This window comes from Mesoplodon densirostris, chromosome 9, assembly GCF_025265405.1.
Source record: "Mesoplodon densirostris isolate mMesDen1 chromosome 9, mMesDen1 primary haplotype, whole genome shotgun sequence".
In the NCBI taxonomy this organism is placed as follows: domain Eukaryota; kingdom Metazoa; phylum Chordata; class Mammalia; order Artiodactyla; family Ziphiidae; genus Mesoplodon; species Mesoplodon densirostris.
Genome location: NC_082669.1, coordinates 80,729,080 through 80,959,795, shown reverse-complemented (window position 1 = coordinate 80,959,795; position 230,716 = coordinate 80,729,080). Strand labels below are relative to the sequence as shown.

Genomic DNA, 230,716 nt, shown 5'->3' with positions numbered 1-230,716 from the left:
TAATGAGGTGGATGGACCTAGAGTCTGTCATACAGAGTGAAGTAAGTCAGAAAGAGAAAGACAAATACTGTATGCTGACACATATATATGGAATTTAAGAAAAAAAATGTCATGAAGAACATAGGGGTAAGACAGGAATACAGACACAGACCTACTAGAGAATGGACTTGAGGATATGGGGAGGGGGAAGGGTAAGCTGTGACAAAGTGAAAGAGGGGCATGGACATATATACACTACCAAACGTAAGGTAGATAGCTAGTGGGAAGCAGCCGCATAGCACAGGGAGATCAGCTCAGTGCTTTGTGACCACCTGGAGGGGTGGGATAGGGAGGGTGGGAGGGAGACGCAAAAGGGAGGGGATATGGGAACATATGTATATGTATAACTGATTAAATTTGTTATAAAGCAAAAAAAAAAAAAAATTCCTTGCGGGGGGAGAGACTGTTTATTTGTAAATCCCCATTACCTAGTACAATGCCTGATGTATGTAGATGCTCACTACGTATTAGTGGAATTAAATTAAATACTAATTAATTTCTTTTACATAATGTTAACTTGTTTCCTGAACTAAAATAGGTAAATTAACAATGCAAGACGTCAGCAATTAAACATTTAATGTGCTTGTACAGGTTTTGTATCCCTTCACCATATTTCTTTAAGGATGCAATCTCCTGTGTAGGTCAGAGAGAGCAAAAATATAATTGATGCCTACACCGTGGAGTGAAAAATCCTGTGGTAATTAAAAATACAGAGCATCAAGCAAAACTTTGCAAAGGGATATCTTTTTATCCCTCTCTCCCTAGAAAGATTCCCTTCCACCCCCCATGTCAGTGATTCACCCTGGGAGCTACCTAGGTAACTCTGTATCTGTGGTGGCTTAAAGTGATTGACTGAAGACAAGAAAATCCTGTTTCAGTAGAGCATTGTTTGACGACATGCTAAAAAAGTGACAGACACTTGGGATATAAAGATGACAAGGTCTTGTCCTTCTGGGCATGGGGTCTGATTGAACTTCCTATGGAAATGCATCTCTTGGAGGGGAGGGAGTTTGACTGGGTACAGGCATTAAATTCTCTTTCACTAAAGAATCAGCCCCCACTATACTTTGTAGGCACTAGTTTAAACTTGGACCTTTTTTAAAAAAAAAAAAAATCAGACAGCCCCAAAGCTTAGATGACTGAAATTTCACCTTTGAATCCCTTTACCATTACAAGAATATTCATGGATATAACCTGAAGGTAGTTGCTCTAGTCCCTGGGGGCACCTGAAGAGTGGGAACCTGTGTAGATGAAAAAAGTAGTTTTAAGGGGGTAAGAAGGTCTCTCTCCTCCAACACCCAACTAGGTATCTCTGTGCCAACTGTGGGGTTGCAGCTCCATTGTCATGTCTTCTGGTCCAAGGATGCCCCTTGCTGGAGAAGAGGATCAAGCTGAAGTAGGGGCCAGGTGCTCTAGCAGTTGAAAGGTTGTCAGGGAAATGTTAGGTAATTCAGCAGCCCAGGGGAAACCACGCTTAGAGAGACAGACTTCCTGAGATTCAAGGATGCAAATTATTTTAGATGTCTATGCATTAACTTGACTAACACTCTCATAAATGGATGAGTTGGTATAGTCAGGTGAAATCAATCTTAGGCTTCCTTTGTCATTATGTAAATGGGTAGGTAATCAGGCATGACTAGCAAAAACCAATCATCAGTATACAAGATGATACATCACTTTAATTGTACGATTTATCAGAACAACAACTATTAACATACAAAGTACCATTCAGCTCAACTGCAGGTATAGGCAGTGACAAGTATCTAATTCTTTGAAGAATCACTTAACTCCCACAATCTGTCCAGACACATTAACCTAAGGACACGTTTATAAATAGCAAACATGATTTTCACATTGTAGCTTTCTCAAGCATATATACAGGTGTGCAGTCTTGTTGACGGGTTGATTACATAAGCGCTATTCCCGATGTATTCATTCTCTTGACATCGGTGGAGACCGTTATTTCTTTCTGCAGAGTGGATTTTTTCTTCCTCATCCATCATTTACAATATTCTGTGAATCAGTTATTACTTTTTACACTTCTGAAATAGTAATATTTGAATTGGAGTATCTCTGCAGTACAACTCCTTGTGTCTTCTGGTAAGTTCCACCATTGTCAAAGAGCTTTTGGTTGTAATCACTCTCTCTCTCGCAACAAGAGGCCAACTCTACTATTGGGTTTTAGCATAACACACCCTTTATAGCTTGCTGTGTTAACCCTTGGCTTCAAGTCCTGATGATGTAATGAGGGTGGGGTGTACTGGCAGTCAGTACATTTCCTTATCACTATTTACAGCCATTTAAAACCATGCTGTTATTAATCCAAGTCCGACATACCTTTTCTGAAATGTTCACAGTGCAGTATTTTTGTGGCCTAACAAAAGTTTTTTTACATCATTAAAAATAAACCTTTTTATAAAAATATAATACTTTAAATGTTTACATCAACAAAACCAGTTAGAGTATACTGTGCCACATGCATTATACAGTAGTAAGCACAAAATCCCACAGAACAAAACATCACAAAAGTCCTGACCAGAGTAACTGTTCATCCAGGTGAAATGGCCAGAACTTTCAATTGCCTTTTTTTCTTTCCCCTAAAATGTGTTTTGCTTAACACAAAACATGTCCTAATGCAAAACTGGACTCCTCCTGATTTTATTGTCTCCAATTGTTTGTGGGGTGGAAGGCTGCCACCTGAGAAAGAGGCTAATATTTCCAGTCCATCGATTCTTTCTCGGCTCTACTTATGAGCCATGATTGGAACCAATAAAGTTTTAGTCAGATGTATTTTGCTTTAAAAACATGCTGAGTTACCTTTAAAAACATTTATTATCACAAATTACTTGTTTCATTTTCAGAGACATCATTAAAAAAAAAAAAAAAACAGACAAAACTCTTCTAAATGTCCACATCCAGATCAGAAAGGTATCATTCTCAAACAGTTGATTTTTAAATGACAAATATTTCACTGTGACTAAGCTATTTTATGAAAACCTTAACGTTGTCTATGTACATATGTAAATATTCCTACTAATTTATAAACACATTTCATGTCCTGTTGTTTTGAAATGTTGACCGTGTTGTCTATGGATAGTTCTCCAATAAAAGGAATGTGTAGACAAAAATTTAAAAGGGAATGTTTACCTAATGGGTAAATGACAACACCAGTAATAAAAAAAGGTGTTGTTCATACAACACATAAAAGTTATTTGAAACACTTTAATTCTAAATGAGTGGCCTGGCCCCAGGGCTGCTATGTCTGTCCTGGACATTACCACTTCTTTTGAATTTTCTGTGATCAAGAAGCCCTCAAAATGCATTGCTTCAGTTCCCCATATGAAATCAGGTGGGATCCTGATTTTTAAAAATTTCAACCCAGCATTCAGGTTTTGGCCTGAATGTGACAGGAGCGTCATCACAGTTGCAGGACTGCTGTTGGTCACTGGCCTGTGGGACCAAGCTTCTGGCTCCAATGATTTGTCAGATGAGAAAGTCTGTAGAATCCAGTCATTTTAAATAACAATATAAGGTCCTATAATAGTGCAATTTTGGCAAAAGCAAATAATACCTGGTGGCCTTTCAGTGGCCAGGCAGTGAAAAAAATATTGGACAAAGTGTGGACTGTTGTTTGGACAGTTCAGTAATGCTTCTCAGAAGGGGGCTGGTGGTACAGGTGCCTCCATCCATCATGTATCCCCCTCGCCATCAACATTATCTTGTGATGACAACAGAGAAGGATATGGAGCGACACATTTGACATTCACGTATGTAGCGTTCACATGGACATAGTGCTCCCCAATGAAAGTAGAGAATATCGCTGATATCCTGGAGACCAGTTCAGAAAAGGATGGGCGCAGTTCGGCTTTAGGGTGCCAGCATTTCAGCATCACTTCATACCTGTTTCAGAAAGGAAACAATGCTGTGAGGACTCTGAAGGCAAGTATTTCTGTAAAAGTAAAGAACATAAGAGCTACAGAAGATCCTGTTGGAATTCTTACTTACAAGGGATCTGGGCAGTATTCAGGTTGTAGGAGCCTTCTGCCTTGCAACAAATATACTGTTATATCAAAGGTGTTGACATCAGGATAAGGTGGTGCTCCTCTTGTCATCAGTTCCCAGAGGAGCACGCCAAAGGACCACTGGTCAAACAAGGGAAGGGAGAATCCAGGTGAGGGAAGGGTGACCACACAAATATGAAAGGTGATCAGCAGGTCTTCATAACTAAACTTGGTTTAGTGTATTCAATACTATTGCTGTTTTGGGCAAAATCTTCCTTAAAGGCAATCAGTAAGCTACATAATTATGACTCGTTTAAACCAGAATTGGATAAAGTTTAGATTACAAGTAAATGTAAAGTTTTCAAAGTCCACATGATGATTAACATTTCATCAGTAGTTTGTAGAGTGCATTTTCCAAGTTCTCTCTTACAGGGTCAAAGCATTAAAACGTTTCTATCCTTCTTTTTTACAATAGCTTCACTACAATTTTAGATTCTTAGTAAAAAAGAAAAGACAAGGCTTCCAAAATTTAAATGTGTGGGATTTCCAAGTGAATGTAAATACTCCTTAAGAAATGTAACGATATCTAAAAGTTAATGCTAAAAGAGAAGGTCTAAGTCAGTAAAAGTAAAAATCCATATTAAAAATCAGAAGTAATAAAACTGCTAGGCATCAAGGCTCTCAACTGAAAATGAATTTCAATAAAATATATTTTGAAAATGTTAAAGGAGGAAATTAACATAAAACAGCTGTAACAGTACTTTACAGGATGATCACAAGGCCACAGAGAGGTTGACTGATTTGCTAAAAATTCCCCAATAAATCTGAATTCACACAGGGATAAACATTTAAGAGTTCTTGACTCTTGGGTCTTGCTTTGTCTACTAAACTTCACTAAGTATGCAATTTCTTGATTTAGAGCACTCTCCTTGGAATAGATCAGGTCATACATATTATCTCCCCCTGGACATGTGCCAAGGTGAGAATGACACAATGAGAGTAAGTCAGCATGTGTGGGTCACCGAGGACCAAGGAAATCAGTTCTCCCCTAGCAACACTTCCAGGACACTCACAGACCAAGAAGCACATGGGGGCAGGAATGAGGCACTGAGAAAAAAGAAGCTAGGAGGGCAAAGAGAATACAGATCAGACATGCAGAGCCGGAAAACATAACATTGAGAAGCAAGTGTAGCTCGTAATACTCAGCAAGAAGGAGAATGAAGCTTGTGTTTCTGAAAGAAAGAAACCAGGTAGACACTGTGGTTGCCGATACAAATCTCCATTATGACTTTTTCCCTTTGTCCGAGTGCGAGAACCCTTTAAGGTCACTGACTTCCTTGATCCAAATAGAGAAAACAAACTCCTTCCCAGGTGGGCACTAGATAACTTTGCCCTTCAAAGTCAAAGTTTTCAATGCCTAAAAATCTTATGAGTCACTTCTGACAACTTCACTGTGTTAAACTTCAAGTTCCAGAATTTGCATTAGAATTTAAATCAATTTAACAAGTATCTACTGACCCTTGATGATGCACAAGTAGGTCACTGTTCAAGTTACTGGATAGGCCCCAAGGCTGATTTAACAGGGTTAAGAGTATTATGCAATTAACTGTCACATAGAACAATAAGATCTAATAACTGTGATACACAGCAATTAAAGAAAAGAGGTACAAATGTTGTGAAAAGGCAAAGGGATAATAGTGGGGTACTGAGAAAGGCTTTAGGAAGAAAGTGACAGTATAGCGGGTCTTGAGGAGCAGGGAGAATATGTTAAATAGATACGTGTATTGTAAGGGCAGAGTGTTCTGGATGGAGGGACTGGGCCCAGGGGTAAGAGTACTCATGTGTTTTTTTGAACCATAAGGACAACAGGTCACTCTGCTTGATGTGTGGAGTAGATGAAGGGACGACGGATAGATAAGGTTGAAAGGGGACCATGTTTTTGAATGTTGAACCTGGGTTAAACTGAAATCGATGGGATGTGACTGGGGTCGAGCTCCAGGAGATTGCATCTGTAAACACTCTGCTTTAGACAAATAGGGGAAGCCCATCCACAACATGGAGACCAGTTAGGAGGTTTCTGAACAGGAGTAGGTGAGGGCTGCTACTGTTTACTGGCAACACAGAACCTTATGAGACTGAACTCCTGAATTAGAGTGGTGGGAAAGAGTACGTGTCATCGAATGAGGCTGGCATGGGTGGGTGTCATGCCCTTTAAAAAAAAAGACTGCCTTATTTAATCTTTATAACAACCCTGTAATGCAATCAGTTCTGTAGATGTTTTAAGGATGAAGAAACCAAAGTTCTGAGAGGCTGATAACTTGTGTGTGATCAGGTTTCCCTAGCCAACAGCCTAAGCTATAGGATGCCTGGAGGCAAATTTGCAAAAAAGGGGAAAGAGTTGGATCAGTTTATAAGGAATGATAGGGCTTGAACAATAACTGGGTATCAGAGGAGTGTTGCAGGAATCATGGGACAGAAGAGGTGAGAGGGAGGCAGTTTCCATGAACAGTCCGCATTCCAAACTCCCCATAACAGCTTGGACCACCAGGCTGGTGTTGGGGAGGGGCAGTGAAGGAGGAGAATGATGCTGACCAAGAAGAGAGAGGCTGATGGGGGCCGGGAGAGGGAGGGGGAGAGAGAGACAAAGGGAGGGGGTGGTGTACAATACCTGTGCGTTGAGAAAGAAGGACACAACACTGTAAAGCGACTATACTCCAATAAAAATTAATCAAAAAAGAGGAAAAAAAAAGAATGATGGAAACAAGTCAGTTTAAGCTTCAAGACAGGAGAACGCTGACATTCTTGCTTATTGTGTGAATGGTCAAGTCTTTCTGAATATCTGAGCACCAGCAGTGAGCTCACCTGAAGAATCTCTGCCTCACTTTATCAAAGGTGATGCTCAAAGCAGTTATTAGAGGTGAGAGATTGTTATAAGCTATAAAAAGTGATAGAAAGGCACACTGCCGAGGCAATCAAGGAATAGACACAGCCAAATTTGAGCATTCGAGAGTAGGTAAATTGAGATACAACACAATTTATAAAAAAGCATAATTGATTTAAAAAAATGGATAAATTGATAAAATTTAACAACTGGTAAATTGATAACATTTTCAATAAAATTTAAAACTTCTGCTCTTTGAAAGATACCATTAAAAAAATGAAAAGGCAAGCCAAAGACTAGAAAAATATATTGGTAAAAACACATATCTGATAACATGTACCTGTATCCAGAATATATAAAGAACTCTCAACTCAACAGTAAAATAACAAACAACCCAATTTAAAAAACACCAGAAAATAAATTCTGAAGCTTAAAAAATGGGTAAAGACTTGAGTAGACGTCTCACAAAAGGTAGAATAAGGATGGCAAATAAGCACATGAAGAGATGTTTAACATCATTAGTTATTTGGGAAATACAGATTAAAAAGAAAATTAGACACTACTACAATCTATTAGAATGGCTAAAATCCCACAAACTGAAAATGGCAAATGCTGGTGAGGATGCCAAACAACTAGAACTCTTATATATTATTGTTAGGGGTATAAAATGATACTGGCACTGTGGAACAGTTGGCAGCTTCTCATAAAGTTAAACATACACTTAACTTACAACCCAGTAATCTTACTTCTAGATATCTACTCAAAAGAAATAAAAATTATGTTCACATGAAAACCTTTAAGTAAATGTTACAGCAGTTATAATTACGTATAAGCAATTGCCTAAAACAGGAAAGAACTCAAATGTCCTTCAAGCAGTGAATGGATAAACACAATGTGGGACATCTGCACAATGGAATACTACTTAGGAATAAAAAGGAGTGAATTATTCTGCTATGGAAAAGAGTATTCAAAAAATTAAAAATAAAATTACCATATGATCCAGCAAGCCTACTTCTGGGTATATATATTCAGAGGAAATTAAATCAGTATCTAGAAAAGATAACTGCACACCCATGTTCATAGCAACATTATTCATAGTAGCCAAGAGATAGAAGCAATCCAAATGTCCATTGACAGATAAATGGATGAAGAAAATGTGGTATATACATACAATGGAGTATTATTTAGTCTTAAAAAAGGAAATCCTGTCATATGCTACAACATGGATGAAGCTTGAGGACGTTATACTAAGTGAAATAAACCAGTTACAAAAATACAAATACTATATGATTTCACTTATAATGAGGTATCTAAAGTAGTCAAACTGTTAGAAACAGAAAGTAGAATGGTGGTTGCCAGAGAGTCTGGGGGGAGGGGGAAATGGGGAGTTGTTCAGTGGATACAGAGTTTCAGTTTTGCAAGATGAAGTTCTAGAGATCAGTTGCACAGCAATATGCATATAGTTAACACTACTGTACTGTACCTTAAAAATGGTTAAGATGGTCAATTTTATGTTTTTGCCACAATAAAAAAAGGAATAACTACTGATGCATTGATACTACTGATACCTCTCAAATGCATTATGCTACGTGAAGGAGACAGACTCATATTTACTGTATGATTCCATTTATATGACATTCTAGAAGAGGTAAAACTATAGAGACAGAAAATAGACCGGTGGTTTCCAGGTCTTAGCATTAGGGCAGGGGTTGAATATACAAAGAAGCACAGGAAATTTTCTGGGATGATGAAACTGTTTCATATCCTGGTTGTGGTGGTGGTGAATATACAACTGTATGCAATCTTTAAAACTTAAAGAACTGCACAATAAAAAGGGTGAAGAATTGGTATATTGCACAATGGTGATACCATTAATAGAAATAAAGAAGTGAGGCATTGACAGTTGGCAGGAAAGAATTTGACTTTGAACATGGTAAATTTGTGTTGCTAATGAAAATATCTAGGAAGAGAGATTCAAAGGGGACCCTTGATGGGAATGGTTGAAATCGGTGAAACAGGCTGACACCTGGGGACCAAAATCCTGGGGGAGAGTTGTGTGTAAGTTTGTGAGAGAAGAAAGAGAAGCTGTCAAGGTAAAGAAAACACAGCCTAAAAGCAGGAGGAAAACAAGATGGTACAGTGTACCCCGAAACCAAAGAAGGAGGAAATTTCAAGAAGGGAGGAGTAGTTGACGATATTAAATACTGCAGAATGGTGAAGCAGGATGAAAAAGCCAGTTGGTTGAACAACTGAGAAGTCAGTATTGACTTTAATGGAAGCATTTGTACTAAGTGTGAGACACTGTGTAATACTGGGTATGAGTAACTGCACATATAGAGACACTCCAATTTTGTCGGAAAGGGCTTCAAGAGTATCCAGACTTTAGCTGAACTCCATCTGGGCAACTGCAAGACAGTAGACCTTTCTACAAACAGGCAAGTTTTTGCTTGTAGGTCTCAACATACATATGGTTTATTACATGTTTTGGAAATGTTCCATGTCAACATTCAAAAGATTGTGCTGTCCTGGAAATGAAACTTTAAGCAAATTTATCCATGCAGTCAATAACCATTTTCCAAAGCAGCACTGTATGGATTACTCAGGTTCACCCTTTATGTAGTACAGTATAGTGTCTTTCAATAAGGGGGAGAAAGACAAAGCACTTCGTATCTATAGAAGCCTGTGTAAATTTCTAGTCAAGTATCTGAGTGACAGTTGTTTTATAAGAAGTGCTAACCTCCCTGCAGTGTGCGTGTATTTTTGTAGAGAGAGTAGTGTGTGTACAGGGTTGTCAAAAAGCTCAGAATCCCAACTCTTGCCTTGAGCACCCAAAAGTTCATCAGGCTTCTTTTGTTTTAATAACTTTGCTGAGGTATGGTTTATATATCATAAAATTTGCCAATTGTACAGTCAAGGATGTTTAGTAAATTTATATAGTTGTGCAGCTATCATCACAATTCAGTCTTAGATCAATTCCAACACCCCAGAAACTTCCCTCGTGCCTGCTGGTAGTCAATCTTCGCTCCCACCCTCAGCCCCAGGCAACCGCTGATCTGTTTTCTGTCTCAATCTTTGGCCTCTTTCTAGAAATTTCACATAAATGGAATCATTCAACGTGTAATATTTTGGGTCTGCCTTCTTTAACTTGATACAATGTTTCTGAGGTTTATCCATGTTGTAGCATGCATCAGTGGTTCCTCTATGTTACTGAATAGTATTATTCTGTTGTATAGATATACCATGTTTTATATACCCATTCGCCAGTTGATGGACATTAAAATTGCTCCTGGTTTTTGGCTATTATGAATAACACTACTGTGAGCATTCATGTGCAAGTCTTTGTGTGGGCATATGTTTTCATGTGCTTATTAGCTAGCTCTTCATACATCTCCATGGTAAAATCTATGCAAATCTTTTGCCTATTTTTAAAAAATGGGTTATTCTGTCTTCTTATTGAGTTGTAAGAGCTAGTTCTGGTTCTTACCAGTAGTCAAGTCTGGATGAAATGTATGTTCTTTGAGGATGAGTTAATTCTCTCTACCTTATGCCTTCACTTGCCACCATCATTAATGTGTCCTCCAGCCTACCTCTCTAGCACCTGCTTTTTTCATCTTTTTTCAGAGCCTTTAGGATCAGAATTCCAGGCATTAAGCTCTAGCATGGGCTATCACATCCTCTTACCAATCTTATCCACCCTGAAGTCCCATTCCTCCACCTTGTCCTGTGATACACCTGTTCATTGAAAACGGACTCCCAGTCACCCTCAACTTATTCTCTAATGACTCCCCCACTTCCTCAGGAACTGAAACTCTGTTTTCACTTAAAGACCACAACGTCTTTGAAACTCTTACCAATAGAGGCCACACCTCTCTCTTTTTTTTTTTTTTGCTGTATGCGGGCCTCTCATTGCTGTGGCCTCTCCCGTTGCGAAGCACAGGCTCCGGACGCGCAGGCTCAGCAGCCATGGCTCACGGGCCCAGCCGCTCCGCGGCATGTGGGATCTTCCCAGACCGGGGCACGAACCCGTGTCCCCTGCATTGGCAGGCAGACTCTCAACCACTGCGCCACCAGGGAAGCCCCACACCTCTATTTCTTGCTGACTCACAGGGAGGAGGCAGATGACGTCTCGCCTCCTAACGCTGCACTCAGATCCCGGTCCCCTGTTACATCTTAAGAGCTGCCAACCCTTTCTCTTTTGCAATATATATGTCCTCCATTAACGTTATTTTCTCCCTACCTGGTTTGCTGATGTCACCAGTTAACACTTTTCCTGTTTTCAGTTGTTACCCTCAAGGACTGAGACATTAACATTTTTCTAACTCCACATATCATAGTCCTCTTGACTTATTAAAGGCAAATAGAATATTCCATCCACCACCCAGGCCCCTCAGCACACTCTAGACCAAATCACTTAGGTCATTCAGCTTCCAAGACCCTTCTTGTGCACTGAGTAGCAGTGGACCCTGCTGACCATATCCCATTACTTCTTGAAACTTTCTCTTCCTCTGGGTCTCCCACCTCTCTGCTTTTCTCCCTTACTTCATGTATGTAGGTTCCTCTGAATAATTGTATTTGGACTTTCAAAAGCCTATTTCCAGCCTTGTCCTCTGCTATGGACTGAACTGTGACCCCCTTTCCAAATTCATATGTTAAAACTCTAACTCCCATTGTGATGGTATTTGGAGGTGGAGCCTTTGGGAGATACTTAGGTTTAGAGGAGGTCATGAGGATGGGGTGAGTGCCCTTACAAGAACAGACACCAGAGAGCTGACTCTTGCTCTCTCCCTAGCATGAGGCACAGTGAAAAGGTGGCCATGTGTTTTCCTCACCGGAAGCTGACCACCCTGGCACCCTGATTTCCCACTTTTACCCTGTGGAACTGAGAAAAATAAATGTCCATTGTTTAAGCCACCCAGTCTATAATATTTTGTTATGGCAGCCCTAGTTGACTAAAACAACTAAAGAGTTTGTACAAGCTGCAGATCCACATTTCCAACTGCCTGACAGACCCTTCTGCCCGTATGTCTTACTCCCAAGTCAAACTCTGTATGTTCAAGGCTCAATTGGTACTTTTCCTCCTAAACCGGCTTCTGCTCCTCTGTTTCACCTATTTGTAGTTGCACCACTTTGCTCAGCTTTGACTTTCATCAATTTCTTGCTAAATAGTGTTGATTCTACCTCTGAGATGCCTTTCCTTCCAACTCTTTTCTGTTCTTACAATTTCTATATTATTTCAAATTCTACCTCTCACTTTGTCTTCCTGCACCTACTCCTCTCAAAACATCTTACAGAATGAAGAAAGGCTGTAGTGTAATCTGATTCACTTTAATGTTTCCACTTGGCCAGAGAATAAATTCCAGACTCCCTAGTTTGCTTTCCAAGGATCTCTATGACCTACTATGAAAATATTTTTCTCAATTTATTCTCATAAGTTCCCTTTGCGCCTTCTATTTTTGCTGAATCACGGCTGCTTACTGTTTCCTTAGAACTTTACAGATTTGTATACTTTCCTGCCCCTTTGCCTCACCTGGATTGGCATTTTTTATTTCATTGTCCATTCCATCCTCCTTTAAGGCCCATTTCAAGCACCACCTCCTCCACCAGGTGAAAGGGCAGTGTGGTAGATTTGGCTGCCCAGGTGAGTCTGCCCACGGTCTTGCCTACCCTCATAGCTAAGGTGCACGCCTTTAGAAGCTTGTTCTGTGACAGGAGGATGACCATTACAGATAAAGGAGGGCACTTTTCTAGCTAGGCCCACGCTGCTAGACGAGCCTCAGTTACAGCTTCTTCTGCCCTTGAGGTATGAGTGGCTGGACTAATCCCAGTCTACTTTGTGTGAGTTAGTGACGGACATGCCTTCCCATTCCTGCTGAGCAAAAGCTCCTGGAGGACAGGGTTCACACCTGGTTCAGCTCTGGGCTTCCCAAGGACTTAACATGCTATTCTTCTGGACAATGTTTCCGAATAAATGAATGAATTTATGAAAACATACTATGGGTACCTGTTAGATAGTCAAGCCCGTTTTTACTTCTGAAGAAAACTGAAATTAGTGGTGCTGAAGGAATCTTTTTTTTTTTTTTTAATTAACTTTCTGGGACTTCCCTGGTGGCACGGTGGTTAAGAATCCCCCTGCCAATGCAGGGGATACATGTTCGAGCCCTGGCCCGGGAAGATCCCACATGCCACGGAGCAACTAAGCCCGTGCGCCACAACTACTGAGACCACATGCCACAACTACTGAAGTCCACGTGCCTAGAGCCCATGCTTTGCAACAAGAGAAGCCAACGCAATGAGAGGCCCATGCACCGCACCAAAGAGCGACCTCTGCTCACCGCAACTAGAGAAAGCCCGCGTGCAACAACAAAGACCAAACGCGGCCAAAAATAGAAATAAATAAATTAATTAATAAAAAATTAAGTTCCCATAAAACTACTAAAAAAGTTAGGTATGAAAGTAAAAGAGGAGGCTGGGGTGATCAATACGTTACCACATCTGACTTGGTGGTAAATTTCTGAGTTTGCAGGCTCTCTAAAGCCATCCACTTCACCGGCAGTTTTGCACCTGTTTTGTTGTGTACGCTATAGTATTCCTTATCATACACGTCTCTGGCAAGGCCAAAATCAGCAACTTTGACAGTGAATTTTTCATCCAGCCTACAGAAAGAACAAAAATTATTACTGGTGGCTGAAATAAAATAATTTACAGTGATGCTGAATCTCTAAAGATTAGAATAAGGGACTTCAGTATTTGAAATCCATAACTTCTGAAGGGAGGGCTTCATCTGGCCTGTATTGACTAACACTAAATTACAATGGAATTCTTGAATAAAAATGCTTGACATTTACATTTTAAATTCAACAGACCAAGGAAAGAGATTATAAATGATGTGACATAAGAAAATCTTTTTTGCTTTCATGTAGCTCTGGAGAAGTAGGAAAATTGGCCACCCTCCCAGCTTTCCTTGGTTGCTAAATCGAGTATGCCAACTGACTACCCAAAGAACTCACTAATTTTCACTTGCCAGCTTATTAGCAAGACTTAGTTTTATGGGGGAGATATGAGAGGGGACTGTTATTTTACTTTTTCATTCTCAGTGGGCTAGGCTAGTATGTACAACTCTTAGGTCTCGCCAGTGAGGTAATAGAGGAAAACGATACATAGTAAAGCATCTAGGAAAACAGCAAGGTTCAACAAAAATCAATTTCTTATATCTGAGGCTATGTACCTTTTGTTTAAGCTGGTTTTTATGTTGTTACATTGACCAAAACCAAGGTAGGAAATTAATAGCACAGTTCTTTCATTCATACATACCATGAGCCGTGAATCAGTGCCATGTAAGGGAAAGCACAAATCAACTACAAACTGTTGACTGTTGTATTATACAGCCCAGGCAGCCAGACACAAATAAAGTTCTTTGTATATTCATTCCCAAATACCATTTTTGGTAGGGTTTCTGCAGGCTGACTTCAAATCCACTCTTGGGAAGTTACAATATGTTGGTATTTGTGTTACCAGCCCTCTCCTTTTCACTGTAAAATGCTGAAGATCAAATTCTCTCTCCCAAACACTAATGCAGTGTGAAACCACAACACTGGGGGCTATGGGTGGGAAGGAAAAAGAAAAGCAAGAGCACACAACAGCTGTTTAAGACCCCCTCTGGAGAATTCCTTTTAAATTCTGTTTGATGAAGCCTGAAAGTCCCGCCTACATCCCCAGTGCTTACATATCGATTTAAAACTGTAACGGAAATAAAGGACTTTTGCATGAGAAGAGAAAACATCCTCTCTAGCCTTGAACAGTGGAAAACAGATTCCTCCTTGTCACTTAATTTGGACTGCAGGCACACAGATTCTTATACTTACATACAGTTTCTTGCAGCCAAGTCTCTGTGGACAAACTTTTTGCTTGCAAGATATTTCATGCCTTTGGCTACTTGAAGACCAAAGCCAATAAGATCTTTTACAGTGGGGTTCTGTAATCAAAGAGAATTGGAAACGCATAAACTAAGCATTTACTGTTCTAGCTATGATCTCAGAATTATGAAATGTTTATAAGAATGACCTTGTTTCAAATAATAACTTGTGCCCTGTTGATAACAGCAATAATTTATTAAGTATCTGTTATTTGCAAAGTACCATGCTAGATGTTTTTATAAACTTTGGCTAATCCTTATACACTTATGTCTGTGATATGGGCTCCATTTTCCAGATGGGGAACTGGAGGTGTTTTAAAATGTACGTTTTATTATTATTTAGGTATGGTAAGGCCAGCAGATGGGAACAATTGCCATCGAAAAGGCTGTTACTCACAACTCCCAAGAGGAAGAGGCATGCCATGTCATACAAGGCCACTCAGGGAAGCACCAGGGTTGGTTAAGGAGGCAGAGGGAGCAAGGGGAAAACATAAGAAGAGTCTGTATTGTGGTTTCTGTGGGAAGGAATGGGTGAAGCAGAGGAAGCAGGCTTAGAATTGGCTGGTTTGAATAATTTCAGTTCCGGGGTATAGGGACTGTCCCTAGTAGTCTGGTACCTGGTCTTGAAGTGATAAGGGCAGGTGGACAATGTCCCAGAGTGTGAGAGCACTTTAAAGGAGGTGGCTGGGGTATGGGCTCTGGAGTGGTTGGTTTGGTGATGAAGGGCATGCTCTCTGAAGGTGAGTTGTTTAATATCTCTGGGAATTTGCTAGTCCTGGGAGGGGCAGTCTCTCCAGGGTCAGCATGTCCCCACAAGTCAGAGCATCAGAAATACACGGTTAATACAGGAAGTTCCCAGAAAAATAAATCACTCCAAACCACTCAGATGCTAAGTTGTGGAGTTAGGGTTTTAACCTAAATCTGTTAGACTCGAAAGCCCACACTGTAGTGAAATCAGTCACATCAGAAGCCTTCCTACTGGTACTGAAGCACCAGTGGCCTGGACCCACACAAACAACAGGAAATCTCATTCTCCATAAGCTCAACACACAAAATTGGATGGACAGAGTAATGCCTTTAGTACCTATGAGAACTGCATCTGAAATCACATAGATGTCACTGTGGCTGGTAGCCCTACTGGTGCCTGGCCATCAGGAACAGGATATCTCTTCTTCAGCAGCCACTGTGGAGTTTGTGAACTTAAGAGGCAGACAGTGGGGACTCTGAAAGGAGGGCTACAGCCCTCCTTAATGCATACAGCATGTGGAGAGGCCATTTCCTGTGTTTTAGGCTTCTCTAAGACATATCTGTTAGTGGTTGTAATAAGTATAGACTCCTTGGACTATAAAAGGCCATGGTACTGTATAATAGGAAATCTCTATCATGCTTTAACCCTGGGGGAATAATACCTAGAGAAGGTGGCATATCCAACCAGATGAACTCATCAGGGTAATGGCAAGAGTTAGAGTGGAAAAGTGGGTACGGTAAGGCCAAAGCTTTGTGCTTTGTAAGGTAAATTCATCTTACTTGCAAAAATTCACTGCCAGGGAATATTTTATTCTTTTGACTGAATGCAAAATATTTCTTTAGTATCCTAGAGCTTATTTCCTCCGAGAACCTGACCCCATGTTTATGAAGCTGTTGATCAAGAGTAAAGCTACTCCATAACTCCCAAAGAGGCCTGATCACAGGAGCCAAGAAGCAGCCAGGGGCCATCTGTGACTTCAGTTCTGGAGACTCCTTCTTCCCTCCCTGGTCCTGGTCTGCCCATTGCTTGATCAGCCTTTAGGAACTAGCATAACTGTCACTTAGAAAACCCTCATTTGCAAGCATCTAAGAACCTCTTTTGTAACCCTGAGCTCATTCATTCAACAAATATCTCCTGAGAGTCTATGTGCCAAACACTATTTTAGGTGTTACTGCTACAGCAGTGAACAAAATACACAAAATTAGCTACCCTCATGTGCTTGAATTCTAATGGGATGTGTGTGTGTGTGTGTGTGTGTGTGTATACATATATTATTTATTTATTGCCTAGTAGAGCACTGTTCAATAGAAATATAACACAAGCCACATATGTAATTAAAATTTTTCTAATAGTCACATTAAAAAATTAAAAAGAAACAAGCAAAATTAATTTTCACAATGTTTTTCAACCCAGCACATCCAAAATATCATTTCAACATGTAATCAGTATACACAATTATTGATGAGATATTTTACTTTCTTTTTTTATACTAAATATTCAAAATCTGGGATGTATTCTATACTTACAGCACATCTCAGTTTGGACTAGCCACAATCACGTGTGGCTTGTGGCCACAGTATTGGATAACTCAGGCCTAGTGTATGATATGAGGGTAAGTGTGATGAAGAAAAACAAAGCAGGGGAGAGGAGCAAGAAAGAAGGCATGAGGGTGTGGTGGTCATCTGCAACTTCAGACAGGTCAGGGAAGCTTCATTTTGAAGATGACATTACGACAAAAAGCTGAAGTTGATGAGTGAGATATGTGGATATTTTGGGGAAGAGTAGTCCAGGCAGAGAGAATAGCAAGTGCAAAGGTCCTGAGGTAGAAGAGTGGAAGAGACCCATTTATAGAAGAGACCCATTTATAATTAATTTTCAATGTATTTCTTCCTTCTAAGGTTAAAACTCCTTGAAAGCTGAGGCTCATTCTGGCTCTACGTCTCCTGTGTGGTGCTTTTTCTGGCATATAGTAGGTACTCAAAGATGAGTACCTATCCAGCAGATGGTACAGCAAGGATGTTGCAGTGCAGGTAAGAATCACTGCCTCCAGAAGACCCTTCTAAGTATCACTATCTTCCTACTAGGATAGAGGATTTTGAGGAACCAGCGAACTGAATTGGCCTCTGTCCATTTGAATGGTGCGAACATTTCATATGTGCTTCTTTGGCTAAAAGCTTTTAAAAAGGTTCAAAACAGGCACATTTGGAAGGCTCGCTGGCTTACAACTAGTTCATGAGTTAGTAAGTTTGGTAATATACTTACGTGAGTCTCATTTCTAATGAAATTTCGAAGATCCCCATGTTTCATGTATGGTAGGACCACCAGTGGAGACCCCTCACTTCGAAGGCAGATTCCCAAGAGTGAGAGAACATTGGGATGACTAAAATCTTTCATGATGATTCCCTCGGTCAGAAATTGGGAAACTTCTCCTATGTCAGTGATTCCTGAGAAAGCCAGCAGTGGAGACATTAACTTCATTACAGGGACAACGATTACTTTGTCAAGTTCAGAGAGGGAGAGCAATTGAATGTAAAACCATTGGGCTACATCTTGCCCTGATGCCTTATCATCAGAGTGTTTCTTTACAATACTTCTGAGTGAATGATGTCACCTGTGCTACACTTTTTTTTTTTAAATTTTATCTTTGGCTGTGTTGGGTTGGGTCTTCATTGATGCGCGCGGGCTTACTCTAGTTTTGGCGAGGAGGGGCTGCTCTTCATTGCGGTGTGCAGCCTTCTCATTGCGATGACTTCACTTGTTGCGGAGCATGGGCTCTAGGTGTGCGGGCTTCAGTAGTTGTGGCATGTGGGCTCAGTAGTTGTGGCACACGGGCTTAGTTGCTCCACGGCATGTGGGATCTTCCCGGACCAGGGCTTGAACCTGTGTCCCCTGCGTTGGCAGGTGGATTCTTAACCACTGCACCACCAGGGAAGTCCCTGTGCTACACCTTTAAGTCACCACCTGCACCCGTTTTTGTAAGAGTCTAGCAATCTGTTTGTCTCATGCAGAACCATCGTTTGTCTCTTACAGAAAAAGGTGAGGGAAGCAGGCCAGTCCATTTCTGTAGTGATTGTCTAGGGCAGGGGTTGGCAAATTTTTCTGTAAAGGGCCAGATAGTAAATATTTTTGGCTTTGTAAGCCTTATGGTCTCTGTTGCAAATACTCAACTCTTGCCACTGCAGCGCAAAAGCAGCCACAGACAATAGTGGCTGAGTCTCAATAAACTTTATTTATGAAAACAGGCGGCAGGCCATAGTTTTCTAATCCCTGGAGTAGGAGGATTTGAAGACCAAACGTTGTCTATGGTATCTAAGTAGACTATTTTGTTATAATAGTTTCTAATCATTTCCAGATAGAGATCCCAAGGGCCTGACAACAGTCAGCACTAATAAAGAGTTAACAACCTTTAATTTATTAATCTGATTAGTATCAGTGTCAGTGATGATATTCTTCTACAAATGCAATGCATTCCAAGACCTGGAAGTCCATCTGGACCAAACAGAGATCAGCACACACCAGGGACAGAGAAAGATTTGTTGGCATTAGGACTGTTCTGAGTACAACTGGCAGGGGTACTCTTTAGTGAGGCAAACTTATTGACAATTATACTTAATCCATCACAGCTTGTAGTTAGATTTCATATAAACTGTCCCTTTAATCACCTTGTGGTTAGACTTTCAAAAAAATGAACCATACAGAACACTGCTCAGTGTGGAGATTTATGTTTAAAAAAGCTGAAATATTTCTGGCAATAATGTATCTTGTAAGAAAACCTTTCACGTGTGCATTGAAAGCTTATTAATTCCAATATAAATCTGTAATATATCTTGTTAACATTTTTTTCAGGCTGCCTCAAACTATGAGCAGAAATTTAGAAATGGGGGTAGAAAAGGCAAGCACACTGACTTGACATGTGAGACCTGTCAGCAAAGGTGGAGCCAGGAAAGCTCTAGTATGAGGAGTACAATGGGTTGTACAAGATAGTAATTTATGCCATAATTATGGCTCTGGGTCATTAATAAAGTCTTAGTTTATGTTTGGAAGCATTCCGTGTTTCTTTTCTCTTTTTTTAAAGCAAAGTTTAATAACATGCATACACAGGAGAGACCCAGGAAAACTGAGTAACTCCAGCATTCCCTGCTTCTTAAAAAGAGTATGCATTCCATTTTAAAAAGATTTTCTCAATAGCAGATAATATTAAAAAATATATGTCTAGCACTAAAAGAGGGTAAGTATCACTTGTTAAGGAAGTTCATTTATGTGGAATACCTCATTCACCAAAAATGTGGATAAACGAGATATTACCACATTTATAATTTTTCAATTTTCTGCTGGCATATCTTTTTCCTGTTTTCTTATTTCATTTTTTATCTTTTTTATGGAAGTCATGGTTAAAAAATAATTATAGTAATGTCTCTGGGTAAAATGAGTCATTATTACTGTATGTGCCAACATGCTTCCCATAGTTTCCATAAATATCACTTGCAAAACAAATATTATAAGCCAAACATATTTAAATGATACTTAGGCTCATCCAAGAACCTCATTTCTCCTTCATTCTTACTTATGAGGGCTCTGAGGGATAATTTCTGAGGAAATATTTCAATAAGAATTTTAAAAAATAAATTTATTTATATATATATATATATTTTAAAATTTTTGGCTGCGTTGGGTCTTCGTTGCTGCGTGCGGGCTTTCTCTAGTTGTGGCCAGTGGGGACTGCTCTTCATTGTGGTGCGCGGTGGCTTCTCTTGTTGCGGAGCACGGGCTCGAGGTGCGTGGCCTTCAGTAGTTGTGGCTGCAGGCTCTAGAGCGCAGTCTCAGTAGTTGTGGCACACGGGCTTAGTTGCTCTGTGGCATGTGGGATCTTCCCGGACCAGGGCTTGAACCCGTGTCCCCTGCATTGGCAGGCAGATTCTTAACTACTGCGCCACCAGGGAAGTCCCATCAATAAGAATTTAGATCAAACGAATTTTCAGGATTAGATCCATAATTCCAGCAGTTGCTGATTTTTCCACAAGGGAAAGTGTAAATCAACATTTTATTATGAATGATTTATTAGTTTGCAAACCACAAAAGTGTACTCCACTGTTAAATAAAATATAACTTACTATTCAAGGATTTCACAGCACAGTGAATTTTCTTATCATCGGTGTCCAACAAAGTCCCATGATATACACACCCGAAATGTCCTACATGAAAGAGGGAACTTGGTTAGTGCCACATTACTTTTAATTGTGCAATATTATTTATTAAGCTCTTCATGATCTTCATTTCTTTTTTTTTTCTTACATGGAAAAAAGTGCATTGTTTCTTATGCTTTTGATTAACAATACCACTAGTTTTGTGTGTTTGTGAAATATGTATATGTAATATATTTCGCCCAAAGATAGAAGCAATATGATTATTTAATACATGGTAAATATTTAGGTGATGTAACTGTTATTAAAGGTTAACATAATAAAATATTCAACCACAGTGGAACCACTGAAAACAGGAGTAACATCTGCCTCGTAAAAGAAACATTATTTTTAAGGATCAAATAACATCTTTTAAATATGAAAATGAAGTTTTACCCACATAAAGAAATACAATAAAATAAGCTCCCTATATTCCAATAAACTGAAATGAAATAAAAATGTCACCATTAGAAATAAGATTAGTATTATAGAATAAGGATTTCCCCCTTTAGTCACCGGTTTGTATGTAATCCAGGTTGGCAGAAACTGAAAGGCAATCGCCCAAATGAAGCAAATTCACTCTGAGTCATTTCATCTAGTTTTCTGGTTTCAGCCACATCACTTTCCCAATGGTAGCCTTTCATCCAGTGGCAGTAATTTTCCCCAGAGGTGCCAAATGTCTGATAGCTGTGTAAGTCATTAATTAAGTTGTCCAGCTGGCCAAGACCCCCTGAGTGCCTAGCATGTGAGTGTTGGGCATTAGTCTACTCTCTTGTAATGCAAAGATGACTAAATAAATGCTCTTGAGGGCTCAGTTCTACTGGGGAAAGCATATAAATAAATAATAGTTAATATTTATAGAATCATTCATGATTATTACTCTATAAGAGAGATAATTGCCATTTTTAGCACCTTTCATAAAATACTAATTTTACAATATGTAGAATTAGAACATAATAAGTGAAGCCACACACTCTAAAACTGGTACAATTACTAGGATTTATAGGCTGGTAGAAGAACTATATATTACTCTGATGTGAAACACGTTTGTTAACAGTGAAGCTGCTGTTTGGGAAGGGGAGCATGCTAAGGATTAAAATCTGGAGTATGTGATAGAGGAATGTGTTGATGTTTTCACAGGAAAATGGGAAGGCCTCGTGAACACAAAAGGCAAATTGTCCCATCAGTTTCTTCTGCATCATGCTGGCTGATGTCTCTGCTACCTCTTGCAGCGCATAGTGAATAAAGAGGGATCAGAGGCCATTCAGTATTAAAGGTAAAAGCTTTTTAGAAAACAAGGGAAGAGTGGAGTTCATTTCCTGGCTTCCAGTTGGTTTCTTTTCCTGTTCAATATTTCCTCAAATACTGTATACGCTAGCTGTTATTGCTGCTCTGGCTGGCTTATTACAAATATTCATTCCTCTTTGTATAAAGAAATTGGAGTGCATTGTAGAGATGATGTATGTTGCTTCAGATCAAGGGAAGGCTATAAATTCCCTGTCTTCTGATGCTGTCCAGCAGTATACAAACTGCTATAAACCAGGACTTCATAGAGTTAGTCACTATTCTCAGGGTAGAGAAAGACTGGAAGGAGATAGGAGTAAAAATATTGGAACTTAACAGAATGATTTTTAGAAGGAAGTAAAAGGCACGTTTCAAGAAATTATAGTTGTCATTATGAAAAAGGTGAGGAAGGAATGTGATTTATTTCTAATACATTTGGGAGATTATCAAGTTGTCTCCATGCACAGGGGCAAATCCCCATGGATGTGATTTGCAGGGCTGTATGTCTGCAGAACAGAAATCAAGTGCACTTGTTATCACTGCTCTGTCAGTTGCTTTCACCATTGTCTAATTCCTAATCTGCAAAGGCAGAAGATAAAATGCTTACTGGAAAATCGTGTTTAACAAAAAGCTGAGTGGAAATACTTACCTCTTCCTATGACTTCATTGAAATGCACAATCAGGCTGCTTGGCCCAATCACTACGTGCTGAACTGCCTGGACCAGCTCTGGATTTAGAGCACTGAGGTCAATGTGGACAGTATTTTGCAGTAATGGACTGGATATATCAGAGTCCCCACTAGTTAGGATGGGGGATAGGTCTGTCAGAGGATACTGCACTTGTCTGCATGACCCATTCTGAGATGAGTTAGGAAACTGGTCTGCAAGATAAAGCAAAATTATTAGAAACAATAGTGAAACCTCACTTAGTGGGGACTGCAACAGGGGCAGCAAATTGAATTAATAACAAAACCAAAATTTAAATTTAAAGAAATGACGGTTGTATCATTGAACGAGGCTAGGAAAAACCCTTACAAAGGAATTGGTTTAATAAAATGATAAATTGGGAAAAGATACAGGTATGCGTGTGTGTGTTTAAAAAAATTTATTGATTCTCTTGTAAGAATATTAAGCAGTAACTTTGAAAGCTTGTTTTCCCTCTTCATTTCCTTAGACATTTCTCTTTTTATGTATAGCAAAAAGCCAAGCTTGAGATTTGTTTTTTAATATACTATATTCTTAAGAATGCAAAGCAGCAAAAATAGTCAAGCAACTGCCTGGCTCCCACAAAAATCCAACTCATCTATAAGAAAATGAAAAAAGATGCCTTTTGAGAGACTAGTGTTTATTAATGGAATGAATTAGTATTGCTCAAAACCTATGTGGATTCCTGGTCAATGAAAAATATGTAAAGTGAAATATTATATATCTATATCTCTCTATATAAATATACACACATACACACAAATGACTAGAAATATGCAATGGCTAAAATTTCAGAACTGAAAGTTTTTCACATTCGTGGTAAGTTCTCCATACTGTGGTGATGGCAGCAGATCTAGTGTTATCACTCTTTAGAGAGAGCAGATTAGAATTGGGTTAGTGTGCCATTCTCATTGCTTAGTTGAGGACACTTGGAAAGGGATCAGATCAGCATTCCTTGTAAGTTGATCTTTATAACCAAAACAGTAAGAGCCTCAAGCAAAGTTCCCTTCTTCTAGGTGAAACTTTTCCATTTCAGGGGTAGGGAATTATGGGGCTGAGAATACATTTCTTAATGCCAGATAAGGCAAAAAAGCCACCAGTTGCTTCGCCCTTTCCAACGGGAATGCATACATGTCAAGGAGAGGGCATTATACTGGCAGCAACTGACTTGAAGACAAACTAGGCTGGGTACTGAAATGTATTAGTATATAACACAGGGAGAGGGGAGGGGCTTATGAGGGGGTCCCCATTAGTACCAAAAGAAAATATTGTTTGTTTGCAAAGGAGCAGGAAAATCAGAACTTAAGAGAGGGTCATTAAAAAGAAAGTTGATGGTACCCTAACTATTCCTAAGCCCACTTAAACATGTTTAGTATCTGCCACATTGGAAGTTTGGTTAATACATCAATTTGGCCAGAGCAGTAAATTTCAACAGTGGTTCCAGAAAAGCTTTGGGACCACCTGTAGTTATAGTAATCACTAGCTGGAAATGAGACAGATGCAACCTTAAAAGAAGGATGCAGAACATCAGGGGAGTGCTTGAGATGTTGGATGGGTGAGGGAAGGAAGGAGCCTAGCTGGGTGTCTGTTCCTTTAATTCCAGAGTCAGGGTTTCCAAACCTTTCCTAGGGGATGGAAATGCGGATGAACCTCTCTAAACTCAGGTCCTTTGCCTTCACTTCTCAAACCTTTGCACCTAGAGATCAGGGTTCTAAATTTTCAGAGGTGCAGAGATTAAGGGAAATCCTTGATGAGGCACAGGAAAAAATCCTCTGGCATAGAAATTGTACTGACCTTTGGGCTAAGTTCAAACATGCACACAAACCAATTTAAACCATCAGTGTCTGATTCTGGTCTGGCACACAGAGAATTCTAGGTCTGCATGAAAGACTGATAAGGATGCTGTCCCCACCACACACAGAGAGAAGCTCTGTAGGTGCCTCTTTATTAGGTGCTGGCTGTGCATTTCCTCATTCTTCTCTCTGGATAACTTTCTTTTGCCTATTTTATTTTTCCATGTCTCCAAGGAGTAGGTTCAATGTAGGAAAGAGGATGAAACTCAAGTTTCTTAGCAATGATGATAGAGTCTGGTGAGTGATGAGGCTGGAGGAAGATTAAATATGCTTCTTTAAAAAAATTACTTGTGAATTTTAAAGATCTCAAATTAGAGCCATTAAATATGAATATAAAATAATAAACAGATCTAAATTTCAAAACTATAAACTGGATTTCATTTGTCCATGTTGTTAAGGGCTTGGATTCTTAAAGGTAAAGGGAGTCATGTGGGAAAAGACAAGGTCTATAACAGTGTCTGTAACAGTTTCTATAGAACATCTCTATAGAACTAACATAAACTTGAAAAAGTAAGAGGCAGTAAGTGTTGAAAAAGTTAAAATGTTAAGTGCCTCATTGCTCTTGTACTTGTTTTGATGAGCAACTTCTAAGTTTTGCAGTATCCTCAACTGTCTGTGACTCATTTTATTTATCCACTGGTAAATATTCAACCAGGGAAATGCTTGTACTTGACTCACGTCCTGTAACTTCTAAAGATAATGGAGCAGATACAATACAGACATTTTGCTTTCACCAGGAGATTTTAAATAAAACAATGTGAAATGCTCTGGCTAATCTGACAATTATTAGGTCTAATGTTCTGCAAAACAGATGATGTTAACCCTCCCTTTTAAATAGCATAACTGAAGGTTTTTATTGGATAAGACTAAAAATATATTCAAGTCCTGGGATGCTGTGGGTAAAAGGCTGAGTACTAACAGTTCATTGAGAATCCTTCAAAGGAGGGCTAAAAGTATAATTTAAATGTTTGAGGATCAACAGGTAAAAAAATGTAGCTGTACCAACTTCTATTTCAATAAATATGTTTCCTATCTTAACTCTTCCTGGGTTGTTAAAGAGAGCTTCACAATTTCTTAGCATTGCACTCAGATGATAAACACCTTATCTTTGCTCAAATGATTTTAAAATGAACCTTTTTGTGAGAACAGAGCTTAAAGACTCTAAAAATCTCATATAATATGTAAATGAGTTCATTTTAAAATAAGAGACATGTAACTCTGTGTCAAATTAAATACTTCTTTGGCCAAAGAAGAGGTGAATACTTCTTTTATATTTTTATAAAAATATAAAGGCAAAACCATAAATAAACAACAATGCCACAACCCACTGAGGTATATGTATAGGTATTTCTCAGAACAATAAACTAAAGTATACCTTCTGGAAAAGTAGCTCGGTAGTCTACAGATTCATTTGAAACCATTTCTGTAGTTGGGCTTACACTTCGGGCACTTACAAGCCTATCCAAATGAGGAGTGTGTACTCTTGCATCATAGCGAACTAATTCACTGCCCAGATCTTAAAACAGAAAGAGAGAAAGAGCTTGTTAAAGACTTGGCTATCATGGGCCCCAGTAGACTTTGACCCAGTGACCAGAACTCATGAGTTTTACAGATTGCATAAGACCGCACACATGAATCTATGACAATTTTAAACTGTAATGACTGTATTCTTAAGGCAACTCCTTTAAAACAAACAATAACCAAAAAATGCACCTTTAATTTGCTTTCTCTTTTTCAGCCACAGGAAAAGCCCAAGTAATAATAAGATTATTATTGATATTGAGACAACACCAACAATCAGTCCTGTGAAATTCTGATCTGGTTGAACTATCACTTTTCCAAGGACGGTTGAAGAAATTGCTTGCTTCCACTAAAAATGACAAATAAAAGTCAGAATTTAGCCATGATAGATACAAAATACACTACACAGTTGAATCACAGTCTCCCTGGGCTCAAAATACTACCTGGTTATTACTGTTCTAGAAGTAGCATAATTGCCTTCAGAGTATTAAGACATTCCTCAATTCTGGTTCAGTGTTCAAATAATTAGGGGCTACTAATCACTTAAGTACTTACATTATGCATAGCTGTTTGTACTTATAACTAGGTATTAGGGGGTAAAAAGATAAAAATCAGCCCCTGACCTTGAGGAACTGAAGTATGAAAGGGAGACAAACACAAAAATAAATGATTATAGTACACTATGATATGTACTGTAGAAGTATGAACATATAGTAAGAAAAAGAGACAACAGGACATTAATTCTGTCCTGGAGGGTAGGGTAGAGGGCACAGGAGACGCCCCATAAGTAGTAATCATATTATTATTATGATGGGATAATAAAGTCTCAGAATATTTTTTTTTTTTTTTTTTTTTTTTTGCGGTATGCGGGCCTCTCACTGTTGTGGCCTCCCCCGTTGCGGAGCACAGGCTCCGGACGCGCAGGCTCAGCGGCCATGGCTCACGGGCCCAGCCGCTCCGCGGCATATGGGATCCTCCCAGACCGGGGCACGAACCCGTATCCCCTGCATCGGCAGGCGGACTCTCAACCACTTGCGCCACCAGGGAGGCCCTCAGAATATTTTTATTTCAGTTTTGATACATAGAAGAAGTCTTTGACGTTCCTACCAGCCCTAACGTGGTATGATTTTTAGGATTTCTGGTCCTTTTAATTCCAAACTCTGATCTCATGATTCAGCCTTCTTTTTTTTTTTTTTTTTTAATTAATTAATTAATTAATTTTAGTTTTTTTGGGCTGTGTTGGGTCTTCGTTTCTGTACGAGGGCTTTCTCTAGTTGCGGTGAGCGGGGGCCACTCTTCATCGCAGTGCGCGGGCCTCTCACTGTTGCGGCCTCTCTTGTTGTGGAGCACAGGCTCCAGACGTGCTGGCTCAGTAGTTGTGGCTCACAGGCCCAGTTGCTCCGCGGCATGTGGGATCTTCCCAGACCAGGGCTTGAACCCGTGTCCCCTGCATTGGCAGGCAGATTCTCAACCACTGTGCCACCAGGGAAGCCCCAGCCTTCTTCGATTTAAAAATTTTTTCATACATTCCCATTTCATAACTTTTTGGAAAACTTCAGGAACCCTTTAAAAATCACACATTCTTGGATAAACAAAATGTGGTATATCTATACAGTGGAATATTATTCAGCCTTATGTGGTGTATCTATACAGTGGAATATTATTCAGCCTTAAAAAGGAATGAAGTTCTGACACGTGCTACAACATGGATCAACCTTGAAAACTTGCTAAGTAGAATAAGCCAGACACAAAAGGACAAATATTATATGATTTCACTTATACGAAATGTCTAGAGTAGGCAAATTCATAAAGACAGAAAGTAGATTAGAGGTTACCAGGGGCTGGGGAAGAGGAGGGATTGTGACAGTACTGCTGAATGGTTCCAGAGATTCTGTTTAGGGTGATGAAAAAGTTTTGGAATTCGATAGTGGTGACGGTTGCACAACACTGTGAATGTAATTAATGCCACTGAATTGTACACTAAAAAATGATTAAAATGGCAAATTTTATATGTATTTTACCATAATTAAAAAAATTAATAATGTAATATACCTAAAACCATTGAACTGTATACTTTAAATGTATAAACTGTATGGTATGTGAATTAATCTCAATAAAGCTGTTAAAAAAAAAGAATGAAAAAAAATCACTCACTTTGGTTTCCAGCTATCTGATTTAGCTGTTTACATGAAAGAAGTTACTGTAAAATAGTTTAATTCTTATTTTACTTCATCCAGTGCATACATATTCTTTTACTTATGGGTCTCTGCATTTGAGATCACTGTAGCAGGCAGTAGTTTGTTGGCTCTGGCTACTTGGAGTGGTGAGAGGTGGGGAAAGGGCCCTATTGAATGTGTCCTTATCTCTCCTGAGAATTACAGAAAATTTCGGCAAGAACGTGGCATGATGGAGAGGAGCGTGGCCAGCAAGGACTTTTGAGATCTACCCTTTGAAGCTTGGGAAGGAGACAGTGCAATAAAAACCTCACTATTTCTAAAATAACAACTAAGAAGCAAGGCTGAGCTGATGAGCTAAAGCCAACAGACAAATGAGCTTTAATGATTTATTTCAAGCCTGCAAGTGACATAATTACGCTGGCATCTTTATTTACACCATGAGAGGAAAGCAGGAATCCCACCTCTATATTTAGTTCGCTGTTCAATTTCAGCAGGTCATTGGGGACCGTACATAAAACGGCTTCAGAATGTGACTGTATATTCTCACAGCTCTTATTTCCAACTTTTAACACTTCACCTTTAACTGCTTCAGGGTCAATATCGTTTCCCTGGAAGAGAAAAAGAAAAAGGAGCTTGTTAACACTTCAGTTTTGCAGGAATGCAAACAATTGTGAAGGAGTATAAATATACTGCAAACACAGGCCATATTGTTTACCAAAGTACATGATTTTCTGACACTCTTTTTTTTTTTTTTTTTTTTTTTTTGCGGTATGCGGGCCTCTCACTGTTGGGGCCTCTCCCGTTGTGGAGCACAGGCTCCGGATGCGCAGGCTCAGCGGCTGTGGCCCACGGGCCTAGCCGCTCCGCGGCATGTGGGATCTTCCCGGACTGGGGCATGAACCCGCGTCCCCTGCATCGGCAGGCGGACTCTCAACCACTGCGCCACCAGGGAAGCCCATGATTACATTATTTTGAACAATTACATAGTTACATGAGGGCTTTAAAAACATTGTTCAATTTGACGTATTTAGTTAATTGAAGTCACCATTAGGTATTTAAAATATCACTGGTTTGTTGGAAGAAACCAATAATTAGCCTTAGTAAAGAAGTGGTACAATTTCTCATATGAAGACTTAATGAGTATGGCTATTTATTTATTACTTTAAAATTTTATTTATTTTTATTATTTATTATTTGGCGTTGGGTCTTCGTTGCTGCACGTGGGCTTTCTCTAGTTGCAGCGAGTGGGGCTACTCTTTGTTGCGGTGGGCGGGCTTCTCACTGCGGTGGCTTCTCTTGTTGCAGAGCATGGGCTCTAGGCGAACGGTCGTCAGTAGTTGTGGCTCACGGGTTCTAGAGCGCATGCTCCGTACTTGTGGCGCACGGGCTTAGTTGCTCCATGGCATGTGGGATCTTCCTGGACCAGGGCTTGAACCTGCGTCCCCTGCATTGGCAGGCGGATTCTTAGCCACTGCACCACCAGGGAAGTCCGAGTATGGTTATTTATTAAAAAGTCATTATTTTGAGGAGAGATATCAAAACACTAGCATTTTTCTTAGGGACAAAGAGCAGCCAGTAACAACTACAGTACTGCTATTTTGTTTCCCACTTTGTTTTACATGACCTTTAATACTTGGCAAATTAGTTTTACATACATTGTCTCCTATGGATCTCGACAGATTGCTAGGTCAAATACTATTCTCGGAAAACAAGCTGGAAGAAAATATTTCTTTCTAACATGAATTTGGAGTTAAAAAAATGGATATAGACAAACTCTATCCTTACGATATTTCTAGAGGCAGTATGTGTACTCCATTGAACCAGGTCAGCCCCACAGGGCAAGTCAATGTAGAAGCACATAAATCTAATAAGTCACCTTGGGGCTTCAAATGACAACTTGTTGGTTAGGACTGAGGAGGGCTAAGGCATTGGCTCACATACTGGAGGAAATTCAGGGAATGACAAAGGAAAGAGATTAAAGAGCTGGAGGGCTTGATTTATGAGGGAATGACTAAAATGTGTCTTGCTTGCTTAGATAATGATGAAGGCTGGGGGAAGGGATGAACATACTGCATTTACATTTCCAATACTCCTTCTTTTAGGCTCAGGGCTGCCTAGGATGTTGCCTAAAAGCTTCTCTAAAACAAAAACAGGTCACAAAGCTGAACAACGAGACCACTTTTCATTTGTGCCTACTAAGAAACGCATAATAATTAGTGACTTACATAAGAAATTAATATCAGCTTTATATGTATAGTGATTGGAATTTAAGAAAAAAAATGTCATGAAGAACATAGGGGTAAGACAGGAATAAAGACACAGACCTACTAGAGCATGGACTTGAGGATATGGGGAGGGGGAAGGGTAAGCTGTGACAAAGTGAAAGAGCGGCATGGACATATATACACTACCAAACGTAAGGTAGATAGCTAGTGGGAAGCAGCCGCATAGCACAGGGAGATCAGCTCGGTTCTTTGTGACCGCCTGGAGGGGTGGGATAGGGAGGGTGGGAGGGAGACGCAAAAGGGAGGGGATATGGGAACATATGTATATGTATAACTGATTAAATTTGTAAAATAAAAAAAAATTTTTTATTTATTTATTTATTTTTGGCTGCGTCGGGTCTTCGTTGCTGCGCGAGGGCTTTCTCTAGTTGCAGCGAGCGGGGGCTACTCTTAGTTGCGGTGCGCGTGCTTCTCATTGCGGTGGCTCCTTTTGTTGTGGAGCACGGGCTCTAGGCATGCGGGCTTCGGTAGTTGTGGCGCACGGGCTTTGTTGCTCCGTGGCATGTGGGATCTTCCCGGTCCAGGGCTTGAACCCGTGTCCCCTGACTTGGCAGGCGGATTCTTAACCACTGTGCCACCAGGGAAGCCCTGTATAGTGATTATTTAAAAAATTTACAATCCAAGATATCAAAAAACTGATACTGGAAGCCCACTACTATATAACAGAGGGGACCGAATCAGGAAAAAAAAAAAAAAGGTATAGGCTGGTTTTTGTCATTTAAAATAAACATAGCTTTATTGAGCTGTGGAAAAAAATGTTTATGTTTAGAAATTTTATTATTTACTTTTTACTATTTAATATTAGCTATTATTAAATAGTAGAACATATTTACAAAATTGGATTAGTTCTTCAGTCATTAAAACAGTAATACATAGGTTTTTAAATAAAGCAAAATAAAAGGAGCTTTCTGGTCTTTAATCCCCTACACCCATAGAGCAATTTAGAGTTATAATTATCTCATTTTATCCTGCAAAGACACTTCCCTGAGGTAGGTATTATGGTCATTCCTGCTTTACACATTGAGAACTAAGGTTCAAGGGACTTGGTCATGAAGCAAATCAATTCCATTTAATACAAATCTACTTACCATCTACTACTGTGTGTTAGACAAAACCCTGGAATATAAAGATGAGTAAGAGTTTCTTCCTCTCACTGTAATGTTTAAATGAATATATTTCTAAAGTGAAAAACTGTTACTCCTCTGTCATATCAGGATGTCCCTTGTCCGTTTCCTCTGAACTCTGGCCAGGTATGACATATTTCTCTCTAGGACTCAGGCCTGGGAACCCATGTCTGAGCTGGTTACAGAGCAGAGCAGATAGGAGTGGAAGTGGGTAGGATTTGAAAAATAGCATTATAACAGGCAGGGTCTTGCAAGTTTTCATGCCTCCAGGGGGCCACAATGTTGAGTCTGGGAAAGTCAGTTAAGGCCATGGAGGGAATGGTAGCAGGACTCAGCCAGGCCACGGTCCAGGGAGGCTGGCAATAGAAAGTCAGTGAGGTGGGGTGGTGGTGGAGGGACATTTACACTTTATCCAGAGGATATAAGCCCCCTCAGTTTGGGAACTAGGCCAAAGAACCAACACAGAAAGCTTCAAAACTAAGTCCACAGGACATTAACAGGCATTTGGGGAAAAAAGTTCCCAGGTCTTTTGAGAAAAGCTGGATGAACCAAAATTAAACTGGTTTCTTCATTAGCTACTTGGGGTACTGGGATACCACAGGTGCTGTCTATGTGCCCTGGAATATGGGGTTTTTCCCCCACAGAATGCATATTAAAGTGTGTAGCACAGGGAAATATAGTTGACCCCTGAATAACGTGGGGGGTTAGGGGCACTGACCCCCGTGTAGTTGAAAATCCACGTATAACTTCACAGTCAGCCCTCTGTATCTGAGATTCTGTAACCACAGATTCAACCAACCATGGATCATGTAGGACTGTAGTATGTATTTACTGAAAAAAATCCACATATAGTGGACCTGCGCAGTTCAAACCTGTGTTGTTCAAGGGTCAACTGTACTAGTTTATGAGCACCATCAATAAGAATAGGTCTTGACACTGGACCAAATGACCTCTAAGAAAAGAGCCCTTCATTTCTACCCTGTCTGGAGACAGAACTGGCCTCACGGTGGTTGTGAATGGGTTTGGGCCTACAATTGCAGGTATCTTAGTCAGAAGTGGGAGGAAGACAAAACTCTAGCTGGCTCTGGGCAGCAGGTAGACAGAGTTAGCTCAGAACTACTCTCCCTTCTAGATCCTTCTGATGCCCAGACACTGACACAGGCCTCTAACTGAGCTCTCAGTCTTTGATCTTATGCTCCTAGTATCGTAGCCTGAGTCCCTGTTCCCTGACTTAGATGATCTTCCTGCTGCTTTTCCTGTTTTAGCCAGCTTCTCCAAACTGGACTTCTGAAGCATCTCTATTACCATGTATATCTATATGCTCCAGAATAAGATGAAGCCCCAGGGCAGTGTCAGGCAGTCCTAGTTCCAGCATTAAATACTGTGCTTCTCTAGCTTCCATAAAATATGATCATGAACAAAAAGTCATATAAGATAATTAGGAAAAAATTCAGGGTTTCTTTCAACAGAATTGACTTTTAGATATTTTTAAAGAGTTTAGAGCTATTTCACTTAAAGGATTGTATAGCTATCCATGTACCGTATGATTGAAAATTTCTCTATTATGAAAGGTATTTTGGTATACATGAAATGAAAGTTAATATGAAAGCCTTTGTAATGTAGTGGAAAGAAGACCAAATTTGGAATCAAGAAATTTGAGTGTGAGCCCTAGTTATGCTGTTTGCTCCCTACATGACCCAAAACAAATTACCTAATCTTTCTAAACCTCTGTTTACTTATCTATAAATGGGGATGATTATCACTGACCTCCCAACCTCACAAGTCCACATGAGTCTCAAATGAAACAACATATGTCAAAGTATTGTTTAACTAAAATTCCACACAAATGTGAGCTGTTGTTGACATGAACACCATACCTTAATGTGCACTCCTAAAGAGATGTCTACTTCTTTTTTTTCCCATAAATTTGTTTGTTTATTTTTTATTTTTGGTGGCATTGGGTCTTCGTTGCTGTGCACAGGCTTTTCTCTAGTTGCGGTGAGAGGGGGCTACTCTTCGTTGTGATGCATGGGCTTCTCATTGCGGTGGCTTCTCTTGTTGTGGAGCATGGGCTCTAGGTGCAGGGGCTTCAGTAGTTGTGGCTCGTGGGCTCTAGAGCGCAGCCTCAGTAGTTGTGGTGCACAGGCTTAATCGCTCCGTGGAATGTGGGATCTTCCCAGACCAGGGCTCGAACCCGTGTCCTCTGCATTGGCAGGCAGATTCTTAACCACTGTGCCACCAGGGAAGTCCCTAGATGTCTACTTCTGATGACCACTGTCCACAGCTGGTGCCTAAGCCTCAGATAGAAACTACCTCCCACATTAATGGGGTTTCTGATTAGTCCTGAGGAATGACTGATCCCTGATCTCTATTATGTTCTCTTGATCCAAACTTGGCTGACCCTCTTGGCCATGGTGTAATCATTACACCAACTATTGACTAAGCCAATTCTCACAACTAGGGCTGGAAACTATCACAGTCTCTTTTTAGCCAAGGAATTCTTGTATGCATGGCTGCTTGAGGAGCACGAACTCTTTCTGGCAACAAGAAGCAAATCTCACTCTAAACACAATTCTCTCCATAGTGCTTTCACTGATGGAACACAAACATACTTCACATTCATGTTTTGAATGGTAACTGAACAAGCACAACATGAAATAAAATGACACCCTTTCTTTTGATAAAAAACAGTTCACTGCTTGTCCAGAAGAGGCTTTTTCTTTTCTTTTCTTTTCTCTTGCTTTATGTTTCTTTGTTTCTGCCCTCAGAGAGGCAGAGGTTTTAATGTGATCAACTTTAGAAATTGATAAAGGGTTAAACTGCTGTCACACAAAGATTCTCTTATACTAGATTTCCTCTTACACATACGTAAAATGGAATATGGGAGAAGACTGAATCATGACATCAAAATAGTCCCCCAAAACTGTTCCTTTTTTCCCCAGATTGCCACTCTGTGACATGACAGGTGCTAGACCCTTGTTAGAGAAAAGAGTCAATCTGTATATAGGCAAGAAAAGAAAGTCTCTTGTGTCTGTTTCCGGAGGCCTCTTGGGCCAGGTTGGGAACAGCACTGAAAGGCTGAGAATGATGTCAAATCATACTTTTCTTGGTCCAACAATTTTGTAGGACATTGAATAATGGGTATGTAATTTACAGAAAAAGGAGTTTTCTCCTCTATATAAGGCTGCTTGAAAGGGTAGATAAAGAACCATTCTTCTCTAATCCTTCCATCATAGATACAGGAACAGAAAAATAGAGTTTATCTGGGTGTAAAAATATTTGCAAATAAACCTTTGTTTTCATCAAGAAAAATCCAATGGAATCTTTCAAATGGCAAACACAGTAATTGTTGAAAGCAAAAGGTCACACTAGATTAATTTTATTGAAAAAAAAAGAAGTGATAAAAGCTCTTTCTCCCTTTCTAAAACTAATTAAAGAAGCAGATGAAAGAACTCTGCTATGGTAAACATGCTGTTCGTTGAAGCAGGCTTCCATTCAATTTCACGCTGGGCTTGCTTAATTATTGTACAAAACACAATTGCGAGGTTAGTAAACTTGTATGAGTACCAACGTGTGCATGGGTTTGGCTGTAGATAAAATCTTGTTGAAAAAGCAGGAAAATTTTAGTAGAAACATATTCTTACTTAGATGGAGATGGTCTTTGGGAATTTATATTACATCTAAACAAGGACTATTGTATTACTTTGTTTGTTCATATTTGCATTCAGGTTATCTTTCGGGGGGAGAATTCTGCATGCCTAAAACATCATGTTGAAGCATAAATATTTTGTTGTTTCTAGAGACTGGGGCTACAGATAACTAAAGTTTTGATCATTTTGCCTCTTTTATTACTATTTGAAGTAAAAGTGACTGAAGCAACATAAAAGAGTTGTATTCTAGTCTTTGTTCTGCCACGATCTGATCACTTGTCAAACCACTTAACCTCTCTGGGTTTTAGTACTCTTTGTTTACAACAGGCTGGGTTAGAAAAGATGATCTGTTCCTGTCCAATCAAATTATATTTAGAGGCTAATATATTTCTGAGGTAGAGGAAATCCAGCTCCATTTATAAATCAGCTTAGAGATAACCACACCCAGATACAAAATTCCAAATTAGAAGGAAGTACAGAACTACAATTGATGCGTTTACTTTCATGACTCTTACCTTTTATCTTATAATGAGCACATTTAGGTGTCCAGGCAAATATATAACGTTGGCAGAATAATACGTCATAGGCAACTTTAATGGATTTGTGTCTCACATTTACTATTTTTTAATATATACACAAGAAAGAGTTTTTAAATGCTTCATTAAAAAGCAGTTCATGATTATACATACCTTTTAGTCTTATGTCAAAAAGATTTGTTTCTCAGAGCTTAGATATTTGCCGATGTAGTAGAAGATAATGACCAAGTACAACAATTTTATTCACATAGCTATGAAGTCAATTAGGTGCAAGTTGATGATTTAAGAGATGATTTTAAGCATTTCTTACCTTAATTTTCAGTACATTTTCATTGCCTATTGAGATCATCACTGGCTTTTCAAAAGGCTTAAACACAGGATTATGTACATAAATGAGATCAAAGTATTTGGAATGGATCCCATCTAACATAAAAAAGGCTTTGGTTTTCAGGGGGAGTTGTAGATTCAGCTGTTGTAGTGAAGGAGTTGTACAGCAGATTATCTCCGAATTAGAGCGATGCTGACATGCCTATAGTAAAACACAATTATCCACTGTAAACAGAACATAGCTTGACAACATCAATAGCAACTTTCACATTTCACTGTTTCAGACAATCAATTGAAAATGTACAATTTTGAAAAAAACCTCCATTTAACTTCCTAATGTTGAAGAACACATTTCTGGAAACATGACAGATGTGATTCTCTAAACAACACGGTCTTTTTTTTTTTTTTTAACATCTTTATTGGACTATAATTGCTCTACAATGGTGAGTTAGTTTCTGCTTTATAACGAAGTGACTCAGCTATATGTATACATATATCTCCATATCCCCTCCCTTTTGAGCCTCCCTCCCACCCTCCCTATCCCACCCCTCTAGGTGATCACAAAGCATCGAGCTGATCTCTCTGTGCTATGCAGCAGCTTCCCACGAGCTATCTATTTTACATTTGGTAGTGTATACAGGTCATCTTATTAGTGTGTTTTAAGCTAGCAATTACTGAGTGCCAAGTCCTGTGCAAAACACTTTAGTACAAGGTTGGTCTCATTTAATTCTCACAATAATCCTATGAGGTAGGTGCTACGATTACACACATAATTACAGATGAAGAAACTGAGCTTTTCGAGCTGATGTCATCAGACCAGGTCACACAGCTCTGAGTGGCAAAGCAGGGAACATAAATCCTAGGCCACTGACCCTGAAATTCACATAACTCCCACACTGGATGGCTTCTTGCTCACTTTGTATTCTCTACTGATAAATCTTTTCCTATGCTATTTTACAAAGGCTCTGTTATTATTATTTCATGCCCTTTCATCTCTTATTTCAAATCTTCCCCTTTGTAATTCTGATTTATAGAAGTTTGGAAAATGTGGTTTCCTCTTGATTGTGCTTAGACTAAACCACCAACACAAAGTGGCACGTTTAAGGTTAAATGGTTGCAATTTTCCCCCAAGGAAAAGACAAACAAGCAACAACATCCCTCATATTTCCTTTTCTTTGACAAGTAGAGTTGGAGATAAAACAATTACTTATGCCCACAATAGAAAAAGGACTCAGGATATACATAAAAAGCACAAACAAAATTGGATATTTGATATTTTCTTTTAAAAATAATTTTAAAAATTATCCTACATTAAAAATATGTGCTATAAGCAGATAAAGAAAACTGATACATAGATATAATATGAATAAAATATTACTTAGTTTTGTATCAAATCCATACTATAATGCTAAAAGCTATTTATTCTATCATCTTGAAAAAAAGGAAATGAACAATTTTACTGCTATTACGGTAATTCTCTACGTAACAAGAAATCTGAAAACTATACAATAAACTGCTGGCTTCTGGGACATAATGCATATTAACAAATTAATATGCATTTTGTTAAGAAGGTGATTAATATTTTTATTTTAAAATATTTGAGTTTGTTAGGCTTAAAAATTATTGTGGCTGGATTGGTATATCTAAGTCAAACCTGACCAAGAGTTTTTCTCTGTTAAATAATGAATGGGTTCAATTCATCATGGTCAGCTTCAAATTCTATAAGAAGCAGGGAACATGGAAGGAACACACGTCTCTTTAAGAGGTTTTTTACAAACAATAGTCAAATAGACCCACTGAATTTTTCATTCCTGTCCAATTTGAATACATTGTTCTATTGTACTAATATGTTTGTGGCTAAAATAAGAGAAGTTTACATTTCCAGATATGTAAACAGATAAGATTTAAATCTTCTACCATTGTTTGAATCTTCCTTGGCACATCTAGGAGGTTTTAATAACTACTTGATTACAAATGAATGAATGATGCCACATGTCATCATAATGCTGGTGAGGGAGAAGGAAGAAAACTTAGCCATTATTTCAATAATGCAGGCTCGGTGTGAATTAGATAAACTAATAATTTCTCAGATTTCTACTTTAAAAAGTCACATGCCAACACCAAAGAGGGTTACTGCTATTTTTATAGGTTAATGAAAAATTGCTATGCCTGGCTGTGGAGAACCGATGTCCTTTAAATTAATAGTGGCGGTATTCTAACTTTGTTTGTGGCCATGTGCGGGGATTGGTTTCAAAGCTCTCTACTTCATACGGTGACTCCCTGGAGTACAATCTCTCAGGAATATTATAAAAATCTAATAATACTCTTTAGAGGTGATGCAATGTGGCTGATTGAGAAGGTCAAGAAAAATCTCATTTGAGATGACCTTATTGTTTGGTGATTTGGCTTGACATTTTTAGCCCCAAATTGGTTTTTGTAATTAAAGCACACTGTGGTCTTAGCCTTCACAAAATATTGGATGGGAATCTAAAAGGAAGTGCTGTAATTCAATCTATTGCCTCCCCAGTCAAGCCCCTGTTTGAGAGGGGGCACTTAGAACTTTCATTCTAAGTTGCTTGTACAAGTCCAACTAGATTATGGATATTTTATGTCAAAGAAAGACAACAAAAATATGAAATCTTTGTAAATAACTCCAAACTTCCTAAGGTCTGAAGTAAAACTACCATTTTAATGTGATGTCCCAAAATTGTTAGAGCACAAAATAGGTCAATCACTTTTAAGGAGGAATTCAGTTAAATTCTGATTGACCTTGCAAATAAAAGAAAAAAGGTGGAGAAATACCAAACAACATACACAATCTAGGACATAAATATTCTAATGCTCTTTCTCATTATTTGATAACATGCTAACCAAGGCACAAGAGGAATGGTAAGAAGCAGGGATGTGTAAGAAAACACTGTACCACTTAGGAAGACAAGGATGCTGTGGCAAGATTAGAGGCTTTACCCAAGGGTTTTATTAAAGCAAAAGGTTTGATGTTCTATGGGATATTAAAAAGGGGGGGATAGGGAAATGCAATGGCCTGAATGATTGCATCCTTCCCAAATTCATATGTTGGAAGCCTAATCCCCAGTGTGATGGTATTTGGAGACGTGGCCTTTGGGAGGTAAGTAGGTCATGAGAGTGAAGTTCTCATGATGGAGTTAGTGCCCTCATAAGAAGAGACACAAGAGATCTTGCTGCCTCTTTCTTTCACCTCCATGTGGGGATACAATGAGAAGATAATCATCTGCAAACCATGAGGCAGGCCCTCCCCAGACAGCCAGATCTGCTGGCACCCTGGTCTTGGACTTACCAGCCTTCAGAACTGTGAGAAATAAATGTTTGTTGTGTAAGCCACCCAGTCTATGGTATTTTTGTTATAGCAGCCTGAACTAAGACAGGGAATGATGTGGTTTGCCCTTGTACTGACTGTCTTTAAAAAACACTGCCTCAAGTTGATAATCATTATTTGTGTCTAAATATTGTGTGTGTGTGTGTTTTATAATGTTAGCCTGAGACTAGATAATTTTAGCTGTTGAATAGAAAATACTATTTGACCTATGCTGCAAGGAAGATAACTAGCAAACATTAAAGGCAAAACTGAAATGTCTCTGCTACCCTGAAAGCTGGTGGTAGAAGCAGAGATGCTGAGCTCTAAGCACAACTATCACTCAGAGGACTTACCACTGTAAAGTTCCTTCCTGCTTCGTGCACATTTATAACCATCCTCAGGATACTAACTGAATTCAGGTTTTTTCCAACACCTGTTATTGTGCTCCCACCACTGGCAAAATAAAGTAGAAAAATAGCAATATTGAGAGGTTCTTTCTCTATCAAGTATTTTAAGAGAGAAGTTAAATTAGATCACATGTAGTGACTGCAAGTTATAGCCACAGCCAAAGTCAAATGAAAGTTCAGTGGTAGTTTTTCTTTGGCAATAACTTATTTAACTTGAAAGTGTTTTAAAAATTCATATTTCACAAGCTGAAGAAATGCATTTGTCTTTTTATTCAGAAAATATGCAAAAGAAATATTTTTTCCTGTCTGAAAAAAATACAAAGGAAAAATGAACTTAACTGTTGTTGCTAGACTGATAGAATTAACAGAAACAAGGCAGACTGAATTGGGTCCAATGAGATATTGTTTCAGAGGGAGTCTGGTAGAGGGAAAAGCTGTGTGTAAAGTAGGCAGGGCAAAAATACACTGAAGAATGAAGAGAAAAAGGTGATTCCACTTTTACGCACTAAGGTTAGTATAGAATTAAAATGTACATAATATAAGTGCATAAATATCAAAACTATGATGTCCAGTTAAACTGTTTTAATGAAATCTATTTAGAATAGGATAAAATGGCATGAACTAGCACTGATAAGGTCAAATTGTACTCAGAGCCTGAATGTAGTTTTCACTCCCGAATTGGAAAGGTAGCGTTCAAAAAAAATGCAACAGTATCAAATCCAGAGATAAAACTGTCTTCCTTTTGACTATTCAACAGCCAGTCATCCTCATGTTCATTATTTTCTTATACCCATCAGAAGCTTTTACTTACCTAACAAAAGATTTGGTGGGATGTATTTCATAGACAATGGGGTCTTCCCGGTAAATGAAGCTGTTCATCTCTCGGTTGGCTAAGTCAATTTTCAATTTAATAGGAAACTCAGTTGGAGTGCTTTGGGCTGGGGTATAACATTCGAGAATACTATCTGAAACACTGAACAAAAAAATTAAGAAAATGGACCTTTGCTATTAGAGACACACATGTATTAGAATTATATACATAAATCAAAAGGGTAACAGTCAGTGGCTCCTAAATGGGAATTTCCTGATGTGGTCTAGAAAAAAACTCTTTCTAATCTAGAAATTGTAGTCAATTTACAATTGAGTGGATCCCAAACTTAGGCCATCCTTGACTTAGAAATATTTGGGATTTTAAGCAATTTTAAAGTATCCTTTTGGTACTTGATTAAACTGAGCTCTCCCAAATCTAAGAAGCAGAAACATAACTTCCTAACCCAATCTCCCTCATGCTTCTCACCTCTCCAAAGTGATTTGATCTAATTGTAAATCTTGATGGAAATGTTTATCTTAATTTATTGTCAATTACCAGAATCTCACAGCTTATAGCATAGGTGGGATACTAAGCATAACAATAAAGAAGGTGGATGGGAAGACAAAATTTAAAAGTGGAATTAGTAAACCATAAGGGAAGGGTAGAAAAACCAGCAAAAAGGAGTAGATGGATTTGGGAAGGAGAAAGTTTTGTAAGATGGAGAGTAAATAATAAACATCTTGATTTTTCGCCACGAAAGAAGAACAATCTTTTCTTGATTTGTTAGGTATACATATTAATCCGTCTTGACTGATGCAACAAAAAATAAACTACAACACCTTTTTAAAGTACATGTTTTTCCACCAATTGAAATGTGTCTAGAATTTCCACTGTTTAGGTGCTTTCCAGTTAATGTAAGTAAAGTGCCACCAGTTTTAGGACCATAACTTGGAGAAATACTTTTTATTATAGGATCCTGAATGAGAGATAGAAACAAAACAAAATAATTTGTTAATTTTATAACTCTAAGTAGATTAAGTAATAATTAAATATCCTAGTTCATGAGAAAATTAATGCCTAGACTTACCACATAGGAAAATGTACTATAATGTACGGTCCCTCGACTGTTTGAAATAACTATGGACATATTGAAATGTTCATTCATTGCAGGACCAACTGTGCATTTCAACCTGAAAAAACAAAGTTTTATATGTTATAAATCCAAAGGCATTTTCTGGGTTGGCTGTTTTATATTATGGGCCATTATCTCTAAACAGTGAGCTGACTACTCTAAATAGCAAGAAGAGTTTACAGGTAAGCATTAGAATTGAAAATTGTATAATTCTGTTTCTGTACTATTATGCTACACTTTATATTGACTGTCTTGTATTATTCATACAGACAAAACAGGATATGTTAAACCTCATCAATGCAGACCTCACCAATTGAAAAGTTCATAATAATCTAATAATATACAATTATAGGCATAATGTTTGGCATACTTAAGGTGGAGAAATGGTGTTTCAGCATATGAAACAATGGGCTGATTACAACTAAGCAGAATCTCTTTAAATTATGTTAAAAGATACATTTCTGTGGTTATACGTGTTTATTTAAGTTACTTAAAAATGATGAAATTGTGATAGGCTTTCCACAGAATTATTTTTGAATTAATAATCTTATTATAATCCTAAAAAGTATAAATATAATTTGTTTTATTAAATAACTTTTTTTTGAATTTTATTTTATTTATTTTTTTATATAGCAGATTCTTATTAGTTATCCATTTTATACATATTAGTGTATACATGTCAAACCCAATCTCCCAATTCATCCCACCACCACCACCTCCCCTGCCACTTTCCCCCCCTTGGTGTCCATACATTTGTTCTCTACATCTGTGTCTCTATTTCTGCCCTGCAAACAAAAGAGGATGAATTATGTTTCACTTTTACAGGCTCTAATTTACAATGCAATGAGCAAGAACTTACAAGGGGGATTTCTAGAATGAATTTGTTTTGCCATTAAGCTAAACAAGTGTGACATTAATTGATGTTTTGGCCTCTGTAAAATGAGTAGATTTAGATCTTCGTATAACCCTGAAAGGAATTCTACTAGGTATAAAATAACCACTTGAAAGAATAGGTTCAACTATAAAACTTTAAATGTTTGGTTGTTGTTACTACATAACTAAAAATTTCTGGGTTCTCTGTTCATTATGGGATTCAGATCTTATAGAAGTTACATGTAGAATACAGTAGAACAGGAACAGGTCTTACCCTCTGGATTACCTCTGCTAATCTACACTCCACCTTTCTGAACTTCCGTTACCATCTTTGTAAAATAGGGATAACATTGCTATTTCCCAAGATTTGGGAATGGTTATATGAGATACACTCCCTCCATTACAGTGCCAATAAATATCAGGTAAATATAAATTTAAACTCATCATAAACAACAAGTCTCAAAAGTGTGATTCAGCTGCTTCATTACATTTCTGAGGTTTAGAAAGTGAATTTAGAAGAGAGGGTCCATATTGAGCTGTTTTCTGATTTTTATAGAAAAAGCTGTTTGAAACTCTCTTTATTTGAAGACTTTAAAGATGGAACGACCCCAAACAGTGCTATTCTTTCAAATCTACTCAATTTCTCAAGAGTTGTTACAAAAATGCTTGAAAAACTCCCAGATGCTAGATTCTTCTTTTCTTCACCTGAGTAATGTCACCTTTCTTCTTCCGTAATCCTGGTGAGTAAACAGTTCTAAAAACAAAACAAATCCGCAAGAGGAGTGATGGGCCAAGACCCTTTTTAACTCAAGAGATAGACATTTGGGGTGAGTTTTACAAGATTCATTCAAAGACAAAACCCGTTTTCCAAGCACACCCTGGCCAAGCGATTTCATGTCCTTACATGTTTATCGTGCTCTCACTTAAGGTCAAGGTGCAGCTCTCATTTCCAAGGAGAACTTTGGTTTTCTTCAAGTCAAATTTATTATTCCTCTTGAATCCAAAGTCCCAGCCACATATGGTCAGCGTTGTCCCTCCTTCAAGGGGGGCACTAGTTGGGAAAACCTATGAGGACAATATAGAACTTTAAAAAACCCAGTATATTATTATCTTTCATAGGTGTGGAAAACAAACAAACAAACAAAATATGTATACTCAAAGAGTCTGAAATCCTTCCCTTCTCCCATTATCTGAAAAAAATGAATTTTCACTATAGGAAAAAGGGTCACAAATTTCAGAGAATCTGGAACAAACATTAAAACTATCTGACAGGCTGATGAAGCAAGCTGTTTTCAGGAGATCCAGAGATGGGAGAGAGAGCAGATTCAGCCTGGGTGGGGACGAAGGGCCTTCTTGGGCGTAGACACACTTTGGGCCCAGACTTTTACATGCTTATAACCCCTTCATGGGCCTTCAGATTGAACTCTGATCAAAACTCCTTTACAGGCCCTAGAAGCCAAGCCCTAATATATGCCTTGCTCTGTATGCCAGCTGCGTGTGTGCTACATTCATGTTGCTATGGTATTCCCCACCCAGAGGAGAAAGTCACACAGTAAAAATACCTCTTTCTGCACCTGGTGTTTTCATAGCTGCATTTATCAGCTATCATAATACCAACCACATATATGATATTCAATACATATCTGCCATTCATTCATTCACTCACTATAAATCATCTACTGCAGGCAACAGGTATCAACAAATGAATAAGTGAACCTATTCCTTTATACTTAATTCACATTTATTACTAATCTGCCACTTTTATTTTTTCTTTAAATATGGTCACTATTTGATATATACCAGCTGGTTAGTTGACAAACTAAATATTTAATATGTTCAATATATTATTTCTATTAGAAGTAGATAAAAACAGAATTGGAGAGAGCCCCACATGTGATCTGTATTGTAGCAATGTTTCTAATTATCTCCCTTGGCATCATCGTACATCTCAGTTCTAGGATTGACTTTTTTTTCCTCAGGCTCAGTATTAAATAAGTAATAGGTTCCTTTTATTATTGCAGGCTCATCTTTGATGTATTAAAAGTAAAACTTGGGCCTCCTTGGTGGCGCAGTGGTTAAAGAATCCGCCTGCCAATGCAGGCGACACGGGTTCGAGCCCTGGTCTGGGAAGATCCCACATGCCGCGGAGCAACTAAGCCCGTGCTGCACCAACTACTGAGCCTGCGCTCTACAGCCCGCGAGCCACAACTACTGAGCCCACGCGCCACAACTACTGAAGCCCACGTGTCTAGAGCCCGTGCTCCGCAACAAGAGAAGCCACTGCAGTGAGACGTCTGCGCACTCCAACAAAGAGTAGCCCCGCTAGCGGCAACTAGAGAAAGCCCGCGCACAGCAACGAAGACCCAACACAGCGCCCCCGCAAAAAAAAAAAAAAAGTAAAACTTGAATTCATTAATAAAAATTTGGCAACTGTGATATAAGATAGCATTAGGCTCTTATGAAGTCTATACAGCAACTATTTTTAGGCTAAAACTATTAAAACAAAACAAATTTCTATGTTAAAAATAAGCCTCTCCTCCGCAGCTTTGTGACAATTGAGAAAGGAAATGCTCTTTTGGGGGTACATATTGTAAATTGTGCTGTAAAGTACAATGGTGGGAAAACACAGCACTGCTACAGAGGCAACTCAAAAGCCAGTAAAGGTATCTGCTAAAGACAAGTTAGTGAAAGTGTAAAAGTGATTCTTTTACAATTTAGAAGAGCTTTTAGCAAAATACAAATTTGCAAATATTCCCTTCCCTCCCAAGTAAATGACCACAAACCAAAGTCATACCCTTGTTGCCAAACCCCTTCAAAAGTCTTAGCTTAATGCTTTTACAATAGCTATTTTACCCATGAAATCCATTACACAGTTGTGCCTTTCATGAAAACTTACTTCGTCCCTGTCTAGCCAAATGAGAACTGCTAGAAAAAAAATATCTGTTTATTATTATGTTAGAAATCCAGGAGGAGGAAAAAAAGACATCTAACCCTCCAGGACTCTCTTCAGCCTGAGGCAGTCACACAGCTGCTGTTTCCTCTTTTAATGAGGAGTCTTGCCCACTGAAAACAGCCCAAGGCTGATGTTGGCCTGATCCCCCTGTCTGGATTCCCCCCTTTCTATGTAAAAATTGAAGTCTGTCACTCCACATTCATCACCACTTTCTATATAAGGCAAAGCGATTGGGTGATGATTTCAGAAAAGACACGGAGAGTTGTTCGGTTGGTGTGCTGGCAACAGAAAGGGATACTATAAAACCTCTGCTAGATCATCAGGATTTGAAAAGCCAGCTCTACTTAGCTTTCCCCTCCCGGCTGAAATATCAGAGGGGGGCATCTGAGCTTTACTGCCTTAGCTTATGGGGTAACGTTCACTCTTCCAGGGGAAAAGGAAGGATGCAGTCTTGGACTACACACCCTTGGACAGAACCAACAATGGGCTGGCAAACTCTGAGTTACCCTGAGGGTAGAGAAACTCTGTGAGAAGGAAATGAGTGTCCGGCATAAAGCCACAGAGGCTGGGTCTGGATAGGGTAGAGCTAGCCACAAAAGTAGCTACTGTCCTTTCACAGGTGAAAATGATTTAAATGATCATATTTTCAAAACCCATTAGGATATACATGAGAAAGTTAAAACACCACCACCACCACCACCACCAAAAACCTTGGAAAATTAAAATTTGTCTCTTCAGTAAATGTCACAAATATATTGGTGGCAGTATATTGCAGGCGTGAGATAAGATATCTCAGGTCCCTCATAAGATATCGCTGTTGCTTCTTATCTGAGTCTTCTGATCAATTAATAAACTGTTTTATTGTCTCACTGGGACTAAACTCTAATCCTACAAGAATGACAGTTTTATCCTAATAAATTCAGAATATATTGGAAAGTGCTCTTCCTTTTCTGAAGCATTTTTCACTGCTCTCTAAGTACAAGATCAGATAACATGTTTGAAACAAAATAATGGGCTTGCAATCCTGAAATATTTCATATGTGGAACTGCAAAGAATTTCAGCCACTGAACATCATGTACCTTGAAAAGCAGGTTGACTTACATTTATTGGAAAGTGAAACTCTACACATTAGCTGGGTTTTGTGCCTGCAGCGTTTAAGACAGATAAGAAAAAGATGAATAATCTGTCTTATTTTTTGCAGTAAGAATGCTAAATGTCATGCTCTAGTGCAGCATGAAATCTTCCTAACAACTATGAACCGAAAGGGATTTATGGACTCAGCTGCATTACGTTTTTTCTAACTGTAGCACCCAAGCCTCAGTGAATTGTGCACGATGCAGTCCAACCTTTTAAAAATTTCCAGCTAGGGTGCTGGAGTTAGGGAAGGTGTGGGGTTGTGGGGGGGGGGGGGCGTGATTCAAACATTATGAGAGATTCTCTGGTTCTAGAAAATTCTAAAATATTTACTGTTTTTTAACCATTTTAATATAGCTTTCATTACTAATAAAAGGAGGTACATTAGTCAAAATTAAATGTTTCATTTGTACAAGTTCTTAACCTGCTCTTTATTTAAAACATCAGCTTGGCTGTTTTTAAAATGAAATTGTTGTGATTTAATTGCGCACACACACACACACACACACACACACACACACTCCCCATATCTCTTTCATGGAATAGCTGAATTCAGAGGTCTGTTGTCTCAAATTGCCACGGCTACGTGTTTTAAAACGTATAAAACTGCATGTGGTTTTAAAAGTATATTAAACACACAAAAAGTGCATAAATAATACAGTATAGATTTAAATTTGTTTTCTTAATATCTCCTAGTTTATTCTCTAGCTGATCAAGCTGAGTCTTAATAACTGTGTCACACCTAACATAAAATGATTTGGTTTAAAACACAGTCACCCGGTACAAATCTTTCCCCAAACCGTAACTAAATGAAAACAGCCATGCTCTTGGGGGTGGTTCCTGTTCTAACTCGTACACTTTGTTTACTTGGGCTTGAAACAGGCGACCAACCAAGACCTTTAACTTGAATCTTTCACAGGAACTACTTAGTACTAAGTCCAACTGTTCCACATGTAGGCAGAGAAAATATACACTGGTTCCTCACCAGGGAAGTAGCTTCAAGCAAAATGTGTTTGGATCAAGAAAAAAATTAAAAAAAATTGCCATGGAGATTTTCATAGTGCCAAACACATGCTTAAGTAAATAAGGCAACAGAGAGAGAGTGTGGCTACAACGTCATGGCTGAAGTCCACTTCTAGAAGTTCAGCTCTCTAAGAGCAGGAGGCACTTCTGTCTTGTCTGGGACTGTATCTCCCCATTGTCTAGAAGAGTGCCAGCTGTGTGGTATGCACTCAGTAAATGTTTTTGGAATGGATTAAATAATGAATTGGCTTACAGAGTATAGAGGTTAGTGTAGTCACCAGCTGTGCTTTTACTTCTCTTCCAGGAACTTTGAGAGAAGGCACACAGTCACCCATTTGTCCACCATCCACTTGCTTCCCACCTTGCCCTGAGAGGTAACCTCTAGACTCATCAGTGATGAAACAGCCACCATCTATGTGTCAGACAGAACGAAACCTCCTGTTTTGCCTGCTCCAGCATGGCTGGGATCTCTAGCTTGCACGGTCCAGGTTAGGGTTCTAGATTATGCCATGAGTGGATCCCCGTGTGTGATGAAGGCTCATGCATGGGTACCTGGTAGATAAAGCAGCTGGTGAGGAATCAGAGAATGGGCAGGCCAGAAGGGAACAGGTCCCAGTGTGAGGAAATGGAGAGCAGTATTGCTCTCTAGCCACCACTCTTTTATTCACATAGCACTAAGGGAGAGCAACTGCCCAAGGAGAGTGTGAAGCAAGCACTTCAAGAGCAGGGCCTAGGGGCATGTGCCCAAACACCACCCTAAAGGAAAAACCTCGGGGGTAGGATTTCCCTGGTGGTCCAGTTGTTAAGACTCTGTGCTTCCAATGCAGGGGGTGTGGGTTTGCTCCGTGGTCAGGGAACTAATATCCCACGTGCCACGTGCTGCGGCCAGAAAAAAAAGAAAAAGAAAAACGTGGAGGGAGACAGTGCTTGGGCTGATGCCTCACACCTAAATGAATACATTAATTTTTGAATTTTTCCATCAGTGGGATTTATGATTTCCAAAAAACACACATGACAGCTGACAGAGACTTCTACCTTGTAGATTGTAGGCAGACAGGTCTCTTGAGTCCATGTTCCACCAGGGCATTCCTCCAGTCGCACACATTTATCATGGCACCAGCCACACTGCACAAAGGAAGGGGCGGAGAGGCACTGACTGCAGGACTGGAAATGTTCACAGCCCAAGCCATTCAGCGGGATCTTGGTGATCTGTGAAGACAAGTGATGGAAAGAGCTTCCAGAGGGGTTTTTTGTTTGCTTGTTAATAAAAACTAAGTACATCGAAGATACATATAAATATAATTTTACAGAGTCTGACAGGGATAGCACCTATGTGTGCAATCATGTAATAATGCTCATGTGATTAAAATAAAAAAACCAAATTTCTTTCTTCCTTCCACTGTTGGCGCATATGTGATAAAAGTTACCATTACTGTCCAGTGAACATAAGCATTACCATGCAATGTTAGAGGTTCTATTTATTGGGACATTTTGCTCTGTCTGAGATGATTTTATTTTTATTATTTTATTAAAAAATTTTTATTGGCGTATAGTTGACTTACAATGTTGTGTTAGTTTCTGCTGTAAAGTGAATCAGTTATACATACATATATATCCACACTTTTTTTGATTCTTTTCCCATATAGGTCATTACAGAGTATTGAGTAGAGTTCCCATGCTATATAGTAGGTCTTTATTTTCTATTTTATATATAGTAGTGTGTATATGTCAATCCCAATCTCCCAATTTATCCCTCAAGAGAGTATAAATTAAGCTGCTGGAAAACACACTTGAGCCCCCGGGAAATTCTAAGTAAGTTTACATATCATTCTGGCATCAAAATGCACCTCCTCTCAGAGAAAAGGGATTACTGGCCAGCGTCAGATTCCAAGGTACACCTCAGGGTTTATCTGCCTGCACTAGAGTTCTGCCCTTAGGACTGTAATTCTCATTCTGCGTGTTTGTTTTTCTCATTGAGAAATACAGGACAAAAGAAGAAGTTCACATCATGAAGAGGACCTAACATAGGTCCAATCTTCCCTGAGTAAAAATTTAACTTGATTTCAGAAGATCTCTGGAATACTCAGGAAAGAACCTGATAGAAGAGAGGTGAATCCAGACGAAGAGAAAAGTTAAAAAGGACCAGATGACACTGGCTGTAAATATCCACTGAGGAGGAACCACATTTATGGAACCTCCTTGGGGAACAGGGCTTACCTTCTTCCCAGTGACAACGAGTGTATAGCCATTTTGGTTTAGCGGGTGCTCCACAATTGCTTCTGGAGACACAGGGTGGGAATCCAGGCGAAAATTCACGTGTGGGGTTAATGATCCTGATCGAGAAACCACAACCTGAGAAACAAATCAGAAAGCACCCTTAGTCTAACAAGCTCAGTTTAAATATACTGTCAGGGGAAAATGTGGACGATAATGGTAATACCAGATTAGACGAGCTCATGGGTGTTTGAACTATAGGCCCAACAGTTTATCTCACTGTAAATCAATACGACATCTTCTAATCTCCTGCCTTGAAGACAGTTCATCTGCACCCCCAAGACAGAGTTTTGCCTGTTATCTTTTAATGATTTCTAGGGAAGGAGATCTTCCAGTCAATCAGCCAGCACATGCAGACAAACCCTCACGATTGTATTGGGAACTGGAGGAACCAAAACTCTGCCTAGCACAGAAGACCTCCCTTATGCTACAAGGATTCTGGATTATTTTTTAATGTTTTCTCCTGACCCACCCCACTGAGCAGCTTCCCTTGATGTAATGGAAAGGGTAGTGAATGGGAAGTCTGGAGAACTGGATTTGGTTCCAGCTTTGCTACTCTTAAGCCATATGTATAGATCTTTTGAGATCAAAATAGGCCCTCAGCTAACTTTGAAAGGGTGTGCTGTCATTTCTTACAGACCATTGTCCCAGCATACTTTTTTACTTTGATTATAACTAAAGTTCTGCTTCTTGGCCTGGTGTTACAATAAGGCCTGATGGTTTTAACAATGCCTTGGAAATGAGGTTTGATGATTGGTGTGATTCTTGCTGTTAGGTATTTCTAATTTGGGATGGTTCTCAGCTATATAGTTTCCATCTGCCCCATTGCTAGAACCCAGTAATAATGAAGTCCAGGTATAAAATCAGATGACTATCTGAGATGAACACTCAGACTACAGGAGAGTTTAGGAGCACTCAGAGGGACTCTCATTCTTAAATAGGGCATAAGGTTGTATCTACAGGAGGGTACAGGAGGCTGAGCATAGCTCTGGGCTTGAAATTGAGTTTGTGAAATTGCCTGACATCCAAATACCCTTTTACATTTCACTGAAAGTGCGTTTATTTGCCATGTGTTTGAAATCATGGGACAAATGTGGGCAGCTGTGAGATTAGGATTAAATAATAAATAACTACTCCATCTACCTCAGCTTTCTTATCCATAAAATGGGAATGAACTGCTTAGTACTCTAACAAACACACAACATACAAATGTTTTGGGGAACCAGTAGTAAATTTTTTCTTCAGTATAATAAAGGAGTCAAGTTGCCTGAAACAATTTGGGAAGATTCCCAAAGTCCCTAATTTGCTCCCAGAGAGTGGACTGTTGAGAGAGAAACCAACCACGCTCACACACAGCTATAAAAATTAAACATCATGACATTCTTTTTCTAATATTTGTTCTATCCCAAACACTCAACACTTTCAAAACAACTCCATTAAGCAGGGTGGCTATATTTGCACAGAAGTTAAGTGATGGATCGAAGGTCATTTGGTCAGAATGGGAAAGGATGGAAACTACTGTTATTCCTAAATTTAGGGCCAAATAGTTATTTGTGACTTTTGTAAGGGAAGTAAAAAGAAGTTCAATTACCAGTCCTACCTCCCTTTGGGTGCTGGTTACAAGCAGACTATCAGAAAACCAAAGTTCTATCCCAAATTATCCAGATTTCAGTTAACCAATTTTTCTATCTTGATGTACTTCTGGTTCTCACCACCTCTTGTTTTTCCTACTCCTCACGCCTCCCTGCCCCCCCAATTTTTTCATATTTCCCTGATTGTTGTCAATCACTTCAAACTGAAAAGGTGAAAAAAATTTTCATTTTCTCACACACAAGTAAAAACCAAAACAATACACCAGCCTCTCTTAATAACCTGACTGTTCTCTGCCTCATTCTGTGCTTTCTACTTCACTGGAGATCATTCATCCCTCTGAACCTGCCTATAGGTATTTGCGTTTTGTTTCTCTCTTATACCTTCCATTCTATTCAGACCTGCTACATAACAGTCACCTCCTACTACTGTTTTGTCTCCTATCTTCTTGCTCTCTTTAATATCATTTCCCCTATCTATAATAAGCAATCCCTGCTTAATTAATAGGTCATCATCTTTGACTTTATCAACTATCTTAAGCCTATCCAAATATTCATTTCCCAGAAAGGATTAACATTACTCTTTTCATAAAGAAGCTCTTTGCACCTCTGGAACTTGGATAGATTGATTTGGTGCATTACCAGTTAAGACTTTTTGTCTGAAGAACACCATATATGATGGTAACTGAGCCAGGCATTGTGCTAAGTGCTTTAACTGGGTATTTTATTTACTCCTCACAATAATCCTACAGGGTAGGTACTATTGTTTTCCATAAAGAAAAGATGACAGAGAATCTCAGCTAGAAAGTACAAGAGTCAGGTTTCCAAGGAGCTTTATCTCATGCCAGAATCTGTTTGCTTGACCTCTTTTTAAACACTCAACCGATCTACTCTTGGAGCACCAGAGTAAATACCAATAAAAAACTTCAACTCTGAGCTCCCAAGAGCCACTTATGAGTCAAAGCATTAAAACAAATTTCACAATATATTTGTCTTGCCAAATACTCCTTGTTTCTGGAGTATTTGTAATCTTGGCTGCACAAGTTAAGTGTGCCTAAGGAGAAAGACTCCACATCTAAATAGTTTTTGATGGCACAGAGGAAATGTTATTAGTACAGCTGGCAAGCTCAACTTTTGATCATGAGCTAGGATAAGTGTGGCTTGTTATAGAAAAAGGAATGAACCAGAGAAGACAGAAAGGCTGTGTGGAAAGTGAGACGACTGCTTGGAGTTTCAAGCAGAGGTCATATCACAGATGCAAATACAGTTTTAGTTGATCATTAGCCCTTTCTCTGGAGGGATACCTATTGCTATTGTTTCTATCATTAATTCCTCACTTTCTCTTATTGCCAGAATTCTAAATGATTGGGTAACCACTTTAACTCTCAAAATACTCCTGAAGCAATGTCTGCAAGAAGTTAGGAGTTCCTTTTGGTTGTCATGGAGATATTTCTAAGGACAGAATAGAATCCAGCATTTAAATTTAATTCTTACGATAAATCACATGGCAGTCTTAGGACAATGAGTAAGAAATAGAAGACTGGCAACTATCTTTTGAGTTTCTACCGTGCTGACAACTAATCTTTAGTGTTTCGTTCTCAAAACCGTTTTCTTTAATGCTCTTGAAAATACAAGACTAGGGTGAGGGAGTAGGGAGGAATCTGAATTTACTTGACTGCGGTGGCTATGATCTCAAATTACCTGGGGGAGGACAGGGGAAGAAATATATGTAAATATATATGTAAATATATATATATAAAATATATGTAAAAATAAAATAAATAAAATAAAATAAAACCTTGTGGCTAGGGCCATAAATTCATGACCCTGAACAAAGTAATTCTATGTAATATATCTATAAATACATAAAGGCCAGACCTCTTCACCCCACACACAGAGTTCTATTTTTTTTTTTTTTTGCGGTACACGGGCCTCTCACTGTTGTGGCCTCTCCTGTTGCGAAGCACAGGCTCCAGACGCGCAGGATCAGCGGCCATGGCTCATGGGCCCAGTCGCTCCGCGGCATGTGGGATCTTCCCGGACCGGGGCACGAACCCGTGTCCCCTGCATCGGCAGGCGGACTCTCCACCACTGCGTCACCAGGGAAGCCCCAGAGTTCTACTTTCGATTAAACTGTTTTAGAATTTAATTTTCTTTAAGAAGGATGAATACAATTTAACATGAGATATTATTTCTCACATAATGTGAGATACGTGGTTTTTCTCCTCATTTTTTTAAAGTAGACAATTCAGTGGTTTTTAGCATATTCACAGATTTGTGCAACCATCTTCACAACTAATTTTGGAATATTTTCATTACCTCAGAAACCCCACACGCCTTAGCCATCATCCACCCTAGCCCGTCATACCCTCCAGTTCCTGGCAACCACTAATCTACTTTATATCTCCGCAGATTTTCCTATTCTGGACATTTCATGTAAATGGAATCCTACAATATGTGGTCTTTTGTAACTGGTTTCTTTCACTTAATGTTCTCAAGGTTCATCCATGTTGGAGTATGTATCAGTACTTCATTCCTTTTTATTGCCAAATAATATTCCTTTGTATGAATATACTATATTTTATTCATCCATTTATCAGTTGATGGACATTTGGGTTGTTTCTACTTTTTGGCTATTGTGAATAATGCTGCTAGGAACATCCAAGTCTAACTTTTGGTGAGAATATATATTTGCACTTCTGTTGGGTATATACCTAGGAGTGGAATTGTTGGGTCTTACGGTAACTCTATATTTAACCTTTTGAGGAACTGCCAGACCATTTTCCATATGGGATGCATAATTCTACGTTCCCACCAGCAATGTATGAGTGTTCCAATTTCTTCACATCCTTATTGACATTTGTTATTTTCCATTTTCTTGATTATAGCCATCCTAGTAGGTGTGAAGTGGTACTTCATTGTGGTTGGTTTGTATTTATCTGCAAAATGTTTCCTTAAATTAAGTAAAAGACCAGTTTACTTCTGAAGGTTCACAGGCTTCCATCCATTCCTCCTGCCTGAGACTGATACTTGGGTATCACCTGCTCAGCCTCCCAACCAGTTCTCTGAAGAACATACCTCATGGTCAGACAGGACTTTTGTAAAACAGAGATCTAGAGAGGCTGGAGGTGGGGGAGGGGTAGAAGAAACAAAAATGGATTCTCACTAGGAGAAGCAGAGTGGGAGATGCAGCACATTCCCCAGTGAATTGAGAGAGAAAAAAAATGTAAGTGAAGGAGATGACACCATTAATAAACAAACTGGGTTATAACTGGATGTGAACTTACAGATCCAGGAAATGAGTCTGCTTTCTCTCTAGTTTCTAGTACAGATCTGGCACATAGTAGGTCCAAAAGGCATATCTATTCCTTAAACATATGAATAGATTGAAATAAGAAGACTACTTAAGCCTTGATGAAGGGATGGGCTTTTAATGCTCCAGACATTTAGATAACCTTCAAGAGTTTGGTTTGCATTTTCAAGGTATGGCTTCTGATGCCTTTTGCAATGGACTGAATGTTTGTGTCCACCCCCCGCCCCAAGTTCATATGTTGAAATCCCAATCCCCAGTGTGATGGTGTGAAGAGATGAGGCCTTTGGATGCTGCTTAGGTCATGAGGGTGAAGCTCTCATGAATGAGATAAGTGCCCTATAAATGGGACTCCAGAGAGTTCTCATGCCCTCTTTCCACCATGTGAGGACACAGTGAGAAGATGGCAATCTGTGGACCAGGAAGCAGGCCCTCACTAGACTCCAGATCTGCTGGCACCTTGATCTTGGAATTCGCAGCCTCCAGAACTGTAAGAAATAAATGTTTGGTTTTTTAAGCCACCTAGTCTATTGTAATTTGTTACAACAGCCCGAACTGACTAAAACACCAGCTATAGGTTTATATCTTAAGTATGTGAGAGAAATTGGTATTTGTTTAGAAAGAAATCAGATATAAAGAGTTTTGTTTCAACCAAGGTAAACATCTAATTTTCTGGAATTAAAAAAATGAAACATAAGAAGTGGAAATTGCTGATTGGTGCTGACAACTCAAAATTAGAAGTAGTAAGACAAAGTACCAGGTGGCAAAAGTTGAATTAAATGAAACTTTGCTCTGTTATTTCACTCTTTTTGGTAAGTGGGCACAAGAGCTTCTATATCAACCAGACACTACAAAGGCCAGGGTATGTACAAAAAGTAAAACAATTTTTTTAATGATTGTAATACCGATGTGTATGTGTGTTTCAACTTTTTGAAATGAGTCAAAGTGAGTCAAAATGAGTCAATACCAAACTGAGAACTTTGTAAAAAATTTCAAGCATCTAAAAACCAAATAAGCTAGTAAATTTGTAAAAATTTAAAAAAATCCAATACTTTCAAACCAGTATTCCAAATACAATGGTTGTAGGATTTGCCAATCTATATATAGAGTATATCTGTCTGAATTTTGAAAAAACTACTGATAAATATATTTCCTGTTTTAAAATGTCTCTCCACTTTTTCAAATAAGCACCCGAACAAGAAATTCCAGTTACTCCCTGCTACCAAAAAAACCAAAACAAACAAAAGGTTAGCACTTTCCCATGGTTTCAAATATGTATGGTGTTTGAAATTTCTATGCTATAACAGTTTATAAGATATATATATTTCAAGACCATGCATTAATTCATTTTAGGAGACTATATATGAGCTGGGCTTAATTTTTTGTTATGGACATAACTCTGAAATCATTATTTACAATAGGTTCTTTTTCTCCCAAAAGAAATTTCAGAACCCATGAAGTATATTTTCCTCTAAAGAAATATAGCAAAGCTACCACTCTTTAGATATGTAACTAAATCAATGATGTACACCTTAAAAAAAGGCAGATGATATTTTTATCTGAGCATTTTATAAAGGAGACGGGTAAGTTAGCAATCAAGTTCAAGCTTTGTTTGGCTGTGTCTCTGCAGGCTGCTCACAGCATTGATGAGTTGATGATCTGTGTCTATATAGTCTAAAATAGCAGTAATCCCAAATGAAATGTATGCTGCAGGCTTCGAGCACAAAGCACTGACATGCCATGATGGCAGCACAGGAGCTGAAGAAATTTAGAGACAGGAGGTCAATAGATGAATCGATTCTTCTTACTAGAAGTGAGTAATTATTGTCAAGTTCACTGATTACTAACATAATCCTTTAAGTAATGGTCATAAGTAATGATCATGAGCTAACGATGTCTTTTTAGGCGGTCCCTACCTCTTGAAGTTTCTTGCTTAAGACCAACTAGTCCAGTTAAGAGGCACAAGAGAAAAGGGGTTATCGGTGGTAACAGCATCAAGGAACTGGGGAGAGGAGAAAGGGTGATGGGAGAAGAGCAAGGATAATGCCAAAGAACCTAATGAAATCTGTGACAGTGCTCAGGCAGTGGCCACTGTATATAGACAAGGTAGCTGCCCAGTGAATGTGGAGCTGAACTTTCAACAAGTCTTGAAAGTGCCTCCCCACTCCCACCCCACCCCCATCCACTTGCTCTCCCCGGCCTGACAGTCATGCACAAATATTTTAATAACGATGCTTGCATCTAGAGATTAAAGGCCTTATATAAGTGCTGTAAAAAAAAATCAAGCAAGCATTGTTTTTGGATGTAGATTAGATGAGGAGCTCAGAAGGGGAGATGTGGGCAATCCCTGTGATTAGTCCTGTGATCTTCATGAGTATCCTGCTTCCCTCTCCCATGTAGCCCTGCACACTGTGCTCATGTTCCCCAGCCTTGTTCTTTTCTACATCTGCTCTGCCTCCAAAATTCATAAGAAGGCGTGTTCTTACTGTTTACTTATACTATCTCAAACATTGCTTATCATATTATTTTACTTCAGAGCATCCCAGAGTGATCACCCAAATAAAAACTGTTTTTGAAATCTACATCTACACTGACATAGCTCTACAGATAGACTTGAATGTATGTACACATTAGTATATTTAGACATAGCTGCACCTGTGTAAGTTACACGTTTAAATGTTAAAAACATGTCAAAAATGTCTTCTCTTCCATACGTATAATATTGTTAGCTAAACAATATAATTCTTTCTAATCAAATAACCACTGTGAAATACCTGATTCACTTTGCACCCGACAGCTGGGGCTGAAGCTTGTATTCCCAGCCAGAGTTGAACATAAGCACAATAGGAAAGGCAGAAACAGCTGCAAACTCTTGGGAGAAAACATTTGCAAAGCAACTTTGCCTTTAGGCTTCAGGGTAGGAAGGAAGTAAAATCATTTTTCTATTCCTTTTCATGTATGGCAGCTGTCTTTGGGAAAATTATGTCCCTTCTATATTGTAACAGAAACTTCATAGTATTATTAAAACACGGGTTGTAGAAACTTAGGCTTGGCCCCAGATTCAGCACTTCAGTGCAGTCAAAACATTTACAGAACTTGGTAGGTTACTGCTTGGATAGATTAAGCTGGATGGTCCCCAAATTTCTGCTGCACTCCTGACTCCGCCTCCACATTATTTGCTGTAAACAAACTGGATTTCAGTGATGTTGATTCTTTAAATGGTTTAGGTTTATTTACATAAAATTTTACTAAATGGAATTCTTCTGGGCAAGTGTCAGAGAAATAGATCCTCTCTCTGTGGGTCTCAGTAGCCCTGTGTTTTTTATGTCTTTGTTTTCTCTACTCTTCGTGTCAGATACATGTTTTTATTTCCCCTACTGAAATTTTAGTTCCTCAGAGGCAGGTTCTGTGTCACTGCTTCCTTAGCTGCACTTACTTGCCTAGTAAAGCAAAGTTAGTACGTTCTTGATACATATTTGATGAATTAAGAGCCACCTGGTTTAAAAAAAAATCAAGGATAGCAGTGCTTTTCATAAAATAAATATCTACTTATATACTTATTTTCATCTTTGGTGTTATGGATGCAAAGGTGTACTATGGCTTCTTTTATGAAAATGCTGGGAGACAAGAATAAAACATTTGTTACATTTTTAATAGAAATGTTAAAGCATTTCTATTATAATGAGACTGATGTATATAACATATCACTTGGGTTGTGAAATCTGTCACACAGTAGAATTTACTTAGCTATTAAAGCAATCTATCTAAAAATGGAATTTTATTAGAACTTTAGAATCTGGAAATAGGCCAGGAACCTTATGATGTGAAAAAGCGTCAGACCTAAAGTGACTGTAGAAAGCTTATTAATATGGAACTGGATTGGTGAGGTATTAGACAATTAAGAAAAAAAGAAAAGCAGAAAAAAGATAAAGGGAAGCAAATCAACATAGTAAACACAATAGGAATTCAATAGATGAATTCAGTCATCCTCCTTCAGATTTTTCTTGGAATTCTACAGAACAACATCAATGTAAACTAAAAACACATATAAATACTACATAACAAACCCATTTTACAAGGATAATAGATATGATCATATTTCAAATATGTTAGAGTGCTTGCCTGTGTGGGAGGAGACTGGGCATCTCTCCTTCACATTTTGAGGAGTTAACGACAGCACTGAATGCTCTGAAGTGGGTGAATAAGAACACTGGGCTGGCGGGGGGTGGTGGGAGAAAAAGTGTAGTTAATTGTGAAGCAATGGGAGGAGGGGAGACCAAGTGTGGGATTATTTAGATAGCAGGACCTACAATATATGATTCATTTTGAGGTGGGAAAGTTTTATTTACACGTTTCATGATTTTGAAAAAATTCCACCATGCCCACTAGTACAAGAAAAACATTTGATCAGTACCCAGACTGCTACAAAGACAGTGGTAACTTTTTAAAAATATATTTGTTAAAGAATACAGGTAGAGAATGTATAGATGGGCAAGTCTTAGGAAAACATCATCGTCCTCAATTCGTTTACTAACAGTCATTGCTGGACTGGGCTGTTAATTATGTCAGATGATTATGAAATAAACATTCTTCTTTAAAAGAAATTTCTAGTCTTTGAGGAAAGTCAACATTTCCATAGATACCATCGTCACTGTGTATTAACCAAGAATCTACTAATGAACTCATGTTGAAAGCACTACCAATAACTATTAAAGGAGTAAAACAGACCCAACATGAGAGCATTTTTATTTCTGCAAAGTTCTAGGGTTCTTGTATCTAGGGGACACGATAACTGCAAGTCTGAAATGTGAACTTTTATTGTATGGAAATACTGTTGCTATCCATTAAAGGCATTTCTTAACAAAATCCGGATCTTTTTTTCCCAGTGTTTGCACTTTTTTGTGTCTGACCCCATCATTTTGCAGAATCAGGAGAACTAGAGTTACAATGGGATTTTGATGATAACGTCCCTTCCTAACTCCTGCCAATATTTCTCAATGATGTGAATGTTTCTTCTCATGGAGACACACGGTTCACACAATAGCTCTCTTTTGATCCGTAGCTTCCCTTGAAATAGGAAAACATCGCCTGGAAGTGCTTTAATTGTTTCATTTTATTTTCCAATCATGTGATAGAAATCATGAATGGAAAAAAAAAAACCCAAACCATTCCAGGCAAGAAAATTAAAGCAACCACATTTAAACTGAAAGCTTTAAGAATTTAACAACGAAAAAAGGCCATACACTTCATAAAAAGTGGACCAAGCTTCATTGTTTTGCTTTCAGTCTATGCCTCTAGCTTCCACTGTGGTTTTCACTTACAGTATTTGCAAACACCTTACTGTAAAAAGAGAAGGAAATTAATTGCATAACACCGGATAAAACAGACACAGCCACTCTCAGAAAGTATGTACCTGCATGAATCGACCCTCTGACGTTCCAAGATTAGCGATGGTGAGGTCTCCTTTAATAAAGGTGGATATAGATGTTAAGAGGACTTGGTTGAACTGGCCCATGAATAAGTCAACGCGCTGCAAAGCTGTGGTAAACTCCGTTCGGTATTCGTCACTGCGCGCTTCGCAGCCTGATGAATTTCTCAAAAGTGTCTGGAATAAAATATGGTCATAGAATTAATGTGAGTCCAGATGTGAGCAAGCTATTAAGAAACTTTTTGGTGTGTCTTTTTAGAGCTTGGAGGGAATGGCAAGGATAATAGACAGTTTGCAAATAGACAAATAGTCCCAGAGAGGCAGAAACAATTCTAGTGACCTAAATGACTCTAGTATCAGTAGGTGCTGCTGTGTATATATAGACTCTAAAACTAGGGGCAAATCTTTCCCTCACAGTTTGTATCACGATTTGATATGTACGTACATAAAAATGGAACTTAGCTGGTGCTAGTAAAAGAAAAACAAAACTATGAACGTTTCAGGCCTGGACATGAAGGTAATGCTTCTAGCAGGCAAGTCCAATGAGATGAATATCAACTGGAATAATCATAAATGTCAGAATCACACTAGGACATTATATTTTAAAATGTGTTCCTTTGTGCATTTGTGCGCAGCGGGGTGGTGGGGATAATTCATGGGGAAGCAGCAGAGCAGACTCCAGACCTAGGTGCCTGCATCAAACCCTGGTCCTTAATGGTTACTCGTTGTATGTAATTTCTATAACCTCCCTCTGTTTGTGAATTTCATGTTATCTCTGTTACAGTTCCTCCATTTGTAAAATTGAGAGAATTACAGAAATGTACTTACCTTACAGAGCTGTTGTAAAGATTAAATGAGCTAGTTTACAGAAATCTCTTATATTAGAACCCAGCACAGAGAACATAGAGTATTTGTCCTCATTATGGTGAAAGGCTCAAAAAATGTAAAAGTTGTACATCAAATGCTTTGTTAACTAGCTAACTAAAAGGCAATTACCACCAAATCAGGTATTTATCTTTTAGCTTTAACTCTAAGTGAAAGGATTTAAAGAATATTGTTCACTAACACATGACAATTTAAGTACTATGGATCCTTCCCTTCACCTCGACACTTCAGTCTGCTGGTCTTCCTTCTACTACTTCTCAGATTGTAACATTTGTCTCCTTTGCAGGACCATCCATGCTTGCCTGTCAATGTTAGAGTTTCTCAAGGCTCCATCCTAGGGCTGCTCCTCTGCTCACTCACTCTTCATACTCCCCACCCAGGATATCTCAGTTTCACTCTATTTAGTTGACACTCACATTTGTACCTCCAGGCTAACTTGCTCCTCTGAGCTGACTGTGCATTTATCAAACTGCCTATGAAATCTGAACTCAGATGTCTCAAAGACCTCAGGCTCAACATGACCAAAGTAGAAACCACAATCTTCCCCCATGCCTGACCTTGTGATATAATGCACCCCAGCAAATGTCTCCACCACTTCTCCAGGTGCACAAGTCAGAAATCTAAGTGTCATCCGTCATTCCTCCCCATACACAGTTCATCACCAATTCCCATCAATTGCACTTTCTAAATATCTCCTGGGTCTCTACAGTTTTCTCTATCTCTACCACGGCAACCTTCATCGAAGGCACCTCCATCCTTTCCTGGACTATGACATTGGCTTCTTAACTGGACCTGCCCCGTCCAATCTCATCCAATCTCTTTCAAAGTCTATTCTCCACACTGCAGCCAAATTTTCTTTTTAAACCACAAATCTCATCATGTCACTCTGCTTAAAACACTGAACATTTCCCCACTGCTCTTCGGATCAAGGACAAAACTTTTAACATGCCCCATTGGACCCTGCATCATCTGGTTCCTGCTCAAATTCTCCAGACTCACCCTGCACTGCGTTCTTCCTTGCTCTCTATGCTCCAGTGAGCTGGCCTTCTCTTAGTTCTCTAAATAGCCACGTGTCCTCCATGACAGGGCCTCTGCACATGCTGTTCCCTCTGCCTGGAATGCTCCTTCCACCTCCATTCACCTTGTTAACTCCTATGCCTCCTTCAGATCTCAGCTTGTCATCAGTTCCTCAGAAGGCCTGCCCTGACCCCAATATCTAGGTCAAATGCTTCTATTATAGACTGTCATAATACCATTTACTATGTGAAATAGCACTCGTTATAGCTGCAACTACTATTCGCTTGTGTGATATAAGAGTGATGTGAGACTTCTCCCAAGTGGCTCCCTGTCTTTAGGGACCCTGCTTGTTTACCACTGTATTGCTAGTAGTAGATGAAATATCACACATAGTAGATGTTTAATAAATACTAATTGAATGAATGAACAAGTAAGTAAATCAGTTATGGGTAGATGGGGAATGAGTGTGAAGATATGAACCAATATTACTAAAGCTAGTTTTTTTTCAGGAATAGGGATAGTTTATGAGTTTATAAGGGACAAATGGACTGACTCACCCCAACTGTCCTGAAAAGATAATTGCAAATTGGTAACTTTGGGGCAGATAATGGGGGGCAAGAAGGTGTATAAAGAAGACAAAGTCTAACTTGAAGAAAGAGAGAAAAAGCTCAGTTTTACACATCTTTGTATGTAGCTACAAGTCCAGGAAAATGATTTGAAGATTAGAGATTTTCTATTATTGTCCTATTGTATTTGTAATAATCAGAAAGTTGTTAGAGCATATTTCAAACCAATTTCGTGCTTAAGAACAAACTGAAATAAAAAATTTAGTCACCCTTATGTAAAATAACCTTACTCCTTAATGTCAAATTTCTGTCACATAGAATGCAAAGTTCTTACATCTATTAACTTTTATGGTTAAATATCACCTAACATCCTGTTTTACATAGCAACAACTATTTTTTTATTTTAAATGGTGATAAGTTAGCAAACAGAGAGTCTCAGAGATGCTAAACCTATGACGTTTAATAAGATGTTGTAGTTCTAGACATTTTTTGATATATTTGTGAGTGCTATTTTACTATTTAATTAGAAACTTTTCTTCACTAAAGTGCTATAGATTGCTCTGAGGAGTAGCAGATAACCGAGATGTACTGTCAGTTCAATAGTTACCAATTAATTGGTAATTAAGTTTCCATTGGTGATCAATCATCCATTTTGCAGAGAGTGCTAGAACCAGGGAAGCTTCTTAAAGGAGCAAAGGACATTTTTAAATCAAAGGCCTTATGAAGTATTCCGTTATAGAGGTGGCTGCTCTTCAGAGTCAGCTTCTGTGATTTTGTTCATTTCTTGTTCTCACTTTTTTCCTATGTCTAGGTGGCATTCTGGGAACTTTAAAGCCTCAGACATGACTTGGGGTTCGGTGCGGTGGAGATATGATGGATTCATCAGGATACAAAACAATTGGCAAATTGTGGAGTAGAGTCTTAGGCTGTAAACTAGTAGCAGCCTACTATCAACAAGAGTCCAGGAATTGTCTCATTTATCTTTTATCCCCACTGTGTACGCTGACTAGCACACTGTAGGTATTTAACAACTGCCTGCTGAAAAATTAATGCATTTTCAAAGTAACCAGGGATAAAGCTCATTTGCCTACCCAGCTTGCTTTGTGGTCTGCCTTGCTGAATAGGGTGAGCTGGAGAACAGAGGTTTAGATGCATCTCAGAGTGTCTGCAAACCTGCAGGACCTCACTGATCTTTTCTAAATGAAGGGAGAGAAACAGGACCAGAACTTTAGCTTCTATGTGTCTGTTTTCTCACATGTAAGGCTTAATAAGTGTAGAACTCTGCATCAGAGTTAATGCATATTTATATTCCACACTTCAAGGCTTCTCCTTTAGGAAACAGTAAGGTCTCTAAATGGTACTTCCTCAAGGACTGAGAGGGATTCCTGTCCCCCACCCCGCCACAAACAAATTCCAAAGTATAGAAACACTGAACAATGTTGGAATAGGATGTACAGAACTCCTTGATCTTAAAAAATTGTGCAATGGAGCCAAAAACCAAACATCATGTCAGGGCCAAGTGGCATTCAAATTTCAGAAGCCAGGGGACCCCAACCTTTTTCTTTTTCATTTTCTCCACAGCTGAGATCTGCAGGAGAGGGGCACTAACTTCGAGGAAAACGTAACATTCCAGTGTTCACTGCAGGAGAGGGGGACTACTCCTTGTCTCTTCCTGCTGAGAATCCTGATAAACTCGACGCCTGGGGTCAGGGTGGCAGGAACTGGCTTACAGAGCTGCAGGCTGTCGTTATGCTTGAATAGTAGATCTTTAACTATTAGAGGGAGCTTTGGTTTAAAATCTCAGCATTGCAAACGTAAAGTATCCTGTAAATACTCCATCTGATTCACCATGTCCCTTACAGATAACTAGTTAATGTGTTTGTTGCTCGTTTGTGCAGGAAAGATGGGGTGACTCCTCATCACTTTACACACAGTTCCTGGTGTGATGTTAGAGTGGGATCCCGTCCAGCTGGAAGAACTACAGACCCACTGCCGAGGGTCTCCTTGCCACTCGTGCTTCTCTTAAAGCCAAAGGTCTCGTGTTTTGGGGTAAAAGTGAACATAGCTGGTGAAAAGCAGTTCTCTGGTACAACAGCTGCTTTGGGGCACTGCAGAAGAGCCTACAGAGAAAGTTTTCCCCCAGCACCAGTTGAGAAGCCAGACTAATGCTCTCTCTTTGGTAACAAAGGGAGGAAGAAGGAAGGAAGGAAGGGAGGGAGGGAGGAAATCAATCTTTACCCTGCACCTACACTGTGCCAGGCACTGAGCTGGGCATTTTCACGTACAAGCAGACTCACAGCAGCCCTGTGAGGTTTTATCACACTGAGTTTCAGGAGGAGACGCAGGGCAGCCAAAGGCGGCCACAGGTTCACACTGGAACAGGCATTCGAATTTAATTCTCTCTGACTCTCAAGCTCATAATTGCTTTTGCTACTGTTTACTATTCTGGGCAAAGTTCCGAGAGTTGTACAATTACAAAAATGGAAAGGGCCTTAGAGACCATCTTATTCCAGTCCCTCACTTTATGTATGAGAAACTGAAAGGTAGGGAAGTTGTAACTCTAAGAGAGTTGGAATCACTTAACGAAAGTTATCATTTAACACATAAACCCACAACGCTTCAAAGAAGGAAATGTATTGATAGATTTGCCCACCCCTGATTCCTTTTCTGAGAGAAAGGCTGGAATTAATCATTATTCTCTGGACCATGGCACAGAGATGACCACTAGCATTTTGGGCTGTTCTAGTTAGCATGGCTCTCAAATTTACCTCTTTGTCACCTATTTTGGTTAAAGAACATTACGGTGTTTCCATCCTGGTCACTTGAAATTTCAGCCATCACCAACTCCTCTTTCTCCAGCATCTCTCACATCCAAGCAGTTGCTAGGTCTCGCTCAACTCTGTCTGCAGTGTCTCTCCCGTGCAGCCCTCCAGTCACCCCTGCACGCCTGCCCCAGGATAGGTGTTCCTCACTGGCCTTCCTGTCTCCCATCTCATCTGCCTTGAATCAGTTACTTCCTTCTTCAAAATTTTAATTGCTTCCCAAAGGCCTGCAGGAAAAGTCCAGTCTCCTTAGTATGACATCCTAACCTGCCTTGATTAACACGCTTATTCTTTTTTCCACTAAGGCATTAAGATTTTCCATTAAGATGGTCAGGTGACCATCTAGGACACCATGGGAATCTCAGAGTGACTATCCTGACACAAGACCCATCCCATTTTTGGATTCTTGCATTTACTTTGGCAGCTGATGGCTCCCTCCCGCTGGCCACTGACACCCACTCCCTGCTCATGTAAACCCGAAGCCTGGCTCTCTCCTAAAGTCTCTCTTTACGATGTCTTTTGAATGACAGAAGTAATGTGTTTTGGGACTTCCCTGGTGGTGCAGTGGTTAAGAATCCGCCTGCCAATGAAGGGAACACGGTTCGATCCCCAGTCTGGGAAGATCCCACATGTCGCAGAGCAACTAAGCCAGTGCACCACAAATACTGAGCCTGTGCTCTAGATCCCGCAAGCCACAACTACTGAGCCTGTGTGCCACAACCACTGAAGCCTGTGCGCCTAGAGTCTGTGCTCTGCAACAAGAGAAGCCACCGCAATGAGAAGTCTGCACACTGCAACAAAGAGTAGCCCCCGCATGCTGCAACTAGAGAAAGCCTGTGCGGCAACTAAGACCCAACGCAGCTAAAAAAAAAAAAAGAAGTAATGTGTTTTATTGGATGGGGGAGGGGAAATAGTGACAAAGAATAAGAACAGTGGATAGTACAAGGGCACAGGAAGATACCACAGAGCTCAAGATATTTGAGTCAAGAGGGAAAAAGAAATAAGAAATAAAATCATCCAGTACAATATGCTGTTTAGGCATATACACATGTGTAGCACAAGTAAAGGCAAGGGAAAGATGAGCAAATAATTCACAATTGCCGTTTACCCACTTTTCTGGGGCAGGAGGGTAGGAATAAGACTGGGTGGGACACATAGGGCCTTCAAAGGCATTGGTAATTATTCTTTTTTCAGCTTCATGGTAGAGAATCAGTATTTATTTTTCATACACACTCACAACACATACATGTATACAGTACATTATTCTTTTGTATATATTACTATATCATTATAAAAATAAATTTTAAAAGAAAACAGTGAATAAATGGGAGGTAAGAAAGTGAAGAGAGCCAATTAACTACTCTCTCCACCCCAACTTTTTTTTTTTTTTAACATCTTTATTGGAGTATAATTGCTTTACAGTGGTGTATTAGATTCTGCTTTATAACAAAGTGAATCAGTTATACATATGCATATGTCCCCATATCTCTTCCCTCTTGCGTCTCCCTCCCTCCCCCCACTCTATGTGGTCACAAAGCACCGAGCTGATCTCCCTGTGCTATGCGGCTGCTTCCAACTAGCTATTTTACGTTTGGTAGTGTATATATGTCCATGCCACTCTCACTTTGTCCCAGCTTACTCTTTCCCCTCCCTGTATCCTCAAGTCCATTCTCTAGTAGGTCTCTGTCTTTATGTCCGTCTTGCCCCTAGGTTCTTCATGACAATTTTTTTTTTTTTAGATTCCATATATACGTGTTAGCATACGGTATTTGTTTTTCTCTTTCTGACTTACTTCACTCTGTATAACAGACTCTAGATCCATCCACCTCACTACAAATAACTCAATTTCGTTTCTTTTTTTTTTTTTTTTTTTTTGCGGTATGCGGGCCTCTCACTGTTGTGGCCTCCCCCGTCGCGGAGCACAGGCTCCGGACGCGCAGGCTCCGGACGCGCAGGCTCAGCGGCCATGGCTCACGGGCCCAGCCGCTCCGCGGCATATGGGATCCTCCCAGACCGGGGCACGAACCCGTATCCCCTGCATCGGCAGGCGGACTCTCAACCACTTGCGCCACCAGGGAGGCCCTCGTTTCTTTTTATGACTAATATTCCATTGTATATATGTGCCACATTTTCATTATCCGTTCATCTGTTGATGGACACTTAGGTTGCTTCCATGTGCTGGCTATTGTAAATAGAGCTGCAATGAACATTGGGGTACATGACTCTTTTTGAATTATGGCTTTTTCAGGGTATATGCCCAGTACTGGGATTGCTGGGTCATATGGTAGTTCTATTTTTAGTTTTTTAAGGAACCTCCAAACAGTTCTCCATACTGGCTGTATCAATTTACATTCCCAACAACAGTGCAAGAGGGTTCCCTTTTCTCCATACCCTCTCCGGCATTTATTGTTTGTAGATTTTTTGAGGATGGCCATTCTGACTGGTGAGAGACGATACTTCATTGCAGTTTTTTTTTTTTGCGGTACGTGGGCCTCTCACTGTTGTGGCCTCTCCCGTTGCAGAGCACAGGCTCCGGACGCGCAGGCTCAGCAGCCATGGCTCATGGGCCTAGCCGCTCCGTGGCATGTGGGATCTTCCCGGACCGGGGCACGAACCCATGTGCCCTGCATCGGCAGGCAGACTCTCAACCACTGCACCACCAGGGAAGCCACCTCATTGCAGTTTTGATTTGCATTTCTCTAATGATTAATGATGTGGAGCATTCTTTCATGTGTTTGTTGGCAATCTGTATATCTTCTTTGGAGAAATGTCTATTTAGTTCTTCTGCCCATTTTTGGATTGGGTTGTTTGTTGTTTTGATATTGAGCTGCATGAGCTGCTTGTATATTTTGGAGATTAATCCTTTGTCAGTTGCTTCATTTGCAACTATTTTCTCCCATTCTGAGGGTTGTCTTTTTGTCTTGTTTATGGTTTCCTTTGCTGTGCAAAAGCTTTTAAGTTTCATTAGGTAGGTCCCATTTGTTTATTTTTGTTTCCATTTCTCTAGGGGTTGGGGCAAAAAGGATCTTGCTGTGATTTATGTCACACAGTGTTCTGCCTATGTTTTCCTCTAAGAGTTTGATAGTGTCGGGCCTTATATTTAGGTCTTTAATCTATTTTGAGTTTATTTATTTATTTATTTATTTATTTATTTATTTATTTATTTATTTATTTATTTTGCGGTACGCGGACCTCTCACTGTTGTGGCCTCTCCCATTGCGGAGCACAGGCTCTGGACGTGCAGGCTCAGTGGCCATGGCTCATGGGCCCAGCCGCTCTGCAGCATGTGGGATCTTCCTGGACCGGGGCACAAACCAATGTCCCCTGCATCAGCAGGCGGACTCTCAACCACTGAGCCACCAGGGAAGCCCGAGTTTATTTTTTGTGTATCGTGTTAGGGAGTGTTCTAATTTCATTCTTTTACATGTAGCTGTCCCGTTTTCCAAGCACCACTTATTGAAGAGGCTGTCTTTTCTCCACTCTATATTCTTGCCTCCTTTATCAAACATAAGGTGACCATATGTGCATGGGTTTACTTCTGGGCTTTCTATCCTGTTCCATTGATCTATCTTTCTGTTTTTGTGCCAGTACATTACTGCCTTGATTACTGTAGCTTTGTAGTATAGTCTGAAGTCAGGAAGCCTTATTCCGCCAGATCCATTTTTCTTTCTCAAGATTGCTTTGGCTATTCGGGGTCTTTTGTGTTTCCATACAAATTGTGAAATTTTTTGTTCTAGTTCTGTGAAAAATGTCAGTGGTAGTTTGATAGGGATTTCACTGACTCTGTAGACTGCTTTGGGTAGTAATGCTGATTCTTCCAATCCAAGATCATGGTATATCTCTCCATCTATTTGTATCAACTTTAATTTCTTTCATCAGTGTCATAATTTTCTGAATATAGGTCTTCTGTCTCCTTATGTAGGTTTATTCCTAGATGTTTGATTCTTTTTGTTGCAGTGGTAAATTGACATGTTTTCTTAATTTCACTTTCAGATTTTTCATCATTAGTGTATAGCAATGCAAGAGATTTCTGTGCATTAATGTTGTATCCTGCTACTTTACCAAATTCATTGATTAGGTGTAGTAGTTTTTTAGTAGCATCTTTAGGATTCCCTATGTAGAGTATCATGTCATCTGGAAACAGTGACAGCTTTACTTCTTCTTTTCCCATTTGGATTCCTTTTATTTCCTTTTCTTCTCTGATTTCTGTGACTAAAACCTCCAAAACTATGGTGAATAACAGTGGTGAGAGTAGGCAACCTTGTCTTGTTCCTAATCTTAGTGGAAATGGTTTCAGTTTTTCACCATTGAGGACGATGTTGGCTGTGGGTTTGTCATATATGGCCTTAATTATGTTGAGGAAAGTTCTCTCTCTGTCTACTTTCTGCAGGGTTTTTATCATAAATGGGTGTTGAATTTTGTCAAAAGCTTTCTCTGCATCTATTGAGATGATCATATGGTTTTTCTCCTTCAGTTTTTAATATGGTGTCACATTGATTGATTTGCATATATTGAAGAATCCTTGCATTCCTGGGATAAACTCCACTTGATAATGGGGTATGATCATTTTAATGTGCTGTTGGATTCTGTTTGCTAGTATTTTGCTGAGGATTTTTGCATCTATGTTCATCAGTGTTATTTGCCTGTAGTTTTCTTTCTTTGTGACATCTTTGTCTGGTTTTGCTATCAGGGTGATGGTGGCCTCGTAGAATGAGTTTGGGAGTGGTCCTCCCTATGCTATATTTTGGAAGAGTTTGAGAAGGATAGGCGTTAGCTCTTCCCTTAATGTTTGATAGAATTCCCCTGTGAAGCCATCTGGTCCTGGGCTTTTGTTTGTTGGAAGATTTTAAATCACAGTTTTAATTTCAGTGCTTTTGATTGGTCTGTTCATATTTTCTATTTCTTCCTGGTTCAGTCTCGGAAGGTTGTGCATTTCTAAGGATTTGCCCATTTCTTCCAGGTTGTCCATTTTATTGGCAAGAGTTGCTTGTAGTAATCTCTCCTGATCTTTTGTATCTCTGCAGTGTCAGTTGTTCTCCTTTTTCATTTCTAATTCTATTGATTTGAGTCTTCTCCCTTTTTTTCTTGATGAATCTGGCTAATGGTTTATCAATTGGGTTTATCGTGTCAAAGAACCAGCTTTTAGTTTTCTTGATCTTTGCTATTGTTTCCTTCATTTATTTTTCATTTATTTCTGATCTTTATGATTTCTTTCCTTCTGCTAACTTTGGGGTTCTTCTTTCTCTAATTGCTTTAGGTGTAAGGTTAGGTTGTTTATTTGAGATGTTTCTTGTTTCTTAAGGTAGGATTGTATTGTTATAAACTTCCCTCTTAGAACTGCTTTTGCTGCATCCCACAGGTTTTGGGTATCGTGTTTTCATTGTCATTTGTTTCTAGGTATTTTTTGATTTCCTCTTTGATTTCTTCAGTGATCTCTTGGTTATTAAGTAGTGTATTGTTTAGCCTCCATGTGTTTGTATTTTTTACAGATTTTTTCCTGTAATTGATATCTAGTCTCATAGCGTTGTGGTCGGAAAAGATACTTGATACGATTTCAATTTTCTTAAATTTACGAAGGCTTGATTTGTGACACAAGATATGATCTATCCTGGAGAATGTTCCATGAGCACTTGAGAAGAATGTGTATTCTGTTGGTTTTGGATGGAATGTGCTATAAATATCAATTAAGTCCATCTTGTTTAATGTATCATTTGAAGCTTGTGTTTCCTTATTTATTTTCATTTTGGATGATCTGTCCATTGGTGAAAGTGGGGTGTTAAATTCCCCTACTATGATTGTGTTACTGTCGATTTCCCCTTTTATGGCTGTTAGTATTTGCCTTATATACTGAGGTGCTCCTATGTTGGGTGCTTAAATATTTACAATTGTTATATCTTCTTCTTGGATTGATCCCTTGATCATTATGTAGTGTCCTTCTTTGTCTCTTGTAACAGTCTCTGTTTTAAAGTCTATTTTGTCTGACATAAGAACTCGTACTCCAGCTTTCTTTTGATTTCCATTTGCATGGAATATGTTTTTCCATCCTTCTACTTTCACTCTGTATGTGTCCCTAGGTCTGAAGTGGATCTCTTGTAGACAGCATATATATGGGTCTTGTTTTTGTATCCATTCATTCAGTCTATGTCTTTTGGTTGGAGCATTTAATCCATTTACATTTAATGTAATTATCAATATGTATGTTCCTATTACCGTCTTCTTAATTGTTTTGGGTTTGTTATTGTAGGTCTTTTCCTTCTCTTGTGTTTCCTGCCTAGAGAAGTTCCTTTAGCATTTGTTGTAAAGCTGGTTTGGTGGTGCTGAATTCTCTTAGATTTTGCTTTTCTGTAAAGGTTTTAATTTCTCTGTCTAATCTGAATGAGATCCTTTCTGGGTAGAGTAATCTTGGTTGTAGGTTTTTTCCTTCATCAATTTAAATATGTCCTGCCACTCCCTTCTAGCTTGCAGAGCTTCTGCTGAAAGATCAGCTGTTAACCTTATGGGGATTTCCTTGTGCATTATTTGTCATTTTTCCCTTGCTGCTCTTAATATTTTTTCTTTGTATTTAATTTTTGATAGTTTGGTTAATATGTGTCTTGGTGTGTTTCTCCTTGGGTGTATCCTGTATGGGACTCTCTGTGCTTCCTGGAATTGATTAACTATTTCCTTTCCCATAGTAGGGAATTTTTCAACTATAATCTCTTCAAATATTTTCTCAGTCCCTTTCTTTTTCTCTTTTTCTTCTGGGACCCCTATAATTTGAATGTTGGTGAGTTTAATGTTGTCCCAGAGGTCTCTGAGACTGTCCTCAATTCTTTTCATTCTTTTTTCTTTATTCTGCTCTGCAGTAGTTATTTCCACTATTTTATCTTCCAGGTCACTTATCCATTCTTCTGCCACAGTTTTTCTGCTATGGATCCCTCTAGAGAAATTTTTTTTTTTTCTTTTGCGGTACTTGGGCGTCTCACTGTTGTGGCCTCTCCCATTTTGGAGCACAGGCTCCGGACACACAGGCTCAGCAGCCATGGCTCACGGGCCCATCCGCCCCGAGGCATGTGGGATCTTCCCCGACCAGGGCATGAACCCATGTCCCCTGCATCAGCAGGCATACTCTCAACCACTGTGCCACCAGGGAAGCCCATCTCTAGAGAATTTTAAATTTCATTTATTGTGTTGTTCATCACTGTTTGTTTACTATTTAGTTCTTCTAGATCCTTGTTAAATGTTTGTTGTATTTTCTTCATTCTATTTCCAGGATTTTGGATCATCTTTATTATCATTATTCTGAATTCTTCTACAGTTAGACTGCCTAGCTGCTCTTCATTTGTTAGGTCTGGTGGGTTTTTGCCTTGCTCCTTCATCTGCTGTGTGTTTCTCTGTCTTCTCATTTTGCTTAACGTACTGTGTTTGGGATCTCCTTTTTGCAGCCTGCACGTTCGTAGTTCCCCTTGTTTTTGGTGTCTGTCCCCAGTGGCTAAGCTTGGTTCAGTGGGTTGTGTAGGCTTCTTGGTGGAGGGGACTAGTGCCTGTGTTCTGGTGGATGAGGCTGGATCTTGTCTTTCTGGTGGGCAGGTCCACATCTGCTGGTGTTTTTTTGGGTTTTCTGTGGCCTTATTATGATTTTAGGCAGCCTCTCTGCTAATGGATAGGGTTGTTTTCCTGTCTTGCTAGTTGTTTGGCACAGGGTGTCCAGCACTGTAGCTTGCTGGTCATTGAGTGGAGGTGGGTCTTAGCATTGAGATGGAGATATCTGGGAGAGCTTTCCCTGTTTGATTTTACTTGGAACTGGGAGGGCTCTTGTGGACCAGTGTCCTGAACTTAGCTCTCCCACCTCAGAGGCACAGCCCTGCCGCCTGGCTGGAGCAGCAAAAGCCTGTCATCCACACGGCTCAGAATAAACGGGGAAAAAAAGAAACAAAGTAGTAGATAAAATAAAATAGTTATTAAAATAAAAAATAGCTCTTAAAAAATTTTTAAGTAAAAAAAAAATAAAGAAGAGAGCAATCAAACCAACAAACAAGTCTACCGATGAAAACAAGTGCTAAAATTAAGTATACTAAAAAAACAAAACAAAACTTAAAAAAAAAAAAAAACGGACAGACAGAACCCTAGGACAAACGGCAAAAGAAAGTTATACAGACAAAATCACACACAGAAGTATATACAAACACACTCATAAAAAGAGAAAAACAGAAAAAAAAAATATATCGTTGCTCCCAAAGTCCACCTCCTCAATTTGGGATGATTCGTTGTCTATTCAGGTATTCCACAGATGTATTCAACAGGTACATCAAGTTGATTGTGGAGATTTAGTCCGGTGCTCCTGAGGCTGCTGGGAGAGATTTCCCTTTCTCTTCTTTGTTTGCACAGCTCCCAGGTTTGAGCTTTGGATTTGGCCCCGCCTCTGCATGTAGGTCACCTGACGGCATCTGTTCTTTGCTCAGACAGGATGGGGTTAAAGGAGCAGCTGATTCAGGGGCTCTGGCTCACTCAGGCAGGGGGGAAGAAGGGGTACGGATGTGGGGCGAGCCTGCGGCGGCAGAGGCCAGCGTGAGATTGCACCAGTCTGAGGCCACTGTGTGTTCTCCCAGGGAAGTTGTCTCTGGTCTTGGGACCCTGGTAGTGGCGGGTTGCACAGGCTCCCAAGAGGGGAGGTGTGGATAGTGACCTGTGCTTGCACACAGGCTTCTTGGTGGTGGCAGCAGCAGCCTTAGTGTCTCATGCCCATCTCTGGGGTCCATGCAGATAGCTGCGGCTCACGCCTGTCTCTGGAGCTCCTTTAAGCAGCGCTCTTAATCCCCTCTCCTCATGCACCAGGAAATAGAGAGGCAAGACAAAGTCTCTTGCCTCTTTGGCAGCTCCAGACTTTTTCCCGGACTCTCTCCCAGCTAGCTGTGTCGCACTAGCCCCTTCAGGCTGTGTTCAGGCAGCCAACCCCAGTCTTCTCCCTGGGATCCGACCGAAGCCCGAGCCTCAGCTCCCAGGCCCCACCCATTCCGGTGGGTGAGCGGACAAGCCTCTCGGGCTGGTGAGTGCTGGTCGGCACCGCTCCTCTGTGTGGGCATCTCTTGGCTTTGCCCTCCGCACCCATGTTGCTGTGCTCTCCTTGGTGGCCCCGAATCTTCCCCCCTCTGCCACTCGCAGTCTCTGCCCGCCAACGGGCTTCCTAGTGTGTGGAAACATTTCCTCCTTCACAGTTACCTCCCACTGGTGCAGATCCCGTCGCTATTCTTTTGTCTCTGTTTTTTCTTTTTCCTTTTACCCTACCCAGTTATGTGGGGAGTTTCTTGCCTTTTGGGCAGTCTGAGGTCTTCTGTCAGCGTTCAGTAGGTGTTCTGTAGGAGTTGTTCCACACGTAGATGTATTTTTGATGTATCTGTGGGGAGGAAGGTGATCTCCATGTCTTACTCTTCTGCCATCTTAAAGCTGGAGTCCATCCCAACTTCTTGATGTCCTAAGCAGGTTTGAAACATTCTCATGGCTTTTCTCAGCTCACAAGAGCTCACAATAATGGTGTTAAATAACATCTGCATGGTGGATTATGGTTTTCAAAGTACATTATCTCATCTGATCCTCTCAACACGTCTGTGAGTTGGGTTTGTTATGATTATCATATTTCTACAGGTGAGGAAAATGAGGTTCAGAGAGTTTTCAGTAAGTATCAGAGCTTGAATCCAAGGTGTTGATTTCAAACTGCATGTTCCTTATACTGCATCGTGCTACTTACTTACAGGCTCCTACAGTATTTCTGAAGCAAACGCACACTCTAGGGATAGTCTAAGGACCAGGGAGGGAAGAAAAACTAGCATGCCTACCTGATAGGACTGGTTCTACCCCAGCTAGGATTTGATGAGTCCCATGAACTCAGGCAAATCACGTGATCTCTCTGGGTCTGAGTTTTACTTTACTTATTTAACGAACATTTGTTCATAGTGTGTACAATGTGTCAGACATGGTTCTAAGCACTTTCCAAATATTCACTCACTGAATCCTCTTAACAATCCTAGGCAGAAACTGAGGCACTGAAAGGTCACACAACCAGCAGTGGCAGGACAAGACTGCTGAGTTGATGACCTAGGTCATCTGGCCCTAGGGTCTTCACTACTACACTAGGCTACCTACTTCTTGTCTGTAAAGGGAGAGGTTGAGGGAATTGATTTCAAAGTTCTCTTCCAGCTCTACCATGCTGTGGGTCCATGGGTGACTTTCCAAAGTTCCCCCTGGGCTTGGAATCACCAGACTGCCACCAGCCCACTGCTGGAACAAATGATTGCTCACGATGTTTAAGATGCCATGAGTGATCACTGTCCCCCAACCACCAGAGGCTGCTTCAAAATACAGATTCTGGATACATCTGCTTATTCTATAAGAAGTTTTGAAAAGCATTTAGCTTTTCAAGGTTTATCCTCTTCTAAAATAATTATGTGACATCAACTCTGAGAACCAATGGTAAACATTCTGTTCTGTTTTTCTTTAAACTTGTTAAAGACTTGCTTCCTTAACCTAAAAGCTTATATACTGTCATAGGGCTAAATAATAGGAATTACTCTACAATTCATAAGCCCTGAAACAATAGTTTAGTTTTTCTTCATCTTTTCCCAAGCACTGGACATATTTTTGTAACCTGACTCAGACATATACTTTTTTTTTAATGAAAAGAAAACTGAAGTGCTATATACCTCAATGTATTTGATTCAAAATGTTTCCCCTAATTAAAATTATGATGCATGCAGTGAATATGCAATTACATTTAATTCAGTATAATTAAGGATGTGATATATTTAAAATGGTGATTCTTCTAACTGATCTATAGGACAAATTTAGCTCTTCTATAGATAATTTAAACCAGTCTTGCAGATAGACTTTTTAAAATGTACTATCTTGTGAGATCTTTGACAGTTCACTCATACCAGCTCTCTTTCCTCCTTGCCCATGACTAAATTAACAGAAGCAATTTAATATTACCTTTATTCATAATTATATTTTGTATAAATTCTTTGGACATGTAATAATGGTTTTCAGGGGGATACATATTTCAAAATAGAAAGTCCCTCTTTGCCTAAGGCTTTATATTTAGTTGGCTAAAAACTCAACTGCTTTAATTTCAGGAACTCCACTTTGCTTATTTTCCTAAATTTCATTCATGTGCTCTCTTCTCTTTGTTATATGGGACTCTGAGGCAGGTGGTGTGGAACTGACCGCAGGCAGAGACACAAAGCTTTGAACTTAGGGGTCTGCTTATGCTTCATTCAACTTCTCTCAAACTGTACTCAGATGTCTAAGATATTAACACTGAAGCCTGGAATTTTTGTAAAATGCAGAAGCTCTCTGGCAGAGCAGGCCTTTCCCTTTGGGTTCTTTAATGCAAGGCCAGACTATTAGGATGCTATGGTCAAACCCTAAGAATGTGACTACATTGTTTTGTGCTATGAAGAGGATGCCTGATGTTGGCCTCAGTCATGATTTAAAAGAAAGATGCGGGCTTCCCTGGTGGCGCAGTGGTTGAGAGTCTGCCTGGCCATGCAGGGGACACGGGTTCATGCCCCGGTCCGGGAAGATCCCACATGCCGCGGAACGGCTGGGCCCATGAGCCATGGCCGCTGAGCCTGCACGGCCGGAGCCTGTGCTCCGCAACAGGAGAGGCCACAACAGTGAGAGGTCCACGTACCGCAAAAAAATAAAATAAAATAAAAGAAAGATGCTTCCTCAGTATTTTTGCTGCCATGAACTCCCCCTGATGAAGTGATCTTGCCTCATGGCTTCAACAACCTGAAACCTCAGTTGGAGTTCTAGCAGAGGAGCAAAACAGGGGATCAGTTAAAGAAAGGTTGATTGTCTCTAGGAAGGAAAAAGGGCATCCTCCCGGGCTGTGTGTAGAGCCTCAGACAGTCATGAACGTAGCATAACCAGGCATCTGGCCAGCCAGCTGCTGGCTCAACACTGGTGATTCACGAGGTGATGTATGCTGCCTCGTGGTGATGACCTAACTTCACACACCCAAGCGCATTCTCTGTTCTAAGGACCAGCCTAGTCTCTGCAATTGCCTTCAGGCCAAGTTTGAATGTACCATTGATGACATTGAAACTCATCGTTTTTCTTTCCAAAGTGACTCCCTTTCTAGTTTCCTATTTCTTTTTTTTTTTTTAATTGGAGTATAGTTGCTTTACACTGCTGTGTCAGTTTCTGCTGTTCAGCATCTAGCTTCCTATTTCTATATGGCATCAATAGCCACCCTCTCCCTAAGCCTCAGGTCTCAGCCATCTTTAACTCTTCTTCTTTTCCTTTATTGTTTATATCCACTTACCAACTCAAAAATTTTTCTACTGAATTAAAGGAAATCTCATAATTAGCCTCCGACAGTCTGACTTCCTTGATTCCATAATCTCCTTCCTCAAGTCCACTTCTTAGTCATGTCCATTGGTAATCTCACAAGCCTAGTGGAGAAGAGCATGAGTTCAGGGATGACCCTGCCCTTATTGTCTGTGTGAACTTAGAGAGGATACTTAGATCTCCAAGCCTCAGTTCTTCACTTGTAAAATGGAAAAACACACACCTAACAGAATTGTTTCCAGGTTCAAATGAAATGAATCCAGTGCCAGCAGTATATTAAATGGTCACTTCCTTCCTTCATTTAGTCATTCAAAAATATTTACTAAGCCTGTAGTAGGGTGAATAGAGTTCCCCCACAAAGTCATATATCCACCTGGAACCTCAAAATGTGACCTTATTTGGAAATAGGCTCTTTCCAAGTAATTAGTTAAGAATCTTGAGATGAAATTGTCCTGGATTTAGAGTGAGCCCTAAGTCCAATGTCTGGTGTCTTCCCAAGAAAAGGAGAGGACACAGAGAAATACACAGGGAAGATGGCCATGTGAAGATGAAGGCAGAGATTGCAGTTATGCTGCTACAACCTAAGGAATGCCTTGAACCACCAAAACTGTAAGAGGCAAGGAAGGATTCTTCCCTAGAACTTTTAGAGGGAGCACGACCTTGACGGACATCTTGATTTCGGACTTTTGGCCTCCGTGAGAAGAAATTTCTGGTTTTTTTTTTTGTTTGTTTGTTTGTTTGTTTTTGCAGTACGCGGGCCTCTCACTGTTGTGGCCTCTCCTGTTGCTGAGCACAGGCTCCGGACACGCAAGCTCAGCAGCCATGGCTCACGGGCCTAGCCGCTCCGCGCCATGTGGGATCTTCCTGGACGAGGGCTCGAACCTGCATCCCCTTCATTCGCAGGCAGATTCTTAACCACTGCACCACCAGGGAAGCCCAGAAATTTCTGTTGTTTTAAGCCACCAAGTTTGTGGTCATTTGTTGTGGCAGCTCTAGGAAAGTAATATAATACCATACCACAATACTGTTCTGGATAACTGGAAGAATACAGAAGCAAACAGAAAAGGCCTAAGTCTATGCCCTTGTACTTAATAACTTAAATAGTTATTGTTATTATTATTTTTGTTGGTTGGTCTAATGAGTCTTCATAATACCTAGAAGGACAAAGTCCAAAATTCTTATTATTTAGATTAAGAAAATAATCTAAAATGGAAACACTCACACCAATTTAATAGAATTATTTATAGGTAGTAAGGTCAGACTTGTTACCTGTCCACTATTATTTTTCATTATTCTCTAAAGCAGGAATTGGCACCCTTTTTTTGTAAAGGGCTAGGGAGCAAAAATCCTAGCTTTTGAGTGCCACTGGGTCCCTGTAGCATATTTTAGTTTAGTCTGTGTGTGTTTTAAACCTTTTAAAAATGTAAAAACCATTCTTAACTTGCTGGGTGTACAAAAATAGGTCATAATTTGCCAACTCTAGCAAATGCTTCTACCTATGGTCCAGGCTGTTCCCTCAATATCCCTTGAAGGCACTGTGCACATAGGGAGACAAGAGGTAGACACACGAAATAGCTAATAGTGCAAAGTACAGTATAAAGAACATTGTTGATAGATAAGTTCTGAAAACACTGGTACAGGTAGTATATGCTATAAGATTAGATAAGGATGAGATCAGAGTGGGCTTAAACAGCTGGGGAAGGCTCATGGCAGAGGCTAAAGTTGAGCCTGGTCTTGATAGAAGGGAAGAGAGAAAAACTTGGAGCAGAATATATTTTATGTGTATGTGTGTATGGACTTACATACACATGTGTACAAATGCATTTACAAATAAGTGAAATAAATATATCCATTCTCCTCATGAGATATCCTTAGGATTCAAATTCTCAGAATTCTACAATGATAGGGACTTTGGAATTCCGAATGTTAAAACATTTGCTTCTTTATCATCATTTCCTAAGGTGAATCAGAGCTAAAACAGACCAAGTCCATGTGGTTTTGGTTAGCAGCCTTCACATTGCCCTTCAATCACATTCAGGAGTGACAGAGTGATTCACAGAGAAAGTTGTTCTCAGTGAGGCAGATTTTAATGCTGAGTGTACAGAGGTTTTCTGCTTTTCTTTATTCAGTTAACAGAAAAAAATCTAATGTACTTACTTATAGAAATGTAAGAGATACTCAAAAGACAAAACACCAGTTACCCTGCACTAATCAATAAAACAGAAGCAGTTCCTCCTGCAGAGTGTAAGAGCCATGGTCTATTTATGTGTCTAACAGTGTCACACTCAGTAGAAACAGGCTCATGAATGTCTTAGTGGAAGGCCAGGAGAGGTGAAAGATGGATGAAACCAGAGTCCTTCAATTGTGCCCCAATATGTTGTTTAAACCCATGACTGTATTCTAGCCTGCCATCACTGTCATCATCTCTTATCCCTTTTTTCCATCTTATCATTGTGCAGTGAGACTCTTCACTCCTCTTCTCCACTTGTTCTTGCCCAGAACTGTTTATCAGGAACCTCAATCTGTGGGCCACCCTTCTCACTGGCCAAGGTCCCTGAGGCCCTTACCAAACTCTCTTCTAGTCTTACTGCAGCTACATCAAGGCCAAGCTCAAGAAAGTTTCTCTCTGTACCAAGCATGTACTTAGTGCCTATGAAGTGGTGCCACTGTGGAGTCTAATTCTGTGGCCACAGTAAGGGTGGTATTGAAAAAGACTTTCAGGCTCAACTTCTTTTCCTTAGCCCATACATTTCAACTTGAAATCATAGACTGATGGTCACTAGTGAAAATCTATGGATTCCAAAAGCAAACTTCATGGGAGGGCACTTCTACTGGTACCACTGCTTGAGCAATGACCACCAGAAAGCATTGCCTAATGTCCCTCTTACAGACTGTTGTCACCCACTCAAAGGGGAAGCTCTGTTGAAAGGCTTGAGAAAGCCTTAAGGAGCACAGAGGTTACTCTTTCTCTTTTTAATGGCTTTAATTGTGTTTTCCCAATTTTGATTAAGTACGAAGCTCTGGAATTTCTGTCTATTCACTGTCCTTATCTTCATCTTTTCTTGTCCTTTCATTTTTCTCCTTTTGTTCTTTGATTCATCTTCCTCCCAAACTGGTGGATGGAGGAGAGTGTGTGTAAGTATGAACGTGTGTGTGTGTGTGTGTGTGTGTGTGTGTGTGTAAGGAAGGGGGCATAGGTTATGGTGAATAGAACTTTCCAGAATTTCTTCAGTGCTCTTTAACTCTTGGAAAGTCCCCAATTCTATAAATTAGTTTTCAGGGATCTGGGGGAGAGAAATAAAAACTGTTTTATCTAAGATTATTTTTACTAATCAGCATTTTATTATATTATTTGAAATATGAGGCTTTGTCATAATGAATTGCTCTTTTGATAAATATATATTTTGTTCAAGCTATTTTATTAGGTACCAGAGGTATGAAGATAAAAGCTATAGGCCATATCTTCAAGGGGCTAATGAAGGACCAGTGAACATATTATCAATACTATGAAGTATGGTAAAAGGTATGGTAGAAATAAACAAAGGGTGCTAACTGGAGTACACAGGAAAGGCAGCTTATCCAGAATGAGGAGTTAGGGGAAAGCTACAGAGGAGTTTCTGGGGAAGGAAATGCCTTAATGGATTGCAAAAAAAATAGGGAGAAAATGTTAACCTGACAAAATGAGTGTTAAAGGGAATTTGAGGTAGGTGAAATAATATGTGTTAAGGCAGGGTTGTGAGAGAGACCAATGGATTCTGGGGACTGCAAGTATGATAGGTTGACACATATCCAATAAGGGGTTAATGTCCAAAATATACAAGGAGCTCATACAACTCAATAGCAAAACAAAACACAATTAAAAGATGGGCAAAGAACCTGAACAGACATTTTTCAAAAAAAGACACAAATGGCCAACAGGGACATGAAAAATTGCTCAACATCATTAATCATCAGGGAAATGCAAATTAAAACCACAATGAGATATCACCTCATACACATTAGGATAGCTATTATAAAAAAGACAACAGATAGCAAATACTTGTTAGAATGTGAAGGGAACCCTTGTACACCTTTGGTGGGAATGTAAACTGGTACTGCCAGTAAACACTATGAAGGTTCCTCAAGAAATTAAAAATAGTACTACCGTATAAGCCAGCAACCCCACTTCTGAGTATCTATCCAAAGGAAACAATACCATTATCTCTAAGAGATACTTGTACTTCCGTGTTCACTGCAGAACTATTCACAAAAGCTAAGACACGGAAAAAACCTAAATGTCCATCAGTGGATGAATAGATCAAGAAGATGCGGTATTTATGCATATATATACAATGGAATATTATTCAGTCTTAAAAAAGAAGGAAATCTTGTCATTTGTGACAATGTGGATGAACCTGGAGGGTACTATGCTAAGTGGAATAAGTCAAAGAAAAACAAATGCTGTGTGATATCACTTATATGTGGAATAAAAAAAAGTTGGATTCATAGAAACAGAGAGTAGAAGAGTGGTTGCCAGGGGCTGGGGTGGTGGGGGAATAGGGGAAGATTGGTAAAAGGGTACAAACTTTTTAATAGATCTTTATTGGAGTACAATTGCTTCACAATACTGTTAGTTTCTGTTGTACACCAAAGTGAATCAGCTATATGCATACATATGTCCCCATATTCCTTCCCTCTTGAGCCTCCCTCCCACTCTCCCCATCCCACCCCTCTAGGTCATCGCAAAGCACCGAGCTGATCTCCCTGTGCTATGCTGCTGCTTCCTACTGGCTATCTGTTTTACATCTGGTAGTGTATATATGTCGATGCTACTCTCACTTCGCCCCAGCTTCCCCCTCCCATCCCGTGTTCTCAAGTCCATTCTCTATGTCTACGTCTTTATTCCTGCCCTGCAACTAGGTTCATCAGTACCTTTTTTTTTTTTAAGATTCCATATATATGTGTTAACATACGGTATTCGTTTTTCTCTTTCTGACTTACTTCACTCTGTATGACAGACTCTAGGACCATCCACCTCACCACAAATAACTCAATTTTGTTTCTTTTTATGGCTGAGTAATATTCCATTGTATATATGTGCCACATCTTCTTTATCCATTCATCTCTACAAACTTTCAATTAAAAGATAAATAAGGTCTGAGGATCTAATATATAACATGGTAACTATAGTCGATAACACTGTATTGTAAAATTGAAATTTGCTGAGAGTAGGAAAAAAAAAGAAAGAGTAAGAATGAGAAAAAAAAAGAAAGTTGAGAGTAGGGTAGGGTGGCAGTGGTATGCTTGATCCATCTTGTACCAGCTTACAGAGTCAACTGTGAACATTTCTTCTTAACTCTTATTCAGTGACTTTACCTTCTTTGCTTGAAATTGGCTTGGGGGGTGGTATTTACACCACCTAAACCGGTAAACATTACAAATCAGGGGCTTCTACTCCCCCTGACCCCAGAGCTAAACATTTGCCAGAACACCACTGAGTGTGGGGAGCACCAGGCAATAGCCAGAGCCAAGGTAAGAAACCCTTTGAATATCATACTAGAGGGTGTGGATTTTACTCAAACCATTGGGGAACCCTCAAATTACTTTAAGGGATGCAGTTACATACACAGGTTGGCTTTCAAGAAATATTACTCCAGCAGCAGTATGGAAACAAATAGATTGCTTGGGGACGAGGATGGAGTCAGGGAGATCTAGCTTTATCTTATTGGTATCGTTTTCAACACACTAATAAAACAAAAAACCTGTAAGGGATGATAATATACAATTTTCTGTTTTCTGCTTTGTGTATATGCAGAAGGCGAGAAGAGATTTTTAAAGTTCATATTTACTATGAATGAGATCAGGTTTTCTTCTGGAGAAGTCATAGAAGAAGCAGACTTAATTAGGTTGTGTTAATGAAGAACGTTGAGATAGGTACAATGATTTCTTTGGAAATATTATTTCTGGATTAAATAGGTGTTGTTAGGTGCACCCAAAGACCAGCAGCTAGTTATGGTACTTAAGAAGGTCTTAAATAAGGCTAGTGTGCAGACTGAGAATGTCCACATGGGTTAATGAATGGGAGAGGTTGTGAAAACTATTACTTAATTCCAACTGAGAGTTTCCTGAGCCACTGGGGAACTGAGTTGAGGTTGATAGACAAGAATAAGGTTAGAAGGAAACAGAGCATTAAACAAACAAAACAAACAATAGTTCAGTTTGACTTGTGATTTACCTGGAATTTAGAAAGCCTTGCTAGTAGCAAAAAATGTAAAATGAAGCTATGTCAGCATTTTTATTAAAATAATTGTCCAGCCATTCACTGGAACAGAGACTTTATTATATACTGGCAGAGAAAATGGAAAATTTGACTGTTTCTTAACTAGTTCTTGAATACCCAGAATACAGAGTATTAAATAAGGCATTGGGAGCTACAACAGCTGGTTCTGAGGGCCCAGAGACTGCAGGGAAAGCTTTAATAGCTAAAGCTCACACAACTACTAAATTAATACTTACTTATGAAAATTTAGGTGTTTACTTTTCAAATCTTTAATAATCCTTCTTTCTTTCATGAGTTCATCTTCATTCAATTGGATTGTTATCTTATCACCAGGGTCATAAGATACTCAATATCATATAGTTTACACCATGGTTACCCTAGATCCTGTAATAATTTGGAATTTTTTTTAAAAATAAAGAACTTCTTTTTGTTAGGTGTGGTAAAGTCCTGGTGTATATTTTTCTAGGATCTATAACTGTGCACAAAAGGTGAACTTCAAATTTTCAACACTGAGGTGAATATGTTTTCCTGTGCAGAATCCACTAAAAACAAATGGAGATAGGAGAGGAGGCATGGGGGTAATTATTGCAACATCATATCACATACCCAGGATCATAAAAAGCACTGTTTGCCTAAAAGTCTGAAATTGCTGCTTATGTTTTCATAAGCATTTGATTCTAAAAAAGTATATAGATAGATAATACCATAATTGTCAAAATTTGCTCTATCATTTTTAAAAGCAGGCACATATTTTAGTCCTCTTTGTACATGTCAAAACCCTGTACTTTGACCTTTCAATGTTTTTTGCTTTTTGGTGTTTTTTTTTTTGAGATGCTGCTTGGTCAAGCACAGTGGTTTTCTATTTTTTTTTGAATTTTATTTTATTTTAAACAGCAGGTTCTTATTAGTTATCTATTTTATACATGTTAGTGTATATATGTCAATCCCAATCTCCCAATTCATCCCCCTCCCCGCCGCTTTCCCTGTTAATTACAAGTAATACCTACTATTATTAAACTACCACTTACATATTACTCATTATTTTGCAAACGCTGACTAGTATCCCTACTACTAGACCAGTAACAGAACTGATCCTGGGCTTTGTCTGCCCAATTCTACTTGGAATCAATAGTTTTCCTATGACTCTTCTGAAATGAGAGTGAGTTTAGTTGAGAGTATGAAACACTGACCATTTTTTTCCACATCAGCTCTAAATAAACCCAATGTAACTGGTGTTTTTCAAATTAGAAATACTTCTCAATTACTCTTACTAATATATTGACTGATTCTTGTTTACCATGATGTTGAAGCTACAAATAAGTTTATATTTAGTGAATCATCAGGAATATTATATTTTATTATAAATTCCTCTTATTAATTTAATTCAGTTCGTTAAGTACCAGGATCACCTAACTTGACCTCATATTCGCCTCTGTTATTGCACTGTAGAACATTTCCAGAGCCTTGGACCTTCTCATATTAGTGACTATGAAGAAAAATAATTTCACCTTCCTATTATTTCTGAGGTTTTGTATAACCCCTACTCATGCTGTACTCTTATAAACAATCTCTTATATTCAAGATTCTGGTCACTTTCCTGGAAAATAAACAGTCCTCTGCCTGTAATTACAGCCTTCAGGAAGGGGCAAGCCAGTGACCTCTCTGACTTTAGGCACAGGAATAAGCCCTGAAGATTAAATGCCTCCTATTCCCTCATCTTTTCCCTTGGCAAACTCTACTTCATTCTGGGCCAAACAAATATGAACAAAGTGAACAGAGAAAAAGGTGAGAATTTCTTTCTACTCTTTATACATATTTTTTGCACCTGCATTTCAAATAAATCTTCGTGGCTTGTGGAGATGACAAAAACAATGCTTTCTGTGATCCAGTCACAAAAATATATTTGCAGATTTTATCAAGGACTTTTATCCAAACACTGCAGCAAATCAGATGGTCTCTGTTTACTGTGTAAATATATATACATATTTTTTGGAAGACAAAATTTTTTGTCAAAATCAACACTAATGTCTATGATCTGCAAAGCACATGCTTAAGTACAAAAAAGCATGAAGTGCCTAAGACCTTAAACCTATTTAGATATTCGCAGCATTAAATATATATAGATAAACATGAGTGTAACAAAAGAGAAAGGCAAAATGTGTCTGCAGCTAGAGATGCATTAAAACAGCATAAAGGCAGTACTAACCAGAGTGCATGCCCCTGTACATTCAGTAGGTGCTCATGACATCCTTGTGAGTCCTGGGAGCATTTGTCTCTCACTTGGCCCTCTAGGCCACATGATTCTCATGAGAAGGAAATGGTCTAAAATGGATGTAGTTGTGTAGAGGATAGTCCACAGATGTTGAAAGATAATGAGACTCAGCATCACATCCCTTTGAATTCTATCAACTTTTATAACTTTGACAGTTTCCAAAGACCTTATTTTGTGTGTTTTCATAATTATATGACTTTTTTTTTTGGTCATAGGACTTACTGGTAACAGGACAATCCCTTCCATCCCTAAGAAACACAGGTTTTTCTGATGAGTAGGGTCCCAAGTGTTGGCCACAGAAGACTGAAGAGGGGGAGAAGAAAGAAACAACTCTTTTTTAAATTAGTTTCTGCTTTATAACAAAGTGAATCAGTCATACATATACATCTGTTCCCACATCCCTTCCCTCCTGCGTCTCCCTCCCTCCCACCCTCCCCATCCCACCCCTCCAGGCGGTCACAAAGCACCGAGCCGATCTTCCTGTGCTCTGCGGCTGCTTCCCACTATCTATCTACCTTACGTTTGGTACTGTATATATGTCCATGCCTCTCTTTCGCTTTGTCACAGCTTACCCTTCCCCCTCCCCATATCCTCAAGTCTATTCTCAAGTAGGTCTGTGTCTTTATTCCTGTTTTACCCCTAGGTTTTTCATGACATTTTTTTTTCTTAAATTCCATATATATGTGTTAGCATACGGTATTTGTCTTTCTCTTTCTGACTTACTTCACTCTGTATGACAGACTCTAGGTCTATCCACCTCATTACAAATAGCTCAGTTTCGTTTCTTTTATGGCTGAGTAATATTCCATTGTATATATGTGCCATATCTTCTTTATCCCTTCATCCAATGATGGACACTTAGGTTGCTTCCATCTCCTGGCTATTGTAAATAGAGCTGCAATGAACATTTTGGTACATGACTCTTTTTGAATTATGGTTTTCTCAGGGTATATGCCTAGTAGTGGGATTGCTGGGTCATATGGTAGTTCCATTTTTAGTTTTTTAAGGAACCTCCATACTGTTCTCCATAGTGGCTGTACCAATTCACATTCCCACCAGCAGTGCAAGAGTGTTCCCTTTTCTCCACACCCTCTCCAGCATTTATTGTTTCTAGATTTCTTGATGATGGCCATTCTGACTGGTGTGAGATGATATCTCATTGTAGTTTTGATTTGCATTTCTCTAATGATTAATGATGTTGAGCATTCAGAAAGAAACAATTTTGATTGATATAAGAAATTTCTGCTTTCAAAGAAGGTGATTAAAGTGATAGGCTATGAGAGGCAGTGAAAGTGAGAGCTACCTAAATTATGTCCTTAGCTTCTAGAAATTCACACATTATCTTCTTCACACCAAGAATTACTTAACGAAAAGTGACTATTTAGAAATCAAAGAAAAGACAAAGTTCGGAAACATTGACAACTTTTTTAAAAAAGAGAAAGTGTTTAAAAAGGTTAAATTCTCCAGCACAATTTTACTTCCTGTGATACATTTTTCTAAGTTTAAAGTAATATGCACTCACGGTCAGAACCCACTTTAAAAAGCTGCTTAAGTGCCACAGCAAATAGTTAAGACCTTGAGCTTATGATATAGGTAAAAATTAGTTTGTTGAATACTGGCCATGTACTTGACCATGTAGTGAAGACATAATTGTTTTTTTTTTTTTTTTTGTGGTACGCGGGCCTCTCACCGCTGTGGCCTCTCCCGTTGCGGAGCACAGGCTCCGTACGCGCAGGCTCAGCGGCCATGGCTCACGGGCCCAGGGGCTCCGCGGCATGTGGGATCTTCCCGGACCGGGGCACGAACCCGTGTCCCCTGCATCGGCAGGCGGACTCTCAACCACTGCGCCACCAGGGAAGCCCCACAATTGCTTTTTTGAGCTTTATATAAGTTAACTTGTAGCTTCATGAAAATGTTAACTTTCACCTCCTCAGGGTGTCCTTTTGTGACTATACTACCAAATTTAGATCTTCCTCCTCATTTGCATTCACAGATGTTTATTTCTCTCGCATTGTATTTCATGAATTATTATGATGTATTTGTTTGCTGGTATGACTGATTGTCATCTCCTCCCCAGTAGGTTTGCTTCATAAAGACAAGAACCAGGCCTATCTTACTCACCATTGTAATACCAGTAGGTTAGACATTCAGTAAATTCCTGTTGAATTTCTTGTTGAATCTTAATTGTCTGAATAAATCCTTTCCTCTGTCTCTTGCTGAAAATGACGATTACAAGTTTCTGGCCATTTTATGCACTAAATAAAATGGTTAGGATTCTAGCACTTGGCTTAAACTAATAAGATGAAAGAACAAGCATGTAATGTAATTAGCTTAAATTAAATGGAAACTATTGCACGTTTTATTGTCAAGATAATTTTTAGAGATATTCGTTTTTGCTATTGACTGCTACTGCATTAGAGCTTGTAATCTGCTTAGTGCATTAGCACTAAATACTATTGATTCACTCAGAGCTAACAGACCAATTTAATCTTTGCATTTTTCCCATTTCCTGAGTAGCACTTCACCTATAGTTTAGTTAGTAGACTGGTTGCTAGATGCAAGTGTTAATCAGATTTTAAATTTAAAATGTCATCAGAAAATTTAGTATCCTACAGATTTATATTTTCTGGTACATGGATTCAAATTCTAGAAAATCATGAATAAGCCATATATTTTTAGATGACAACTCAGCAAGTTTAATTTTCATAAAATCAGCTCTAGAAAAGAATGCTTTACAAATCAAAACTGACCTTAATTCATGCTTTTTACCTAGAGCACCATTTGAAATATCACCATTTTAATGTCCTTCGGTTGATGAACATTTTGGTTATAATTTCCAAATCAAACAACTGAAGTCAGACTTTAGCCTGAAATTAGAATTGTTATTTTTTGTTTTTTTTTTTTTTTTTTTTTTGCGGTATGCGGGCCTCTCACTGTTGTGGCCTCCCCCGTTGCGGAGCACAGGCTCCGGATGCGCAGTCTCCGGACGCGCAGGCTCAGCGGCCATGGCTCACGGGCCCAGCCGCTCCGCGGCATATGGGATCCTCCCAGACCGGGGCACGAACCCGTATCCCCTGCATCGGCAGGCGGACTCTCAACCACTGCGCCACCAGGGAGGCCCTTGTTTTTTGTTTTATAGTTATATACTGTTCATAAAACACCTCGCCCTATTAGTGAACATCAGGAATAGTTAAAAGAAGCTTTTGCCCTATATTAGCATGCATTTATAAGATATTTTTCTGTCCTCTTGTTGAAAAACTAGAGAATATTTTTGAAGTATAGAAGGTAGACACACTTCATCTGCCCCACCTTAGCCTAGGTCTAGGGTGAAGTGCAGGAAACCTGTTTTCCAAGGATTTTACTCAGCAAGTCATTCATATGCAAATGAACCTGCCTGGACCATTTTAGTTAGAAAAAAATGTATAATTATCAGACTGGAATGTAACCAGGATCCTAGAATCACTTACCACATTCACTATTATATTAAAAAAAAAAATCAAAAGAGTTTTAATGACTTCAAGAGTAGCTGAGCCATCGGTTTCATTTCCCGGATAAATGAGGCCTTTACAGTCCTCCCTGGACGCTGGAGATGTGACTTACAGCACATATCTGGGCACTGAGTCATCCTGGATGCCGGGTGCCCACTGATTCAATATCTGTGCCAATCTATGAATAAGCAACGGCAGAAATTCCTGGTGGGTTTTCTATCCAAATTCTGGCAGCTCCTCATTTTTCTTATTAGAGTGAGGAGATAATAATGCAGGGTGGGATGCCATCAATGAGATAGAAGTCTGAAGTAAGGGTGTAACACCCAAAATTTGATACATTATTTGGAATAAAAACTGCATTATTACTCAAGGAGCTTAATATTCTTATCAAAATGCAAGATCCCAGATGCTTTCAGAAGTCTCTAATCACGTAGTAACATGGCAATGAAAGTATGTATCAGAGCTGTGGCTTCAAAGTTTTATTAACACTTCAGCTTTTCAAAGACCAACTTTAAGATTTATTTTTTTGCCCGAACTCCTTATTGTTTGCTCCATTAACTTTACCAAATGAGTCTCCATGTAGAAATCAACTACTTAAATACAACACAGATCACACCGCTTGCTTCAAAGGATATTAAGGAAAATGAATTAATTTACAATGCATGCGGCATAGTTAACTCTTAATTCCCTTGCACAGGTGGGAAATATTATATCACATCATATATTGATAATATGTTATCAATATCTTATCATATATGATAATTAATCCACACGTTAAACTCATTTACATTTTTGGTGATAGTTTCAGCATTAACTGTGTTTCTTTGCTTAGTTTATTAAAATATCATGTCTTTGCTTTTTCATTCTTTCCTGGGCTGTACCTGTGAATAAACTATAAAATGGTTTAAAGAAGCGTTAGCAGGAGGACGAGCAAAAAGCAAACGGCTTCAATAGCTCGCTCTGTAACATGTTTTCTAATACCCCCAGGGTGTGCCCTGTGATCTCATAAAGTGTTATAAATTCTGGAAAGAAAATAATTTAAAATTCCTCTTAATAAACTAATACAATATGGCACTTTTCATGGGATGGATAGCATGGAGAATTCAAGTAGATAAGTTAGGGAGCAGCGACTCCCTGAGCCTGGGAGACAATAAAGAAGAGTTTGCAGAAGTAAAGGAATCAAGTGTAAAATTAATGAATTTCTACTTAGATTTTTTAAAAGTATATTGAATCCTTAGACCTCAAGGATTTTCTTTCTTGAAAGATTTTGCTTTGGTAGCTATTACATTTGGCATATGGCCAAGATATTTGGTGTTTAGAATGAAGAATACTCAACATTTTTCATACAGGATAACATTCTCTCATTTCGAAGCACAGGAAGTAAAAAACCCTGAAATCTGACTTCGCATTTTTCATCCCTAATACAAAATACGTTCTCTTGAGAGTGCTAGACTGTTTAAATAAGACATGCCAAACTAGTATAATTACATGGATGTTATTTGTAACGTTGACTCCACATTCCCAGTTCAAATGGTGTGGTGTGGGAGATTATAGATATATGGCCTATAAAGAGTTATAAATCTTTGTTTATTTTATTAAATATTATGAGACATGCCCTGAGGATGACAGATCAATAATGGTCCTTGTGGTTTCCTGATGGAAGGCTGCAATTATTTTCTTCCATTACAACTTGAATGTAACCCAATTTTACTCATCTATCATCTTTATAATAGTAATAAAGAAACATCACTGTATGTTTATTTTTATGCCTATTCTTATTATCCCTTGTTTGCATCTTGTTTTGATTTTGTTTTCATTCAAAATTGTTCTAATCATTTTACTTTCTTCCTTTGATGGCTCTGAGTGGTGACCCTTCAACTTTGGCACTTTTAAAACGGAGATGGAAAATTACTACTTTAAGTTTCCTTTATTTTGGGAAGCAGTTGGCTACTCTTTGAATTAGAGTATAAATAATGTTTAAAAACAAGGAAGCTTAGTACAAACAACCTGTGAGGTTAAGTTTTTCTAAAACTTCATTATCTGCAAATTCTTGAATGCATAAGATAAATTACATTAGCATAGTATCTTATAGTGCCGTAGGTAGTTAGAACTGAAAGTCAGGTAAAGGAGCACCTTACACCTTTTAGCTTGACTATATAGCACAATTCTGATTCAGCTGACTTTCTCTTCACCCTCCAAATCACCACCACTCCCATATCTCCCTTTTTTTTTTTTCTTTTGGAACTATTAAGTGTTAAGGAGGACTTACACAAATTAAGCATTATGGAGGTGGGTCCCTCATAACAGTTAGTGGGGGAAGTAAAAGACTCTCATGAGCAATAGAACCAGAATATGTCTCTTCCAGAAAACAATCCAATAATTTGAATTTGACTTTCTTTACACAAATAACAATACAATAATAGCTGTTAATTATTATGTGCCAAGGACAAAGTTAGAGCCTTTTAAACATTATTGTACTTGTCCACCCCATAGTCCTGCATGGAGGAAAATGGGTTCAGTGTGTTTAAATAATGCCCTCATGGTCAGGCAGATAGAAAATCATGGGGTACAAGTTTGAACCCAGATCTCTTTAATTTCAGTCTTGTTCCATTAGGCTATGCTGCCTCCCAAAGAGATAAATTTATGGTCATCTTATCGTGCCAGGTACTTTATATTTATTATCCCACATTTTTACAAAAAGGCTGAGAAGTAGATATTGTTATCTGCATGTTACGAATGAGATTGAGGCTCTAAGAATTAAGTAACATGGCAGAAATTACACAGCTGGTACGCAGGAGACCATGAGTTCCAACCTGGTGAGTCTGGGACCAAGTTACATGCTTTTCCGTTTCAACTGATCAATCACTGGTCATTAAGATGACCAAGATATTGGTAAAAATATTTGCTTCCAGTCTATTTCTATTCTTTCAAATGCTTATATGTAGAAAAAAACTTTGGTAATGGGATTGCAAGAATAAGTATGTCATAACTATATTTCCTGGGTAGGTGAGAGGTATTTCAAGGACTCTTTTTTTTTTTTTTTTTTTTTTGCGGTACGCGGGCCTCTCACTGTTGTGGCCTCTCCCATTGAGGAGCACAGGCTCCGGACACGCAGGCTCAGCGGCCATGGCACATGGGCCCAGCCGCTCCGCGGCATGTGGGATCTTCCCGGACCGGGGCACGAACCCGTGTCCCCTGCATCGGCAGGCAGACTCTCAACCACTGCGCCACCAGGGAAGCCCCTCCAAACTTTTTTGATCTTGTAAATCATTTTGTTTTTGTGTGAGTAACAGCTCTAGGTTCCTTCATTTTAAGATGAAGCTGGGAAATGACTGTTTGCTGACTATTGGAACAATCTGAGGTCTTTCTGTGGCAGGTATATGAAAACTGATAATGTGGGTAGTTTCATTCTTGGAAGAATTCTGACCTTTAGTAACCAGAGAAGATAAACAGGCAAATAAATAGAAGAGATTGGAAGGTATCTGTCTCTGTGGAATTTGGCTAGTGTAAAAGATGCCTTCCCTTGGAAGAAGACTATGTTGGCCAGTTCCACCTTGTTTCCCACAAGAATTTTTGCGATGGGAGTGATAACAGTTTCAGGTGTGGTTGGTGCATTTTGGGCATTTTTCCTGGGTGATAAAACTGCCCTGACATTCATTGGGTAATCCTGCCTTTTTGTTCCCTTTGGAACACTAAACAAGTCAGAGGGGTAGGATAAAGTTCAGCTGTGTTTTGAGAATTTCTAGAATTGATAAATACTTTTATATGTGGGGGCTGAAATGTGCAAAATAAAACAATGAGATAAGATATCAGTATACCCTTGTAAGGTAAAGTCTCTTTAATTTTTAACAGAACAAGATTTAAATAGCAAAGTCGTGTGCTTTACAGGCTCTGAAGGAATTCCCAGTAGACTCTTTTTTAAACCTGTTTCTGAAGCAATTCATTGGATGCAGGAAAAATGTTTTCTCTGAAATGCTATTAATATTACACTTTTATGTCTTAATTCCCAGGTTTCTGAAAGTCTTTTTGTTTCCTTTCATTCTTTGTCTTTTCCAGTGAGGAAAAGGGACAGCCTCATGAGCAATCCCATTGCTTCTTACAGATTTTGCAACATATATTAAATGTATTCAGGGAGAAATAAGTCTTGGTTGGGATATATATGTATGTATATTATGTATATTCATAGACTTTTGAGAGAGAAGAAAGTTATGTCTTTAGTTCACTAAAAGATGGATTAATTTTCTCAGAAGCATTTTTCTAACTTTATAAATAAATTACTTAGAGTTTCCATCTGGAGAAGTATCCTAGACATTTCAGCAAAAGTGAAACAAACGTTTCTGAATTATTATGCCCTTGTTATCCATCTGCAAATTATATACTTTCTTTTATCAAGGACATGTTTAATGTTCTTCCTGCTTGCAATTACAACCTTTACCACTTAGAGTGAAAACTGCTAGAGTAAGTGAGATGTACATTTTCAAAGTCAAATTGTCTTTAGAAAAGCTATAGAATTTGTTCATCCAGTTATGATCACTAGTGGTCATTATGTTAGGAGGCATAACCAGGTCTGTATGTTCAAATCTGGGTCCCCACCAAGAAAGCCCAAGGCCACAGTGGACTCCCAGTCTGATGTTCTTCCTCTAGCACCAAATGATCTGAGGACTAGCAGGATAAATCCTCTGGGTATAGCTGGTAGCCTTTACTATATCTAAATCAAAGCAATAAAGAATTTCCCTAACAATCCCAGGGAAAATATCATTTCATGTAAGTACAAATAATCATCAATCAAGAATATTTATATCTATAAATATCAAATGCCAACCAGGTAAAAAGCAACAAATTAGAACTTGGTAGACACATGCCCATTCAAGCACAAAGTTTATGTATTGAAGTCAAGATCCAAAGTATGGATTTGAGAGCAAAAATTTCCTCTGTAGTTTTCTAATTTATTCAGAGAGGTATATTAGTGCATTTAAAAATGTTTAATTTATCAACATTTTAGAAGAGATTTTTTTGTTTGTTTTTAGTGAAGTTTCTTTAAGTAATGCCAAGAATAGAGACTGTTCATTCATACATCAGTGAGCGAATGGGTTCTCATAAAAAAAAAAAAAAAAGCCTTCAAAACCTACAAATTAAGCATCTTATCCTAAATGTTGTAAAGACTCAATAATTGTGTTTTACAGGAATTGCTGTTGTGTTAAACTTTATGTACATCTGACCAGAACTACTAAAGCTGATATGAGAAACAAGGTTAATAATCTGAAAAATACTGGCAAACCTGTAAACCCAAATCGTAAAAATATTTTATATTTTCTTTTAGTTAGCACATTAACTTTTTCTCAAGCTATGATTCTACCTTTAAATGAAGATTCAATTTCTAAATTTTCTTAGAGAGAATTTGCAAATATTTGGATAAAGACCATTTATCAAGCACCAAAAAGCCCTTTATAGTCTCTTCTAGACTGATACCTATTCTGACTTGTACCTCATAATTTGTAAGTAGGGAACCTGTACGACTTACCCTATTGAAGCAGTGTTCGTGGTTGGGGCCATAAAAATGCTGGAGACATCTCACATTGTTTTTGTTGACGATCTTGTTGAAGAACTCATTGACATATTTGACAGGGAACGCACAGACAGCAGAGCGATTCATTGGTTCGACAGAATCTGGTTTGCTTTGTGCAAACACCCCGTACAGAATGTCATCATTCAGGTTGGCACCTATTTGCTTAGCAAGCTGGGTCCCAGGCTTACTGACATATGCAGCTTGGAGAATATTAAATACTTCCTCCCTTGTGGATCTCTTTCTTCTCTTTTCTGTGAGAATACACTCCAGAGGCATTTCCATGTACGAATGCAAACCAGAGTCTACAGAACAGAACCTGATTATTCTTGTGTGAAAAGTCTGAGCATCTAGAGTTTCCCGTTGGACCGTCAAAAAGTAAATAAAATGGTTGCTTTCAAAGGCGTGGACATACTTAATGGGGTAGGAATCTCGGAACTCAGGTAGAACATCAATATAGGATTGGTCTGTCAAAAACTTAAAACCATCTTGCGTTTCCTTTAGCCTTCTCACAGATATCGAATGCAATGAATGATCTGGAAGGTAAGAAGAATTTATGGTATTGCCCACGAAGAAGTTGATGAATCGATCCTTTTCAGACAGCAGGACTTTGGTTCCCAGGGCACTCACCACACAGTCAGGACATTGGCTGGGCTCTTCGTCTGCCTGTGGAGAGTACATGCAATGAACCTCCGACTGTATGTTAGCAGTATTGTCAGGTGGAAGGACGTGTCGCTGGCAGGTCCCTCTGTGGACACTGCCGCAGCTAATGAGTTGGTCATCATAGTACGTGTCAACAAGCAGAGCCATGTTGATGTTATCTTTCCAAACGCCACCTGATGAATTGGCTTTGTGGCTGCAGTTCTGACATGGGAAACAATCTGGGTGTTCCAGCACAGGCCCAGTCTTGTACTCAGCAACCTTCTGAAGGTCTTTGTCATTTAAAACGTAAAGGTAGTTAATGGCACCGAGGTAAATGTGATGCTTGTGTGAAACGACATTCTGAATGGGTGTTTCTGCTGTGAAGTTAGGAAGCTGATACTGCATGTTCACATTCATCTTGGACTTTACTAGTGCCTCTTTACACTCCCCATTGCTCTTCTGGACCAAGGTAAACAGAAGCACAAGGATGCCAGGTGCAAGCACAGCAGGGGCCTTCATGGTGAGAAGTTTATCTGCCAAAACATGTTCAAGGCAAGAGCAGTTTAGTTGTCATTAGAAACAAAGAAGAAGAAACTGAAAGAATTATACCAGTTAAACTATTAGAAACAAATCTTCCTAACTGGAATTTTTACATTGAGTGCAAACAAAAAACTCTAGCTGGTTTCACATAAAGATGCATTGTGCAGTTGGACATGACTCTACATAGTTTAATTTTAGAACTCAAGCCATGAACAAGTAATTTTAGAGAACCATTATGAGATGCAAACAATGCTCTGTATTAAGAACGACAGCAACTAGGTTAGCCTCATTCAGCAGCGAAGTCAGAAAAATAGCAAACTTCTTTCTTAACTTCTTGCTGGTTGTTTAATATGGTTTAATATCTGTGGTTAATGACTAGGTTGATATTTAAACTTTCTCAGTTAGTCAAGTAAAGGAATTGTGGTTCAGATTCATTTATTCTACAAGTCACAGCAGGCATTGTTTCCTTGGGAGCATGTAGAATTACTAGGCTAAATTTAGCTTCCTTTTGGAAGAAAACAATCATAAATTCTAGACGCAATATGATCACATGCTGTTTATAGGATTTTGTGTGCAGAGAAAAGGTATGGCTATAATTTGGCTATAATTAACCTATTGTTTTGGATAGACAAATGTAAGATCACTAGGAATGTAAAAACAGAAAGCTAAAAATGTATAAGATAAAATATAATCTTTAGGACTAAAGTCCTAGAGTTATTTCTCAGGGAAAAACAACATATTGTTCGTTACCAAGTCAAAAGTTATTTAGTTAAAAGAACATTATTTTAACATTCCTTTGTATGCACACGGACAGTATTTCTACTAGGAAGCATGAATGGATTTATTATTCAGGTTTTAAAAAGTTAAGGTGCACAAGTTATAAACATTGTGAGTTCTACGTATAACAGCTATAGGCAGGGTTGGAAAAGAAAGGCCTTAGAGAAATAGAAACCAAATAGTTATTACTTCTTTCCCCCTTTTGAAAAAATGCATAATTATGACAGGACAAAGGGAGCCTCTAAAAACATACTGGGCATTGTAACTATGCCAAAGACTAACTCTAGGTCCACAAAAACACAATAGAATTCACTGTGCACGGCTCTGTGCTTACACTATGGGAAATGGGACATGGCGCTTACCCTTCAGTGAACTTACAATGGGGTTGAGAGATAATACATATATGTAAATTACTATAATACATAGTATTATAATTTCCTGTATAGCAAAAACCAAACGCTAAAAGCATCAAGAGAGGAAGGCATGGCCTGTACTTAGGATTACTATGATCATGAGAAATATGGACAAGTCCAATACGTTTCAGGTCCAGAAGACAAGGACAATGCCTGTTTGGTTCATCACTCTATCTCAAGGACTTGATATAGAACCTAGAACAGAGTAGGTGTTCAATAAATATATGTTGAATAAATGAGTGAATAAAAACTAAACAATAAGTTCAAAGTCACAGAACAGATAAGTGTAGTAGCCAGAGCTTAAAACCAAATTTACTGACTCCAAAATCAAAGATAAATTTACCCTACCAAACTGATAGGAATTACAGGCATTATTTAAGAGGTAATAGAGAGTCATTGAAGGGTTTTGAGCTAGAGAGTCATATGAGCAAGGTTTTTTTTTTTTTTTTTTTTTTTTTTTTTTTTTTGCGGTACGCGGGCCTCTCACTGTTGTGGCCTCTCCTGTTGCAGAGCACAGGCACCAGACGTGCAGGCTCAGCGGCCATGGCTCATGGGCCTAGCCGCTCCGTGGCATGTGGGATCTTCCCAGACCAGGGCACGAACCCGTGTCCCCTGCATCGGCAGGCGGACTCTCAACCGCTGCGCCACCAGGGAAGCCCTGAGCAAGGTTTTACTCTAGGAAGATTGATCTGGAGGAAAAGTGGTTTAGAGCAGGGAGAACCTGGCAATGAGAAGACCGGATGACAGGCATCAGAGCCCATAACCAGGTAATAATAAGGGCCAGAAGCAAGATGGTGGCCCCAAGAATAGAAAGGAAGGGATGAATGAGAGACATATTTGAATAAATAAGATTTGACACCTAAATTGGTGGAACACAAAAGAGAAGGTAAAGATAAGCAGCGTCATCTGGGAAAAAGTGGAACAAGTTACAAACTAGGGTAGTTGGTAGGAGGAAGTTAGGTTAAGATCAAGGAATATGATAAGCTGGTTTTAAACATGTTGAGTTTGATGTGTTATTGAGAAATGAGTGAAAGCATTCTACTACAGGAATGACTAGTAGGTTTTACATTGTTTCCAGCAAGCAGGTTATCTGGAGTAAGTGAAGAATGAAGATTCCAAGCAGACAGCATATGTGCCAAGCAATAGAGGCCAATAATGAGAAGAATTTTGAGGAGAAGCCTGCTCTTGCTGGGAAAGTGGCACGATTGGTCTTGGGTGAGGTAATATCCATCTTAGATGAGACAGAGGCAAGTAGAAGCATAAGTGCCAAGTATCTGCCATCTGTGCATTAGAAAGAATGAAACTTCAGAACTTGATCTTAGTGGGGCAACTGGGATTCTAGTTGGAATAGAAATAAACTTTGCATGTTATCTGCACAGAGGGGATGGTTAAAACCAAGAAAGAGTATGTTCATGGAGGGATAAGGTGAAGGAAGAGAAGACAAATGAACCAGATCTCGGAGAATACGCACATTGGAGAAACTAGTGAAGGAATCAAGGAAGGTAAGTTAGTTCAGAGAGGCATCATGGGAGCCAAAATTGCACTGTGTCACAGAAGGCAGGTGAGGGCCTCAGGAAGGTGGATGTAATCCACACAAAAACTCCTTGTTGACCTTTACAAGAGTAGTTTCAGCAGATTCAACAGTGGTATCAGACCACTAAATTGCAAGGGTATGTGTGATGAGGAAGTAGAATGTTTGTCAAAGCAAAGGACAAGCAGAAGGCAATATCAGGGTTGAGAGGACTTTAAGTTGCAGGAAAGACATACACTTATTTGTAGGTCTCTTTTTCTTCTACTAATGTTTGTTGGGTATCTACTAAAGGCCAGGCACTGTGGTAGGTCTGGGAACCCAGAAACACGGTACCTTTCCCAGGAAGCTCACAGTCACTTGGTGGAGGCAACGGGTTGACAGAAATTATGGCAATGTGTAGGAAGGGCAGCCAACCAGACTGGAAATGAGGCTAGTGCTGAGTCTTGAAGGAGGATGAGGAATGGAAATTCCTAGTGGAAGAGCAGTTTGTGCAAAGATACAGTGGCAGGAGAGAGCATATGATACAATCAGGAAACATGCAGGTAGATGGGCCTAGAGAGAAGCGGGGAAAACAAAAAGAGCAAATGAGGGAGATAAAAATTGTTCGATCAACATTCCAAGGGATCAAAAAGAGGCATTTCCAAGAGCCCTGAAACATAAGAGAAGTCACTTTTTCTGAGACAGCAGGAGAAGATGAGAAGTCACATAAAGATACAGGGACATTTAAGGAGTTCAGGGAATATGATCTCAATGTTCTAAAAAACAAATTGGGGTATATGACCATCTGCTGAAATTGATGGTTACAGAGGAGTGACCAGGGACTTCAGGGTAAAGGAGGAGGTTTAGAATATCTACAGCAGGGTGTGCAAACTGAGGTCAGCAAGAAAGAAAGGATTGTATAGTAGCTCTGAGGGCTTCCCGAAGACACAATGTATATGACTTCCTCTTCATATTCATGAGATATGGAAGAAACCCAAGAAAGAAGGTCAAGGACACAATGATTTTCAGGATCCAAATGAAGACATCTGATTGAGGATATAGGCTTTAAAGGCTACAAAAGTATAGTTGGACCAGAGGGCAAAGCAGTACTTCAGTAAGGTATAAACCATATAATAAAAATAACAATAACTTGTATTGAGTGTTTACCACGTGCCAGGCATTCTGCTAAACTCTCTGATATACTCTTTGTAAACACCCTGCGAAGTAGGAAGTATTATTATTCTCCATTTCTAGATGAGCAAACTTGCCAAAAGTCACACAGAACCAGATTCAATCCCATGTCTGCCCGACAGGAATCTCTGTCCGGGATGTTGAATGCTTCACTAATACTGGAGCAGCTTCCTGAGCTAAGAGGGAGAGTGCACTGGAGCAGAAGTTAGACAGAGCTCTGGTTCTGGCCCTTTCCCTCTCTAGCTGCATGACTTTAGGCAATTCATTCAACTCTGATTCCCAGGGTCCAATAGCCTCACATGACTGCTTTAAGTATCAAAAAGATATCTTATCTTTGAAAGCACTTTGTTACATAGTGTATACGTGTGTGTGTGTGTGTGTGTATATATATACACACTTATACATATATAACTATATGATTGTTATCTATGTGCATATGTATGTATATATATATATATATGCATAAACTTGCTGTTTTTGAATGTAAGTCTCACTATTTTAAAGGATACTAGAAAATTTTTGGCACTGGTAGGGGGAATAACAAGGAGTAGAAGAAAAGGATTTGGGAGAAGTTGTTCTATTACAAGACAAATACAAACTCAAACTCCAAGTATGTGTCTAAACCTTCTAGAATACATTATGCAGAAAAATTAAATGCACTTCTCAAAATGGTATCAGTATCCTCTGAAATTGGGAACATTAGCCTAATACATAATTTATCACTGTATTTTCTCTAGGAAAAATAATACGGGAAGAAAATAAACTATCATTGTCAAAAGAAAAAAAAGCATTACAACCAATTTGCATCTTAGTTGATGCCCATTAATGCAGTGTGGAGCGAGAATGACTTTTTTCTTCTAGGCTTTTTGAGGGAACCTTCAAAATGATCTTAAAAAAAAAAATCTGAGGTATTATGTTTAAAAAATAAGGTTCCTATCTGAAGGTTCGTACATGTCTTTCATGGTACTAAACCTCAATTAACTAGAATCCAAGAAAATGTACAAATTGCTATCTCATTTGATGAGATGGCAAATCATAAGAAAACCAGTAGGGAAGGAGAAAAATTTTTTCTATTTAAGGAAAAAACCCTGCAGAATAACCCTGGAGTTAGTAACCCAGTCTCCTATACTTTCTTCATATTCTCTTGATAGCAAATGGTGATGCCATTTTTCAGGTTGAGAAATCAAAGAAATGTTAATTAAAAAATTTTTTTTTATTAAAGCAAAAATATAGGACTAGGACCCATTGTCAACAACAGAATTTTTAATTAAAATATGGGTTCTGTTTAATCCTCAGATGAGAAAACTTAAATATCCTGTTTTATTAATCATTCCAATTAATTGAGGCCCTTCCCCGTTAACAATGGTGTGTGTTGGTCAGATTAGATCTTCTCCAGGAAATGTTTGTGTCCCTCACAAGGAATGGAGGAATACTTTTGGAAATATCTGTTGCTGAGCTATGCACACTGATGATACTGCCAGTTAACTGAGTGACAGCTGAGTGATCAAGTGCACAGGCTCTGGAGACAGACTGCAGGGTGTGAATCCATTCACTGTCTGTGTGACCTTTGATAAATTTTTCTGAGCATCTATTTTCTCATTTGAAATATCGGAGTGATTACAGTGCCTGTCTCACTTATGATGGTTACTCTGAGGATTCAATGAGTTAATGAACATAAACCACTAGGAGCAGTGCTTGGCACAATAAATATTCTCTATTATTACTTGTTCATGCCCTCAACAAATAGTTTTTGAGCATGTACTGTGTTCCAGATACTGTGCAGAAGATATGAAAATAAATAAAACTTTCTAATTGTGAGATGAAGAGGCAGACAAACAGACTACAGTTTAAACTCAACATGGAAATGTCTATGGGAGCCCCTCAAGGGGAACTTACCCAGGCTAAGGGAGTCAGGCAGGTTTACTAATCAATCAGTCATAGTCCTTTCCTCACAATGCATTCCCAATACTGAAGCTCAGCATGGCGGGAGAGTGGGGTGGAAACCTGAGTTTTGGTTGTAGCAGTGCAGCTAAATGGTTGTATGACCCAAAGCCAGTCACCCAACTCCTTTGGCCTTAGCTGCTTTCTTATTTGTAAAATTACAGTGTTGAACAAGTTGTGTGCTGGAGGCCCCTGGAACCAGCTAATGACGGCTTAGCGTACGCATGTCTTCCCAACTCGTGTTCAGTGACCTCATCTTGGTTGCTTGAATCGGCCTTGGTGGGAGTATTTACCCCATAGAAGTTGGCAAACACTAAAAATCAGGGCTTATTTCCCCCCGGAGGGACGGTTATTAAATACTTACAAGCATACCCCTGGGTTGAACCAATGAATGCTGAAGTATTTTCCAACTCCAATAATTTTCAGCTCTGAGATTGTTTTTTCTACGTTTTACTCCAATGCCATTGAACTGGCATATATTGCTTTCTCTTCTCTATCTATATCATCTGCCAGATCAGGCTGTGTGAGCAATTTTAATATTTATATTGGGAGTGACTCCAGAACTACTTTCATCTTTTATATATTTTTGCCTTGATACATTTATTCCTGTGATGTGCTTGGATCAGGCTTTCAATATAAAATGTCTTTTTACTGTTTGTTTTTTCTTCCTTTCTTTCTGAAACAGTGCTGGCCATTTAACCAACTTTGAGTTCCTTACTAAAAGGAACACGTAAAGATGATTCAAACAGACTGACTAATTCATTCTCTTAAAATGTCATGCACATAGCAGGTGAAACTGAATCACTCATAAAACATTTCTGTATTTCTTTTCAGTTGATAGTTAAGATAAGCTCACTGGCAAAACATTTCCTGGGAGTGATTATCTCAGTGGCACCTTGGTCATTAAACTATTGGTATTTAGGGGTATTTCCTTTAAAGAGGGCTGCTCTATTAGCTACAAATACCAGCTTAACCTAATGGCAAGACCACATACTCAACTCTGTCTGCCATCCATCTACCTCTAGTTTTCTCATTTAACTAGCTTATATTGGGCTTTTCATGCCCTAGAAACCTAGAAATACATTTAATTCTCTAAGAGTTAGTGAGTAATTACCTGTGCCTATCACCACTACTACTGTCACCATCATTGTCCTCATCAACAAAAATCTGTCTCAAAGCATATACCTGTGTGGCAAGCAAGTACTGATGGCTCATGAAAAAACACAACAGGTGTCATGGAATAGGTTTTTAAAAGAGAGGGACTTTCAAAACTTTGACATGGGTAACTCTGCTTTCCTTAGGAACTGATTTTTCTTAGAAATCATAATATTTTATAACTATATAGATAGTACTTTATAGTTTACAAGATGCTGTCAACTACATCATCTCTTCTAATCTGAATGTTTTCTTAGAAGGTAAGCATTACTCCCATGTTTTCAGGGTAAACTGTTTCAGGGGAAACTCCCATGTTTTCATGACAAAACTGAGATTCAAAGAGGATAAAATATTATGTAAAATATGACAAACATGCAAGCTAGTTCTTATAAGTGTATTTCTAATTTTTTTAAGTATGATGCTTATTTGAGCTGTTTCAAATTATTTGCATTTCCTGGAAAAGATTTTTGTTCTAAAGGCAAAATATTTTGAAAGCTTTTTCTGCATTTACCTGCCCAGCCCCTGCTCTACTACTGGCAACTCTTTTGAAAACTCTCCCCTATCTAATGGGGCTGTCAACCACCTGGCTTATCTCTTCCCCACAAGGTGAGCTTGCAAAGAAGGCTGGCCTTTTAGTGAATTCTATTCCTTTGGCCCAGAGCTTGGACAAGGGTGAACATGTGACTAAAGTAAGGCCAACCAGGGTCTTTGGGGGTTTAATATAGATACTGGGAGGGGACCTCTCTCCCTCAAAAATCACTAGCACTAAGGATGATATTAACTTGTACTGTCTGATGACCATCTTTGTCACTGTGTGGAGAAAGCCTGCCTGAGCATGAAAGTGACCCAAGAGGCAGGGGATCCTGGACATCGAGAAAGGCAGGCCACTAATGCTATTGTGCAAGCATCTGCATCCACCATGTCTTCAGCTAATGAGAAACAGTAAATTTTTCCTTTCCTCCTTTCTTTCTCTTTCTTTTTTCCATCAACAGTTTCATTGTGATTATTAAAAAGATTTTAATTAATTAATTTTTAAAATTAGTTAATTTATTTTTGGCTGCTTTGGGTCTTCGTTGCTGCACACGGGCTTTCTCTAGTTGCGGCGAGCAGGGGAGCTACTCTTCGTGTGGTGCGCAGGCCTCTCATTGCAGTGGCTTCTCTTTGTTGTGGAGCACGGGCTCTAGGACTGAGGGCTTCAGTAGTTGCAGCACGTGGGCTCAGTAGTTGTGGTTCACGGGGTCTAGAGTGCAGGCTCAGTAGTTGTGGCGCACGGGCTTAGTTGCTCCGCAGCATGTGGGATCTTTCCGGGCCAGGGCTCGAACATGTGTCCCCTGCGTTGGCAGGTGGATTCTTAACCACTGCTCCACTAGGGAAGCCCTTCATTGTGATCCTTTCATTCCTTGTGCCTGAAAGTCCTGACTAAACAACGTCCACTCGGAGATTCTACAAACTTGTGAATTCAAACACAAAGTCAAGTGCATAAAAGCAACTTTATGTAAAATATTCAAGTAATTGGCAAAGACAGTTTATTTACTTGAATAATTTCTCTAAATATTTCACTTTGCATTTGGAGATAAACCTACTAGTTACAATTTCTGAGGTGCGGGCTTCCCTGGTGGCGCAGTGGTTGAGAGTCCGCCTGCCGATGCAGGGGACACGGGTTTGTGCCCCAGTCCAGGAAGATTCCACATGCCGTGGAGTGGCTGGGCCCGTGAGCCATGGCCGCTGAGCCTGCGTGTCCGGAGCCTGTGCTCCGCAACGTGAGAGGCCCACGTACAGCAAAAAAAAAAAAAAAAAAAAAAAGTTTCTGAGGTGCTACACTAGCTTTCTTCTGCTCTATAGTTTCAAATTCTTCTACAATATTTACTTAACATAATCTCAAGATAGAGATAATGTATCTAAGTGAAGAGTCGAAATATAAAAACTAGAAAACATTTCAATCCTGCTTATAAGTGTATAAAAGGGATTTATGATGATGGAAAATGGCCGAGGCCCCGTATTAAGGAAACTGCAGTCATAAAAACAGTCATGGCTAAATTCTCCAGGAGGACTTGCCAGAGTGAAATCCTAAGGAAAATTCTTAGCCCTTTCTACATTTATATTATTTCCATTAATTTGAAAAGTAGGCCCATAAAAACAAAGCTAAGGAAAGAAGATCCCAGTAGGAGATTCCTGATGACATTTAAAGTTCTGTATTTATAAACACTCACTGCTTATGTAGAGTCATATTATATCACATAATATTAATCAAATATTTGTGAGCTCCCATTGCATACCATGCCCTTGTCTAAATACTGAGAGTTTCTACCCTCAAAAAGTATACAGTCTGTGGATTTGAAGATAGCAAGATAAATGCTAAAAATCTAAATATGTAACCTAAATTGAAAAGTGACAGATCTACTAGGCTGTTAAGAAAGCAAATTTTTTTTTTTTTTTTTTTTTTTTTTCTGCTGTACGCGGGCCTCTCACTGTTGTGGCCTCTCCCATTGTGGAGCACAGGCTCCGGACGCGCAGGCTCAGCGGCCGTGGCTCACGGGCCCAGCTGCTCCGCGGTATGTGGGATCTTCCCAGACCGGGGCACGAACCCGCATCCCCTGCATCGGCAGGCGGACTCTCAACCACTGCGCCACCAGGGAAGCCCAAGAAAGCAAATTTTAAAACATGCCTTGTTCAACATTTGATTCCTAGGCCTAAAGCTTTAACACTTAGTGTTATTATCATCAAAAAACCTAAGCTGGGCTTCCCTGGTGGCGCAGTGGTTGAGAGTGCGCCTGCCAATGCAGGGGACACGGGTTCGTGCCCTGGTCTGGGAAGATCCTACATGCCGCAGAGCGGCTGGGCCCGTGAGCCATGGCTGCTGGGCCTGCGCGTCCGGAGGCTGTGCTCCGCAACGGGAGAGGCCACAACAGTGAGAGGCCCACGTACCGCAAAACAAAAACAAAAACAAAAAAACCTAAGCTGACTTTAGAAAGATAAAACAATACATGTCAAAAATCCCTTCTAATGTAGCCAGACACTACCTTGACAATGATTTCTAACAGTAAGTCAAAAGGACAGAAGAAGTCTTCAGGGTTTTTCAGCCCACACAACTGCTCATTTATATGACCACATTTAAATGATTCAAAGTACCCATGAGTTAATCTTATGTCTAATATTTACAGACTAGTTTGCTTAACAACATTGTTCCTAATAACTCACAAGCCTTCTGGAGAACAGGTGGGTGTAGTGGAGAGAGTATGGGCTTTGGTGTCATCACACTGATGTGGTGTGAATCTGGGCTTTACCATTTACATACCTTCTGACTCTGAGTGTCAGTTTCTTCATCTAAAACATGGGGATAATAATGGTACACATCTGTGGGTTGGCCAGGAGGGTTAGAGATGAATTATGAGACATTGGCATTCAATTATGCAGCACACACTGGCAACCAATAAATGTAGCTATTATGCTTACCCTCCTAAGTTGTCTTAGCCAGTTTCTGCGTACCTTCATCAAAAATGAGGAACTTGGCACAGTCCACTGGGTGAGCCCACTCCAAATACTTGCTGTTTCATCACCTTGGCCCTCTCATCTACAGTTTAAATAGTGTTATTTCTTATTTTCCCACCCTTTGGCCATCTTGTGGTTTTCCTCTAAAGCTGTTTCAAGCTCCTGAAGTCCTTCTTAAATTATCCTCCAAGAGATATGGGGATATATGTGTATGTATAGCTGATTCACTTTGTTATAAAGCAGAAACTAACACACCATTGTAAAGCAATTATACTCCAATAAAGATGTTAAAAAAAAATTGTCCTCCAAGATATGGTAGGTCCATGGTAAGGGCCTTCCACACTAACGAAAAACAACAGATAAGGAACCATTACTTTACCTCTTTAAAGAAGAGCAAACCCATGCCCCCACTGAGGTCTAGGAAATGAATATATAGGATGCTCAGTTAAATTTGAATTTCAGATAAACAATGAGTAAATTTTTTAGTATAAATATGTCCCATGAATGTATATGACAATATGAGTTGTAAGCAAATGGAGAAAAATAAGGGAACAATCACCCTTTTTACTAACAGAACTTAGACTGAAAATATTTTGGCCAAACCTATTTATCTGTTGGAGTAGAACTGTATTTTTAAGGTTTTTGTAGCACATGCATGTTGCAAAACTGCATATTTTTTGTTGTTGTTGCTGTTTTGATGCTGTGTGTCTAAAACATGCTGTTTTCAAAGTGATTATCAGGGTAACTGTTCCTAACAGGTGGTTTTAAATATCATGTGAAGGTACAACTATGTAAAAGGAAGTTTTTTTTTTTTTTACTGAAAATCAAGGAAAAGATTTGTGTGCTTGTAGAGAAAAGTTATAGTGTATACGGCAACCTGTCACTGACAATTTCTGAAACAGAAAAACTATTCCTATATTAATATGTATACTTTATTTATAATAAAAAGCTTATTAAAATTCATATATAGGTCGCTATAGGAGAAAACAAGTTAAACATGGTACAAAAATAATTTTCATGTGTTATAAATATTGTTTTAGCAGCTCCTCTAAACAATTACTCTTGATTATTATACAAATGTTGCTTCTTTGATAGATACCTAAATAGTGCTCTTATTCAGATTCTTATCTAATATTGTATCCCTTCTTCCAATAAACATTTTAAAAGTTGAAAATGACTGAATCATAGCACAAGAAAAAGCCAACATGCATTTTCTAGTTGTCAAACATGATCGAGATAATTGTCCAACTCTGATACAGTAACAGTAAAGATAAAAAGAACAGAATTCCATTATAGCTCAAGATTATCCCTCACACAGTCATAATCTGTTAGTAAATATCTTTGTCCTTTTAAGAATGGCTGAAAGTATTCAACTTCTGGGAAATAAGGATAAATGGACATTTGTTTTATCATTGTGCATATTGTAAGAAGTCCTGTTCAGAAAATACATTGAACTGTCAGTCTTGATTGATGGACAGGCTTTTGTCCCATTAATAAGCCGTAGGTCAGATAAGAATGTTTGACTGCCCTTGAAAATGTGAAGACTGAACTTTCAATGTTAAGAAAGTGCTAAGATTCTTGAAATCCTATAAAACTATTTTAAAATATTTTTCAGCCTAATGGATAGATGTAATTTTATAATTCAGATCGTGTAGAAGTGCTACCAGATTTTGTTCAATTAATCCAGGAACCCTGAATAACATGAATCCACAAATCACATTTGAGAAACATTTTTCTAACTACACAAAATTAAAATAAAATGAAAAAAAGCCTAGCAACCTCTTCCAGTTGCATTCAAATACAGGGTTTGAATAGGATAAACCTGACTGAATGGTCAGAATGTGAACCACAAAAGGGAGACACAGAGAGGAAGCCGGTACATCACTCATTAATAAATCCGACATTTCCCTCCCTCAGTGTTTGAAAATGTCCTCGGCATAAGGCACGGTGAATTCCAAATGGGAAGAACTGTGCTCAGGATTGAGTTTATATAACTGATCACTCTCCTCTGGTGTTACCCAAAGCAGAAATCAAATGGCTGCAGAGGAATGCTGGTGCTTAGTGGACCCCATTCGTATCATGGCCGCTGTCATGTAAAGAAAGAGAAATCAGCATCCAGGGAAAGAGAGAAAAAGAGGAGACACATGAAGATGCCAAAGGGCAGGCTGTGACCCTGAAATATGGAGTGGTCAAGCAAGGGGGGCGTTCTCCTCTAACACTATTTGTACCTAGCTCTTAGGGTGTGGCTGAATTTTACTTTGCTCACATCTGAGAACTTTTCTTGGAAATCAAAGTTAACAAGTAGACTCTGGCAGTGAAGTGAACTAGGGACCCTTTTCAAGGTGAATTTTGTTAGTATATGACATTTTCTTTTCAAGCAAAGTAGAAAAAAAAAACTTTTAGAAATCATGAAAATAGTATGAATGGAAGAAATAACAAAACTGGCCATATTTTGTATAGATGTGGATTCCTTGGATGAACATATGCAATTCTAACAGTGTTGAAAGAAAAATTAAAAGCACATAAATATCACTACGTTGAGATCAATATGTAATCAGAGAATAAAAGAACCAAATAAAACTTTCTACAAAAATCTTAAATACTTTAAAATGAATAAAGAACGCCAAGCAAAGCTATGCTTGTAAAAACAGAACAGTACAGAAAAATAAGTACAGAATCCAATATCTAAAACTCTGGATCCTTGAAAAATTGATAAACTAAAAGGTTAGGACAACTTAAAAACAACTGTGCTCAGGATTGCATTTATATAATGGATCAGTTCAAGGAAAAATAATCCAGGATGTGTGTGTGTGTTTGAGGGAGAGAGAGAAAAAGAAAGAGAGAAAACAGGGCAAGGCATTAAAAAGCTTTTTAACCATATAGGTGCTGCCCACTGGTTGGCAGTCCCAGCCTCCTGCCACACTGCCCTCTAGTTGTGCACTCCAGATGGGTGCATATCTCTGGAGGAATACAGGGAAGGAGAGCTAACTACAGCAGACAGAGGCAGGGCCAAGTAGTATCCTAGAGTGAAGATATTACTTTCAGGGTAAGCTGGAGTTGCTCAGGCACAGTGGAGACGAGACAGACACTCTGGACTGAGAGACCATACATGCAGGCACCTTGGGGAGAATGTGCAGGGCTGGTCAGGAAGCTGTAACTAGCACAGAGGTTATGTGGGCTGGGCTGGGTGTCGATGAAGCCGGAAGGTTAGGCTGAGGCATATCACAGAAAGTCTTATGCATCCTATTGAGGGGCCTGTACTCTTTCAGTAGTGGAGAGTCCCTGGGAGGTTTTAATCAGGACACGGAAACCAGAATACTTATAACTATATATTAGACAAATTTGGTGATAGTGTGGTGAGTGAACTGGAGGGGAAAGGAGCTAGAGGCCAGAAGACATAACGGAAGGTCACTGAATCTTCCAGGCACTAGAGGATGAAGACTTAACAATAGAGTGAAGACTCCCAGATCTGCATCCTCATCTCTTTAGCTCCAGAGAGTCCAGAAATCCATCTCTCAAGCATCAATTTTGTATGTTGAACAGCTATTCAAGACTAAATTTGACAAATGTTTATTGAGGAGCTAATATGTGCCAGGTGCTTGGGGGTACACCAGTAAACAAAACAAACGTTCCTGCTGTTGTGGAACTTACTCTGTAGCAGGTGCTCCAGACAACAAATACATAAAACAATTAAGTCTATCCTGTAGTGTATTAGAAGTTGATGAGTAAATGTTGGAAAAAATGCAGGGCTCCATGTGAAAAGTATTTATTCTATTTGTTAACTGTCCTCAACAAATGAAGAAGTTTCAGAATGTGAAAAAAGAGAAGCTGATGAGTGTTACAGGCAAAAAAAAAAAAAAAAAAAAAAGGCAGCATTGGGGGATCAAGAGTGCCTGGAGGGGAGGTGGTGGAAGAGGTCTGTAGCTTTGAAAAACTGGGAAGGGGGAGGAGCTTCAAGATGGTGGAAGAGTAAGACATGGAGATCACCTTCCTCCCAACAAATACACCAGAAATACATGTGGAACAACTTCTACAGAACACCTACTGAACGCTGGCAGAAGACCTCAGACCTCCCAAAAGGCAAGAACCTCCCCACCTACCTGGGTAGGGCAAAAGAAAAAAGAAAAAACAGAGATAAAAGAATAGGGATGGGACCTGAACTTCTGGGAGGGAGCTGTGAAGGAGGGAAGGTTTCCACACACTAGGAAGCCCCTTCGCGGGCGGAGACTGCGGGTGGCGGAGGGGGGAAGCTTCGGAGCCATGGAGGAGAGCGCAGCAACAGGGGTGCGGAGGGCAAAGCGGAGAGATTCCACACAGAGGATCGGTGCCGAGCAGCACTCACCAGCCCGAGAAGCTTGTCTGCTCACGCCGGGGCGGGCGGGGGCTGGGAGCTGAGGCTCGGGCTTCGGAGGTCAGATCTCAGGGAGAGGACTGGGGTTGGCTGCGTGAACACAGCCTGAAGGGGCTAGTGCACCACGGCTAGCCGGGACGGAGTCCGGGATAAAGTCTGGAGCTGCCAAAGAGGTAAGAGACTTTTTCTTGCCTCTTTGTTTCCTGGTGCGCTAGAAGAGGGGATTAAGAGCGCTGCTTAAAGGAGCTCCAGAGACAGGCGTGAGCTGCGGCTATCAGCGCGGACCCCAGAGACGGGCATGAGACGCTAAGGCTGCTGCTGCCGCCACCAAGAAGCCTGTGTGCAAGCACAGGTCAGTATCCACACCTCCCCTCCAGGGAGCCTGTGCAGCCCGCCACTGCCAGGGTCCCAGGAGCCAGGGACAACTACCCCGGGAGAACGCACGGCGCGCCTCAGGCTGGTGCAACGTCCCGCTGGCCTCTGCCGCCGCAGGCCCGTCCCGCATCCTTATCCGTCCCTCCCCCAGGCCTGAGTGAGCCAGAGACCCAGAATCAGCTGCTCCTTTAACCCCGTCCTGTCTGAGCGAAGAACAGACACCCTCAGGAGACCTACATGCAGAGGCGGGTCCAAATCCAAAGCTGAACCCCAGGAGCTGTGCGAACAAAGAAGAGAAAGGGAAATATCTCCCAGCAGCCTCAGGAGCAGCGGATTAAAGCTCCACAATCAAGTTGACGTACCCTGCATCTGTGGAATACCTGAATAGACAACGAGTCATCCCAAATTGAGGAGGTGGACTTTGGGAGCAATGATATACATATATCTTATTTTTTTTTCTCTTTTCCTCTTTTTGTGAGTATGTGTATGCTTCTGTATGTGATTTTGTCTGTATAGCCCTGCTTTTACCATTTGTCCTAGGGTTCTGTCTGTCTGCTTTTTTTTTCTTTTTTTAGTATAGTTTTTAGCACTTGTTATCATTGGTGGATTTCTTTGTTGGTTTGGTTGCTCTCCTCTTTCTTTTTTTTATTACTTAAAACATTTTTTTAATAATTACTTTTTATTTTTTATTTTAATAACGTTATTTTATTTTATTTTACCTTCTACTTTGTGTCTTTCTTTTTTTTCTCCCTTTTATTCTGAGCCGTGTGGATGACAGGCTCTTGGTGCTCCAGCCAGGCATCAGGGTGGTGCCTCTGAGGTGAGAGAGCCAACTACAGGACACTGGTCCACAAGAGCCCTCCCAGCTCCATGTAATATCAAACGGCGAAAGCTCTCCCAGAGATCTCCATCTCAACACCAACACCCAGCTTCACTCAACGACCAGTAACCTACAGTGATGGACACCCTATGGCAAACAACTAGCAAGACAGGAACACAACCCCATCCATTAGTAGAGAGGCGGCATAAAATCATAAGGCCACAGGCGCCCCAAAACACACCAGCAGATGTGGACCTGCCCACCAGAAAGACAAGATCCAGCCTCATCCACCAGAACACAGGCACTAGTCCCCTCCACCAAGAAGCCTACACAACCCACTGAACCAAGCTTAGCCACTGGGGACAGACACCAAAAACAAAGGGAACTATGAACCTGCAGCCTGCGAAAAGGAGACCCCAAACACAGTACGTTAAGCAAAATGAGAAGACAGAGAAACACACAGCAGATGAAGGAGCAAGGCAAAAACCCACCAGACCTAACAAATGAAAAGGAATTAGGCAGTCTACCTGTAAAAGAATTCAGAATAATGATAGTAAAGATGATCCAAAATCTTGGAAATAGAATGGAGAAAATACAAGAAACGTTTAACAAGGATCCAGAAGAACTAAATAGCAAACAAACAGTGATGGACAACACAATAAATGAAATTAAAAATTCTCTAGAAGGGATCAGTAGCAGAATAACTGAGGCAGAAGAACAGATAAGTGACCTGGAAGATAAAATAGTGGAAATAAATACTTCAGAGCAGAATAAAGAAAAAAGAATGAAAAGAATTGAGGACAGTCTCAGAGACCTCTGGGACAACATTAAACGCACCAACATTCGAATTATAGGGGTCCCAGAAAAAAAAGAGAAAAAGAAAGGGACTAAGAAAATATTTGAAGAGATTATAGTTGAAAAATTCCCTAATATGGGAAAGGAAATAGTTAATCAAGTCCAGGAAGCACAGAGAGTCCCATACAGGATACATCCAAGAAGAAACATGCCAAGACACATATTAATCAAACTATCAAAAATTAAATACAAAGAAAAAATATTAAAAGCAGCAAGGGAAAAACAAATAACACACAAGGGAATCCCCGTAAGGTTAACAGCTGATCTTTCAGCAGAAACTCTGCAAGCCAGAAGGGAGTGGCAGGACATATTTAAAGTGATGAAGGAGAAACACCTATAGCCAAGATTACTCTACCCAGAAAGGATCTCATTCAGATTTGATGGAGAAATTAAAACCTTTACAGACAAGCAAAGCTAAGAGAATTCAGCACCACCAAACCAGCTTTACAACAAATGCTAAAGGAACTTCTCTAGGCAGAAAACACAAGAGAAGGAAAGACCTACAATAACAAACCCAAAACAATTAAGAAAATGGTAATAAGAATATACATATCGATAATTCCTTAAATGTAAATGGATTAAATGCTCCAACCAAAAGACATAGACTGGCTGAATGGATAGATAAACAAGACCCGTATATATGCTGTCTACAAGAGACCCACTTCAGACCTAGGGACACATACAGACTGAAAGTGAAGGGATGGAAAAAGATATTCTGTGCAAATGGAAATCAAAAGAAAGCTGGAGGGCCTCCCTGGTGGCGCGGGTGGTTGGGAGTCCGCCTGCCGATGCAGGGGATGCGGGTTCGTGCCCCGGTCTGGGAGGATCCCATGTGCCGCGGAGCGGCTGGGCCCTTGAGCCATGGCCGCTGGGCCTGCGCGTCCGGAGCCTGTGCTCCGCAGCGGGGGAGGCCACGGCAGTGAGAGGCCCGCATACCGCAAAAAAAAAAAAAAAAAAAAAAAAAAAAAAAAAAGAAAGCTGGAGTAGCAATTCTCATATTAAACAAAATAGCCTTTAAAATAAAGACTATTACAAGAGACAAAGATGAACAGTACATAATGATCAAGGGATCAATCCAAGAAGAAGATATAACAATTGTAAATATTTATGCACCCAACATAGGAGCACCACAATACACAAGGCAAATACTAAGAGCCATAAAAGGGGAAATCGACAGTAACACAATCATAGTAGGGGATTTTAACACCCTACTTTCACCAATGGACAGATCATCCAAAATGAAAGCAAATAAGGAAACACAAGCTTTAAATGATACATTAAACAATAAGGACTTAATTGATATTTATAGGACATTTCATCCAAACACAACAGAATACACATTCTTCTCAAGTGCTCATGGAACATTCTCCAGGATAGATCATATCTTGGGTCACAAATCAAGCCTTGGTAAATTTGAGAAAATTGAAATTTTATCAAGTATCTTTTCTGACCACAATGCTATGAGACTACATATCAATTACAGGAAAAAATCTGTAAAAAATACAAACATATGGAAGTTAAACAATACACTACTTAATAACCAAGAGATAACTGAAGAAATCAAAAAATACCTAGAAACAAATGACAATGAAAACACGACGACCCAAAACCTATGGGATGCAGCAAAAGCAGTTCTAAGAGGGAAGTTTATAGCAATACAATCCTACCTTAAGAAACAAGAAACATCTCAAATAAACAATCTAACTTTACACCTAAAGCAATTAGAGAAAGAAGAACAAAAAAACCCCAAAGTTAACAGAAGGAAAGAAATCATAAAGATCAGATCAGAAGTAAATGAAAAAGAAATGAAGGAATCAATAGCAAAGATCAAGAAAACTAAAAGCTGGTTCTTTGACAAGATAAACAAAATTGATAAACCATTAGCCAGACTCATCAGGAAAAAAAGGGAGAAGACTCCAATCAACAGAATTAGAAATGAAAAAGGAGAAGTAACAACTGACACTGCAGAAATACAAAGGATCATGAGAGATTACTACAAGAAACTATATGCCAAAAAAATGGACAACCTGGAAGAAATGGACAAATTCTTAGAAAAGCACAACCATCTAAGACTGAACCAGGAAGAAATAGAAAATATAAACAGACCAATCACAAGCACTGAAATTGAGACTGTGATTAAAAATCTTCCAACAAACAAAAGCCCAGGACCAGATGGCTTCACAGGCAAATCCTATCAAACATTTAGAGAAGAGCTAACACCTATCTTTTCAAACTCTTGTAAAATATAGCAGAGGGAGAAACACTCCTAAACTCATTCTACGAGGCCACCATCACCCTGACAACAAAACCAGATAAAGATGTCACAAAGAAAGAAAACTACAGGCCAATATCACTGATGAACATAGATGCAAAAATCCTCAACAAAATACTAGCAAACAGAATCCAACAGCACATTAAAAGGATCATACACCATGATCAAGTGGGGTTTATTCCAGGAATGCAAGGATTTTTCAATATATGCAAATCAATCAATGTGATACACCATATTAAAATTGAAGGAGAAAAACCATATGATCATCTCAATAGATGCAGAGAAAGCTTTTGACAAAATTCGACACCCATTTATGATAAAAACCCTCTAGAAAGTAGGCATAGAGGGAACTTTCCTCAACATAATAAAGGCCATATATGGCAAACCCACAGCCAACATTGACCTCAATGGTGAAAAACTGAAACCATTTCTAGTAAGATCAGGAACAAGACAAGGTTGCCCACTCTCGCCACTATTATTCACCATAATTTTGGAAGTTTTAGCCACAGCAATCAGTGAAGAAAAAGAAATAAAAGGAATCCAAATTGGAAAAGAAGAAGTAAAGCTGTCACTGTTTGCAGATGACATGATACTATACATAGAGAATCCTAAAGATGCTACCAGAAAACTACTAGAGCTAATCAATGAATTTGGTAAAGTTGCAGGATACAAAATTAATGCACAGAAATCTCTTACATCCCTATACACTAATGATGAAAAATCTGAAAGTGGAATTAAGAAAACACTCCCATTTACCACTGCAACAAAAAGAATAAAATATCTAGGAATAACCATACCTAAGGAGACAAGAGACCTGTATGCTGAAAATTATAAGACACTGATGAAAGAAATTAAAGATCATACAAATTGATAGAGAGATATACCATGTTCTTGGATTGGAAGAATCAACATTGTGAAAATGACTCTACTACCCAAAACGATCTATAGATTCAATGCAATCCCTATCAAACTACCACTGGCATTTTTCACAGAAGTAGAACAAAAAATTTCACAATTTTTATGGAAACACAAAAGACCCCAAATAGCCAAAGCAATCTTGAGAAAGAAAAACGGAGCTGGAGGAATCAGGCTTCCTGACTTCAGACTATATATTACAAAGCTACAGTAACCAAGACAGTACTGGCACAAAAACAGAAATACAGATCAATGGAACATGATAGAAAGCCCAGAGATAAACCCACGTACATATGGTCACCTTATCTTTGATAAAGGAGGCAAGAATATGCAGTGGAGAAAGGACAGCCTCTTCAATAAGTGGTGCTGGGAAAACTAGACAGGTACATGTAAAAGAATGACATTAGAACACTCCCTAACACCATACACAAAAATAAACTCAAAATGGATTAGGGACCTAAATGTAAGGCCAGACACTATCAAACTCTTAGAGGAAAACATAGGCAGAACACTCTATGACATACATCACTGCAAGATCCTTTTTGCCCCACCTCCTAGAGAAATGGGAATAAAAACAAAAATAAACAAATGGGACCTAATGAAACTTAAAAGCTTTTGCATAGCAAAGGAAACCATAAACAAGACGAAAAGAGAACCCTCAGAATGGGAGAAAATATTTGCAAATGAAGCAACTGACAAAGGATTAATCTCCAAAATGTACAAGCAGCTCATGCAGCTCAGTATCAAAACAACAAACAACCTAATCCAAAAATGGGCAGAAGACCTAAATAGACATTTCTCCAAAGATATACAGATTGGCAACAAACACAGGAAAGAATGCTCAACATCATTAATCATTAGAGAAATGCAAATCAAAACTACAATTAGATATCATCTCACACCGGTCAGAATGGCCATCATCAAAAAATCTACAAACAATAAATGCTGGAGAGGGTGTGGAGAAAAGGGAACCCTCTTGCACTGTTGGTGGGAATGTAAATTGATACAGCCATATGGGGAACAGTATGGAGGTTCCTTAACTACCATACGACCAGCAATCCCACTACTGGGCATATACCCTGAGAAAAACATAATTCAAAAAGAGCCATGTACCACAATGTTCATTGCAGCTCTATTTACAATAGCCAGGACATGGAAGCAACCTAAATGTCCATCAACAGAAGAACGGATAAAGAAGATGTGGCACATATATACAATGAAATATTACTCAGTCAAAAAATGAAACGAAATTGAGTTATTTGTAGTGAGGTGGATGGACCTAGAGTCTGTCATACAGAGTGGAGTAGGTCAGAAGGAGAAAAACAAATACCGTATGCTAACACATATATATGGAATCTAAAAAAAAAAAAAAAAAAGGTCATAAAGAACCTAGGGGCAAGACGGGAATAAAGACACAGACCTACTAGAGAATGGACTTGAGGATATGGGGAGGGTAAGGGTAAGCTCAGACGAAGTGTGAGAGTGGCATGGACTTATATATACTACCAAATGTAAAATAGATAGCTAGTGGGAAGCAGCCGCATAGCACAGGGAGATCAGCTCAGTGCTTTGTGACCACCTAGAGGGGTGGGATAGGAAGGGTGGGAGGGAGGGAGACGCAAGAGGGAAGAGACATGGGGACGTATGTATATGTATAACTGATTCACTTTGTTATAAAGCAGAAACGAGCACAACCTTGTAAAGCAATTATACTCCAATAAAGAAGTTAAAAAAAAAAAAAAAGAAAAACTGGGAAGTTGCCTTTTAAGTATAGAGTTGGAGGAAGAAAGGACTTAGCCATCTAAATACAGCTATGCCTGGTGTGTCTGAAGCACAGCAAAGGGGCCAGTAAGCCTGGACCTCGGTGACTAGAAGATGAGATCAGCGAAGACAAAGAATCGGATCAGGCAGGGCCTTGTAGGCCACTGTGAGACCTTGGCCTTTATTGGAGTGAAATATGAAGCCACTGCACAGTGTTGAGCAAGGGAATGATTATATTTGAATGGAATCAACTTGAGGGGGTGTGGGAGAAGATTGCTGGTGGCAGGATGGGTGGGATAGGGCTAAAATGGAGAAGTGAGGCTGGTTGGGAGTTGGGAGGCTGCTGTTAATAGTGCAGGTAAATGATGGCAGTGGCCTAGGCCAAGAGGAAGGAATAAGTGATGAGGGGTGGCTGAATTCTGGTTATATTTTGAACGCAGCTAAAAGGATTTGCAGATGGATTTGGAGATGAGGTGTGTGAGGAAAAAAAGAAGTCAAGAATATGCCAAGGATTTTGGCTTTTGTAACAGGGAGAATGGTTCTGCAAGTTACAAAGGAGCTGGAGGGTGGAGCAAGTTTGGCAGGGATGTGTGAAGATCAGTAGTTTTGTTCATGTTTGAGATACTTTTTAGACATCTAAATGGAGATGTTTAGTTTGCAGTTGGATATTTGAGTCCTGGAGTTGGGGAGAAAGGTGTGGAGTAGAGATTTAAATTAGGAAGTTGTCTGCATATCAATGGTATGAAAGCCATAAGACTGGATGAAACCACCAAGGAAAGGAGCATAGGGAATGAAGAGAGGAGAACCGCGTGCTAGGGCTCACTGACGCCAACAGGCTGGAGAGAGCAGGGTGACCAAGAAGGAGCAGTTGGGTATACCGTCTGGCACCTCCGTCTACTCCCATGAAACTTGTTCTCCCATTCCATATCCTATCTTGGTGCCGACCATTTCCCACATTTCCAAGACATCATGCTTGACTCCCACCTACAGGTGTTTTAAATATGTCCACCTGCATCCATCCCCAGGGCAGTATCACTTCTTACCTGGATTATTACAACAGCTTCCTACCTGGTCTTCCCTCTCCATTCTTGTCCCTGATCATCCATTCCCCAACGTAACAGAGATGTCTTTTTAAAAAGACAATCATATTATGTTATTTTTATGTTTAAAAACAGTTCAACTCCTTAGCACAGCTTAAAAGCCATGCATGATTTGGCTTCTGCCTAATTCTCCAGCCTTGCCACTTGCCATCTCCTCCCTAGAAATACAGGCTCCAGCCACCCTGTCCTTCTTTGAGTTGTTGAAGCAAGCCATGTGTTCTTCCACTCTGGGTTTCAGCACATAGATCCCTCTTCATGGAACACCTCTGCCCTCACCTTCACCTGGTTAACTCTTACTCTCTCTTCAAGTCTCATCTTAGGGAACATTTCTTCTAGGAAGCCTTCTCCAATGCTTCTCTTGCCCTCTAGGAAGGGATTAGGAACTCTCCCATGTGCTCATACATCAAACCTGCCTCCGCCTTATCTGGACTTTATAATGTTGTGTTGTAATTTACTTATTCATACCTCCCACTAGACTATAAGCTCCATCTTTAGCCCCTGGCATACTGCCATTACATGGCACTTGGTAAGAATTTGTTGAAGAATAGATAATGGAATGAATTAATACATGAAAGAATGATCCTGAATAAAAACTCTGGCAGTATGGATATAACAGAAAGAATGGACTAGATTAGAAATTTATGTGACAATGATGCAACATCAATACTGACCATTGAGGAGACTGAGAAATGAAAGATGGCTAAAAAATGTCTACCTTGGGTGTAATAAACAAAGGTAAGGAAAATAGGCAGAGAAGAGTTTTGGGGCAAAAATAATAGTTCGGTTAATAACTGAGTGTTGGTTATTCAAGTGGCAGTGTCTTTAAGGTGACTAACAACATGGGCACAGTGGTTTAGAGAGAAGAGGGAGTTAGAGATAGCAATTGGTGAACCATTGGTCCATCGGTGTATTTGAAGTCATGGAGGTAAATGAGATCAGCCATGGGCATGTTCAGTAAGAGAAAGTAGGGATTCGGATGGAACCCTAAAGACCAGAATCTAAACTTTACATCTAAAGGCTGAAGGAAATGTTTGAGTGGTATTTCAGAAGCTTGAGAAATTTCAAGAAAGGAAAAGCAAGATGTATAGTGTCAAATCTCATAGAGGGGTCAAGTGGGATAACAGAAGTGTCTGTCAGATTTGGCAATGAGGTTTCCAGTGATTAGAGTGAGGATATTTTCTTGGGAGTGGGGAAGAGACTGCTTGAGTTGAATAAGTTAAAGAATGAATGATAGTAGAAAAAATGAGACAGTGATTTTCAAGAATTCTTTATTTAAAGGATAAGGCAGAAATAGGAGTGAATACTTAAGGTAACTGTATATTAAGGATCTTCTCAGGGTGTGTGCTTCTTTCTAGAAGCAAGTTGAGTAAGGGCTGAATGAAAAAAGGCAATGGAGATTTTAAAGATGAGAGGGATTGGTAGGGAAGGTGGGATAGATGGAGCAAGGTGTTGGAAGATGTGGGGAAGAATGGGATCAAGACCATAGGCTGAAAAGACCATTTCATCATTTGACAGAGAAGCAAGGAAGTAATAACGGGTGACATAGAAACTATTCAGGCTTCTGTTTGCTCTCTAAACTATGAGGGAAGATACTACACTGAGAAGAAGGGGAGCCAAAGAGATTCAAGAGCTTGAGGGAATAGTGGAAGTTTGTAATCATTGTGGTGGGAAAGGGTAAAAATGAGACTAAAGACAAGTAAACAGATTTGCTGGTAAGAGAAGCAGGTGCTATGAATTGGCCAAAATGGGCAATGACCAAAACAAGAATAAAGTTCTCCTGAGATAATACTTATCCTAATGCACAATGCTCATTTTCATTGAGTATCTAAAGAGTCAGCAAGGCAGATTTGGGGATTAAATGGTCCCATAATCATAACCTCTGTAGTGAATTCTTTGTAACGTTTGTTAATTCATCAGATCTATGAACGTTTATTAAGAGGAAATGCCAGCATTTGATTATTTTTATTTCAAAACCATTATTATTGAAATATGTAAGGAATAACTTCAGGGAAAAGAAAAACATATTGAAACAGATACTCTGTTCTCTTTTCAGTAAGACCAACAGTCTAAAGATGTGAAAGAAATGAATCAGATGTAATAATTATCTAAGTCTGAAAATTAAAACCCATTTAGGAATTGTGAGGGAGCCTTGATCCTAAATACAAGTCTTGTTATTCATTTAGAATCTTTAATAACATTTGGAAAGCAATTAATCAAGTTATGACATAGATTCAAGAGCTGTCACCTTTCATTGTCATTAATGAAACTGTCTGGGGATTTATCTGCACTTTCCTGGTGATTTAAAGAACTTTTTGGTAAGCTATTTGAAGACTATAAGAATGTTTAAAGTCATTGGACCTTGACGTACAAATTTCAATGAACAATCCAAATGTGTGTTAGTGAGACTGAAATAAAATTTAGAAGTATCTTAATTTTGACATGACAGAAAGTGAATTTTAAAAAGTCCAAAATGCATATTCATTTCTGTTAGGAGAAAGCTTTCTTCTGTCAACAACCTTTGCTTTGATTGCTTCTTTATATAATTCAATAGAACTTAAGATATTTTACTGTACACTTTTACTCTCAGTTAAAAAAAAAAACAGCTAGGGTAATATTTTAGGTCCAAAGTTTCACACAGGCCCTGAATGCTTCTATTTGTCTGCTGTCTTTATCTTAACTAGAGAGTGGTCAGGCCACAAGCTCACTTTGGACAGTGTGCCCTTCAGCAGGAGCTGGAGGGATTCTGCCTGAATGTGAGGCCAGAATCAGATGACAGCTGCTCACCTAAGACTCTAAGAGTAGCCAAAAGACAGGAAGTGAAGGCAGGCCCTGATGTAAGCTTTCCTTAACTCTTTAGACTACTGTATAAGTTTAGAACACGAGAAGTACAATTCTTATGCACACTAAAGCATGAACTCTGTACAATCGAGACCCAAAGAAATGGTCTCAAGATAATATCCCCAAGAAAAGCTAATATACATACACTGCAGATGATATCCCAATGGAAAATAATTATTGATATAGTTTTAAGGGCCATAACTTTTGATCCCAACAGTAACAAATGGATTATAATGCCCTGATATGCTAGAAAATTTTAGTCATGAAAATGGTATAAAACATTTGTAAGCTGGGTTTTTCTTTTAATACTGTGATTCCTTCTGAGAACACAGAATTTCATTTACAGTGTTTTTGAGTAGCTAAAAGAGTGCATAGGACATGCCTCTGACACTCAGAATATAAGTCCCTCTTTTTCTGCTACATATTCCTGCTATTCTTACTGGTAGCTAAGGGTAGGACAGACTAAGAGGGCTGATTTAGAAATGGGTAGATGATAGCCTAGTTTCTCCCAGAATCAAACCACCTGTGACAGAGTTGGAGGAGGCTTCGACTTTGCTTATCATGTGCCTACCATTTTCCTGTGAGCTTCCCTTGATTCCCCACTCAGTTCTGACCAGCCTTTTTCCTATTTGGAAGGTGGAAGCCTGATTCCTAATGGGACACTCTCTTCATGACTTGCAATGCACCCAAATCCATGACCCTTAAGCGTATCCACCCACCTCTCCATTTCTTTAACCTTGCTTACCCATTACCTTGGCAAAACCTGCAGGTCTTCTCCTTCATTATCTATTTCCTATACTTGTAGCATGAGAGTTATCACAAAAATGTCTTAAATTGAATTACATTTTTCCAAATGTACAAATACAGAGGCATTTGACTGCTCATTTATCAAGCTGTGAGACCTTTTAATTAGAGTTTAAAAAATCCTATAAATGTAAATGTGTACAAACACATGGATATATAATTATTACTGATGGTTTGGTCAACCACTGAAATTGAAATTAAGCATGTGAAAACTGCATAAATAAGTTACTCCTTATACAGTGCTATCTACAATTAAATTTCAAAACAAGTTTTAATGATAATATATGTATTCAGCATCAAACTTTCAGATTCACCTAAGAAAACCTCCATTTCAAGACCATAATAGCACAATTTTCCTTTTTGTTCCCACCAACATATAAAAAATCAAAAAATTCTGGCACCTCAGTGTCATAAAGAAACAACACACTTTTGATCAGGAAAGGTTTTCAGGGGACAAAATGTGATGAGTTGTTAGAAATTCACAACATGATATCAAGAAAAATGTCAATGACCATGCTTCAGTACTATGCCTTCTAAATATTACTTTCTTTCTTTTAGAGAGGAGTTGCTGTCTCCATAGCCTTCAGTACTCTAATCATGTGGATTTCAATTGCACTTAAAGCTACATACTTATTTCAAGTCTATATGGGAAGTCTAGTTACCAGAAAATACACACTCACAAACAGGAAATCTAACTACAGTAAGAAGGTGTTTTTTTCCCCCACACAATAGAGTTCAAAGATGTGTCATCTATGTAATTTGGAGCAAAACCCAACACCACTATTATTGCTGAGTACCCCTCTCTCCCCTCCTATATTATGGCAACTTATGATTATAGCATTATGTTTTCCAAGCCTGTTTGAACTTGCTGCTCTTGCTTATAGATACAAATGACCTGCCCTTTTCTGTGCAAAGCTTTCAATCAGTAAGCATGTCAAGGTGGGAGGAAGGATGGCAGGAACAGTAAAAGGGAAAAAAAATCAATTTTCAGAAAGCATATGGTAACAACTGAATATTTAATCAAATTAACCTAGAAATTCCTTCCTATTTTCAGCACTCTTTGCAAGGCTGTTGCGTCATGGTACAGAATGAATTTCAATAAATGTCGTATATTTAGTTAGATGGCTTATTTTTAAAATTTGTTGAACCAGGTCACTGACTCAGAATAGATCTCATTCCAAGACATGACAGATGGATACTGATACTGAATAAAAAGACTGACATTAGCTGGAAGGTTCTGGGCAGAAGAAGAAGTCATTCATTTAACATTTAACAAAATATTTACTGATTACATACTTTGTGCCAGGATAAAATGATAAACATTTGGACTTTATATTATAATAGAAAGAGGAGTTGTTCCAAAATAATTCCTTGAGGTTAATAAGGATTACAATGGAATACCAATAGTGAGCAAGGTCCTTAAAAGTACTTACATTTTTCACATTGCATCAGAAAAATGCATTAGTACTCATTCAAACATCCATTTTGTTATAGTTGCAGGATTTTAGACCTAACTCAGATTTTTGAAGATGCTGTTTACTGACCCTTAACAAAAACCAACTTCCTATTTTTCTGGAACAAAAGGGGCCTTACATGGTTTCAAAGATTTCTTAGACATCAAAGAGCTTAGAGAGACACACAGTTTATGGGTGATGATTTAGGATTTAGTGAATCAAAAACACATGGATTAAATTTCCTTTAAAAGACCCCTAGGTTTAAATTTTAAGAGGTAAAATGTTGGTCTAAACGCACATTAGTCCCCAAAAAGCCAAAATTTATTTTTAAAGATAGTTTGAGCTGTCTTATGGACATAAAACTTGGTTGGGTTTTACTTTCCCACATGATTAGGCCTCAAAGGAGACAACCTGCCTTCTGCTAAACAAATTTACTCCACCTGTCTCATTTGTGAAGACTACATTACTTCAAAGGTCTCTAGCTCTGAATGCTCTTCTTGATATTTTCAATAAAATATTAAAAACCAGAAACAACCCATGGTCTTATTGAACAATTGGAGTACATTTTAATTCCTCCAAGTCAATCATTTTTTTTTTATATACACCTTTAAAATTGGACTGAGATTCTAGGTGCTAGGTTCAGATTTCCAGCTATCAGAGAACAAGAGATAATTTGAAAACAGGAAAAGGCCACTGATCTTAATATGTGCACTGTTTCATGACATATTATTATATTTGCATTTAAAATAGTAGGAAGAAATACAGTACATGATCTTCCGTTCTAACACAATGGCTTTCCGGAAGGCCGCTAGCCTGGGTATTTCACTGAGTTTTTAGGATTAAAGGAAACAAGTTAGTGCACAACCTGTGAGCTTTTATTCCTTTGGAAAAATAGACTGCAACACTGATCTAATGGCTTTTAAAGGGTACTCAAAACCAACACAGTGCACATTTTGAATTTCAGTGGTGGAGGAATAACAACTGGTGAAGTCCAGGCAGGTCTTAAAAATCAAAACAAAACAGAGAAAGCACCAGCATTCTAAACAGAGTTTATTCTGAATGAGAACCTGGAAATGAAATAGGAAATCTACATATAAAGTTATGATGAATTTAGATTTCAGGAAGTTATTGCTGCAGTGTAAAAATGAAATGACTACATTACTCTTATAGTTTAGAAATGTACATAGTTTGATAGAAAGTATGTGGGTTGATGAGTTTAGGAAAATAAGCATGTGCCGATAGATGATGAATTAGAAATTTTTTTTTTTTAGTCGCTAATTTTCCAGTGAGGAAAAAAGGCTGAGAACTCTAAACGATAAAATACTTTTCAGAAGCAGTCCTGGGGCTTTTTGGCTGTGCATGCTGCCGAATTAAACAGCACCTGCGGGTGAAACAGGGGACCACTTGGCAGGTATAGTTGTGGCCAAGATTGTAAATCTGGCCTGCAAACATTTTGTCTCTCTAGCTCAAACAATTTTAAAGATGCTGAGTCAACATGTTAAAATTGAGAGATTTCTAGCTTCTGAAAAGCTGAAAGACACAACCACATGGGCCCATGCCACTCATTGAGCCTCACGGCCACTCTGATGATGCCAAGCAGTGGCTGCTCCCTCTTAGGCAGGACTTTTTCTGAGTAGGTTTTTGGTCCCAGTTTTTGGTTAGTTTTACTCATTTAGGTTACCTGTTTGCAAATCTTCATACAGGATACAAACAAGGCATAGGGGGAAGAAAGAAGAAAATCCAACATAGTGGTTTAACACTGGAAAGGGAAAAGGAAGGAGAGAGAGAGAAGGCAAGAAAGAAGTACACAGCAGACAGAAGCTGTAAACCATCAGCAATTGCCTCCTTTGCTGTCTCCAGATTTATATTATGAAAGGGATCTGTGACAAAGCTATGGGTATTAGTCTCATCAGATTCCACTGGGTCAGGGTCATTGTGCAGAAAATAAGGAAAATGGTCTGAATGGAGCAATTTCCCGGATCAAGGATGGGGTGTGGGGATGGGACCAGGTAAATGCAAGAAAAATACCATGGTTCTTTTCTTTCATTGCCCTCAGACCAAGGGATGTGGGCCTCTCCTTCATCTTCACCTTTGAGACTGTAATGAAGTATGGCAGGCACTGTCCAGGTGCTTCCCATAAAAGACCAGGGACTCCACGTACAGTTGTGCAGGCTGTGCATTGCACAATTCCAGAGATTAAAAAATGAGAATGACACTCCCAAGGAATGCGAAGGAGAAGCTCTGCTTTATTCTTTCATCTCCTTCAGGTTCTAGCTCAAAGGCCACCTTTGAATTAAGGCCTTCTTTGACCCCACTACTGAATTTTTCAGTCACCAGCCCATTCCCTCTTAGCCTTGACAGTCCCTACTCCTCTTTCCACTTTATGCTTCCTTATAGCTCTCATTACCACTTCACATACATCTTATTTATGTGTTTTTATTTACTGTTTGCCTTCCTCATTCTAGAACAGAGCATCATGAGGCCAGAGACTTTTGTCCGTTTTATTCTCTGCTGCATTGCCAGAGTCTAGAATCATGCCTGGTAGGTGCATAACAACTTATCCTGAATGCCTAAATCCTCAGTCACATTCTTAGAGTACAGGAACCTGGCTGTCACTAGAACCTGTGATTCTCTGACCATTTTTCACAATTGCTTGGGCCAAATTTCCTAATAATCCTTTGTTATATTAGAAGAAATACTTTTCAAATCCTATGGACCATTATATAATCCACATGGCTCATAAACTCTTATATAATTTCTATTTGCCCTATAGCTACATAATTTATCATAGAAATTTAAAACAACAGGAGTAACCTGTATAAACATACTTGCACAAATTTATACAATCACAGGAGAAACATGTATACTTGGGTATGCAATTAGCCAGTTCACTTTTTTTTTTGAAATTTCACTGTGCTCACACCTCCTGTTACAAATGCCACACGTGTGATTTTTCTCTCAATTATATTTTGCAGCTTATAAAAACACATTCTTCATTTTGTCCCTTGAAAAGCAAAGTAGTCAGATTTTATTGGATGTTTTTATTGAAACAAATCCCAAGGGGAATATACTAAACTGTTAAACACAGCTGAAGAGATATCTGAGAATGGGCTTTCTGATAGAAGGGTAGATTACAAAATTACTCACAGCTCTTAATCTGATAATAGGAGAATGCCCCACACATATGAATGGAGCTTTTTCTTGGTATGCTTTACTACAAAAAGAGAAAGGGAGAAAAAGAGAACTGGAGAAACAGAAGGTGAGAAAAAGTCCCGAGACTAGAAATGTTACAGTCATCATTTATCACTAACCTAAGGATCCCAATGTACGCCTCAGTGCAAAATGCTTCAAAGAGTTAAACTTCCTTGATGGCTGGGCAGAGGCTGTGGTGCTGTTGAGACAGCATGGGGGCTAGGCTCATGCACGGGTTCCCTGTCTATAACATGGGGAGGTTAAGATAGTGAAACCAGCCTTGCCTATTCTGTAAGGTTGTTGTAGTATCAGAAAGATGATATACTCAGAAGCAGCTTCAAAATTTTAAGAGTTAAGTTCCAATCTTTTGATTTTAAAAAAATTTCTATTATTTAATAGCAAGTGGGATGGCTTCCAAGGCTGTCACTGTCTTGTAATGTCCACTTAACAATTACGGACCTTGATTCCATTTTGCACGAGATTTATTTATCTGAATATCTAATTCTTCAAGGGCAGATATTTCACTTCTTCCTTTCTAAAAATGTTCCTCTAGTACCAGACACATATGATGTTTAACCTACAGTTCTTAGCTATTTTTGCTGAAGCAAATGTGGGCCTGGCAGCAAGTCTGTTAAGAACAGGGAATCAAAGTGATCCTGAATTGACATTAGTCAGTATATCTATCATTTATTACTAAGAGGTGACTATTTGTTTTGCACTGAGCAAAGCCCATGAAGAAACTCTGCCCTGAGGGCTCAGAGTCAAAGACACCAGTTTCAACATACACCCGTGAGGTAAACTCCCTGGCACTTGAGTTTCTGCATATTTTCTCCCCTTAAGGTAGCACAATTAGGAAATTCAGTATCCCATGAACAAACATAGCAGCTCAAGAAAAATATTGGGGATGATGGGAAAGGAAAGCGTAGATGATTCTGGTGAGACTAATGACAGTGAAGAAAACATGAAATTAGAGGGAAGAAGTGGGGGCAGAGAAAGCTTGGAAGCAGCTCTGACCAAACCAAGGGGAAGAGATGAGGAGGAAGGGGGCAGAGAGATGGGAGGTGCTCTGAATTTGTAGGGAACTGTTACTCAACATGGGTGTGTCACTATAGGCACTAGTGCAGCCACTTAGAGAAAGGTGTGTGTCCTGAGAGAATGTTAGCCCTTTTGAATTATTCACTTTGTTTTGAGATGACCACATTTGAGAAAAAGTTTATTTGAGGCTATCATATAGATGTGCAAAAGGAAAATCAGACTAATGCTATTTTGGACTATTTTTTTTCTTTTTTAACCAACAGCTAAGGAAATTGATTTTTGAAATGCATTTCTTAGTCTAATTCTCCTTGGAACAAATTTTAAAGAATTTCAAGATTATAGTGGGTCATAGTCTTAAAAGCGATTTATAAGATAAGGGTTTTTCTGCTGCTTAGAAAAGTGTCATTTTTCTTTTATTGTAGGTTTAAAAGTCATGAAAATATTAGTTATGAACTTTCATACTAACTGGCTATGGTTAATCTTATACATCTTTATCATTCAGATAAACCTCAACCACTAATTCTGAAGTCATGGAAAGTAAATCTAATGTAAACCTCTACTGTGATGTATTAAGAATAAAGCAATCTTTGAAAAACCAGTAGTCAGCAGATCATCTTCTAAATGCCATAAATTCCATTATGTTAAAATTAAAATATATTTAGGTTAATAACTATAGGTTTATGCACTGTTAAGTTTGAAACCTGAACAGAATTTTTAAAACACCAGTAAATTTTATAGGCAATCAGCCACATTTTTGGTACTACAAAAATTTCTTATGAGTGATGTAAATTTTACTTGTATTATTCAGCAACTCAAAAAGAATGAACACTGAAGACACCACAGACCTGCAGTCTACAACTGCAACCAAAGCACCTCTCTTTCTGTTCCATTATGGAAGCTTACATGTTAAAACAAAGCCCAATAAGCTTGGAGCTAGAAAGAAAAACTATGTACCTGTAAGTAATCCAAGCACCACTTACAGTTTACATAAAAGCACAATTTATATCCCAGAGGCACAGAGAAACACGATGTACATCATTTTCAGATCATCTTCATGCAGAAAAAATTCATTAGTCAGCTATAATAGTTTAGCTGTAAAGGAAAATGTTTTTCTGAATCCATTTGCATGGCAATGTGCATGTGTCTGCCTGATGGAAGTGACAAAATAAACCTCCACCCAACTCTACAAAATGTGAACAGTGTTCTTAAAATTCAGGAGAGGGTCCAGATAGTCTATGTTCTCTCCAACGTCAGTTTTTACAATCCTCTCATATTCACCGAACGTCTTAACTTGGCAATTAAAGTATCCTGATTATTTTGCCTAAGAAAGTTGACAATATTTCATTCTGCCCCAGGGCTCCTTTGCACATAAAACTGTGATAAGGTAAAACACACTGGGCAGAACTATTCATGCATGAGCCACAGGAACTCTCTCCAGCTGCCGAATTAGTAAATGGCTCTTTTAAAACATAAAAGGTATGAAATGGGAAACCGTACTTTGGAGTAAATTCTGCATTGTAGATAGTCTGTGAAAATCCTTTCGTTCGTGCTTTAATTATTGGGTCAGTAACAGTCGTAGCCAGATTGCCCGACCTCTGGTTATAATCTATGTCACCTAATAAGACAGATGTCCTCCACAGAGCCCCAGCAGAGAGATAAGGTAAGATTGAAAACGATAGGTCACAACAAGCCCCGTGTATTTGCCAGAAATTAAGAATTCAGACCCTCACAGAAACACCTGCCCCTTGGAAGGGGCCTCACGTAATACAGATATAAAGCAAGGATGGGAACAAGGAAACTGCTGGCTCGAAGCTTGCTGGCCACATCACCCTCCGTCAGGGTGACCGGATCACTTTTGTAAAGGCTTAGTCAGATCACAGCCTTGAAACTTGCTGGGCCATAACAGTCATACACCATCGCCCACCCCAGCGCCCCACTCCACACAGGTGGCTGTCAGAAGCAACCCCCTAAAACGAAAAGCCCCTTTCTAGTTTCGACCTCGCCCCTGGGGCCACAGCTCTTCAGTTTCTGAAGCCCCTAAACTCTCGCCCACCTCCCGGGTCTTGCCCTCTGGAACAGCAGTCAGGTCTCTTAGGGGAACAATGAGCAGAAGGGCAGGGACGAAAGATGGGGTGCAGGATACGAAAGGGGCTGTAGTTTTTACCTTGCGGCGCCCAGGAGCCGGCGGAGGAGACGTCAACCGGGCAGGGATCAACCACGTAGGGACCACCCGCGCGCTCCGCGCCTCCCTGCCTCCTCGCAGCAAGTCAGCTGTCGCCCCGCATCTGGCTCGCGCCCTCCGCTGGGCTTCGCATCTGGTCACAAAGCGCTCTGGGCGCCGCGGGCGGCGAGAGCCTCCGGGTCACCTGTGGCCGGGCCCAGCCGAACGCCCCGTCCTCCCGCCGGCCGCGCTCCCTCCGCCCCTTCCCACCCGCGTTCCCTCCGCCCCTTCCCACCCGCGCGCTGCCCGGGCCGTGACTCAGCCGGGCATCGGCGCGCGCGGCCCGGGCGCGTCCAGCCGGGAGGAACGGCCAGGAGACACGATTCGTGCTCTCGTCCGCCCGCCCCTGCACGTGTCCGTCTGTCTCGTGCGCTGTCCGTCCACCTCGTCCACGGGTCCAAGGACCGCTGAGGTGGGGACTGGCAACAACACCCTGAGGGGGGAAATCGGCCCCCGCCCTTCCTGCCGCCCGCGCGCAGCGCCGGGCCCCGCGGGGGTCGCGTTTCCTCCGCCCCTCCCCCGCCCACAAGGTGAAACTTTCTAGGTGGAGTAGAAGTTTTCTCGCCCTGGCCGCGCGCACTCTCCTCCCCACCAGCTCGGGCAGTTTGAACTTAGCACAGCGGGAGATAAGCGGGACCGAGTCTCCCCCTCCTGGTGCCCGTGCAGCCTGCGGCCCTGGCGCACCGAGAGCTCTAGGCGCGCACACGGCGCCCCTCCCCCACCCCCCGCGCGCTGCCGGCGCGAAAAGCGCGAGGCTCTGCTGTGAGGACCTTCTCCCGCGTCTTGTCTCTGTTAGCCGCCGGGCGCTGACGCGGGGACGCGGAGATTTGGGCACCACACAAACAAGGAATTCATTGTCAGGGACGGAGGTAGGAGTGGATGGACGAATTGTCCCAATGATTTCATTATGCAGCGATTATCCCCGACTGTAATACCTCAGATTTCTGGAAGGAGAAACAACACGGGAGTTTAATCCTGAGGAAACTTGCTGCTTTAACGGTTCCCCCCCCTCCCCCGTTCATAGCAGGAAACAGGCTGATTAACAAACAGCAGTGAGGAAGCACAACTGCACAAAAGTTTAATTCTTGAATGTTGAAATCTGATGATATTAAAAAAGGTTGGGGGTTTGGTGGATTAATTTGCGTTAGGGTAGCTTTTAATATCTCACGTGTCTGAGTATAAAAATTGGCATTAACCTTCAAGAGGAAATAAAACACTCGCAGGTAACAAGCTCACAGGAACAGCCTCTCCTGTGAGGACTTAGCAGCTCTCCTTTCCTACTCTCTCAAGGGCTGGTCAGATAATGGCGGCTGTTAGTGAGCGTCAAGGGGCGAAACAACATTTACTATGTGGGTTCGGGAATGACCACAGAATGAAAAACAGAAAATATAGTTAGGATACTTACCGTTTTCCTGAGAGCTTCTTATCTGCCATGAACTACACAGAGCACTATCAACCCTCAAAAGTGATTACCTCATGAGTCCCCAGTTTTGTGGAAAAAGAAAGTTCTTGTTACGTAATACTAGAGCCCTGCATGGAACTATTTGCAGATGAGGAAACTGAGTGCCTAAGAGTTCCTAAGAGGGTCACACAACTGGTTAGTAAAAGAGGAGTGATTAGGGCCTCCCTGGTGGCGCAGTGGTTGAGAGTCCGCCTGCCGATGCAGGGGATACGGGTTCATGCCCCGGTCTGGGAGGATCCCATATGCCGCGGAGCTGCTGGGCCCGTGAGCCATGGCCGCTGAGCCTGCGCGTCCGGAGCCTGCGCGTCCGGAGCCTGTGCTCCGCAACGGGAGAGGCCACAGCAGTGAGAGGCCCGCATACCGAAAAAAAAAAAAAAAAAAAAAAGAGGAGTGATTAGAACCCAGCTCTCAAATCCCAGCCAGGTGTTCTTCACACTGTGCCAAGAGGCTACAGGCTGGCAAGTTTACATAAACAACCCAGTCCTACTGAAGACCTCCTCATATCACGTGACACAATTTAACAAGGACTACTTCACATTAAAATGCAAATTTACTGGTTGAAGGGCACTGGTCCTATTTATGGACAGATCAGTTATATATTTGGGTTCAGGACCAACTTTAAAGAAAAGGTGAATAAACTAATGAATTTAGACACACACACACACACACACACACACACACACACACACCCCTAGCCATAGCTGTCCAAATGAATTAGAGTACTGTTTCTATTTTTCTGTTTCCTGGTTTCCATAGCAATATGTTAACTGGATTTTTAGATTGCATTATGTAGTTGCCGTAACAGGTTTTCTGAGTTTGTGTGCTATGATAAAAATATAAAAGAAAAAAATTACAATTAAAGTGGTAGAAAGACCCAGCAAAGCCAATGCAAACTGGAAAATAAAATAGCTTATTAATCCACATAACCTATTCTGTATTTTCAGCCCTGAAGTTTCCTACTTTCTAGTTACTGACAAATTTCAATCCAATTTTGAAACTGGATTAAAAATTGTCTTTTTGATTTATTAACCATAAATAAGGAGAAAACATTTAATAAAAATAACGTAACTAAGAATAACGTAACTAAAAAGTATCTGAGTGTGTGAAAATGAAATAGTTTTTACACACTACTAGATAGGTTTCCCTTTCAGGAAAAGGGTTAGAAGTATAATTTCACATATTTGGTTTTAGATAGAAGCAGATACTTTAAAAAAGCAATAGGAATTCTACAATTCCGTTTTGGTTTTGTGGCAAACTCTAATTGTTGCTGTTTAACTTTCCTTGGGTCTACGGCATGGGTGACACACTGTATGATGAAGTTCTGTTGGTATTTTCCGAACGCAACCAAACCCTTGTGGCTGACGCTCTTGGCTGGCTAGGCCAGCACCTGTTCCTAACTAGATATTCCCTGCTTCCCTCCACTCTTAGGGCTGGAAAGGAGAAATACTTGCTTTCCCAGACTCCTTTGCAGTCAGACATGACCATGTAATGTCACTCTGGCAGTGAGATTAAGCTGAAGTCTGTTTTCTGATTAAAGGGATGTAATAAATTTGTGCCACTCCTTCCCACTTCTTGCTTTCTTGATTTTATGTGTAATATCCGGCAGAGAGCTAGCTGTCTTGTGACCATGCGGAGAGAAGTTGGCTCTGACACTGCTGAGCTGTAGCACCAACGCCAGTAGACACCTGCTTCCAGACTTCTTGTTTTGTGGAAAAAATACTCATTCCAGACACTGTTAGGCAGGGTTTCTGTCACCTGGGGCCAGAAGGCTTCAAAGCTGATATACCTCTCAAATGGGAAGCAAGACATCTCTAAGACTAAGTCTAACACAGTAGTTAAGAGTGTGGGTTTTAGGGGCTTCCCTGGTGGCGCAGCGGTTGAGAGTCCGCCTGCCGATGCAGGGCACACGGGTTCGTGCCGCGGTCCGGGAAGATCCCACATGCCGCGGAGCGGCTGGGCCCGTGAGCCATGGCCGCTGAGCCTGCGCGACCGGAGCCTACGCGTCCAGAGCCTGTGCTCCGCGACGGGAGAGGCCACAACAGTGAGAGGCCCACGTACCGCAAAAAAAAAAAAAAAAAAAATAGTGTTGGTTTTAGAACCAGACAGCCTGGATTTCAATCCCAGTTCTGCTGCTTGCTAGCTATGCAACTGTAGGTCAGTGGCTTAAAGTCTCTGTGCCATATCTGTAAAATGGGGAAAATAATTGTGAGGATGAAACGAGAAGCTATAAGTGAAGCACATGAAGTAGTGTCTGGTAAAATATAAGTGCTCAAAGGCATGAGTTATTATTTTCCATGTATTTGTGAATAACACAGAGTGCTAAACTATAAAGAGGATCCCATCTCTTAACCCTGAGGTAGGCCTAATGGTAGCCATGGTCAAGAGGGAGAGGAACAGCTGCTCTAAACCTGCTCTAAACATGCCACATCCTTTCTGCTCTCCCTTCAACAGATAACAATTCAGATCTTTGATGGCACTCTTTAAGTTCATTCACATGGCGCTGTTTGTGAAACAAAAATGAAAGCAACCTTCTTAGAACAGCGGCTTCTTGCTGGCAACCTGTGGAAGGCAGGGCCCACAGACATGCACAGGCCCATAGAATGTTTTTTAAAAGTGTGAGTTGTGTAGACAGAGGATATGTTCTGCAGTTTGCCATTGTCCTCCCAGTGGTTTGCCATTGTCCTCCCATCTTCTCTTGTAATGCATCCAGCCTCCCTCTGATCTTGAGGTCACTTTCTTAGGCATTAGGATTTGTGTCCCCTCTCTTATTTATTCTTGGATTCTCTTTGCTCTCCTCCCTTCCCTGGCCCCAATGCCCCTATTATGGTGCCTATGGACAATGTGTCTCCAAAATGACAAGAAGAGTTCAGGTGATAGTTCCTCAGGTCATCTCTGTTGGCAAATACAGTTTGGGGATATAGGACTCCTCTTACCTTTTTAGAGATACATCATGCAAGTTAGAATATTGAAGATTCTGGAAATTCACATGGAAAAACAACAACAGAACAAACAAAAACAAAAACATGCTTTTTTTCCTCTTAACATCTTCAGTAGCAATTTTCTATAAAATTAGTTCAATAGGTAATGTACTTTGGGAAAACTTGCCTTAAAGAATGGAAATACCAGCTACAAAGGGTTAGAAGAGGGCACTTTCAGTATGAACTGCTTTTATGTTGATCTATATTGGTCATTTGTTTGTGGCTGGGCTCTCTAAAAATAAAACATGCAATGTTAAGTTATCTAAAAATATAAGTAAGCATATTCAATATTGAGGACAAAACAAGACTGCTAGGCTCTTGAAGTTGCAATTATCACGATTTTAATCAGAAGGTCTAGGAGACTGGAGGCAAAGAAATTGAAAATAAATTACCATCTCCAACAGGGTGCTGCAATTTTGTTAGTGATTTGGTTCATTTTCACATCCGGTTTATTGCCTCTTTCCCCAAATCAGGCAAAGGTATAACATACTTTGCTCTCATTTATTAAATGTCTGCTATGTATCAGTCATGTCTTTGAGTTCTACTTAGGTCCTCATAAAAAAAGACTCCAGGATGGGTATTATCCTTCCCAGTTTACGTCCAGGGAAATGAAGCTCAGAGAGATCATGTAACTTATCCAGAGTCACACAACAGGCCTAAGTCTGTCTCTTTCTAGAACTCTGCACTTCCCCTTGCAGCCATTATAAACTGTCCATGGTCCTGTGGTGAATGATGCAGTTCTTAACGTGGGGCAGGATAACTTAAGGCTTCCTTTAATTTTCCCTTCTTTTCCGTCCACAAAGTCAGCCACAACCTAAGACACGGCCACCCCTCTGCTTGACACTCGGGGACTGGATGTTGCCATGCAGAATAAAGGTGCTGACACCACCTACATTGTCGGTCTATAAAACACTACACAGGTTGGAGCATGGGTCCTAGGCAGTCTGGATGGCCTACGTGGTGGACTGTGGGTGCATAGAACCAAGACCTCCCACTGTGAAAAGGAACAGGAATGCCCTCTCTCCAATGTCTCTGTTTTCACAACTCCTGAGCTCTCCTTTGGGGACCTGGGGAATGTGAGAGAGAAAGGGAAGCACCAGATGACAGAGAGCCAGGAGTCCTAAGAGAGAGCCTTTTGGAGAGTCTCTTGTCTTTTCAGAAGATGAGAAATAAAGACCAAAACTTGCAGAAAGTCCCAGAAGTCTGCCCTCATAATTCTTTCTATCAATACTTTCCTCCCTGAAACTGTATTAATTTTTTTTTCTTTCTTTCTCTTTTTCTCTCCTCGCCTTTCTTCTCCTCTCCTCTCCTCTTCTTTTCTGTTTTTTACCTTGTGGTAAATTGGTAAAAGCATTTTGGGAAGGAAAACAGGAAAAAAATCTTTCATTTTTATACAGCATAGTACAGCATTATTTCCCAACTATCTTATCCATTTCATCTGTTAATCTAAATGGTTTGAAACTAATACAAATGGATTAACCCATCTTGTGAAATAAGGCACTAAAAAAATGTTTTCTTCATTGATCAACTTTTCTTTATGAATAGCCCTTTACAAATGTGTATGTGAGTATGTGTGTTTGTGTAATTACTGCAATTCTAGGTTTTACCATTAACTTGATGAGGGCTTTGGTGCTTAACCCTCGTGGATCAGTTTCTTCAGCTATAAAAACAGTTCCAAAGTCTGATGAAAATGACTTAAAAAAATTAAGTATCAACTAAAATTTTACTGAAGCCAGTAAGTTTGGAGCGAATATAGCAAACAATTTACTACTTGTATTATATATAAGGGGACATTATATTAGAAAGAAAGTATTCCAGTGTGTGGTTCTTATTAACTACTGCCTTGTTCAAATATGATAAAATTCTTTTTTCTATTCCAATGACTGACTGATTTAATGACTCAGGGATAGTATATTTAGTGAATCCAAAAGTAAATTTGGTGATTTAGAAAAGGCTACAATATTTAACAGTTTAAGCAGGAATATCTAGGTTTTAGTGACATTGAAAAATGATAGAATGTTTGAAAGGTTTAATTTGAGTCACTGTAACTATTACACATAACTAATGTATTCTGATGTATAACAAAGATGGTTCCAACACTTTTGCATTGGCCAGATTTTTACCTTTTGTTTAACAACCTCAGAGTCTAAACATAATTACTATTAGTGTATGTACGTAGAAGGAAAGGCACTAACTCTGGATTAACCTTGGTTTGCCAACAAAGAATTAAAAAAATGAGAGCACAGACAAATGGTGACCAGTCAGAGGTCATGTTCAGAAAGTCAGTGGTGATGCAAACTGCTTCAGACTTCCAGTTTTTTGGTCTATTATAAACATTCCTGCCTTTACTTACTTTGAAAAACAAAATCCAACCAAACTGCCCCCAAAAGTCAATTGCAAGCTAACCTCTAGACAGAACAGTCAGAACTAATAAAATCATCTGCAAACATTCTGCTTGTGTTGAAGGAACTTTCAAGGAGTGTGTAACCTGAATTAGAAAAGACATCTTTTAAAGCTTTCCCTGAAGTGTCTGGGCCATCTGTTTTGGCCCAAGCTCCCCATGTTAGAGCTGTTATCAAGTACTGTCGGCTCTCCCATTGCTACTGTTAACAAATGGATTTGTCACCCCAAAGTTAAGAAAAACCAGATGTTTCCTTTGTTGTTCTATATTCCGATGGCAGGTCAAGAGGCTGTTTAAACAGCACCAGTGAAATTGAGATTTAGAAATTGAGATCTTATTAATCTGGTCAGTGAGGTCATATGATTTAGGGCTGTTTCAAGATTTAGACTGAATTTCAATATTTGGCCATCCACATATACTGGATTACTTCCAAATTAATTAGTTCTTTATAAATATAAACCTATATTTTATGGGAATCATAATTTGTATGCAAGCAGTTATAAATATGGAATAAAATATTTAAACATGTCAGGTTTTGTAATCCATCAACTAAATTTCTAACCAAATGTTTATTGAGCCCCTGCCATGTGCCAGGGAAGTGTTAGTGTCTGGGGCTACAAAGATGAATGAGATGCGGTCCTTAACACCGAGGGGCTCATAGTCTAGCACAGAAAACCGGCATGTAAGTGAGCAGACCTGATACAATGTGGCAAGTGCTAAATACTGTTAGGAGAGTGTTATGGACTAACTGTGGGGATCAGGGAGAGGTGAGGAAACATGGAAGACGCTGCAAGGGAGGCCACATTTGAGCCACATGTGAAAGGATGAGCAGGAGTTTGCCAGGTGACTGTATTTACAGGGTGATGGAGGTGAGGAAGTGAATCCTTAGCAGAGGGAGCAGGCACACAGGCTTAAAATAATTATATATTCAGCATTCTGCAAGTAGTTCAGAATAGTTGGGAGCACAGTGTGTTTGGGACGAGGGTAGGAAACGAGGCTAAATAAAAAGGTGAGGATCAGAATATGAGGCGTCTTATATACCACACCAAGAAAGAAAATCTGTATGGTAGGTGATAAGGAGCCACTGAAATATTTTAAGTAAAATCATTAGAATTTTATATTTTAGACAGGTCACTCTGGCTTAATGGAGGGTTTGGAGCAGGGTGAGTTGAAGGCAGGGTGGCAAGAGGGAAAACTATTTCTTTAATGCAGGGGAGCAATGATGTAAGTTTGATGTAAGGCAGAGACTCTTGGGTGCAGGACAGAGAGGAAGGTTTGATAGATGCCTTGGGTGTGGGACACACAGGACCACTTAGAAATAATAGAAATGGAGTGATATTCAGAAAGCTTGCTTTTATTTGTTTATTTTTTGTTATTTAATGAAAGTCTGGGACATGATGACACTTTCATTTTGGACTTGTTGAGTTTGAGTGTTTGTATGTCCCTGCACAATGAATTGTTGGAGGTCTGGTAGTTAAGTCAAAATACCAGTGTGCCAGATTGTTCTATTGTCTACTTGGTTATTCTGGGAACTACGTTTCTCAGACTCTCCTTCTCCATGTAATTCCAGATTGGAGTTGGCCTAAAGGTAAAAACTGTGAGTCCTGGGATGCGGAAGAGAAGCAGTGGTCGTTATATTCTGAAGGTTATCATCAGACCCAGGGGTGTTGCTGGGTGCCAGTTTGTTCTTGCTCTTCCCTCCTTCCTGATGCTGGCCTTGCCCATCAAAAGTGACCTCAGGCTTCCACTGGACACTTGGCTGACAACTCAGAGAGGTGGCGGCTATGAAGGGCCAGCAACCTTCCATAGCCTTCGTGGTCTCATCCCAAGAGCAGGACGTACTGGCTCCCTGCAAGTTCTGACACGTTCGTGACTTTTCTTCTGCTCCTTCAACTACATTTTTTGGATCTTTATCTTCCCAGCTCTTCCCACAATCGTGTAAGTACTAATTCCTATTATAAATTCCTTCTTCCGTATCACTCATAGTGGTTCTGCTTCCCAGACCGAATCTTTTTAAAGCTGCAACCAAAGTGTATTTTGAAACAGAACTCCTTGAAAAAAGCACTACATTTAATACCTGAAACTTTTATTGTTTGAAGTTGTTTTGATTTTGAGAGTTTGTTTTTTTCCTGACTTCTCGATAGTGATCACTGGTGCAGAATGATGATCTTACTGTGTCTAAATAGGAGAAATTGTCAGGATAACTAAGAGGATTTTCAAGAAAATTCAGCATTTCGTTCTTTCGCTTTTAAAAGAAATCATCATCATTATTATTTGTATGTGAACGTTTTAATACAATCTAGTGCTCTAGAACTGTCTGGGCCAAAGAGAGCCAGGCATGAAGATCTCAGGTGCCTTGGAGACAGGGAGGGAGGACCAAGGCAGACTGTGGCAGGAAAAGAGGTTTTCTTCCTGCTGGCAAGTGGAGCCATTCTTGGGGTGAAGTGTGTGGCATGCAGGTTCTTGTTGGAAGAACAGCTGTGGAACAGAGGTCCTGATGCTATTGGCTCAATGAGGATCCCGTCATGAGCAGCTCAAGAACGGGAATGAGAGGAAGGGGCTGTCCAAAGCTCTGGAATAAGCATTTGGGTTGCTCTTCTTAGACCACTCCTGCCCTGGGAAGAGGGTGGAGTTTAACTCCAAGGATGATAACGAAGAGGTATTGACTTTGTTGTCAGTTATGGGAAATGAGAATTGATCTAGAAAGGTGTGTGCCCTGGTGAGTACTTTTTTTTTTTTTCCCCTGCTTTTTTTGCCTTTCTCCAAAGCCAGCAAAGGAGAACATGGTTATCTTCTATTGCAAGAAGAAACTGGCGAAGGAGGCAGTGTCAACAGCCTTGTCAGCAAAGGCAGTGGTATTGGCATAATTTATTCCTCTGGTGGGAATGGCCTTCCTTCTTTTATTTGCACGGCAAACTTTGACTCATCCTTCAAGGTCCAAACCTAATGTTGGAAGGCTTCCTTGATTGGCCCTCTCCCACTCCACCTTGTCCCACACCCTGGGCAGGCTGACAGGTTGCTTCATCTGTTTTCCAGGGGCACTTCATACTCCTAATTTAGCATATCTCACACCGTATTACAACTCATCTTTTTTGTTGACAGCATAACCGCATGATATATTAATTTATGTGATTTTTTCTATCTTCTCCTTTATGGATCAGAAAGCAGTAACGCAAAGAAAATGAGAAAAGCTGTCAGTGGGGCCAGGGGGAGGTAGGAGGTTTTCCATCTCTTAGACTGCTGTACATTCAGAAGGGGCTGCCTTGCTGCAAATACAACATAACCTGGCTTTGCATTTGCTTGGTTAGGCAAGACACCAGAAATAACACCCTTTTAATCCATTTGCCTAAAATCCTTGGTATCTCTGTATTTACAAAGTTTTAAAAATGCATAAGCGACTCTGGAAATTGGACTATGTCCTCTGCATGCCACTCTGCAAGCATGGCAGGCATTGGAGACTGTGCTCTGGGGGCAGAGCCTTCATATGCAACCTGCTTTATGGGTCTCATGACCCTTGACCCATGCCTTTCCCTTCTCTTGGGAAACGAATAGGATTTGTTAATTAATAATCTTTCCCTTCTCTTGGGAAACAAATGGGATTAGCAAATGGTGCCAATGTTGATTATTCTTAAGGAAGTCACACTGAGATGGGTGTCTCCTCCCCAAAGGACGTAGTTAGTATACGTACTGCACAAAAGGGGAGTCATGCAATATGTGCAAATTCTTGGACAATTTTTTTTGTCCAGATAACATGCTTGCTAGCTGTTTTCTATCAGATACTTGCAAGGTATCCACTATTTAGTGCTGAGGAGGCAAAAATGTTGGGAATTGGATGTGTCCATTAAACTTATCACAAATGAGGTAGAGTGTGTGACTAGAGGGTACAGTCTCGTGGGCATGGGGAAGGAGAGTTGTGCCTGGTTGTCACCCAGGACTCAGAGTACACCTGTCCCTTTGATGCACTTGTGATCATGCCCATGACCCCTGCCTGTGGGGTGGGGAGAAGCCCTCTTGCCACCCGAAGACTAGGTGAGCCATGACTGCTATGGTTCCTGTACTGCTCAGGCAGGCAAGACTCCATCAATCTGTGTTTGTCTCTTGGGGTCCTGAAATTACTTTCTCATTATAATGAAAAGAAGTGAAATGAAACCTGACCTAGGAAGGATCCCTAATTTTGGCAACATTCTAAAACATGTAGCGAGGGCTTGGCTTTTGAAGGACAGCACAATCCTTCTGAAAAGGTGCTAATACACAGTTGCTGAAAAGTCTTTTATGGTTATATGATTCAAGTCCCATGGGGCTTGTCGGGGACTTGGTCACTGGGGTGAAGTAACTTAAATAGAAGTCCTCACGAGGAATTGGGCACAGCATAAGGTGCTGCCAGTCAGATAGCTCAAATAAAAGATTTACTTATTTACCTGTGATGGCCATGGTAATGTAGCCAGAGTATCTGAATTAAGGTTGAAAGGGGAAAGACAAAGGTAAAAATTAAGAAGCAGTTCTTTGTGTCAGGACTAAGGGATGAAGCAAGGCCACATCCTAGGCACAATCCAAGAGGGCAACAGTGGGATGACTGGCATTTCCATTACCTCTCACCTGTTTCCTAAGTCCTCTGTTTTCCTCTTTCTTGGTTTACTCTTTCATTTTTGGTGCAGCACTTCCTCCTGTACCCTCCTGAAAAAGGGTACATGTGATTGGTGCATGTGGTATGGTGGCATGTGATTGGTAACCCCAGATTGGTGGTTACCAGAGGGACAGAGGGTTGAGGGGTGGGTGAAATGGGTGAAGCAAGTCAATTATATGGTGATGTATGGTAACTAGACCTTTGGTGGTGATCACTCTGTAGTGTATATAGATGTTGAGTTATAATGTTGTGCTCTTGAAACTTATGTTAATACCAATTTTATCTCAATTAAAAAAATTAAAGGGGGAAAAAGAGGATGCATGTGACGAGAATTTTTTGAGACCTTGCAAGTCTAGATATGTTTTTATTTTACCCTATTGCTTGATTGATAGCTTGTCTGGATATAGAAGTCTAGGTTGAAAGACAAGTGTCCATTATCTTCTAGCTTCATTCTTGTTCTTGAAAGTTTGATAGTATTTTACCTGATTTTTTTCTCCTCCTATTCATTTTCTCTGCTCTCTCTTCTGGGACTCCAGAATTGAGATGTTAAACCTGTGGGATTTATCATATAATTTTTTCATATGTATACAAAATATATATGTATATATGAAATAGATACCATGCCCTGCATCTTGGCATCTTTGAGGATTAACAAAGAGGTCAGTGTGGACAAAGAAAAGTAAGTGAGGAAAACAGTCTCAAACATATTTATCTTAATTATTTTAAATAAGTCGAGGTCTTAATTTAGTGAATGATCTTTGACAAGAGAAGTAAAAAGAAAAAAAATTTTTTGGTAAATTTATTAAGTTTTCTCTCTTGTACTGAATATTACCTGTTTCATCTTTAGCTCTGAAAATTTGTTAGGGTAACTTGCTGGGTCACTTTGGATGAGTCACAACCTGTGGGTTTTCATTTCTCGGATAAAACAAGCAATTGGGTATGTGTAATCTTTTATATCACATTTGGCTTGAAAAGCTGAACTTGCATTGGGTTATCTCAATACTAATTAATAATTCTATTAAAAGAAGGGGCACAGAGAGGAAGTTAAACTTAAGTTGTTTAATACTGGTGCTCATTCAGCATCTCAGGAAAAGGGTTGGTTAGAAGAGACCCACACCTCTAAGGTTCATTTTTATGTTATTTATTTATTTATTTATTTTTTAACATCTTTATTGGAGTATAATTGCTTTACAATGGTGTGTTAGTTTCTGCTTTATAACAAAGTGAATCAGTTATACATACACATATGTTCCCATATCTCTTCCCTCTTGCGTCTCCCTCCCTCCCACCCTCCCTATCCCACCCCTCTAGGTGGTCACAAAGCACCGAGCTGATCTCCCTGTGCTATGCGGCTGCTTCCCACTAGCTATCTATTTTACGTTTGGTAGTGTATATATGTCCATGCCACTCTCTCACTTTGTCACATTTTTAGATTCTAAAGTTCTTCTATATTCATTACATTCAAAGAGAAAAAGATCACAGATGCTACTCAGCCAATGTAGCTCTCATTTGAAGAATATAAATGAGGTTTTAATTTAGCTATGATCATTTTAAGTGCACAATTAATAAAACATTTGGAGCATTTAATGTACAATTATATGGCATAGCTCACTATTACAAGCATTGAATGAGTACTCTTTGTAATAAAGAGTGTATGGAAGAAGTTCTTAAAATAAAATCCAGTCTCAGGAGTTTGTACCCACACTTTTTTTTCTGGCTGTGCCATGAGACATGTGAGATCTTAGTTCCCTGGCCAGGGATCTAACTCTTGCCCCCTGCAGTGGAAGCATGGAGTCTTAACCACTGGACCGCCAGGAAAGTCCCTGTGCCAAACACTTTTAATGCACATATTGCAAGCTGAAAAGAAGAACAGTATTTACTCTGACCTCTCTTTCCAAATTTATATTCTATTAGTTGGCTCTCTGCATTCTACTTTATACTACTCAGTATGTTTTAGACTTTCATATGTCCTGGCTTTGTTTTTGTTACCTGGAATCCTTCCATCACTACTGACCACCCTAAGACTCCAAGCACCAATATCTTACCCATCCATCAAGGCCCGTAAAAAGTATTTCCTTGCTTAAGCAACCTTTCCTGATTCTTCCAAGACACTCAATTTTTTTCTCCTTTAAAGTTCATAGCACATTTTTTTTTTTTTTTTTTTTTTTTTTTTGCGGTACGCGGGCCTCTCACTGTTGTGGCCTCTCCTGTTGCGGAGCACAGGCTCCAGACGCGCAGGCTCAGCGGCCATGGCTCACTGGGCCTAGCCACTCCGCGGCATGTAGGATCTTCCCAGACCGGGGCACGAACCCATGTCCCCTGCATCGGCAGGCGGACTCTCAACCACTGCACCACCAGGGAAGACCCTAAAGTTCATAGCACGTTGATTGTACTTTTCTAACGATACTTATTTTATTCTCCCTGGAAATATACCTCCTTATCTCCCTTTTTCATTGTAAGCTTCTTGAGTGCAGAACTCATGTCTTGCTCTTCTCCATATCTTCTACTGTACTCAACAGAAGACTCTCAATAACTGTTGTTAAAATGAATTTCATATTACTCATATGTAGACAAAAGTCTATAGTTTAATTAAAAAACAAACCAACAAAAACTTTCTAATGTGTATTGGAAAACATGTATATGTATCCTTAAAAAGTGTTATATCCCTGGATAAAGCTATTTCCCATTCTATCATAAATTACTATCATCTTTTCTATTCCACCTTAATTATTAGCAGAGACTTTCCATGTTTATCAGGTTTTGATGACGAGAATTCTTTTCCTTGGGTAAGTCATTAAAGTTAAATTTGATATTCCTTTGGAAAAGTACCCCCCACACCCCTTCAACCAAGTAAAATAACCCATAAGTTTAAACTATTAGTTTTGACATGGATTTCGTTAGTTAGCTGGCTTAAAACTCTCTCTAATGTTTTGAGCGCGTCAGTCCACAGGAAAGGGTGAGCCAGGTGGAATGGAATCCCAGTTCCCTCTAGCCTAGCCAGGATAAATGTCCTAGGAGAAATTTTCCAAAAATTTGTTTTAAGTTTCTTGTGATTTGGAAAATGAGCAGCTTCAAAAGATCTTTCAGGATATTGTCCTATATCTAAACTTTGGATTGCCTTTATTCTAAGGGTTTTAAAAAAATCTATTTAAGGAGCATTTTGGAAAGATCAGTGACAAAAGTCTGAGCTAAAAGCCATTGGTTCATATATCATTAGTCTTCATTCTGTTTGTCATCAGTAAATCTTGTACTGGATACTTGTCCAGTCCTATAAAAATAAATAACACTCTTGCCTTTATTTCTATATTTTAACTTCCATTAAAGTGAGGCTTAGACCTCATTTTTTTTCAGACATAGATCAGATTATAAGAAGTAAGTGTAATGTTAAAGCTTTTATTTAGTGACTGAACTAACCTTATCTGCCTCTTTAAAGGACCACGGTTGTATCTCCTTATGTATTTGGAAAATTCCTTCAAACATACAAAATGCATATAATTAATTTCTCCAATGAATAACAATTTTGGGATTTTAAGTATTGTCAAGATGTTTCATGTCATACTGAGAAGTTAGCTCTTTGGATAATGTATTCACAGTATTTTACCATATTTTTATTATTTATTCATTACTATAACTCTAAGATAGGTTGAGGAAGTACACATAACATACATTCATATGTAATTTGGTTATTTTATTCAGAGAAATCTGATATGTGCTATCCCTTCCTGACACGTGAATTGAATAACTTTTTTTAACAGCTGTTCTTTTCAAATTTAGTCTAGAAACAAATTGCATCAAGCTTGGTGCTAAAAGTCTATCTGATGAGAATCTTTCCAATTTTATTTTTATATTTAGATTTATAGATAGAAAATTAGATATCAGTCATTTAAAATGAAGGAGCATTTTCAAAATAAAGTGTTTCTTTTTGTGTTTGTTTTAGTAATGTGACTTTGCTTGAATTGAATATAGGGTAATAATCACTTGCCAGCCTAGAAGTAGCTAAATACTCAATTTTCAGATTAACATTAAGTTTATAGTACTGCCCGTTTGATGTCATTACGAGGTTGAAACCACGTAAGCTCCATATTGCTTGATCGTAATGTTCATCTGGCTTCCTGCCATGTAAATGGATGTATTAATTCTCAGTTCTCAAGAGTGTTGTGAAGTTCAGTTAATTAATGTTTATAAAAGCTTCTTGAGATTGTCTGCTGAAAGATATTATGTGCATTAAAATTATATAAAAAGCAAACACTAGTAGAGCACTCTAGAAACTGTAGCTTACAGATGTAGAGAACAAATGTATGGACACCAAAGAGGGAAAGTGGCAGGGGGCAGGTGGAGGTGGTGGTGGTAGGATGAATTGGGAGATTGGGATTGATATATATACACTAATATATATAAAATAGATAACTAATAAGAACCTGCTGTATAAAAAAATAAATAAAATTTAAATGATAAACAAATAAAATAGAAACTGTTGCTTAGCCAAGATGAAAGTGCCCTGAATATCTATTAGCCACGTCTGAATCAATGACTTCTGGTTTCTTTATTATAGTATTTCATGACTGGTACATAAAGATGACTTAAAGATGCATCATCTCATTTCATAATTAAGAATTCTTTATGAAATTTTGGTCAGAGAGGTTTAGGTAAAGCATTTGTCTGGTGTTCATTCAGGCAGAAAATTCAAATCACTGATCTCATATATAGTAAAATGTTAGCCAGAAGATTCATTCTTGCTCCCAAGTGAGTGCTCCTGTGATAAGCATACTAGTTGTTCCCCAACATGTAATCTCCATTTCTCTCTCATAACAAGAGAATACCGAATTTTTTTTCTGGGCACATGGACATCCTGAATGAAGTCTACATATTGTCCACCTTTCTTATAGCTGGATATGGCCTGTAATAACTAAGTTCCAGCCAACAGAAAGTGAGCAGAATTGATCTGTGAAACTTTAGGTTGCATCCTGAAAGGGAGGGCATGCCCTTCTTTCATCCTGTTGCTTGGAATGTAGATGTGGTGACAAGCCACCTTGGACATGGGGGTGAAGAAAACAGCCTAAAGATGGAGGAACAACAAGACAAAAGGAACTTGGGTCCCTGAGCAACTTGCAGAAGAGAGCTGCCAAAGCAGCCTTATAATGCCTATTTGTGAACGTGTTTAAGACATTATTAGTTTGAGTCTTGGTTATAAACCACCTATTATGTCCTAACTTATGCCTATCTTTACAGAAAGCAAGAGGACAAAAAAGTGATTCATTTTTCAGATCTCACACCAAACTGCCCACTCATGGATCAGGTCTCACTGAAAAATCAACTGTAATTTTTATTTGTGTGCTGGGTACATTAAAAAGTTTTAATTTGGGGGTGTGACTCCTCATCCTGAAATGGATAAAGAAAAATGTCTTTAGTTGTGCCTCCAAACAGGCTAGGGAGCTCTACTTTGAAATGACTTCATCCTCTGAAAGCCCTAAACATTATACACGTAGTAAAACTGAAAGAAAATATTTAAACTAAAATTATACAATTCTGATACATTAGACAGATAAACCATCCTGACTGACCATTGTACTCTATCCTGCTCTGTCTCATTCTTTTGTTTATCAGCTGGGTGGTTTAGTGGCAGTAACTGATTCCTCTAAATGGTAAAACCCAACAGAGCTAGCTGTACATTATTAGAAAAAATAGGTTGTCTTTATTCTAAATTCCTTCAGAGTTCAAAAGTTATTCGGAGTTCAGGAAGGTGATACTATTGTATCAAATGCTTTTCAGGTATAGCTTTCATTTGCTTCTTAAATACTTTTTTCTTTCATGTGAATGAGGAATATACATACCCTTCTAGACTTTTTTTTACCAAATATTTGTGTTACTGGCTCTGTGCATATAGCATGATAAACTACAAAGTCAAATACTAGTAATAAATACAGTTTGGCTTATTGTACTAAATAAAGATAAGCGGCATGTTCATGATATTTATATTCACAATATTTGACTACTAGAAATTCATTTATATTTACATTTCATTAAGGCATCATTAATTTCTTTCACTGAATGTAATCTATTGCTGTGTAACAAACCACCCAAAACTAAATGGCTTAAAAATGTAACAGTTATTTTGCTCACAAATCTGAAATTTGGACAGTGTTCAGAGGGGGCAGCTCATTTCTGCTCCAGGAAGCATCAGTTAGGACAGCTCAACTGAAGGTAAAGGATCTACTTATAAAATGGCTCCACTGAAATGCCTGGCAAGTTGGTGCCAGCTCTGAGCTGGAGGTCAGCAGGGCTATACACTAGTGGCCTCGATTCATTTCTCTGTTGGCCTCTCCACAGTGCTGTTTGAACTTCCTCCCAACATGGTGACTAATTTCCAAGAGTATGTATTTGAAAAGACAGGAAGAGGAAGATACCAGCCTCTTAAGGCTTGGGCCTGAAAACTGGCACAGCAGTGTTTCTGCCATGTTCTATTGGTCAAGCAGTCACAGAGCCCACTCAGATTCAAGAAAAGTGGCACAAACCTCATGAATTTGAACTGACGATTGTCAAAAAAAATTGTGAACATCTTTGATCTACTCTAGTATTAAACATTTTAAATTAATAATGAAGACATAACAACAGAAAGAAAAATAATTAAGATAACGAGCAGTTGCATTCACTCTTCCTATAAAAAAGTGACAAAACATTGTGAAAAGAAGTAATAGAATGGATTGGTGAGTGTTCAGAAATGTTTGGAATCTTGTATTCCAGTGGTTCTAATCTTTTTGAGCACATGATATCCAGAGAATAGCAGGAATTTTAGTGACGATATGTGGCAGAGACAGATGGTTGCCTACCCTGTGCCTACTCTCTCCTTCTTCCTTACTAAGAGAAAGTAGACCTTACAGTCTACTCTAGATTTCTTTAAACACGATGTAAATAATCGTGTATGTGGTTAGGCCACAGCAATTGAGTTTCTGTTGCATAAAGTCAAATCCAGTTTCTAGTGGAGTTATTAATCTAAAAAAGTCAGCAGTAATTATAATATAATCACTGCTAGTGAATAACCGTATACCACAGGATCTGCAAAAGCATTCACAGACTGGCCTCTGTTCACTGTGTTTCTTTATGAATGGAGCTGTTACTGCTTTGACTGCCTTCTTGCTTATACTTATGAGGGAAAGTTTTGGCATGTTTAATAAGCGTGGGCTCTTTGTGCCAGCATTACATTATGACATGCTTCTTACTTCTTATTTGCAGCATATTTAATCCTCCTTTATTATGGGCAACATAAGCTACTCAGCAGAACATTCCATCTAATAGTAATAGTTGGTTATAGCAAAAATAAATTTGATGAAGTGCTTGCAGTATGTCAACGATGGAACCATTGTTATAACTGATGAGGTACAATTTTGGCTAAGTTTGAAGATATTTTATACTACATTAACTTTAAGAGCTATACCCAAAGAGTAGGGTAGTATCAATAGATGAACATATATTCAAAGTATTTGACTACTAGAAATACATTTATATTTACATTTGGATATGGATTTGGCTGCTTTAACAGAGACCAAATAACAGCGGCTTAAACATGATAGTTAATTTTTCTCTCAGGTAAAAGTCTGAGAGGTAGGTGGTCGGGGGAGGGAGGATAGGCAGCTCTAGTTCACCAGCAAATTCAGGTTCCTTCTATGTCATTGCTAGGCCATCTCTAGGCTAGAGTGTTGTCATTATCCACATGGTAAAAGATGGCTCACTACCACCATGTCCATATTGTAGACTTCAGGAATGGGAGAAGTTAGATGCAATGGGCAAGTAGCCTCCCTAAAGAATCTGATCTAGGAATTGTCCACATCCTTTCCAGTTACATCTTACTGGCCATTTTTTTTAACAAGCTGCAACCAGCTGAGTGGTCTGTTAGAAATGGCTCTAGGTGGGACCCCATGTGTCCAGCTAAAATGAGGAAGTCCTACAACTTAAAAGAAGAGGGGAAATGGATGCTGGATGACAATTACCTGCCACCTTTACGATGAATATGTCATCTGCATTCAGAGGAGGGATGGTCTATCATGCTGGCACTGTTAGGCTTTTGGCTTTTATAAGGAGATGCTAAAGTGAACACTTGTAGATCTGGTATTGAAATCCAGTGATCCTGCCCTCAATCAGCATTGTTTTTTGCTCTACAGTTCTCATTAATACCAGTTAGCTTACAATTGCCTGATTTCCTTTTATTGTTGGCTTCTGGATTCCTCACATTCTGTCACTGTCTTGCCCCACTGCCATCTTGACTGAAACTTAACACTCTTTGCTTTCAATGTGTATTGAAATACCCAAAGCTATTATGAGTTTAGCAAACTTTACTGAGGACTGGGGGTGGTGGTAGGTGACGAGGGATCACTTGTTCACAGAACCTTCCACCTGTTCAGTAGCTTTTGCTCTCCCTCATTTCCTTTCCCACCTCAGCTCTGAGGTGAGTTCACCCACTCATTTCCAAGTTGTCCTAAAGACCTCCAAATTCCTTTTCCTTTGTTAGACAGGACTATTTTCCTATTCCTCTGAGGCCTTCACAGCCCACACTGAACCCTTCTACCCCAACTGTTATTCTCAGCAAAAGTTGTTTTCTCCCTTAAAGGAATTATAGTGCCATTTGTTGAAATAATGTCTCCCTACCTCATTATAAAATGAAGCCAACTTCTGGATTTGCAGTAAAAATGTTGCTGAGGGCACTGTCCATTGCATCATGCAATTTCCCCTCTATAAAGCGCCACATCAGAAAGTTCTTTTAGATTTCAGTGCCAGAAAAAACTCTGCTTTTCCTAAAGCATGCTTCTTCCTTTCTGATAACAAGAGCTGTATAACTTATCATGCTTTCTGAACCATACAACTCCAAGTCAAATTTGCAGCTCTATCATTGCAATTATGTTAAGCATAGGATTAGCATATTTGTATTTCCCTCATTTGCTTGGGCCATTATATGTCTATCATATTGGTCTTCCTTTTCTTATAAGCCATTTCAAGTCCTTTAAAAAAATAAAGATAAAAAGAAGGGGGAGGAGTATAAGGCTGGGGGTGTGGCTTGAGCCTCACTGCTGCCTTCTGGGAGACAATCTATACACCCTGATATCCTGGCAAAGTTCACAGAGGTCTGAGTTCATAGTAAGAGAAGTCTGCATTGAAGCTTTACTATGCTACTTCTTAAACGATTCTTTTTTTCTCATCTATAAAATAAGACATTGTAATATTACACTTGCTAGAGTTAAGATTACATGTCTGTAAAATAAACATTACAAAGTAAGTGGTCAATAAAGAGTAACTATGAGGACAACTCTTCCCCTCTCTTTTGCAGCAAAAGCCTTCACTTCCCACTTCCTCAATCCCCAATGCCTTTACATCAGTGGTTCTCATTTATTATGGATTTTTGGGCCCACTCACAGACTTTCTGGGGTTGAGTCTGAGAAACTGCTTTTCTAACAAGTTCCCAAACGAAGCTGATGCTGCCATACTTTTGCTTTGATAGTTTTCTCTTCTATTTTCAAAATCTCTCCACTTTGAGAAGCAAAGCTTCCTGCCCACTTAATTTCCCTTATATAATGTTCTATCTAGCAATTCTTTGACTAAGGGAAATTTAAGGCTGTTTGCTCAAATGGAAGAAATGAAGTTCAGCCAAGGTAGATTGTCCAAAAACATTTTGCGGTATATAACCCCTAGTTCAATATGATTAAAACCTGTGGACGGTTTTATGTTCTGTGGAATTTTACTGTTATGTGAAAAATGATCTTGAATATCAGAACAGAATATACTGCACTGGAAGGCTTCTTATTCCCATTTTATTGGGTTGGCCAAAATGTTTGTTCGGTTTTTTCCATAAGATGGCTCTAGTAGCGCTTAGTTGTCTTTAATGTCATTCGAAACAATTTTGTTATATTGTATTGTGACAGCTGTCATATTAGCGTGCACTTAAAAAAACTTATCAAAATTGGTGAATTTTTGTATTTTAATATTGAGGATGGAAGAAAAAACGCAACATTTTTGGCATATTATGCTTTATTATTTCAAGAAAGGCAAAAACACAACTGAAATGCAAAAAAAGATTTGTGCAGTGTATGGAGAAGGTGCTGTGACTGATCAAACGTGTCAAAAGTGGTTTGGGAAGTTTCATGCTGGAGATTTCTCGCTGGATGATGCTCCACAGTCGGTTAGACCAGTTGAAGTTGACAGCGATCAAATCGAGACATTAATTGAGAACAATCAACATTATACCACTCGGGAGATAGCTGACCTACTCAAAATATCCAAATCAAGCGTTGAAAATCATTGGCACCAGCTTGGTAATGTTAATCTCTTTGATGTTTGGATTCCACATAAGTTAAGCAAAAAAAAAAAATATTCTTGACTGTATTTCCGCATGCAATTCTCTACTGAAACGAAACGAAAACATTCCATTTTTGAAACAAATTGTGACAGGTGATGAAAAATGGATACTGTACAATAAGGTGGAACGGAAGAAATTGTCGGGCAAGTGAAATGAACCACCACTAACCACACCAAAGGCCGGTCTTCATCCAAAGAAGGTGTTGTTGTGTATATGGTGGGATTGGAAGGGAGTCCTCTATTATGAGCTCCTTCCGGAAAACCAAACGATTAATTCCAACAAGTGCTGCTCCCAATTAGACCAACTGAAAGCAGCACTTGACAAAAAGCATCCAGAATTAGTCAACAGAAAATGCATAATCTTCCATCAGGATAACGCAAGACCACATGTCTCTTTGATAACCAGGCAAAAACTGTTAGAGCTTGGCTGGCTCAGTTTTGACAAAATTCTCTTAATGGAAAAAATTTCAATGCCCTGGTAGACTGTAAAAGGCACCCAGAACAGTTCTTTGCTCAGAAAGATAAAAAGTTTTGGAAAGATGGAATTATGAAATTGACTGAAAAATGGCAGAAGGTAGTGGAACAAAACGGTGAATATGTTGTGCAGTAAAGTTCTTGGTGAAAATGAAAAAAAAAAAGTTGATTGTTAATAACTAAATAATCAGCTTAAAGGTCATTTAAGGCAATAGTGTGCAGTGTTTTTGACACGCTCCCCCACCCCCAACTACTTAAGGCAAAAGGATCTGTGGACCACTTACCTTCCTCACTTCTACTTTCTGAGGGAAAAATAACTCAGTGAACATGCTCCCTTTAGATTAAGAATGAAAAATTTAAAAATTTAACATTGGCTAACTCATGTGGTAGTCTGTACCAGACACTTCTGTACTGTTTTAGATCCCTTTGACATCAGTTGTCTCCAAGAGTCTTTGGTCTCTCATTCCACTCACTCCATCTTGGTAAGGGTTTCAGCTGATTTCAAGAGAGTACAACTCTCCTTAAAACACCTCTCCTTACGCCTTCCCATGCACTACTCATCTTCTGCTCTGGGGCTTCCTTGCTGATAGTGAGGAAGAAGACACTATGGGGTCTGCTTGGTGCCCACATATGTGTGACCTAGAAATGAGGGGCAGCTAACACCCTGTAGTTAGTTCTGGGCCACTCACTAGGCAAGAATTCCAGACCATCCAAAGCTGGTCAAGAATGAGTGAATCTAGAGTGGATGGTGGAAGGGGGAAGATAAGATGATGAATACCAATTATGGTCTTATGAGACCAGCAATAGATGTAGGAACTGAAGCTGGTTTCACTAATTTTCTTGCCGTAAGTCTCCTGCTTTGCTGAACTGCACTCTGTAATAACATAGTTGCATGTATGCTTTAACTTCTGTCTCTGCTTTTCAAGGAACCTGGCTAAGACTATGGGTTTTGGAAATTGGTCCTTGGTCCTATATACAAATGAAAACCTATAGAGGTGTGTATCATTCCCCTGTAAGAGACTAAGGAAAGATTTTTGTCCTTTCTTGGCTCATGAGGAGAATCCTCATTGCTCACTCACCAGTGTACCATACACCATTCTCTGAGAACCACTGACCCATAGGATTTTATCAGGGATTGTCCCATAGAGCTTTCAAAGTTCTAGAGTTGGAATTCTTTGGACAATTTGTATAACTTAGTTTTCTAACAACTTTGGTTGATGAATTGTATTTGAAAAGTATTGCTGAAATATCTAAAATTCTCAATAGAAATTCCAAGAAGGAAGGCAGCTCTGAGGCAGCATTATTATTGTTGTTTTTGTTGGGGACAAGTTATCACATTGGAGCTGGGAATGACCATAGATTGGTAAGGCAGGGTTGGAAGTCTGGATTGGGTTAGTTAAGACAACATTTTGAGTGAAGTTTATGGGAATGATCAGAATTAAGAAATCACGGAAACTTGGGTGAGACTATAACAGATGCTCTGACATGAGATCAGTAGTCAAGGTCCAGGAAGCAGTCCAGGATTAGAATTCAGGAATAAACAAAGCCACAGGCTGAGGTGATGCTCCTGATAAAAGTCAGAGTAGCAATAAAGGCATCCCATTAGGATACTTGGAAATTGAGACAAGATCTCCTTTAGACAGGCCAACCTTTTATAGAGTCTTTCTAGAGTTCCAGAGAATTAGTGACCCAGAGTCTGAGGCTTGAAATCTTATGAAGTACAGCAATTCCCTACACAAGGAATTGTGAGAATTTTAATGAAAAAGAGTTTCTTTACCTTCTGGAAAAATTTCAGTGACTTAGAGTAGATCCTGTCAAAGGGAGGGCAATGCAGAGTCTGCACAGACCATGCTTTGTCTTAGCCTTCCTTTCATCTTTTCTGGAGCCCTTGGCTTTTTATTTCTGGCTTGTTCTTTGAGGTGCAGACACCTCTCTGGGGACACAACATGGTAATTCCTCAGCATTTAGTTCTGACATGAACTAATTTAAGGTAAGACTGATAATGATCTGCTTTCTTCTTGGTTTATATTATAAACTGTCCTCCATCTGCTCCTGGCGACCCCTACTAATAGGAAGTAACTTGCCAGAATAAATGGGAAGCATGCTACTGTTTTAGAAGACAGACTGATCATCTATAGTATGAATTATTATTTCTTGTCAGAAGCAAAAAGCATGGACATCCTTAGATTCTAAGGGAGAGAAGAACTTTTCTTGTATATTCTTATCTCGTCTCCTTTAATTGTAAGCATTGCTAATTATTCTACCCATGTGACAGATGAGGAAAGTGATGCTCTGAGAGCTATACACGTTGTAGAGTTAGTAAGTACAGATATGACACCAGGTCTGTCAGTCTCCAAAGCCTGAGATGTGTCACTATGTCAAAGCCCCTCTGATTACTTTTATAAGTTGTCTATGCACAAATGACAAGAGAATCTTTATGGAGTTTTCTTTTTGAAAAACTCACTCCTTTATCACCACTCCAAAATTAATGTGCATTTGATTTGGAAGTTCAGAAAACACTGAAAAATTTAAGTGAGGCAATATCAGTGAAATTGTTTAAAATTATTTAGTACTGTCTATTCAAATATTGATCATATTTAGACAAGAAAAAGGGCAAAGCCCCTTAAAAACTAATTTGGTTTTAACAGAAAGTCACGTTGTAAAGTGTAAGGTCTAGCTAAAGAAAAGTCTTTATATAGTGGGAGCATTCATTAGAATAGGAAAAATAATGAGGATATATATGTTCAGTTTAAGGGAAGAATCACGAAGTCTTGGTTAACAGAGGCCTGAAACGTCTGAGGGACCCTACCACTGCTGCAAGCAACTTAAACTCTTGGAAATTTAATCACAAACAAGCCTTATGTGTTATTAATAGAAGCTACCACAATAAACTGACCTCTAGGGCTTTATCAGCAAATCCAATCCTATATTGGTATTAGAAATGTCCCAGTTAAAAACAAAGCGTATCTAGATACCTTTTGTAGCATTCTTTCTGATCCATAAATATCATCAGTCTGCAAATATAGTTTGGTCTATTCTACAGTAAGAATAAGTTATATCAGATGCTTTCTAATCTAGAGAGATTGAACATGAAAATTAAGTTAGGGATATTATAACAGATGCCTCATTCTTTACCTGTATTAAGAGAATATTTTCTTTTCCATATCTTTAAGAGTAACATAGACCCCTATTTTTAACATAGAGCTCATTTCATGGTTCAGTTATATCATGTAGCAAATCATATCATCAGCTACCTTAAACTGTATACAGAAATATTTAATATTACACAGATCAGCTGTAAGAAATAGATGGTTTATATTTACTACTGAAAGTCTTTTAGTTCTAATCATGGAAATTTTTTCCCCAGAAAATGTTGCTAAACATTTTGTGGTATAACTTTTTTAAAATAATCAAATAGAAAACATGGCATAGCATACATAAGGGGCTTCTTTATTAGAAAGTGATTTAGGGGGCTTCCCTGGTGGCACAGTGGTTGGGAGTCTGCCTGCCGATGCAACGGACACGGGTTCGTGCCCCGGTCTGGGAGGATCCCATATGCCGCGGAGCGGCTGGGCCCGTGGGCCATGGCCGCTGGGCCTGCGTGTCCGGAGCCTGTGCTCCGCAGCGGGAGAGGCCATGGCAGTGAGAGGCCCGCGAACAGCAAAAAAAAAAAAAAAAAAAAAAAGAAAGTGATTTAGGGAGTTTTCTTTTAAAAAAATTCCCAGAAGGGAGACAACTGAAATGACCTGAAGAACACATGAATAAGCAAATGTTTTTAAGGAATTCTAGGGAAAAAAGCTAACGGATAGGATATTCACGTGTGTTAATTATTCTGTAGTGAAGGTTTCTTTCTGAAAAATGATAACATTCAAGAAGAATATTAGGATTTACTTATATTCTTTTTTCTTTTTTACAATTTCCAAAGATTTTTCTATAGTACTTATCCTGATGTAGGTCAAAATATTCTTAAAAAGTCAACTTCGAATGGCATTATTGATTTTTTTTTAACCATGTCAAAAAACAGTATTTTCTGCAGGTTTTCACAGGGTGAATGAAATCTATAAGCTAATTTAAAAACATCTATAGGAAACAATTTCAGGAAACTAAAAAATTTCATTAAATGATACTGTACCTTAGTAGAAATGTTGTACCGAAATGCCTCAATTGATGAAAATATTTGGGTAATATGGTATTTTGTTTAATTACTTTTTAATTTTTAATTTAAGATGAAGTGTTTCACTTTTAATTCTTACTGAAAATCTTTTAGAAATGTATTCACAGTCTTTACTGTCATGGGAAGTACAAAAAGTGTATTAATCTCCTTGGCCACTGTGAATTTCCAGTGTCTGATATTGATCTTTCTGAATGTCAGTAATCATTGTCTGGTCAGAGATTGGGATGAATATATATATAATTTCAGCACATAACCAGGGAATTTATTATTTGAATAAATCCTTCATATAAACTTCCTTTCTTAAGATGTACTTCTTTTTCCTTTTCATCAAATTAGAGTTCTAGTAATGGTTTGGGACTGGAATTATTTAATCAGGGTCTTAAAACCCCAGATAGTTGATGGATAGATAGATAGATAGATAGATAGATGTTTGTTCAAATAGGATTTTACTCTATTCTTGATGGGATTTTGGTGAGTATAGGGCTAGACTGCAGAGGCCTAGTCCATACACTGGCAGTGATTCACTCAACAGGGTGTAGCTCAGAGTTGGGGAATGGATAGGAGGAAATGACCTGGATGTAGAGATGGGCCTTGAGTGAGGGTAGTCTGTTTAGCATCCAAGCACTGTTGTAAACTCTGGCTTTACTTTGGAAATAGGAGTTCAAATATGGTGGGATTGCTACCACCAGGAAAGTTAACCAGGTGGACAGTAGTTGATTGGTTCTGAAAGACTTTTTTATAGTGGTGCTTGTGAGTGGAAGATTCAACATGGGGAAGGAAGGCTAGGAGACATTAGGGCCCATACATATGAGCTGGATTTAGAAAAGTGTCCCAGTGCTAAAGGGGGACTGGGAAAGTAAATAGGATCACCAGATGTGACTATACAGTAGAAAATCAAGGATCACCAGATGTAACTGTAAGTAGTGAAAGATGACAGTGAACATCTTTTCCTCCTGCTCCTAGTTATGGAAATACTGGAAAAAATGTACATTTTAAATGTAAACCAAGCTCAAAAGAAAGAAAATAAAAATCTCTGGTGCCAGAAATGAGGAAGGAACATAAAGTCAGATTTGCCAGGAGAAGAATGAAGCCATAGAGGCTCACAGGTATTTCCCAACCAGACAGATTTGAAAGTTGGGACTAGAGTCCAGTTCAGAGACAGGAGATGGGGGCCCAGTGAGACACACTGGGTCAGTCTCCTGCATCAATGGGAGTCTTAAAGGGCTGCTCCTTGTATGAAATGGACTACAGAAACTCCACCCTCTGGGACATGCCTGAGATGGGTTGGGTAAAAAAAACCTGCAAGGAATTGGAAACTTAAGTCGGCACAAACAGGTGTGAGTCCTGAATTTATAACACTCTCAGGGTGCAGGAATTCCAAATAGGGAAATTAACATCAGTATTGGCACTAGAACTCATGAACCTCCCAGGTCTCTGGAAGAAACTGGAGTGGAACAGCTCTTAAAGGATCATCCTACAAAGCAGAGCACATGGAATTAAAAAAAATATTAGAAAACAAAACGCCATGAGGGAGAGAGAACAGCTGCAATAACCAGGAGAATTCGCACTCCAAGAACTAGAGATTATAGAATGATCTGAAACATAATAGGCACAGTAAAAAAGCTAAAAGAGATAAAAAAGAAAGAATAAAAAAAATAAACAAATTACTATAGAAAAATAAAAGGCATGGGTATAAAACACACATAATAAGTGAAATGAAAACTCAAATGTTAAGCAGCAGATTAGGCCCAGCCAAAGAGAGGATAAGTGATTTAGGAGCTATTCTGAAAAAATCCGTTAGAATATAGCACGGGAAGATAAAGAGATATAAAAAAAAATGATGAAGAGAGATGGGGAAGGCCCAGCATAGGGATTTCAGAAGCATAATATTGAGATAATAAGAATGAAGTTGTATGATTGAAAATTTTCTAGACCTCAAGCAAGACAGGAGTCCTCAGTTTGACAGAATACTAACATCTGAATGAGATAAATGAAAAAAAATCCAAATCTAGGCTTCTCAAGAACAAACAAACTCTTAAAAGCTATCAGGGAGAAATAGAAAAAAAAAAAAAACGGAAAGAAATGATATTTAGACTGAAAGCAGTTTTCTCACTGAAAAACTAGATTCAAGAAACAATGAAATGCATTTTTAAATGTTGAAGTAAAAAAGGGGTGGAGTGTATTTCTTTACTGCTTGATTCTGGGCTCAGCTGTACAACTTGCTGTAGCCAGTAGAATAAAGTGAAAATGACAGTGTACCAGTTTCAAACCTAGGCCTCAATGAGTTTTTTCCGTGGTAATGCTTTCGCCCTGGAGAAGAACATGCCTGAGCCACCCACTGGTCCCAGGAGGAGGATGAGAGACATGAAGAGCAGAGCCACCCCAAACTGACTGTGGAGGAGATAAGCTGACCCACAGATTCATGAAGATAAATCACTGCTTTTTACGTTCTTGAGTATTGGGGTGGATTAATGTGTTATTGTCCTATTACTGATGTAACAAATTAACACAAACTTAGTGGCTTAAAACAATACAAATTTATTCTCTTACAGTTTTGGATGTCCAAAATGTGTCATATAGGGCTAAAACCAAAGGGTTGGCAGGGCTGCTTTTTCTGGATGCTCTAGGGGAGAATTTGTTTCCTTGACTTTCTAGCTTCTGGAGGCAGACTGCATTCCTTGGCTCATCCTTTCTTGTGTCACTCCACTCTTTTGTTCTGTTGTCACATCTACTTCTGTTGTCAAATCTCTTTCTACCTTCCTCTTATAGGAGTACTTGTGATCACATTTAGAGTGCACCTGAGCAATCCAGAACAATCTTCCCATCTCAAGAACCTTAACTTACATCTGCAAAGTCCCTTTTTCCATAAAAGGTAACATTCACAGGTTCTGAGCATAAGGATGTAGACACTTTGGGGTGTAGGCATGATTTAGCAGACCACAGTCGTTATATAGGATTTAATTTTAATTTTTATTTATTTTTTTCAGAGAATCAAAGTTTAAGAGACTTACTGGGCAGAGATCAATACTGAAAGAACAACTAAAGGATGTAGTTAATAGATAGCATTAGTATGGTGATTAAGCACAGGGATTTTTTAGATAGACTGCTTTGGTTCAAATACAAGTTTTGCCACTTTCTATACATGCAAACTTAAGCAAGTTACTTACCTCCCTGTGACCCCTGTGGCTCAGTTTCCTCATGTGTAAACATGGGAATAATGATGGTAGTACCTACCTCATGGGCTTCTTATGAGGATGAAATGAATTAATATTAGTAAAGTGCTTCAAACATTTATAAGGCTTTTAGTAAGTGCTATCTAAATGTTTGTTAAATAACAAAATAAAAAGGAAATAACCCAGAATAAGGGAGTGGGATAGATGAATCATTTCACTACCAACCTGGTAGCAAAATTTAAAATACCTGACATCAGCAAGTGCTGGAGATACTGTGGGGGAAATGGGAACTCTCAGATGTAGGGGTAGTTGTGTAAATTGATCTTACTTTCTAAAGCAATTTGGAGGCATGTAATTGAATTGAAGTTAAGCCTATCCTACTAGGCAGCAATTTTGGTATATACCCAAACAACCCCTAACACATCTGCACGTGGAGACCCACGAGGACTGTCACAGAATTTTATAATAGTGTTTCTGATAGGGACCCTGTCTGAGATCAGGTTCCTCAAGAGAGTCTGAGACAGCCCTGAAGATATATGCCATTTATTGTGGGTGTGCTCACTACGAGGGAGTGAGGAAAGCAGGGGCAGTGTGCAGAAGTGCCAGCCAGAATATGGTCTTAGGTGAAAAAGTCTAGTTCTGGTCAGATCCATGAAGGGCTCTGGGACATAAGTCATATCAAAGAGTACCTCCCTTGAGGTAAGGGGGTTGTTTTGTACCCCACGCCTGGCGTGTGTGTATGGGGTGAGGTGTTGTCATCTCCAGGGCAAGGTAGCTCCTGTCAGCCAAGAGGGATCTCTGGATAAAGGGGTAGCTGTGAGCTGTCAGCAGTCAACCCTTAGAGTAAGCAGCTGGGGGTAAATGCACTGTCTGGAGGAAAAGGGTGGGACACTAGAACTCTCCTAAAAAATGCAATTCAACAAAACCTAATGTTTATCAATAGGAGAATGAGTAAAAAATTAAGGCATACGCATGCAGTGGAATTCCATATAGAAGTTAAAATGAATGAATGAAATTTACATGTTTAAATTTACATGGTTAAATCTTGAAAGCACAATGTTGAATGAAAAAAGCAAGTTAAAAAATGGTACATATAAGTTGTATCATTTATGTATATTAATAACACAAAAGAATATTTATGTGTTGCTATGGTTGCACAATATGTAGTAAAGACATTAAACTGTGAATTCACACTGACTTTGTTAGGATAGTAGTCACCTTTCAGAATGGAAGAATAGGAATGAGATTAAGAGGGAGACAGATGGGCCTTCAGCTATATCTGTAATGCTTTATTCAATATGACACAATGTTAATATTTTGTTAAGCCTTGAATTGGGTACTTTTAAAAAATATTGTTCTCTTCAATTTTCTTTATATTTGAAATATTTTATGAAAAAGAAGTAAGAGAAAAAAATCAAAGGAAGAGGACCAGATCTGTGGGCTGTGCCAGTCTAGAAGGGGATTGGGAGAGTATAACCGAAGCCCTTTTATTCACATAACTCGGGCTCCTGGCACCCAGCTTATCCATCAAGGAGATTGTGGGTGCCCAGAAGCTATGTTTGGGCTTCTAATCATATCTTGGCTCTAGAAACACTGAATCAGAACTAGAAAGGCCAAGACTTAAATGGTCAATCAGTGTATCAACTTCAGGGAGCTGAACTGGAGAAGAAAGGGAAAAGGATAATAAGATAGCAGTGTAATGACAATATCTTGAATAGAAATGTTTAACAAGTACTTATTGAATCCTTAATATGTAGCGAGCAATGTGCTAGGCGGGGGAATCAATGATGGATGACACTGCTACCACCTTAAGGGAGATGAGGGTCAAGTGGGAATCTTATAAGAAAGGAGAGCCTGGATTCAGGAACATCTTTCCACTGGAGGCTAACAAATATATTTGTGGCAAGTGTCCTTTGTTTCTGAATTTAAAATCCCCAAATGATTTCTGTGTAACTCGAGTCCTCTGAGACGTTCTGTGAAAAAAGGGGCTTTAGAGTCAGACATTTGAGGAAATGCTCTATGCCATATTCCCTTCTTAGAGATTCACAAGGCAGTTAACACAGGAAAATTATCAAGATGAGTTATGGAGAAGAAACCTGTAAAGAAACTTTGCATCTCCCCAAATTATTTGACACCAAAATGATTTTTTTGGAGGGGGAGGATAATGCATATGACTCTAAAGGTAATGCCTATGACACTAAAGGATTCTTTAGTGTTTGGTAGAATTCACTTTGGCCCTATGTATTTACATTATTATTCTCCTGACTTCCTTGAAATGTTTCTAAAAGGTTTATTTAAAAAATTTAAATTAAATTTTCATTCCAGTATTTCTATTTAAGTGTTTAAACTCTAATATTGTGCTTAGGTTTAGTATAGTTATTTTTTTGATTTTGTAGAGAGAATTAAAGCCATGAAGTTTTCTGCAAGTTATTTTAAGTCTTCAAAATAACAGCAAGGCAGAGCATTTATGATAGGCATATAGACCATTGTACTTTCTGAAATTTGATTTTATTGTACCTCCTTAAATGTCTAGTATAACACTCAGGCTTTAGTCTTTTGAACAAACATATCAATAGCCTTAAATTGGACTACCATGCTGAAATATATCACTGTGTCACACCCATTTGCAGCTATCCACTTAATTGCATCCTATAAAATGAACCAGGAGGTATAAGTTTACAAACATAACATCTGAGGTGGTGGTAAGATTAGAGTTAAATAACATGTGTAGTTTAAATTATCAATATAAGGCCATGAAGGGCTGTAATTTTAATATACTGCTGACATGGGGCACTTGAGAATTAATGTACATTCCCAATACATATATTCAGTATTAATATTATATAATACAGCTTCAGTTTTATATATAATGCTCACATACACACATTTTTTTTTGCATCTTTTGCTGGAGCACGGGAATATTCAGCTTATATATTGTCTAAGTTTAAGGAAATAATAAAAACATTTCACTCCATAGGATAATTCTTGGCACAAAATGGTTGCTTCATGACTATTTTCTATGTGGTTAAAGGTTTTTTCTTGTTTGATTAATCTAAACCCACTCCTCCCAGAAACTGCACTGAATTAATTAAATATGCGATATGAAAACCAATTTTTGTTTAATGAAATGTACTGTTATTTATTTTTTACTTATTTTTATTTATTTATTAATTTGCACAATTATCTGTTTTCAGTCTCTCAAGTTTCTCAAGTTAGTGAAAATTTTTCTTGTATGTGTGTGACCTTGGGTTTGCTACTTATGAGCTGGGTGACTTTGGACAAGTTATTTAACCTTTCATTGTCTCTGTTTCTTTGTCTTTAAGACAGGGATTGTTGTTGTGACTATTAAGTTAATGTGATACATGGAAAGTGTTTAGAATACATGAAAGTGTATGGCACATAGAAGTATACCATAGGTGTTAGCTGTTATTACTATTATTCTGAGTGTATACTGGAGAGACTGTAAATTATTAGCAATACACCATTACTTCCACCAAAATCTACAATCACAGTTGATCATGATCAGATGTATTAGCCTAACTCATAGAAACAGTCTAGGTTAGATGTTATGCATAATTGCTTACTTGTTTATTCTTTTTTGAAGGAAAATTTATATTAAGATATAGGGTAGGTGTTTAAGTTTGGACAGGAAGGGAAGGCTATTGTTGGTTAGGGAACACAGATACTAAAAATTCTCTTACTTCTTGGTCTGCTTAAAGTCTGTACATTAGTTTTTAGTTAGTATCAAGAGTTCAAGAGCCCCATAGCTTACACCCGTACTTTCCTCATCTATCTCCTTTTATGTTTAGCCTTGTTTCTATCTCTCCTTAATAGTCAATCCCTGATTGTCTTCTATCCCCTGCTGGCAAATATACCAGTAGGCAGAATCAACAAGCATTGGGAGGCAGCTGGGGGTGGTGATATAGGTGAGGGCTGTGTAAATGGTATATTGTAGGCGAGAGTAGAGCTGGGAGAAATAGGTTGCCTTCTTTTCATCCTCCCATTTAAATCTCTGAACCTAGCAAAATATTTCTTCATATGTTTTATAGTCATCCTAAGTATACATAATTTTGTTTGTATTTTCAAGGCTATACTCTTAAAGAAAAGGCAGACAAGTTATACAGAAACTGCTCACTGAACTTTAAAAGAAATTAATAAAGTGAGACTATCACTTAAAAAAATAGAACAATGAGTAGAAATAGTGATAGCTATTTTTAAAAAATATACTGTATTAGGAAATGAGTTGCAATGTGCAAAAATATAAAAGGAACCATAAAAATATTTCTTAACATATAATAGGGAACATATTCCTTAACTACATATAATAGGGAACATATTCCTTAACTAAGTGGAAAAGAAGAAAAACTACAATTGGATTCCTACAATAGTATGTATTTGGATATACTATGCATCAATTGTGTCATAAATATATTCTAAAATATACTAATATATTAACTTCAGGCCTTTGTTCAAGACACCATAAGAGTGTAGGACAGAGCTTGGGACAAGAGTTAAAAGGGGTGAAAAGATAAAATGTTCCAATCCTTATACTTTCTTTCCAACTTCCATTCTAAACATATTGAGACTAGCGTAAGGCAGGAAGTATACATATTAGAAGTGGAAAGTCAAGCTAGGATTTGGAGGACTTGGCCCTAACCTGTAAAATTAAATATATTAAGATATTCATGTTCTTTAGCATTTTAATAATAAACTAAGTAACTGTAGTGATATAAGTTACCAGTCTTGAGGACAGAGGATGGAGAGGTTACTGAATGTGTGTATGTGTATGTGTGCACACACACAATAATAGAGATATTTTGCAGCTAAGGGGGAAAATATACATTAGCAAGAATATAAGTCATGGAGAAATTCACATGACAACAGTTTAAAAACTGTAGTGCTGTCAGCACAAGCAATACTGACCTAGATTCTTATTTTATTCTTGATAACCAAGCAGCTGACATGGGTACAAAGTCCTATTCAAGGTCATTGGAAACTTTGAACGTGGATTGGCTCCAGGAGGACATTGGATAACATAATGATTTTCCTCCTGAGTGCCAGAAGTTTAGTAAGATTCAAAGCTGGTAAATATTTTTTTTTACAGAAACTCAACTCATTGTTTCTTACCATTGGGCTATTCCAAAATTTACATTTTACAGATTAAAACAGTGACTACGAAAAAGACATAGTACAGAGGCCATAAGTATGAGCTTGCTCTTTAAAACCCTTGAGAAGCTAATTTCCATGTCCAAGATAATGTTTCAAAGAGATTTCAACATGTTTTCTTAGGAGGACAAGATTTCAAAGAGGAAAATTAGCAAAGCAAGGTAACTGTGATACTGCCATCTGGAGTTTTCAATTAGCATTTCTGACTAATACTTTGGCAAAATTACTGACAAATATTTCCAGAGTTGAGAAATAATCTTGTGGTACTTTCTGTTCTTATTTTAAGGACACTAAGGCATCTAAAATAATACAGAGGGGTTTGCAAATATCAGCTTTCTGGAGTGTTCTGTTTTTATTATCATGTTTAGTTATCCCATATTGCTTGTATGTAAAACAACATAACAGTATTTAGAACCGGTAAGGGAAATTATTGGCCCAAAACTTTTAATTCAATGACTAAAGTTTGATTAACATATACAATTGTGTAAAAGTAGACATATTAGACCAATGGATGATTTAAAACATATTATTATTGGATTTTAATTTTTAAAAGTGAGTATTAGCAAAATGAAATGAGCTAAATGGGCAAAATGAAAAACCTTAGAAGCACAGATTGTAGAACTGGAAAGTGCCTTAGGGATCAACATTTCCATTCACCTCATTTTACAGGAGAGAAATCTGAGGACTAGGGAAATGAAGTGACTTTCCTGGGGTCACATCGAAAGTCAACAGCAGAGCTGTGATGGTACTTAGATCTCCTAACCTCCTGGCTATGCTCATTCACCAAGAGTGCTTCAAAGAATGTTTACAACATTTAGTCACAGTTTATCTTTTGGTTAATTCCACACTTACTCCTATTTTTGTGGCTGCAAAAATAGCCCAGAGTAATATGATTTGCTCCAGTTCAAACAGATATTAAGAAAAAAGGTAAAGCTTTCAGTAGTCGTACTTCTCATGTGTAGTTCTTTATGTGTGTACATATATGTTTGTGTGTGTGCATATGTGAGTGTGTATGCGCAACCTCTTATTCACCATTCCCAAATCCAAAAAGCTCTGAAAATTAAAAGTTTTTTCATAAATTTGTGAAAAACTTCATGGGTGGTGAAACCTGGTGTGAACTAATGTGAGACTACTTATAGACTTCATATATGCCAGCAAGTGTGACTCCTCATGCATTTCATTTCAGAAATAGTCATATGTTTGATTATAGTACACTGCCCCAGACTCTGGATATGATATATAACGCAGCCTCCATATAATTTATTACATTTTCAAATCCTGAATAATTCTGAATTCTGGCCCCAATGGTTTTGGATAAGTGATGGTGGATCTTCAATTTATCTATAATGTATTTTCCTTATATTAGTTTAGACAGTTTTGGCTTATAGTCAGGCAACTCAGAAATCCCTTTACGTATATGATTCCTTTTGGTTCAAAGTATATGAACCAAAGAGAATTATATGAGATAATCAGAGTGCTGTCTATGTGGGAGTAGTATATAAAAATAAGGAGCTTAGTTTCACCGATATTATTTTGGTCAGGATGCCCAGGATAAATTCGGTGTTCAAGTGAGGCAACTGCCTCATCCTGTGTTTCTGATAAAATTATCTGTGTCTTTTTCCTTTTCCTCCAACTTTTTGTAACCTGTATTTTATGGTCTCTTTTTATATATGTTTCTTTATTCTAAGCTGCATCTAATGTTAGTGTATATGTGGGGAATGAATTAAAGATTTTCTTCCCCAAGTCTCATAGTAACTCTGTGTGCTATCATCTACTCAGTAGTGAAATTGAAGACTAATCAGTCAAATAATGTCTACAGATTAGAGTTTAGAACGTGTATGCTGAGTTTAAATGGATTAGAGTTTAAATGGATTTGACCATATCTGACATGATGTATTCTTCCTTTATATTAAACCCTTATATTTAACCAAAGTCTAGATAAGCTCAGTGTCCCGATGAATCTGTGCTCATCCTGAACAACACTGACTGCAGAGTCCTTGGTACTGGATCTCATCCCAGTTGGAGTTCCAGCTTGACCAACGGCAGATGGAAAGGAAGGGGCAGTCATTAGGGCAAACTCACAACAGGGCCAGCCCTTTCCTTGTTTGCAGGAAACTTCACCAGTTGAAAATTGTGGCCTGTCAGGATACACACACACACACACACACACACATACACACACACACACCCCAGGTGGGTAAGAGTTGACAATATCTTAGATTTTTCCATGCCCTTATTCAAGATCCTAAAAGTAAATTTTATAGATAAAAGTCATGCTTTTGGTGAGCATTGCTCCCATCATAATTTTGAACCTATTCATAGAGACGTAGATTCACTTTCTAGGCAGTCAACTTAAATGTAAGACATTTGCTGATTTCACCATATGCATATCTCAAAGAGGAGGGTATTCCCTCTTTTTGTGAATGGTCCCTATAATATGGCAGTTGCTTAGATTGTATTATTTAAAGGAACATATGGGACATAATCCAACACCCTCTCTTTGTCCCTGGATCAAAAAGGAAGAGAATAGTAGGATCAAATGGAAAAATCCTGGACCAGGCAGGAATCAGGTCCCTCCCAGATGCACCATATGACCTAGCTGTGTGACCAAGCCATCAGCCTCTATGGGCCCCAGATTCCTCTTCTATAAAATGAGAGGACTGTACCCTGTTTAGCTCTAAAGTGTTACGATTAGAGGTGAACATCAATAGGGTCATAGTCTCTTTTGGATCTTTACTGAGAGGAGCCCCCTCAGGTAGCAAGTTTCTTCCAAGCATGGGACAACTTTTCTTTGCCTGAGGAGAAATTTTTAAGCATGGAATTCTGAAATGGCTGGAGGGGAAGGAAGAGGCTTGCTGATAAGCCCAGTTCAAGAGTTCCTAAGTGCATGCATTGTAGTCTTGTGGCTACTGAATGACTCAGGGGAGGAACACGTCATAGCAGTCAAGCCTGTGACTCTGCTTGGCTAACCGACCTACTAGATGACTGGATTCTGCATCTTGGAAGAGTTGGTGAAAGTGGCCATGCTGAGCCTGAGGGCTGGAGAGGAGCAGTCAGAGTGGGCACTCTGGGCAACTGCTTTGTGGCAGAGCCAGTTCAGTCTAAGAGAGGTGGGAGTGGGGAGCTGGTAAGTGAGGAATCATATAAAAGAGGAATTTATGAAAAAACAGGATAGTAAGCTTTGTATAAGGGATGGGTAGAAAAATCAACTGCAAACAATTACAAAAGAGAGTAAATCCCTTTAAGGAAGAACCCATTTTATAGATTTCTTCAGATGTGACTGATATCCATTGGGTAATGAGTAGCAATGGACTGATTAACTTATTTCCTAAAATAATAATAAAGGGTTTACCAAGTACTATTGACAGTCACTCTGGAAAATGCTTTATATCCACTAAGTCTTCTAATCATCATTATAACCATATGAAGTAGAAACTATTGTTTTCATTATACAGATAAAAGAGACTGAGGTTTAGCGGACTCAAATAATGCCCAATGTCACACAGCTAATAAAATAGGGGGATCTGAGATTTGAACCTAGGTTATGTACTTCTGCTATGCTGCCCTCCTCTTCCTTGTTTTCAGAGTATTAGAGGTAGGCTGTGGAGTCTATTCCTTTCTCCTCTTCTCTTCTCTTTTTCTCATTTTAATTCTCTCTTTCACTCTCACTTTCTTTCTCCTTCTCCTTGTTCCCTAATAGCATCATCATAAAGAGGGTTGACTGTGTTGTTGCAGGGTGGCAACTTCTCACATTTATTGGAGAACATAATTATAGGAAGTCTTTTTTCCTGTACATTCTTTTTTTTTTTTTTTTTCTTTTTGCGGTATGCGGGCCTCTCACTGTTGTGGCCTCTCCCGTTGCGGAGCACAGGCTCCGGATGCGCAGGCCCAGCGGCCATGGCTCACGGGCCCAGCCGCTCCGCGGCATATGGGATCCTCCCAGACCGGGGCACGAACCCGTATCCCCTGCATCGGCAGGCGGACTCTTAACCACGGCGCCACCAGGGAGGCCCTCCTGTACATTCTTAAAGATTATTTCCAGTTATTCCACTGGAAAGTGTAAAATTGAGATGCCAAAAAAATTGCTGAAGTCAATTAATACAAAGTTCATTTTCTATAAACTAACCTCCACTGCACCCTGTTCTTCATCATTACTATCCAAAAGATTTTAAGGGCTACAGACCAAGGTTAGCTGTTATCACAATAATTAAGATATTGTTAACTCATGCTCCTCAGAAACAAAATTGAGATTTATGCTGTCATTTATATAAACAAGAAGATATGATGAGTTATTTTTTCTATTCATCAGAGGAGAAAGAGAATAACAAAGCCATAAAGCCTTCTTCTTTTCCTCCAGTTTCAGAGGCCCTACTCTCTGTTGGCTTTCAAGATAAGGTAGTTCTACTTTGAGTTCCCAACTTGCGTAGAGAGAGAATATCCTCCTGGTATAAACCCTAGAAACTCCCTGGCTTCATAATTGTGTTTGGGTTAGTTCCAGGCAACACCGCTTGTGATGAAGGATGCTGTTCCCTCTCTAGAATCAGGCTGTAAAGCAGGGGCAGCTGAACCACTAGGCCAGATAGCTGGGGTCACAGCTAATGAGATGAGATCCACAGCCACAATCTTGTCCGTGGCGATAGACTGCAGCGATACCTCTGTAGGTTTCATTGCTATTGGTGCCAGTTCCGATCTTTCCTAGGGCATTGTGATTCTCCAACGTGCTGAGGGAAAATTCCCACCTTCCCCTGCTTTCTCCCCCAAGGAGGGCAGGGCTGGCAGTCTTCCCTTAGTTCCATCATAAACCCATAACCATCATTCCCATCTGACTCCCATCAGCCAGCATATTGGACTGAGCTTTACTCTGCCTCCAAAGTAACTTTATTTTAGTTATCTGTTGCCTTTTCCTGTCTTTGGGACTTGATTGAAACCATGTTGGTCTGTCACAACCTATTTCAATAATTTTTAATCTTAGGGAAGGAGATTGAACACTAAACACTTCTTCCCAGAGTGCCCTGCTCTCGAACCTTTATTCCTCTAGTGTCCCTCTCAGTATCCCAACTTCTTTCACAGAGATGGAAGAAGCTTCTGGATCCCAGATCGTGCACAGGCAGAAACCAAGACCCATACCTCGTGCAAATCTCCCTATACGCTTTCCTTCACCAACACTTCTAAGCCAGGTTGGATGTTGCTCTAGGTCAATGCCAGGCCTCTTTTCCAGGCTTGTAGGCCCCCCTCTAGGCTGCACCCAGGTAAGTGGCCTACTTGCCACACTGTTCCCATGTTCTTTCATTCCTTTCTGGGCTTTGTTACAGCAAACCCCTTTCTACTAAGATTTTAGGACAGAGAAGTTATGGTGTAGATTATGGATTAGTTTCCTTGGCCTCCAATTCCAACCTCCTTTTCTCTTGCCTTCCTGGGCTACGAGTGTTGTAAAACTAAATACTCAGTTTTCCTAGTTATCTGGTCAGAGGTGGCCATGGGACACAGTTCTGGCAAAAAAGATGAAGCAGAAGCTGGAAGGATTTCCTTTCCTTAAAAAAAAACAAGGCCACAAGAGGAGTAGGGTTTTTACTTCTTCACCTTTAACCCTGTCTGGAATATGGGCATACTGAAGTTTCTTAAGATCATTAGAGAGAGAGAGAGAGAGAGAGAGAGAGAGAGGCAGACAGACAGAAGACAGGAAAGGAGGAAGAGAGAAAGAGAAAAGAGAGAGAGAGAAAGCTTCAGAATAAGGATGTGAAAGCAGAAAGATAAAAGGATTCTAGATACTTGATGACCTAGACAGCTACATCAGCCCTCAGCTTCCCACTTCAAGGATTCTTGTTACAAGAAAAATAAACCATTTAAACCACTGTAATAGGATTTTCTGATACATGCAGCCAAATGCTTTCCTGATCAATATTATGGGGATGTCAGGTCAAATGTGTCTGCTTACTTGTTTCCATTCACTTTCTCCTTCATCTTTGCACACATCATAGGCCTCTTAGCTCAGGGTTTTTCTTCTCTCCTGTGGTGATAGTTTGAATTATTGTGCAGCAAATTTCACTCTCTTCCTTTCCCAATGGGGGCAGAGTATACTTACCTTAACTTTGGAATATTAGTAGACATGACATGGGCAGAAGCTTTAAATATGCTGTGCAATATGGCTGGCCTCTTGCATTCTGCTGATCCACTATGAGAAGAACATGGCATGGCTAGCTGCTGCCTCATTAGCCTGAGCCCTAGAATGAGCAGACATGAGCAAACTTGAATGGACCTACAACCTGGAGCACAGCCCAGCTGGACCTCAGCCTGAAGTACAGTCACCCAGCTGAGCCCAGGCTAGATCAGCTGAACCACAGTTGCCTTCTAGGCATCAAGAAGATGAGAGTGAGTTCTTATAGTTGGGAGCCACTGAGACTTGAGGTGGTTTGTTATTCAGCACTAATGTAGCCATAGCTAAGACGTCATGTAGGGAATACTTCCCTTAAGATATATCCTGAACTTTCTTCTTTTGGCTTAGTGAAACTAAAGGTATCAGTCAGTCAAACCAGTCTCTTGGTATGTAAGTAGGAATTTAAGTAATTTTTTTAAAGTTTCACTCTCTCAGCTATGCTTGGCTTTAATGTTCTGATCTTACTAAGAACTGAAAATTTTTATTTTGGGAGTCAGTATCTAAGCGTTGATTCTTTCTTCTCTTTTCATTTCTACTAAATAGTTCTAATCTACCCCCAAGGCAAATAGATGCCTTTGGCCAATCAAGGAGAAGTTCAAGTAAAACGAAATGTAAATTGAAGAAGCACATTACAATTTTTATTGTTACTGGTTTTTGCTTTCTTCTGCTTTTTAACTCTTCTGTGGCACTAGTAGAAGTCTTTTAGTCAGCAAGCTATGGTGTGCAGGCCAAATCTGGCCATCTGATTTTGTACAGCTATAAGGTAAGAATGGTTTTTACAAATGAATATTTGTAATTGATTTGACGATAGGGGACTCTAACTTTGAACCTCAATTCAATGAATTGTTATTCCCCCCAAAAGAATCTCATTTTTCTCATTAATAGATCTGTATTTGAGAAAAATGTACTTAATTATTATTACTATATTCTGAATTTTGCCAATAAAACATATGTGGAATGTGTTTTCTCTCTTATTGTATAAGTATCCACATATTATCCTTGATTTTGCTTCTTGTCTCACAAAGGCCTAAGTATTTACTACCTGGCCCTTTCCAGGAAAAGTTTGCTGACCCCTGTCCTAAGGTCTTAGGCTTATAATTGCTATCCTAAGAGATATCTCTGTTCTGCATGTCCTGAAGAGACAAACTCTAAGGTGAGCAGAGGCTAACTCCCCTTCTCTTTCTGTCATTGACAAAGGACAGTCTTTGTTCCTAGAGAAATTTTAGAGAAAAATCAGTGCCAAACAGTTTTCATAAATTTTTGTGTGCTTTTTACTATTCTTATAAAAGCTTTCTTCTGGAAAACCTAAACAGGATTGCATAGATACTCATCGGGCTGATGCTCACACTGTTCTGCTAAGGAAGTTAATGTGTACCCAGCTAAATCATGGTTAGAAATAAGCTCCAGCTGCCGAGTCAGGCCTGGTTCAGATCACTTAAGTAGAAATAGTTGAAAGAGCACCTGAACTAATTTACACTTGGAATTAACCTCTTTTACTTGTATTTTTCATCATCACAACATATAACTTCAGGTAATCTCTTTTGTAGCTGTGATTCTTTTCCTAATCACTGTTCATACTTTATCACTCCAGTTAGTTGTAGTAATTACGAGGTGTGCTCTACTTTAATTTTTCCTTAATTACTCATATTTCCTTTTAGTACTCCAAACAGTGAAATGTGTTTTGTTTCTACTTTTCACATCATACATCCATCCATTTGAATGTACCTTGGCCTTTATTGTGATGAAAGTGAAAATTTTGTTGTTTATCCTTTTAAAATTATTGTTACAGTTATTTCACAGTTGATATTATGCAGGTTGGTTGTACTGATTTGGTGCGTGCATAATCATAGAATTTCTTCACATTCAAGTTTTTAAGTTTTTTACGGAATAAATATTTTTTAGAGCTGTGTTTATTTTCCTGTTAGGATCTTCAAAAAGCACTTGTGATTTACATTTCATTTTTACTATTTCACTTTGTTAGCATCTGTTTGATAATAATCATAGTACTTCCTATAATAACATTTCAGTCATTCCAGATTTACCCACTACTCCAAAGCAGGCTGGGAAGTCTACCAACCATGCCAAGAAGTCTCTGTTAGAGGAGAGAGTGGGGGGTGAAGTTTAATAAGCCTGCCCTGACATTTCCCAAGAGCTTCTCAAGGGTTCTGCGCTCTCAGTCTACAGAGACTGCAGTTTTGATCCGAAGGGAAAAATTGATTTAACTCCTGCATTTACATTTTTATGATGGTGTCTTTAAAGCCTATTACCTTAATAATACCTCCCATATGCCCACTATTTTTCAGAGCCAGCACTCCATGCTTGTATTTTGTAATCAAATTTTCTTTTTGATTCCTGTCATTTTTCATGGGCTTCTGAAGTTTTCTGCATTAGGGAAAGCTTATGCATGTAAGGAGCCGAGCACAGAGCTTGACACCTACCTAGTGCTCAATAAATGGTAGCTGTTGTTATAATTTGATTTTATTTGGCTTAAAATCCCTATGCGTTTTTACAAAAATTCATTGAGATTATTTTTACATTGAAATTCAAAAGTCTGTGGTTGGTAAAGTTCTGTATTTCTCAAGACCTCTAACTGGGGAATGCACTAATATCACTCTAAGCATGAAAGAGAATTGTTCTGATCACTGTTAAATAAATCCTTGCACAGATTTATTCTTGCCTGGATCTGTTCTATAATGAAAATAGGTTATTTTCAAAAAGCTGCTTGTTTAGAATACCAATTTCTTGGGCCCAGTGGGTAGCTGAAGTGTTACTGTGTATTTATGCTTTGTGGGTAAGCATTAATTTTAGGGAATCTCTGTGGTGTTGCTGAAGGCTACATAGAAAGGCCCAGAAGGAGGCTCATGCTTTTTCTGGATGAGAGAAACTTTTCCCAAATATTTACCTACTTTTGTGAAGTTAGCACTGGAATCCCAGGAATCCTGGATCTCAATTTACTTCTGTAATCACAAGTTCACATGTCCTTTCTTCAATGCCCTGGACTGTAATTACAACTTAAAAAAATCACACAAATTAAATTGCAATTGAAAAAAATATCCTAATTAATGAAAATATTCTGCTAATGAAACTACAAAGTCAAATAATAAATTAGTCTCAAGGAGTGTAAGGAGTTTGGTGATATTAACTTTTTTTCCCCTTTGTGGTATCAAAACAGCTCAGCAGATCAAACCCAAAGAATACTTGCTAAATTCATCTATTTTGGTAAATAGTTGATGCTCCTGCTTGTCTTTTTTGTCGTTGTTGTTGAAGTATAATTGGTTTACAATATTATATTAGTTTCAGGTGTAAGTGTGTTAGTTCAATATTTTTATAGATTATACTCCATTTAAAGTTATTACAAAATAATGGCCATATTTCCCTGTTCTGTACAATATATTCTTGTAGCTTATTTATTTTATACGTAGTAGTTTGTGTCTCTTGATCCCCTACCCCCATCTTGCCCCAACCCCCTTCCTTCTCTTCACTGGTAACCACTAGTTTGTTCTCTACATCTGTGGGTCTGTTTCTGTTTTGTTATATTCATTTGTTTGTTACATTTTTTAGAGTCCACATATAAGTGATAACATAGAGTATTTGTCTTTCTCTGTTTGACTTATTTCACTAAGCATAATACCCTCTAGGTCTATCCACATTGTTGCAAATGGCAGAATTTTATTCCTTTTTATGGCCGAATAATATCCCATTGTGTGTGTGTGTGTGTATACCACTTCTTCTTTATCCATTCATCTGTTGATGGGCCCTTAGGTTGGTTCCATATCTTGGATGTTGTGAATAATGCTGCTATGAACATGCATATATCTTTTCAAATTAGTGTTTCATTTTCTTTGGATATGTACCCAGGAGTGGAATTGCTGGATCATGTGGTAGTTCTATTTTCAGTGTTTTGAGGACCCTTCATACTGTTTTTCATAGTGGCTACACCAATATTTCCACTCTTACCAACAGTGTTCTCTTTTCTCCGCATCCTAGTCAACATTTCTTATTTATAGACTTTTTGATGATGATAGCCATTTTGACTGGTGTGAGGTGATATCTCATTGTGGTTTTGATTTGAATTTCTCTGAAAATTTGTGATGTTGAGTATCTTTTCATGTGCCTGTTGGCCATCTTACAACTGAGGTGTGGTTAGGTTTGAGTCCAGGGGATATCTAGCATGCAGCCCAGTGGTCTTAAGCAAGATCATTTGCAGCAAGATTAGTCTTGTCTTAGTCCACAAGAAAGCAGTTTATTTAGCAATCAGAATAATTTACTTGAAGATAAAAAAAATAACAAGTGGCCATAAACATCACCAGGAAAGCTTTATTGGAAACTCCCTTTGGAATAAAATACTCACTAGCCCAGCAAATGGTCCTCTACTTACTAGCTGTTGCGAGAACAGCTAATACATATATGGGTGGCTTGGCACCCACTTCTGCCACATTACTGAATGAAAATTAGCTCAAGTCCCATGAATTTCATGAATTTCTTAAACTATGTTGCATGTGAGAAACCATTTTTGTCCACTGGGGCAAACACAGGTAATTGTTTATTCATTTAACAAGTATTTATTTGAAATTTGCTTTGTGTCAGGAACTGTGATAGAGGTTAGGAAGTTAGCAGTAAATAAGTCAGATAAAAATCCTTGCCCTCATGAAGCTTACAATGTAATTGGTCAATAGTGCAGTAAGGGCTGTGTTTGGGGAAGTTCAGATTATCGTATGACCACATTTGTAATTTAAAAAGATGGATCTGCTATGGCTGATGACCACCGGATCCAAGCATTGGGTGGTTGAATTGCTGGCCAGGGGGCTCTTATGGGCATTGATTTTTCCCAGAATTTTGATTCCAAGTGTGGATGGAGACAGGACGTCCAAGATTTTGGTGAAAAAGGGAAAGTGACTGCAAGTTGGTAGATAATAGGAACCAGGATAGGTAGCAAACTGCCATGACCCTCAAAGAAGTTAGAAGGTTGCCAAGGACACTGACCCCACCTACCAACTCAGCTTGAGAGGGTATAGGGAAAGCACTGTTCTCTCTGGCAGGCCAGGAGGTGGAAGGAATGTTTAGTGAGGAGGCTGGTGGACTTTGTTAACCACTGAAAGGAGTTCTAGGGGTAAATGAGGTTTAGGGGTACCCATGGAAGGTGTGGGAGGAGAAGAGCAGCAGAACGTCAGGTCAGTGGAGAGGAAGCAAAGAGTATTTTGGGGGTTGTGTCCTGGGGCAGACAAATGATTGGAGAAGCTTTTTTCTTAGAGGGTGACTATGGTTTGCAGGAATGTGAGGCACAGGGCCCCTCAGATCCCTCTGGAATCACTCTGGGGGAGGGTGTCAGTTGAATTGCACTTTTGAGGGACATCTGGTCTTACTTGGGAGGCTTCCCACTTCTTTAAGCTGTCAACCAAGGTCTGGATGGATTGTGTAGGCATAGTGAGTGGTTAGCAGCCGTGTTCATCTGGCCTCATGTGATAAGGAGCTTGGAAGCAGTAAGAGTCCTCCATGATGGTGTGCAGGGTGGGGATGAGAGCCCAGTAAATTTTGTCTAAATCTTGCTGATGTGGTAAAGTTCAATCTGAAAAGATCACCATTGCTTATGCTTTTCTTATTGGTGCCTGTCTTCAAAAAGAGATTAGAAGAACCTAATAATTTTCTCCAAAATTATGATCTATTAAATAATTAAGGGTGTAGGGGAGAGTCTGTGAGCAAGCACTGGGGAGGAGGAAGAGATGGATAAAAGCTGTGAAGGGAAGGAGAATATTGGCAGAAGCAGCATAAAGCTAAGATAGAGGAGCAAGCAAATTGCAGGCTACCTGTATCAGTCATTCTCTGTGAAAAGGTACTCTATGTGAAGTCCAAATTGGTACAAAGCTGTGGAGGAAATGGAGGATTAGGGCAGATTTGTTTATTCCCAAAGCTTCCACACCCCTCCTAATGCTGCCTTTCAGGTTCACATACCATGTGTTGCAACTTCTTTAGAATGTCCCCAGAAGTGCTGTTGACAAAAGTAGAATCACTCAGATTGGGTCAGTCTCTGTGCCCTGAGTTGAGTTTTTCATGTTTTTATCCTTTCTTCCCTAGGCTTTTGTGCAGGGGAAAAATACATCCCATGATACTCAATTGCTAGTGCTAATATTAAGCATCTTGAAGTAGATGAAACTCTGCCCTCTCCCTCCTTTCCCCTTCCCTTCAACTCAGGAAATGGCTTGGCTGGGCAATGTTTTGCAACCTTCATCCAGAAGCCTTGGGTGTGACAGGCTACAGAGACGTGACTTGAGATCCTGGACAATTGCTTAAGGACTATGTTTACTTACCAGTGAACCCATACTTACTTTCTGGTCACAGTATTAATAGTAGTAATAATAATAATAGTGATAACTCTCTCTACATGCTTCATGTGGAAGGCACTGTTCTAAGCCTTGTGCATTTTAGCTACAATATAAGCTCTATGAAGACTGAGATTTTTGCCTCTTTTATTCACTGTGAATGGTACCTGGTTCATAGAAGGCAATCAGTAAATATTTTTTGAGTGCAGGTATTTATTACATTATCACCACAATCATTTGACGTAGATACTATTATTGTCTCCATTTTACAGATGAGAAAACTGAGGGACAGAGTGGTTAAGACTGCATAGCTAGAAAATAGCAGAGGCAAGTTTTGAATCAGGCAGAAATGTGAAAGCAGTTTACTAATTTGCAAAAATGTGAAAACAGTTTACATAATAATCACGAAAGAAAGTTGGGTTGTATGCAAAATGAAATGCACTTGGATAACCTCACTTTTGGATAACCAAGCATTCAACAAATTATATTGAATCCTTTACCATATTTTTGCCACATAAAGACTATTAACTTAATAGTCTGTAGTTGTTACTTTTTGAAGTAACTTACATTTTCCACACTACCATTTTGAATTGTGAGCTATTTTTCAGCCCTTAAGAATATACCTCATTTTGTTAATCCAGATGGCATTTCTTGAGACTGCCAAAATACATAAACAGCATAAAAATATTAACATTAAATTAAGATATTTTTAAGGGAAAAATATCTTCTCCCTTCTGAAATCTCAATAATTCAAATTCTGGAAGCCTAAAAATGCAAATCATCAGCAAGTTCACCTATTGGTCATCAGAAAGACATACTCTTTTAAAGTATCATATTCCATAACACACAATTGATTTCCAAAAGTGTGGAGAATGAGAAGTTCTATGCTTTTCCATATTTAGAAGTTTCCAAAGACTACATCATAGCAGATGTTATAAGTAGCATTGAAAAGATGAAGTAATTAAATGGTCCTTCTTTATAGCTGAAATTAAAGATGAGTTTAGTGTGTTCTTAGAAAGATGAAAATACCTGACAACTCAGTTCTGGTACCTCATGGAACAGTGCATCTTTCAGGGCATGCTTGTCATCAGATTTCTTTGTAGCAACACAAAACAATTTGTAAAATGATTTAAACAAACATGGAAACATTCAAGAACAATCTTTGTTCTTAGCTCTAGGATACAGAGATGAGAGGTACTGTGTCTGTCCTTCAACTAACTCATATCTAGAGGGGAAAGCAGAAAGGAAAGGTGAACAGAAACGTAAAAAAACCCACATCATAATAAACACAGTGCAGGTACTATGGCTGCGAGAATGCACAGGGTATGCGGAAGCACCCTGAAGGACTGGCTGATTTAGTGGGGGAAATGCCTACAGGTTTCTTGGTGGAGATGTCACCTGAACTGAGTTTTGAAAGGCAAATCCAGGCATTTCTAAGATGGAACACTTAGTAAAAGTACAAGGTAAGAGGGAGGAAAGTGCTGGCAGGAAACTGCCATTACCTAGGTATTCTGGAGAAGCCATCAAGAGCCACATTGGGAAGGACCTTGCCCAAATGCAGGAAGACTGAATTTTGTCCTAGGGATAATTGAGAAACAATGAAGGGTGATCAGCAGGGGAGGATAAGTTAGTTAAATTTGCATTTTTAGAAGGATAGTTTATTGAATATTTGATGGGATAATATGAGAGACTAGCTGATATTTTATTTTGTCCCTGTATTTTCCCCTTTCTCTACTGTTTGCCTGCCTCAACCTGCCAAATTCAGACTGCTGTCCCTGTCCTCATTGCCTTAGAGTTATAGTGAGAAATAAAGTACTGAAAGTCTAAGAAACTCTGTCTCTGAAACCTAAACCTTTTATAGAAAGTTTCAGAGGATTCGTGGAAAAGGTAAAAGGAGTTTAAGAGGATACAGCATATACTCAGGATGTCTTGGCCAGAAACATAAAAGGCTGAAGATTTTTTTCTAAAAAGATTCTAACTCTCTGTGAGATACTAAGTTGTGTTTTGTTCTCCATGTATTTCTCCTTTTCTATTTCTAGAAGGTGGCCAGGATTTTGTATTTCTTGTCCTTAGGGAGTTTTGGGTCTTAGCGTCCTAAAGTAGGGCTTCCAGAAGAAATAAATCTTACTGGGATGACACCTCACCTTGTTAAGGGGGTGGGCGGAGTAGGGAGGCAAGCAGTCCACCAACCTGGGAAGGGATAGAGGTCTTTAGCGCCCATTCATACCTGTGCTCCTTTCTTTTATAATGACCTAGGAAGCTGTACAGTTTAGGAGGGGAATAGGTTGGGGTGCCCTTAGAAAGTTGAACTCATGGTAATGGGTCTACCAGTTTCAGCAAAGATTCCTATGCTTTGGGAGAACTAGCTGTGCCACCTGTTATCAAGGGATCATATTTTAATCTACATAAAACTCTTGGGATCCTCACACAGTCCTGGAGTGAAGGGTTGGGGAGATTAGGAGAAACTCAGTAACAACTACGATTAAGATTTTCTGCTCAGAGTTAGATTTAGTCAGGTTTTAGGGAAAATAATTTGATATTTTATCTGCACTTAAATTGGGGTCAAAATTCACACCCACTGCACATTGTAGAATGATTTCTCTGGTGTCGGAAGAAGTACTCAAAAACATCTAAACTGGAAGGAGGGGACTTGTGCCAAAAGCTAAACTAAGAATGACAGGGGTCTAAATGCAGACAGGGACTCTGGGACTGGCGAAAAGTCAAGATCTGAGAGATGCTCAGGAGGTGGAATTGAGATGGGGAGGTGTATTAATCAGGCTCCAGTCAGGAGACAGAAACTACACAATGATTTGAACAGGGAAAGTTTAATATAAATAATTATTAACTTATAACAAGGGATTAACTACTAAGGGGTATAGAAACCTCTAAAGAATACAGGAATAGCAGGTATAAGGAGCAGCCACTGCCCTTGGGGATGAGGCAGAGCACCCGAGGAAGGAACAAATTTGGAAACACTTCCATTCCTCAAGGCTGAGATTCAGGTCTCAGCAGAGAGGGCATCTGTAGCCCACTGATGATGAAGAAGTCTGCTGCAGTACAGCAGCCTGAGGCTGGCAAGCAGAAAACCATTTGCTCTGATAAAGCTTGCCATAAAGCTGGCTTCGGTGCTGGTGGAACTTGTTGGGAAGCTGTCTGGAGGAGTGTTGCTGGGGAGCCACTTCATGACTGACTTCACTGGGACGCTGGTTATGGCACCAGTGGAAATCAGTAGCAAACTGTCCACATTGAGGCTGCTGAAACTCTCTGGGGGTGAGCACCACTCTGTGTCCCTCACACTCGACAGGTAGCAAAGGAGCAAAAAGAGAAAAGAAAACGAGCCAGGAAGAGAAACCCCTTCCTTCTGCAGTGTCCCTCCATTTCCCTCCACTGACAAAGCTTACCTTTGGGCCAGCTTGCAAAGAAGAAGTGTTCACAGGATCCAGCTTCAACATCACAAACAGGGAAATGAAGGATGGATTTAGAACTTGAAGGCAAGAGATTGGTATCTGGCATGAGGTTGGGGGAACCTCTAAGACGACGTATAGGTTTTTGGTTTGAGTGATTGAGTTTATGTTGAAGCTTTTCAGTAAGGAAGGAATAGGAGTTTTGGGGGAAGAATTGGATGGATTCAGGTCAAATTTTGTGTAACAGTAAGATTGCATGTTTTTTTTTTTTTTTTTTTTTTTTTTGCTGTACACGGGCCTCTCACTGCCGTGGCCTCTCCCGTCGCGGAGCACAGGCTCCGGACACACAGGCTCCGCGGCCATGGCTCGCGGGCCCAGCCGCTCCACGGCATGTGGGATCTTCCGGGATCGGGGCACGAACCCGTGTCCCCTGCATCGGCAGGCGGACTCTCAACCACTGCGCCACCAGGGAAGCCCAAGATTGCATGTTGAATGAAAAGGAAACATGACTGATTACTGAAACATGAGAATACCAATATTTTAGGGGTAGGTGAGGGAGAGACCCCTATGAAAGAAACTGGAAGAGTGAAGTTTATAGGGAGTAAAATTAAGAAGGAGTGGGGTTATGGAAGCCAGCAGAAGAGAGATTTAAAGAAAGAAAGGAGGGGCGAATAGTGCCAAATCCTGCCAGTTAAAAAAAAGTAAAAATAACTGAAACGTGTCATAAGATTTAGGAGCTAAGAGATCTTGTGTAGAACCTTATTGTTTACAGCGTTAGTGCTAAAAATAGATAAAAGAGTAAGGGTCATGCATGTTGAACTAGTCCATACTCTAGAATTTTGTGAGATGGAGAGATGTATAAGATGCTATGACTGTTTTCAGAGAACTTACTTTAGAAATGGAGGAAAATATGCAAAATACACAAATAACTCCAATACAAGGTGTACTTCAGTGAATGCTGTATGAAACTACAAATGAAGTGTAATTCGACTATGAGGGAGGGGGAGCTTGTTGCATGCTGAGAGTATCATGAGAGGCTTGATTTCGAGGATGTATTTAAATTGGGCTTTGCAGGATAGGCAGAGTTTCAGGAGGCAGGGAATGGTACAAGTGAAGGTACTGAGGTGGAGAGGTGCAGGATGGGCGGGGGGAGGTTGTGAAGTTTGACCTCTGTGTGATATGTCTAATGGCAAATATTGCGGGTACTACAGGAAAAGGAGGCAGAAAAAGAGAGATATTTATATGGCTGTTGACCATTTAATGTATACTCAGTAGGCATTGGAAAGCCAATGAAAGTTAAATCAGGACTTGACCAGCACTGTGCTTAGTAAGATTGCTGGGGACAGATGCATGGAGGACTGATTGGATGAATGACAAAACGGAAAGAAATATACCATATCAGGAGACTGCCAAAGTAGGCAAGGGACTACCCCCACCCAGGAACCAAGAGCTTTAATTGGGGGCTTCCCTGGTGGCGCAGTGGTTGAGAGTCCGCCCGCTGATGCAGGGGACGCGGGTTTGTGCCCTGGTCCGGGAAGATCCCACATGCTGCGGAGTGGCCGGGCCCGTGAGCCATGGCCACTGAGCCTGCACATCCGGAGCCTGTGCTCCACAACGGGAGAGGCCACAACAGTGAGAGGCCCACGTACCAGTAAGTAAGTAAGTAAGTAAATAGATAGATAGATAGAGCTTTAATTGGGGAGTAGCTGAAGAGGTGGCTCAGAGGAGAACTAAAGGGGTTCTGCAAAAGAAGTGACAAGAAGTAGTATTGAGATGTTGGAATCTGGTCGAGGAGGATGTGGAAAAGACACAAGAGTTTACAGAGATTGGTTCGAGGAATGGTGATACTATTAGTCACCATAAGAAATGGAGAAGAAAAATATGGGTAGTTTGGGTTGGGAGGAGCTTTAGTTCTGGACAAATTGAGTAATTTTAGGAGATTAGAAAATTTTGGTTCTCATCTTTCTAGTCTTTAACATAGTAGCTACAATTCATTGGGTGTTTATATGCTATCAACTGTGTGGAGGGCTTTGAGAATGGGCTCTCACCTAGTTCTCAGGACTACCTGTGATAATATTCTTTCTGTTTCACATGTAGGGATGTGGAGACTTGGAGAATCTGTTATGTGGCAGATGTCCTACAGGGCTAGGTTTCAAGGTCATGTTTCTCTGTCTCCACACCCAGGCTCTGAACTATTACATAAGACTCAACTTGTGCATATGTCTCCTTCCCTTAATCTACTAACTTAATTCCTGGTGACCAGGAATCATGTCTTGCACTGCTTGATAGCTCTCAGACTGCTAAGGACAAATTGCTCAGTTTAAGTATTCAGTTAGTATCTGTTGAATGAATGAATGCTGAAGTCCACTTAATGGTCCCCAAAGGGCTTGAAGAAGTGTGAACTCCCATATTTACCAAATAAATATGTGCTTGGACTTAAGAAAATACAGCTGGTTAACTCAGTTAATTTGAGCATGATACTAATGAGGCCAAGGTCATAGGTTTAATTCCCTCGTGGGCTAGTTCACTTTGCAGTATTTTCATGCTCTCAATCTTAGACTTTCTAGCAAATACGAGTACATACACATGGTTCTAAGGGAACCAGCAAAGGAAAGGAGAAAGAATGAATCAGTGCAAATCCATCACCACTTTTGGAAAAACGCCTTGAATAATATTACCTATTTATGGCTGGTCACCAGTGTCATTTATGTTTACATATGAAGAATTGCTCATAATTATTATGTGCTCTGATTGAATTTGTTATACTGAAGTCCAAATTAGTACATGTGCCTTAAATATAAGAGGATTTAATAATTTAAACAAAACACTATTATTTGCCAACGAATTTATAGCAGAAAGAAACCACTCTTGGGTCACTTAAAAATTAATTTGATTTATACGGAAGAACACCTTTACTAAGTTAAGTGATATATTCCTGAATAGTTTCCTAGTCATTGTGATACAAGAAATTTGCTTTTGGAATAAAAGAGGAAAGAAAGAGAACTTTGGGGACTGCTGTATTATGGTGGAAAGGTTATGAGGGCTGTTCAGGGCAGATATTCCTTGAATATGCGACTTACTGTCTGTGTCATTTTGGTCAACTTACTTTGTCTCTCTGAGTCTCAATTTTTTGCCTGTCAGATAATCCTATGGACCCTACATGGTTGTTCTGTTTGTATCTAATATGTCTGAAATGATATATGTAAAGCACGTTGCATACAGGTGATCTTAAAAAATATTGTTCCCTTTTCTCTTTATTTCTCAAAACTCCTCAGAGTTTCTCTGAGTTGTAAGTGGTATGAATAATTATATTGTTGTAAATAAAATGGTAGCATTTAAAAAAATCTGCATTATCATATTAGCATCAAGTGTATCTTTTAAGAAGTTGATAAATTTTTTCGAGAAATTTTTATTTTAGTTGGTTTATGTTCTCTGTGTGAAGTATTTGTTTTAGAAATAAGGAAGTACAACTTCGTGTAATGGTTTTGCCTTTTGTTTGGCAAAGGTGTATTTTATTTTTTTCTGAAGTAGTATAAATGGGATTGCAATTAAAATGGTAGATCCTTTGAGGAACAATAACTCTTCTCAAAAGGGACTGTGAAATACAGAAGTTTTCATGCCATTATCTGCTGAAGAAAAGCATCATCGTAACCCATGATACAGTGCAGAGTTTAGTTTATTCCCTATCTGTAAAGAACAGACTAAAGGATCAGGCATTATGTTTGCTGGGGTCAACTACCCTCTTTATAGCACCAGTATCGTTCTCCCCAAAAAACAGGCAAAGGGGCATCTTTGTAAAATTAGATTGGTCTCAAACACTGAAGGAAAGCATAGTGATTAATGTAAGACTCAATTCTTCCTAAATAAGGTATTTGGAAACATTCATAGAAAGGAAGGAATTGGCCCACATCTACCTTTGGGTACCAGTCTCTCTAAGGTTTCTAATATGCTTCCATTCTTTAGCACAGAACACTCACTGTACTGAGCCCTTAGGCTCTAAGTGGTATCTATTAATCTCTATTACTCATATTCTCATTTTTCTGACTGATGTTGTACTTGTCTAAGGAATTATACCAGAAGAAAGAATAAAAATGTAGTATGTGGTGGGGGGAGGGATGGGGACAAATATATGAAATAGATGGAAGAATCAGAAAAAAATCAAAGTGGAAGCATTAAGATGAAGAATTTATGGAGTACAATTTGTCATGAGTTGTATTGACCAATAAAGAAAATGAGAAGTTTGTGGATTAATATTTTAAACTCATAGCCTGAATTAGAATCCAGCAAATCAATGCCAGGAACCAGCAAATGTACTTAGCAATTAGCAGGAGGGGTAAAAAGTGAGCTAGTTAATCAGCTTTGGAACCTACCATGGTTCAATTTTGCATTCTGATTAAACAGTTTCAATCTAGTTGTCATTTACTTTTAAAGTGCTGGTACGAGGAGTTTGCTGTAAATAGCAGTACTAATTGCACAAACTTGAGCCAAACACAGATACTGCACGCTGTGTGTATTTGTCTTTCGTTGTGTAGTTCTGCCAATGGACCTGCTGCTGCTGCTCCTACCCTTTCCTTTCTTGGGCACAGCACACCCAAGAAACATTCTCTGGTGTGTATGTAGGTGTGAATGTGTGAGTGAGTGTGTGTGCATGTGTGTGTGTGTATAGTATGTGTGCATGTACTCTTATAAGTGAACAATAGCACAGACATTGAAAACAATTTCCTTTCATTTATTTCTAGGTCTTCAACTCTTTTTTTTCCTAAATGTGAAAATCTACTGTGCTAGCCTAATGAGCCACTACATCCTGGTATTACTTTCATTCTTTTATAGATGGCTTTCGTTTCTCTTCAGTTTCATTATTTTCACTAAAAGCGTTAGCCATTGCATTGCTGTGCACTCCCACCTCTCTCAAGCTTCTGCTTGTCACTGAATCACTGAGTTATAACTGAGAGAACCCTTTATGCTAACTCGATGGAATTGCTGATAACTGGGGACTGGTATGTCAGTCTCAGGTTGGGGCAAGACCGAAACCTGGGCTGAAACTGAAAAAGGCATAATCATCTAAATCTAACTGCGTGTATACTTCCAGGAAATTCTTGGAATGTGAATTTGGTAAGTTATGAAAAGAATTGTAAAGAAATGGTTTACACACATCACATGCCAACTGGCAAGAGATGATGTAGCATTCTTTTCCTTTTTTAAATTGAGCTTACTAAAAGTGTTTTCATAATGTGGACTAATTGCAGCCCACTGAAGATGAACAAACACATGGGTGAATTAACACCAAACCTCGTTTTGACTGTTGACAAGGAAGGTGCCCCTTTTCCCACTCCATCAGGGAAAAGGTTAAATTTAGAAAACAAGTGCATTAATTACCGTTTATTTCAAAAGTACTTTATTTTATTATGGTGTGCAGCATTCATCACCTAGACAACCAGCTCCTTGGGAAGGCCATGCCAATAAAAGAAAGTCTAGATAAAGCTCAGAAGTCAATATTGAGAGTACAGCATCCAAATCAAATTAAAGAAACACTGCTGAGGTTGCCAAACATTTGACTTGTGTATTGTGTAGGTCTCAGACACCAGAGAACATGACATTGCAGAGATTTCTTTTTGATATACACATGTATCTGCCTTAAATGAACTGTCTGTGTAGTATTTACTGGGTCCAGAATTGAGTTCTCTCTGACTGTTAATAAGTTCAAATCTTTAACACTACCTTCATCATTTAATTGTTTTGTTTCCCCTTAGTGTACCCTGGGATCATAGAGGAGACTCCTAACAAACACGTCTGGGCACAAAGGAAACACTGGGCTCATGAAGAATAGCTCTTGCTATTCTGCTCCCTGGTTGCCCTTCCTGAGCAGCCTGCACACCTGCAACCTCAGCTGGGAGAAAGGAACATAGCTTTTCCCAGTTCATTTGTTACTAACTGGCAGTGGAGCCGAAGCCTGGGCAGTGTGATAATCTAAGGCACATGTTTAGGCAAATGAAATATAGTCTTACACGGTTTTCTTATTTAACTGGGACGGTTAGGTAATCCTTTTTCATATTCCCATCCTCACTCTAAATAAAGATTATCTGAGAGAATCACAGGTAGTGGGAAGGGAAATCAGGGCTGAAAATTTAATTCTCCCATCCAAACCTCACATATAATTTGAACATGAGTCATTGGACATGGAAGGGACGGTGGCCTCTGTTACGTCAGACACATCATCATTTATCAGGGGTCTTCTGGCTTATGTTTTTAGTTGCATTCGAGATGCAATTATTTTGAAAAATTTAGAGCTGCCAATGAGAAGGGCAGGTTTTTTTGAAAAACAGTTATTTTGGGGAAGGCTGTGTTTTGTGACTCTGAAATCAGTAATTCAAAAATAAGAAAGTTTTTTCCCCCCTAGCCATTCTTATATGTGATCAATATGTGTAGTTTTATCAGGAATATCATGTCTTCACATGAAAGATCTCCACAAAGACAAACATTCAGGAGAGCATCTTGGTTTCTCTTCATTTTATAGAGCTAGTTTCACGTTGGTGTTCTTAAATGTGCAAGCCCAGACTGTGTATAATTGAATGAATTAATAACCCATACTTTTAAAAAGTCAAAGCACTTAATTTTACTCCTTTTTATTCTTTCTTTTAAAGATTATCAATAATATTTTCTAAATTACCTACTACATTTAAATAATCCTCATTTAACATCCTCATTCAGAAGCAGTTCTTTCATTGCTATCCATTAGCTTTTTATATATATCTTTTAGTCATCAAAACATATGATATACAGAAAGTAGTTAAAGTCTTTTCTCCATGCTCAGGTCCTACTCCCTCAGTAGTATTTTCCATAGAGGGACACCCACCCTCTGCTCATTTATCCATTAATTTCTCTGTCCTGTGGCTCTTTCCTTATTCTTCCTTTGTAAAATTATTTTGGCCGTCTGCAGTGGTTCCTTACTTGACCAAGAAGTCCAGAGTGAAGGTAAGTAGTGGGTGGAGGGCACTGGATGGTCATGGAGCCTTACTAAATCTTTACCATGGTGGAGTGACCATTGCCCAGAGTCTTGTGGGATGAGAACTCTGGTTTCAGCTTCCAAAATTGACTTAGCAAACCTTACCCCCATGGAAAATGTTGCCAGAAACTGATGCTTATAAACTTGATTAAGTCAAACTGCAGTGAGATATGGAAGAACATGGGGTGCTGGATACTCTTTTCTCCTGGTCAATGTGTTCTCTCTTTAAGGCAAAGTGTGAGGAAGCCAAGCTACCATCAGCAGGTTGCATAGTGAGCCTGGGGCAAGAAAATGAGATGCAGGTTTTGTACTTGATCTTCACAATGGGCATGTATATTCTTGGTCTGGGGAAAGCATGTGTTCATGGGCCAGTGTTCCTTCTTCCTATGGGTAGCGCTTGGAGCTTGGATGAGCACAGCCACTGTATGTCTCTGTGGCTCTTTTTCATCTCTGCTTCATTAGCTGATTCCCATAATAACATGTCCCAATTTATGCCCCCCTCACACCTTGTACGTATCCCTACACCTTAACTGTTTCTTATGAATGGTCTTTCAGTACAGTCATATCTTCACATATATGGGAATCATTCTATCTTCTGAGTTATTAGAAGCAGATTCTATAAAGGGTAACTAATTTAACTTATAGAAATCTCATTTGTGATCTTATTTCCATGATTTCCAAGAGAAATAATGATTGTCATAGGTTCCCCCTTCCCTTATTTGTGCTATCCCTCATGTGATGTCACGTAGTCAGAGGAGCATAGATTTTGCAGTCACAAATTTTCAGAGACAAATTTCCTTTCTGCCTCAGGCTAACTATGAGATCTCGGGTAAATTATTTATACTCCTGAGCTTCAGTTTTTTCATTAGTAAAATGGATTATAATAATAACTACCTTTTAATGACTTTAGCAATGTGGCTAATTTCCACGTTCTTCTGTCTAGTCCCTATCGTTCTTCTGAGGTCCAGGACTCTGTTACCAATTGCTTACTAGGAAACCCTACCTGGATGTCTTACTAGCAACACTAGATATCTCACTGGATGTCTTCAAAATATTCTGAAGGTGAATCTTCTCCCTCTTCAACTTCCTTCTTTTTCTGTATAACGGGATAGTAATAGGTGCTGAGTGGGACTTATTTCAAAATTGTGATTAAAGTTCAAAGCTGGAAACAGAAGATTCTAAGTAGTCCTCATTCTAAATGCAAAGAGCATACTACTGTAGGAGTCAGGCACTTTTCCTCAGGGCTTGACGAATAGTTTCAGGTGAATCTGTTGTGTGCCCAGCCCTCTCCAACTCCCCAGCCTTTCACCTGCCTACATCTCTCTCCAACCTCTTTCTCCATTTTTGTCCTAGAAGCAAAAGAATAGTGTAAAATTTGGTCTGGAGCCATAAAGTAAGGAGACTTCTGCCTCCACTGTCCCTCCTCCCCACCCTAAAACCAGAGGAGGAACACAGGAGATGAGGGGTGGGAGACGGGTGTGAAACAGACTACACACCCCAACCTCCACCCTAAGCTTCTGGAGCTGCAGGTCTAAGATGGCATGGAGAGAAAGGGGTATTCAAAAGAGAGCTCTAAATCCATTTGATATTGAGGTGTCTAAATTACCAGGACTGAATTTAAAGAAGTAGAATAGAAAGTGTTGGGGAAAAAAATCAGGTACCGAGTATTGGAGAGAATATGAAGCAGCAGTCTTTCTAATATCTTGCTAGAGGGAAGTGAATTGATAAACTGATTTGGAATTATCTCATGATGTTGAAGATATGCACACCCTATGACCCAGTAATTCTATTCCTATATATTTATACAAGATAAACTCATGAATATGTGCACCAGGACACAGGTACAAAGATGTTTGTAGCAGCACTGTTTGTAGTAGCAAAAACAAACAAACAAAACTCTGGATTAAAAAAATGTTTATGGCAAAAAAAGGGTAAATGAATGGCCGTTGTTCACACAAGAGAATATTAGACAGCAGTGAAAATGAATTAATTATAGCTATATCCAAAAATGCTCATGAATAGTAATAATATAATGTTAATGTTGAGTAAAAAAAAAAAAAGCCAGACCTAGAAGATTGTGTACAGCTTTATTACTTTGTTCTAAAGTAGCATTTGCAATTCATTATTTTTTTTAATCAGAGGAATGATAGACATAATTGGGGATAATAGTCATATCAGATAAGAGGAGGCAAGAGGTAGAATGGGGAGGTGAACATAGATGTAAGTTTTGTCACTTTTAATTCTCCAATTGGGTGGTAGATTTACGGGTATTGATTACATTATTAATAAATGCATAACAGGGACTTCCCTGGTAGCACAGTGGTTGGGAGTCTTCCTGCCAATGCAGGGGACATGGGTTCGGGCCCCGGTCCGGGAGGATCCCACGTGCCACGGAGCAGCTGGGCCTGTGCACCACAACTACTGAGCCTGTGCTCTAGAGCCTGTGCACCACAACTGCTGGGCTGCTGTGCCTGGAGCCCGTGCTCTGCAGCAGGAGCGGCCACTGCAGTGAGGGGCCCGCGCACGTGGCGAGGAGTGGCCCCCACTCTCTGCAGCTGGAGAAAGCCCTCGCACAGCAACGGGGACCTAGCACAGCCAGGAATGAATAAATACATTTATAAAAAAATGCATAACAAATAAATAGAGGGCCATGAATCATGATAGTATTTAATGAAACAAGTATTATGCTTTTCCAGTGTTGTACTCCTGAAGTCCATTAAAAAATAAATAATAAGAAAAGTTATGAAGTCGGGTGGGGATAAATTCAGTGAGAATGAAAGGTGAGTGACAGATCATAGCTGAAGGCAGTTATTGGAAAAAATTAAGTTGTTGTACATTTATTCCCCAACAAATTGAGACTTCTCAATAAAATATTTTCAAATTCATGAAACCACCATTCTTCCAATTGCCTAGGTTTTAATCTGAGTCATCTTCTTTGTTACCATTATCCAGTCTAGTGTTTTTTTAAACCACAGGTCATGACCCAGCAGATTATGAAATCAGTTTAGTGGTTTATTCTCAGCTTTTAAATAAAGAAAAGAAAGAATAAAAAATAGAAAATATTAGTGTGCATTAAACGTAGTAAAGGATGTGTTTCTGTGAAACCTTTGTCTCATTTATGCATGTGTATATGTGTTGAATTACGATATAATTAGAGGGTGCATTAAAAAAGTTCGTGGTGGCCAAGTTCTATAGGTCCGTTAGTAACAAATGTGTTCTATCCTTCATTCTCACTGCCTCCACCTTTGGGCAGGTCCTCCACTACCTCACCTGGATATAGTGGCCTTCTAACTGATATCTTAATTCTAAGCTATCCTCTCTTCAATATGCCATAACCTCTGGAAGAATCTAGCTACAACACAGTTCTGATCATCACTTCCTTACTCAAAATCTTTCAGTTATTTCCTTTCAGTATTTGCTGAAGTCAATACAGAGCACCCCACCCTGTTAAAAAACCTCTGAAGTGTAGTCCAAACACACTCTGTAGACTTACCCACTGATACTCTTCTTACTGAAGCCTCTCCAGATAACTTCAATTTCATAATATTCTTGTAGTATTTTTACTCTTTAACAGTAATAATTTAAATACATGTTTTATTCTACTATTGTATTTGAGTTCCTTGACATCAGTACCTAGAACAGTGCTTTGTACACAGTAGTTGTCCAATAAATACTTGTTCATGTGAGAAATAGAACTTGTAATACAGTCTTGGATTTCTATTTATTTATTTATCTAATTTATTTTTAATACAAGAATGTCCATAGCAACTTTGTTTATAATAGCCAAAAACAAACCAGATATCTACCAATAGGAGAATGTGCAAACATACTGTGGTATATCCATACAATGATTGCTTCTCAATGGCAAAACAGAATAAACAACTGATACGCGCAACCACATGGATGAATCTCAAAAACGTTACGGTGAACAAAAGAAGCCAGACACAAAAAGAGTGCCTTCTCTGATGATTCTGTTTTTATGAATTTTTTGAACAAGCGAAACTAATCTCTGGAGGAAAAGAAATCATATCGGTGGTTGCTTCTAGTGAGGTGAGACAAGGGTTTACTGGGAAGGAACATAGGGGAAATCTAGGGTCATATAAATGCCTTATTGATAAAGTTCAGGTCACATAGTTGGATACATATGTCAAAACTCATTGAAAGTACGGCAAAACAATGTAGATAGTAAAAAGATCAGTGGTTGCCAGGGGTTGGGGAGGGAGGAGGGATAAATAGGTGGACCACACAGGATTTTTAGGGCAATGAAAATACTCTGTGTGATACCATAATGATAGATACGTGTGATTATACATTTGTCTAAACCTACAGAATATAGAACACCAAGAATAAATCCTAATGTAAACTGTGGACTTTGGGTGATTATGTGTCAATGTAGGCTCAGTTGTGATGAATGTACCACTCTGGTGGGGAAGGTTGATAATGGTGGGGGCTATGCATGTGTGGGGGTAGAGGTTGTGGTAGACGGGAACTCCCTGCACCTTTCTCTCCATTTTGCTGTGAACATAAACCTACTCTAAAAAAATAAAATCTTTAAAAACAACAACAAATAACCTCATTGAATGGCACATTTAAGATTTGGACATTTGGTTTATATTAAATTTTCTTTAAAAAAGTTATAAACAAATATTCAGTTATAATTGATGATGTACATGCTGAAACACTTAGGGAAAAGAGTATTCATGTCTGTCACTTACTTTGAAAGGCATCAAAAAATAAGATGGATTGATGGGTGAGTAGAGGGATACATGGATGGATAGATAACAGATGAAGTAAGTATAATAAAATGTTAATGGTAGAATCTAGTTGGTATAGGTGGTTACCATAAACATTTTCAAATATTCTGTAGTTTGAAACTTTTTATAATGAAATCTCTAGTGGGGGAGGAAACAGGTAGAAGAATTTAAAATGCCTCTGGTTTATTTCCTTATTAGTAGTGGATTTATCTCTTTCTATGATGTGCCTGCCTTTATGGTGCCAGGGAAGACTGGAGGATGGGATATAAGAAGTATATTCAAAGAGGAAAAGTGGAGATGGGGATAAGGTGGGGAATATTGAATGGGGAAGGCTGGGGAGTCAGATGGCGAGAGTGTTGGGGAGTGTATCAGTCAGGGTTCAAGCGGAGAAGCAGAACCAGTAGAAAATATTATATAAGGAGGTTTATTGCAAGGTATTGATCTAACGAAATTTTAGGGGCTGATTAGGCAAATCCTAAATCAGTAGGGCTGGCTGTCAGGAAAGGCAGGCTGGAAATTCTCAGACAGGAGCTGATGCTGCAGTTCATGGGCAGAATTTCTATTTCTGTCTCAGAGTTCTTAATGGTCTAAAATTTGAGTTATTTAATTAATGAGAACAGTGGGAAATCTTTAAATGAACTTACCCAGTTATAAATTCTCAAATTTTCTCTTTATACAGTTATATTAAATCACTTGAATGCAATTGTCATCTAACTTTCCCAATTACTGATAATTTACAGCGCACATAGCAAAAGTTATTAAAAATGAGAAAAACTTTTAAAAAAGTTATAGTGGATGTTGTGTTTACATAGGTAAAATAAAGTACAGAACTGGCCAGGCTAAAAAGAGGAGTTTTGTAATAGTTGGAATCAGAATGAAGAAACTAGAAAATTCCTCACTCTTGTGGAGACTAGTTTTCTGAATATGCTTAGCTATTTGGTGATGTAAAGTCCCAGTAAAATATCCTGACTAATTTATGTGAAAGGCAAATATACATGAGTTTTAAAGTAGAAAACCTCTTTGTACGATGCTTCTTTTGTACTCTATTGGAGATATTCTAGATTTGGATATTCTAGAAATGGAATCAGCATCTCTCCAAGCTAAAGAAATAGAAGTGTGCTCATAAATTTAAAGGATCAGGCAGATGTTCAATGAATATTCTGTTCTCTAAATACCTCTTTTTAAAAGTTTTATTTATATTATTTTCCTCTCCACAGTTTGACTAAGAAAAGTCTTTAAATGATAAACTTCATTAAACGTAGGGTTCTTAGATGCCCCAAGTTTACTTACCACTTATACTGTCTAGTTTCATTTGCTAGAGTTTGTTTTCCCCTTTCCTTAACAAGACAAAGGATGCAGAATATTTCCCATATGAGACTGTGTCAATACTCCAGGATGTGAAAAATAACTTAGAATTTTACTTGCCACACCCAAAGATTGTTTGTTTACTAATTTTTCCATCCATTTCAGGATGAACTTTTAAGGTGTACATAACAGAACTGGGTGCTCTGAATCTGACCTCTTGCATTTCCTCCAGGGGAGAGCTGTAAAAGAATGACATGATCTTATATGTACTAGATCTCAGATATTTATGTTCTAACACATATATGATTTTAACTTGTGGCACATAATGGCTCTGTAAGAATGTTTATCTTTTGGACCTTTGATGATGCGAACTTTATTGTGATATTTCATAAAGTCTCTGCTTTCTCAAGTTTCAAGGGATAGCTCCTCATTCTCATGTGCCAGAATTTGATGAAAGTTAATAATTTTTGTGTATTCATCAGGTTCACATAATTATACAACTTCAACAAATAATTAACAAAAAATAAGGTACAGAACTAAGACAAAATTACAGAAAAATGAAAGTACTAGAATATTTTAGGTGAACTAGCATTTGCATTGATGCACTTGTTTCTTTTTAACTTACCCTGATTGACTATTTATTTGAACATGACTTTTTTTCATTTTGCCTAAGTAGGAAAATATCTAAGATTTTTCATTGTAAAGTTATTACTAATAACCCCAACATTCTTTTCTTAACAAACAGTAACAGAAGAATAGTAAAATAATGTAAAATAAAGACAGAGAATCTGGAAACCCATGTTAGTCCATGGTTTGGACTTTTCCAATCAAGTTACTAAATGATTAAATAAATACTGAGTAGGAAATTTGAGCTAGATCGTGCACTCCTTATTCAAGCTCAGTGGTTGTGACTAAAAGCAGTAAAATGCCCAAAATGCAGCCAAGGAAAGATGATTCTGGAAAAACGAGGTCCTTTAAAAAAATATCTGATTTGGTTTATCAATTACAAAATCACCAAGAATTGGCTGTATTTAAATCCTATCAATCGTGAGCTTAAGAAGAATTAACTATGTAGTCTACTTGTTTTTATAAATAATTTTCAGTTCTGTTCAGTAAGATTTTGCAGTTTATGTGGTAGCATTTCAAAGGTTTTTTATTTTGGTTTATATGAAAATTTTCCGAATGCTTTCTAGACACCAGGTTTTTCAATTAGATAAGAAATTATTTAGCTACCCAGTCTTCCTTTTGTCTTTTGAAGAAAAATAAACATTATTGAAAGGCCTTTGGTAGGTATTTTTATACAGACATTAAAATTTTTTCCAATTCTGTGTTATAGGCCAGCTATAAGTCAAGCTATTTCAGCTAATGAAATTTGCTTTGATCAGAGGAGGCCAATCATCCTTCAAAGCATTGTATTTTGAAATGCAAGCAAGTGCCTAATAAATTGAGGGTGCTGCAGTAGCAGCAGATCAAAATAGAGGTTGATGTTTCATTAGATCACATTAATACCTGACAAAAGGGATGACTACAAATCAATGAGGAAGCCTGCTCCTATGTGGGTCAGTGTAAGGGGAAGGCAGACTTTCTCCTCCCTCTCCTTCCCCACCTCTCTCCCACCTTTCCTCTGTCTCTTTCTTTTTTTCTCCATTCCTTCATCTGTTTCCCACTTTTGCCAAACTATTTTAGACTATAGAAGTAGTGACTTAAGGCCAAGTATTCTTTATTTTTTATAGATATTTAGAGTGCTACATATTTCAGTGGGTGATAGGACAATAGTTGGTAGAGAGAACACTTTAAAAAGAAATATTGGGACTTCCCTGGTGGCACAGTGGTTAAGAATCCACCTGCCAATTCAGGGGACACAGGTTCAATCCCTGGTCTGGGAAGATCACACATGCCGCAGAGCAACTAAGCCCGTGCGCCACAACTACTGAGCCCGCGTGCCACAACTACTGAGGCCTGCGCGCCTAGAGCCCGTGCTCCGCAACAAGAGAAGCCACTACAATGAGAAGCCCACGCACTGCAATGAAGAGTAGTCCCCCTTCGCCGCAACTAGAGAAAGCCCATGCACAGCCAAAAAAATAAAGAAATATTATAATAATTTTCATAACTACGTAAAATCTTTTATACCCCCCTGAAATATATATGTATCTATTCTCTCCTGAGGGAAGAGGCTTTAAATAAATGTTTTTGGAAGATGCAGATTCCTTGTGGAAAATTTCAAATATGACTTTAATAACAAATGATATGTCTTCTCATTCAAAGAAGGGTCAGATGACCTCGGCAAGCAAGATTGGAGAAATTCTTAGACTTCTTTGACACCAACTGGGTGTCCCAGAATTCGATTCAATTCTGACACTAACTACGAGTAGTTATTAGCAGTCCCACGAGAGTGCCCTCACTTCAGACACCAGCTATAAATGGAGTCCCCAGGCTACCTGCACTTCTGCCTGGTCAACTACAAATTCAGAGGTTCCTATGACTGCTCCTCAGGTTCAGTAATATGCTAGAACTACTCATGGGATTCAGGAAAGTTCTATACTTACAATTACAGTTTTATTTTCAAAGATACAACTCAGGAACAGTCAAATGGAAGAGATATACAGAGCTAGGTATTGAGATGGATGGTCCAGAACTTCTGCACCCCTCTGGGCATGTCACCCTCCCAGTACCTCAATGTGTTCATCAACCAGGAAGCATCTCAAATCTCATTGTTCAAGAGTTTTTATTAAAGGTTCATTGTGTAAATGTGATTGATTAAATCATTGACCATGGTGATTGAACTCAATCTCCAGCCATTGTCTCTTTCCCAGGGGTTGAGGGGTGGGGCTGAAAGTTCCAACCCTCTAATCATGTACATGGACTTTCTGGTGAGCAGCTCTCATTCTGAACCTATCTAAGGGCCCACTATGAGTCACCTCCTTACCAACTCAGGTATAGTAGAAAGGGGTTGGCTATGAAAAACAAGACACTCCTATCACTCAGGAAATTCCAAGGGTTTTAGGAGTTCTGTGCCAGAAACCAGGGGCAAAGACCAAATTATATGTTTTTTATTATGCTACAGACATACATCCTGTTTGTAGAGTCCTGGTGCTGTTTCCTCTCTTAGATTTTAAGGCCTAATCCCTTAGCTGGCGCCACTTGAGATCAGCTTCATGTATTTATAAGAGGTGAGGTTAAGTTGGCCTGAGACTTAAGGCCACGGTGGGAGGGGGTGATGGGGAGGTGCTGAGGTGAGTGGTGGTAGTGGAAGGGCCGTTGATACCAGTACCTGCCTCACAGAGTTGTTCTGAGTGTTGAGTTATACATGTGAATTGCTCAGAACAGTGCCTGGAAGATGATGGCTATATAAGTGTTGGCTATTATTATTATCTTTTTTGTTATTATTATCACTACTCTCTTTATTTTGCACATGAGAACACTGAAGCTCAAGAGGTGAAGTGAGTTGTGCAAAGCCCCAGTGGCTCTTACATACCTGAAGCCCAGTTATAAGCCACACTTCCTGGATAAGAATTGGAAGTGACACTGGATTGTCACTGGAGCTGGATTTCATTTGAGGGCCTCATTTAGCCCATGATTTAAGCAGTTACAGAAACTCACATTGTATAACACTTATATACCACACCACATGCAGAGAGCTATTCATGATGGGGTTTTATGGCTGCTCTTGGCGTGTACGAGGTATTGAAGTAGTGTAATCACCATGTTTGGAGCTCTGTAGTGGAACAAGAATTTTCCTGTTGCCTATTAGAATCTCAAACTAAAAGCCAGTAACTTGGACTGTGGTGTAAATGAGTCTTTGATGATAGTAATTTAATGGGAAAGTTATACTGGAAGCCAAGTTCCCTTTCAGCTGCCTTAAATTTTACCTTTATTGTCTCATTGCCTTTTGCATCTGAGCTTGGCAGTTAATGGTCTCTGTAATAAATTCAAAGAAGAGAGTTTAAAACAATGCGGGCTGAAGTTTCCTTTTTTGGTGGCTACATAAAACCTTCATAACCATTATTACTTAGGTTCTGCCCTAGCAGTTTTCATCAACTTGATCCTTTTATCTTTCTGGCCATATAATTAATAATTTACTAATTAAAATTTTGATTGGGTGCCAGTAGCAGATTGCAGTTTACACTTAAGAATTTGAAGTCTCTTAGATGTTTCCTCTTTTGTTGCTACTTCCCCTTACCAACTTCTAAAACTACAAAAAATACAAACTCAGGTAAGAGTGGGATTCATATCTGCAACCTCTTATTTTGTGATTCTTGAACTTAACTTCAAGCTCATATAAAAACACTGAAAAGTGGGAGCTGCCTTGGAAACATTTTTGCCTGAATAGGAATGCTTTAAAACTATAGCTCTACTTAAGAGGAATTGATAAAGAGGTCTTCATTATTAGTGTGCTAAATATCGCAGCTGTGTTCAGCCCATAAACCTTTACCACTTGCCTCAATCCTTTGCCTGATTTCTTTAATGCACAGCAATACATGGAGTTGGAGCGAGCGAGATGATGCAGCTAGTATCCTTTTGGCTGCTTTGATTCTGTCTCCTGACCTTCCGAATGGATATGAATAGCTCTAATGCCCCTCCCACTTTCTGTTCTCTTTCCCCTCTCTTTATCCTTTCCCTGTTAGTAAGGGATATGTGGGCAGATATCCTGGTTTCTTTTTTATCTTCACCTCAAATATTGACAAATGTAGTCTCAGTTAAAGAAAAAAGCTATAGATCAATCACACAGACTAACAATCTTAAAAACACAGCTTACTGAAAATAAGGACCATTGTAGCCTTTTTCTCAGATTACCTTTAGCTAACTGACTCTGTCCCTGGAAAAATCACCGCAGTGTTTTGTCTTTATTGGATGTCTATTTGTAAATAATTTGCCAAAAAGTTATCTTGCATGCATGAAATAATATGCTCAAATGTTTAGAATTCATTGGGACAAAGATGCACTCTAAATCAAATTAATCACTACTACCACAGGTAACATAATTTTCAAACTGAAAGCTGGTCTTTCATTCAGGCATTACACTTCCACCACCTCGAGAGACCATTGCTGAGCAGCCATAACAGGCAAGATCCTGAAGGGTTGCTGTGGGTGGAATGAGGGAATACAAAGCATGATCTCTGCTCTGAAAAGACCTAGCTGGGAAGACAGGGAAACCTTTAATCATAACACAGAATTAATATGAGGATGCCAAAAATGTTCTGAGTAGGGATGTGATTTACCGGTATGAGGAGACTTTTTCAGGGGAGAAAAGGCAAAAGATGTTAAGCAGAAGGTATTGGAGAGACCACAAGTTTCAAAAGCTACAATTTTCTTGTATCAGCCAAGGTGCATGGTTGCAGGCTCCTCTGTCCATCATGAGCAGGAGGAAGTTCACTGGACTGATGTATATGTTGAAATGGCTAGATGTAAAATTTAAGTTGTGTTTTTGTGATGCTACTCTGTGTGATTGATCCATGGCTCTTTTTTTCTTCAATTAGGACTATTATTTTATCAAAATTTGAGGGGCATGCATGCCAACACAGGAGTAAAGGGCCAGGCTTGGAAGAGGAAGAAGCATGGCAATTTGGAGGTCTGGGTTGGAAAAACCATGGTGTATTAATCAGGGTTTTCCAGAGAATTTTTTTTTTTTTTTTGGCTGTACATGGGCCTCTCACTGTTGTGGCCTCTCCCGTTGCGGAGCACAGGCTCCGGACGCGCAGGCTCAGCGGCCACGGCTCACGGGCCCAGCCGCTCCGCGGCATGTGGGATCTTCCCGGACCAGGGCACGAACCCGCGTCCCCTGCATCGGCAGGCGGAGTCTCAACCACTGCGCCACCAGGGAAGCCCAGAGAATTTTATATATATATATATATATATCCTGAGAGAGAGACAGAGAAAGAGAGATAGAAATCTATCTATCCAAATCTGTCTATCTATCTATCGAGAGATTTATTTTAGGGGATTGACCCACATAACTATGGAGGCTGGCAAGTCCAAAATCTGCAGGGTAGGCCAACAGGCTTAGGAAAATATTGATGTTGCAACTTGAGTCCAAAGGTGGTCTCCTGGCAGAGTTCCCTTTTTCCCAATGGGAGGTCAGTAGGCCTTCCAGTGATTAGGTGAGGCACACCCACATTATGGAGAATAGTGTGCTTTATTCAGAGTCTGTTAATTTAAATATTAATCTCATCTAAAAAATACCTTCACAGAAACAAATAGAATAATGTTTGACCCAGTATCTGCCTACCATAGCCTAGCCAAGTTGACATATAAAATTAACCATCACAAATGGCAAAATCCTCTTTGCAGATGTGGCCTGGTTAGCCTGCCATGGTTGAGATCTGTGAGGAATCTGTCAGTCAAGAATCAAAGTCCTGATTGGCCACATATCAGTCATATGCCCACCTTCCCACTACAGCAGGGTGAGGAGAGGGAGGCTCTTGACCACTGGTTTCCATTGTGGGAGCTGGCTGTTCCTTCAAGAGGTTTCACTTAAACAGAGACCAAGTTGCTCAGGGGAAGGGAGGGGATATTCTGGACAGCTAAAGAACAAACACCTACTCTGTTTCTTTGCTGTGTGACCTAGTGTTCCAAGAGTTTTTGTATGTAATCTATTTTTTCCTTGAATCCTCAGAAACCATATATCTTGTTATTTATTCACTTGTTTATCATTTAACTCTCTCCTCCAGATTGCAAGCTTAATGAGGGGAGGGATCTTGTCTCTTTTATTCACCAGTGTTATCTCCAGTACTGCCTGACTCATAGTTGGTGTTCAAATATATATTTTCTCAATAAATAAATACATGGATAAATGTTTGACTATGGATAGTAGACAGTCTATGCTGTAGACTGAATGTTTGTGTACCCCCCAAATTCATGTGAAGAAACCTTATCCCCCATATGAGGGTATTTGAAGGTGGGGCCATTGGGGAGTCTGATAGGGCACTAATCGCCTCAGGAATGGGATTAGTGTGCTTATAAAAGAGACACCAGAGAGCTCCCTCTCTCCTTCCACCATGTGAGTACAGAATAAAAAGATGGCCATATATGAACGAGGAAGTGGATTCTCACCAGACGTCAAATCTGCCAGTGCCTTGATCTTGGACCTCCCAGCCTTCAGAACTGTCAGAAACAAATTTCCATTCTAAACTATCCAGTCAATGGTATTGTTAGAGCATCCTGAATGAACTAAGACAGTCTGTAAATAAATGTATATGGTTACAAGTCTATAAATACATATATAAAGTTATATGTCCTGCTTGACTTTAACTGCTTGCTACTGTGATAGAGAAATGATGAAAATAGGGCTATCAAAAGTTTTATCCTTATGTTTTAGTTGCACAGAACCAAGAGATTTAATAGTAGAAGTTCATTTTGTTTGTTTTGTTTCATACCCATAAATTCATACACATATACAACACATATGATATATGAGACTCCATATATGTTAAGGGAACAAGAAATATGAAAGTCAATTCCATATTTATGGGTCTTTGTCTTACACTACATAGATTTTTCTAATCTTTTCCACAATTTGGACAGTTTCTCATCTCTTGTTCAGTGATATCTGTACAAAGGGGACTCTTTAGTAAAAGTTATGAATGTAACCTAGACCTAGGAGAAAACTGTTTTTGCCCTAAAAGAAAGTGAAAAACATCAGTAAGATACTGATAAAGCTTTTTCCAGATGATCAGTGTTTTTCACTAAAGAATGGTTTTTATGTTTTCCGTGGCAGAGAATTCCACATCCAAATGTTCCACCGTTGCCAGTAAAGGTTTTCCCAGCCCAGCATGAACAATACTCAGTTAACAATACCTAGCAATGTGTATATTGAGTCCCTCAGCCAATATTTATAATGGAGAGACTTGCACTTGGATGACTTATGTGGCAGAATGCACTTTTCAGCATTTTGTTGCTGTTTGTCTAGGATGATCCAAAACCTTACTTTTTATAGCCTTTGATCTCTTAGCCCTCCTGATTAATTTCCCGTTATCCTTTGCTGCCTAACAAATCACACCAAGCTTCTGGGGGTGAAGGGGGGTGAAGCAGCAGCCATCTTATTGTGCTCACTGATTCTCTGGTCAGGAATTGAAGACACAAGCAGGGATGGAGTCTTTGTCCTTTGGTGTCTGGAACCTCAGCTGGGAAGACTCAAACAGCTGAGAGTGACTGGAATGGCTGGGGGCTGGAAGACCGAGAGGCTAGACTCAGCTGGGATCTTGGATTACAGTACCTACCAGTGGCCTCTCCATTGGCTTGAGCTTCTCACAGCATGGTGGCTGCATTCCCAGGGGGAGCACCACAAGAATGAACAGTCCACATTTTGAATCTCAGAAAATTGTTTTCTTTGAGGCACATGTTATTGTGGAATCAGACATGGGTTTGAATCTCTATTTCACTATCTAGCTGAAAGAACTTGGGTATGTTTTCTCCTTTCTTCTCCCCCTCTTCTTTGTTATAACTTCAGTTTTTTCATCCGTGTTGGGAGAGTCTGGCAACATGGGAGGCAAGCTTTTTTCTTTCTCTGTGAGATGAATAATAACTATTTTGGAATAGAGTAGGTAACTTTTTAATTTTGCATAAGGATCCCAGAAGACTCCAGGGAGAGAAAGGGCCAAGATTACTACTGTCCGCACCCCTCCCTGCAAATTCCAATTTTTCTATGATTCAAGTTAGCAAATGTATCACAGTGGACCAGGGTTTCCTTGAGCAAGGCCCAGGGATGGGGATAGGTGATATGACTCCCAGAATAAAATAATGATGAGTATAGAATGAGAGAACCACTGGGCAGGTCATGATCACTGGTTCAGGGAATCGAAGGGGAGCTTGCTTTAGTAAGATTTATCTGTGAACCACTTGAAAGGGCTGCAAGGTTGAGCCAGAGCTGCTTTGGCTTGGAGTCTCAGTGACTGTACTTTGTACTAGGAGAGAGGAGGACAGATACCTTCTGTTCTTCCTTGACGGAGCTCAGGGATGTGGAGCATGGTGGTGGTAGAAGTACAACCATGGACAAAACAGGAGCAATGCCCTCTAGCGGTGGAGGAGAAGCCCTTGGCCTGCCCAGTCTATTCAATGGCCTCTCATTTTTGAGGCAGCACCAGGAGCACTGGTTTACTCTGGAGCAATGTGCTTCTGGTGTCAATTATGAGATTCACCAGCCTTAATATGGCTCTTCTGAGTTGTAGCTCCAGAGATATCAATAGGTCTGGACCTTTGAATATTTTAGATACTGGCCAGAAACATTGAGCATATCAGGGAAGAGAGTCTGAGGGTGGGTGAAAAGGGACAGGAGGGGATTAATGTGCTTTCAGACCTGTGTCAAACTTACACAGGAAACTACAGTTACAAATGTAAAGAAGAACAAAAATACCAACTGAATCTGTTGTTGTGAAGACTACATAACAAAAATAAATATATATGTAAGGTGCCTAGCACAGTAGTTGGTCTGCATTAGGAACTCAACATTGTTTCCTTCCCATTCTCCTCTCATCTCTCTCTTCTGTCTTATGGGAGGAAAGCGTTGGTTTGGGGGTCAGACAAATCTGATTTTTTTTTTTTTTTTTTTTTTGCGGTATGTGGGCCTCTCACTGTTGTGGCCTCTCCCATTGCAGAGCACAGGCTCCGGACGCACAGGCTCAACGGCCATGGCTCACGGGCCTAGCCGCTCCGCGGCATGTGGGATCTTCCCAGACCGGGGCACGAACCCTTGTCCCCTGCGTCGGCAGGCGGACTCTCAACCACTGCACCACCAGGGAAGCCCAAATCTGATTTTTGAATTCTGACTTTTTATTTGTTAGCTGTGATCTTGGGCCCAGCTTTTACCTTTCTGAGACTCGGTTTTGTCATTAGAAAAATGATTCAAAAATAATTATTTTACAAGTTTAGTAAAATTAAAGTCAAATTATAAAAGCTGAATAAAATGATACTTCCACCCCTTTTCTAAATCTTTCTCGTATCTCCCCTTTACTACACACTCAACAAAAATCCATGGCCATTTTATAGTTCCAACTTCCAGGGGAATTTCAAATGCGTTCCTCTCTACTTTTCCTGAGTGGCACTATCCTTGACAAGGATTTCTTTGGGAATGTCCGCGTTTCCTAGACTGAATTTCCCCAAATCTCCCTGACTGAACATACGGGGCCATACTCACTTCCTTCCTTTATCCAGGAACAAGGTCACCTCCTGTAAATTTTGGAATGTGTCCATTTGAGGCCTACTCTGCCTTTATGTTTATCACTCAACTTCCACCTGAGAGGAACTAGAGAGACCACAGGATTAAGCTTGAGGGTTTTATTTTTGTTTTCACTTGGATGGCAATGTATTATTATCTTCAGGGATGCTAAAACATTAGGTATCCCACAAGGAGCATGCAAGTTCTCGGCATATGCCACAGTCAGTATTTATTGGGTGACCAGGAGCTGAAGGGCTCCCTGTGATCATAGTACTTAAACCTAAGGGCTCAGATTAGCCTCAGAGCTTACCTGGCCCCAACCCCTGAACTCAAGGGTTTCCTTGAACTGAGAGCAACTCCACTCCAGATTCTAGTGTCTCATAATGATATAAAATTCACTCAGACTTTTGAGTTCTCTATTTGAAGCCCTTGAGTAGTTTTAGAGCTTTCCATAGCTACCCTACCATTGGACTAGATTTGTTACGTAGCATGTTATTGATACTAATGGGCATTCATCTTCTGCATTTTTTCTAGCTCCTGACCAAATGCAACTACCCTGAGATAGTACAGATTGCTGACTTATCCAGGCAGTTACTCGGTCTTTTATTTTGTTATTGATCTCAATGAAGAGTCTTCTGAGTATTCAAATGAAAGGCTGTGGTAAATGAAAGGTGTGAGAATGACATTAGCATGACATACACTGCCTTGCATTGTGAATAGATGATTTCATTATTTAGGCCTATTATCTCGGTACTTATTCAGAGCTCAAGTACTGAAAAGAACAATACACACACACACACACACACACACACACAGAGAAAGAGAGAGAGAGAGAGAGAGAGAGAGAGACCAGGCAGCAGGAAACCTGTCCACTCTCCCCAGTCTTTTCTTTTTCTGACACTGTGACTGAAAGAAGAGTGTCCTGTTGATACAAGGGACACATGCTTTGAGGTCAGTACCATTTTTGGGATGTTCTGGATCTCTTATGTGTTAGTAATAGTGACCAGCTAAAGGTTATTTAGGACCCCACAATGAGGACTTAATTAATCTGTAGTTTTTAACTCTCCAAAGGGGAATTGGAATAATAATACCCAAATGACATTGATTAATAGATTATTATCACCTGGAAGAGAAGTTCCAGGTGGTACCATGCGATTTTGTCCTTTGCCTGGATCTCAGGAAAATAAATAGGGACACATTGGATAAGAGAATCAGGAACCAAAAAGGTACTGAGAGAAGGAGTGATGAGCCAAGTTTCACAGGATTAAAGGAGATGTTGATAAATGTAAAAACCTGTGCTTGAGTTCAAGATCCTGATTATAAGGGGATTCAGACAGGCATGTCTTAGCAATGTCATGTGTGGGAAAGTCTTTTGTGTCAAAGGATGACAATGCGGCAGCCATGTAGAAAGTAGGTAAACAGAGGGTTTGGTTCTGATTTACTCGGAATTGGTCACAGGATGACCGTGACACACGTTACAAACCTGGAGAAGCAGAGAGACAAGCAAGCATGCTCAGAAGAGAAGGATTAAGGTAGCGATAGGGCTTGAAATAAAGGAAACCAGGGGTTCTTGGACTGGGAAGAGAAGACTCATGGACATATTAGTGTTCCAGCCACGAGTCTGTTAATGTGAATGTTTAATTTGACTTGTTCTGCTTGGCTCCATGTGGCTGATGATGAAAAATGGATAGAGTGTCAAGGTGATAAATGTTAAGTTTACTTTAAGAAAAGGTGTTTCATAACTAAAGAGCTAATGGGTCATCTGAGAGTTGGTAAATTTTCTGTTATTGGGGGATTTACTCATAGGCTGAAAAAATCAATTACAGTAGGGATTTAGGCATAGGAAGCATGATTGGACTAATAATCTCTAAGCTCCTATTGAAGCTGGAAATCCTGAATATATGATTCTAACACTTACTTGCCTAATTGAACATTTGTTTACCTGTGAAACATTTGAATCACTGTGACGAAGAAGGTCCAAACCCAAATTTTTGCATATGAGATTTAAACATTGATCTGGGTAATTTTAGCCAAAGATTATTGGTAGTTTGGAACATGTAATGGGATTATATTTTACTGTGATGGTTCTGAGTTCCACTTCTGGTCCAGTCATTAGTGAACTCTGTAGAAGTGTGCTGGAACCGACTCGCACCAGCTTGTGAGAGTTGACTGTGTGCATTTCCTCCCAAGTTTGTATTCAAAGACTTCATGTTGGCAGCTTGTAATTGGCTGTACTAGGAGTACTTACAGCATGGGAAGTGGAAAACACTACAAATCAGGGTTTTTTCTACTCTCTAGAAAGCTGGTTGTTAAACATTTACCAGTAGAACCATTAAAAATATATTTTTATGTGAACTCCAGTGTATGAAACAGATATACAAAGAATGAAGCTAGCGGAATGGGGCCATAAGCCGTACCCACTTAGCTTTCCCTCTTGCCAGGGCATGTCCTTCCCCAATAAAAGGTTCTAAGGCTCCCCTGTGGCACCCTATAACTCCATGGGATTTAAAAAGTTCCAGAAAAGTAATCATTTTTACTCACTCTATGACTGTATTCTTTTAACCATTATTTTAATTTTCCTAGATCTAGGAATACAGACATAAAACAGCAGGGTTTCCTTCAGTTTTATAAGATTGTCTTTAAAATGCAGAGCCAAAGGGATCAGTTTGAGAACATTGGAAATCTGATTCCTATAAATACAAGAAGAAATGCACATAGGAAACAGTGAGTTTCCAAAGTTTTTAAGTGTTCTTAATGTAATTGTGGGTTTTCTCTTGTAGTTCAGGGCTAGCCCAATGTGTAGTCATAAATTTATGTGTTGTAAACCTCAGACCTTTCCTTTAGCATATTACCTTTTTCTTTCTTTGTTAGCTAGAAACTTGATACCTTGAGGGAATAAGGTTTGGTGGGATATTGTAATGTGTGGAGGAGGGGATATGGAAGGGCAGTTTTAAATGATCCACAGACTTTTGGATGGGCTCCTAAAAACGGTGAGAGGGCATTAAAAGGATAACTCCCCAAGGGCAAACTTTATCCACTTTTTTTTTTAAACTGCATGGCTTGCTTCCTACAGTACCTGAAAATGTCCCTGGGAGCATCATTAGGATCATAGGATCATAGGCTGTTAGGCAACTGGAACGTAAGTCTAGGCATCTAGAGTGATATGCTTGAGGTGACCCTGACGTTTCCAGAGTGTCCATACATCAGAAAATAGGAGCATGCATGGCATGATCTGCTGCAAAACTTATCAAGTCAAATCAACTTTATCACTGATTGTGGAATTCCTGTTCTCAAATGCTAAAGTGATATCATCTGCCCATATTTTGGTTTGAATATTTTCATCTGAATTTCTCTGGTGCTCTGAACTCTGATTTCTTTAATCTCACCCTTCTCATTTTCCCCAGAATTACAGTGGGTTCATGGGTTCATTTTCCTTTCAAGGTCTTCTAATTCTATTGCCTCTTTCCTTGACTTTGTCCCCTGATTTCCCTTATATCAAGTTCTCATCTTCAGAGGGAGGAGCAGAGTCGTGGCTGGCTAGATTGTAGCCCTTATCTCTACCTACACTCCTTCCTGTTTCCTTCTCTTGCCAAGCTTCCCTCTTCTCTCTGCCCTTCAGTCCCTGAGCTGGCTTTGAACTCACAACCTTTTCTGCCACATGCTCCTCATGTTAAGCCCCTGTCCTAATCTGCTTTGCCATGGACTGTCTCCTTCCTCTGCCTAAATCCTTCCCTAGTGTCCTTGGTCTTCAACCTGCTATATTGTCTTCTGCCAGCTGGGGTTAGATCTCTATTTCTTGACTTATATTTGTGTCTTTTTCCATAAATTATCTAAAGGAGAGACTTTCTGTATTTGCACTGGGGCTATGCCACCTTTCAGATATTCAGCACACAACGTAAGGTGAAGTATGATGCCACCTTAAGTCTCTTTACAGTTAAGAAGCATTGAATATTTTGGTTTCTTCTCAAAGGCAGAGAAGAACAATTAAAGGTTTTCCCAAATAATTAACAAAAATCAATTTAGTAAATATTATTCTCTTCTTAGAACACAGAAGTAGGGACCAGCTGATTATATTGCTCCAATCCGCAGGGACAACCAAGTCAAACAAAGCTACTTTACCGTACAATATAATTTTTAATGAGCTTTGGAAGACATAATTTTTGATCAAACCTGTAATAACTCTGTTTATCAGGTTTAACTTTTCAAATCTAATGATGTGACACCTAGTGTTAGTTTTGAGTACTGCTAAGTATTTCACATAAAGTGTATTAAGAGTTTCCATTTTAAAAATTTCATTTAATTTCTTTATATACCTTGTGAGATTTATTCAGGTTATGATATAGTCTCAGGACAGATATAGCTTACTCTTTAGTATTCAAATTGCAGAATAAGATTTGAAGTCAGAAGGCTGGGTTCTAGATGTGGAGCTGGCTAGCTCCTGTGTTCTTGTGCAAACTATTTTCCTCTTCAAGTCTGTCTGAATGCCCTCATTGGTAAAAGGAGAATGATGAAATATCTTATTTATCTATAGGCCCTTTCAAACTCTAGTACCCTGTGAGATATCTTTTTAAAGCATTGGATATGTATGCCAATTCCATTTTGAAGCTTGGTATATGTTCACCCAATAAACTAGCAAATAAAACAGTTGTTAGTTGGAGGAATATTGTTATTCTTTTGCTTAAAAAAAACTGATGTTACAAGTTTTAACAAAGAAGTAAAATAGGATTTTAATGATTTATATTAACACTGTCTAATAGAGCTTCTGTGATGATGAGAATGATCTATATCTGCTTTGCTCAATACTTGGCACTTGAAATGTAGCTAGTGAGACTGAAGAACTAAATTTTAATTTTATTTAAGGTAACTTTAATTTAAATTTAAATAGTCACATATGGCTAGTGGCTGACATCTTTGACAATACAGATTTATAGAGTGTAGGAAATATGGGAACTTCTTGATGAATTTGGGGTGGTATTCACCAATATACTTACTCTTATTACTATATTTCACATTCACCACGCCCCCCCCCTTTTTTTTCTTGCCAGAATTAACCATACAAGTGCTTTAGGATTGATTCCATAATTGTATCTTCCCTCATGGTTTCAGTTATGTAGGTCTGGTTTAATTGAATCAAGGTAAAGCAAATTTTTTTTTTTTTTGGTTCACAAACAAGGATTAAAAGATGCAAAAATAGAGAACACTTTGTAGCACTTAGTAAGTGTGAATTTCAATGCCTAACCCCTACAGTTATTTTTCTAAGGTAATTTTTTGCATTTGAGAGTTCAGGTTAAAAAAAAAAAAAGCTTAGGAGTCCCATGAACTATCGAAATATATACTTTTCTTCTTATTATGGTGTCTACACAGAAATAAATACTTGACAATTTTTAAAAATGTTATTTAACTTAAATTTTAGCTTTCTTAAAATCTACTCCAAAGACACTCAAGGATTTCGAATAGAAACTTCATCCCATTTTATTCATTCCAAATTATTTATCATTAGGTATACTTTCTTTTGTGCTCTTGCAGTTAAAATTAAGCCCACTCAACTAACTCTTTCATTAGTGTATAATGTCTTGATTTCTATTATTGGCATCTTAGAAGATACTTTAATTTAACCCCTATTGCCAGATAAACAACTCCAGCAACACACACACACATACCCATACACATAGACATATACATTACACATACATATTCACAAACACATATACATATACATTCATACACACACACACATTTTTCTAAGATTTAAGATGACTGGGAGCAACTTAATATATTGTCATTGAAAGGACGTCTCTAACAAGGTACATATGCATAGGAGGATCTGGTCCAAAATAAGTAGAAAAATGACATGTGACTTATAAAAGTTGGTTGTAATATCTATAATGAATTTTATCTTTTCCGTACCTAAGCCTGCTCTACCCCAAATTTCTGCCTTACTATAAAGTTACTTTGCAAAAAAACCCACCTTGCCACTCCCATATGTATGTACTTTGAACATTTAAAAATGCACCCTTCTATTTTTCTGACAACCAATCAAAGGATAGCACTTATCTATCCTGAGTAACAACAGGTCAAAGCTCAACTAAGTGTATTTTTTACAATATTTTGAAAAATAATGTTTTCAGTACTGATTACAAGGCACTACAAAACCCTGGACTGCCTTCTGAAATGAAGGTTGAACTTTACTTACGAAAAATTCAGCGTTGTGCATGTGATTTGAGTTCAATTTCTTTGAAAATGATAAGCTTCTGTAAATTTATTAACTGTGTACACACTTATAATGTATGTTTTCAGAATGTGTGATTAGACAGAATGTCCTATTCTGTGATCATTTTAGAAAAAAAGAGAAGCTCCACATATCTACTTTTACTTTGCCACAGGAAGCATGATATGAGTTATCTCTTCTCTTTGCCATATCAAGTAACCACATTTTGAAAATCATTTTATTAGCTTGAACACAGCTATTCTATATTCATCAAAGTGGCAGATGAAAACTCCTTAGTAACAAGTATTTCCAGATGGAATATTGCTGTGACTGAATATTCTACTAATTTATTCCATTCAGTCATTTAGATACTTATCTTTATTATAAAAGTTAATAATATTTGTGACATATTTTTCTTTTACAGATCCTGCTTAAGTTATTAAATTCCCTGGTCCTAGAGCAGTTTAGCTAGCTTTCTATCATAAATGCACAGTAGATGGCAGTCTATGCACTAGAATTCACAGAACATCATCTTAAACCCTTACTGCAGCTTTTTAAAAATCTGCATTTTGGAAATTCTGTTGAAGTTTCACACAATGAGGTTGAAAGTCAACTTTAAGCTACCTCCTGATTCATTTTTGGCCTTCGAGAACCATTATAAATGGAACATATATTTGCTTTTTTGTTTCATTTTGCTTGAAAACAATTTTGGCACAAAAAAACCTGCTGGAGGTGATGAGACGGCTGCTGCTGGTGGGTCAGAGGAAGGGTCAGAGGAGGGTCAAGGAGAAACCTTTCCTGGCCAAAGGATTAGGAAAGTACCGGGTGGCATCACTGACTCTGTGTGAAGCCAAGGGCTGAGTGGCCTGATGTAGAAGAGCATGTAGCAGAAAATCAGGGAAGGTGAGAGGAGGCGAATCAAGTGTAAGTCTTCACACATGACATTTGCTTGTCTTTGAATGCTCTTCTCCCCTCCACTTTTCACTGGCCATCATCTTCTCAGTCTTCATGTCTCAGCGTCACAGTCAATATTTCTTCAATAAATGAATGAATGGATGATCATGCAGAAAAAATTAACATTCTAATCCCAAGAGTTTGAAGGTACAGCAGAGACAGCAACTACAGCTTTGGTAATGGTAGCAGGGGAGAGCTCTTCCATGGGAAGGTTAGCAAGCTCTCATCACCTTGAGAAAAGCCACAGAGATTCTATAAGGAGGCATGGAGGCCAGGTTGAGAGCTTAAGAAGAGATCAAGGCAATTCTATGTCTGAGTATTTATCCAAAAGAATTAAAAGCAGGGTTTCGAAGAGATATTTGTATACCCATGTTCATAGTAGCATTATTCACAATAGCCAAAATGGAAGTGATTCAAATGTCCATTGACACATGAATGGATAAACAACATCTGGTATGTACACACCGTAGACTATTATTCAGCCTTAAAAAGGAAGGAAATCCTGTCATATGCTACAACATGGATGAACCTTGAGGACGTTATACCAAGTGAAATAAGCCAGTCACAAAAAGACAAATACTGAATGATTCCACTTAAATGAAATATTTAGAGTAGTCAAACTCATAGAAACAGAAAGTAGCACGGTGGTTGACAGGGGCTGGGGGAGGGGGAAATGAGGAGTTGTTGCTTAATGGGTACATAATTCCAGTTTTCAAGATGAAAGTTTCTAGAGATTGGTAGCATGGCAATGTGAATATGCTTAACATTACTGAACTGTACACTTAAAACTGGTGAAGAAGGTAATTTTTATATTATGTGTATTTTACCATAATTTTAAGAATGTTAAAAAGAAAAAAAAAAAAGACGATGGTGCAAGGCAGAGTGCTTCAGCCAGCATCTGCGTCTTTCTTTTCCTTGGGGCTGAGATAGTTCAGCCTTGTTGAAATCTTAGGGATTTAAGAATTTTAGCACAGTACTCATGCCACCTATTCTCTAGTTGGGTCTTGACCTTATAATATTGCCTTCTTGAATTCCAGTTTTGTTAACTGGGTTCTTGCTTTCCTTAAAAAGCACTGGCTTAACATCTCTAGGGCTGCAGTCTGCCTTGTTCTTACAGTCCCTTCTCTTCTCAGACTTCATCCTTGTCCAGAAGTGGGGCCTAACCTTGAGACCCTGACTTCCTGCTAATTGATTTCCTTAAAGATAACTCTTGCCTGCATTGATTTCCCAGATGCTCCAACTAGGCTGACCAACCATCCAGGGTAGCCCTGGACTGTCTCAGTTTTAGCAATGCAATTCCCATACCCTGGGAAACTCCTCAGTCCTGAGCAAGCTGGGACAGTTGATCATCCTACGTGTAACTGTCCTCAGTCTGTCGGTGTGTTCTTCACTGTTGGACCCTCCAATGCCTGTCCAATAGCCCTTAGTAAAGGCAGGGGTGAGCCTGGCCAGAGTGCCAGCTGCACAGCCTAGAGTTAGAGGCAGTGCCCAGAGCCATACCTAAAGCAACTTGGTACAGAAGGACACAGAGGATGAGAAAAAGCTTAAGTATTTGGAAGGTACTGAAGTTCAAAACTGGGAAGCCAATAAGAAGATATTTGGTGCTAACAGCTAACATTTAAGAACTATGCTGAGGTTTAGACATGAATTAACTAATTTAATCCCGACAGCCTTATAATACACATACAGTATATATATAGACACTGTGATTATCACATTTTATAGATGAGAAAACTGAGACTTAGAGAGAAGAGGTAATTGGTTTTGCTGGACTTCTAACTCAGGGCATCTGATTTTTAACCAGTCTCCCAGGGAGCTTTAAAACAGACTGATACCTGGTTTCACACCTAGAAGTCCTCATTTAATTGGTCTGGGATGAGAACTCAGTATTGGGATTTTTACAAACTCCTCAGGTAGCTTTAATATGATTCCAGGGTTTAGAACCACTGCACTAAAGCCTGGTTTTTAAATAGCTACTTGATTCCACCTTCTTAAAGTCAATGTTCAGAAGGTGGGCAGAGCTGGGGAAGTTGGATTGAGAGCAAGGATGGAGTCATGAGAAAAGGTTCTCAGCTGATCGCCATGAACACAGTCACATGCTATTGCTTCCTTCTGTTGGCTTCTGGTGATAGGTGAATCAGACAGGCTTAGACATCAGTGATCAGGACAAATGCCACTGGGGTATTTATTGCCTCTTGACCTCTTCCCCTGATGTCATATTTACTTATACACAGGCTGGATGCCCCTGACTCTGTACCTGACCTTCACAACTGGGCTGGATCAAAATCAGGCCCTGGTCTCTTTCATAATTCCTGTCTTATAAAAGTTAGACTGACTTAAAGAGAAAAAAGACCCTCCTCTTTTCTCATCCAACTCCATGCTTTTTGCCCTATGAAAAGAGACAGAACGGAGACCTAGATTTTGAAATTTTACTTGGGATGGTAAGAATTTACCATTTCCTTGGGAAAAATGTATTAGTTATACATGCCTAAATGAGTTATTTATAAGCCTGCATTCTGTTATCAGGTAGGTAATTCCTTTTGTTATTTTCCTAAAGAACTTCAACCAGGTACTATGAAAACAGAAATGGCCACACTTTGGGTAGACCACTCAACCATCTAATAATTTTTTAGGCAAGAACTAATTGAGTCTACCATGCTCCCCATTCCACAAATACTGCTCACACACCACTGGGTGTGAGTGCTTCCTGGAAACCAAATCTTGTATAATGGCCCCAGAACATGGTCCATCTATAATCACAAAAGCTGGGTCTTACAAAGGCCCAACTTCATAGAAGTTGGCTAAGAGTCCAGTTCCTGTTGGTGGATGCAAGAGTTGCCAGAAACTTCATTCTGTCTTCAGATTCAAACTTAAAAAATATGTGGTTATTTCAGATTTCCAGTAACTTTCTGTTTCCTACAAAGTTAAAGTTTGAAGTGATATACTGTGGTGCTGGTAGAGACACAGGGATAGGTTCACTTTCTCTTGCTTGGATTTCTTGGACAGGACAGGGTTTTTGAAACAGCCTGCTGGAGTGCGGGTGGGGGGAGCATCCCTGGCCAAAGGACAGGGTGAAGCCCTGGGTAGTATTTGTGAGTGTGGCCTCAACAACACTGGCTCTGACCACTAAGTCAGGGATCAGCAAACTGTGGCCACAGGCCAAATTCAGCCTGCCGCCTATTTTTTCCCCATTAAAATAGAGTTTTATTGGAACACAGCCAATGTGTGGAATGGCAAAGTTGACTAGTTGTGACAAAGACCATATGTCCTGCAAAGCCTAAAAATACTTACTATCTGGCCCAGAAAAGGTTTGCCAACCCCTGCAGTAAGTTATTCATAGATTTAGAAGAGATTGGGTTGAAAAATATTCAGTTTGTCTCTAACCTCTTTTGGGGGTTAAGACCAAACCAAAACAGGCCACCACTTGGCTTGAATGTGGCACTTCTGCAATTTGTAGTCAGGCTCTCAGAGCCTATTGGCAGTGAGACATAATGCTGGTCTGTGGTCAGTACTAACAGTTTTTTGTTTTGCAAATACTCATTATTAAAATAGGCTTATGTTTTTCAGAAATCATTGGAAATTATAAACTAGTGTTTGGTGCAATTTGGGTTTATGCTCTAGTGAAAAAAGAGCTTATTAGAGCCCTCCTGGAAAACTTCTAGGACTGTCATTTTTTTATTCAGCCTATAAGGAATGCTCAACTGTTTCTTTTATTATTATTTTTTTTGAATTCTCTTGTCCCCTTGGGTCTTATTGTTCTCATATATTTTTTAAAACTAGTGAGTCAGAGCCTTGCTACAATGAGAAAAACGTTCGGTCTCACAGGCCTTTGCTAGCGTGAGAGATGGCGTTGAGGTGCAAAGATGTCACTGGACAAACTAAATATAGGCCAAGCAAAGCACTCCCAGGCCCATCGTTTCTCTGTAAACGGAGCCCTGTTAGTGTCACGAGCCTCCTCCCCCTTTCTTTGCTCTGTGTCTTTTGCACTGCTCTGAGGAATCTTTCTCCTCAGGGTAAGGCTGATGAAACGTTCCTAAATTCCCTGAGGACACACAAAACTGCGCGAGCTGCATGAATTCTTTTCTGGAGGAAACAAGCTGGTCCTGGTGACCAGGCACAGAGTCCGGAGCCTCAAGACACCCTGTTAGCACATGTTTTCTTCCCAGTTCTTAAACTAATTTGCTGTGCATCTGGATGGCAGCACTTAGCTGCTAAATGTGGTGACACCATAAGGTGGAACTTTTCAATTCGCTTCTTTGTATAAGTGAGTCCGGACTATGTAATTTACAGATTAAACAATGAGAATATGCATTTCTAGAAACATGCAGATACTAATGGGGTAAAGTCACTTGGGAGAGGGAGTGAACAGTGCTATATTTAGACCAAAAAGATTGTACAGCTGATTTTAAACTTCCTCACTTGTCTGAGGCTGGTGGGCTTAAAGTCTTCTCAGTGGTCTACGTTAGAAGGTAGAATCCTAGTTTCATGACCCTTCCTGTGATTGATTCCCCAAATCTCTCAGCACAGAGCCTAGACCCCATCCTGGAGGAAGGGAGATGCCCTGGCAGAGGGAGAATACAAATCCTTGCTTTGCCTCTGACTCACTGCATGACCATGGAAAATTCTGGTTACAAAACATGGAAAAGTGCAAGTTTTTTCCCTTGTGAAACAACTCCTTGACAGTGTCTCCCAGCCATCTTCCACACCCCATATGTCTAAAACTACCTCCTTGGGCAGTAAAGAAAGCTGGGACCTCCACAACTGCAAGGAAGAGGGGAGCAGGCTGCAGACAGCTGGGGTAACCAACTTGGCTGTGAGCCTAGCCTCTGTCATGGGGGGCTGTGTTGTTTAATGTAAGGGCAGCTGCTGTAACAGATAAACCCTGAAATTTTAGTAGCTCAGCTTTAATTCCTGTAAAAGTCCGTTAGTGCTGGAGAGTGGGGTAGGGTAGGGGATGGCGCTTTCCTCCCCACAGTCTTTGGAGGACCCAAGCTGAGAGATGCTCTGTTGTTTCAACACGTGGTTTTCATAGATGCCCTTAGTCTAGACATCCAGCCAAAAGATGGAGGAACATATGGGAGGTTTTTATGGCTCAGACCTGGAAAGAGAGCACATAATTTCTTCCCGGATTTCAGTGCCAGATCTGAGTCACATGGCCACTGCAAGAAAGGCTGGGAAATTTGGTCTAGCTGTGGGTCAAGGAGGAAAGGGAAAAAAGTTTCTTTTACAAACTAGCCAGTCTCATGCACAAACTACGCCACCTGATGGAGAGGGGTCTCTAATGCTTTATCAGAGTCCATGGAATTAACCCTGGAGCTTACTAGGGCAAAGGTGCTGAATTTCTTCAGTTGGTTGGAGATGAGGAATATAGAATTACATACTCCCTTTTTCTCTTTCTTTGAATCTAGTTGACATTGTGGTTGAGTCTCCAAGGTTTACTTCACTACAGATCTAAACCCAACTTGGTAATTACATTTATTTATCTGGCCAGACAACTTGACAGAGCCAGGAACTACCTTGTGAATCTTGTGAATCTGCAGCTGAATGAGTGATAAGAAAGTATGGAATACCAGTCCCCTTGGTAGTCCTGTGGAATTGTTCCACGCCTATGACTAACACCTCTCACAGGTGAGACATTCCCCTGCCTAGGATATGGAGATGCCTCAGATCTGTCCATCTTAGCTCAGTGAATCCAAGTGACCATGGAGCTTCAGCAAATCCCCCTCCCTTCATGGTGGCAGGGTCCCAGTATCTGCATTTCAAGGTACAAGGGTTTTGTTTTGTTTTTTGTGGGTTTTTTTTTGGTGGGAGGAGTGGAAACTTCTCTGCCTCACTCTGCCCAGCAGCAGGGCAGGCTAGAAGTGCCAAGGAATTAACTAAACCTTCCACTTCCACCCCCCAGCCCCAGCAGCAGGCTTCAGCTGAATTGGAAATAGGATATAAATGCCTGCTCTCTTGCTCCTTGGGTGGGATAATTCTCTGGTGTGTACTGTGCCATTTACCTGAGTTTCCCATGTACTTAAGCTGACCGTGGTAACTGACTCTTATAGCTGTCTTCATTTTTCTGTATCACTTTCCTAGCTCCCAACTGATGTTCCCTGCTCTTCTCAAATTTGCAAGTGAATTCTTTTTTTTTTTTTTTTTTTTTTTTTGCGGTACGCGGGCCTCTCACTGTGGCCTCTCCCGTTGAGCACAGGCTCCAGAAGCGCAGGCTCAGCAGCTATGGCTCACAGGCCCAGCCGCTCCGCGGCATGTGGGATCTTCCCGGACCGGGGCACAAACCCGTGTCCCCTGCATCGGCAGGCGGACTCTCAACCACTGCGCCACCAGGGAAGCCCTGCAAGTGAATTCTTGTCTCAGTGTCTGCTTCTCGGAGGAAGCAAACTAAAACTCTACTATTCCAGAAAATAGCCTGGGCTGCATGAGGGGGTTATTCTGATGCTTTAAAAATGTTTTCCCAGGCAGATATTTTGGGATCATGCTGGTATTTACTCCCAACCTTCCTCTCTAGCTAATTTTAGTAGGTGCATGGCAGTTTCCCATTAGAACTATCTTTTATTTTATTTGGGACCAAAAGAAAATTTATCTCCACATAAATTATGATAGTGGCTTAAAAGATTTTTTTGGTATTATCCTCAGTAAGAAATACGCTCTATATTGCAACTCACTACACACACACACCCACACACATAAAAGTGAAACAAGTCTTACTGAAGTCATTCTATTACCCTTGCTATCTGTGATCTACTCTGTTATTTCTATTCTACCCTATCTTATCCCATCCCATGCCATCCCATTCCATCCCATGCCTTCCTATGCCGTCCCATCCTGTCCTATTCTATTCTGTTCTATTCTATTTTCATTTAAGAATGAAAGCCATTAACCATTAAATCAGTTTTACAATTCTGTGATAGATCAGCACTCACAGTTTGAGAAACACTAGCTGAAGGAGACACCTTTCAAAACAGATACTGGCATAACAGGATTCTTAAAGAAAGGAAGTTCAAGAAGAGGATTTGCAAAACTGTTATTCATTGTCCCTCAGGATAGCTGTGCAGTGACCTTTGTGGATAGAATCCACCATTTATTAACATCCTCTGTTCCTGGAAGAAAGAAAAAAATCAATATATTGCAGCTACCAGGATTCTCCATGTGGGGATTTTTGCAGGTATCCCCATTCCAGCGAGAACAAGCACTGTGAGGTTAAATGGAACAAATAGATAACTGGAAACTGGGAGGCTCTTGAAGGTTCGGAACAGCACTATGGGGCTTGCACTTGCTTTTCAGAATGGGTCTAGGGGGCTTCCCTGGTGGCGCAGTGGTTGAGAGTCCACCTGCCGATGCAGGGGACACGGGTTGGTGCCCCGGTCTGGGAAGATCCCACATGCCGCGGAGCGGCTGGGCCCGTGAGCCATGGCCGCTGAGCCTGCGCGTCCAGAGCCTGTGCTCCGCAACGGGAGAGGCCACAGCAGTGAAAGGCCCGCGTACCACAAAAAAAAAAAAAAAAAAAAAAAAAGAATGGGTCCAGTGTTTTGGCTGGGAAAACCAGGAACAGGGCGTACACAAGCTGTGTACTCATCATCATCTCACATATATGTGGTTATCAATAGCCAGCTCTGTGATTCACCAGAGACTTATTTGTATAGGAGACTTAAGAGGAAAGACAGTGGAGGGAAACTCTGAACTCTAAGGTTAAGCCCTATGACTGGGAAGAAGCAAGAGTTCAAACCTCTTAGCCATCCAGGAGAGAACTCTTCAGAAGGGAGAGCAGTACTATTGTAGTCTCTGAGTTACTTTATAATTCTTTAGCACTAACAGAGGGATATGTGTGTGTATGTTTAGAGTGGATAGTGGTGGATAGTTAACTTCTGAAATTCTGGACTAAGGAATTTACACTCCAGGGGTAGTCAACTAGCATTGAAAAACCATAACCTGTAATCCTATTAAAACTTTATCTCCAGCAAGTACAAGAAGGTTTGCTAGTTTGTGTAAGGGATACTAAAATCCCTTTTTTCATTGGTGAAAGAGTGGTGATCAAGTTATGTGGATTAGCTGGAAATGTTGTACGTGCATTTCTGCCTTTGTATGAACATCAGGGAGTAAGAATCTAGAGAGAGCCTCATAGGGGCCTTCTTGGACAGGTCTTCATTCAGGTTTTGTTCAATAGCTTAACACAGGATCCTGTGGCTTGACTTCTTTTTTTTTTTTTTTTTTTTTTAGCGGTACACGGGCCCCTCACTGTTGTGGCCTCTCCCAATGTGGAGCACAGGCTCCGGATGCACAGGCCCAGCGGCCATGGCTCACGGGCCCAGCTGCTCCGTGGCATGTGGGATCTTCCTGGACCGGGGCATGAACCCGTGTCCCCTGCATCGGCAGGCGGACTCTCAACCACTGCGCCACCAGTGAAGCCCTGGCTTGACTTCTGACCAGAAATTTAGCTGAATTCTTCACTAGGACACTGATGCGTCTGCCTTGAGTGACCATTTTATACATACATAGTGTTTCCTGGGACTTCATTGCACATGTCAGGTTATCTAGTTGTTTTGGGGCCTTATTGTAACGAGTATTTGAACAGGTGGCTTCTTTGATCTGAAATGTGTTTTCAGTATAATATATCACTTGGTAATGGATTGTGGGGGAGGATAATTACAATTCTCACCCATAGCTACTGGAGGTGACCGATATCTGCCAGAATAACCTTAAACTCATGAACAACCAAATTTGCTTGTCAGTTCCTTAGGTACACTCTCTTGATCTAAGAAAATTGTTTGAGGGTTGAAGAGAAACAGTGGTTTTTGAACACAGCCTAGTGAGTGTAACTGGGCTTGTTTCCAGCTCAGCCCTCACAGTTCTGTGGAAATAGAGGCTTTGACAAAGGGTGGGTCAAAAAGCCACCTCACTATGGCCTGTATAAAAAATGTGGAGTAGAAGGAAGCCCTGCTTTGAGACACAGTAATAAAGTTGATAGCAGCATGATTTTTCTTCAAAACACAGGATGTGAGTAATACCACATTTCTTTCCTTTTTCTTTTTTTTTTTTTTTTTGTGGTACGCGGGCCTCTCACCATTGTGGCCTCTCCCATTGCGGAGCACAGGCCCCAGACGCGCAGGCTCAGCAGCCATGGCTCACGGGCCCAGCCACTCTGTGGCATGTGGGATCTTCCCGGACCACGGCACAAACCCTCGTCCCCTGCATTGGCAGGCTGACTCTCAACCACTGCACCACCAGGGAAGCCCCTCTTTCCTTTTTCTAAATAAATATAAAATGCTCCAAGCTCCCGTTTAGCCTGACTGGTAGAAACGTCAAACCTTGTCATGATAAGGTCCTTTTTGGTGTCATGCAAATGCCCTGAGGGTCTCTTGTATTTGGTCTCCAAAGATCACAGCTGACGTAGTAGTCAGTGTTCAGATTTGTACCATTCCTTACGGCTGGGGGTTCTCCTGGGGGACTGGGGTCATTGCCAAGGCCAGGAGCTAGGTGCCCAGGGTCCTGCCTCTTTAGGAACTTTAAGATCCCTTCTGAGGTCCTGTCACATGTCGAGGCACTGTAAGGCATCGGGAGAGGGACTCCCAGTGCTTGTGGAGTCTACACATAGCTGCTGTCTCCCTAATCTTGAAGGATACTGTCCAAATTGCCTTCCAGTCTTGCTTTTTCCATTCCTTTCACTTCTGAGAGGAACCCATGTAATCATTCTTTAGGGGGGCCTTTAGAAACACAATGTGAAATCTCCTCCTTGGGGGAGTGGCTGAGAAAATAATATGCCAATACATTTTTTTTCCTACAAACACAGATCCTATAACATAACCCTGTCGTGCCAACAGCCACATCCAATAATGTTGAGAGATGGGTGAGAGGAATAGCTGCAGAATTGTCACTTGAAGCCACCCAGTAAACAGGGTGTGACCTTATGAGATAGGAAATGGCGGAGAAAAAACAGAATTCAATTTAAAGTGGAAGAAAGTAATTTGACCTTTTTGGAGGGCACATATATGTTTTTCCTGTGCAAGAAAGTACATATCCAATCATTTGCTAATAGCACAAGCACCATTACTATGATAATCATTATTTTTAGATATTACTTAATTAAAAATAAGTAACTTTTAAAATAATAATATACCTTTGTTTAGCATTATATATTGTCACATTATAGCATTGTATATATAGCATTATATATTGTCACACATGTGATCTTATTTGCTGTTCACCACATCCTGGGAAGTAGACAAGGCAGATAAGATTCCCTCATTTTGCAGATTAAAAAAGTCAAGTGCTTTTTATGCTAACTGAGCTCCAAAGTATATCAGGCAGTAGGCAATTCAGTGGGATTAGAACCCAAGTAGATTGTTTTTCTACTTGACCACTCTGCCCTAAGCTATAAGACTGGGATTGAAAATATGGTTTGTAGATGACTTATTCTTAAGCAAATCAGTTACTTTTAAGTGTATCTTTCAAATTAGCCACAAAAGGCTTTCCTCACAATATCCAGAGAATGATCAAATTCACTCTTCCTTTAGATCACATATTTAATCCCAACTCAGCCAAGTTAATGATTAGGTATTTAATGCTGCCAGTACTCTGCAGCTGACAGCTGTTTGGAGGGATGTGGTTTTAGGAAGGATTAGGTAGTCATTCATTCATTCAGAAACATTTGAATAGTAACTACTATGTTCCATGCATCACCTTAGACTCCATTGCTGCTCTGTCCAACATAGTAACCATGAACCACAAGTGATGACTTACATTTAACTTAAATGAAATTAAATACAATTTAAAAATTCAGTTCCTAGTCACACTACCACATTTCAAATGCTTGATAGCTACATATGGCTGGTGGTTTCTATTGGACAGTGCAGATACAGATTTTTAGAGGAAGAAAGTTCCTTCAAGTGCTTTCCATTTATTATACTGGAAATAGAGTATTTCTATACTTGAAGAAAGTTCTATTGTATAGCACTGCTCCACAGTGACAGAGATGTAAAGGGATCAGATTGGGCCCCTCCATTTTAAAAACATAATTATTGTGTGCCTATAGCACAACAGAATACATCATGGTAAGTTCTATAACAGAGGGTCAGTTCAGTTTAGCAGATATTTATTGTCAGTCCTTATGCTGACCTCTGGCCATACTGATGGCTAAAAATTGGTCTCTGCCCCCCAGTAGCTTACAGTTCAGTGGAGATATGAATAAAATGTCTCAAGGCCTCAAGGGCAGAGCAACTGTCTCTGCCTGGGAAAGTTACAAGAGGAAAACACAGTTATGCCCATTTTTTTTCATCTTCTCTATCCATGAACATGCCTTGTTTCCTGAACAACACAGAAAATACTTTAATAACTATATTATGTAATAAGCAATTATTATAATTTTGCATTGGCATTCTCAAAGCACTGGGCTCCCTTTGCTCTATTTTACAAATGAGCCTGGACCATAGGGTGGGAACCATGACAACTCCCAAATTCACTTGGCGACATTATTCATAGGGCAGGCTATTAGACCTCATCCCAATGATGCTTCTCTTTGCACTCTGCTGCTTAAAGCTGGGAGAACCTTCCTCCCATCTCCTCCTCTACCCACCGTGGGTCAGGTGCAGAAGACATTTATGTTTAACATGGCCCCAGGGTTCTAAGAGTGGCCAGCAGTGATCTTTTATTGACATTTCCGACAGTGGCTGTTTTGTGTCTCTTCTCCTTTTATCATGTGTCATTTAAATTTGTACAAATAAAGAAGTAGTTGTCCTTTAGAGTAAGATAAATCCTCATTTAATTTGAGGGTAGTGGCTGAATATTAACTGTGTTTTCTGAGACTTTTATGAAAGAGACTCCTATTCACTGGCTGAATTATGGGGGGAAAATTTCTCCATTGCCCTCTAGGGTTAGTGCCAAGGATTTAACCCTTAGGTTCTTTCCTGACTGGCATTAATATAACTCTACAGAAGGAAGTTGCCCAGGAGTGAAAGCACAGCATTGTCGAGACACAAATCCATTTCAAGCTGATTTATTCCCTTTAGTGAGCTGGGGTAGTTCCTTCTTCTAGTTGTGCCTGTGTTTCTGTCTTTACAATTGATACTGATTCAGCATTTGTTGCCCTTGCTGTATTTAGAAATCTTTGCAATCTTAATTGTTAAAGAGAGACCAGGCTGCCTAAGCTCTCAGAAAATCTGGATTTATTTCTTGCTCCACCAGTCACTCATTAAGTGACCCTAGGTAAGTCATTAGTCCGTGTTGTTTTATTCTTTCCATATGTAAAATGAGGTTATGGGACACCTCCATTCCTCATGGGAATATGGAGGACACAGATTTGGAAGAGTTTGGAAGATTGGAGTTTTAATGGAATTTAGATTGTAAGAGACATGTTTGCTGGTTTGCTGGCCATATCCCTATTTCTAATTAGCTTCCCTTCCTTCCATAACCTTTTGAATGGATAACCTTTCAAACCAGGTGACTCTGCTGCCATAGCTGTCACTGATAGGATTAGAATGGACAATACATGTAGGAGAAGCCAGTCTGTGATCTAGTCTGAGCCAGTCAGATGTCCCTCCTTTAGTATGAATATAGAGACAAGAAATGGAAGTCGGACAATGATAGGTCCTTGAAGTAAAACATCGGGTAGATTTTGCACATTTTGACACAGTCCATATTGATAAGCACAAGAAGAAATATGGTTTATGAAGACAGGCAAGAGAATGGCTAGGATGTGTGTTTATATATATATATATATATATATATGTATATCTTTATTGGGATATAATTGATTTACAATGTTGTGTTAGTTTCTTCTGTACAACAAAGTGAATCAGCTATATGTATACATATATCCCCATATCTCCTCCGTCTTGAGCATCCCTCCCACCCTCCCTATCCCACCCCTCCAGGTCGTCACAAAGCATCGGGCTGATTTCCCTGTGCTACGCAGCAGCTTCCCACTAGCCATCCATTTTACATTTGGTAGTGTATATATGTCAATGCTACTCTCTTACTTCGTCCCAGCTTCCCCTTCCCCCACCACGTCCTCAAGTCTGTTCTCTACGTCTGCGTCTTTATTCCTGCCCTGCCACTAGGATCATCAGTAGCGTTTTTTTAGATTCCATATATGTGTGTTAGCATACGGTACTTGTTTTTCTCTTTCTAACTTACTTCACTCTATATGACAGACTCCAGGTCCATCCACCTCATTACAGATAACTCAATTTTGTTTCTTTTTATGGCTGAGTAATACTCCATTGTATATATGTGCCACATCTTCTTTATCCATTCATCTGTCGATGGACATTTAGGTTGCTTCTATGTCCTGGCTATTGTAAATAGTGCTGCAATGAACATTGTGGTACATGTCTCTTTTTGAATTATGGTTTTTCTCAGGGTATATGCCCAGTAGTGGGATTGCTGGGTCATATGGTAGTTCTACTTTTAGTTTTTTAAGGAACCTCTGTACTGTTCTGCATAGTGGCTATATCAATTTACATTCCCACCAACAGTGCAAGAGGGTTCCCTTTTCTCCACATCCTCTCCAGCATTTATTGTTTCTAGATTTTTTGATGATGGCCAATTTGACCGGTGTGAGGTGAAACCTCATTGTGGTTTAGATTTGCATTTCTCTAATGATTAGTGATGTTGAGCATCTTTTCATGTGTTTGTTGGCCATCTGTATGTCTACTTTGGAGAAATGTCTATTTAGGTCTTCTGCCCATCTTTGGATTGGGTTGTTTGTTTTTTTGATATTGAGCTGCATGAGCTGCTTGTAAATTTTGAAGATTAATCCTTTGTCAGTTGCTTCATTTGCAAATATTTTCTCCCATTCTGAGGGTTGTCTTTTTGCCTTGTTTATGGTTTCCTTTGCTGTGTAAAAGCTTTTAAGTTTCATTAGGTCCCATTTGTTTATTTTTTATTGTATTTCCACTTCTCTAGGAGGTGGGTCCAAAAGGATCTTGCTGGGATTTATGTCATAGAGTGTTCTGCCTATGTTTTCCTCTAAGAGTTTTATAGTGTCTGGTGTTACATTTAGGTCTTTAATCCATTTTGAGTTTATTTTTGTGTATGGTGTTAAGAAGTGTTCTAATTTCATTCTTTTACATGTAACTGTCTGTTTTTCCCAACACCACTTATTGAAGAGGCTGTCTTTTCTCCATTGTATATTCTTGCCTCCTTTGTCAAAGATAAGGTGACCATATGTGTGTGGGTTTATCTCTAGGCTTTCTATCCTATTCCATTGATCTATATTTCTGTTTTTGTGCCAGTACCATACTGTCTTGATTACTGCAGCTTTGTAGTATAGTCTGAAGTTAGGGAGCCTGATTCCTCCAGCTCCATTTTTCTTTCTCAAGATTGCTTTGGCTATTCGGGGTCTTTTGTGTTTCCATACAAATTATAAAATTTTTTGTTCTAGTTCTGTGAAAAATGCCATTGGTAATTTGATAGGGATTGCATTGAATCTGTAGATTGCTTTAGGTAGTATAGTTGTTTTCACAATGTTGATTCTTCCAATTGGATGTGTTAAGAAAAGCAGGTAAGTGACCCTGAGACACTGGAAGGAATGAGATAGGGTGATGGAGTGAAAGGCTGTTTGAAACTTTCTATTTCCCATAAGGTCTGGCTCTGTTTTAGGCATTTTTACTTTTTAATTTGAACCACAGTCTCATGAGATAGGAGGCATTATGACTGCTGATTTAGGAGAACATAGTTATGTGACTTATCCAAGGTCACATAGTTGGTTTTGAAGTTGGTTGAGGATTTGATTACAGTTCCCTGCTTCTAACTTCAAAGTTTTTTCTGCTACAGTATTTCTTATTATTTACATTCATTGTTGTTTAAGGTTGAAGGTGAAATAAGAAGAACTAAAGAAGTTGTTTTAGTCCAATGTAGATACTGAAGGCTGATATTTTATTTGTAAGTTGCCTGAGAAATATTTGATGTCATCCCAGATATTTGTCCTAATGCCAAAACCTGTTAAATTTGTTTCCTCCTCAGGAATATAAATGACACTCCTAGTTTTTTCCTATTCATCCCACTCAAGTTATTACTCATTTCTGTTAGATCTGGAGTATGAGAGTTTACAAGGCTATTGTATATTTTTTCATGGTTTTGATAAATATTTTCTGAGTTTGGTCATCTCAGTTTAGCTTGGATTTTCAAAAAAATATTATTAGGACATATTTGAGTGATAATCACAAAAGCAAGCACTAACCTTTCATTTAAGATCTAAGTTGCTGTAAAAGATGTATTTATTTCATCAAGGCAGTGGTTTTCAAATTTTCTTAGTGATGGAACTATTTAATCAAATAAAATATTATGCTGAAAATTAATATGAAAAGAAATTAAAATGGACATTGTTTGTTTGAGGGAAAGTGGTAGATACTGTTCCTCTCATCTCTATCCCTAGCCCACCTCTTTTCTCTTAGGGGAGCTATCAGTACTTCTGACTTCTATAGTTCTATATTCCACAGTTTTAAGGCCACTATACTAAACCATAAAATTTATTGTCAGTAATTTTTATTTTACAAAAAAGCTATTTTCTCAGAGAAAAATAACAAAATATTAATTCTAAGAGTCGCCTTCATTGGTGCTTCACTGAGCTTCCTTGAAGACAAAGGCCTTTGTCCTACCCATCTTTGTCTTGCTTGTTTTTCTATTTTCTACTGTACCAAATAGTTGCTTCCTGCCAAAGGAAGAAAACGAACAACTATGTGAACAGAACCTTGGACTAGGGAATATATTATCTGCATGGCTTTTAACCATTTACTGTCTTTTTTCCCCTTGATGACACAAAATGCTATTTTAATACTGCCAAATAGTACTTCACTTTTGCAATTTCTCCCAAGAACATAGTGAGTTTCTCCATAAAGAAGAGCTTTGGAGCTAATAGTCATGGGTGTTAAACTTTCTGGGAAACCTTGAGTAATCTATTTAACCCCTCTGAGCTTCTGTTTTCTGATCTCGAAAACAGAGCAGTGGCATCCAGTTGACTTAGATAAGGTCACATAAGCTATAGGGTTGTTGTTAGAAGTATTTGTAAAATGCTTAGCATACTGCTTCTCCTAAGGTATGTGCTCAATAAATGAAACCTATTTTTATTTTGAGGGCAATAGGAAAGGCAATGAAAAAAGGACAAAATCACAGTGAAAATGCAGAGTCAGTGTCAAGCCAAATTATATCCATCAATGTGAACATTGTGCTGTGTATTTCACAGAGCGCTTACTTGTGTTATACAGTTGACAGCAATTTGTTTTAGAGTTGGTGGGTAACTAAATCTCACCTTTTCCAAGAGTTCGTGCAATGTGATGAAGAGCTTAAAAAATATCCTCTCAAAAAGGACTTTGACTAATGCCTGGGATAGTTATTATCTCATTAACAGTTAGTATGATATTAATACAAATGAAGTAGAGGAGTAGGTTTCTTTGTTGCACATTCATAGAGTGGCTCCGACTGGCAGCTGTTACCTTTTTTTAATGGCTGCCTTCTTCCTGCTGCAAGTACCTCACCCTTTATGCCAGTTTCCACATGTTTTTCACTTGTTCTGTTAAAGTACTAGGTAGATTATAGTTTTTTCCCTTTGACGTATAAATTACTCAACTTTCTATAGCATCAAATCTGTCACTCCAGTTGATTTTATTCATTTCCCCTATCTAACTCTTCCCACTCCTCTCTCATTACAATAATAAAATTCCTCTTCCTTACTTGTAACTTTCTAGCTCTGTAGAAGTTTGAGTGACTCATCACATAGTGGAGTTGATGAAGTCAACAGCTGCTGGAAAATCATCTTTTTCCTTAATAACTGTATCAACATGTGTTTGCCATTATTCAAGTAAGGAAAAATGTATATATCAAATATCCATGGTAGTCCTTGCTAAAATTTTCATAGGGGAAACTCATGTTTTAACATATCAGAGTGTTCAAATGGGTACAATAGAGAAAGTTTCAATGGGGGAACAAAATCATGGAGAAAAGAATGAAGTTAGGGAAGAAAAACAAATGGCAAGTATGTTGTTGATAATGCTATAATTTATTTCACAACGGGTTAGGTGACCTTCTTCATGACACTATTAGCAGTAAAGCAGAAACTTGGCGCTTCTTGGCTTCATAGTCTCCATCCATCCATCCAGCACTCTATCCATCTAACAAATACTAATTGAATGTCTATTATGGTAAAAATCTCTGCTTCATGGAGTTTGTATCCTAAGGGAGGTAAAGAGAAAAAATTATAAACCAACAAATAAAATAATTTCTCAATATTATGCGCAGTGAAGGAAATAGGCAAGAGGCTAAGATAGAGACTAACAAGGGAGGACTTGCTTCAGATAGGGAAGACATGGAAGACCTCTCTGAGGAGTGATATTGAGGCTGAGACTTAAAGGATGAGAAGGAGGTAGCAAAGTAGAGAGGAAGGTATAAGAGCAGTCCAGTCTGATTGAACAGCTGTGCAAAGTCCTGTGACCAGATGGGACTTAAAATGTTCTTGGGAATGAAAGATCAGTGTGTCTGGAGGACAGGTAGTAAGGTGGTGGTGGTATGAGCTAAGATGAAAGAGACAGGTAGGGTCTGGGTCATGTAAGACTCTGTGGGCCTTGGTAAAGGGATTAGATTTTATAATGAATACAATAAGAAGCTACTGGAGAGTTTTAAGCTGTGTGTGTTTGTACATATGTATGACAGTTTGTGTTGCTGTATAGCAAAATGACCAAGTGAGTTAGATTAGGGGGCAAGAGTGGAAACAGAAAAACTAGCTAGGATAGTTCAGGATTTAAATGATGGTTGCTTACATGGAGGTAGTGACAGGGGAGATGAGGCAAGAGTTTAAAAGCACTGGAGGTGGAACTGACAGAATCCTATGAGTTAATGATAAAAGAGAAACCATCCTAAGAAAAAATTGCTCAATGACATATAAGTGATATGATATGATATTTATCTTTCTCTGTCTGACTTCACTTAGTATGATAATCTCTAGGCCCATCCATGTTGCTGCAAATGGCATTATTTCATTCTTTTTTTTTGGACACAGCGGTGAATTTATTTATTTAGAAAATTTTTATTTTATATTGGAATATAGTTGACTAACAATGTGTTAGTTTCAGGTGTACAGCAAAGTGATTCAGTTATACATAGACAAGTATCTATTCTTTTTCAAATTATTTTACCATTTAAGTTGTTACAGAATATTGAGCAGAGTTCCCTGTGCCATACAGTAGGTCCTTGTTGGTTGTCTGTATATTTTAAGTAGAGCAATGTGTACATGTCAATATGGCTGACTAATATTTCATTGTATATATATACCACATCTTCTTTATCCATTTATCTTTTGGTGGACATTTAGGTTGCTTCCATATCTTGGTAATTGGAAATAAT

At 39.3% G+C, this 230,716-nt stretch overlaps 1 protein-coding gene across 2 annotated transcripts; it reads right to left on the bottom strand.

Moving 5' to 3' along the window:
* Positions 1-1,698: 1,698 nt before the first annotated feature.
* On the bottom strand, positions 1,699-131,537 carry MET (MET proto-oncogene, receptor tyrosine kinase). 2 transcript variants are annotated; one of them, XM_060108712.1, is made up of 21 exons: positions 131,285-131,537; positions 95,649-96,865; positions 60,477-60,668; positions 50,108-50,242; positions 48,926-49,099; positions 43,684-43,844; positions 41,862-41,964; positions 41,614-41,750; positions 40,775-40,936; positions 39,910-40,009; positions 36,206-36,424; positions 28,762-28,908; positions 26,316-26,472; positions 25,978-26,118; positions 22,695-22,925; positions 20,693-20,773; positions 17,844-18,025; positions 14,784-14,893; positions 13,409-13,574; positions 4,045-4,181; positions 1,699-3,939 (listed from the first exon to the last, which is right to left on the bottom strand). In XM_060108712.1, the coding sequence occupies exons 2-21, from the start codon at positions 96,849-96,851 to the stop codon at positions 3,729-3,731; spliced, it is 4,149 nt and encodes a 1,382-aa protein (XP_059964695.1). In that variant the 5' UTR covers positions 96,852-96,865; positions 131,285-131,537; the 3' UTR covers positions 1,699-3,728. The 2 variants fall into 2 exon arrangements, with proteins under 2 accessions (XP_059964695.1, XP_059964696.1); XM_060108713.1 differs by lacking the exons at positions 95,649-96,865; positions 131,285-131,537 and adding an exon at positions 86,862-86,909.
* Positions 131,538-230,716: the final 99,179 nt, after the last annotated feature.

Coding starts and splice junctions, on each gene's coding strand:
- MET (XM_060108712.1), bottom strand. CDS start 96,851: ATGAAGGCCCCTGCTGTGCTTGCACCTGGCATCCTTGTGCTTCTGTTT. Junction 43,845..48,925: donor GTCTGCCTACAATCTACAAG/GTAGAAGTCTCT, acceptor TTGTCCTCATAG/GTTTTCCCAACTAGTGCCCC. Junction 22,926..25,977: donor CCGAGCTACTTTTCCAGAAG/GTATACTTTAGT, acceptor TTTATCTTGCAG/ACCAGTTTCCTAACTCATCT.